The sequence below is a fragment of the Camelus dromedarius genome, chromosome 4, assembly GCF_036321535.1.
Source record: "Camelus dromedarius isolate mCamDro1 chromosome 4, mCamDro1.pat, whole genome shotgun sequence".
Classification (NCBI taxonomy): Eukaryota; Metazoa; Chordata; class Mammalia; order Artiodactyla; family Camelidae; genus Camelus; species Camelus dromedarius.
In genome coordinates this window covers 20,818,876-21,107,233 of record NC_087439.1, presented here as the reverse complement: position 1 = coordinate 21,107,233, position 288,358 = coordinate 20,818,876, and the positions used below count along the sequence as shown (strand labels likewise).

At 39.3% G+C, this 288,358-nt stretch overlaps 1 protein-coding gene and 1 long non-coding RNA gene across 2 annotated transcripts; one reads left to right on the top strand and one right to left on the bottom strand.

Annotated features, from left to right (window-relative positions):
- Positions 1-79,402: 79,402 nt before the first annotated feature.
- Positions 79,403-169,625, bottom strand: LOC116153000 (uncharacterized). The gene is made up of 3 exons (XR_004136641.2): positions 169,531-169,625; positions 156,283-156,336; positions 79,403-79,452 (listed from the first exon to the last, which is right to left on the bottom strand). It is a non-coding gene; the product is annotated as an uncharacterized LOC116153000 (long non-coding RNA).
- Positions 169,626-175,863: 6,238 nt separating this feature from the next.
- NXPH2 (neurexophilin 2) lies at positions 175,864-282,383 on the top strand. The gene is made up of 2 exons (XM_031451348.2): positions 175,864-176,024; positions 279,914-282,383. Exons 1-2 carry the CDS (start codon positions 175,974-175,976, stop codon positions 280,655-280,657), a joined length of 795 nt encoding a protein of 264 aa, XP_031307208.2. The 5' UTR covers positions 175,864-175,973; the 3' UTR covers positions 280,658-282,383.
- The last annotated feature ends 5,975 nt before the right edge of the window (positions 282,384-288,358 follow it).

Genomic DNA, 288,358 nt, shown 5'->3' with positions numbered 1-288,358 from the left:
TAAAACAGCTAAATGTAACGTAAGAGAATGGAAAGGCAAAATTAATAGTGGATGGGCTCAGCCTCCCCTTAAATTTTTGACACAGAAGAAATATAATCACATAGGTTCCATACTTAATTTCTCTGTTGATCCTCTCTGTCATGTTCTGGTATTTAACATAATCTTCACATTTTAAATACTGATTTCAAAGCCAGCCTGTACTTAAAAATACCATGACACAACATACTGAATTATATTTTTTTAAAAGAAGAAAATCAATAAAAGGAGGGCGAAACAACAAAGAAAGCCATCAACTGAACGGAAATCTTTTGAAGAATTGTTGAAAGATAGAGCCTGTGAAGAAACAAACACTTCAGAAAACCATGATTAAAACATCTAAAAGTATTTTATGAAAATAGGGGAGGCTCAGGGACTTCTAATCTGAGAGTATATAAAGTGAATACAAAAAGAAGAAAGAGTTGCTGAGATATCTATCATGATGATTAATTTGGGGTTGCATTTGAAGCAGCTCAGCCAAGTAGCCTTGTGCTTTCCTTGTGCTATGCAGCAAGCAGCACTAGCTTCTGCCCTTAGACTGGACCAGTAAGAGTTATTAAGATGGAGAGGCAGGGTCGTATCTATGGCAACAACTGACCACAGGAAGGTAAGGAAGTCCCCACACACACAGGTCTGCCATTGACAGGTGGCAGAGATATTACCAGAAACAGTATAACTAGACCTCTTAGTATCTGGAAATCAAAATAGATAGATAGATACCAAGTATTCCATAATCATCATCTTGAAATAGAAGGATCAAGCTCAACAAACACAATTTTTATTCTCCAAAGAGAAAAAAATTACTATGGTGAAATTTCAAAATGTGAAGGATAAAAAGAAAGCCCGAAAGTTTTCAGAGGTCAAAGAAAGAAAATCAAATTGGCATCAAACTTTTTTTATTATCAACACTGGGTGCAATCCTAATGTTTATAGCAGCACTATTTACAATAGCCAAAATATGGATACAATCTAAGTGTCCATCAACAGATGACTGGATAAAGAAGTTGTGATATATTTACACAATGGAATACTACTCAGCCATAAAAAATGTAAATGCCATTTGCAGCAACATAGATGGACCTAGAGATTGTCAAAGTGAATTAAGACAGAGAAAGAAAAATACCATAGGATATCACTTATATGTGGAATCTTAAAAAAAAAAAGACACAAATGAATTTATTTACAAAACAGAAACAGACTCACAGACATAGAAAACAAATTTATGGTTACCAGAAGGGAAAGGGGGTGGAGAGGGATAAATTGGGAGTTCAGGATTTGTAGATACTAATGACTATATATAAAATAGATAAACAAGGTCCTACTGTACAGCACAGGGAGCTATATTCAGTATCTTGTAATAGCCTATAATGAAAAGGAATATATATGTATGTATATGTATGACTGAAACATTATACTGTACACCAGAAATTGACACAACATTGTAAACAGACTATACTTCAATAAACAACAAACACACACACTGGGTGCTAGAATACAATGGAGCAACATCTTCAAAATGCTAACCAAAAAAAATAAAATATAAAATACCACGTAGCAATCCTATACCCAAGCTAACATACAAACAAGAGGGAAAAAAAAGAACATTTTAGAAGATTCAAAGACCATGTATTAAGAAAGTGCTTGAGAATATACATAAACATATAAATTATGGATTTCAAGTAGATAAAAAGTATATAATGTAAGAATTATTAGTGGAAAAACTGAGTCTTCTAATAAATTCATGTTTAATAACTACTGATGAATAATATGAAGAAGTAATGACTGGGAAATAAAATTCCATGTGACCAAATAAGTAGTAAGGGAGATGAGACAGACAGAAAAGTAAATGTGTAGAAAACCCTGTGGAGTTTCATGAGTGCTTTCATTTGTCTGACCCTGTGGAATTGCTGCAGGTGCTCACACATTTTCAAATCCAGATCAAACGTGTGATTTCCTAGAAAGACAAAAATTACCAAAACTGCCTAAGGAAGAAAAAGAAAATATGAATAAATACAATACACCTAGAGGGAAATGGAGATAAAAATGAAAATCTATCCCAAAAATAGGCATTAGGTTGAATCAGCTTAATCAGTTATAGCTAACAAAAAGATTATTCCTTTGTTATACAAACCACTTTAAAGAATAAGGAGTAAAAAGATGGAAAGCATTTCAGCACAATCTCTGAACTTTTTACCATGATTTCAAAGGCAGAAAAAAAATATATATATAAAACACAAAATATATATATATATTTTTCCCCCATGGTCTGTCTTCTAGAGCATTAACCCTTTTTACAGATATTAATTAATCCCATCAATTGTATTTTAAATTTCAGTCGAGTATTTTTCACTTCTAATGTAACTATAATTTTCCTTAGTTACTTCTTTTGAGAAATTCTTTGTATTACCATCTCTTTTCTTAAGCATATTCATCATTCTTAAGGCCCATACCTGATAACTGAAATTCTGAATCACCTGATGAGCTCTTTCCATTTTCTGACTTTGTCTCATGTGGTCTTTTTTTTTTTTTTTTTTTTGAGAGGGATTATCTTAAAAGGAAACCTATATGCTTTCAGTTAGGATAGATTAGTAGTAGATCATGAAACTCTTCAAAAATAACTAGAAAAGTGGAAAAAAATACAAAAAGCACCTGATTAAAAGCATTAGAGAAATATAAAGTCAGCATAATTGTGAAGAACTGAAATTCGAGATAGAAAAGAAACTCACTGAGGTCAACCATACATTCCATGCTACTTTTCACCTGTAGCAGTGATGGTAGAAGGACTAAGAGGTGTAAAGAGAGAGAGGAGAAGGAGAGAGAGATGCAGGTGTTCTTAGGGTAGAACATTTTTGCAGAGCTTTTAGGAATATTACAGAGCAGGTGAAACAAAAAATAGAGTTCAGAGATACCAACAAATCAAGACTTGTATGTCCACAATCCAGAAGTGAAGCCAAGTGCAGAGAAGGAATCCCAACAGTCTGATTCTCTTTGTCCTTAAGGCATCACTTATTTTTAGGCAGCTCATCTGAGTCAGAGAAACTAAAAAAGCAGCTGCTGAGAGCCTGAGCAGGTAAGCAGATTTATGGGCAGTCTCACCTGGTGGAAGGACAGAAATTAAATAAAGATTCACCAAGACAGAGACACCTTTGTGAAAATCTCAGGTTTTTTACTGGGATCACTTCAGAATGATCCTCTAAGAATAACATTAATCTAAATACAGGAAAGTTTTTACAGAGATTGAAAACTAACTCCAAATATACTTTATCACTGCTTGTATTAATGAGGTCTGATCTTGGTTTAACTACCTATCAAAAAGTAAAGAAAATATTCTCTGATGAATAAAGCACAATTTAGATCTTTACAGTTATTAATTTATAATGCCTGACATTCAATCCAAAAAACAGCAAGTATATCAAAAGACAGCATGAGACAAAACCAGAAAATGGAAAGAGCATCAGGTGATTCAGAATTTCAGTTACCAGGTGTGGACCTCAAGAACAATCAGTATGTTCAAGAAGAGATGATAATAAAGATAATTTCTCAAAAGAAATAACAACTGTAAGGAAAATTATAGTTACAACAGAAGTGAAAATACTCGGCTGAAATTCAAAATGCAATTGGTGGGATTAATTAATATCTGTAAAAAGGGTTAATGCTTAAGAAGACAGACAAATGGAAAATATCCGGAATGAAGTACAAAAGGAAAAAAAATGTAGAATACAGAAAGAGGTTAAAAATCTTACAGTCATATAAGACAAGATGAAAAGATCTTACATAGGTATCATTTGAGTCTCAGAGAAATTTAAGAAAGAATGGTGAGAAGTAGTATTGGAAATATAACAGCTAATTGCAGTAGCACAATTGATAAAGGATATAAAGCCACAGATTTAAAAAGCATCATGCACTTGAAGAAGGACTCAAAGAAAACTACACTAAACCTATCATGGTAAAACTATGGAAAACTACAAAGAAAAAACACTTACCTTGAAGGGCACAATTTTGCAACTTAAAGCTGACTTCTTAAAAAAAAAAAAAAAAAAAAAAAGATGGAAGCCAGAAAACAATAAAATGACTTTGCTACAGGCTGAATGGGAACCAGATAAAAACATGTCCAGGTATTCAAACAGAAATAAATCTTCTTGCCAGCCAATGAAACTTAAAGAAAGAAGAAAGGACAAAAAGAATTTCTTCAGGCAGAAGGAAGATGCTTCTTGGCAGAGCATAAAAATTTAGGAAAGAATGATGTAAGTGCACAATATAAAATAATCATATACTGAAGGTTCTAAAATAGAAATAAAATCTATGAAACCAAAAGCACAAGGCAGGAAAGCTTGGAAGGAATTAAAGTATTTTTAGATATTTGCATTACTCAGAATGTTGTAAAAGGTAGCAATTTATAAAACACTTGACGAAGTCAAATTTATGTATGCTGTCATCTCAAAGGTAACCAGTGATATAACAGTAGTAAAAGAATACAAAAGTAATAACATGATAGAAGAGGAAATGGAATAACAACAAATTGAGTAACTCAAAAAACAGAAAAGAGAGAAGAGACATAAAAGAGGTGGGATAATTTTAAATAAATAAAAAGATAATAGATTTAAGCTCAATAAATAATCACATTACAAAATAACATTCTGAATACTGTAACTGAAAAGCAAAAATGGCAAGACTATTAAAAATGTGACTATATGCTACTTTAGAAAGACACATTGAATATAGGGTCACAGAGAAAAATGTGTAATGCAAATACCAACCAAAAGAGGGCGGTTGGCCCTATACTAAATGATATGAAGTTGATATTAAGATCAGAAGAATTATTTGAGATAAACAGGCAAAACTATTTGTAAGTCAAGGTCGTGATTACCATGAGGACTGATGGTCACTGGGAAAGGGTCTTCTTGCTCTGCTGAAAAGGTTCTATTTCTTGATCTGTGGGGTGAATATGTGGATCTATTCCCTTCAGGAAATTCTTGACGTCGCACATTTAAGGAAGTGCTTTCCTATGTGTCTGATATGCTTTATAAATGTTATTTAAAGGAAGGACCCTACTCCTTAAAAACTATTTAAAGATGCAGAAGTCTCCAGCAGAGGTGTGGACCACTGGAAACCCAAAACCTAGCAAAAAGTGTCACGGAGATTCCGAAAGCCGGAGCAGGGCTCCCTCACAGGGAAATATCAAGGATGTGAAAAAAGCCTCCCACAGAGAAAAACAGCAACAACTTTATACCTGTTGCCAGGAGGGCACAAACCAGAAATTATAACCCAACCAAGACCACGGGATGGTGTCCTCTTTTCCTAATACTGTCTCACTAAGCCCAATCCTCCAAGGGTTAGAAAAGAAGGAGGAGAGCGAGGAAGAGAGAAGAATGAAAAGATGAGTTCACAAAGTACGCCCCTCCTCACCGCTGAAGTTTTCCAGCTGGGCAAGAGGAGTTTTAAAATGAATCACAAGAATTAGTATCGATCTGACACGTCATGGAATTTCTCAAACTACTGACATGAGAGTGTGCTAATGATTGGAATGACTGAAAACGCTATGATACTTAGCCCAGGTTTCATCCAAGGGCAGAAAGGAATGATAACAAGCAGGAGCTTTGAACGGTTGGCAAGGAAAAAAGGAATATAATTGGGGTTCCTGCATTGCATTGTCTATACTACAGTTCATTCAGTAAACTTTTTTTGTTTGAAAAGATGAGGGTGCATATGAAGGCATCAGGAAAATGTAAATTAATGCAGTGACATCATTTTTCACACTTTAGGTTGGCAAAATTTAAAAGACTGATAAAATCTATTTTTGTAAGGATGAAGGGAAATGAGAACTCCACTGCAGTGTTGATAGGAATGTCAATTGGTGAAATATTTTTGGAAGGCAATTTGGTATTTTTCATACATTTTAAATGCAGACCATTTGATTCCATACTTTCAGTCCTAAGAATTGATCTTACAAAATTCCCACGTGTGGAAAAGATATTTACACACAGATGTTTAAAAACTGTATCCTGGAATCAATCTCAACGTTCATGAGTAATCAGAGTATGTATATTTATGAAATATTATCAAACCACTAAACAGGAAAAGGTATGCACAGATAGAGATAGACACATAGATAAAAAGATAGAAATAGAAACAAAGATATACAAAAGTCTTCAAAACAAGTTTTGTTTTGTACGAGAACAAAGACATTCTAAAAGAGTACTTGGAACAGTGGTACGCAGTCTATAAATATTTGTTGAATGAATAATAATGTTCTGCTTATGTAAAAACATGGAGAAAAACAGAAAGGCATTTAAGCACTTACTTTATACAGTTCTATATGGTGTAAAGTTTTGAAATAAAAACTTTAATTATGTAGTACTCAAAGTACAGCTTCAAATTTTTTCAAATTAAAAGGACATGCTTCCTGTATACTGGTTTTGACATTCCCTAGCTTACTAACCTTGGACAAATCTAACCTATTAATATACTACCATCTATGGACATCTTTAAAACAAGATAATGAAATACAACGAATGGGGATTTGGTTAAAATAACAATTAGCCGACCGCTGGATGCATACTGCACAGTCATCAAGTGGTAGTGAGGCACTATTTATCACTTTCCTCATCTCCAGTGTCACCCAATGTCCTAGGTTAACCTTTTTTTAACCTAAGCTTCTCAAATGTGGAACCCCACCCAGGTCTGACATAAGCAGCTATGCCATCACTTTAAAATATTCTATTATTCTAGCCTGCAGAACTGTGAAAAATACATTTCTAGTGTTTTAAGTAAACAAAAAAAATTAATACATATTGGCAAATACTCAAAAACAATTTATATTTTCTAACTTCATTTTCACTAGTGTCTCCACCATTCGAACCACCCATCAGTCCTCACGGGGCAGCAGCAAAGTGCTTGGCCTTGAGTGAGGAGCCAAAAAAGAGAGAAAAGGTGATGAGAGTCCTCCCCATCACTAGAGATACCTGATCACACACCTGATGACCATTTATCAGGGATTTTACTTCCCTTGCATTTTCATGTTTCTATTTACTTTGCTCATCCTAGGAAATGTATTTATCTTCTCCCAATTCAGACTATCCTTCACAGATGATGATAATTTCAGTGAATGACAAGAGTAGGACAGTGTTAAAAGCTGACTTGTCTAGTGCTTCTCAAGCGTTAATGTCCATATAAACTTGCATGAGTGTCTCGTTTAAATGCAGATTCTGACTCAGAAGGTCTAGGCTGGACCTGAGACTAACTATCCGTTTCTAACAAGCTCCCAGATGATGTCTGATGCTGATGCTTTGAGGAACAAGGGGCGACACTGGAAGGTCCCTGAGGGCAGTGTCTCCAGCCTTTCATGCCTCACTCTGCACCACTGCCTGGCCCACTGCTTAGCATGTAGTAAATTCTCAATAGATACCTTGGGAAGGAATAATTTGTTGTTGAAGAGACGTAATTAAGGAAGAGAGGAAAGAACACAGGGAAGGAGCACACTCATCTCCATTTTTATCTTACACAGAGTTGGTCAAATCTTTTTTAAACCCAACTTTGCACGTTGGCCATCAAACTGCTCCATATTTGATTATCCCTTTCCATTTCCCCGTACACCTTCCCCTCAGTTGGGCCATTTTCCCCAAGGGACATACATAAATGTACATGCATCTTATAAAGCCCATCATGATCTGTTCCTCTTCCCCCCAAAGCTAGGACTACCAGCCTCTTCAGCTCAAGGCCCACCTCTTCCATGACATTCTGCCCAGTTTCCTCAGCCACAGCCAGTACGCCTTCCCAAGAAGACTGACTTCACTGATATTAGTTAACAGCTCAGTAAGGGAAAAAAAAATCATATAAGCCAATTTATATGATTGCTTGTATGTTGGCTAAATCTATTAACTCCCTGGAAATATATAATTTAAAAGACTCTGCTTGTAAATTATTGCCCTGCGGGCCAGGAAAAAAGAACACTATTATTCTATTTTACCTCCCAGCACATAGCACAGAGCCAGCACCTAGATTATTCATAAAAATCTACGAAATCAAATGATCTGCAGATATGAAAAGCCAGACGTTTATAGCAGATAGTGGGAAATGTTTCAAGGGCAAGGGTCTTTCTCGTGTGCTGTATTTTAAACCAAGCAGGAGGTTCCTTACTCAACTGTATCAGTCACGACCCTGTCAGGAGACAGAAGCCACCTGGTAATTTAATCGATACAAGTTTAATATAAACATTAATAACTTAAAAAGGAGAATGTCACAACAAAGAATCCTTCTAGTAATAACGAGGAAACCCTTAAAAATGCAGGAATAGCACATATAAGGAGAATGTGCAAGGAAGGGATACACACACACTCCCACTAACACCATCAGGGCTTGAGACACAGATGATAAAGTGGCAAGTAAGTTGCCACATTCTCAGAATTTGAAGGCGCAGAGGAAGCCCTCCAAGGGGAAAGATGGCACCTTGGAATTTGCTGCAAAGGTGGCCAAAGGAATGATGGGGAAATCCACCTGCTCCTGGGCACGGGTGGTCACGATGTACAGAAGGACCCTGGGGAGAAGCCACCTACACTGCAGGAGCCTGGGGATAGAAAAGCAGTGCATGTTTCAGGAGCCTGTCAGGAGAAGCACATGGGAGCCTCTTTCTGTCCCAGTGTCCCTCCAGGGCCCTCTACTGACTGGCCTTCCCCTGGTTGCTAGCAAAAGAAAAACACAGGGCCATCTTCTCCCTTCTCGCACAGTAAATGAAGAAGGTGACCTGGGAACTGGCAGACATTAAACTGGTAACTAGCATAGTCCACAATCCGGCACCTCAGCTTCCACATTCACCTTTCTACACATATTTTACTTCTATGCAACAACAAAACAAATATATTTTCACTTAACGAGGTAAACTTATTCTTTTTAAAAGTAAAGAAGTTCTTAGTTGCTCCCCCAAATGAGGAGAAACACAGCCCCAGCTGTCATTTTATCAGTTACTAGCTTTAATAAATACTCCTCAAATTCTACCACAGTTCCAGGGAATGATCTGTTAACTAAAGACTAAATTTTAAAGTTAACTTTCAACAACTTCTATATAAAATAAAAATGAGTGAGAGAAGAAAATTCTTTGTATATATCAATAAACACAGATAGATAACAAGCAAAAATATCTATGCCAAGCTCCTACACTCCTCATCTCTGTCACTGGTGACAAGGACCCAACTGACAAATATTTCTTCATTCTTCCACTACTCATTTCATATTTCCCCTGCCCGCAGCTAGAACTCCATTGCTCAGGAGTCTATCTGGTGGAGTGAGGCAAGTCTTTCAGGGAACGCCTGAGTCCTCAATTAAGCTGCCATTTTTTGTGTGTGTGTTTTTTGCTACTGCGGTTTGTCCTTCACCTTTATCACTGAGCATGGAAGTCCCAGGAAACAGCATAGAAGATCCTCTGGGTTTCAGATTTAGTCCTGTTTGTCATCATTATGGAGCAAAAACCCAATTCCCCTTTGGTAGCTGGGATACATCATTCCAACAAGCACAGTAATACCTCTTTCTGTCTACCGATTCAGTGCCATGAAGAGCCCAGACGGGCCAGGTGGCTGTCACATCTTCCAATTTAATGGAACCATCTTGTGTCCTGTAGCTGAAGCATGCCTGACTTAGAGACTAAGATTTCCAAACCAGCACACCTCAAGGATGTTGGGCCAGGAAGCTAATATTCTGCAAGAGGCTTACTGGATAGAACAATGAGAAAACCCACCTTCATGTCCATCCCTAGATTCCCAGGTTCACGTCTTCTCGCTGTGGCAGAGACAGCATCACATAACCACTTCTGCTCCCAAGTGTAAACTCACCCTGTATATCAGAGCCTCATCTGCTCAGGGTGTTACCTCCCAGCTAGCGCTGGATCTGAGTCTTCACTAAGCCTTTCCATATACCTATTAACCCTATAATTTCTGGTTGTTAAAATATATAGAAAGGCCAACTAATTGCCTGGGCAAGAGAAGTGGGAAAGATGATCCACAGAAAGGATCATTCTGTCCACCTGATTATTAAGATCCTCCTCTGCAGAGGATGAACTTTGGTCAGCATTCACAGGGGCCACACATAACTTCATAATCTGTGCCCATTCTGTGAGGTCCATCCACCTCCACCTCTTCCCCAGACTTACCTGTTGCCAGCTATCAAACCTTGTTTCTTTCAAGTCCCTGGCCATCCAGCCAAACCACTAGCAATTATGCATAAGTTAATGAAAATCTTTACCGCTAGCTATCCTTCATTGTAGGCATACTGGAAAACCACATGCATTGCTTAAGTTTTTTCCACTGGGAGGAATTCCTTCTCTATAGTCATTCAGAGACCACCTCTGAGAGGGGCAGTGGTACAGACATACACAGCTCATTTTATTGCACTTCACTTTATTGAACTTTGCAGGTATGGCATTTTGTACGAACTGATGGTTTGTCACAACTCTGCACTGAGCAGGTCTATTGACGCCATTCTCCCATCAACATTTGCTCACTTCATCTGTCTGTGTCACATTTTGGTAGTTCTTGCAAGACCTTCAAACTTCTCCTTTACTATTATATTTGTTATGGCGATCTGTGATCAGTGAATTTTGATGCTACGATTGCAAAAAGATTATGACTTGCTGAAGGCTTAGATGATAGTTGGCATTTTTTTAGCAATAAAGTCTTTTTAAATTAAGGTACATGTATTTTCTAGACATAATGCTATTGCACATTTAATAGACTACAACGTGGTATAAACATAACTTTCATATATAAGCATTGAGAAACCAAAAAATGTGAGTGACTAGCTTTATTGTGACGCTCACTTTATTGTAGTGATCTGGAACTGAATGTGCAGTATCTCCAAGGCGTGCCTGTGCTAAAGCTGTTCACCTGTGAGTGGTACCAGCATATGCAAATTACCCATACTTTCAAGACCTGCCTGAGTTCCATCTCTTATGGACCGTTTTCACATTATGATGTTACTAATGAACACGCCCAAATTTATGGCCAAGGATGTCAGACAACACCCAGCTTATGAAGGAAAGCTCAGGCCATGTGGTCACTGGATGTCCCACCATTAAGAATTCAATCACTGCCAAGGCCCAGTAGTAATTCAGTAACTCTTTCTCAAAACAGCTGTAAGAGACAGCATACATTTTCTCCAAAATCCTAGCGCTCTGAGCTATGATTCTTTTATTAGTGCTTCCCAGAGATTTCATACAGCATCTCCACTTGCCATAAACATTTCAGGTACCATTAGATCTGCTGGACCATAAGGTCCAAGTGATAGTGTGGCCTTTACAACTGCCTGAAATTGCAGTAGATAAACTGGTTTTTCAGACTGTGACATGAGCTTAAAGTTAAAGGACTTGACCTTATTATTTTATTTCTGTACACACTGAAGGATACTCAAAGAAATCCATCTTATACCACAGTCCTTACAGACATTATTACTGCAATAATGGTCGTAATTGGCACATTGGCCAAAAACAAACAAATAAAAGTATTTCAGCAACCTTATTTTATACTGGTAAGTAAAACCTTTACTGTCAAAACTCAAAGCATTCCTTCAAAGTCAATCCTTGATTTAACCCAGTTTTATGTTTTTGATAAGGCCTAAATCAATTCAGGATCATCAGGATACCTCTGGTGATTTCATGTACTTTAAATATTAATTAGGCCTATTAGTTGTAATTTTATAATAGTCCATATCCCACTTTCAAATCACAGGTTTCATAGAGCCTGGATCCCAATAGTTATTGTAGTATTTCTACTCCAAAAGCACAGGGACCTGGAAGCCATGGTGTGTCTAGAATTTTAGGAAAGTATTTCTTCTCAGATTCTGAATACAAAAGAAAATCATTTAATACAATGCCTTGGATGTCCTTGCCTCCTCTTCTTGGGAACTATTTCATCACCCAGTGAAGGTTTAAGTATTGCTCTCCACTCCCAGCTGTCTAATAGTGCAGGGTGATTGGATTTACTCCGGACTAACATATTCAACAAGGAGAAAATGTCCTTTCCTTCCTTTGCACTCTAAACGAAAACAAAAATACTTCCCTTTGACAGAGAGAAATTGGGGCACAAGACGAAGGTGAGGCAGTGTTGCTCATTTGAGGACAGATGTATCTGTTTCACTCATCTTCTCACCGAAGTGAAGACCAACAGGGAGAAAATGATTATAGCTCTATCTGGGCACTGATAAAGTAGAATCATTAATAACAAGGCAATGTAGCAGGAGGCTCAGCTCTAAACCTGACTCCTGGGAAGCACCACAGGAAGAGGAAAAATACTGGAATTAAGAGAAGCATCTTCCCTTCATCTGTTTTTCATGGTATTAAAAAAAAAAAAAAACTCAATGTAGCTTCATCTTACAATGAAAAAAACTCTTAAATAGCAAGCCCTCTAAAATAACACACTCCTGGGGTGACACAGTAATCATGAAATGCCTCTCTTTACCCCGTAACATTTCATTTTCAGGATATAGATTTAAAAAAAAGAAAGCTTCAAAAATGTTTGAACTGCCCTACCTTTCTACATCCAAAGAAGAGGGTGTAAGTAATCTATGCTATTGCTAACCCTGACCCAAAAGAACTTCTAAAGCAAAAACTACCCAAGCGACACCTATTTACTCAATGGCTTCTCGTTGGAATAACTGTGTAACTCAGTATCGCAAAGAAAAGGTATAGTTTAATCATGAGAAAAGCAAGTCAGTCATGAAAATTTAAACATCAGGATTATTATTTGGCAAGTAATAATAAATCCTTTTTACCTAATAAGTGCGTTCACAATTAAAATTCATTTTTCTTCAAAAAGTGAAAAAATGGGGGTGGAGGGTGGGAAGGGATAGATGGGATTTTAAAATTGTAGAATAGATAAACAAGATTATACTGTAAAGCACAGGGAAATACACACAAGATCTTATGGTAGCTCACAGAGAAAAAAATGTGACAATGAATATATATATATATGTTCATGTATAACTGAAAAATTGTGCTCTACACTGGAATTTGACACATTGTAAAATGATTATAAATCAATAAAAAAATTTAAAAAAAACAAATAAAAAGTGAAAAAATATTCTATCCTAGCACTGTGTGTGAAATACTGCAGATGAGCTGAGTTGAACTCGTGACTGCTTAGAACAAATAGAAAGGTTAGACAACCTCACAAGGAGAAATGGATATAAGCAAAGGTCAGTAGAGTTTGTTTGCTCATCTAGGTTCTCATCTAATTTAGAAGCAGAACCTGAGGAAGGCAGAATGAATGGCAACCCCCATTCCTGGTACAGTTGTTGATGTCAGAGGGAGAAATACAGGCTTTGGCCTCAAAGAACAAGACCTCCCCAACAACAAGTGCTAAAGGGAATGTTCCAGGGCATTAGACAGTAGCTTAAAGATCTCTGGTAAAGCTAAATACATAAATCAGTATCAAAGCCGTATTATTGTGTTCTGGGTTGGTAATGCCAGTTTTTATTTCCTATGTGATTTTCAAGAAATGCATAAAAATAATTATAAATCTGTATTACTGGGCAAACAACAATCAAAACAAAAACATAACATACCAAAGCTTATGGAATGTAGTGAAGGCAGTGCTCAGAGAAAAATTTATAGATAAACTGCCTACATTAATAAAGAAGATGTCAAATCAATAACCTGACTTTACAACTTGAGAAAAACAGTTTTGCAGTTCCTCAATATATTAGCAAGTATTACCATATTACTCAGCAGTGCTACTCCTGGATATATACCCTAAAGAAATGAAAATAGGTGTTTAAACAAAAAGGTGGATATGAATGCTTACAGCAGAACTATTTATAATAGCCCCAAAGGTGGAAACAACCTAAATGTCCATCAACTACTAGATGGATAAACAAAAAGTGACATATCCACCCAATGCTATATTATCCAGCCATAAAAATGAATGAAGTACTGATACATGCTACAGTATGAATGAATACTGGAAACAGTGCTAACTGAAAGAAGCCATAGATAAACAAGTTCATACTGTATAGCACAGGGAACTATATTCAATATATTGTAGTAACTTACGGTAAAAAGAATATGAACGCAAATATATGTTCATGTATGACTAAAGCATGATGCTGTGCACCAGACTGATACAACATTGTAAACTGACTGTACTTCAATAAATATATATATGTAAACAAAAAAAAAAAAAAAAAAAAGAAAGAAGCCAGGCACAAAAGTTCATGTATTGTATGATTCCATTCATATGAAATCTCTATAACAGGCAAATTCACAGGAAAAAAGATGAGTAGTTTCCAGGGTCTGAGAAGAGGGGAGAAATTAGAACAGACTACAGGATTTCCTTCTGGAAATAAACGGTGGTGACAGTTGCACAACATTCTGAATACAGTAAATGCAACTGAATTTACACTCAAATAGTTAAAATGGTAACTTTCATGTTACGTGAATGTTACCACACTCACACAGAGGCATCTTTCCTCATTAAACAGCACCTTTTGCATTTTGTAGTTTAATTTTCAGAGTTGTTTCAATTTGTCTTTTCTCCAATTCCATGACTCTTCTCTAGCACTAAAGTTTCATCATCCACCTCTTCCAGGATGGCCTTCTTAAATCTAAGTTCTTTATCTTTAGAAGACAAATGACTAGAGGAGAAAAAAGTTTGTTACATATCCAGAAACAATTAAACCAATGTCAACCATTTTCCCTGGCTGTATTATGCTGCTTCCTGGCTTTACAATCTTGTATCAGTGCCCAAGTTGAGTCTACTTTCTCCAAAAAGAGATATTCCTTCTTAATGAAGTATTTCTTCCAATTGAATTCTCCACTTACAAATGGGGAATTTATGAGTTACTCACTCATAAGAAAATATTTGCATAATTAAGCTAACTCCAAAGAATCACTATTTTTAATGTGTTGTGCATGTGGACCACTGCAGTGTGATTTGTATGCATCCTGCCAACTTTTACAAACTTTTGAAAGAGGGACACATGAAAGATGTGTGGCTGGATTTAACCCAACTTGGAAGATGTTGAAGAATCCTCACAGGATTCCAGTTTCTATCCATATGGGCATGCTTTCACTCCTATCTCAGGTCATACCAACTGAGTAAAACAGAAACCACACACTGCCATCAGCAAAGGGGAAAAGCCAGAGGCAACTTACAAAGTGTGTTTGCCTTTCGAGGTGAAAATCTGCTCTTTTTGCCTTCCTGGGACTCATCCCCACTTCTTCTGAGAGTGCCATCCTGATTTTCTTTACTTATAACTACCTCTCATCTTTTCTCAGTCCTTGAGATTCAGAAAATTTCATCCTGTATCTTGATTGTGGTGGTGGTTTCATGGGTGGATACATCTATCAAAATTCATCAAATTGTACATCCGAAATATGTGTAGTTTACTGTACAGGAATCATGCCATAATGAAGTTGTTAAATAATGTTATGTAAACTCAGGATGACATAATTAAATAACTAAAAGGGAATTTAGTCATTAAAGATAACAACAATGTTGAAAGAAAGAAAGAAAGAGAAAGAGAGAAAGGAAGGAAGGAAGAAAAAGAAAGGTGTCAGCCTGACACCAATCACAGGAGTGGGCACGTGGTACAAGCCTGCCAAAGAACACTGACTGAGATGTGGCTACAAGTGGGGATGCATGAGTCACTGAGTCTTGTCACTTGGCTCTGAAGCATCCTTCCTTCTCTAAGGACTTCGTGAGAAAATTTTAAAAAGAGCCATGCACTGTCTTTTTACAGGGTTTTCTTCTTTTGTACATATAAGCCTGGAACTGTTGGTAATCACTGTCACCTTATTAAAAAAAACAAAAAACCTTTAAATAAAGCCAACCTACAGTAAAATGGAGTCAAAAGTCAGAGAGAGAGGATTTGGCTGAGGCCATGGATCTAGCTGACCTCTTTCCTTTGAGCTGAGTTTCAGCCACTCACAAATTAAAGGATCATGATGCTCAGAGTATCAGTGAGGTGCAGGAGTACCTGCGTTGTGCTAAGACCAGAAATGATGCTCCTGAGAAGAAAAGAGGGGACAAAAAAACATGGTGGCACGAGAAAAAGTTCCCCCAACCAATTGTGCTGGCCTTTTAACCCTCTTTGAAAGCTCAACCTCTAAAAATAACCATGCCTTAATTAGTGAGCTAGAATTCCACCCATCCTCTTTGTGGTCAGAACGTCTCAGCTGAATTCTAAAATGTTGGAGGCAGAACAGAGAGATGTAGCCACAGAAGGAAGAAGGACGAGCCTTGGGATTACCCAGAGGCTATGAGAAACCTTCAGAGACGCTGAAAGCAATGCCTCCACCTCAATGTGATGCTGAACAAATTTAACCCGATCAACTATGACTTCACAGTAGATAAGCCAAAATAAGACATATAATTAGAGATTTTTTAGTATTTTTTAGGAATCTCATTTCTAGTATGTAAGTTTATTTTAGAGTGATTTTGTCACATTTGACTTTCAAACTCATTCTCAAAGAAGCATTATTTATGAAACGTGGGAACTTTCTGTTTCTCGGTTGACGCGCATATTACTTGCAAACCGCTTCTTTTTTATGTCTTATATAAAGAGGGATCATATAAGCAGAAGAAAAATGTGTGTACACATATAGACTTCTATGTTATATATATGTAAATACACGATATATTATATATATATTTACATGCATATTTGTGTATGCATCAACCTGTTGATCTTTCACATCAGAGAACAGGTGCTCGTTAAATACGTCTGACAAGAATGGAGGTTGAGTTTGGTAAACTGTGAGTATGCTGATGCTACGTCATGCAGTCTAATTGAAAGAATTTTAATAAGAAAACTGCTGCATTCAAAACCCTGTGATCAAAGCTCTAAAGAACACAAAACTAAATAAGATGCATATTATTTTCTTCAAGGAGCACAGAATCAGGTAATATCATGGGAGCTTCAATAAGGGTCACAGCACTCGAGCTAGATATAGAAAGAAGCTAATATTTTACCAGGTAAAGATCTCAATGTAGGTAAAGGAAAAAGTATAACTAGGCCTTAAAGCAAAAGAGCAGATGCTGGTGGCAAGAGCTGAATCCCATAGAGGAGAGCTAAAGTCAGCAATGAGGCTAGAATTTTTAGGCCCTGGAGAATTCAGGATTGAAAAATCCCAAAGCTGTTGCAAAGTAACAGCTCTAGAAATGCAGAAACCAAAGTTTGAAATTGCTTCTAATTTCTCATGTGTTTTGTATTTAAGCTGCAATGACTTTGGGGCATGTGTTCATAGTCACCAGGGATATGAAAGTTTGGAGAGTCAAAGCAAAAGACAGTTTCTGCCTTAGGGATGTTAAGGTCTACACTCAGCTCAATTAATTTAAGTGCTTAACTTTTACTGGTTCACTTAGTAGAAGTTGCTGTTAAAAAAAAGAAAAAGAAAAAACCACTGAATCTCAATTATTATATGACCTTTTGGGGATTTAAAAGATAGTCTTGTCACTGGGTTCAAAAGCATCCCTTGCCCTTTTAGGAAACTTTTTCTTCATAGAAGGAAAGGCTTCCCTCCCTTTATTCACAGTTGTGTGTTCCCTAATAAGTGTGCCTTTTCCTTTAGGGCTGACCTGCTTTCACTTCAGTGCATGTTGTTTTCAAAGAGCCATTTGATGTACAAGAAACCTTTTGCTTAAAAATAAAAAAGGAAGCCAGAAGAGTAAAATAGAAAGAAAGGGATAGAGGGAAGGGGAAAAAATATATATATAATAATGTTTTGTTATGTTTGTTTTTGTATTTGGGGGTACATGGAGAGATAAATATGAATGTTAAATTTTACATTAAAATGCTCCAATTTCCAATTAAACTGCAAACTTCAGGTATATATTATTTCATTCTTCTGTAATTCTGTGCCTTACTTTGACCAAACCGGAAGGACACAAACAGACAAAATTCCAAAGAAACTACTTTCTTTTGAAATGCAACAAGAAAGGAAGATCAATTATCTCTGTATTGTCTGTTTATAGAATTCAAAGCCTTTCCTGTGACCTTTGGAAATCCCCAGGTATGTCGGTGCCCCAACCAAATATATTGCCTTTATCTTATCTTGCTCTCTGAATCTCAGAGACTCTGATTTCTGGGATCTCTGCTCCAGTAGAGTTGTTATATTTATTGTATATACACGGCTTGCTTTTGATATTATGGGTACTAATTAACTTCTCTCAACTTCAAAAATATTTTCTCCATTCTTTTCTATCCATTCATCTAGTTCATCCACTCAAGACCTATCTTGTCCAGGAGACCAGCCTTAGTTTACTTTCTCTCTATAAACTAACTTTATTTTCCTCTTTAGTAGAATTTATAAACTCCAGGTTTCATATTCTATATACAATAAAGCACGTTAAGTATTTTTAATCCACATTACATATTTGTTTTATTTCTTTAATTAGTTAAGTCTTTCAAGAGCAGAAGCAATGTTGTATCCTTCTCCCATCTCCCCTATTAGTTCATAACTTGTCATTTTAAATTGGTGTCCTTCCACACTATCAACAGGAGAGAAACTTGGTAATATGTTTTAAAGGCTTAGAATCAACCACACATAATCCAGACACAATTATACCCAGATCACTGAGCCGATACGGAGTTCCTATTTCCTTTGGACTTTCAAATGCTTCACCTAGTGTATGAGTTTCATACATTGTCCCTTTGCATAACTATAATCAAGATTCACTTACATAGACATTTGTATCCTCTACCAAGGATGGCAAATTAATCACTCTTTCCACCATTCTACCTATTGCTGATCAATCTTTGTACTCTTTGCCAATACACTTAGAGGCAGCCTCAGAATCACTTTCAACCCAGCAAAGTGCATTACAGGCAAACACTAATAATGAACTGAAATTGACTTGAGAAAGAAAACCTATTTTTAATTTCTGCAAAACTGCAGGCTTCCCAACGGCAAACACCATGTATGTTTTATTAATTGTATCAGCATGGATTGTATTTGGCTGCACATTAAGATAAACCAACAAGAGATACTTAAGCAAGAGAAGCTTATTTTTCTCATACAACAAAACACCTGGAAGTAAGCAGTCCAGACACAGTCCAGATACCCAAGGAAGTAATAAAGAACCCAGACTCCTTTCATCTCTCTTCTATGCTACTTTTGCCTTTTATCTTTATGATCACAATATGGCTGCTACAGCTCCAGGCATTGCATGCCAGTTCTAGATAGGAAAATGAAGAAACAACAAAGGTCAAAGGCATGGGCCAGTCCAATCTAAACCTTTAAACAGAAAACTGGTAATTTCCCTAGAAGAGCCATCCTGCGGACATTCACTTCCATCCTATTAGCAAAAACTATACCATACAGCCAACCCTCCTTGCTAAAGCCCCCCAAAAAATCAAGTTTTGTTTTGTTTTGTATTGTTTTTGTTGTTAACTGAAGTACAGTCAGTTAGAATGTGTCAATTTCTGGTGTACAGCATGCATATATATACATATATTTGTTTTCCAGTCATACATATATGCACATATATTCATTTTCATATTCTTTTTCATTAACGGTTATTACAATATATTGAACATAGGTCCCTGTGGTATACAGAAGAAATTTTTTTATCTGTTTTTATATATGTGGTTTACATTTGCAAATCTCGAACTTCCAAATTTATCCCTTCCCATTCTGTCCCCCCAGTAATCATAAAATTGTTTACTATGTCTGCGAGTCTATTTCTGTTTTGTAGATGAGTTCATTAGTGTCCAGGTTGGTTTTTTTTTTTCCTTTATTTTATTTTTTTAGATTCTACATATAAGTGATATCATATGGTATTTTTCTTTCTATTGCTGGCTTATTCCACTTACAATGGCGATCTCCATTTGGACAACTAGAAGAAATGGACAAGTTTCCGGAAACATACAGTCCACCAAGACCGAATCAAGAAGAAACAGACCACTTAAACAAACCTATCACTAGAAATGAAATAGAATCAGCAATAAAAAAAAGAAAAACAAAAACAAAAACCTCCCTACAAACAAAAGTCCAGGAGCAGATGGCTTCACTGGGGAATTCTACCAAACGTACAAAGACGAACTCATACCAGTCCTTCTCAAACTCTTCCAAAAGACTGTTTTGTTTTTATCTAAGCACATTACCCTAAACAAGTTCAATTTTTTGTTAGTGGAAAAAAAATATTGAAAAACCCATGTGAGTAGGTGACCAACAGTCTATTCCACAATGCTGAACTTTTAATGCATATAGCACAGTGCCTATTGCAGAGGACACACTCGATAAGAATGTAATGAGTGAATTAATGAGTAAATTATTGAATTAATAGTGATTATGTTATATTTAACAATGGGGTTTTAAGTGACTTCATCTATGATGTCTCATAGCCCAATTAAAAGATCCCAAGTGACTACTTAAAAAGTTGGTTCAGATTTTATTTTTAGTCCACATAGCACAGTATCACACAACTGGGCATTTAAACAAAGTTTTCTAAATGATAATAATGGTGAAAATTCCAAAAGGAAGCACTTGTTTTCTTTCTCTTCAAACATCTCTCAGTAGCTCTAGACCATAGATTAAGGAAAGGCATATTTTCTTTTCCTGTCCTGTGTTATGGATTCATTTCCAGTTAAAAAGACATGCTTTACTCTTCATAGAAGTATTTCAATCTATGTAATGATTACTTGTGTCTCATGAAGAGACATTCACTGTCTAAACGCGGAAGTATCGTCTACCGTAGCTCAGAGTAGGCAGGTATAAATCTACTTGCTGATATGACACATCAAGATTCCTTAGTCTTGAACAGTTAACATCAATTTATGTTATCTCTTTGCAACTAGGAATTTTTCCCCTTGAAGGGAACTACATCCCTACTACTGAGTATAGAAATTCAATTTAGATTATTCTTTTTAAAATCCCTTTTAAAAATAAATGAAAAAAGCAATTTTTAAAAACTTTTTTTTAAATAGAGAAAACACTTTCATTACACACACACACACACACACAATGTTAGTAAAAATAAAGCATAAGAAAAATCCAAAATCTGTGGGAACAGGTTCAGAAGGATAAGCCAAAATCACTTGTTTCTGTATAACAGTTAGAATAGGCTATGCATATAGAATTTACTGGCTAAGAAAAAATAGAAAAGATAAGATAAAGTTACTTCCCATGTCCCTCCATACTGGAGCTTTCTAGCAAGACCTCCAAGACACCAGAACTGCTGCCAGTATATCTTCAGTTTATAATTTTCTCATGTCAATCAGTTGAGTGCAGAGATCACTGGGTTTCATGAATCTCTGTCACACCTGAATGCACAATTTAAAGTGATTTATATATCTCACTAGGCACTGATTTACATATATCACCTCATTTAACCCAGATAGCCTTGTGACATAGGCATATTGTTATTACCATATCACAGTTGAAACACTTACAACATTTGCCCATCCGCCAAAGGTTAATTTGGCAGCAAACCCAGGTGTCTAGCTTTAGAATCAAGTCTCCCTCCCACTATATTGCATTGCCTCAATATCCCTGCAATGATGCCATGCACTGAGGCACCATATTTGAGAAAAGTCACATCTTCAAAATAATTATTAATACTATATGATAAGAAGAACAAGGCTAAGCAAAACGAAAAGCAAGTCAAAAGCAACAACAGATATTGGATGTAGACTGTTCCTAAGGGCGACTCAGAAAGGATGTCTTGATTCCCAGGAGGTAGGGAAACTTCGAAATTATCTTAATGATTTTTCAAGTATGTACCCAAGAGGTAAAGGAACTTAGAAATTACCTTAACGATTTTTCAAGTATGTACTATCTACATTTCCATCAAGTAGTCACCAATTCCATTTACTGCATAATCAAAACGGGTCTCCCTGCTTTTCAAGTTTATAAAGCTTGAAAACAACACTCTATCCTTTGAAGTCTATGAGAATGTAATGGATATTGAAAAGTTTAGAATGAATAATTTAAGACAGAATTGAGTGTGTGTGAATACTGGTATGAAAGAACAATACAAAAGGGTCTTTAAGAATCACATCCCAGCTCTGAAGTTGTAAACTCGGTTACTCTACCGCCAGATAGAAGAACAAGGGAAATCTCTTTACATCCCACTAAGCCTTTAGCCTCTACCTCTGTGTGTGTGTGTGTGTGTGCAGGTATGCTGGTGCACGGAGTGAGGAGTCCACTCAAATTAATTAGAGACAGAAAAAAGTCTAATGACAGAAACATTCAGGCACACCTTCCTGGCCATTAATGGTGAAGCACTGGCGTGGATTGAACAATGTCCTCTCCACCACCTCACTGCTGGAGAATTGATTAGCAATTAGCAGAATTAGTAAAATTGATTGGCACAGGCCCTGGGTGGAAATGATGAACTGCGGTTGCTCTTGTGAACTTTGATGAGTCAGGAGCAAGCACTCAAGCTACACAGCAGCCTGTCAGGCACTTGAAATAGCCCCATCACTAGATTCACCCTTCTAGACCTCTCTGGACAGCATACCCTCTCCTTTCTTCAACAAATACTCTGGCATAAATTGTGAATTGGGCACTAACTATAGCAATCTTCTATAGCAGTTGACTTTTTTATTCAGTCATAGAAGATTGATTCCAAGATCAGAAGAGTCCAAAGTGGTTTGGGAATTGCCTGGAATCAGGAATTACATGTCTCCTAAGAGAAACAGCCTGGCCACACATCCCCCAGAAAGAAGAAACAGAACTCCGGTTACCAGGAGTCTTTGATTTTCTCCTCAGTTACATAAACGAGACATTTGATTTTCTAGTGGCCAATGAGTTAGGAGCTTTTATGCACTTTCCCCAGACCATGACAATGGGAGAAGGACTTTTCTAAGGGGTAAATCTAGCTGTGTAAAAGGAAGAGAAAATCATAGGCTAATTAGGGAAAGCAACTGGTACCAGTTTGCCTGGGATTTTCCTGGCTTTAGCACAGAATATCCCACATACCAGGAAATCCAGTTTCAGACAAACTGGGATGGTTGCTCATCCTAAGATTTGCTTATATACACTTACAGGTGCACACACTCATTACACACACATACATACACCAGAATCTTCCTTCCTTTCCCATCCTTTCACTGGCCACTATCCCATAACATAAAATTTCTTATAAGCCATATTTCCTTCTTTTCCTTTCACAATAAATCCCGATGGATTATAAAACCAAGAGACTCAATTGCTGTCAGTTCTCTCCTCTACCAAAAGAAGCAGTAGGGAAAAAAAAAAAAAAGCATTCTCTCCTTGAGAGTAAGGAAAGCTTATCTTCAAATACTTCCAGAAGGTGTACTTTCCACAAGCAGGAGAGGGTAAAATAAAACTGCATATTGAAGCAGGTTGAAGGTTGCTGCCCTATCAAACTCAGTGGAAGATCCCCAGGAAGATAAGGACTCATGGGCACACAGACCACAACTAGATTTAGTGACTTCCTATTAAAGAGTATGATGTTGGTCATATTTAAAATTATTCTGCCAATGCATCACTGTTCTGAATTGAGCATCCAAATGTGAGAGTTTTCAAGACCCATGAAACCCAGGGACCTCTATATTCATCAATTGACTGACATGTCTTGGAGGTCTTGCTTTGAAAGCTCCAGTGTGGAGGGACAAGGGAAGTGATTCTACTTTATTTTCCAAATTAATATTCTAACATTAAAAAATAAAAGTGGAATTAAGACATGAACAGACTTTCCAGTTGCACAGACTTTTCACATGACAGGATCAAATGGAACGTTAAGTCCTGGTGTCAAATTACGGACAATACTGAGGAGTCATGTAAAAAAACTCCCGGAAAACAGAAGCCCTGGTTTCTAATTCTGGCAGAGGTTGGTGTCCTCTTGCAAGTTACCTAACTCTAAGCCAGAGGCTTAAAACTGAAAAAAGACTATGGGGACCAACATACCAAGAGCACAGCCAACTGGAGACTCCATGTCATAACTAAAGGGAACATTCTCTACACAGCCCCAGCTGATTTCTGCCACCGTCCAGTATGTCACATTTTCTGTTATTTCTTTTCTTTTTTCTTTAATGAGCTGATTTATTGATTAAGTCTGTGAAAAAAAATGTGAAAGGAATTTGAAATTTGTGCTATTTCTAGGGTAACTAAAAATCCAGCTTTTATGTGAAATCCTCTGATATGTTAACTTTACCAAACTAATTCAACACCTTCAAAAATATTGTGAATGTCAAAACACACCTAGAGGCTGGATCTGGCCCGCAACTCACACCTTCACTATTTCTGCTTCTCAGGCTTTGTTTTATTAGTTTGAGTAAATAGATTTAGAGGAGAAAGGAACCTGATGGAGCATCTAGAAGCATCCAGGGGGTCTCGTGGGCTCATGGAAAGTGGTGGGAGGCTAGAAAGATTCTCTCCACAATCAGCATCCTCTTCCAGATACTCTCAGATGATTCCAGTGACTAAAGTCTAATGGTTACACATAGTTTTTATTATTATTAAACTGTAGTTATATAACTTAAGAAAATTAAGTAACGAATGGTTTCAAAACAATACTTAATTTTACTGTTAAAGCAAAGATTCAAAGTTAGTGTCACATCTTGGAATATAACCTGGAGCTCTTGTCTTTCATTCCAGCACCATTTCCAATAATTTCCACAAAATTAGGACCATCACCAAAGTCTTGTTTGGGGGATAAAGTAAGATACTGTATATTGAAGATGTGTATAAGCTATGACATCAGGAAGGCCAGGGAGAATGTGGCTCATTAGCTAGAGCATTCGGATGGAAAACCTTAAGCTAAAGTTTCAGAAGAGAGTCCTCAGAGAAAGCTGTAAAATCAGGTGTGAAGGAAGCCAACAGGAGTAGCCTAAAAAGAACCACTTTGTAAGCCTCTTTAAATTGAGACAATGACAATAATAAGAAAGAAGAGTGCATAAATATTAAAATAGAAATAGCAAAAGAACATTTAAGTAAAGAAACAATAATGAAGCATCATTGTGAAGGTGGGAAGGGATAAATTGGGAGTTTGAGATTTGCAAATACTAACTACTATATATAAAAATAAATAAGAAAACAAATTTCTTCTGTATAGCACAGGGAACCATGTTCAATATCTTGTAGTAACCTATAATGAAAAAGAATATGAAAACAAATATCTGTATGTATATGTATGACTGAACTATTACGTTGTACACCAGAAATTGACACATTGTAACTGACATACGGTAACTGACTATACTTTAATTAAAAAAAAAAGGAAAATCATTGTCATTAGAAGGTGGCTATACAGAAGTTACATTGCTCAGACTTAATTATGAAACAAGAACTCTCATATTTAATTTTCTATTACACCTCCTTTCATTCCAACAAAACAAGACATTGGAACTTAGTACTAAACATTAGCCTTCAGGGAGGGGAAACAACACAGGGCTGGGGACTTCTCGGAGCAACACTAGGGGTGTCAAACCACACTGCAGATGAACTATTTCCTTAAAACACACATTTCTAATTCAACGAAATTCCAAAGTTTTTTTTTTTCTTATACAGATTCATACTTTCTAATATACAGGTGCCACAGAAGAACAAAATAAATCCTTAAATTTTATTTCTTTTGGCGAATTTTAAACATAGGCATCATAATTTTCTTTACAATTGTTACCTAAATAATGATCATATCTGTTTTTTTCCAAGCTGCACCATGCCTCTGGATTTAACTAGATAAGCAAGAAAACAGCATCTGGAGAGGATCAGGCCAGCCTGTTCTTCGGTATATTAGAAACATTAAGAGTGAAAATCCCCTTTATGCCAATACGCTACTTCAGAAACAAGACTTAAATGAAGTTATAAAATGTTCCACTCTGGCTAATATGACATTAATATCTTCCAGCAATGGATATTATAACCCATAAAAGCCTTTATTATGATTTTTCACAATTCTGTTCAAATGCTCAAAAATTTCTTCTGTAGAAATTCAAGTCTGTGATCATGACAGAGCCAAATGTCACTGGTCTGTGGACTGAAATATGACCCTCTTTCTGTCCAAGCCTAATCCTGCCACTGGCTCCCAGCCCTGCTCTCCAGCTCCCCAACCTCTCTTCATCAATAATCTTCTTCTGTTCCTTCCATCAGCAGCTTCCTCATCTCATTTTTTAAAAACACGATATATAATTATTTTCAAATACTTGTCATTAAAAGAAAAATGTTCCTCTCCCCTCCTTTGGTCTACCATACTGTTTCTCCTCTCTTTCGTGCACAAACTTTGGGGGAAACCCAGTCAACACTCCATGTCTTCATTCCCTCACCTCCTGTCCTCAGGCCACCGTATCTGACTTCTGCTTTCACCAAGCTACAAAACTTCTCCCCTGATGTGGTTAATAATCTATGTACTGATCAACTTCAACCATTTGTTTTCTGCCATTTAAAAATAATATTGGTGGCATTTGACACTCTTTTTTACTTTTTTTTCTTTTTTAATTTTATTTTTTATTGAAGTGTAGCTGATTTACAATATTAGTTTCAGGTGCACAGCAAGGCAGTTCAGTTATACATGTACATGCATATATATATACATATATATATATACACACACACACATATATTTTCAGATTCTTTTCCAGTCTCGCTTATTACAAGAAATTAAATACGGTTCCCCATGTTATACCATAGGTCCTTGTTGTTTATCAGTTTTATACATAGTAGTGTGTATCTGTTAATCCCAAACTCCTAATTTATCCCTCCCCAATCCCTTTCTCTTTTGGTAACCATAGTTTGTTTTCTATGTCCGTGAGTCCATTTCTGATATATAAATAATTTTTTTTTATCTTTTTCTGGATAATCTTGATAGAGACAACACTATTCTGATTTTCCTCCTGCTTGTCTTGCTATAGTTTCTTCCTCACACTGAACCTGAAATATCGATATTCCTTAATATTCCATCCTTTGCATTCTGCTCTTGTTACTTTACATATCTTTCTGGGTTACACCTATAGTTTCATAGGCTGTTAACTCCATGGAGTTTTCTCTAATTCGTATCTCAACTTCTAACTAGATACAGGTATCATCACTTGAAGACACCTGAGGGATGTAGTCAAAACCTCCTTTCCTATTCAGACCCCATCTTCCTTTCCCTCCCTGTTCCGTTTGTGGATGGAGGAGGGTGGGACAGTACCACCACTTACTCTCTCAAGGAAGAAATATGAGCATTACTAACAGTTCTCCATTTTCCTCACATCCACTTGTTTATCCATTGACACAACTTTATTTTCTACCTATCTCTTGTTTCTGTCTCTTTCCTAAGTAATTATCTTCATAATACCAATTATGTAAATTGAAACATGTAACTTCCTACACCAGAATCTTTCAAAGGCTCACTTTATTTGATGGATGAAATCTAAACTCCTTGCTGTTACACAAAAGGCCCTTTAGAATCAGGCAATTGCTTCACTTTGCTAAGTAAATACCTATCAGTTCCCCTGACAAGCACCCAAAACTCTAACCACATGAAATGATTTGAAGGCTCCCGACCATAGCTTGATCTCCCACGTCTCCAGGCTTAACTGCTCTTCCTTACCCCTGGACTGTTCTTACCCCTTCTCCACGAGTATCTCCTTCAAGACTCAAGTTATGTGCTTAGCATGTACAAGGCTCTGCACTCAATCCTCAGTATCGCCATTAAAAAATAAATATATAAGTAAACCTAATTACCTCTCCCCACCAAAAGAGAAAGAAAAGAAAGAAAAGAAAGATACAAGAGAATTCGCCCAGCTCCTGGTCAGCGCCCAGCAGACCAGAGGCCCATGAGTTGCACAGCATGCCATCTCGGTTATGTTGGCTGCCTCCTCTGCAGCCTGGGTTCCTCCTTGCTAGCAGTGCTTGTTACATGATAAATACTCCTAAAATGTTCCCATGAGAAAAAATAATGAAAAAACTGACTTTCTTAAGAGTTTATCTGTTTTGGGCTCTCCTGTATCTATTTCTCTCTCTTTATTGAAAAGCTTTTCTAAATTTCCTTTAGACAATCATCTCTCCAGGATTCTCAGTGTAGCTCGACCCCACACCCAAGGCCCCAGGGATGGGCCCTGATTGGATTAGCCTATCAAGCATCTCACTTCCCAGATTGCCATGATTGACTCCTAGAACAGGTAGAGAAATAAATCAAATAAAATGTGAAGAGATATTTGTCAAGGATTTCTGGGATAATTCACTTCCGTGATGCTATGTTCCTCCCTGACTCTTTTGGAGTGAAATATGAAATTTAAAATTCAAAAGTCATTGTGTTAACATCAAACAGGATATCTGGAGCTGCCAGGGGCACTCAAAGGCCAAGGAAACAGATGAAGAGAAACCAGATCATTTCTGAAATCTTTTGGGCTGTAAGATCAAGTTTTGCCTTAAACCAGCGTTTGCCTTAAAGCTTTGCCTTCAAACCAACCTGTGAACTTTTCAGTGATGTGAGGTGCTGAATTTCTTTTGTTATTTAAGCCACATTGAATTTTTTTCCTCTTATTTGCAACATAAAGGGACTTAACTGATACAACTTATTTCACTCATTGACTAGCTTTGTATATTCTGGTAGAATCATTTTCTCTAGTAAATGTCTTTGGCAAGTCACTAAACTCGGATCCTCAGTTACCATATTAATTCATTTGGGAGCCTGTATTTGACTCATATACTTTAGTAAAACCTGTATTATATTGATATTTAGGGATACATTGCTAATTTCAAATGGTGTAACTCAGATGCATTTTTCTTCTGTTTACAGAATCATATTTTCCAAGCTGGAAGGTTTCCTGGAGATTATCTTATGCACTGACTTTAATATACAAGGAAACCAAAGCTCAGAATGTTAAGTATTTTCCCGAAGGCACACAAAATACATCAGTTAAAAGGAAAATCTCTGCCCATACGTATGCTAACTGATCAACTGTTTGGCTTGAGTAAACTGGTTATTTCTTACAAACAACTTATTTTCTCTGTGTATTTCTCTACATACAGCAGAGTAAAGAAAGCAATGCCATTTATCTGGAACTCATAGTAGAAAAGGAAACTAAGCCAAGTGACAACAGCTAGAAATAGATGAGTGGGTGGTTCAGGCTTTCAGAAGACGTTTCCAACATGTATAGAACAGGAGCACCACAGCTGGATGCTGGAGGTGTGACCTTGACCGTGAGCAGGGTGCCATGTGCCACTTGTCCAGGTCCTGTTCACACCACATCTCATAAATACAACTGTACTTATGAAATAAGCATAAATTCAATATGTAAACAAAGCCCAGGTGGGGTAAGAGAAGTATCCAAGCAAGTTTGAACTCTGATATGTTCTGAAAGCTCTGACTCTTTTACTAAAACCTAGATATGATGGAGGAAAACAAGGTACTGACCAACTCTTCTTTATCAAAGAGTTAGCACTTGGGAATGAGGCCTTCCACCATTAGAAAGGAAGCCCAGACGCTCCTGTGACCCAAAGTTGAACTGAATTGACAATACTGACGGGTTGTTGCTCTCATGCACATTAGACTGAATGCACCAGATACTTTGCCACTGAGACAAGTTTTGGTCCATTTAATAGTAGTGTCTACGCTTCTTCTGACCATCATTCACTTAGAGTGCTGGCTAATATTTTTTCAGAGAGTATGGAATATTGTGTCAAGGGTAACATCAATTAGAGCCTTGATCATCATTTTGCAAGACTCTGCTTATGATTTCAGACACTGTTTCATATTTACTGCCTTTTCATGAAGACAGTGCTAAAATGATGCCCTGATGCCTGACCTGCAGGGAACATTGGCAGAGAAGCATCCCATTAGAGTGGACTTAAGAAAAGCAAAGCACACTGTGCCTATAGTTCAATAAGAATTACAAGATGAGATTTCCTATGACTTAAAGCTGAAAAAGTGGAAGAGAACATATAAATAGAAAAGTATCTATATACAGTGATAGTCACCCATGCTATAATGTACCAAATTCACAACCCTGCTGCTTTCAAGACCTGTTAAAAGGCGTGAACTGTGAGAGATCAGAAAGTGTATACATGAAACCTTGGAGGATGTGACAGATTGCACTGACATACACTGAATTCACACCGACCTCCTCTGCAACAACCCAGAGACGTGGCTCTCTCCACGCTGCTAAATTAATCGTGGCTTCTCCACTCTCCACAATTCCTTCCTCACTTTACAATTCAGTCCCATGCAGAACTGCAACAAAATAATATTCAGCTCAGCATTCTGAAAGACAAAATTCTTTTAAACCAAGGCAAGGCTCTGAAGTCTGCGTGAAAATTTTGGAAAATGTTTTGGTTCTAAACTTGGACCTCAGCTACACAGCAAAGAGTTTGTCTCCCAACAAGACAAATGGATTCCAAAACTTAAATAGAAACAATGACCATCTTGGATTTGCCCACTACTCAACACAGGCTGCTCGAGCAGAAGGCGCTATAATTGCTTTGACAATTAAAAACACAAATACCAGGCTATGGAAAGAAGATTACCAAAGTCCAGCAATTTGCTGTCCCATTTAGCATACAGGCTGCTGAAGGGCGTATCGTAAGAACACATGGTTTGTTATATAATGGTAGTGACATTTTCAGCCATCATTATTGCTATAGATAAAAGCCAACCAAATGTATTATGTCAAACCCTAAGGTGGTGATGGTCTGAATTTTAAAAGCATATTTAAACAGGAACTAGTGAAATGATCATGCAAAGAATCCAATTTTGCCCCTCACTGCAACAGTACCACTTTTGAGTTAACAAGGCAAGCTTAACCTTTCCTAGGAACTAACCCATGAGTTTATTTCTCATAAATGGTTAATACAAAATGTTACTGTCTGCTAAGCTTTTACAAGATAAGAAAGACAATTTTTAACATAATAGTGTCAGTACTTCTCTGAGTTCGTGCTGGTAAAATTTGAGAAAACTTGATGATTTTTCCTAACATTTTGTTAATGTTGGGATCTTGAGGCTTACTGCCTGATAGAGGTGTGTATTAACACAATAAAGTGTCTTGGATATGATTATATTTATCATGATGTTATCCATAGGTGACAAGGAATATAATCAAATTCTCCTCATCAAAAGGAAGAACAATTATAGCCAATTAAGACCTTGTCATAAGTCAGACACTATACTGAGGTCTTTACCTCACTTAAACCTCAAAACAACCATATGAGGAGGCACTACTATTCTCATTTTATAGGTGAGTTAACTTAGACACAGAGATGTTACATATCATGCCAATAGTCACACGGGTATTAAAAGTAGACACCTAATCCAGAGAAAGTTGACCCCATTGAAGTATGTCCTAGGAAACATACACATATTCATTCATCCAACAAATATTACTGGGACTAGAACAGCTTCTGTGTTCTGCACAGAACCCTCAGTGTCACTGCACCAACACTGGGGAAACACCTTAAACAAGACAGTTTCTGCTCTCACAGAGCTTAAGATCCATGAGGAGAGAGACTGATAACCAGGTGAGGTCGATACCAACCCTGCTTTCATTCGTTGTACTTGCACTTGAAAGAGTTAGTTACTATTGTTATGTCTGGCTTTTACATTTAAAGATCCTGTGGCAAAAATCAGAACTTTTAAGCTCCCTTTTTAATACACTGTGGTATACTTAAGGAAACTCTAACAGCAGAGTAGAACAGTTTTTGTTCTGTATACACTTTGGCTTCTGACTTCAGCAATTTTGAAGGAAGGGAAACAGGGGAAAAAAATATCTGGGAACTTAGGGTCTGGACACTCTCCTGTTTAGCCTCTCCAAAGGCATTGGTTTCTATTGAGATAATGGATTTCTATGTTAATTTTTATAGCTATAATCTGGTTTTGTCACATGATTTGTGACCAAAGTTACTATGTAGAATTAATGTCGATTTGCTTTATTGGAAGTAGGTGAAGAAGAGTTTTGTCCATTTGTTGTAGTCTAAGCATGATTAGTTCAAAAGTTCAAGAATAAAAAGGGTCCCCAGTGTTTACAGCAAACCATTTTAGAGGTCAGAGTTTTGAGGATGTCTTCTCTCCATCCCACAGCCCAGATCTCCCTAATTCTGCTTCTCTGTCAGTGTCCACCTTCCATAAGCATCAGCACATGTGCCACAAACATTCTCTCGCCTTCTCCAGCCCATCAACCACCTGTGTGTTCCATTCACTTGGAAGCATATTCAGTAGCTGTCAGTTACTTCACCAGGTCAACACACTTATGTCTCATCATAGACATCCAAGGCTTTAAGGCCAAGAACTAAAAACATTATTAATTCTAGCTAAAGAGATAACTTGGGAGATAATTTGAAGCAGAAAAACCCCAAATCCTTTTTCATGTTAGTCATTCTCAAATCATCTTTTATAAATATAAGTAGTGACAGCTCACACCAAGTTTGGGAGCCAACCCTTAAATTTTTAGGAATGTTGTAAACCTGTTCTTAACACAGCAATGATTAAAAGTAAGTAACAGCAAATGACATATATTCAATTATACAATTTTAAAGGACAAAGTTAATATTGGTGCAGCCACTGTGGAAAACAGTATGGAGATTCTTCAAAAGACTAGGAATAGACTTACCATATGATCTAGGAATCCCACTCCTGGGCATATATCCAGAAGGAACCCTACTTCAAAAAGACACCTGCACCCCAATGTTCATAGAAGCACTACTTACAATAGCCAAGACATGAAAACAGCCTAAATGTCCATCAAAAGATGACTGGATAAAGAAGATGTGGTATATTTATACAATGGAATACTATTCAGCCATAAAAAACAACAACATAATGCCATTTGCAGCAACATGGATGTCCCTGGAGAATGTCATTCTAAGTGAAGTGAGCCATAAAGAGAAAGAAAAATACCATATGAGATCGCTCATATGTGGAATCAAAAAAAAAAAAAAAAACATAAATACAAAACAGAAACAGACTCACAAACATAAAATACAAACTTGTGGTTGCCAGTGGGGAGAAGGGTGGGAAGGGACAGATTGGGAGTTTGAAATTTGTAGATACTGACAGGCATATGTAGAATAGATAAACAAGATTATACTGTATAGCACAGGGAAATATATACAAGATCTTGTGGTAGCTCACAACAAAAAGGAATGTAACAATGAATATATGTATGTTTATGTATAACTGAAAAATTGTGCCCTACACTGGAAATTGACACAACGTTATAAACTGTTAATAACTCAATAAAAAAAGTTAAATAAATTAATACAAACAAAAAACAAAGTTAATACATAAAATTCAGAATTCCTAAATACTTTACCATTTCCTATCCCCCTTTTTTTAATGGAGGGACTGGGGATTGAACCTAAGACCTCACACATGCTAAGCCTGTGCTCTACCACTGAGCTATACCCACCCACTCCATTACCCATACTCTTAAGGTTATTTATATCTATTGTGTCTATATGCTATACATAATATATATTGGTATGCTATCATGCAATTCTTCCTAACATTAGTAGTTTGAAACTGACCACAGTTTAAGGGTGAATTTATACTCCCAAAATGGGAAATAATAAAAATCAGAACATTTTGTTTGTTTGTTTCCTCAGAGTCTGTTCAACTTTTACCATCACACCACTGAATAGAAATTTCCTTTACCTAGACAGATATTTACTTGGGGAGGGGGCATGGAACAGTCTGAAATTAAGTACTAGAGGAACAAAAGTCCTTGAAATAGATGTTTTGGTACTACTGGTTTTTAAACACAAGAACCAGAATAATCACTTTATAAGGCAAATACAAGGGAGAAATATTCTGGATAAGATTTTAGAAAAAGAAATGGGTAACATTTCTTTTTGCTGAGAACTTTTCCTTGACCAGCCCTCACTTTAAGAAACCTATCAACCCAAAGACTCTCTCTGGTCATAATATCCCCCAACTCTAAGGACTTCTGAGACCAACCTATAAGCTACATAAACAGTACATTCACTTCACATAACAAGATGCCATTTCCGAACTGTCTGTGTGAGTTTCACTCTTGCTGCAATGAGTCAATAAAACTCAGTTTGCTTTCATGCTAACAGATGAGATTTTTGTTTGTTTCTTTAGTTTCGATTTTAGGAGATTACTTTCTAATCTCCGTCTGCGGATGCGTCGTGCTATGGATATGTGTTAACCATGAGTCCATGGGAACCAAAGTCATACTCAAGATACAATCTGAAAATTCAAGCCCATGTAGAAAGTTTAGCCCCATATTGACTGTTGCCTTCAAAATTCCTCCCAGTCAACACTGCAGTGCTCCCCATAGGAAGGAATGCTCCTTCCCTCATTCTCTATTGGCAAATCCAAATGCTCCCATTTTACACAGTATTAAGACTTCCACTAATAAGACCCTCTTCTTGTTCCATAGAAGTTTATATGTCTGTTACTCTGCTGACTCTGTTTTCACTGTGTACTGGAATGGGACACGGAGCAGGACTCAGCGTATTCTCCCACTTCCCCAAATTAAGTACATTTCACAAAGCATTATTGAACATTACAGATTCACATGAAAAACTGGGGTGAGGGGAAGAAAAGGAGGTTATTACAATGCACACCACGTAGCAAAGTAATTATTAGATGTTTTGTCTTCCCCAAAGTCCTAATTTCATTGAAAACCTCAGTCTTCATCTTTTTTTTTTTTAATTGACCTTTCTTTCATCCTGTTATCAGGTCTTTCCACCCCACTACCCTTCTTTATCCATCCTTTATTATGAAGAAGTTTTAACTAAATGGCCATTTCCTAAGGAAAAAAAAATTGGTTATATCAACTGTTAAAGAAATATTTTCCCCGTATTTTACACAATATGACCTAGATTAGAGTTCCTCAAAATCTGTCTTGTAGATCTATGTATCCCTAGATAAAGGAGCAAACTTATTCTATAGTTAATTCAGTTGGGGAAATACTGAGTCCAAAAATGTGTTTAAAGATAATCTTTTTTTTTTTTATATATATACACTTTTTGGAGTCTTTACTATGCTAATATACATGGTACATCTCTAACACAGAAAATTCTCAACTAAATTCAACTTTTGAAGCCTGTTTTCTGTTTTTAAAGATCATATTTTGTGATACTTCTCTTGCACTAAATGCCCTTTACGAAGCACAGGACTGAAACTTCTAGGCTGGAGAAATAGCAAGAGAGCCCTGTGGTCTCAGGTGCTATCTCAGATACTGGAAACAATGGTTTTCCTAACACTGCCCTTGACCGAATTGTACCTTTGACCCCTTTCATAGGAGTGAAGTTCACGTGGAACAACCCGACTTCTAGACAGGAGAAAGAGTGATGTTATGTTGCCCAAGAAAGGAGGGGGAGAAGAGAGGGAGGTGGTAACCAGGGAGGCGAGTATGTTAATGAGAGATCCAAAGGACGTGTGGAGCAAACGGATACGGACAGATAGAGATTTTTCAGAGTTGTCTTTACTGTAAAAATCCTTGAGACTTTCAGCATGGCACACTGTAAAAATGAAGACAGAGAAATATAACTTTAGACTACTCCATTTAAAAATACAGTAAAGAAGAACATTATCCTTCATGGTTTCAGGCATACAGTTTGAATTCTGTTTTGACTATGATTCTCACAAAGGCAGGACTCTGCTTTCACTTAGCCTGGTCAAAGGCATTGAGCGTGTGTGAAAGTAATCACTGATGAGTATGCTTTACTCAGTGCATCACATTCAATTCCACAGCAGCTTTTATGCGGCCAATATTATTATTCTAATTTTAATTGAAGTAACTTGGAATTGGTTGTCCGGGTCACACAGCTACCAAGGAGCAGGGCCAAGATTCTGCCTGGAAGCCCCAGGTAAGATTTAAAAGCTCTGGTGCTCAAGAATCTGATAACAAAAGTATATTAAACTAGCAGTAATGTTTTAATTTCTAGGAAATTTTCTCAGTCTTATTTTTGAGTATGTGGTTGCTGTTGATTTTTCTTGGTTTACATTTCCCATGTTAACAGAATATCATCAGAAATGCTAATCTGCATTTATTAAAATCTGTAAATGTTAAGGGCACAGGGGACACAAAGATACAGTCTACAGCTGGACAAAAAGGACAAATAAATTCATGTCTTTCAGTGCCAGAAAAATATAGTAATGTGTCCAAGAACAGTGAAGTAAATGAATACTAGAGGAAACAAGCCAAAATGAGGCTGAGCAGTGGAAGAGACTGGCTCTGCATTGAGTCTGAAGAATGTGTAAAAGGGACAAAGGGAGAAGGGAGGAGAACTTGTAGAAAAACTAGGGAAAGAAAGAGTAATCTGGCACAAATCCATGCTTAACTGAAACACTATTCGTGGCGGGCAAAAAATTAATGGAGCATCACCTTAGAAGAATCCCAAAGAAAGGAAACAATGACAGATCTGCCTGCATGAGGTTATTCGGGTTCCAGCAGAAATGCCGAATGCCCATAACTGTCTCTTCCTCGTCTCATCCCCTGTGCTGCATATTGTCTGTTTTCTCCTCTTCATTCACTCTCTATCCTTCTTCACCCTAATCTGCAGCAGAGAAGACTGACCTCAATGGACAATATAAACCAGGCTCTCATGCCTTGTGGCTTCTGGTTGAGTTCAGCCATTGGAAGGCCCTGGAAGAGACCAGAAGGTGTGTTGAGAGGGAGGTCAAGGTATTTACCCCCGACTCCTTCCTTGAAGGTTGTGGTTTGGCAGTGACAGCTCCTTTCTCTAAGCCTGTATTTACCATCACTGGCTTGAGCTTCACACTGGGTTCTGGTAGGAAAATGAAACTCATCAAGAAAACTTGTAAACTTCTGTTAGATCAGTCTCTTTCCTCTCCTCTATCTGCCGTTGCCTGCACCTTGTATACCCTTGAGTATAACTAGGTATAGATCAAGTAAAAAGTGAGGGTGAGGGAACAACCAGAGGAAGAAAAATGGCATAGAAAAGATGGATAATGGAAATAAATGAAAGCAGAATTGAAAGCCAAAAGTGCACCGTCACTGACTGACAAATGAGGAGGGGAAAACGGAAAAAGAAAAACTTCCCATTCTGTAGCCTCTTCCTGACCCTGCTTTCCTGGCTTAGCAAAAGGAATAGTCAAGGCAAGAATGAATTTCAAAATCCTGAGAAAGGTGCCCCTGTTGAATGCTAATCTGAATGTCCATTTGTCTCTGTTGGAGACCCATCATTCATCTGGAAAGTGGGGTTATCAGACTTACAAGAGTCAGAAGAGTTATCAGGCCAACCGAAGCTCAGGATGCTCAGGGGAAAAAGGAACAGGAAAGACAGATACATATGGCAGACAGGTTAAAAGAGAGGCAGTATACTTTTATGTCAAAGCTAGCTGATGTCTCAAGCCTCCTTCACCCTCAACTGGCCTGACAATTACTCCTGTCCCTCTAAGCAAGAACATATGTTTGACCTACACACAGAATTCAGCTCCTCCACTCAATTTAGATTCTTTCCCCTTGTCTCCACATTCTCAACTTACAATATTTCAGAGACATTTTTAACCTTACTACCATTTAAAATTGTCAAGGAGACATTGTTAAAATAACCAAACTTGAAATACTTAACATTTATTTCTTTTTAAAATCTAATGTCACTTGCAGCCTTGCAGTACCCCGATGGAATGAAGAGTTTTCTTTTTTTTTCCCCCGGATCATTAATCAATTCCACTCTTTTTTTTTTTTTTAACGGATGTCTTTCCTTCTCAAAACTTCAAACAATGACTCATCCCAAGTCATGAACATAAGAGAGAATTAGGCCAACGAGGGAAGTTTAATGCTAGAGAGAAGTCTGGCAGGAATAGAACAAAACTGATTCAATTTCCACAAAAGAAAGGGGATAAAGGCAGGCAAAACCATAAGGCACTTGGAAAAGCTCTGATCTGCAAAGTAAAAAAGTCATCAAATCAATCTAAGGAGTAAAATATGACAGACCTCTGTTAAAAATCATCAGGGCTCCAAATATTCATTTGTGTCCAATTTTCCATATATCTGCATAACGTGTTGATAAGCCCCTAAGACCAAGTATGAAATATCAAATTAAGTGCATTAATTAGTGAGGCTGTCTAGAGCTGGATCCAAAGCCAATATGGTTAGCTCTCAATTACCTGCTTTATTGGAGAGAAACCGCGCTGTGGGGGATAATCCCCTAAACATCTCTTTTTGGCTCTGGTGTGTATTATATGCTGGGGCCTTGTTGGATGATTTCTTGTTTGGTTTTAAACAATGTTATCTTCCCAGTTATTTTCACTTAAGTATAACAAAGTAATTCATCTTCCCACGTCGGCTGACTGTTAGCAAGCGCATGAAAGCAGGGCAATGCTCAGAACTAGGTGGGGAGAACATTTGCTCAGATTTGCCCCCACCTCTTTCTAGTGCTGCTTTCTGCAGCCCCAGATGCTGCAAGGTGCACGCTGTTACTTCCAGGGCTTTCAAAGTCTCTCAAGGATGGATGAGTTCCAACTGTCATCCAATCCAATGATACTTAGCCATTACGGACTGTCAAGGCAAGCATAAAACTTTTTCTGTAGTAAATATGGGTTCAGTTTAATTCTTCTTTCAACTAATCTCTATTTCCTTCCAGTTCTATTAAGGTATAATTGACATACAGCACTGTAAAAGTTTAAGGGGTACAGCATAATGATTCGACTTAACATACATCATGAAATGATTATCACAATAAGGTTAGCAAACCCCATCATTTCATACAGAAATGAAATTAAAATAGAAAAAATATATATTTTTCCTTGTGATGAGAACTCTTAGGATTTACTCTTAAATTTCATATATAACAGAGTAGTATTAGTCATAGCATGTTGTAAATTACATCCCTAGTACTTATTTCGTATAGCTGCAAGTTTGTACCTTTTGATGGCCTTCATCCAGTTCCCCCTCCCCTGACTCCCCACCACTGATTACCACAAATCTGATCTCCCTTTCTATAATTTCGTTTGCTATTTGTTTGTTTTTGAAGCATAACTGACCTACACTATGTTAGTTATGCAACATAGTGATTCAAGATCTCTATACATTTCAAAATGATCACCAGAAGTCTAGATACCACCTGTCACCATACACAGATATTTATTACAGTTATTGACTATATTCCCCCACACTGTACATTTCATACCCATAACTCATTTATTTTACAACTGGAAGTTTGTACCTCTTAACTTCCCTCACCTATTTATTTCTTCCCTCCACCCCCTTCTCCTCTGGCAACCATCTGCTTGTTCCTCTGTATCTTCAACTCATGTCTTTTTATCTTCCCTCTTCCTTTAGGATACAGTGTACATTGAGAGTTCTGCCAGAAAAGACTAGTTGTTGAATGAACAAATGCATGGACACCAGAGTGCACACCCATGTCTATTTCCCAAAAATCAATTCAAAGTGCATGCCCTACTGATAAGGGCTCAGAAGGATCATTTTCTTGTATAAGTGACATCCATGGGTCATACATCTCAGGTCAATGTAAATCTAACAGAGTGAGATCCACAAGTCCTTTGTGTTAGTGTGGCTAGAACTGCTACACTAATACAAAGTATCACAAACTGAGTGGCTTAGACAACAGAAGTTTATTGACACCAAGGTGTCAGGAGGGCCATGCTCCATCTGAGGACTCTAAGGAACAATGTATTCAGGTCTCTCTCCTAGCTTCTGGTAGTTCCTTCACTTAAGACAGCATAACTAATCTCCACATGGTCTTCTCCCTGAATGCATGGCTTTCTCTCCACAGGGCATTCTTTTTATAAGAACATCAGATATACTGGATTAGAGGTCCACCCTATACCAATATGACCTCATCTTAACTAATTACATCCACAACAATCTTATTTTCAAATAAGGTCATATTCTGAGCTACTGGAGGTTAGGACTCCAACACAGGAATTTTACTGGAACACATTTTAACCCATTGCACCAGATGACAGCCATTACAGCCAGAACTTATCAAAATGCTGAACATAAATTAAGAGCTTCTTTTTCTTTCTAGTTTCCTTTTTCCTCCACAATTGGATTATGAATTTTCTCAAGTCTTTTTTAATCTATTGAGATTTTGATAAAATTTTCACATTTGTTGTATTAATGTTGTTAATTATATTCACTAACTTTCAAATGTTATATTAATCTCCCATTTCTAGAATAAAAACAATTTAGGACATATTATCCATCATGGATTCTATTGGTTAATATTTTACGTAGAATTTTTACATCTGATTATAGGAGAGAGAGAAATAACAGTTTCCTTTCTTGTCAAATCCTTGTCAAGTTTTGAACAAATGTTATCCTGGCATTATAAAACAAGCTGGAAATTTTTTCTTATTTATTCTCTAAAAGAGTTTGTGTAACTTTGCATTCTTTCTACCTTAAGTTGTTGGAAAAATTCACCAATGAAACCACGTGGGACTACAGCTTCCTTGTAGAAAGGTTTTAAATTACAGTCACTGATCCAGGACTCAGTTAAATGTAGTTAATGCCCACGTGCACTTGGGAAAAAATCCATATTCTACAGCTCTCAGGTGTAGCATTCGATAGATGTTAATTTAGTCAGGTTTATTCATTGTTTTATTCACATTTCTCTCTATTTATTATTTTCTCTTTTCTCTGCTTGCACTATCAGGGACTGAAACAGGTATCTTAAAACCTTCCACAATGATTGTGGGTTTTTCTGTTGCACTTCATAGTTCAGTCCAGTTTTGCTCTCAGTATTTTGAATATTAACTGCATACAAAGGTACAATGTTTGTATCTTCTAGATGAACTGAATCTTTTGTAACTACGAAATAGCCTTCCTATCTCTAGTAATGTTGATTTGCTCTTAAGTCTACTTGGTATATTAAAAAAGCTACATTCTTTTGTTTAGTACTTGCAACATTTTTCATGCTTTAACTTTCACCTTTTTATTTCTTTTTTATTTTTATATATATCTTTAACTAGTAGTATTTTTAGTTATTTAAACTGATAACCACTGTCTGACAATGGAGGTGCTTACTTAGTACAATGATACTAACAATCATACTACACAATTAGTACAATTTATAGTCATTTCTTGCCTTCTTTTTTATTAGTTAATATTTTTATTCAACTTTCCCCATTTGTTAGGTCATATTTTTAAGAGTTTCTCTGATAGTGTATGTAGTAATGCTTTACTTTTTAAATGTAATAAGAATTGTTTATGATCTTGCAGTCAATATAAAGAAGTTAGAAAGCTTTAACTTCTGTGCTAATTTTTTACGTATTTAATTCCATAGGTTTTAAACTTCATAATATATATAATTCTTTTGTACAGCCAAATGTTTTTATATTACCCATTTAACTAGCCTTTTATCTATTTATTCATTCACCTATGTTTCAGCTTCTATCTGGAATCTTTTTTTTTTTTTTTGCCTACTTTAAAAATTCCCTTTAGTATAAGATCAGCCAATAATGAATTTTCTGAGTTTTTGTTTGTTTGCTTGTTTGTTTAAAAGTGTCTTTATTTTTCCTGTTTTGCAAAATTTTTCTAAGCAAGTAATTCTATATTTGCAATTAGTTTTTTCAGCATTTAAAAATCATTATTACATAGTCTTCCATCTTCAACTGATTCTATAAAAAGCAAGCTGTAAGTCTTATCATTGTTAGTTTTAAAATAGATCTTTTCTTCTGGCCTCTTTTAATAGGTTCTCCACAGTTTTACATTGATGTGACAAGATGTGATTTCCTTTATATGTATTTTACTTGGATCTATAGAAGCTGTTAACATCTATGCTTGATCTCTTCCATCACTTTCACTTTTCATCCATTATTTCTTCAAATATTACATCTATGCCATTCTCCCTTTACTGTCTTTCTTAGAACACAGTATTTGTATGGAATGTTACTGAACCATAAAAAAGTAATCTTGCCATTTGCAACAACATGGATGGGCCCAGAGGGTACTATGCTTAGTTAAATAAGTCAGAGAAAAACAAATACTGTACGATTTCACTTACACATGGAATCTAAAAGGAAAAAAAACCAACCAACAAACAAAGAAACAGAGTCACAGATTCAGAGAATATGGCAGTCACATTTAGATATTACAGAAGACTCCTATAAAAAATACAGTAACAATAGCTTACTCGATAAAAATGCAATGGGATAACACTCTCTTCAGGCCATGGCATACCTTAGTTTCCTTTCACAAGATGGAGAATGTCTCAAAAAGGAGCATGTCCTATTTCCTACCATCACCATATGTTTTTTAATTCCCACACTCAGTGTTGTACTAACAAGACCTGCAGTCATCTCTACGAGTCTTGAGGGATGCAATGGGAAACTGGAAGTGTATGTTCCCTGCCCTCTGCTGCCTCTAGTAGTTCTATTAGCTTCATTGTTGAAAAGGCTTCAACTGTCATAAAAATTATGAGGCAGGAAGTGGAAGCTAATTGGTGGTAGCAAAATGCACTGTGTAAAATAGTCAAGACCTACACCTCTAAGTGGAAGGAGAGTCAGAAAAAAATGGGGGGGGAACATGATGAAACTTGGAAATTTTAAGTATAAATTGGGGGTAGGAAGGAAATGCCACCTCAATCAACCAGAGATACACCAGGAGGACATTTGAGTGGTTGAGTGAACAAGAAACATCTTCAAACATGGCATTTAACTAAGTTACACTGAAAGAGAGTAAAGACAAATCTACAAACTACTACATACTATACCCGAGATTCTGTCTCCAATTATAAATTCAAGATTTACCAAGGATAAATAAACACACCAAAAAATTCAAGCGTCAAAGTAGAATGTAAAACTGCAGTTACAAGTTAAGAAAATGTGTCCACAACTAGAAACTACATATGAAAAATCATTAAAATTGCAAACCAACAAGTAAAAACAAAATTAATTTATTTTTAAAGAAAGGATAAATAAATCTAAAAATTTGAAACACAAATCTGGAAAAATAATTAGATGTTAGTAGGAAGAAGAAAATAATAAAATAATTATATTAATGTATTAGAAAAAAATAAAGAATCAGTTCATTGAAAGTGTTCATAAAATAAAATTCTTTCAGGTCTAAGTAATTGCAATCCTAAGTGAAATGAATAATTTTCTAAGAAAATATATACATATGTATGACATATATATTATATTTATTAAATGTATAATTTTAAATAAATATGAATAAAGGAGTGAATGATACATGGATAAATGGAAAGAAAGAGCATCTAGAAAGACAGCTGTCAAATTATGAGCAATTATCTCCACTGAGTAATAAGATTAGGGCTGAATTTTACTTCATTGAAAAGTAATAGTATTAAATTCATTAAAAACACAAAAGCTTTGAAATTGAAAATGAAGAAATAAATTATTTCTAGCCATGATGATAAAATTCTACATTAGAAAATCCCAAAGAATACAAGAAAGATCTTAGAGTTAATAATTGAATTCAGCAAGTTGTAGGGTACAACATCAACACACAAAAATCAGTTGTTTCTGTGTACCAGCAACAATTCAAAAAGAAAATCAAGGAAGTAATTCCATATGCACTATCATCTAAAATAATAAAGTACCTAGAAACAAGTGAACCAAGGGGGCAAGACTTGTACACTGAAAACTAACTACAACACATTGCTGAAAGTAATTAAAAGACTGAATAAATGGAAAGACATCCCATGTTTATGAATTGGATGACTTAATATTGTTAAGGCATCAATACTACCCAAAGCGATCTGAAAATTAACTGAAATGACTATCTAAATCCCAATGACATTTTCTGGAGTGGAATAAAATATTTTCAAGTCATGTATCTAATAATAACTGTTTACTATCCAGAATCTACAAAGCACTCCTGCATTTAACAGGAATACAATAAGCTTGATTAAAAAAATGTGCAAAGGACTTGAATAGACATTTCTCCAAGAAAATACGTCAATGGCCAATAAGCACATAAAACATGCTCAACATCATTAGTCACTGGGAAAACACAAATCAAAAACCACAATAAGATACCGTTTCACAACTACTAGGATGGCTACAACACAAAAAATAGAAAACAAATGTTGACAAGGATGAAGAGAAACTAGAATCCTCTACATTTCTGGTGAGAAAATAAAATGATGCAGCCTCTGATGAAACATTTGAGTGTTTTCTCAAAAAAAATTAAACATACAATTATAACATGACCCAGCAATGCCACTACTGGTGTATACCCAGAAGAATTAAAAGCAAGTGCACAAACAAATATTTGTATTTATGTTCACAGCAGTATTATTCATAATAGATAAAATATGGATACACCCCAAGTATCTGTTTAGAGATGAACCACCAAATAAAACACTACACATGCACACACACACACACAGGAATATTATTCAGCCATAAAAAAGGAGATGAGGTTCTGTTACATACTACAATGTGGATGAATCTTTAAAACATAATGCTAAGTGGTGGGGGAGGGTATAACTCAGTGGTAAAGTGCATGCTTAGCAAGCACAAGGTCCTGGGTTCAGTCCCCAGTACTGCCATCAAAAATAAATACTAATTAATAAGTAAATAAATAAATCTAAATTACCTCTCCCAAAAAAATCTTAAGTAAAAAATTTTTTAAAAACATAATGCTAAGTGAAATAAGACAAACACAAAAGAACAAATATTGGATGATTATACTTATATGAAATATCTACAATAGGCAAATTCATAGAAACAGAATATGGATTAGTGATTGCTAAGGGCTGAGTGGTGAGAAAAATGGGGAGCTATTGCTTAACATTTACAGTTTCTGTTTGAGGTGATGAAAAAGTTTCAGAAATACATGGTGGTGATGTTTGTACAACACTGTGACTATAATTAACACCATTCAATTGTACACTTAAAAATGGTTACAATGGCAAACTTTGTTACATATATTTATATATATATTATTTGACATACATGTGTTTGTTATGTATTATGTTTTGTATAATATATCTTATTTTAAATACTTTATGAATTATATTTACCAAATAAATATAACACGTTATATATAACATTTGTTAAATATATTATGTATAATAATATACTATATATAAAATATGTATAGTATATACATTTTTACCATATTTAAATGAAATAATTTCTTGCTTCAGATTGGTCTGGGTTTGGATTTAATTTCTACCATCTCCTATGTAACAAGTTATTTAATACCTCAAAGTATAAATTTCCTTCCTTTAAAATATGAATCATCACACAGCACCACACCTTCCTGATAAGTAAGCCCTGTGGTGGTGACTGGCACAATTTGGTATATCTACCACCTAACACAGATGCTCACTGTGGTTATTACTAACATTGTGTATCCTCAATTCTGACATGTATTTTTCCACTCATTCTAAAATCAGACTGTATCTTACAATTGACAGGTAGATGTAATGAAATATTTTTTCCTGAGAAATGTTATTAAATATTAGTGTGAACTTCAATTGATATTATCTTATAATTGAGAAAATGCTATATTTTTATTATACACATCTAAATTATTTTCAATAAGCATATAACCTTTGTATAATCAGAACAAATTAAAATATATTTTAATTTGTTTTCAAAATATATAGAGTATAAAATAGATGAATGGCTTACAGACTTATAAGCAATCTATATTTTTCTGGAAACAATATGAAAATGCTATTCAGTGGGTAAAAAGTTTTTGCAGCACACTTAGTGGTATGGAAACAGGTTCATGGGAAAAAATTTTCACAAACATTACACATAATATGATTCAGTTTTAAACCAAACTACTAACATGAAGGGTTATTTTTTGCTTTTTTCTTTTGGTTTCTCTGTTTTCTGATTAATATTTTTTACCCATTCATTCAAAAATATTGTCTATTATGTACCAATCAAACAAATATTAAGCTAGTAATTTCTTTGGCAATGTTAAAAGGGTAAATAGATCAATTAAAGTGAATTTTTAAAAAAAGTAGCTCTCCAGGATGTGAGCTACTTCACGCATACAATGCAGCTCTAACATGCAACAAGCTGGTAAATTCCTTCCACCTGCCCCAGCCTGGAGTCTCGGTCCTAACTTTTAAAAGTCCTACCTTCGATAGACCAGTTATAGGTACTGCTTACTTGCTCTAGCTCCCCATTTGGAATTATCAGTTGAATTCAATTTTTTTCTATTTACTTCTCTCTTTTTTAATTAAAAGAAAGTGATCATTCATGTGTGAAGAAAGGATCGGCTTTCTCAGTGCTTCTCCCCGATTCTCTGAACGTGATACTCATACCGTTCTCCCTCATCCAAAATCTGCCTCAGCTGCTTCCGTTTTGCCAAGAGAAAGTCAGTAGACCTAACATCTTCCAAAAATAAGCAAGTATAAACATGTTCTCTAGGCTGCACTTTAAATAATATGATTCTGGCTGCACTATAAGCCGAAATCCTCTAGATAAAACATTTTCCTGATCTTTCTGTTGGATCCATACAACAGATGCGGATACTCCCTTGCAGGAGACTCCGCTGTGAAACCAAAGGTTGGCGAGAAATTTCCTTGTCTAGCAGACAACATATAGACATGCAAGTCTGCATCTTTTGTATGGATTTCAATCCATGCGTCTCTAGGGTGCTGTGCCTAAGATAATTCTCTGAAATCTGTTACACCTAAAGCATACGTCCTCCCTTATGGAGAGAGTAATTTGAGATGGCAAGGATTCTTTGCCTCCTCTCTGCATACAACTTTTTTTCAAAGACCTGATGGCATTTATTTCAAAGTGATTACAATACAAAACTTTTACGAAATTTAGAGTTAAATTTAAATTAAAGAAAGATATTCAGAAACACTCCCTGACCCTGGGCCTCTAATGCTTTCAGTTTTTTTGTTTTTGGTTTTTTGGAGGCTACGTAATTAGGTTCATTTATTTAACGAAGGTACAGGGGTTGAACCTGGGACCTTGTGCATGCTAAACACGCTGTCTACCACTTGAGCTATACCCTCTTCCGCTACGCAGCTTATTCGCCTACATTCTCATGAATAATTTTCTCCCAGGACAAGTAAATAGATAAGGATCCTTTGTCATCTTGGCCCCAGTAATGTTCGTTTCCTTAATCAAGCAAGTTATTTCAGTTGTTCCATCGTCAGCCTGAGATTGTTCTTGATCCACTGATATTTCCAAAGGGGTTATATAAAACTTTTTTTCACTTGCTTTTTGTTTCATCTAATTAGTGCAACCTCAAATGTACACCCACGCTTCTCTGATAATGAAATACAGACCTGAAAGAGAACTTAAAAATTACCTAACTGAAGACTTCCTGTCAGCCCAGGGAAGCTGAAGAGGGATTCCAGGAGATGAGCTGCCCAACTGGAAGAGAGCGCGAGGAGCCGACATAGAGCAAAACAGCACTTTACCGTAAGACAAGCGGGTGGGGCAAGCGGTGCTCAGGTGGACACGCCTGTCCTTTTTATAATGTTAGTGGCGCATGCGTAGTGTTCATAATGCTGACTCATGCAGCTGGCGCATGCGTATTGTTCATAATGCCGATTCACGCTACTAGCGCATGCGTATGTTTACCTCTTACCAGGTGCAAACTACTATGAACTTTGGCGTGGGCCCCACGGCCTACTCACTTAAGGCTGCCGACACTTTCAAACTCAAATGCCCTAAGAGCTAGGTAAAAACATGAATGTGTGAAGTAGTAAGTTAAAAAGAAAAGAATAACAAGCCTGTAGAAACTTGAAGAACAGAATTCTCATAAAGCATTACATAAATTAATTCATGCTCTTCTGGTCCCCAGAAAATCCACATTTGCTAACTAGATTAGTCCCAAACTTAAGTTTTGATTTAATGCGATCTCTCATCATAGAGTGGAGAAAGTAACACCCAATGATGATGAGTAACAAAACCATCAGTTTAGTAAAATGAGAAGGACTCTCTAAGCGATTGTTTTTTTAAAGACCAGAAAGACCTGTACTGTCCGGCCCCTTCTTACCCCTGCAGCCTCATCTCCCATGCACACACACTCCCACCCGTAATCTCACTTTGGCCACCCAGGCCTTCTTCTAGCCCATTTTCTATTCCTGCCACCTGCCTCAGGGTCACTCTCAATAATGTCTGTCTGTCTTAGGTGATTTTTTTTTTTAATTTTCTAAATTACATGAGTTTGGAAAGTTATGCTGTCTGTGGTAATCTGATTGCACGGATAGTATAAATTTTTCACCTCATCCTCCATCTCTTTGTGATTACTTCAGAGACCCTCTTATTAAACAGCAGTCTGTTTCCCCACTTCTTAAATCTGGATTGACATCAGAAACTTCCTTCAGCCAATGGGATATTTATTCATAGATATGACTGGGATCCAGGCTTGAAAAAATTCCCAGGCATTTCTGCTCAATCTTGCCCTCTGCTGGTGCCACAAGAACATGCCCAGGCCAGCCTGCAGGATGAAAGATACATTTCACTTTACCCAGATGAAACCATCTTCCTTCAGCCCACAGCCAGCTGACATGTGAACAGGTCCAACCAACCTTACCTGCAGAGGCATAGCAGGCTGCAGATGCATGAGCAAGCACAGATCAGCTCCCAATGAGCAGACCAGATCAGATGAACCCCACAGACTCAGGAGCCAAATGATCTATTTAATGTTGCATGCTACTGGTAGCTTGTGAGTGTTACTCGACATAACTGTGTAAATGGGTAATAGATACCCACTTGATAATTTCTGAACACTCCATCTGTGACTACTTTTAGTTGAGTCATGTTGACAGGGGAGCATTCAGACAGGTCTGGGGCCAGTGAGATACAGGTGTAGCACAGCCAGCCAGGTGAACCCTTGCTTAGGTTGTGAATAATTTAGGGACTTAGATGGCAGGTGTAATTACTTTGGAAATGGCTGCTAATTGATAGTTACATTAGATCAGAAGGCAAGCGGACTCAAGACCCAGAGCAGGCTTGGAATATGATCAGACTGATACCAACCAAACGACGAGAAATCCTAGTCAAAGGCAGCACAATAAATAAAACAGGGAGAAACATACCTACAAGCAGTATGAGCTAGTGCTGGTAATAACTGGCTAGCAGGACAAAATGAATAATACATATCCATTGCCTCTGAAGGGCTCAGTAGGTGAACCAGTAGTGGACCAGTAGGACCAAGGACCCATCTCTGGACCTATGTGTTTCCTGAGGGCCTGTGGGGGAAACACATAGGTCCAGAGATGGGTCCTTGGTCCTACTGGTCCACTACAAACCATGGTGGATAAGAGGCTCACCATCATTGCCACCCCCTGCAAGAGTCAGAAATGTGGTGGGAGTCCTGGTGCTAAACAGTTTGCAATACATGGGACACTTCTGAACAAACAAGGATCATACACCCCAAATGCCAACTGTGCTCCCCAAGAGAAACACCAAGAATGCAAGCATTTCAGGGAGTGTTATGGAACAAGCACTGTTTTAGGATTCAGACAAGCATAACAGTACACCTGTTAGAGCAGACAGGTAGCTACATATGAGCAGAGAAAGGGGGGCACAGGCCAAATGGCAGGAAACCATAAATCTTGTCCAGTGGGGATCATTGGACAAAGAAAAGCAGGAACCTTCGGACTGATAAGAAACCACAAATTTTGGGGTGACAAGTGTCCTGGTGGCAGAAAAAGAAAGGTGGGAAAAGACAGGAATCTCTGGCATTTGAATGTAACCTTTTGTTCATTATGCCCTCATTACAATAAAATTAGCCTTGCATATTAGAAGTACCCATCATGCACCAACACCATGACCCTTCTAATCCAGACTAAATAAGGACAAAAATCCCTCCTCCCCTTAGGAAGGTGGAGCAGGGAATTCTTGACTTCCGTGGCTTGTCTCTGAATTCTTTTTGCAAGGAGATGAGAACCTACTTTCCGGTAACACACCCAGCTGTGTGATCTGCACCAAGTTACTTTAACCATCCTGAGCTTTGTCTCTTCATTTGCACAGTGAAAAATAATGATGCCTGTCTCCCAAAACTGATGTGAAACATTTTGCAAAATATCAATGACTACTTAAGACTCAACAAATGATAACTATTATTAATATTTTCATGATCACAAAGTCATACATATAATAAAGGAAAAACCATACTCTGTATAAATGAAAATTTTCTCATAGGAGAAAAATTAGAAGGCAGAAAAAATAATTTGTTAATTGGAAAGTACAAAGTAAATATAAGATCCCACATTGTAATTGTAAGAAAGACATAAACAGAAATATTTGAATATATATTAAACTCTCTGCCTTTGAGTCATCCCTCAACCAACACTGTTGAGAGAAAAACATTAATAAAGGTCTTTGCATTTATTTTGGGAAGCATTTAAATTCTGTAAGTGTAACCATAATAGGAATTCTTATTATCTTTTTTTTTTTTAACCTTCTCTATTCATCCTTTTGGAGACATGTTTATGGATTTCAGTTTCATTTGTCAGCTAATGAAATCCTCTATTTTCTATTTTTGGTCCTCCTGTAATAAGAAATTTCTCCTGGACCCTTAAGAAAAAAATGTAAAATAGATTCCAAAAACATTCCGACTGTCAGTTATGTACTGAGAAAGGGCAGATTAATCCCCAAGGACCTCATAGTTGACAAAGTCCTCATTCAGTGTTTAGCCATAGTGCTAAAAGGAATCTGATAACAACACTCTGGGTGCCTCATTGCTGTTACAGGACATAATTACCACCCTGGGGTGTTGAAGATAATCAGATACGTGGATCTCCTCTCACCTCAGGGAGGAGAAAACAGGCAAGCGTGATTATCTTTCTATAATACTAACAGCTCTTTTGTCTCATTTCTTATATTCATTTCAATGAAATGACACTGTTTTGGTTTTCCTTAAGTGACTATTGTTTCCCTAGTCTTCTCCTTTTTTTGTTTTGTTTTGCTTTCACTATGAAGAAAGTCAATTTGCTGTTCACAAACTTTATTGTGAAAAAGAAAATCACGGCAAGGACATGGAACAGGAGGAAGTCTCCTATCCTGCTGGTGGGGGAACCAAGCATGAAAGTATTAAATCCATTTTGGAAACATCTTCGGAGCATCTAGTAAAAGTTATGATACACATATCCACTCCTAGGGATATACCCCAAGAAATTGGATATACATGTACTCCAAGACACAAAAATAAGAATACGGATGTCGCCTTATTTATAGTAGCCCCACACTGGGGGAAAAAATGTCCATCAAGAATAGAATAGATAAATCGTAATTACGTTCATGATTTGGAATGCTAGACTGAACCTAAAAGGAGTACCACAGACATGGGCAACAATGTGGATAAACTTCAAAATACACAATTTTGAGTAAGAGAAATTGAACACTAAGGAATATACACCATCTGATCCCATTTACAGAGTGTTCAAAAACATGCAAAAGTAAACTACAGTTGACCCTTCAACAACACAGTTTCCAACTGTAGGGGTCCACTTGTTCATGGATTTTTTTCAATAGTAAATACTACTTACTACACGATCTGTGGTTGGTTGCTTGAATTCCAGGATACCAAACCATGGATACGGAGGAATCTTAAATGTGGAGGGCCAACTGTAAGTTATACTTTGATTTTTAACTGCTTGGAGGGTCAATGACCCTAAATTCCTTGTTGTTCAAGGATCAACTGTATAGTGTTGAGACTGGCATTCTTAGGTTTAAATCTCAGAAGAAGAAGGGTCAGATAACTATGGAAGTCAAAATAGTGGCTACCATTTTGGGAGACTGTCTGCTAGTTTGAGGGCCACCAGTGATGTTTAATTTCTGGACTTAGTATTCAATGTATTGACTTGTTGGTCAATATATAATCCATTAAGCTATATGGTAATGTCATATTCACTTTTCTATACGTGCTTCACATTTCACAATAAAAAAGGGTTGAAAAGGAAATCTTTTTTTGTTTGTTTGTTTTTTAAGCAATTTTCCCTAAACAGAAGAAGAGGGGTTGACAATTACTGGGTTCTTACTGAGTCCTTCGTATACATAATCTCTTCCAATTTTAATAATAATAACTCATTAAGGAAGTTATCATCTTCCCCAGTGGAGAGATAGGGAAAGCAGCTCAGGGAGGTCCAGGAACTTGCCCAGGGCCACATAACCTGCAACAGCAAACCCAGTAACTGAATTCAAATGTTTGACCAAAAGTCCATGCTTTTTTATACTTGATCATGCTGAGTATATTCACACTCAGTACAGCTTTATGGATAGAAATTTTAAATTTTCTAATTGGCAGCCTAACTAAACAGGCTCAGGGTCTGTGTACTGATGCACAAACGTCTTCCAATATTTTAAATCTAAGAGATAATTATTAAAAAATATACATAGCTAGTTCTGCTCTAAAGCCAGACCATTCTGTTGAGCAAATGTGTTATTTATTAGGCCAAATTATGCATTGTTCCTGTTAAATGGTAAAGCAATTTTGTGAGTCACTGGCTCATACAAAGAGGGTTCAAGAAGGACAAGCACAAAGCCAAAATCTCAACTGTAATTTCAAGATCTTCTCCTTTACAGCTATTGGTTGCAGAAATGAAAGAAACAAAAACAGAAGAGAAGTGTTGACCTAAATAAAATTGACTGCCAGCTATTTTCCAAGCAGAGATGAATTTATTCAGAATCAGCAGAGGATTGCAATTTGGGGTCTGCAATCATGGCTAGTCATGTGCAAGTCCTCAGAAAGCAAGGGAAGAAGAAAGCTTTTATAGAGAGGAAAAGGAATCTGGAAGGGCTGTAGCAAACGAAGAGTTCATGGATGTTCATTAGCTGAGTCCTTGCCGGGAAAAGAGACTTTCTTCTTCCTGTTGGGCTCGGCTATCATCCCAGGGCATGAGAGCTCTCCCTTCTGGTCTCTAGACTCTATTTAACTGAAGTTTCTGTTTCTTGATTTTTTGCAAAAGGTAATACAATCTTGTACCCTTCGAAGGCTAGGAGAGAATACAAAAGAAGACATCCTTCTTTGATTCCATACATATTTACTGAGTGCTTACTCTCACAATTTTTCTAGGCACTGGGGATACAATGATGAAGAGATAAACAAGTTGCTGGAGATTATGTTCTATGGAGAGAATGAGGATAAGCAAGTAAACAAATTAGGTAACTTCAGAGAGTGACAGAGGAATGCTCCGAAGCAAACAAGAGGTAACAGGATGGAGAAAAATTGGTGTCACAGTGAAGGTGGGATCAGTAATACAAGCAAAGGACTCTATCAAGAGGTGATATATAAGCCAAGGCCAGAAAGAGGACCAGAAGGCAGGCACACAACCATAAAAGTCAGGGAAAGATGCTTCTGGCAGAGGTAACAACAAATACAAATTCCTAAGTTCGAACTAGGTGTTTTCAAAAACAAATGAGCACACTATGACTGAGGCACAGTCAGTGTGAGGATGCATCGGTTAGGATTTGATTCAGCTTCGGATAATAAAAATTCTCACATAACTGTAGCTTATACAGAGATCATTAATCTAGAATGAGAAAGGCAGCTTCACAAAGCCATCAGGGGCCCAGGTTCTTTCTATATTGTGGCACCATCCTCCCTGTGTTCTAAAATGACCACATGACTTCCAGCCCTCACAACTGAACTCCAGCTACGGGCAGATGTGGGATGAAAAAGAACCCTCTTTTTCTAAGGGTGCTTCCTGGAAGCCAACCCAACACTTTCATATGCATCTCACTGGCCAGAAAAAAAAGTCAGATGGAAAATTTAACTAAAAAGGAGGCTGAGAAGTCTTCCCAGCAGGAAGCTAAAAACTTTTTATGTATAGTTTCTATGACATGCAATTTTGTCCCAGAAGAGGTAGGAGTTAAGTACGGTGGGAATGAGTAACTCACTGAGGGATCTGCAGACCACAGTAAGTGGGATTTTACCTCGGAAGCCACATAGCCCTGGGACAATGCCTTGCTTGAATTGTTGGAGAGAGTGTCTCACCTATGTACTCTGCATATAACCAACCACTTCTTCAAGCTTATCTCAGGGACTGACAGGACTTTCAGGGTGGTCACCATAACCTGAAATCATCTGACTCTTCATTTTTTAATCTTCACCTTTTTCAAAGCAGCCTCCATGTCCTGTCAATTCAAGACAGCGTCTCTTGCACAAAGAATGGAAAAGCTTGACAGAAGAGTAAAAATTTGAGTCCAACAATCACCTCTCGTAACCTGAAGGAAACCATGGAAGAGAAAGGACAGAGAAAGCACTGCTTTGTGCTGTGGGTGTAAACAGACATGTTGGAGTTCTAATCCCCAGTACCTGTGATGGTGACCTTCACTGGAAATAGGATATTAAACATGTAATAAAATTAAGATGAGCTCAGACTGCATTAGAGTGGGCCCAAAGTCCAATGACTCTTGTCCTTATAAGAAGGTCAGTTAGAAGACACAGGGAAACAGACACACACAGGAAGAAGACCATGTGACGACAGTGGCAGGGACTGGAGTGATGCATCTGCCAGCCAAGGACGGCCAGGGACAGGTAGTCAACATGAGACGCTGGGGAGAGGCAAGGACAGAGTCTCCCTCAGAGCCACCAGAAGGACCACCTTTGCTGACACCTTTATGTCAGCCTTCTAGTTGCTGAAACTGCAAGAAAATACATTATCTGTCATTCAGGCCACTCACCTGGTGTGTGGTACTTTGTTATAACAATCCTGGCAAACTAATACAGATTTTGGTACCATGAACTGGGTGCTCCTATAACAAACATCTAAAAACGTGGATGTTACTTTGGAACTGGTAATTATTAGAAGCTAGAAGAGTTTTGAGGTGAATGTAAAAATACAAACAAAAAAACCCCTGAATTCCCTTGAAGAGATTATTGGTAGAAATATATTAACATGTTTAAATGCACACATGCAAGATGTTTAAATATGTTAAAGGTACTTTGGGAGAAATCTCAGGTATAAATGAGGACCATGTTATTGGAAACTAGAAAACTAGAGGGAAGGTGACCTTTGCTGTAACATGGCAAAGAACTGGGCTGAACTGTGTTCTCATGTTTGGTGGAGGGTAGAACTTGTGAGTGATGAACCTAGATGCTTAGCAGAGATCCAAGCAAAATACTGAAGGTGCAGCCTGGTTTCTCTTTATGGCTTACAGTAAAACGTGAGAGGAGGAAGATACATGGAAGAAGACATTTTTAAGGAAAAAGAAAACAAAACTCGAAGATTAAGAAAATTACCAGCCTATTCCTATTGCAGAAGAATGAGGAAGTGGGTTCTGGAGAGCACACCAAGGGTGTGGCTGAACATCCATTTGATAAAGAGATTAGTAAAAGTGTGACTCACGGATGGATCCAGTCTGGAGACACTGCCAGCTCCTTCTGAAGGGGACAGAGAAAGGACAAAATGAAGGAGGACTGTCATAATTCTGAGATTCTACAGGACAGGACATAGAGCTGTCAGCTGTGGACATGAGTTATCCTTCAAGAAAAGGGAACACTGACCCCAAAGGTGATTCAGAGATCAGCAGGGCTGCCACTGCCACCATGAGCCCAGAGGGCACAGGTCCATGGACACCTCTGTCTCCTTGGTTTGGGAGGTTGGGGGGTGTGAAGGGAGCACCCCTTCAGTTTCAGCAGGCTAGTCTACCACCATCCAGGGCCTCAGGGGAGAGAGGCTTCCTTCCACAACTGCAGGGGTGACACTGCCACTTCAGTGGGCCCAGAAAACAGAGCATTGAGCCAAAGAGGAATATTTTGAAGCCTTAAATGAAATTTGCCGTGCTATGTTTGGGGCCTGTTTGAGATCCATGACCTCTTTCTTCTTTCCAATTTCTCCCGTTTAAAATTGAAATATCTATCCTAGGCCTGTCCTCAGAGTTGTATTTTGGAAGTACATAACTTGTCTGATTTCAAAGAGTCACAGCTGGAGAGGAATTTTGCCTCAGGATGAATCACACCTTGACTCTCACCTGTATCTGATGTAGGTGATGTACAGATCACATTTTGGACTTAGAGTTGAGGGTGGAATGGGTTAAGACTTTGGAGCTGCTGACATGGGGATGAATGCATTTTGCACGTGAGAGTGATGAATTTTGAAGGTCCAGAGGGTGGGGTGTCATGGGCTAATTTGTGTCCACCCAAAATTCATATCCTGAAGCCCTAATCCTCAGTACCTTAGAACATGACGGCATTTGGCCATATAAACAGAAACACCCACACAGAGGAAAGGTCGTGTGAAACAGAGAGAAGGCAGCCATCTGCAAGCCAAGGAGAGAGGCCTCAGAAGAAACCAAACCTGCTGGCACCTTGACTTTGGTCTTCCAGCCTCCAGGACTGTGAGAAAACACATTTCTGTTGTTCAAGCCACCAACACGTGGTATTTTGTCATGGCAGCCCAAGAAAACTAATTCAGGATTTGACTGAAATTTAGGCTGAGAATCAGATTCTACATTCTACTTCATTATTTGCTAAGACCTTCCAGGTTATCTTTTAGCTCTAATGAAAGGGGCTGGAAATTCAGAGGAATAATCGGTGTGCATACACTTGAGGTCTCAGTAGGTTTTGAGTGGATCATTTTCTGCACCACGGAAAGAAGCCCTCATCACAATAGTTTCTGCTCAGGTTCCTCTCAGCAGTGGCTCTGAGGGAACTCACACAGTAAATTCAATCTGAATTCTCCATTCAAAGTGCCCCAGATTTGAACAACACCAACACTGTAAACTGCAGATGAAAGGAGGCCAGAGCTGGGGAAAGACATGCAGGTCCTCCTCAGACCCTTCAGAAGCTAGTTTATTGGCTCTGCATTTAAAATCTTGATGGAAATGTTAACAGTCCACTCAGGTTGTTTAACCTCCATCATGAAGACCCCTGGGAAAACTTAACCTGATGACAAAGAGCTCTCCAGAAATGGTCCTCCAAAGTGAGGCTAATTCACTTTGGTTTTAAATGCTGTGAAGTGTCCATCCTCGCTTCTCAGTTTAGAAGGACAGTAACACTCACCCTAAGTTCAGTTATAACCACAACTGGAATCATGGCCTCTGGGTACCTACCAGATACACAATCTCTCTCACACAGCGTGAAAAGTTCACCATCACTGATGGAAGCAGGAAAAATAAATGATTAGCTGTAACTTGACAGGTTCTTTTTTCTCTCGCCCCTGCATCCACAGTACATAAAGGGTGTTGACAGGTCCAGTCTCTGTTTTCATCATCAAGCCTCTCAAAACTGCTCTTTCCATCTCATCTGCTAACAACTTTCATCCAAGCCTCCATCACTCAGCATCTAAAATTATGATTCTGATCTAATGGGTTTGAAAAAATACTATTCTCTCAAATACCTTCATATTCATTTTTCTTATTGCTTTCTCTCCGTCAACTGAGTTTTGAAGACTCTATCTCCCCACATTTCCAATAACAAAGTCAATACATCATGTATTTGGAGAGTGGTGTCATTCCTTTCAGTTACTGATGTTTTATCCACAGTGCCTCTGGTGACGAGAACAGGACTCAGAAAGTGCCACCTGCAGTGGTTGGGGCCAATATTCTGAGGTCCAGCAGGAATAAATGTTAGTGGAGCTAAACCTCCCCGAGTGCTCAGTCTGTGCCCCACACTACGCTCGGCATTTCACATACATGCACTTGTATTTTTTATAAGAAATTTATGAGCTAAGTCCTACTGTAATTTCTGTTTTACAATCAGGAAATCAAGATACAGAGAAAGTAAGTGATTTACCCCATTCACAAAATAGCCTCAAACTCGAGCTTTTTATCTGAGCTTAAATTTTGAAACTTGTACTATCCGGATCAAAATTTAAAACTCTTCACAAGTGGACAATGGAGCAGGAATTTTCCCAGGTCAATGTCTCCTGTCCTTACAAATCCTTAAGCTCCTGTGGTTAGCTACACAGGAAGATGTAGGTAAGAGCCCTTGCCCCCTGGTCAAGGAGTGAGGAAGTGTGTTCTGATTAGAAATCTGTTGCTGTGTTACTATGGGCAAGTCACTTCTCTTTGCTGGGCTTCAGCGTCCTGATCTGTGAAATTAGGCTATTAAACTATATTATTGCTAAGGCACTTTTCAGCGATTCTTATTCTCCCCTCCTCCAGTATATACATCCTCCACTACTACTAAATCTATATTAATTTGTGTGTGTGGGTGTGTGTGTGGGGTGTGTGGGTGTGTGTGTGTGTGGGTGTGTGTGTGTGAGAGAGAGAAAGAGAAAGAAAGAGAGAAAGGGATTTTGAAAGACAAAGAGACAGAAAGAGAAGCAGAAAGCTGGACTAATAATATATAAAAATATATTTGTTCCTTCTTCCTCCCAAAATGGTGGGCAATTATTAGCATCTTCGCACCTTAAGGTGGTTGAGGGCCTGAGTCAGCATTTCTACAATGATTCTGGACGCCCAATCATGATTCCAAGATGAATGTAGCAGTAAGTAAGAGGCTTGAAGGCCAAGCAGGAGGTGATCAGATGCAGAGCTGGATCAGAGAGGAAGTGGATGGTACTCTATATGGAAGAAAAAGAATGAATACTGAAGTCATAGAGAAATTTTGAGATCTGCTCAGATAGCAACTGATTTTTTTTTTTTTTTTTTTTTTACTTTAGATTGAATTCCAAACAGAAACTGTGAAAAATAGCTAGGAAAAGCTTAAGATAGGAAAGATAAGCTGGTAAGCTGGTAGTAAACAGTGAAGAATGTGAGCTTTAATCAGCTGGCTTGAGACTGGGGTGCAGGCTGGGGAGGGTGATCAGAGGTTCTCAGCCAGGCAGTAACAGGGTCCAAGTCAGTTAAAATGATTAATCCAGTAGTGGTGGAACTTGGGTAGAACCAGAGTGGGGAGAGGCCACCGAGAGAGGGGCTTAGGAAACTCCTGCTGCAAAGTTAAATGGAAGAGGAAAGAAACTTATTCTGTTCTCTGGCCAAGCCCCCTTGGAGACTCGAAACATGGATGGTGTGCGTTATTTTCCATTTAGCACAGAGGCAGACGTTACAGCAAGGGAGGAAGAGGTGGGGATGTTGGATTCGATGGCTGGACATGGGCAACATGGAACGAGAGAATCTAAGATGAATTTCATTTCTTACTGGTAGTTGTGACACCTTCCCTGCACCAAGATATTTCCCCTTGTCCACTGTCTCTGTTCCTAAAAATACAATTTGCTCTTCCTCCTTTATTCCCTTTATTCTCTGTTAATTCTCTCCTTTTACTTTTTTCCAGATCCCACATAAAAAATCTCATGCAATTGCCCTTTTCACACATTATTCAACTGGGGGTCATATTGCTTAATCATTGTAAGCTGTGTCTGAAGTAAAATCTTAGGAATTACCAGTCTCATAATGTCAGTCGCAGCAAGGAAACATCATGTCCCCAACAGTGATGACCAAGACGACCAGTGAAGGAAAATTTCATTCAAAACCCGGACAACAACAGGTTCCCAAGAAGTCTGGTGATCTCAGTTACAAGTTCATTAGAGGTCTGAATCATCCACACATACAGTTGCCTTTCATTCTTTGATCTTCCATGGCTCTGAAAGTCTAGTTTAAACCACAGCCCCCTGTCAGCCCCGGGACACAGGGATTTGACAGCCCCCAAGTCCATGATGGCTTTGTCTCAGATCAATGCAGTGACCTTGAAAGAAACCCACCTTCCAGCGCTTCAGTTTCCTTGCAGACAAAGTGGGAATGCTACCAAGTTCTCATACTTGACTAGAAGCAGCAAAGGGCAAAGCCCTCTGAGGACACAAGGTGTTAAATAAGAAACAGGATGGAATATGTAATTCCATCAATCACACCCCGCCACTGGCTGTGCCCATTCATTATTACTTTTCAATTTCTAAAGTGATGGCAAAATGGAATTTCCACTAATTTTTCAAGAACTTGATTCTGATTCTTATAATCCTGGGCTTAATGTTGCTGATATATTGTCGATATAATTTTTGTGTGCTCCAAGAGGCTTTCTGCTCACAGGGCATTGCTGTAAGTTGTGGATAATTTATTTTCTCCTGCTATTATATTGTGTAAATTACCATGTTGGCAATATTTTAGCCTTTCACACTTTGAATCAGTGCCCAGAATAATTCTAACAAGATTTTGATTCTCCGGAAGCAACTTCAAGGAAGCAAGCCCTTCAAAACGCCTGCACATTCATTTAAACTTCGGCAGAGAGACACATTTCCTCCAGGTCAAGTGTAAGGTGCATCTGAAGGGTAACTGATACTTATCTCATCCCCCTGCTGATAACTACATCCTCCGTTGCCAGAAACCATCGCAGCATCTGGCCAGCAGAACACGGGTTCCCCAGCCTTTCCACCTCAGGGTGCAGGTTCTACAACTGAAACCAGACCCGAAGCCCACCAGGAACCTAAAGAGGAATTTGATTCCAGAGGTCCAGCCATGTAACCAAGTCTGTGATTTCACTTCATCACCCAAAGAAGATATTTCAGTGTTCAACCAGGAAACGTCTCATTTCTTAGTATTAGGAGTGATCCGGAAAATAGTCAAACATGGGTGTCAGACTGCCACGTGAGGACAAACCAGGAGATGTAGAAATGGACACGGTGCCACAATGCAGTCATGGAAGGCTCAGCAGGGCACAGCCTTCACACAGTCTTTTCTTTGATACTGAATATAGCCTCATATAACAATAGGAAACAAGGAAAACACAAAGCTTCCCTTTTTTTAACCTCCCTCAATCCCACCTCTAACCTAGTTCAATAGGGAAAAGTTTCCAGAACTCATTAGGAAGAACCCCAGGGAATTAACCCTGCCTCTACCAAACTCTCCAAGCCCAGATTCAGGGCAGAGAGAAAAACTACCCCCTCCTTACACTTCTAGAATGCTTCCACTCTGACTACCTGAGTGCTTAAGAAGCTATTCTTTCTTAATATTCTCGACGATAACAATGCAGGATGTTGCCAGTGATAACTTCATAAGGATGTTACAAGAATTCAATGAACAAAAATGCCTGTGTTCCTTGTCCAGCATATGACAGAATAAAAGGTATCAATCCTTACTATCCATAACAAGGTACCATTATCATTGACATAATAATTAATTAAACATTAATAATAAGGATCTTCTATCTGTACAGGGAAAGAGGCTACATCTCAGTATAGGTGACTGTTCCTTAAACCTCCTGTTCCAAGTTGGGACTGATTACGGGCACGAGGGAAGGATGGACCCAGCTCTAGGGAAATTAATAGATGTATTTCCCCTCACGTACTTCTCAAAAATACATATTAACTTTTATTTAGTTTGGCTAAGCTCTCCTTTTATCTATTCATGCTTCTATCTAAAAATGCAAAAGTAGTTAGAGAAATAAAAAAGACCCTTAGAAGTACTATTAAATTTCTTCCAGTTTTCTAATGAACTTAATAAGCTCCCCAGATACATCTCACAAAGTAAAGAAGCCTTCAAAAATACTAAAGTGATCTTGTTTTCTCCAGCGGTACAGAGCATTCTAGGTGACTGGTAAGATACATCATCATCAATTTTACGAGTGTTCAGCTAACAGTGAAAGGAAAATCACAAGAGAAAACAGTTGCTTTTTGATGCCTTATAATATATTTGGATGGAGGTCCATTGCAAGATTTTCTCTGAGCAGTTTCCTCTGAGTTTTCATCTCAAATTCCAGCTGAATTCCTCTAACTGCCTGGCAGGCCAGGCAGTTTTTGATACTGCCAGAAACTTGCCAAGATTTTTTGATCGAAAGAATATAACTCACTAAATTCAAATCACTGTCACTCTTTCTGCTGTCTCTACTCATTTAGTGAGCGCTACGATGAGAAGGGCTCCGCCACGGGCACCGGGATTGTGGGAAACACGTGAAACAGCTTGAGTTTAGCCATCAAAGGCATAAATCTCCTCTGAACGGCAAAAGCAACATCAGACTCTAGGACAGAAGAAGCATAAAACCTGAACCACAGATTCACAGTCAGGAAAAATATCTAAGATGGAGTGTACCTTGATGGTGATCAAGTTCATGTGACCATTCTTAATGCTCAGCTGGCTTTCTGCAGACCAGATTTCAAGAGTTCCTTATTGCAAACTTGTAACAAGCAGAAGTGGCTTTTTATTCCCCAACTGTCCTGGCAGGGTATAGTTTTATTTATTAAGGCAGCATTCCTCTAACTGCAGTCGATGTACCTACCACTTGCATCAATCTTATCAGGTGTTTGATTAAAATCCAGATTCTCGGGTTTCACTTTTAAACCATCTCCACCAGAATCCCTACAATAGGTTCTGAAAGTCTGAATTTTTAATAAACTATCTCGGTTAACGAGAGGAAAGCAGGCACTTGAAGTGGGAACTGACATTATGACCCAGAAATATCAAACCTACAGGAATCCATTACGTATAGAATCATTTCCCAGGTGATACTGAGGGATTCCAAGAAAAAGAAGTCATGCCCAGCTGCCCTCAAGCAACTTAAATGCAATCTGGTATGAAGAACTACAAAGTAACAAATCAGCTTGGCCCTGAAAGGGGTGAGAGCAAAGTCAGGGTCTTCATTGAGGAAGTGGTCGCTCACCTGGACCAGAACTGTGTCATTGTTTCCTGTTCAAACTGTTCCCTGCTTTGCTTTTGTTAGGCAGTTGGATAGAAATGAACACCGGGCAAGGGGAGAGGAAGGGGAGGGAGCAAGCCAGAAGATAACAGTACGCCTGTGCTCAGGATAAGGACCTTGAGAGTTTTACTTCCTCTAAATGAGGGCCAGTAAAGAAGCCAGTTAGAATTGAATGCTACAGCTGCACAGTAGAGAGAAGGATCTAGCTTAACATAACCCAGTGGTCACTGTAATGTAACTAGCGTTGCAGTCTGGGCCCCTCGCATAGGTTTTTCTGTGTGGATCATGGGTACAAGCATGTTACTAAAAGAGATGGCATGCCTGAGCACTCAAGGGACATGAGCCATCAGTCAATCACGAGAACGCCCCTAAGCCAGGATGTAAGACAGGAGAAACAAAGGAGCGCCACAGTTCCCCTCCCTTGGGTTGGCCCACCTTCAGTTCTTGAAGGTGTATTATACTTTAATTTCACTCTGTTACTAAAACTTTCTGTTTATATCGTGCTTTCAGTCTCCTGTTTAAATTCTTTTTCTTAGGTAAGACATAGAACCAAGGAGGGTCTTTAACCCTCCCCACAGTAACACTTTTAGAGTGAAATTGGAAAGGTGTGACTCTGGCCTCTGTAGACCATGCAGATCTGCAAAATTGAGGCTGTTTTACCCTTAAATGTCTAGGAATTAATGTTTCTCATAGCCACAAGAGAAGGAATGAGGTTAAGTTCCTATGGAACATTAAAACTTTTCAACAAGGAGATGAGGCTGTCTGGAGAGCACAGAAGCCAAGGACCATCTTCCACTCACACCACTCACTGCTCCACATCTCCACGGTCTGGAACAGAGGCCCACCTACAGCTTCAAGCATGTAGATCTGAGCATACAATCTGGTTGAAGTGGAGCATGGATAAAACAAGCCTATCAGAATGGATAGCAGACATCCCAATCAGCTTTTGAGCTATCCTATATTAATGGACTAAATAGACATCATCTCTTAGAGCGTATCTTCTAAAAAACATTCTAACATTTAAATTATGACTGATTCATAAAATTATGATTTTTCTGGAACAGGAAAGAAATATAGCCAAGCCTTCCATATCCACAGGTTCATAACTGCAGATTCAACTAACCACGAATGAAAAATTTTTAGGAAAAAATTTCCAGAAAGCTCCAAAAAGCACAACTTGAATTACACTGTATTTACAACTATAAACACAGCATTCACATTGCATTAGGTATTACAAGTAATCTAGACATTATTTAAAGTACATGGGAAGACGTGTGTAGGTTATATGCAAATACCCAATTTTATATAAAGGACTTGAACATCCATGGATTTTGGTATCTGCAGGGGTTCCTGGAACCCATCTCCCATGAATACCAAGGGATGACTGTAGATTCAATTGATCATAGCTTCAAATACAGGCTTTAAATCAGACACTGGCTTGTCTCAGGTTCATTATTTTGTGTACATGACATAATCCAGAAAATCTGGTTTGATATTTTTTGGTTTGTATTGATGGATGGGTTATGGGGACAAGAATTGCAAAGTCCATTTGGACTCCAGAAATGATGGAGCATACTTGTCACCACACCATTCAGTAATAAAACAGTGCTCCAGGTAGCTGTTTCCCCCAGATCATTGATCGTTGAGCCCGGAGGGAGAAAAGCTGAGTGTGCCTTCTTTCTGAAACACAGGAAAGTCACTGTGGATAATATTTCTGGCATGTGGATTCCTAAAGGTAGTGTCAGTAAATGTTTAGGTATGTATCTGATTCAGCTTTCTATAACCAACACAGCAGTTAATGTCAGTCTGTACTCCCTGCATGGGTTTTCATATTATACATCAGAATGTAGAGACCTAAGCTGGGGCCCCGGAGAGCAGGGGGAGCTGCAGGGGTAGGTGTCATGCTGAGATGAGCGTTGTCTGCCCATTAGAGCAGTTTCTCACTGAGCCAAGCTTCTGTCATCGTGTGTTATTATCCGTAGGAGATGAGGCAACACTTCTGTAAAAAGGGGATATTTTGAACTATGCCTACAAAAATGTGAAATACAAAGTAGAATATTTCCAAATAAGTAGATCTTTTACGTAAGCAAAGAGTGACTAATGAGACTGATTCTGGGGTTGATGCTGAGAGAAAGACAGAGAAAATGGGAAAGTGCTGGACCCTGCTGGGGAACCCCTTCTGCAGATTAAGCAAGGGGGGCAGAGCCTTTCCTCCTCACCTCTGAACTGTGGTTTCCATAACATCCACTGCACCTAGGAGCATAATTCCTACTCAGAAGGAGATAATCGTAAGGATGCTACCTGAAGTTACTGCTACTACCACATTTTCCAATTAGCTTGAATAATAAACAGAAAAACAGCGCAGTGTGGGAAGACTTAGACTAATAAATTTGCCCAGATTTCTTGACACAACTCAAATATTGAAATTTTTTAAAGGTCAAATTCATGCAAGAACACTTTTTTCAGTCAGACTGAGACTGTAATTGTCTTCCATTTCTCTAAAATTTAAGAGCACTAGTGTCAAATAGTCTGATATCTCATATAGGCTTTACACTAGGATACAGACACCCAGCAGAACAATGCGACCATATTTAATGAAATAATCTGGGAAACCAAAATATTCTAAAGCAAGGGATCAAAGTCTGGTCCATGGACTCCTGGGAGTTCCCAAGACCTTTCTGGGATGCATCATAAGATTAAAACTATTCTAAAAATAATACTAAGATGTGATCTGCCTTTTTCATTGTGTTGACCATGCATTGATAGTACAAAAGCAAGAGTGGGTAAAACTGCTGCAGCCCTAGTGAGAATCAAGCGGCAAGTGGTACCAAACTGTACTAGACATCATGGTACTTTTCCCCATCAGACAGTTGCAGAAATATATATATATATATTAGCTTCACTTAAGAATTTTCTAAATCAAGTAGTAATAATTAATTTTATTAAATTCATTAAATTCTGACCCTTGAACCCTTGACTACATATCTTTATGCTAGTTTGTGTAATAAAATGAGGAGAACCCATTGAACATTTACACTGCTTATCAAAGCACAATGTTTACCTCAAGTAAAAGCACTAGGATGATTAAGTTGTGGACTGTTCTGGTTGATTACTGCATGTAAAACTATTTCTACTTGAAAGAACAACTAACAGGCCAACATGGTTATTAAGATCTGGGCATCTGGTATTGAAAATGAATGAAGGAAGCCTTTGATATCAGGAAAAACAACTTCCAGTGAAAAAATGTTCAAGTGAATATTAGAATCTTGGAGAACTTATACCCACACTGTGAGCGTCACAGCTTCCCAATACTTAAAGACTTTTCTGATGAGATCAGTGTTAATATCAACTAATATGTTTTTTGGATATCACATAATGAAAAGTGTCAATGTTTAGAAGAAATGATCCATGTGTGATACTATAAAAATCATGCATGGATACATGATCCACTCAAAGCTCAAAGGAGACCAGTGAATCATCGTATAATACAGAATGAAAAAGTCCATGTTTAGCATTTCAGATTCCTCATTTCAATTAACCTATAAAAAATTACCACTTGTGGAGTTTCAGTGCCGTATCAAAGAAGAATATTTACAATTATCTGAAAAGAAATTAAAATATTTCTCCTCTCCAAATACACAGCTGTATGAGACCAAACTTTCTCTATATACTTTACCCAAATAACAGATTGCAACAGATTGAATATGAGAATCCTGTTGTCTTCTATTAAGCCAGGCATTAAACAGATTTTAAAAATGCAAAATATGTCATTCTTCTCATTGTTTTTGTTTTATAAAATACAGTTAATTTTTCATAAAAATATGGTATTTATACTAATGTGTAATAGGCTTCTTCTTGTTTTCAAATAGAAAGAAATGTCTTAGAATTATTTTTAGTTTTAATTTCTAATATGGTAAATGTCGGTAAGTCTAATCACATTTTTTTCAAAAAAGCTCTTTGTAGTCCTCAGTAATTTTTTTAACTTAACATTTTTTATTGAGTTAGAGTCATTTTACAATGTTGTGTCAAATTCCAGTGTAGAGCACAATTTTTCAGTTAGACATGAACATACATATATTCATTGTCACATTTTTTTTCACTGTGAGCTACCATGAGATCTTGTCTATATTTCCCTGTGCTATACAGTATAATCTTGTTTATCTATTCTACATATGTTTGTCAGTATCTACCTTCAGTATGATGCATACAAGAGACCCACTTTAGGGAGAAGGACACATATAGATTGAGAGTGAAAGGATGGAAAAAAATATTCCATGCAAATGGAAAAGCCAAAAAAAGCAGGTGTAGCAGTACTGATTTCAGACAAAATAGACTTTAAAACAAAGGCCATAAAGAAAGATAAAGAAGGACATTTTATAATGATTAAAGGAATAATACAAGATGAGGATATTACACTCATTAATATATATGCACCCAATACAGGAGCACCTAAGTATGTAAAACAATTACTAACAGAGATAAAGGGAGATATTAATGGGAATACAACGTTTGTTGGAGATTTTAATACCACATTAACATCACTAGACAGATCTTCCAGACAGAAAATAAATAAGGCAACAGAGAAATTAAATGATACAATAGAAAAATTAGATTTGGTGGATATTTTCAGAGCATTACAGCCCCCCAAAATAGGATATACATTCTTTTCAAGTGCACATGGAACATTTTCTAGGATTTATCATGTACTTGGGCACAAAAGAAACCTCAAAAATTTCAAGAAGATAGAAATTATCTCAAGCATCTTTACTGAGCACAATGCCATGAAACTAGAAATCAACTACAGAGAAACAAAGGAGAAAAAAAGGAAGGCATGGAGATTAAACAACATGCTATTAAAAAACCAGTGGGTCAATGATGAAATCAAAGTTGAAATTAAAAAATACCTTGTAGTCCTCAATAATTTTTAAGAGTGAAAAGAGGTCTTAAAAGCAAACAGTTTGAGAACCACTACTCTGAGTCAACGGAGAATCAAGGGGTCTATTCCTTATACCAAGAAAATCAAGAAAAGGGATAGTTACCAGCACAGCAAAGAACCAAGAACCATTTTTGGTTTCTATCCTCTAATTGGATAAATTGTAAAAGAGCTAGGCTGTTTTTAGTGGCCCAATGAGCACAAACACTTGGAAGTCAAGTCATTCCAGGAAGAGGATGAGAGGGCTGTTCTGCAGAACTGTAAGGTTAGACCTCCACCCTCTTGGACTATAAAATCCATCACCTTTGACAGAAACCAAAGAAAAGGACAATGATTTGGGGGGAAAGAAGTAAAGAGGGTCATCCAAGTAGCAATGACAAAGGCAGGAAACGCAGTTATGCAAACTAGTGAGAAAGGAGGGCTATCCCAAAGAATGGGGAAAGCAAAGGAAAATAAAACACTGGCATTTGGGAGGCACCTAATAAGGGTAGAATACAAGCCCCACCTTTCACATGCACCATTTATTAAATCTAAAGGGCAAGACCGAACGGTAGGTATTGTCATCACAGATGTAGCACCAAACATCCTTCTTTGAGACACCTTCTTCATAAGCTCTTTCCAGAACTCCTGAAGATATATGAAGATACTGTGCTACCTAAACTTCTCTGAATCCCTAGCACAGGGCTGGGAATTAAATGGAATGATGTTTGTAAAGTCATATGCTTATTTATGTTTATATTCTTAAGTGTATAGCTGTTTATGAAAAAGCGTTTATATTTTTCCTCTGATAGTTTTGTATATGTTAGGTAGCATTATTACACTTTTAAATCATGGGTCTACTTGTGGAGAAGAAACACAGAGAATGCTATATTTGCAGAAGCCATAGGGAGCAAAACGGCAGAATGTACAAAATGCAGAACAAAATGAGGTATGTTGCAGGGGAACAGCACAAATATGAACACCTGTTATAAAGGACCGCCTCTGCAGCATTAAGCCTCTCAGCATCCGCTTTTGGAAATTCATAGTTTGGTGCAAATGGAATGGATTCCTGAGTGTCCTGTATTGGGGACTTTGAGCTGCTGCATGCGTGTGCCAGTGACTTACAATTATCTGCTTTAAGTGTCTATTATCCTTCCTGTCTGAAGGTCCTAGTAGCCCACTGCCCCTACACTTACATCTAGGATTGTTTCAGCAGTAGGAAGGTGGGCAGCCTGGAGCTATCTGTGTTCTTCTCTGTGCTGCTGATTGCTGATAGCAGGACTCTGTGAGCTGATGGCTGGTGTTACATGGCGTGCCCTCTGGCTATGGAACGAAGTTTACCTAAGTGGCCAAGGCAGAGATCAAACCTGCAAATGAGTCCTGGCTTAGTAGTGAAGTTGACATAACTAAAATAAGCAGCCACCATAATCAAAGAATCCCATGAAAAGTATGTTAGTATATTAAAATCCAACATCTTTATTAAATACCTGCTCGCAGAGGCCATCATCCTGCTCACTGTCAAGTAATTAGACATTAGGGGTGATTTTTAGCTAATGTCAGAGGCATTCCTCTCATTAAAGTCTGCCTAATCAGTACATCATGATTGCCCAAAAAAGTGAAGTTCAAAATTGCTGAAGGCATTTAAAAAAAAAATCTATTTTCATCTTGCCTAATTATCTGAGGTGTGAATATATCTGATTTCAGCATTAGGGGAACAGAATCTCCATGACGATTACATGCAGCAAATTCCTTTTCATAATCGTGAAGGAAGTTTCCCAAATCTATGGAAAAAAGTGTTTGTTAACATCTGTATTCAAAGTGTTGCGAGTTCATTTATGCAAGGTTTGCACGTAAGTCCTGCACATCCTGTTGCTTTATCACAACCAGACTACTCAGTTTTTTATCTTTCGTTTCCTTTAAGATTCCTCAGTTTTCTTGGAGAAAGAAATGGTTTCTACATGGAAAGTTTCTTAGGCTCAATTTCATAGCACATGGCAAGCAGAAAACATATTTCAGAAGCTTACATATTTCCCTAAACAGCAAACAAGTCCAGCGCACTTGGTTTGCTGTTTAGTTCTGCATAACTTTCAGTTATGTTAAGAAATGTAATAGAAGATAAGTTTTATTACAAAGTGTACATTCTTCTAATAATTTAGCAATGAGCTGCATTTATTGAACCACAAATGTCTAACCATTAATCACACAGCAGGAATTTAAGAAATCTCTAATACATGTGCATATGATCTTGGGCATTACGGGGGATCTAGTACACTAAGCCGCCCTTCTTCTTCAAGGTATTATGAGTAAAAAGTAATGTGTCAATATTTTTGGCACACTAAGTCAGAGATTTTCATAGAGTTGTGAGCATTCTTTATTTTCCACCATTTTTCTTCTCCTCCCAACATTGCCCTTTGTATTTAAATATTTAGCTAGGCATAAATGTTTATGGCTTTTCGCTTTACATGTAAGATGTGACAGCATTAAGTAGAAAAAATACGTTTCTTCCTAGTCTTTTGATATTTTCTGTGTGTGCAAAAGATTCATATACAGACAAAAATATCACAAGTAAGGATGTGCCTGAACTGCTCCCAACCCTCATCTATCCTGATTTGAATAGAATCCCTCAGAGTTAGGACAAGGAGAGACTGAAGGGACTGACAAGGGCATGAATATTGATGTGTTGCAAAGAAAAGGATCCTGCACTCTGCACAAAAAATAGCAAACTGCTAGGAAGGCTTATGGGATCAGAAAGCAAGGGACCTGTATCTCACTTCTCAGATAAAGACACAGGGAGGCGGCAGGACTCTCCCAGGTAAAGACATGAGAGACAGATGGCCACCTGCTACACACGGGCAGACAGAGCCTTCCACGGCCTCATCGGGAGTTCTTCCCCTTTCACGGTGCAGGAGCACAGAATGGAGGCCATACACCCAGGGATGACACAGAGACAGCAGAGAGAGCAGTGGACCTGTGAGGGCCATGAGCTGATATTCATAGTCAGTACTCTGGCATAAAAACGTTAGATCCTATCTTACGAGTATGAAGAACTCTGGGATCTATCTCACTCTTATTGAAGGCCCCCTGTGTATCAACATTGTGTTAGGGTTAAAAATAAGTCACTCTTTAAGAGTGATCTGGGAGGGTTTCACCAAACAGAATAGACCAGAGGCGGCCAATGGAGGACAGGTAATGTTAATCAAAGCTGGTTGATAAGGAAGAGAAATTTACTTGGGAGGAACGGAAAAAGCAAACAAAGGAGAAAGAAAATGGGGTCAGCATTACCTGTCACAGAGTAAGGAAGGTGGCCGGTGAGGAAAAAAACATGTATGACACAGAATAAAATGAAAATATTTAACTAAGTAGGAATAGCAAGGTCACATGAGCTTGAACAACACTGCATTTTGCATGATCGTATGAGAAGAGCAGCGAAAAACTCAGCCTATGTTAGGACTCTCTTAAATATGATCATTTCCAACATTAAGAAGCAATTTTAAAGAAAGGGTTTTCTGAGACTAATTGGCACACCAGCTCGTCTTCTCGTTCTCCCAAGTGTCTGTGTGGCTGAGGGCACAGATAATAAACTGCAGAGCAGAACAGCGTAATAGGCAAGGAGGGGGACTGTGAAGAAGGGCCTTTCATCACCAGCACTACAGGAGGATGGCATTTACATGAAATTGATTTTCAGTGGTGAAATTATGCTTGTGATGTTCCATTGTAAATATTGACAGCATTAAAAGGAATGTCTGAAAGACAGGCACTAAAATGTCACCAGGAAAAAAGCTGACCAGTATTTATGCTAAATTCCTCAAATTGCATCCCTTTTCTACATAAGTAGTGATGCTTCATGAAACAAAGCAGATAATTCTCTGGAGCTATGAAGTGAAGGAAAATGAATGTGCCTACACTCACTATCATGTAGGAAGACTGCCTCTCATCATAATGACACAGGGTTCGGGTTTCCCCGCCCTTCTTGGAGGATCTTCGGATAGCAAACCTTACATCTCTCCCATACTGAGCTCAGAGGATGAACAGACCAAATAAATTGCCGTAAGAATAAAAGGGACTCAGAAACATTCATAGATTCCCGGTATTGAATAGAGTATCAATTCTTGATGGGACTTGGCTATTTAAGCTTCAAAACATGTTTATCTTTTAATGAGGAATTAGACTGACAGCTTGATAGTGATGAAAGGAAAAACAAATCAGATTCTGCTGTTTTTCTATTAGTTGTGGCAAAACAGAGGCTAAAAAGCACAATCTGAGGATTTTGACTCAGTTGGATTTCTGGAAGCTTTTAGTTTAGTCCTTTGTCATTTTCTACCTCGACATCGAGCAGTTTCATTCTGGACTATCGTTAGTCTGTGTGCTAATTCAAAAAAATAAAGGCTGCAGTTTTTTGATCTCCACTATATTTCTTAGAATTATATGCAATTATTCTGAAAGAAGAAACTGAAGAATTGTCCTGGAATTCATTTTAAGAATATTATTGCACACATAGTACATTTATTAAGTAATTTAGAGCAAAATATTTTATTGGATTACTAATTACATTACGGAACACTATATTATAGTTTTGAGCTTGTGCTAAAATATCCTTGGAATGAATCATAAGTCTAGGATTAATAGACTTACAGATTTTGGGGAAAAAAAAGAAAGAAAGGTTTTCTTTGAAATATTGCCATTAGTGCTTTGCATTGCTACCAAATAAGTCTTTCTCCAGTTATTCTGAGAACTGTAATTTCCAGTGCTTTGTGCAGAATCTTATTACAACACTGAATTTTGACAATGACATTTTACATCAAAGATAAATTTGTTGAGAAATACCAAGTGCGGTAATTCTGAGACTGTTACAGAGAGTTAAATACCTTCTGCTACGATCAATAACAAGCATATGCATAGAGGTACAGTTGCCATCTCACATAAAACTCCGTGAATTTCAGGAAGAATCACAATCAGCCATTTATTTGGAATCAGCCAAGTAGTAAAGCTCCTTGTTTGAGTCATGGGTTTATGCCAACGTGATGGCAGAGCTTATTAAAACAGAATAATTGGCAGAAAACAGGCCCTCTCTTCAAAGGCCCTCAGAGAACGTTTGAGCTGAGAAAAAGTTCAGTGGTCAGTTCCTGAGTATCTGTTGGCCTGTGGCTTCCTAACAGGAAGACAGGAGATGAAATCAGTGAAAAGCCAACAAAGCAGGCTGCTGGCCTCATAGAGGGAGTTGCCATGATGTGGTCAAGGTCACCTGGGACAGAACTAAATTTTGAGCTCAAGCCTCCTAACTCCAACCACAGGTCTACACGTCATGAGTCTCCTGATTTCCTCAGGAGAGAAAATGGTGGGGTTTTGCTCATGCGTTTGTTTCGTGACCTATGTGTCTGTGCTCATGCTGTGATGGCAGGCTGGAGATGTATAAACTGGCTCCTTCTGGGGGAAGGAGTTGAGAGCACAGGCTGGAGCTTGACGTGGCCTCATAAAAGGAGCCCGAGTGGGATTCTGAAACCCAAGGTTTAAACTCAACTGAAGGCTCAATGCAAGTAACACCAGTGTGAAATAGCGCAGAGCACACCAGAAAGGGACTAGAGATGATGCAGGTTTTAATTGCAGAATTAAGTCTGAGTAACTAGACGTCTTTGGATAAATAATTTAATCCCCAGATCCTGAATTTGTAAAATAAAAGAATTGGACTCAATTCACTGTATATTACCTGAGATCTTTTACACGTGTTCTATTTAGGAAAGAAAAACCAAAACATGATTTTAACTTTTCTCCATTTTTTCCATCAGTTAAATCCTTCAGATGTTTTGATTCATCCTTAGTCTAATCAAGGTATTGTGACCTCATAAAGACTAAGTTCTCAGGATGTGCTTATCAATGAATACAGTTATTCCTGGACAAATGACAAGTGAAAGATTCCATAACATAGGGTATCATTTTATAATTAATAATGAAACTGACAGTAATAAAATTGATCCCTTAGGCTCACCATTGTTTCTTTATGGCTCTCTCTTTCAGGTTTGTCTGAGTATAAATGTAAATATAGTTATTCTTCCCAAACTCCATTCAATCCTGAACTTCCTCTCATCACTTATTTTAAACACCAGCATGTTCTGGGGCTGCAACCTACTTGTACCATTGGTGGAGTCAGCGCCTGCCATACTCTGTCAGCTTCTGAAAGGCAGAATATGCATCTTTTTAGATATTCCTTAAGCAATTAACCACAGATTTGCTTGTTTGAGAAGTAGGTAATTGCATGATTACCGATGAGTTCATCTAATTATCCCTAAATCACCAACCTAAACTGGTTGGTTACTAACCTAAAAATGTTTCCAATCCATTGTTAGGAGATTATCCTCAAAGTAACTGGACAGGACGCACCCCCAATGTGCAGTGAGGACAGAATGGCACACTTGATCACGGTCAGCATGCCTCTACCTTATCTCATGCTCTTGGCCCAGCTCCCAGGCCCCATTACTTAAACTTGACAAGAGTTCAGAGGAGAGAAAAATCACTCTAGGGCTAGGACGAATAATTCAGAGTCCATCATCCTGTTTGAATTGCTGGCAGGATCCTGGAGAAACCAAGCCACCGTGGCAGAAGCACAGGGAGACCAGAAACTGGGTACCCAGACTAGATGCGGAACCTCTGCAGGAGAACTGAGGAATCCAGAAGACAGTCTATTCCCATTTTACATTTTTCCAAGGATCAGCTTGACTCACTGAGTTGAATATGATTTTTGCCATTCAAAAGAGAGACAATGTATGCATACAATTAGTTGAGCATTAAATTGGAAGGTAGAGGCCAAATCATGTATTATCTATCTTAATTTAACCTTGCAACCTTATTTAGACATAGATTTTAAGCCAATTCTATATGAGTGTTCAGATTCTAAATCCAAGTTTGGATCACATCATAGGTCACTGGGCACACATTTGGGAATGCCTGACTGTCTAAAAATTGAGATCCTGAGAGAAAACTGAGATTGTTTTTCCTGTAGGTTAGCCTTCCTATGTTTTAACAACCTGGAGTCATAAATGTGAGTGTCTGTATGGAAGGTGCATGAAGGAAACGTTACCATTGGAGCTGGGTCAGCAAGCATTCAATTGAAGCCCAACCTTACAGCATTTATGCGACTCACCAAGTGGCAAGTGCTTATAAACATAATGATTTTAAGTGGCTTCATCTAAAGCCATGGTGCTTTTAGCCCATGTCTAACAGAAGCTCAGTGGGAGGAGAGAAAGGAACCTCTGCTTGATTAGGGACAAAACAGCAAGATATTTCATCCTCAGCTGAGCTAAGAAATGGAGTAATAAGTGTGAAGTAAAGCACCTCCCTGGCCAGAAGGGGTAATTAATATACAACCTGATGCTCTATGTGATCGGATCTGCACGTGGCCGAGGGTCTGAGGGGATGTGTTTGGAATGTGATAGGCCTGCAAAACATGGGCTTGGAGACCAGGAGGATGTGGAAGAAAAGAGGACAGAAACAGAGAAAAGGTGGGAGGCACAAGCTGGAGAGTAAGGTAGGCAAGAGGAAGAGGCCAGTACTGCAGAGGGAGGGGGCAAAGTCACCAATTAGCTTCACACTCTCACAACTTACTCAGCTGTTTTATGTTCCAAGTTCCCTCTAATATCCCTGCACTGTCAGCTAAGTGCAAATCGTTTTTCTAGTTGTCAACTCTTCCCTGTATTATTTTAAGTGCCTAATGAAATGGAAATTATGGGGGAAGAAAGAGATTCATAATGAAGTTGTTTCAGAAATACAGACAACAGCCACACACCCCCTCAGTGTTGACCCAGCACTCTGCCATGCCAGCCTCTTTCTAAGTCATTTTCCGATAAATAAACTCTAGAGCTCAGGAGTTCTATGAGCAACCTAGAATACAGAAAGAAAAGAGGATACAATGCAGGGTATTCTAAACACGTCTATAACCTCCAGTCACCATGGCCTTTCTTCAAAGTTTATGCTCTCCTTACTTAAGTATATTTTCTCCTGAGAAGCACAAACTGTTATGGAGTTGGAAATGAAATCAACTAAACTACATATCTTATTTTATGCCAGAAGAAACTGAGTCCCAAAACTGTTAAATAAGTCATCCTAGGTCACACACAAGTCTGGTGATGAAAATGGAATAAATGGTATAATGCCCAATTTGGCCAGCACTGCTGCAGAATTGAACATACTATCTATGCACACTTACATGAACATCTGTAGGTCAGTCAATTACCCATTTTTCTCTTGTTCACACAACAAAAAAAAGCTTTTTAAAAAACCCCTTTGTTACATTTTCTTTTTCTTAATCGATGCCTCTTTCATCTCCTGAGACTATTAGAGAGAAGAAAGAGCTTATGAACAAGTCTTAGAAATGTGATTTCTTTAACGTTTATAGTCTTACAATGCAATGTGTATTAAAATACAATTACCATTAGTCTTAATGTGATAACACAATGAAGAATTCACTTTCTGTCTTAATCAGGAGGTTGACTCTTAAAGAGATTTCTTAAATGAAATAAATAAATGACCACAATTAAGAGTCGGAAAATGTATTTAAAACTTTGACTATAACCATTGCTCAGTTGTTTCATACACTTTACTATTCAATGAAATAGTATTCCTCTTGGAAAGCCTTAAATGGGAAACCGAAAGAGTAAATACAAGTTAAAAGGATGACATTAGTATGTCATACTAACAATGAAGAAGAAAATATGACAAAATATAGTCATTAGTCCTTGGCCTGAGAAAATGTAGCTTCTCTTCAATTTAGTTCTTTCATTAACAAACACACACACACACACACACACATACATACACATATATAATGTAATTCTCAGTGAGATAAATTTCTACTGATGAACTGTATACTTGGTAAAAGGTTAAAGTTAAGGAAACTGTAAAGCATAGGAACTTACTGCCATCTTGTGGAATGTTTGTTATTATATTCTGAGACACCTTTTCTCATGTATTTTCTGGAATGTCGTCTTCCATTACTATTTGTTACAAGATGACTCGGTTCCCCAGCAACTAACCAGAACTAATACCTATCTCCAAAGTAAGACATGAGAGAATTCACGCATTTTGCATCACGGGAGATTTTTGATTCATACGGTGAAATGTTTGTTATTTCCCTCACTACCCCTTGTTTCCCGTCATTTACTTATCTATTTTCCCTGCTGAGTGGATTGAGAATTTAATTTAGTATATTTTACTTGCCAAAAATTCAGAATGGAAGAGAGACAATGTTAGCAGAGTGCTAACTGGCAGGGAAAAGAACAAAGCACACATATCATTCGGGGACGTGTTAAGGCGTCCAAGCATCCAGAGCAGTGATGGACGGGAAGTCCTTACTACACAGAGTTTGGTTCCGCCACTGGCATCACCTGAGAGCTGTTAGAAATACAGAAAATTGGGTCCCTCTCTACATCTGCTGAATCAAAATTTGCATTTTTATGAGATTCCCCAGTTAATTCACATGCACAATAAAATTTAAGGAGCACTGGCACAGGACACCATATTTCATTCCACTTATAGCACCCACACACGCGCACATGCACACACACCAGGTTGCTTGGTGTTGAGAGAAAAGCCAAGCATCAGAACGCCTGGATTCTGGTCCACGTTAACTTAATTTTGTGCATCTGAGTTCAAGCCTCAGTAATTTACTTTTCATGGACCTGAGATTTTTATCTGTAATATGGAGGAAGGTGTTCACAAGATGATTCTAATGTCCCTTCTCTTTCTGAAATTCCTTGATTTATTACTTATGCATCTGTTGTTCATTTGGTTAAATTCCCATGTATCACTTATTCATGTATCAGAAAATTGATTGATTGTCTCAATAATTATGCTTTCAACCTAATGATTAAGTTTCAAATTCATAGCTTGAGAACTATGTTTTGTCCCAGAAGAAATGTTTCACCTCGTGAGCAAAGGAATTTTAAAAATCTGAAATTATTTACCAATATTTTTTAAAAAATTATGACTTCACCACAAATCTATGAGTTTCTACTTCTTTTGAAAAACTCAGAAAACTTATCAATGCTGAGCTCACATTTCCACCTGGAAACAGTAATCTACGGCAGAATACCAGTTTGCCCCAGTCCTCACCCAGCCCTATGCATTCACTTTAATGCCTGGTCCCCGTGGGCCTTGGGGTCAGTAACCTCTGGCTTAAACAGTGTTCTGAATCAAATCTTTTAAACATGTCCAAAAGCTATAATAGACTAAATGAAAACGTGTGCTCCTTCACAAACGCTAATCTACATAGCTGACTAGTGTATTTCTTTGAGGAATTAAGGCTTTTTATGTGCCACAGTTCCCTTTTATGACTATTAAGTACTCACAGCATTAAAATGAGAATTGGCATGTCCACATGGGCACAGTTAACTAATTCACCTCTTAGCCAACTTCTACATGGCCACGTATATAAAAATACAGAGAAATCAATTCCTTTCATATTCAAAGGTAACCACTAAGTACATTTACACAAGTAGAAGCCACATCACAGACTTTTCTAGAGAAATAAATAAATAAATACCTCTGATCAGAGGGTTTTTCACATAACAAATGTTTTCTAAACAAAGTGCAGGGTGACAGTAGAGTTTTGAACAAAACAGAACAATATGTGCCCTCGTAGAACTTCAAGTCTTAACAGGGGGGACATAACAGCTGAGTAAGTAATTCCAAGAACGTGTAATGGTGGTTATGACAGAAGGTGCCGGGTGGCTGATAACGGAGGATGGGAGATGGTCGGGGAGTAGGGAATGTTCAGGGCATCGTGACTGCCTAGGTTTCTAGACACTGGATGTTCTTCCAGGAGTGCCACTGAAGGAGCTGAAGTGAATGGTCAACTTTGTGCTTTAAAAGTGTCACCATGACTTAAGTATACATCTAAGAGCTTGGATATTCACAGAATTACAGGCAGCCAAAAAACAAATAAATGCACCACCATCAGATTCACAATATATTTGGCCTAATTGATTCATTACATTACTTCGTGGTGTCCTAGAAGTATGGTGGCATGGTAACGAGACACGTGTTTCAGATTTTACAGCCTATTTTTTCCCCAAGCCTGCTATGAACCTCTGAGATACTACGTATAACCTCATTTTGGGAGTAATGCCGAAAGCCTAAATTTGAGCCCTGTGATTGTGAGGCAAGCCAAGCCCAAAGGCCTCCTGGCCCCACGGGGATGGGTCCTGGCCACGTTACAGCCAGCGACACTTATTCATGGGTGCACATGAGGTTGAACACATTATCCCTTGACCTCCAGGCTGAAAGCCAGTCTTGTTGGAATGATCCCGCTGTTTCCAAGCAGTCCGCAGCTGCGTGACTCATTTAAGATGCCACTTCAGTGTTTTTAGCGTTCCTTCTGTTCGACCTACTTTTTTTCAATCCCTCTTAATGCAACATCTAAGCAATGCTTGGGCCCCCTGCTGTCAGATAGTAACTGCCTATCTCAGTCTAAGCAGAGGTGGATTGTGATTACAAATAACAGAGAAACATGAAGTCTCTGAAATTAATTCAGACTGATTGTTTCCAAGCTGCACAGATTTTGCCCACATTCTCCCCTCCCCAAACTTCCCTTCGTTACTCAATTTTACAGCCACTTTAAAGTGGAGTAGTTGCTTCCCGAGCTTCACGCCATTATCACCATGTACTAGCCATGTTCAGGCACATTACCTGCTGTCAGAGCCTTACCCCAGTCAAACTGTGAGAAGGATGCTTCTGCAACTACGAAAATATTTTTCTCTGTTTTAGCTCTAGATATCCAAACCAGAAAAATCACCTTAAGTGATGAAAAGTGTGGTGTGCAAATCGACTCTCTGGGTGCCTGTGGAGAGATTCACAACCTAGGTACATAATTCTTCAGGCCCCCTGGTCAGAACTTATCAGCCAGAGTCCCCTCCCAGCAGGTAGGAGTTGAGATGCAGGCAGGAGCAGCTGTGTGCAGTGTAGCTTCAAAAGGCAGGCAGATAACTAGACAGATCTGCCTCGAGGCAGGTCCTGGACAAGAGGAAGCCTACCAGACAGGCAACAGTTCTTACCTGCCTAGAAAAGAAGTTGGAAGCCACAGGGGCCAAAGCTCTGAGACAGGAAACTCCTTCAGCTGGTCCAGGAAGGCAGGTCAGGGTGAGACAGGCAGGACCACTGGTCACAGAACCACAGAAGCCCTACCTTGGGCCACTTTCAACATTCTGTCTTTCGATGTACTGATGTTTCTGGAAGAAAAATCATTTCTTTTAATGAAATTACTAACTTAGGTTCTAAGACACTGCTAAGCTGTCTTGTTCTGAAAAGATAAAGGAGAGTGCATGTTTTATTGTGAGGAATGAATGCAGCTGATATACCTGTGCATGTATTTATGAATGTCCTATTTACACACACACTTGATCATCCATCTGAAACCCAGTTAATGATTCTTATCATCTTATCTTGAGTTCACAGACCATGATTTCAGGAGAATTTGTTTTTAAGGAGAATACAGAAATCAAGTATAAGAATGGAAACATATCGCTGGCGGATTATTTAAAACAGACATAACAGTAACAACTTACTAAGTTTCTGCAGGGGAAATGGGTCAGAGATAACAGTGATTATAAGAGATCCTAAGTCTGTCTTGTAAACTCCACTTGGAACTGCCCACTGGTTAGCTTTTTCCATGAAGTCCATTTAGGAATTCTGAAGTCTCAAATAAGCGGACCATGAAAAAACTGATCAGATAGTTGTGACTGACTTGACGTGCAATGAGATAGACACAATGAAGATTAAATCAATTGCTGGGTGCCATGTTGCCCTAAATTTCATGTCTTTAAGACAAATTCGGGAATGTAAATTTGTTTGCACTGCACAGTGTATCTTATGGGACTTTTTGGCTACTCAGACTTTTCTGAAGCTAATGGAATCCCAGCCCCTAAATGCTATCAACGTCCAAACTGGACTTGTTTATCACCACTGGAAGCAACAACCATTCTTAAGAGCTTGTCTGTGATGTCAGTCCAGGAGGTGCCTACTCCTAATAGAGAAAGAGGAGAAAGATCAGAGGAACAAAGGACTATGTGACGGTTGATAAAGCCCTGGACAAAGCGAGGGAAGGCCTCCTGCCTCAGACACGTGAGCAGGATGCTCCAACACCCAGGAGAAAGTTAAGTCTGAGAAGCAAGAAGTATAAAGAGATAAACACAGCTGGGAAATTTCTTCCTAGCCCAACAATGCTGAGTGGCAACTTCTCTCAATGTACATAATAAAGTATTATATGAATAAGCAGTGTTATCACACAAGGAAATCAGATCACTGTGTGTTTAATTACAAAAGGAACATAGTCCACACCCTTTAGGACTGGATTATAGGGACAATAATACAGAAAAGGCACTGATTCAAAACATGCCCACAGTGAAGAGCTCCTACTGCATTCTGAGCACATCATTTATTCATCCATTCATCCATTACATGTTTATTGAGCATCAGGTAGGAGTTAGACTCTGTTCTTAGCACTGGGGAGTACAATGAGCAAGGTAAAATTCAGAGTCTTAAAGTGCCAACATTCTAGTAAAGGAGACAAAGGAAACATGTGGACAGACATGTAACATGAGAGCAGACTGAGAAAGGACTCTTGAGGTAAGACAGATCAGAGTAAGAGTTAGGCAGAGTATGAACAGGTGACAATGGTAAGTATGAGCTCTTCTACACAGGGTTCAGAAACACCTTTCAGAATTTTACACAACTGTCAGTTCACAACCTCTAAAGTTCTCTAGGAGGTGAAATTCAAAACTGTCCCCCATACATGGAGGGCAAGGGAGGACAGAAGAAAGAGGCAGACCACTCCAGACTTGTAGGTTAATAAGGAAGGGAAATCTTGGGTGGCCACAAGACAAGTCGATCTCCACATTCACCTACCAGAATCTTTAACAGTTCATACAGAGGCTTTAATAGGGTTCAGTCACGTATACCATCCAGAGGGTCTCAGTGACACAGCACTCTCTCAAGGCTACGTCCTTGAAATAGTTTCCAGCCTGAGAATGGCAGGCAGAACCTACTTTCCATGGACAGAGGAGGGAGTGAAGAGACTCCAATTGCCCGGGTCCAGCTCCCAGGTTACCCAGCAGTCCCACCGCCCTATAACCTCCTCCAGCAATACTGGAGCAAGTCCAGTGAGTAACTAGATGAAGACAGTTCCAGGAAGCAAGAATAATGAGGGTCAAGGTCAGAGAGGGTGACACGCTTGGGATGCCCAAGGAGCAGGAGCGAACCACGGTGAGCAAAGGGAAAGTGGTCGGAGCTGAAATGAGACCGATGGGCAGGGGTCAGGATTTTTTTTTAAGTGCCTAATTGGAGACTATCAGAGGGTGTGGAGCAGAGCAGTGGGGAGTGGCATGATCTGATATTTGTTTTTAAAAGATTATTCCATCTCCTGTTTGGGAAATAGACTATATCCCAGAAAGAATGGAAGCAAAGACTGGTGAGGATGGTGTTACAACAGCCCTGGAAGGAGATGATGGTGGATCAAAGTAGAATGATAGTGTAAGTAGGTGGGGCTCAATTACAACTTCAGTTTCTCAGGACCTGAGAAAGCTGACAGTATCATTATACTGCAGTAATTGCTAAACAAATGATCCCAACAGAGGCCTTTATATTCCATCAGTTATTTTGCTGCTTTGAAGTAATATTTATGCTACTGTTGGGTTTCCTAAATTTGCCTGATAATAAGACTCACTAGGGACGTCAATACACTGTCTGGACCCTCCCCTGGAGTTTCCAACTCTGTAACCTTGGTTGGATCCGGAAATCTGTTTAACGAGTTCTCCAGGAGATTTTAACAACAGGCCCATTGCAGAGCACTGGCTTGATAATTGAATTTCTTCTTTCTCCACATTAATATAGAGAACTCCACCTCCCAACGAAAAATCTAGTCCTTAGAACTAAGGGTTTTGAGGATATTGCCAAAGACATTGCTTCTAATTCTGGATGCGGTTCAGAATCACATGGAAGCCTTGATAAAAATGCTTTTTGATCAACAGATCAGAGCTGGGCATGTAGTCTCCCTTCTCCTATAGATTTCTCCTGTTCCCACTTGCTACTATACTGGTTCAGATTCTGTTGCTTGCACTTATTTTCAATTTTAAAAATCCCATCAGTAATTCTGTTGCCAGCTTTATCTTCATAGCACCCTATATTGAAAGTACTTCTCCCCTGTGTAAGAAACTTTCCCTGGGCCGCATCTTCTGTAAACCCTCAAAACTTTGGTTCCATGCTCCACAAAACCTGCCACGCATGACCAGGCTCCTGCCTGACTTTGCAGTCTTCTCTGTTCCTATTCCTTTAAGAATCCCCCTCTTCTGACATTTTTGGCCGACTGTAACAAAAAGGAGTTCACATTTTCTGTTGTTTGCTGACATCATTCTTTTCTTCTTTCTAGAATTCTACCTATGAAAACTTCTCCCCTTCTTCAAGGCCAAGCCTGGGCCACTGCACCTTGTTAATTGTCTCTGAACATTCAGCCAGAAATGATGTCTCCTTTACCACAGTCCCGATGGAATGACTGTTTGGGCCATTTCTATAGTTTATAAGGCTCTGTATTGCAGCTGTGCATTTAATTCACATTGTTGAGTAATAACAAGCTTTTTTTTTCCCCAGGAGGGTCTGTCATACCTAATATGTATTTATTTGTATCACTCAATTTGCTTTACATAGACCAGGAATTTAAGTCCTCCTTGGTCAGAAATCATCTAAAGTGAAAACCTAGACTCTGTCAGCAGCTCCCCATCACACATCAGGTCTACCTGTCCTCCTAAGCCTGATATGTAAGGTGCGTCAGGACTGGGGCCCCGCCTCCCTCTCCAGTCTCATCTCCCTGTATTCACCTCCTCCTGTTTGATGTTCCAGCAAAATCAAACAGCTTTTGTTTTCCCCAACACAACAAATGGGGTCTTTTACTTATGCTTGTGCCACCCTTTTTTATGAAATTCCTTTCACCTTTCTTCATCCTGTGAACTCTTTCCCATCCTACAGCATTCAGTTTACTAGCCACTTCCCAGTGAGACCCCGTCGTCACCAACTCCAACCCTTGCACTGCCAAGTCAGAGTATCCCCCTCTTCCTCACATAACTTAAGAAGAACTGTGTATAGAAATTCTCTTTATCAATTTCTCTTCCAATAAGCTTCTTAAGGTCAAGAATTTTTTTTTCTTTAATGCCCAGTATCTAACAAAAATCTCTCAATAAACAAATACATCACTGCATAAATATACCTTCAGTGAAATATACGAATATGAAAGAATCAACACATTGACAATGTTTCCTGAGTTTGTTTACATCCTTCCTACCCCCCAGGTGATTCTAACATGTAGCCATGTGAGATGCATGGCTTTAGACCAAACATAATTGACAACAAGTAAAAATCAACTGAATTCCCTGGCTTGGAAAACACAGACCACCAATTCTAGTAAAAGGCAAAAACATCTAAACCTTAAAGGTCAGTCAAAATTAAAATTAAGGAATTAAGCAGCTTTGTTAATAAGCGATAGGTGTGAAATCTTCCAAAACACAGTTGTCTGGCTTGAATTGGTGCCTACATATTCTATAGATTGATCTAACTCACTGAAAAATTAATCTCATTTTCACTTCCTCCAGCCTCAATAGGACACAGCTGCGCTGATGTTCGTCTCAACTGATGGAGTGAAGCAGCTGCCAAGAGAAATGGCCTTTGAGAGAGGTAATAAGTTCATGAGCATCACCAGGGCCGTGCAAAACAATATTTGATTTTTTCTGAAAGTTTAAAACGATTGGAAAGAACATATGAATTAAGTTTCTAGCTTGTGGGTGAAAAGTTTTGCTGCAGGGTGATGGAGTGCACCATCAAGGTGATACATTTCAAAGACTGCCTTCCTATGACACAAGGGAATCACGGAGCAAATGGAAGGGAGGAAATTATGACCCACTGGCCAGAATGGATTTGTAACACAGGAATGCCACACAAATATCCTCTGTATTTACCTAGCAGAATAAGACTTTGGGCAAATATAGCAAATGCCAGAGTACAGATTTCTCTGTATATAAACATTCTCTGCAAAACAAGAACACGCTGGAAATGTGCGATTTATTTGGGAAATTATTCTCAAGAGAAAAAACAATGTGGCTTATAGACTGTTAGCCTAGTGTTGAGTGTGTGTGTGTGTGTGTGTGTGTGTGTGTGTGTGTATTTGACCTTTTTCTCTGCCCTTCTGAGACAAATGTCTCACCCTTCTTGCTTATTTTCAGATTATAACTCTTTCCCTTTTTCCCTATTTAATTTGATTCAAGAGCTGCTTGTGTGACCGCCAACAAAGCCCTGGTGCTGGGCTCTGGAGAAGGTGCTGTCAGCTCTTGTCTGTCAGGCAGGTGGCATATGCTCAGTGTAACAGGACTACCACCAAGGGAAGGCAGGCAGGGTCTAAGAATTAGGAAGACATTCCCCTAGACTCCTCAAGGTTTGACCTTTTAATAGATGGTAGTGTTTACTTCAGGTGATATTATATAAGACATTGGGAATGAAACATTGAGTCCTTTCACCTGGAAAAAATTAAAGTGGAAAGAACATAAACTGATGAAGCTCCCAATACATGCCAGGGGCTATTATAAGTCATTGATAAGTGTCCATTAATTTACGTTTTTATAACAACTCTCAAGAATCCCATTTTCTAGGTGAGGAAAATGAATTATAGAGAAGTCACAAAACTGGGTCACCCCGCTTCTAAGTGACAGAGCAGGGATTTGAACCCAGGCAGTGTGGCTTCGTGGTGCTGATTTAACCTCTTGAATATGTTATGTTAAATTTCTATAAGAGATTTTGATTGGCAATGAAAGGGGACTTGTAGACCCTTAGGAAATTTCTAGCTGAGGTGGCAGGTTTTCTCATATAATGAGTCCAAAGAAAATGGCACATGATTTTCTTTCTGAGATAATTATAAAGTAGTCCATCCTCTCAGCAGATGATCACACTGGTTATTTCTCTGTGTCTTTTCTGTTACGTTGTAAGTAAAAACAAAAAACCTCAATATTCTTTCAGCTCCACCTCTCGTTTTAACACTAGCCCTATTTCCAGCCTCAACGTGGGCTCTGTGGTTGACTTCATCTCGAATGTATTGAGCTTCACTCATGAACTTGAACCTTTCCTGCTAAAATGGGTTAAGCGTTCACTTACTCAGATACTCAGAATACAGAAGGCTTTTTAAATACTCAATACTGCTTTCAATAAAGGCTGTATGAGTCTACAAGGGGCATCCTGACAGACTGGTCTAAGGGATCCAAGCTCAGCGCAAAAGGTATTAGACTAGCAGGTTGAATAAATCCCTATTAAAGGTAGTTCATGAATTCATCTTGCAAAGGACCCAGACCCATTCTAACAAAACCAAAAATTGCTCTCTAAATCTTGGGTAAATTTTCCCATAAATACACACCTTGGTCCCTACACAAGAAAGTATGGAAGGATAAGCTCAAATTTGTTCTCACTGGTAACAGAAAAACAACTCAAAGAGCGTGTCTTTTGCGCAAGGTCATACACAGCTACTCGAGGAATGGCCTAAATTATAAGCAAATATAACTCAATTGACAAGAGTTTGGTAAGGCAGGGCCCCAGAGAAATACAGTGAAGGATAAGGTGGCACTAAAGGAGATTATAGGCCATGGGAAGAAAATGGCAGGTACAGAAGGAATGAACTTCCTTCCCAGACTTATCTTTCATATCAGGGGAAGAAACCCAATTGATCATGCCATTTGGTGTCAAGTTAATAAAAGGAGATCTCTGTTCTATCAACTATGGTCTGGAGGTCAGGGATTAGAAAAAGACGGTTGGAGAAAAGGTGATTATAAGGACCCTACTCCTCTACTCTATGCAATGGCTATGGGGGAAATCGTAGTCAGAGCCAGGAAGCCTTGTGCTCCTGCACGGTGCAAATGGGATAAGAAAACTACATATATACTCACAACACATGGGTTTCCGTCACCTCTATCTCATTACAAATTAGATGTATCACTAAAAGACTTAGGCAAACGTCTGCTTGAATTTATTTGTAATTCTTTTGTATTCACCTCAGAGGAAATGACAGAAAAGCTAATATATGTCATCAAAGGGGAATCAATTCCTGCTACCCTTCTCAGCTCTGCTTCAAATACCCCACCAGCAGGCAAAGAAGAAGATTCCTTTATTATATGATACAGGACAAAGAAGTAACTCATCTGCAGTTGTCAATCCCTTAACTTTGCCACGTCCCCAGAGGATAATGATTGACACATCATCAGACACATTCTGTGGCCCAAGGATAAACAGCCTGTCCCAGAAATTTACAATTAAAGTTTAAGGCCAGTGTAAGAACAAATAAATGATGGAATTTCTTTGCCCAATGTTTCCTAGGCCCTCATGGCCTGTTTCTTATATTCCCAAGTTGTTTATTTTCCATTTGCTTCCTCACTTCAAGATAGTTAATTTTGTGCACTGGCTTTGGACACCTTACTTTGGCTCTCTACTACTGCCATTGCCCATTCCTTTCCTGACCTCCTCTCCAAGAACCACAATGTAATTTTTTTTCCTGCATCAAATAAGAGATGCCTCTAGACAGTTCTGATTATTTGCTCTAAGAGTTTTGTAGTCAAAAACAATAAGCAAATTACAAAGAGCTGTTTTGTCTGTGTGGTCAGAAGACAATCTAGTTCCTTCTCTCCAGGGTTTATAAGCCTTCTTTTCCCAGGTCAGAGCAGCCAGGGAATACAATAAATTCATAGTGATATTTTCCAAACCAAAAATCTCTGGTTCACCTCTCACCAGAAGTACAATAACAATAGCACACAGTTCTTCTATTTTATGTACATGGACAAACAGGCAATTTGTTTGAAAAATCAAACTCAGAGGGAGGTGCTCACCAGGTGTCTCGCATGCATGCTGATCAGCTGTAGTAAAATACATTATATGCTACATAACATCAACTATATCTTCTTTTGTGGTTCCCCAAAATACTTAATAACTCATCTTTCTTTATTATGCTGCAATAATTGCTCTGCAGAATGGATAAATGCCCTTGGCTCACAGTTTCAATACACTCTATAAACAACAGAATCAACTCCCTTGTGCTCTGGTTTTATTGTAAGATTCCGTTATACTGGACATACTTTTAATCACTCCTATCTAATCACTCCCCATCCCATCCCTCGGGTTTCACATCCTAGGGTTTGCCTAGAAAACCATTCTAGTGCCTTTTCTGTTCTGTTACTGTGTTCCCTATTAGATGACTACTATCTATGCCTTTTTAAATAAACTCTTTCTTCCCTTGAGACAAGTTCCTTCTTCAGCAGACAATGCTATAGGTGACTGTGCACAGATAAATTATGCCCTCCAATAGAAACTTTAGGGGCCATTCTGCTGGGTCTAAATAAGCCTCAATACTCTGATTTTTTTTTTAATTGAAATCTATTTGCAGGAAGGGTGTGGAAGGGCTCATGCTTTTGTACTCTCACCACCTCACAGCTTCAAAGTCTAAAGGACTTCCTGTCTCACAAGATCACAGTCCACTTCAGCCTCTACTTTTTTTGGTATGTAATCCCAGATTTCAAGAAAAAAAATTACAAGATATATAAAGAGGTAGAAAAATGTGATGGTGACCTATAATTGAGAGAAAAATCAGTTAATAAAAATAGATGGCTCAGATGCTGGAATCACAAAATAAGAACATAAAAATTCCTGATAAATTTGTCTAAGACTCTATATAATATTATAAATATAATGAGCAAAGAAACATGAAATTTCAGGAGATATTTTAAAACTATTAAAAAAAAAAAACCAAAACAGAAATCCTGAAACTAAGAAATACGTATCCGAAATAAAATATTCACTAGATTATGTTTAAGAGCATATTGAACACAACAGAAGAAAGGATCAATCAACATGAAGACAGAACATTAAAAATCACTCAAACTAAACCACAGTTAGAAAGAAAAAAATTTTTTTAAATTATTGTAATATAATAGTATTAAGTAGTCAAATATACACTGTTGACATCCCAGGAAGAAAGAAGAGGGAAATGACCCAGAAAAAACATTAGGCAAAGTATGTCTAAAAACTTTCCAAAATTAACCACAAACATTAAGTCAAAGATCCAAGAAGGCTAGTAAAGACCAAATAGAATAACTACAAAGAACGCTACACCTAAGAATATCATATTCAAATGGCTTAAAACCAAAATAAAGAAAAAATCATTAAAAAATCAAATAAAAGATGCATTAAAACAGAGGATAAATGTTAAAACTGAGAGATCATTTCTCATCATAAACAAGGGAGATCAGAAATCAATGAAACAACATCTTTGAACCAAAAGAGGAAATTATCAAATCAGAATTCTAAATACAAGAAAAATATCATTCAAAAATGAAGACATATGACACATTCAGATACATGAAAAATTTTACTAATGACTTACAGACATTGACAGAATTCTGGAGGGAAAGGAAAGGAAAGGAAAAGGAGTAGGGGGAGGAAAGGGAAAAGAAGGGAAAGAAAGACAAATAAAATGATGGACAAAATATACTACACAGACTCTAACTGTAAGAATACCTGTGAAGCTATAGTAATACCAGACAAATTAGACCTGAAGCCAAGAAGTGGGTCACTTCAAAAGGACAAAAGGTCTAGACAAACAACCTTAAATGTATATACATCTAATAGCAAAGCTTCAAAATACATGAAGTGAAAACTGACAGCAATAAAGGAACATTCTCATCTCTCTCTTTCAATACTTGGCAGAACAAGTACACATACACACACAACTAGTATGAATTAGCAAGAATATTTAAATCAAACTGACACAATTTACATTTATAGAAAACTACACACAAACAAAAATAAATAACCATTTTTTTCAAATTACATGGAACATTCACTATATATACATATCATATACTGTATATGTATATATTAAACACATATATCATAACCCTCTATAAAATCCAAAGGTTTGAGATTATCTAAAGGATACTCTCCTACTACAATGAAATTAAATTTAAATCAATAACATTAAGATATATAAAAAATAACAAGTGTATAGAAAATAACTAATCTTTTAAATAGTCCATGGATCAAAGAAGACACCAGAAGTGACTTTAGAATTATCCCTAACTGAAGCTAATGAAAACACAAAAGACAAAATGTATGGGATGTAGCTAAAACAGTCCTAAGAGTAAATTCTATAGCTTTAAATGAAGAAACACAGAAAGAGCTAGAATTAACGGTATAAAATGTCCACCTTAAGAAGCCAGCAAAAGAATAACCTGAGAAAAAGAAGAAAAAAAGAAATAAATGGAAGAGCAGAAATTGATAATAACAGAAAAAAGACAAATAACAGAAAATAAAAAGACAAAAATTTGACTTTTAATTTAAAAATTGACAAAAGCTAGCTAGACAGAACAAGATAAAAAAAAGAAAGCACAAATTACCTACACAAGGAATAAAAGATGATACAGTGCTATATATATTATACAAGTATTAAAAAAAAAACAATGAGACTATGAAAAGAAACTTTATGCCAATAAATGTGAAATTTATACACAATGGGTAAATTTGTCATAAAACACACTTTGTGAAACTGACACAAAAAGGAAAAACTCAGATTTCTGTTAAAGAAATCATACTAAAATCTTCCCACATACAAAAGACCCTCAAGGTCCAGATGACTTCCGTGATAAATTGTGCCAAATGTTTAGAGAATAAATAATGCCAATCATATACTAACTCCATAATAAAGAAGAGGGGGAAGGAATACTTCCCAATTCATTTCATAAGACTAACCCTGATACCAAAACGTGAAAAGCATATTATAAGAAAAAATTATAGACCAGCAACACCTATGATGCAAAAATCCTTAAACAAAATATAAAGTAATCAAATCCAGCAATATAGTAAGAGGATAATTCACAATAATCAAGTGGGTTTTATCCCAAGATGCAATGTTGTTTTAACATTCAAAAATCAAACGTTGGGATTCTCTACATTAACAACAGAGTAGAAAAAGTCAGTTATTCAATTGATGCAGAAAAAGTATTGGACAATACTTCTCAGAAAAAAACTAAACACACTGATAAACTTCATCAAAATGTAAAACTTTTACTCTTCAAAAGATAAACCACATATTGGGATAAAACATTCTCAATACATATGTACGACAAGGAACTTATAACTAAAATATATTTTTAAAAACTTCTTAGAATTCAGTAATGAAAACTAAACAGCCCATTAAAAAATGAGCAAAAGCCTTGAACAGATAGTGCACCAAAAATAATCAAATGGCCAATAAACTTATTAAAAGGTGCTCAAAATCATTAGTCATTGGAGATAATGCAAACTCAAAAAACAAAGGGACAAAGCTCCACACATACTGAAACGGATAAAATTTAAAAAGATTGACGATGCCAAGTGCTGGGGCAGATGTGGAATAACTAGAATTCTCAAGTGTTTCTGGTAAGCATGCGAAATGGTAATCCCTTTGGAAATTGGAGTTAAAAGATTAAGTGAGGCATATTAAAAATCCCAACAGTAGGGGACAGTGGGTACAGTTCAGTGGTAGAGGGCATGCTTAGTATGTGCGAGGTCCTGGGTTTAATCCCCAGTACCCCATTAAAAATTAGTAAAAATAAATAAGAGTTTATCTGAGCCAAAATTGATTCAAATCAGGTGGCACCAAACGAGAAGTAGTCAGGCATGCTCCAGGGACAGGGAGAGATTTCCATAGAGAAAAGGCAGAAGCAAAGACTGGCTAGAGCTTAAAGCCTCCCTGTTTGTAGCTGATCATCCTTGGCATTTTTATTTTGTACCCTTAAGGCATTTACAGGCTTAGATTTGGGTTTGCCAAATGGGCTACCAAAGCATTAGAGCCACCTCAGTCTAAACCTCCTTGTTTAACTAATTTTGAAATTTTCTTAGAAAATTAAAACATACATTTGTCACATGACCCAGCAATCTTACTCCTAGGAATTTACTCAAGAGAAAGGAAAATGCATGTTCACACAAAGGCTTGTACATGAATATTCATAGCAGCTTTACTCATAATAGCCCCAAATTAGGAACAATCCAAATGCCTATCAGCCAGTGAATGGCAAAACAAAACTAACCAAAAAATAAAAAGGAATAACCTACTGATACACACAAGAGCAAGGATGGGTATCTCCAAAGCATTATATAGAGTAAATAAAGCTTGACACGAGAGTACGTATCATATGACTTAATTTTATAAAGATGTAGAGTAGGCAGCTAAGCTAACAGTAATCAGATCAGCTCTGAGCAATGAGAATATGGGAACTGCCTACAAAGGAGTGTAAAAGAGACCTCTTAGAATGATGGGAAACCTGTGTATCTTGCATAGAGTGTCAGTAACATGGGTGTATTCATTTGTCAGAAGTCATCCAACTGTTCTCTTACAGTGTGTGCATCTTCTAACGTGTAAACTTCAACAAAGTGATTGAAAATTAGAGAGAAACTGAGAGGGAGAAATACAAGTAGCTGTTCTTCACACAAATAGACCCCAGGTTGATTTCCACATGTGCATATCTAAGCTCTTTGGTTCTTTCTTATAAGAAAGAACCTTACAAGGCTCCTCATAAGCCTCCAGCACGTTGGGGAGGCAATTTCCCACTCTGAGAGTGAGCTGGGGGAAACCACTTTAATTGATTTGATCAACAAACCCAAACCTGCCTCTCTTTGAAGAGAAACCAATTTGAACATTCGATAACTGCATGCAGATCCTGCCTTGCTTGAAGGGGTCTGCCCGGCAATGCCATAATACATAACTCTGATTCAAATGAGCCTGTGGTCACTGAGGCAGAGCAGAAACGTTTTCTATGCTTATTTGCATTAACCAATAGTCAGGCTGGCCTTGGGGCTCAGAGTGATTTGCGTATGGCTCTGTGGTCTGCTGAGCTGATAAAAATGATGTGGTTTTCTGTACCCAAAGAGATAACTTTTTGATAGCTATGATCACTAACCAGCGCTGCTACAGAGAGATTTAGACAAGCGTGGTCTTACTCTCTGGTTAGAAAGGATTTATAACCTAACAATGCATAATGTTGGCATGGCTCACACAAGTAGAGGATTTTAAAAAGACAGAACAGAAATACTACCCAATGGACAAAATGATGCATTTCAATTCTCTATGTAACCAAGTTTTGATAGATCTATTTGAGACTGGTGAATGTGGGAAAAGTCATGGGGAATAAGAACTTTACTAAAAATGTTTAATTTTGTTGCTGCTTTATTTTCTGAGTAAAAACAAAGGATAGCATCAAACATGAAACTGACATCAGAAATCTAGGGGACATCAGACGAATGAGAACAAAGCTGGCTGCAAAAATGGGGGAAATTTCAACTTGAATATTGAATCATGATTTTATAAGTAACTAGCGCCATTCCTCACCCTTTTGCCCAAATGTAGGAGAGACCCCAGGTTCACACTGGGGATGTAATGGAGGCCAAACGGTGTGAGTCTTGATTTCACCATGCACGTAGGCATCACAGGAATAGGTGGGGCAGCGGGTCAAGCCCGGCTCCCAGGAGGTCACCATCACAAAAGGATGCACACCTAAAACATATTTCAACATCATTCACAAACCCCGCTCCAACTAGTTCTTCTCATGTTACCTTCACAAGTCACATATCATGGGGAGAGATGGGAGCTGTCATCCTAAGATTTAGGGGAAGCACACCCAGAAAGAAGACCTTTATTCTCAGTTTGGAGTTGCTGATCTTTGGATCTCATCTGCCATTGTGCTCTCATTTCACATCCTGCCCTACCACGGCCCTCTTGGGATTTCTCAAACATTCCAAGCACGATCCTCCTGTCTCCTGACAAATGGAATGCTTTCTCCAGAGGGTCACAAGATCTGATCACTCACTGCCTTCGGTCTTTGTTCAAGTGTCATCTTAGTGTGACAGTCTCCCTGTGACAAACCTCATAACCATCCATTGTCTTCCGAATTCCTTCCCTGCTTGACTCTTCTCTTGGTCCTTAACCTCGTCTTGTGCCTCTGAAACACAAACTCCATAAAAAGAGAAATACCTGTTTTGCTTGTCCCCTTGCACTTTGAACTGAGCCATGTTCATCATAGGCCCTTCATCATTATATATAAAGTGAATGTTCCCACTGGTGTGACCTGAAAATCTGTGGGTTTATCATTTTTCCCTGTGGTGGCTGCACATCAGCATCCCCTTAGCTTGCCACAGCCCCAGCCCTGACCAGACGAATTTGCATCTGTGTGTGGGGCCCAGGTCCGTGAGTGTGGCTTAAAAGCCTCTCAGCTGATTATATGAGCAGCCAAGCTGGGAGAACTCCTGAAGACCAGTAATATTGATCATGGAAAAAAAAATTCTGAAAACAAAAATTCTATCCTTAAAGTGAACAGCTCCATCATCATTTCTAAAAAAAAAGCATTTCTTTTATTTCTTTTTTAACCCTGTTTACCTGGGCTCCACTGGAATCATAAAAAAAGCTACTTTAGATCTTGTTTTTTTAACACTTGAGGACTCACTCTGATGGAAGTTAGCATGAGGAAGCTCTGCCACTACAACCACCCTAGCAAGAACCCCATGGATTTCTAACTGGGTCAAGCAACCAAGCCCTTGACCAGGATGTTTTGTCCACATTCTGTGCCGACTGGGGGACAAGGAACAGAGCAAGGCAGGGAGACCACGGGGAGAAGGCGATTCCACTCTCAGCTTCATGTGCGACACTCTGCCCAGAACACTAATGATTCCTGCCTCCTTTCTAAGGAAACTGAGCAGCATGTGCTGTACGAACGTTATTGCTTAACATTCAGTGAATTAAGATTCACCCCATCATCCCACCTCCAGCTGTGGAAGAAAATATAGATGCCCAGTGCCCCCCTCTCGTAACACACTCCTAGAAAGAGCCGGCTGTTCTCAGGCCACAGGCATTCTTTTCAGCGTGTGTTCTTTTTCTGTCTTGGTCCGCTCATTAAGAACTTATCAAGTGCCTGATAGGGGTCAGACGTAGCACTAAAAGCCCAAGATGAATAAGACATGGTCCCCATTCTCAAGGAGTTGATAATGTACAAGGGGGCACGTGCAAACAAATGGTTCTATTATGACCTGAAGTGTCCAGCGGAAGACAAGAAGGAGTCTGTCAGGGCTGCAGGTATAAAGGGAAGTCATAGATCAGTAAACACTTAGTCAAGATTGAAGAGGTGTGGGCAAAGGGAAGATGTGAGAAAGAACGTCAGCATAAGTAAAAGTGGAATTTTCCTTCTTAGCCTTTTTTTTTATAATGTGTCTTTCTTTTTAATTATCTTTACATTGTTACTGGAAAAGGTATATATACATCATAATGAAAATCACAAAAATAAATCAGCAATACAGAAGACTATTATGGAGACAAGTAAGTACCCCTCCCACCTTTGGCCCCCAGCCCTTAGTCCTTCTCTATCTAGAAGCAAAAATCTGTTACTGTTTTCATATATAAAGTTTCAGAAATAGTCTATATCTCTATAAATATACTTGCCTAAAAAGGTAACAAACAGCATGAAAAACGTGAATTCTGGAACCAGCCTGCCTGGATAAACACTCCAGTCCTACCGTTTACTACTTAGGTATCTCACTCAAGGTAGAGTCCAGTTTCCTCATTTCTAAAATGTGCCTAATAATCATGCCCACTTTACAGAGTGTTGTGAGTATTAAACAAGTCAACTAACAGTAAGTACTTCCTGGAATAATGCATATTCTGTGCCTCACTTTTGTCATTTAATGCCATGTGTTGTAGACACAGGTCAACCCACATAGAGGCATCTAAGTGTTTTTAACCTCCATATTTTGTTTCCATTTAATAGGCTCTTTTCACAGCATTTTTTTTTCCTTCTCCAAAATGACCACCAATAGTTCATGCTGATGATCTTGATTCCCTCACTTCTCATCCATCGTCCCTTCCTGACTGCCTGCCCTTAGGCTTCAGGATCCTGACACAGAAGAAACTGCTCCCCGTGACTGTCAGGCAGTCCCTACGGTTCCACAAGGTCAAAGCCAGATATAGAAGATAGGTAGATAGACAGACGGAGTGAAAGAGACAGAGATGACAGATGGATAGGTAGGTAGGTAGGTAGACAGACAGATTAAATAGAGAGAGAGAGAGAGAGAGAAATCCTAGTGGTTCTGCTTTCCCCTTCTCTCATCAAATTCTAACTCCTTTCATGTCTTTTCATTTTGTCTGTTATTTATCAAATTCAACTTAGCTTCGTAAGAGCAGAAGGCTGTATGGACTATTGCTGAATATCTAGACTACGTACTAACATTGTGCTGGCATACAGTAAATTCTGAATCAATGCTCCCTATTGATGCTTATTCTTGATACATTTTTATTTACGTGCAGCAACCCCCAATAAAATGGAAAGTTCCATCTTTTGAAACACAGTAATTAGAGTAATCATAATAATAACAATAGCTTGTATTTGGATGCTGGGCACTTACATATATTACCTAACTGAACCTTCACAACAACACTCTGGAAGTCACAAGCAGCCAGGCCATCTCAAGTTTGTGTTCTTAACCACTTCATTCGCCTGCCTTCCAATGCCGTGGTTTGTTACATATAGATCATACACTCTAAAACTAAGCTAACCAACATTTCCAGTGAATAAAACTTCTTTCTTTGTAAGAGCCATCTTTTTGAGCAACATACATGTCAGTCAGGGCCCTAACAGGAAACAGATGGCACACTAAGAATAGGATAATTACAGAGGATAGATTTACAAAGAGACTGTTTACAAAACCGAAGGTATAGGGAAACTGCAAGAATGATGCCTACATGGTACCTTCACAGCAGCGGAGTCATTATCACCCCCTGGATCTGTAGGGACTAGGGGAGGCCAGTTTCTGGAGGGAGAAAGAATGACAAAGTGAGCCACTGTGAGAGTTCAGGGGTCACAACCATCTCAAGGTGACCCTGAGGGAAAGAGCCAGGGAAAGACGTACTATGACCTCTCTTCCCTCTGCAACCTCCTCTCGAGGCTTCGCAATTGGAGAAACCCAACAGAAAATCACATGGGTGGCAGGTATCCATTGATGCGGCCCATGCAGATCAGCCTGACAGAATCAGAGAGCAGGATGGAGAAGCGTGAGAGGATTAGGGGCATGTAGAAATATTCTGACACAGGCTCACTGTGAAATGTTACCAAGTAAGAGGCGTGGGGCAGCTCACGTGCCCGTCACCATCTTCTCCCCTAGGATCTGAAATGTGTGCCTTTCACAAAAGACAAATTAAAACCTATAAATTGGGTAACAGCACAGATTTTCTCCCTGCCAAGCAATTAAGCTGACAATGTCTATTATATGTAAACCTAATTTTAAAATTTCCCCTTGATCATGATGAAGTTCCACGTGATTTCCAAGACATCTACCACATGCTCATGACTCAATTCTGTTCCAAGTTCATCCTAATGACAGCTGGCTTTTCCTAAGGTTTAACTGTGTCTTTAAAAGCAAATCTCTAGGTAATCATGTCACACAGAATAAAGAAAGCATTTCCTTTTTTCCTGTCACACTGCAACCCTTTGCTTTCTGAGATTGGACACATGCCATGCATTTTGCATTAGCGCGTGGCAAATGTCTAGTGTTACAATCCAAGCACCAGTGCTCATTAGCCTTTTCAGAAGCTTGGAGATGAGAGTTGGAAAGGTACAACTTGGAGAAATAATTCTCAGTGAGCAAGTAGCAATTTGCCAAGCAGACAAAAACAAACAAACAAACAAACAAAAAACCTGAGAAAGAGGGAGGAGGAAACCCAGAGAAAGTTGTCTGAGTTAATGAACCAAAGTCTGAGCCCATGACAGCAAAGGAAAAAAATTTAAGAGGTGAAGAACTCCCACCATAGTGCCTGCTGCAGAGAATCAGAAAGGATGCGATAGGTAGGGTTCTGTGAGCTGTTTCTGTAAGTTCACTGCTGCTTAGCACCTATGTCGAGAAAGAAAGAGCCAAGTGGCTGGGGAGTGAACCAGGGCCATCCTGACAGATGGAGGGGAGGGCAGAACATCAGGAGGCCAAGTCATATTGAGAGAGGGCGAGGCGCTCGGCTCGTATGCCGAAGCCTCTGCCCATCTTAGGCAGAAATGCCTCCAATTGAAAGGATATGCCACAGCTAATGCAGCTCTCTGTTGAAAGCCCAGGCTACACCTGCTCTATCCCCACCCTCACCCAACACACATCCATAGAATTACGAATGTCCCCAGGCACACACACACCTGATCCAAGCATTAAAAAAAAGTTACATTTTAGCCGAACCTGAATACCACCAGATAGAGTGTGAATGACAGAACAACCAAGTCCACCAGGGCTCTTTGTGTTTTTCTGGCATGACACAGCCTGAGAAATATTTAAGGAGCCTTTACCAATAGTTGACTACAATTCTGGTCCCCAATTCCAATGTGTGGGTGTTTTTTTTCCAGGCCACCAAGCAATTCTCAGACACCAACAGGGTATCCTACAATTCAACTCAATTCTGACACCATCTCCCCGGAGACAGCATTAAATCCCCCAGGTGAAGGGCCAGTCCTACATGGCTGCCTAATCCCCATCTCAGAGACCAGTCACAAGTCCAGGTTATCACCTGTGCTTCTGAACGACTGGCTGTAGATGAAAGGTTCCAGTGATCTCTACCTTGGGTTCTATTAATTTGCTAGACAAATACTTTAGCTGCTAGATTACCAGTTCGTTACATAAGAATATAACTCAGGAACAGCCGGATGGGAGAGAGGCACAGGGCAAGGTATGCAGTTTCCACACTCTCTCGGAGAGGATCACTCTCCCCAAATTTCCATGTGTTCACAAACCTGGAAGTTCTCCAAATCCTCTCCCTTTGGGTTTGTATGGAGGCTTTATTACCTAGGCATGATTGATTAAATCACTGGCCACTGGTGACTGATTCAACCTCCAGCCCCTCTCCCCTCCCCAGAGGGCAGGAGGGAGGGTGGGACTAAAAATTCCAATCCTCTAATCAAGTGGTTTGTTCCCCTGGCAACCAGCCCCCATCTTTAGGTGCCTTCCAAAAGCCACCTCATTAACATCACAAAAGATAGATTCAAGAGTTTTAGGAGCTTTGTGCCAGAAGCAGGATGAAGACCAAATATGCATTTCTCTTTATAAATCACAAGATCATATCCACAGAAGTAAGAAAGGGCATTTTAATTATAGAGGGCTGTAGGCAACCTAGAAACGTGTCTTGTTCGTTATTGGAGTTTTTCCTATTCTTTAAAGGATATACAATCCCAAAGCTTGCCCATCTGTTTAAGGAAGCAAAAGGCTGATATAACATTAAACAGATGGGTCTGTCAGTATGAAGAGTCCTTATGAGAATTCTCCCAAATATAAGCGCCATTCCATGAACCGAGAAAGTAATGCCTTACAGCTCTGTAAATGAGAACTATATTAAATATCTTGTAGCAACCTATAATGAAAAAATATGAAAAGGAATCTATGTATGTATATGTATAACTGAAACATTATGCTGTACACCAAAAATTGATACAACATTGTAAACTGACTATACTTCAATTAAAAAAAAAAAAAAGAAGAAGCTGTGTACGTTCCCCCTGCTTCTTCCCAGGGGCAGGGAAAAGGACGGGGAGAAGTTTCTGGTTCTGCACTCTGTTAAAGAAAATTAACAGAGACTGCTCTCCTTGCCTCCCCAACTCTCCCTCTTATTGGGTAGTGGTAGAATGGGGTCAAGATTTCACACGCAGACTTTCTGCCAGTCCTGGAGAACCCTGGAAGGGACTTGTTTTCATCACCCTGTCCTCCATGCTCCTTGTTTTCCCTGTTTATACCTCCCACTAGGAACCTGCGTAAAGTTCTCCCATCCATGACTTATCCAGGACCACACCACGTTCCAACCATTTCCCCAAATTACCGAAACCTTTCTGACGTGCGCACCACTCTCCAAGAGATTTACTCTGCAATAAACAATCTGATAAAAAAATCTTGTTGAAATGTATAGATTTCAACTCAGGTTTGTAAACATCTTATTTTTTTTCTCCAAAAACTAACTAACCCTAACCCTAACCCTAACCCTTATTCTGGAACAACACTTTTGTATGAATTTTGGTGGCTCGGTACTGTGTAACTGTTTGTCATGGTGTTGTTGAAATGTTTGCCTGCAGATTCTGGGATGTGGTTGGTCACAAGAGAAATACTGATGAAAGTTGGGAGGTTAGAGATGTAGGAGCCACAATTTTCACACTTGGGAAGTCAGCTCCTACAGCAGGAACTTGCATGTGCCATTGCTGATCTGTAGGTCACCTGCTGATGGGGGACAAGGGAGGTCTCAGTTCCTCCATCTCCTGCCATGTAGCCCCCTGACTTCCCCAAGCTCTAGGCTGGATGTGTGTGCACTTCCACGGTGAAAGGACCCGCTTCTCTAGCAGATCACCCACATCATGGAGATCAGAGTGGTGATCATCAGATGTGCTTTCCACTTTGTCGTCATGGGTTCTAGCTGGTCCTTGAAGACTGCACTTTGTCCTGGCTCTGCCCAGCTTCATGTTCTGATCTACTTCTCCCCTGCCAGCCCAGTGGATGCATAGTCACTTTGGGCCCAACAGCTAGCTTGAAGGGAACATCCTTACTCAGACTACTCCCACAATTTCATAAGGCTTGACCAAACGCTGACCAATACACTGAGACACACTGAGATCTGACCATCAAAAGTATCTCAATTTCTTCCAGTTTAAAAACAGACCCTGGGTGAATACGTTCACTCTCTTCTCTCCCATCTCAACAGATCCTGCTAACAGCGCAGGAAGCTTATGACTGTCCCTTTATTAGTAGAGGAAAGAACACTGGTATTTCCTCCTACTCTCTTCTACTTCCTCCTCCAAATTCTGTGACTTCTCTAAAACCTCTATTATCTGAGTCATCCAGGCTTGGTTCTTGTTAGAAGAAGAATGCTTTTGAAATTTAGAAAACCCTCTTCTCTCTCCATAAAGCCTTTCTCTGAAGACACTGTCTCATTGGGATGTATAAAATGCCAATTTGAAACTAGAATTGAATAATAACTCTTTGTTCTAGGCTTCCTTGAAGCAATTAAATAAAAATTGCCCCTGAGTCAATGTCATTTAGGTACTGGGGACAACTCAGAATAAAAATATATCAGTGTAATAACTCAATATTATTCTTGCATTATACTTTCCAATCTTTTAATTGTTAAATGCAGTCAGTTATAAAGACAGTAAGTAGACATGAAGTAATAAATTTTGATATCCATGGATACTTAGAATTGAAAAAGACCCTAAGGTTGGGTGGTTGACTACCCATGTTTCCTATAGGAATTGCATTTATCTGTTCATGTGAGACATCACAAATGTGAATGTCTTTAAAAAGATGGAAGTTTATTTTTCTTTCAAGTTACAAACAAAAGAAGGTAGGCGACCCAGGCTGATAAGGCCATGCCAAGGCTGCCTCTATCTTCCTGCTCTACCATACCAAATGTGTCTCTTTCATCCTCAAGGTCATGTCCTCATCCTAAATACAGCTTGAGCTGCAGCCAACACATCTGCATTCTAGGCAGGAAGCCAGAAGAGAGAGGGGAAAGGCAAAAAGACTTTGCCAGAAGTTCTGTCCCATGATGGCTCCTCATACCTCATCACCCACACTTACCTCCAAGGGAAGCAGGGAAATGTGACTTTTCATCTGCAACAGTAATCCCAGATCCTGTTAGTAAGAGAGAAGAGAATGGATTCTGGTGAAGCCTCAAGCTGTCTGCCATACCACACCTCTATGAATTTGCCCTCCAGTTTTTGGCGGATCGTCTCCACTAACAGGGGAATCCACCACAACCAAAAGCAGACCGCTTTAATAGCAGGGTGACTTGTCCTATGTCTACCAAAATCTGACCTCATGATGTTTCTGTCTCATCACTAGCTCCGCCCTATGGCACTGATGAGAACAGACAGTACTCAGTCCTTGTTATTCTGTTCTGCTGTATTTGTTCTACCAGACTTCATCGGAAATAGCCTGCATTCATGTGTTCTGGATTCACCTCCCTTTGCAAATTCCTCTTAAGGCAGGGATCTCAAGATGGAACATGATACTGCAGGTGTTATACCAGATCGAAGGAAGTGACTGAAATGATCACTTTTCTTAGTTGATAAGCACACTGACTAGCAATTAACTAGTCTTTATGGAAACAATGGCATTAATCCCGAAGCATTCCTGTAAAATTGGGATGCACTGACTCTGTCTTTGCATTTTACCATAAGCTATGCCACACAGTCATTTATTCTCCCAAAACGCAGACTAGCTATAAATATACAGACACGTACAAATGAACAACACTCCAAGGCTATAACACAGCCACTGTGTGACTCGGAATATAATTCTATAGCTCAGAATGACAATAATATGAATAGTAAGGCCAGAAAAATACTGTCAGTCAGAGCATTTTTACCTCCCACTCTGGACCTCCCTCTCTGGCTTAGTCCTCTCTGCTTTGAGCCTGGACCAGACCCTGGTTTCACCATGTGCTGCCTGGAGTTTGAGCAGTATGCTTGTTTCTATCTGACATGGGAACGGCACTCAAGAGGAACTAAGTGCCTCTGACTTAAACGACTGAGTGGAAATTTGGAGGGAAAGGGTCCCCAGATGCAGATGGAAGAGGCACACACCCGTGGCTCGGCTGTAATTGCCGGAAGGCTAGGTTTGCTGAGGAACAGAGATGCTGACAATAGATTCCCACACAAAACCGGGAGTGCTGAGCCTACCAATCTTCAGGTCCCACTGAGGAGACACAGTGGGATGATATTCTCTACCATATGGTTGCCATTGATCTCCGTCCTTCCAGAGAAACCCGGCCAATTCCATAAATCCAAGTTACCATGGAGAACAGCACCTCCATCCATCTCAGTTCCCCTGCACTCCCCTGGCCACCTGCGGGCGGGGCTGGCACTGCTTGTTCACATTACCAGGAAAGCGAGGTGCTCCTCAAACCACTCAGTGAAGGAGGTCTTGCCTATCAGGAAGCCAAACCACAAATCCATGTGTTCAAGGTGTCATCCAATTGGCATGTCCCAGATGCTCAGAAAACATTTGAGTACGTCTGTCAAGGAAACTAGCCTACTGAGATGATGACACCTAATGTAAGTTTTCATTGGTTTTGCTGGTAGTCTTGCCCACATCTTATCTGTATCATTTCATTCTTGACCTCAAAGTATCCAAATCTGTGCAAACAATATGAGTAACTGCTGCATGCTAGAGTCTACACTAAGCACTTTGAGTATAAAAATAAATGACAGGATCCTTGTACTCAGGAAATTCAGTCTTGTAGCACTGAAAAGATAAGGAAATAAAATCAGCAAATTAGCTTAAGCCAAAAAAAAAAAAAGCTTTGTGTTGGAAGAGGAGCAGAATTTATTGGCAACAGAACTAGATGCAACTAGTTTCTGCCACAGATGGTCGAATACAGGTGGTTAATCAGTATCATTGGGATGCTAGCAATGTCCTGGATCCCTTTTCCTGTTTTGCCTTTATTCTCAGACTCCCAAGATATTAGTAATTGCACCACCACAGCTCCAGGTTATATGAGTCTTAATACCCTCAGCCTTTCCGGGAGAAAATGCTTCTTTACAAATGACTGCAGCAAATATCTCAGGAAAGAGCTGTCACTGACCAGCTTAGTTCACATGCCCTGACCACCTTCCACTAAGGGGAAGGGGCTTGGGAGAGACTGCTTCCCCTGCCCTGCGTGGCGAGGAGGAGTCCCTGAAGAAGAGTGGTTCCACTGCTAGAAGAAGAAGAGACAGACCAAGGCAGGACAGGGTCTTCACACGTGGAGCCACATGGAGTACGAGTGATATAAGGTGGTAACACAGCATTATGGGGAAAAATCAGAACACAGCGTACATGAGACCTGGCATCAGCAAGGCTGGATTCATACTGCCAGGCTGTGACATTACGAATGGTGTATCAACTCGCAGCTTCGGTTTTCTCCTCTGTAAAGTGAAGATAATAATCCTATGTGAATTATAGGGTGGTTTGACATTTAAATTAGGTAATTCACATAAAACGGCTCACAGCCCACACAGGATAAGTGCTCAATAAGCTTCTATCATCATCATCACTGTAGTTATCATTACTATGGTCATGATTTTAATGATGAGGAAGAGACCATAGGCAGGGAAGGGGAATCAGAAAAAAAAGGGTCAGGGTTTAGGATAGGCTTGACACTTTCTGTTAGATTTGGTGTAAGAGGTAATGGACTGAGACTGGGACTAGAATTTGTGTTGGGATTAGGGGACACTAACCCACTGTGTATTTTGCACTTGGGTAACTTAGAGAACCATGAGATGCTCCCAGCACAAGGGGCTACACCAGAAAAGGCTCCAGGACCTTGCCATGGGGCCAAAAGACAGAAGCATGTGGTCTGGTGGATGCTGTTACAGGGTGGTACCCTGGCCCAATTGTCCACTTTCCCACTCCACAGTCTGCACATTTTGCCTCACTCATAAGGAGCTGAGTTCCGTATGTCTTAACAAATTAATTACCTGACATTCACCTCTACCTACCTACCATCACTGGCACTAAATTTTGTGTCACTGTTAGATACCCTCTACCTATTCAATGGGCCCCTTCCAGTTTGGAGGACCTTTTTCTTCCCACTGCCAGCAACTCTGTGTCTTCAGAATACTGCCCTTGGCCATCTCAAGGCTCTTTGTCCCCTCAGTCAGAGAACAGACACTGCCCAGGAATTCACACCTTCCAGGGAAATCTTTAGACAATGATGAATGACAGCTGTAACAGCCCTCCAGAGTCCCCTGCAGAGTCAGGCTGCAGCCACCCTCGTCAAGAGTGTGCCTGAAGTCACACCCTTGCTCTTGTTTGGCTCCTGTGTCTTTCTTGTCCAGTTTCCTCTCCTTCCCCGCACTCCCAGATTCTTCTGGGCTTCCTGCCTTCATGAATCGAGGTCTGCTTTGGAGAATTCAACCTCAGAAAATTGCTGACCCTGGGGGAATGTTCAGCAATTTGGACAGCTTTGTTTTTTGCCCTCTGCCACAGGGATTTCTTAAGTAACCATAAACAAGAGTTTATAGAAAGCTATGGATTCTGCCTAGAAAAAGAAAAAAGAAAAACACATACACAAACTATTTCCCATCACTTCATAAGGTTCCTGAACTCTCCAAAACCTACTGGGGGACCTCAGTTTCAAAACCATTGACTTTGACACACACTTTAAGACAAGGAACAAAGTAAAAGACACCAAGATGCCAGAAGGAATCGAGAAAACACACAATGTTTTTTACTCTTCTCAAGCCTTCATTAATTTTGCACTCTATCTCCTATTTTGCTTTGCTTTTTTCTAAATTTCCCCATGGAGGCAACCGTGCTGGATGGATTTGATTTACCCTTCAAATCGCCCTTCCTCGCCTTCTCTGTGCTCCAGTAACTGACTCTGTGGTCTGCATCAACGGGCTATCTTGCCCTCTGGGCTTCATCCCATTTGGCCAATGGGAATAACCACCAGGAGATTTGAGGGGGCAGGGAAAGTAAGCTCTGAAGTCTCCTTTCCCTGCTTCTTCCCTCAGGGTCCTCCGACCTTCTCCATCTGAAGGTCACAGCTCCTAACATGCAGCTTCCTTCACAGGACCGTCTTGCTCTGGATTTTGGAGACTGCTCCTTCCCTGGTCCCTTCAGGCTTAAGGTGGTAAAGGCTCACTCATTTTAAATTCCTGGGGTACCACACTATCCCCTGTGGATTCTCTACTGCTAACACAGCTTTGCATTATAGCCCTTTTATTACATTCACCTTAATGTACTCAATTTGAGTGCCAGCTATTTAATACCACTTGAATTGATGCATAATAATTCACCAAAATACACTGACTACTTTTCATCTGTGAGGCTGGAAGCAGGGTAAAGACTGGATTAGAGCTATGATTAAGATTAGAGTTGGAAAGATGGTAGCTGTAAGGATGTGCCCTGCTAGCTCTCCATTTTGATTTTGAGCTAGAAATTTGAAGTTTAGACCCCAGGGAAGATGAATTCTGTCTTCTCCCTTTCTCTAATCAGCTCTCTCTGATACAGCAGCTACTAGCTCCACATGACTATCGAGCACTTATCACATGGCTGGTGATTTGCTGAGACTGAAAAATACACATCAGATGTTGATAACCAAAATGTTAAAAAAAAAAAAGTAAAATATCACCATAATTTTTACATTGATCTCATGTTGAAAGAATGACATTTCAGATATCTTCGATAAAATAAAACGTATTATTAAAATTAATTTTGCTTATTTATTTTTACTCCTTTAAATGTGGCTACTAGAATAACTGAAAGGCCACACGTGGCGTACATTGTATTTCTAGCCGACAATACTGCTTTACTGTTGCCACCTTGTTACGTTTGTCTCTCTTTAGAACTGCATGAACTTTAGTCCCTTGCATTTGGCTGCTCTTCATAATGCCCGGAACTCCCTCAGTTCCCTTCTACCTAGTCACCATGCCCCAGAGCCTCCTTCTAGAAAGTTCTCCAGCCAGTCACTTGTGTCACCAATTTTCATTCAGCCTCACTGCTTTGATGCAAAGTACATGGTACACTGAAAACGGAGACAGCCAGAAGTGTGATGGCACCCAGTGTATAATCACGGCTGTTTCAAACACATGCTCGGCTTCTAATTTACATCTTTCATAGGCTCTGGTAGCGCTGAGAAGGTGGGAAATGCTAATCCATCTAAAGTGAGCGCAGCCATCCAAAGTGAGAGGTGTTGGCACAGGACTCGTACTGAATGGTGAACAGATCCAGGCAGCCCTGCCGCTCTCACAGGTGATGCTCAAGTCAGCGTCTCCTCTTTCAGTGAAAAAACAATCTGCTGGTTTCATATTCTTTTACAGTGTAAGAAATTTATTCGTGGTATCTTGAAAATAAAACTGAGCATCAAGCAATTGTTACACACGGTGTGGCAGGCAGGCATCATGGTGCTAGAAATATTAAACCTCGCATGCAGCCTTGACAAAACTATACCACATGATGAAACTTGATCTTCCAAAAAGAGCCTGTCCTACCCACTGTAGTGCTGGGCAGGATAAATCTGTTACTTTGAACGTGATAGGAAAAACACATACACACAAACTAGGTTATTTTTATGAGAACTGTAAGATTTTCTCTTGACTTCATTGAATTAGGCAGAACTCTCAGTGGCGAACAACAAAAACGCAAATCAAACAGGGGAGTCTATTACTTACAATAAAAAAGTATTCAGACGAAGTCATATAAAACCTGTTTCTTGTTATCTCTCTGTTCTTCTTGTTTTGGTGTTAACTTAGTCTTCAGAAATTCTCTCTCCATGTGTAGACAACGAAAGTGACAAGCATATCCAGGCATATAGTCTACCACCTCAGCAACCCTACCAGCAAGGCATCATCCGTTTCCCAAAGTCTCAGGCCAGACTCTCCCTGGGCCAAGAACCCATGTCCTTGCCCTAACACATCACTGGGATGCACATTAACTGGGCTGAGATTATGAGACTGACTCAGGAGTAAAGGGAAGGAAAAATCAGTCTTGAGAATGTAGAAGTCACATTTCCCCCAAATAATTAGGGGGACCCTGTTAGCAGAGTTAAGGATACTGGACACACCCAGTAATCAGATGCGCACTACAACTGGGAAATAAGCAAATGGTAAGCCAAAATAAAAAGTCAAGCCCTCTTTCTTATAACCCAAATTGTTTATGATATTATCACAAGCCTAAATTCTTCAATTCTTTTTAGACAGTGTTTTTGAGGGAGAGAGAGTTTTTTTATCAGTGAAAGTTTGAGAAAGGATGTTCTTCCCTCAATCATTAAGCTTAGATTTAATTCTGAATGAGGAATGAAAGGAAAAATAGGGGTCGGGGGAAGAGGTCCTCTTTTCAATCTAAATGTATCCTGAGGAACATGATGAGTAGAAGAAGAAAAGATATTTAAAACTGTCAAATCCAAAATGTGAGCTTCAGCCCAGTTGTGTCGCTCGACCTGGTTTCTCTTCGATACTTTGCTAAGTTGATGAGCTATCCTTGTCCAGTAGCACTTAGCAGTCATGGACTCCGGTTGCTGACGGGGCTTGGATTACTGTCAGCCAGCAGAAAGGTCCTTAAGGTTTGCCGCCGGGCTGGCCCCGTGCTAGATGCTCTAGGAGATGCTAAAAATGTCACAGGCACGATCCTTACCTTTAAGAGGCTCACTATTAAACTGGAGAAATAAAATGAATGAAACAAAATTGGACAATACTGAGCAACGGGAAAACATAGGGCTGAATGTGTCTGCTGCAGACCCAGTCCTATGGAAACGCAGGGCAGAGGAAAAGCTTGTTCTAACGGAAGCATGAGGGATCTACTACTCTCTGCACACACGGACCCCATCAGGGAAGACTAAATGAAAAAGAAAGGCTAAATTACTAAATTCTGACTTCATACTATTTAGCACTTTATTTTGGAGTTGTTTATGAGAAATGCAAAAACAAACACTTGTTAAACATTCTCTTTGTTTAGACTGTTTCTACTGAGAGACTTGAACCTTTCAAAACACCTATTAATGCAAGATAAAGCGATGTTCAAAGAAACAGAGAATCAAGGATTAAAAAAAAAAAAAAACCTCAAGAAGATTGTAGAAATTATGCAGACATCAAAAATTTGTAGTATCTTAGTCAAATCACTAATTTTGACTTTAAAACAAACAAACAAACTCTAGTTCTTTGCAATACCTGACATAAGCAAAGGCTGGGCAATTGGTATATTTTTGTTGCATAGAAAATAAGATAAAGTCTTCCTGTAAGAATTTATCACACTGGTCGGAACTTGGTGGGTGTTTTCCCTATGACATCTCACTCGCTGGCGGAAGCACAGGATTGTTAGGGCTGCTCCCAGGCCAGGTCGTTTGTCTCTCGTCTCTGAAGTTGCGGAGGGCCAAACTGTTACTGATCTGTGTGCAAAGCTGCTGTTCTCTTCAGTGATAGGTAGTCTGGAAATTCCACTGGGATGTAAATAATGTGCAAGGCTTGTAAAGGTAATCTGCTAACCAAGCAAAACTGTAATACTGCTTTAAAGATGGCAATTGTGAAAAATCACCAGAAGGGCTACATTTTACCCTTAACTAGATATCTACCTGATTGCTGAAGATGGTAAGGACTCATGGAAGGTGCCTGCAAATATATCATGGTTTTAATAAACTTATCTGTAGAACAATTTTTTATTCTTACGAAACACTTTCAAATACATTCATTCTAACTTTCTTTTTCTCATTTTAACCAGAAATATGATTCTTAGCATCCTTTTAATTTTAACCTTGGTTGGAAGTTTTAAAAAGTGCTTTTCTAATTTAGTATATCAATTATAAATAAGTGTTGCTCAAGGTTAAAACAATTTTATGCTGACAGGAATCAGATGCTATGCGTTGTTTAATACAGAGCCCAACATTATCCAGTGTAACAGCTTGCATTTATTTCTATTTAAAGCAACACTAAGTGACTAGTAATATCATATGATTTATATTTTCATATGTATAGTAGAAAACCTGCAATTTTATATACTTAAGGCTTAAGCATGGGTTATAAACTACAAATGCTCTCTCTTGAATATCATGTTATATTAATAAAATGAATATTTCTGTCTTATTCTTAGTTTAAAGATGCACATTAGTTTATAATCCAGTCTCTTGCCCACAGAATTGATGTAGTTTTATTTTTATTTAATAAGCAGTTTCCTTAAGAAATTCTATCATTATTTTTGAGTGCTCTGCTGTATTCTGATAAACAGATATTTAAGTTCTGAGTATTATTTAGCCTAGTCGGCTGCCTTCGCATTCCTTCTGTTCATAGCTCCTAAGAAAAACAAAGGAAAGGGGTTTGGAGGGCTTTACAAATGCCAGTCTCCAACACTCAGGTTAAAAAATGAAGGTAGCTTTTTGTAGAATGCTAATAATTGTAGCCCATCTTTTGCATACTAGTGGGTCTCAATATTTTCTAGTGCAGCAGATTTAAATTGGGCAAAAATGATCTGATTCTGAATTCATTGTCACATTTCAGCAGCAAAAGAACAGCATGAAAACAAATTTGAGAGGACTATGCACTAATTACTGATCATTTGCTTTTTAAAACAGGGGTCCGAAAACTATGATCTGTAGGCCAAATTGCCTCACCAACTGCTTTTGTAAATAAAGGTTTTAATGTAACACTGCCATATCCATTTGTTTACATATTGCCTGGGGTGGCTTCTGTGCTACAACATCAAAGTTGAGTAGTGGTGACAGACTCCACGTGGCCTGCAAATTCGAAACTATTTACTATTGACGAGAAGATCGCTGCTGGATTTTCAAGATGATTGTATCATAACTGGATAGAATGGACCAGATTGAGGGCAACTGGGAATTCGAGACAGAGAGACAGACTCAGAATTCTTCATTGAACTCTTGCTCCAAGCTCTTTAATAAATGAGGCTTTTCACGTTAAAAAAAAAAAAAAATGACTATCAAGCCCTTTACAGAAAAAAAAAAAGTGTGTCTACCCCTGGTTTAAAACAAGTATAGTAGTGTATATTCTGATATTACATGAATAATAATGCTCTACGAACTTGACACTGATTTTACAAGGCTTACCTTGACCATAAGGTATCACAGTCAGCCAACTGCCAGTAAAATGCTGTCACAGAAGCCAAGTACAGAAGCATTGTGAACATGTCTGCTTTAGAAAGTTGGATATGGGTGGGACAGCAGTGCAAATACGCCTTGTAACTTGACTTAGAAAAATATGGATGCACATTATATGTTGAAGGATTAACTACACATGAACTAAATGGCGACATATAATGGTACTTTACCACCACAAAGCCAAACAGCCATTAGAAACCATCACTGAGGCAAGAGGATCCTGACATGGCCCCGCTCATATCTATGAGGCCGTCCGGCTTTCCACACACAGATCTGCGCCCAGAAGCTTTGCAGCAAGGCTCTGAGCAAAGTCCTGAATTCTGAGCCTCAGTAAATGCTAGTAGTGCTGTAGTTTTAAATTAAGAGGAAATGTTGGTAGCCCTTATTAGCATGCTGGACTGGTCACTGGTAGGTGACTATTAGTCACCTATGAAAGCAGAAGTCTTTAGAATTATGAATCAGTGGCCTCTAAAGATCCAAAAAGGACTCGTCCAAGGTCCACAGTTACCCAGTGGAGGACCAGTACTTCCGACAAGGCTGAACTGGACTAAGCTCCACAGCATATTTGAGGAAGGACCATAGTAGTTCATCGACAGGACAGAGGAGAGGAGCTACCCTAGGCACCTCCTCTGTGATTCCCAGACACTTCCTGTCCATCAAGCCAAGGCCTAAATAGAGCAAACAAGACCAGGAATTAATCAAAGCAGCACTTCCAGCTTATTTTCTTTTATCATGTTCCTTTGATGCATGAACTCAGTGGAGATAAAATCTCCACAAGATCAGAATGCCAAAGCTAGAAGGTTGTTTGATCCTGCCCCAGTATTTTCCAGGTGAGTATCTATCACCAAAGAAAAAGTTCTAGCTCAACCGCAGGTCTCTGGACTCAAGGCTCCCTGCTCTCCCTGCTGCCCGTGGTCCAGCCATCAGGATGGCTTAGATTGTTCAGCGCACAAGGAGCAACAGGAGCTCTAAGCTCCAGCATGGAACACGCCATCTGCCATCCCACTCTCTCCTTCCACCACTGGTTTTCCCTTCCCCAGCTCATGAAACTCAGACGGCTCCAAAATCCAATAAGCCTTGGTCTTCACAGGTTTTTCAGAAACTCAGCTATAATCTTCTTCCTTTGGAGACACATTGGGCTTCATATTTTATGAGTCAACTGAAATTATCCATATTCTTGGATTTATTTTCTTTCCGCTCTCTTTCCAGAAGGAGACTTCTAAACTGCCATGCATTATTTTTTCCCATCTGGTTTCAGCTCTTCTATGAAATGGATTCTCATTCTCCCGTCCTTTGGTTGGTGCTCCCATGGCCAAGGGGGCCTTTGTCTTGCCCATTTTCTAATAAAGGTTATCTGAAGGGGCTCTATGCACAGCACTGCCTTCACACAGACTGCTGTAGATGGAAGGGGGGTCCACGGGGGAGGAGAGAAATGAGAAGCTGGATCACACTGTGTATTTCGTTAGTATTTTGTAGAAAGATTACGGTTCAGTGAGTTGAGAATATCACAGACATCTATTTTCCTAAGTGGTGAATAAATTCAAAGCCTGTGCTTAAACTAACTTCAATTTTGACGATATAATCTGAAAGCCTTCAATGTACACATGGCTGCATATACTTGCACTGGCCCGGGCTAAATGCATAAAGCCATCACTCCTTTGTGAGAGGCAGCGCAGGGTGGCGAACATAACATTGGCTTCACGGACAGGAAAGCAGAACTCTAAAGCATGCCTGCTACCAGCTGGCTTTGGGACCTGCAGCAATCACTTGACTCACCTTGGACTCCAGGTCCCCATCTGTAAAATGAGAACATTGAGCAAAGATGACCACAGAGGACTCTTCTCAGTACTAAAATCATATGAATTTGAAAATTATCCAAAAGTCTTTGCCCTGAAAGAAATTCGACCACACCAAGACAAAACCTGGGCAGTGCCTGTTGCTAATATTCCCAGGACTGCTGAAATGACACCAAAGAGTCTGAAAAGGTAATGAAATTTGTTTCAGGCTAGTGGAATTCAATTTCAGCCTGCTGAGTTGGTTAGTATAATTGGGCAATAGTCTAGGGGTTGTGGGGAACAAGTAGCCAATTCAATACCGAAACTGCGTAACAGAGAAGGGAAATCACTTTTACTCAGAGCTTCTATTTCAGAAATCAGGAAGTTATTTTAGTGACATGATCACCTGCCTTTCTATTATAATCTTAAGAATCTAGGTACATTCTTAAGTCAGAGCCTATATTCTCTCCCTTGTCCACTCAGCGTAGAGTTATGAAGCACAGCAGTCACACAAGTGGTGATTGGTCAAACCAGTAAATAAAGAGCAGACACTCTGTTCATACCTGCTGATGGGGTGACTGACGCCATTCCTTTAGAATTTTTGCTACAATTATCAAAACTTTGATTAGCATCTTTTAGTTTTCATTCTTACTGTTTGGCTACAAGATGCCCATGAACTCCAGTGTTGGTTTTGCTGTTGTCATAGAATCAGGTAATGGAAAATACATTCATTTCTTCATTCATCCATTCAAAACCAATATTCCTGAAGTGTGCTAGCCTTCTGGTAAGACAAGTAAAAAAAGTCTCTAATTTCCAGCAGGAGACACAGGCATATCATTCAAATGGCAGCAATGTCAATGGTGCTGTAATAAAGATAAATAAGATTCTGGGAAATCACTAAGGCCAATGCATTTGATTCTTCCTGGTGTGAGGCAGGCGGGCTTCACAGAGGAGGTGATGTGGTGTTAGAGGAGGTCAAGTACTCAACACAGAGGGAACAGCATTTCCTGAGGCAAAGTGGGAGCCATAGTAAGTAAGGCATATTCAGAGAGCTGTGCTGCATTTAGCATCGCTGGCAAACTGGGACGCTGCGGTGGCAATCGTGGGAAATTAGCCTGGGTAGGGCGGCCCTAGTCAAGAAAGGCTTAAGAGCCTGGGCTAAAGAATGTAGAAGGGAAGAGATTACATAATCCAATATGCAGTTTAGGAAGAACATGGAGGGAAGATACAGAAAACAGATTGCAAGAGAGGCGGCTTCAAGGTGTTGCTTTACTTTATGTCATGTTTATAAAACCCAAAGAAACTGATTATTCTTCCAGTCACAAAATGACTGTGGAAGGAACATTCTCTTTCACTCAGTTATGCCTGAATAAAAAATTACAGACACAGGACTGGTTGAAGCCCATGGGTTACTAATATTTTTTAATTGAAGTATAGTCAGTTTATAATGTCAATTTCCAGTGTACAGCATAATGTCCCAGTCATACATATACATACATATGTTTGTTTCCATATTTTTTTCATTATAGGTTACTACAAGATATTGAATATAGTTCCCTGTGCTATACAGAAGAAATCTGCTGTTTATCTGTTTTATAAATAGTAGTTAATATTTGCAAATCTCGAACTCCCAATTTATTCCTTCCCACCCGCATTCCCCCCAGTTACCATAAGTCTGAGTCTGTTTCTGTTTTGTAGATGAGTTCATTAGTGTCTCCTTTTTTCTTTTTTTAGATTCCACATGGGAGTGATAAACAGTATTTTTCTTTTCCCCTGGTTACTATTAATTTTACCCCTGTACGAATCCTTTCTGGGCTCTTCATTAGAAAGGATGGCCTGGGGGTTTCATGACTGTGGCATTTGTCACAGGCCCAATGTAAGAAGGAGGAAGCAAGGGGGCAGGATGCATCTGGACACTTAGAACTGATATTGAGAAATAAAGAGAACAAGAAGCAACCAGTTAAGAAGGGCGCACTCTGTAAACATCGCTCTCATGTGCACACTCACTGCAACTGCCCTGCGGTCCTCCTCCGGAGCATGCACAGAAGAAAGGCTATTTTAATTCCTCCCACTGGCCACTGAAGAGTGGAAACAGGCCTTGTAACTAACAGCTAAATGACATTGGCCACAATCTCTATAATATTTTCAGTCTCCATCATGGTACATACAGTCTTAATGTTTGACTATAAACTTTTCCTGTATTTGAAGATTTAGCCTTTGGTGTCTGTAGTACAGAGTTCTGAGTGTACAAACAGGTCCTCTTTTTATAATGGCATCAGCCTTTTATTGTAGTAAAATACACATAATATAAAATTTCCCATTTTAACCATTTTAATTATATAGTTCATCGGTATTAAGGGTATTCATGTTTTTTGTGCAATCATCACAGCCCTCCATCTCCCAAAATTTTTCATCTTCTCACATGAAACTCTACTGATTAAGCATTAAATCCCCATTTTCCCTCTCCCCAAGCCCTGGCAACCAGCATTCTATTTCCTGTCTCTTTCAATTTGACCACTGTAGGTATCTCCTATAAGTAGAATCATATAATAATTGTCCTCTTGTGCCTGGCTTCTTCACTTAGCATAATGTCTTCAAGATGCATCTATGTTGTGGCACACGTTAGAACTTTCCATTAAGTGTGGTCCCATTATAGCCACATTTGGTTACTCATCCATCAGTTAATGGACACTTTGGGCTACGCTGAGTAGTGATGCTATAAACATTGGTGCAAATAACTATTTGAGTCTCTACTTTCTATTCTTCAATGCTTCCTAATTCATTGAAGTGAAATTTCTAAATCACATGGTAATTCTATGTTTAATTTTTTGAGGAACCACCATACTGTTTTCCACAATGGCTGTACCATTTTACATTCCGACCAGCAATGCACAAAGGTTCAAATTTCTCCACATCCTCATCAATACTTGTTTTTCTTTTTTCTGTTTTTTTTTAATAGCCATCCTGATAGGTGTGAAGTATTATCTCATCGTGGTTTTGATTTGCATTTCCCTAATGATTAGTGATGTTCCAGATCGTTCTGTGTGCTTATTGGCCACCTGTATATCTTCTTTGGAGACAAGTCTATTCAAGTACTTTGTCCATTTTTAAATCCACTTATTTGTGGTTTTTTCGGTTGTTGCTGAGTTGTAAGCGTTCTTTAAACATTCTGAATGTTAACCCTTATCAGTTGCAAATATTTTCTCCCATGCCTTTCACTCTGTTGATAATCTCCTTTGATGCACAGAAGTTTTTAATTTTGATGAAATTCAATTTCTCTATTTTTCTTTTGTTGCTTGTGGTTTTATGTCATAGTCAAGAAATCACTGCCAACTGTAAACTCATGAAGCTTATTTGTATGTTTTCCTCTACAAGTGTTATAGTTTTAGCTCTGACATTTAGGTCTTTGATACATTTTGAGTTAATGGCTGCATACAGTGTAAAGTAAGAGTATAATTTCACTCTTTTGCATGTGGATATTCAGTTTTCCTAACACCATTTGTTGAAAAGACTTTCCTCATTGAATGGTCATGGCACCTTTGTGAAAAATCCATGAAGTCATATACTTTTAAATGACTCCTAACTTTAGGAAAATACTCAGGTAGCTACAATACTTTTGCTTAGTTTATGGCTAACAATAAAAAAAGTAAATATGTCCCTGGTTAGCTAGAGCCCACATCCTCAAGAACACAGAACACATATAGCTAGGAAGTATAAAAGAAAGAATGGAATAGTGGGATAAATGTAATTTGTCAAAAGACGTGATGTGCTCCAATAGAAGGAGGAATAAAATTCATATCAGAAGACACTGATCATATCAGTATCAATGCTACTTTCACACTTCCTCATCTCCTTCTATTAATTATCATTTTGTCCGCAGGCAATGACTACTGTCTTGGATCTCATTCTTCTGACCTGGAAAATGGGGTTAAGTTTATTATCCCATAGAATCAAGTGGAGGTATTACTAGATATTCTGGGGGGAAAGCCCCCCCCCCAAATATTACATTATTATTGTTGTTGATTTGTTGATTGGTGGTCTATATGAATTTTGCTATGTCTTCCACAAATCAGAGACTGTAATACTACCCTCTCAGTGATGTATGCAGCATAACGATGCGTCAAATACTAAAATGCCTCTTTCATATGGGACTTGAAGAAGCACATCTACTGTCACTCAATTTCAACTGCACCCACATCTCTTGAGAATCTACCTTAGGCCAAATAGTGTTAACAGACAGAAATTCAAAGATGAAAAGGACAAAATACCACCTTCAATATAATTTAATCTCTTAGTGAAAAATTTTACTAGCTCTTTTATGATATAAATGCCTTCGATATCTTCAAATTTTGTAAAGAAAATCATTATACATATTTATAGACATAAGCATTTATAATCAATTGTAACTGATTTAAAACTTTAATTCTGCACAGTTGTACTAATTCAGGTATTTTTTAACTTGTAGCTTAAAAAAAAGGAATATTTGCATATCAAAACCAGTGTGTATACTTTTTTCTGACAAAACTCAGTCTACTGATTTCTTTCTTTATATTAGATATATGTGAATGTATTCTGTAAACTTAAAATAACTTTTTAAGTTTGTGTTAACCACAATAAAAGTTTACTTCCACTTATCCAGATTTTGTTTTCCTTATAGACTGTGGGAAGGTATACTCCTTTCCTTGGGTTTACTTTGAAATCAACAGGAGTATAAAATGTCATGCTCTCACAGAAAACAATATGACTCCAGCCAGCTGAAGTGTATTTTTCCAGAGATTTTTTTACAAACAATATAGACTTTGTGGTGTTTGCCTCTTGCAACTTGGGAAATCAGTCTTGAGCCTAGGAATTCCCTCTAAATACCTATGACTAGCAACCATTGTTCTAGTAGCCTAGGCCAGGACATAAAAGCATGGCATCTTTATTACTTTAATATCTCTCTCCCATCTGACTTCCTTCTTCAGCCCAGGTTCTATTTTTGAGAAGTATTCTTTGACCCATAAGAACAGTCTTCACTTAAAGACCACATATTTAATCTTTTGTCCACCTCCTTGACATTTAAGTATTTTTGTACCTTTACTTTCATTTCTTTATATCTTTTCCCCTTACTAGACCAGCATCTTGCATTTATTCTTCATAGCCTCTGGCACACAGTAGGTATTTGATGTGCTTCCTAATGGTCCTTTTATTCCAGGAGGCAACAGCTGAGATAGAAGTGGGAGAGGTAAGGCAAAGCAGAGCTGACACAAGCACAAGCTCATTTACTCATTCAGGTGATCCTTACTGAGCGTGGATTTTTTAGTGTGCCAGACATTGTTCAAGGCATTGGAAATATATCAGGGAACAACACAACGAAGTCTCACTCCTGTGAGTTTACATTTGAGTGGGGAGACAGTGACTATAAAACACACATACATATTTACGTACACACTCACACGTGCACCTGCGTGCACACACGCATACATTTCAAGTCTGATAAGTGCAAGGAGAGGTCTACAGTGAGATAAAGTATTGTCAATGGCTGCTTTTTATATGGGGCACATGGAGACTAGACTGAAAGGGACAAGAAGAGGGGACGGAAGACCACTTAAAAGGTGACCACCTCAGGAGGCTATCATCCAGTGAGACGGATCAGACTAGAGCATGGGAGGTGGTGAGAAGGGATCATATTCTGCATTTATATTGAGGATAAATCCAACAGGCTTTTCTTATTGGATTTGGGATCTGAGAATAAAAGAGAAGTGACCTTAAGATTTTGGGGCAGAGCAACTAGAAGGATAGAATTCCACTTATTGCAGCTTCGGAAAGGAGCTTGTTTGGGGGGGAAAATAAAGAATTCTGTTGTTGAGAGGTGTGGCCAAGACGATGGAGTAGGAAGACCCTGAGTTCACCTCTTCCTATGATCACAGCAAAATTACAACTATTTACAGAGCAACTATCAATGAATGTGACCTGAAGCCTACATAAAAGATATTCCACAGCTAAAGACATAAAGACGGAGCCACTACAAGAGGAGTAGGAGAGCAGGGGCATGGTACAGTCCAGGCCCACAGCTCTGGGTGGATGGCCCACAAACAGGGGGATAATCACAATCACAACAGCAGAGGTTCTCCCTGAAGAGTGAGTGGTCCAAGTCCCACACTGGGTTCCCCAGCCTGTGGGTCATGCACTGGGAAGACAAGTCCTTTGAAGTTAGTAAGGCTTGTGTACAGGAGAGCTAGAGGGCTCTAGAAACAAAGAGTCAACACTTAAAGGGTGCACACAAAACCTCGCACGCTCCAAATCCGAGCACTGAGGTAGTAATGTGAAAGAAGCCTGTGTCAGACCCGCTTGCTCCTCTTGAAACGCCAGAGGGGCAGGAGGCAACTGGGAATCCTCCTGTAAACACAGACACTGGTGGCAGGAATTTTGGGGAGCTCATGCACCCACAATGACACCAGAGCATCACTGTGGAATCCTCTCTCCAGCCTGTTAGAACCAAGGGTTTATCCACAGAGGGCTGCCACTGGCCCTGGGTTCCCCAAGTCCCCAAAACTAGCAACCCTGAGAAATGGCCCCACCCACAAGCAGGCCAGAAGCCCCCACACAACACAAGGCCTGGCAGACCACTAGGACAGGGGCCAGCCCTTCCTACCGGAGGCCCACAGGAGTCGGCCTTGCCACAACAGAGGGGCCCATGCAGCCCACTTAGGGGGCAACCCTAGAGCATAGCTCAGAGGAGAGTGTGTTCCTAGGCTCCAAAGGACATAAGGTCACTTCTCCAAGATTGGGAAACATAACCATTGTACCTAACACACAGAAATAAAAAAACAGAGAATTAGGCACAATGAGGCAACAGAGGAATTTATTATAAATGAAGGAACAGGATAAAACCACAGAAGTAGAACTAAGCAAAATGGAGACAAGCAATCTATCTGATAGAGAGCTCAAGGTAATGATCATAAAGATGCTCGCTGACTTAGGAAAAGAGTGGATGAACACAGTGAGAATTTTAACATCGAGTTACAAAATACAAAGAAGAGTCAACAGAACTGAAGAATAACAATAACTGAAATAAAAAATATACTAGAAAGAATAAAAAGATAATACAGAGAAATGGATTACTGAACTGGAAGGCAGAGTAGTGAAAAATCACACAAGCTGCATGAAAAAAAAAGAATTCTCGATCCTCAATTTGATAATCATTTGCCTTTTTCTTCACAGGGTACAGTTTCACAAGAACATCGTACATTTTTCCCATTGCATTCTTTCAGATAGGTTTCAGACAAAGTCTCAACACTGGGCTCTGCACATCAAGACAAACCCTTGGTAGACTTATAAATCCCTGATTAAATGTCAAGAATATTGCTTGTCTATTGCATTTTTTCAGTTATCTCCAGATAAACACACACACACACACACACACACACATACACACAATTTGCTTCGATTCTTCTGTCTCCCTCATGTCACAATTTGAGCTCATATTGACCCCAATATTACTGACCCTGCAGAGGAGTGTAAATTTTATCAGAAGTTGAAAGTTCAAGATAGACATAGGAGAGAGGAGAGGGAGGAGAGTATTAATTTCCTACCAAAGTAATTCAATTCTCCACCTCACTTAGCTGGTGCAGACCTGTCTTAGAAGGTAGACTTGGATTTTTAGCAGCCCTGTCAAGGCCATTCCTAGAAATTGGAGCACTTGCTAACCAAGAGGCTTCCTCCCGCGTGCCTCTTTCAGTATTGCATTTCAGAGGGTGCATAATTGTTTTGGTGAAATATTGCAAATGATTTCACACTGCGATTAAAATATTTTCACAACTGTCATCAAGGGAACAGTGGAAATAGATTTTTCAGTGTGATCAACTAGATAACCCTGAAACTTAATGACGTGTCCCTGGCTTAGAGCAGGTTAGCATGAAATTTAATTTGCAGTAATCTGCCTCAGACCAGTGGAGGACAAACTAACCTCTAGCTGGAATTTACCCAGCTTCCAGCACACAATAACTCAAGGTGGCAGCTCCCTGGAATGACGCCCCCCTCTGCAAGGAGGCAGGATGGGTTATGTCACCCCATAAAAAATCACTCACCAAATCCTGTCAATTCTTCCTTTGTTATAACTCTCCCATTCACAACATCTCTTTCCCGCTGTCATCACTCTGCTCGAGGCCCTTGTCACTTAATTCTGGGTGAGGAAACAGCATGCATGTTGGTTTACCCACCTCTCCACAGTTCCATCTATACTGCTTTTTACTAACAGATGAATCTCCCTAAAATATGTATTTTATCATGAGATTTCCTGCTGAAAAACATTCAGTGGCATCTCTAACCTAGCATTTGAAAACAACTAACTAGATCTAGCATCAAGGAGCCATGTTTTTAACTTTCCTACTCTAAGTGTTGTGTTCACAGTCTATCAAAAACACGAGGATTTTAACGGTTTTGGTGATCTTTTTCCTGCCCTTTTCTTGCCTTTCTTCCTACTCATCTTTCAGGACAGTTAAAATTGTGCCTTAAAGCTTTTCTAATCCTAATTTTGGCCAAAAGTAAATTCGTCCTGGCCCTGACTTGTGCAAATCTATTTTGTAACTATTGAGATCATATAAGGCATTTATTCTACTATCTTCAGTTTCAGAAAATACACATATTTTATGAGATTGGTCTTCATATGTAAAATAAAAATGACCGAATATTTATTGTGATTGAATGTACTAAGTTGCTCCTATACATCTGGGAAGGAATTTGGGAGTAAATTACTCTTCATAAATAAAAAACGAAACAAAAAATAACACAAGAAAACTAATACTTCAGAGATACAAAAGTTGATCAAGACAAGAAAAGTCATCATAGTGAACCCAGAGCTCAGCTAGTAATTGTATTTCTATAGTCATAATAATGTATCTTACATTTTAGTGTGATTAGAATTACAATGGGAATTTATTGGCAATAATAGAAGACAGGGGTGTGTGTGTGTGTGTGTGTGTGTGTGTGTGTGTGTGGTTGTGTCAGGAGTATAAGAAAATGTGTTACATTCTCTTCTATAGTAGTGGGAAGTCAACAACTAATGCCCACAACGGGAAAATTAAAAAGCTGATTAATATTTAGAGAGAAAGATATTTAGATATATAGATAAAAAATTTATGTGTTTACAGAGTGGGAAATATAGAAGATGCTTTGGAAGTTTGCCATTAAAAAATGTTCTGCAGAATAAACCATGTTCATGTATGACTTGGATGAAAATTAAAACTAAGTTAAAAGACTCAACTAACCATACACACATGAACATACACCCATGCATGCGCACACAGACGAACACAAGCTTCTGAAGGCAACTTAGATTAAATGTCCACGGTCATATGTCCATTCCCACGAACTACCATGACAAGCAGTCCCACCAAAATCACATGGAATGGAAGGAGAGTATTTCTTTAAAGGAAGGGACTTAAACGCACCCCCAGTCCTGTCACTCACACTTCCCTGGTAAATGCCTATCATCACATCATTAGAACTAAGCATTTTTTAAGGTTTTTATCTCTTTTAAAATATAAATGTCATCAAGACAGGAACAAGTTTAAGATATTATTCCTACAAACCCTCTTTTCCAATCAAAGTGCTGAGAGCAAGTTTTATATCTTCCATGGTCAAATTCCAGAGCAAATGAGACACTACGTGAAATTACTCGAAGTGAAGACTTTAAGTATTCTACTATATTGCTTTCATTTCTGTTCTGCTTAGCTATGAATGAAAAAAAAAAAGGCAAAGCAGTCACAGGCCAGTTATATTTAAAGTGATTAAGGAATAGATTCTGCCCCTTGATGTGAGGATGGTAAACATATACAGGGATGGGAGGAAATGAGGACAACTGTTTTGCAGACAAGCTACTGTAACTACCATGTGCTGGGAGATTTTCTGGAAACAGCAATTAGAAACTTACTTTGTACAAACCCTAAAGGTACAAAAGGCCACTGAGGGTTCACTTTTTGCCCATTCTTCAGTGCTTCCTTTCACTTTCTCTCTACTTCAGAAATAAATGTAAGTTTTCAAAGCCAAAAGCCTGAATTGAATAATGCTATATAAAGCTGCATTTGCTGCAAATTTTTAAATAACGCAATTTTGGATGAGATTTTTGGTTTTTGTTTGCTTATTGAGTTTTCACCTACCGACTTAGCAAAAATTAAAAAGCATGTTCAGAATTAAAAGTGTGATAAGAAGGCTATATTTTCATATTTTACAACTGGCAATATAATATCAGCAATATAGCAGTGTAAGAGTAAGTATTAAAAATACAAATGAAAGTGCCGAGATTCTTTGTCACAGTAACTCCCATTTTGGGATGTCTGTCCTTAGCTAGTTACTTGACACATGTGGAAAAGAAAAAAAAATGTTTAAAAAAAAAGTATATTGTTGCATAATTATTTATAATGGCAACATTTTGGAATAACTTAGATGCCCAGCAGTGGAAATATGGATAATAACCTTGGTACACCAATCCATTGGATGTTATGGGATCTTGTAAAAATATATTTCTCAATAATTTATAATATGTAAATATTTTTGCTTCAATGACAAATGAAAAAAAACAGGATACAAAATCATAGGGAGAAAGCATAATCACAAATATGCAATATGAAAAGCTACGCCAGGAATAAAAGGACTAGGGGAAAAAAATCACCAAAAGATCAACATTTAGATAGCTAATTGATCAAACAATCAGTATGTCATTTTCTTTTTCTAACTTTTCTTCCCAAATTTCTATGACAAACAGCATTCATATTCTTTAAAGAATGAGTGCAGCATTTCTCACCTTACCTCCTTGATTATTATAAAATCGCACAGCCTCCAAGAAGACATCATTTCGGCAAATGGAAAGAGATCATTTTCTCTAATCATTTCATCAGGAGGGAAAAAAAAAAACCCAAATGAAGATATCAGGGCACTTAACCCAATGGGAAATAGAGTCTCTCCCTCCATATTGGGTCTAAACTGAAAAGTGGCCTTTTAATACTGAAGTATGAAGTCATTCTTCATACTTCAGAAACTCCAGGCATTTGTTAAAAGTTCAAAGGCCCTGAGGAGTAGGAGACAGATGAGCTTTAAATCATCAAAACACTACTTCATAGGCTGATAGCAAATCATAAATGATTGTGAAGTCTGAATTTTTTGCTGCTTTATAGACCTTGGCTGTAATTTGAGCAGAACTTAGATGAGTTTCTTCTGAAAGTTCAGACTCTAAACTGTTTATGAACATGCTCCAATTCAATTCGAGAAGCATTTATTAGATAGCATGAAAACATTTTGTAAACCTGACATGCTAGAGAGAGGTGAAGAATGTATTATAAATCCGCCCTGTGGGTGCAGTTCTGCCCAAGCCACCAAGGCAGGCAGGGGTCGGCCAGAGAGACAGGAGTGTCCCTGATGGCATCGTGTCCCCATAACCCAGTGCAACCAAGAGATGGCAGTGAGGTGTTTTCTTCCCTCTGTGAAGGGGGAGTAGAAACAGCCTAAGCTTAACACATTGTGACTTTAGTTGTAAAAGGCAATTCATTTGGCCATATCCCAAAAGAAAGTGATATTCTCTGCTTAAAGAAGAGAAGAAATTGAGTCCCATGTTTTGACAACAAGGATTAAAGCTTTACTTGTTTTCTCAGGCATCTGAAAATGAAGTAAATTTACACTTTTTGCAATTCGCCATCTCATTTTTCTGATGAAAAATTATGGGTTAAGTTATAACACACAGGCTCTTGGCAGGCAATGCTCCAGGTCTTAAGTAGGCATGTAATTGCTACCCCTATCAATGTCTGAGTGTGTGCTGGGGTTAACTGTGGCTCCAGCGGCCGCTGTCCATAGTGACAGAGTCTCATTCCTTCTCGCAGAGCAGAGCTGATGCTATACATCTTACACTCAAGACCCTATAGAATATGTGGGGCCAGAACAAAATAAAAATGTGGGGCTCCTTGTTTAAACAGCTATAAGAATTTCAAGATGGCAAGAAAAGCATTGAACCAAGCATGGAGCCCTTCTCAGGGTGAGGCCTATTTGGATCAGGGTCCTGTGTGACTGCACAGGCCACATACCCATGAAGTTGGCCTTGATGACAACTATCCTTCAGGCTTGCATCCCATAATTCTCCTTCTCTGAATCCTCTAATAAGACTCTCCATCTATAACCACACCCTAGGCTGGTCCTGGGCACGTTTGTAACAAGTGCCTTCTGTTTCCCGCTGTCTACTTTTGCCCACCTTCCCATGACTCCCAGAAGTCGGCTATTCTCTACTATTACGAGATTGCTCAGAGTCTTTCTTCGTGACATCCCACACAGGCCAGACTTTTTAGAGGAGATCCCTACTTAGATAGTATAACCTTTTGTCTCTAAAACTTGGCCAGACTGAATTCCATTTATTCACATTAGAAAAAATAAAGTTGACAATGCCAATGGAGGTGTCTCCCGGAATATATGCATTTACCCAAGATCCCAGAATGTACAAAACTTACTGTGAGTTGACCAAGATGGCAGAATTGCCAGTTCTCCCAAAGGTCAACTGAGAAGATTCTTGGGAATAAAGAGTTCGATTACAGCAAATAGCACCCCCTGTCTATAGCCATGAATAACCACATCTAACCATGCCACTGTTCTTGTTTTTCTGGTTTGTTTTTGGTTTTTTTTTTCCGTTGTTGTTTTTTAATCTTAAATGGCCTTCTCCTGCAGGTACAAACAAGGACCTCAACAGAGAAGCACTTTCACTGTCACCATATAACAAAATGATGAACCACCTTATTTTAAAGATGATTTATTCCAAGAGAACTGAATTGTGTAAATGGTCCAGCACCTATTTTTCACACTACTCATTACAAGATTATGTTCCGGATTATATATCACGTCTATATAATATATATATCATATAGACGTGATATATATATACACATATATATATAACCACATCTAAACATGCCACTGTTCTTGTTTTTCTGTTTTTTGTTGTTTTTGTTTAATCTTAAATGGTCTTCTGCTGCAAATACAAACAAGGACCTCAACAGACAGGCAGAAAATACTGATATACTCTTACTGTGTCTAATATAATCAGCCATGGCTCTTCTGCCTAGCACGCCATCACCTTCGGATCTCCAAAAATGATCTAATCTTACAACTAGTGTCTGTTTTCATCAATCAATGCCCATCCCATGCTTACTGTTAAATATTTTGAATATAATTTCTGGACCAATAAGAATAACAGCCAAGATGGAAGGGTAGGGCTGTGATAAGGAAAGCTAAGATCTGTATGTAGGGTCAGCTGATACAGCCTTAAGGGAGCGTAAATGTGGTCTGACTGCCTAGACAGAGCTGAAAGGAATCCTACGTAAAAATACTATTAACTAAAGGTAAATTTTCTTTGCAATTGGTATTAGAGAAGAGACTCTTAGACAAGTGAGAAATATAAAATAAGGAGGGAGCTGAGTAGCTCTGGAAATAAAAAAGACCTGAATCCAAAATATGTTACACTCAGATTGTGGGGAATCGAAGTTTACCAGCTCAATTTTAGAGATGAACTCCAAATTTAATTATCCTCTCTCAGTTACAATTCATTGATTACATGAAGTGCTCTGCCTTTCTGTCTTAATTAGAAAGGCTGCTTAATTTAATTTGGGCCTGCTGACCAAAAGACTCCTGACGGGTGTTTAGACTCACAATGCACAGTGACAACTAGGTTATGGGGATTTTCTCTAGAGCATTACAGGATGAATTCATTAGAAAGGACTCAAAACATGTCAGTAAACAAGAATTTCTGAATCACAACTAATTTCAGAATTTACATAAAATATCTCAGAAGATTTGCAAGCTCAAATTTACATTTCATAATTAACGCTAGAGCAGAGGTTGGAAAGCAGATATCACTAGGAGGCCTCATTCCTGTGACATAAACATTTAGAAAGAAGTTCAGGCCTCAGGTGATCCCAGAACAAAAAGCCTTAAATACTTTGCTGTCTCACTGGCTGACCCCAACCCTGTCACCTCCAACTGCACTAGTCACTCATTCTCATACCCAACACAGAGGCCCTCCACAAATATGGAGAAATATGGAGCCTGAGACACCCTAAGGCGTTGTTTCCAAGTGGTGCTCCAGTGAGCGTTAGGAAGTGTGAGATACTCAGGGTGCTTGCAGAGGGACCAGAGGTGCCCACGGGAGAGGGCTCCAGGCCCCAGCCCCTACTGCACGTAGCCCTGCTCTCCCTGTATTAATTTTTTTATATATATAAAAACGTTTTACAAAATATTTAAGTGAAATAAAATAGATTCTATAGTTTAAAAAAAAAAAGTTTGCAGACGACTACTATAAAATGGCCCCGATTATAGCTGGAAAAGATTACAAGTATGTGTCATTTTAAGACACCTGAGAATAAGTAAGTTGGATGAATTGAGAATTCATAAATTGATAATGCATGGTAGTTTAGACCTAAATCATGATCACACTGATCTTTTCACCACGTGTGAGGAAAAAATAGGTCAGCAAGGAAAAAAACAGGGCTCAAGAGGGAAGGTTTAAGAGAGGAACCCAATTTCAGCCTAACTCTGCATTCCGTTTAGTACTTTCAAGTGATTCTGATTAAAGCAAGTGAGATGAGCTCTTATTTATTGTTAGTAAAGAGTCATTTTTCGATAGTTGGTTTGCATAAATTAAATGATGTTTCAATATGTCTAATATAGGATAATTTCTTAAATTGCTGAGAGTAGTCTTTCAATTTAATCTGAATTAGTTATACCCAAGTATGAGCTAAATTAGATACTAGAAAAAATATATAGCTAACTATAACATAATCATACAGGCAAAATCAAAACTACCTGAAACTAGTGGCCATAATGTGTCAAGAAGCCCTAAATTGAGGGATGGGAAAGAGAATACTTTATCATAAAAATATTTGTTTTATTTGGAAAATATCTGTTGAGTAGGATTGAGAGTAAAATTAAACCCAACAAGAGGTTACCAAAACAGCCTCACTTAGATCTCAGAAGGAAGGGATGAAAGAGTTAACTGATTACCAAGATTCCCCCCAAATTAGTCTTCAATCAACAAATGTGACTGACTGACCATCTTGGCATCCATTTCCATTAAAAAAAATTGGAGGAAGGGTATAGCTCAGTGGTAGAGTGCGTGCTTAGCATGCACAAGGTCCTGGATTCAATCCCCAGTACCTCCATTGAAATGAATAAACCCAATTACTTCCCCTACAAAATAAATAAATAAAAAATAATAATTAAAAAAAAAACAGCAACGAAGTTAAACTATATGGACTTAAGGTTTCAGACTGCTTGAGGATGGAAATGGTTACCCTTTCCTTCAAAGCAGTTTTCTTTAACATTGAGTTAAGAAGGTGTCACCTGCAAAGAACATTTTGTGTAGGAAAAATCACACTTAAATTTATTCTTATAGGATGATTTCAACTCCTTAAAAGCAATTCCTTAAATGTGAACCTAAATCTGATCATAACAAATGACCTGGCAGAATAAACAAGCCAGAGAGAAACATATGCAATGATACTAGCGAGGTGCAGGAGCGAAATGCACACTATGGGGAATGTTGTTGAACCCGAATTTTTCACCAAATAAACTGCAAGGAAAAACAAAGCGGGAGGGGACCCTGTAGATTAAAAGAGATTTATGAAACAGAGAAATGAATTACAATGTACATTTCTTATTTGGATCCTCATTCAGAAAACCTGGGCGAAATTTAGACAATGGGAAAATCTAAACACAGATTGCTTAAAGATCCTTAAATTTTAGAGATACATACTAAAATACTTACAAAATTGATAAGATTTCATAAATTTGCTTCAAAATAATCTTGGGAAAATAATGCATATTGCTACACATGAAACGAGATTGGTCAAGAGTTAACAATTGTTGACACTGAGTGATGAGTACATAGGGGTTTCTTATGTTAACTCTTTACTTTTCTGTTTATTTGAAGCTTCCCATGTCAAAAGTTAAAAATAAAAAATCAAATAACAAAAATACGTAAAACTAAAGTGACTGAAATTTGCATGCAGCAGCAGGTTTCGCATGCCTTATAAACAGTGGAACCAGTCTTACTGTCTGGATTTCACTGGTCAGCTGTGCGTCAGCTTCGAATTCTGTGACATGTAAAAATGGGACACGGAAAACTGTCACCAGATCTGGATCTTCCCGTCAGTGAAGTCGAAGGTATGTTACAGATAGACACACAAGCTTCCTGAGAGTCCTCTGAACTGGGCTGCCAAGGGGACCCACTATCTTCGTCAGCATCCCCAGACTCATTCTAGGATTTAGCTCACTTTTCTCCCTTGTTCAAGCTGTCACCCTCTAGTCATTCAAATTCTCTGTGGACAGTTTTCTAGCCCAATCAATGTTTAAATTTGGTGAGGAAGATAAGCCTAAAGGACACCATAAAAGTACACTTAAAAGCTTCAAAAGTAGGTACAACTGAACATGCTTCCCAATATCTATTTTTCTTTCTTCCTTCCCAACAGGATTTCAATGTGCATAATTTAAAATCCTCAGCTTTCCAGACTCTCTCATAAGAGGGTTCGTCATATGACATAGTCCTGGCCAGTGAAAGTTAAATGAAAGATTTGGAAAGGAGATTCTGGCAATACTCTTTCAAAAACGACACACTCATTTCATTCTTTCCTTTCTAGTTTTCCTCTATGGACTGCAGACCAATAATGACACCTAGGGTTGCAACTGCTGTATTGTAACCAGGGGAACAAAAGCCACATGTAAAGATGACAGAGCAGGAACAGAAAAGGAGCCTTGTTCATTAAACATCTGACCAGCCTCGAAGTGCCGTCCCTCATTGTCCTTACGATATGAGATCCCTATTTTATTAAGCCTCTGCCATGAGATTTCTTCTCTATAGAGCAAAAAGAAATCCCCAGCTGACGTATCAGGCTATGGTATGTCCAAAATGTGAAAATTATGACCTTTATTAATAAATTCCCAGGGAAAAATTCAAGGTCTAAAAATTAAACCTATGTTGTTTTGTAAGTATTAATCAGAGACAACTAAAGCAAAAATGTTATCCTCAAAATTTCTCACTTTGCTTGATCTCAGTTAGAAAGTCTTTAATCAAATGCTTGGGCATTACAGACATCTCTTCTACCATTAATAGTCTATGTGCCTGTGACTCAGTTTAACACTCTCTTACTGAGGACACACTACATCCCCACCTTTTATGTGTGCTGGAAGAAAGAATAGATGTGCAATGTAAGCTTCCAATATGAGACACTCACATTTTCATTGGAGAGAGAAACATACAAATGTTCTGATTTAAAATAGTGTATTGTAGCATCCTGTTAGCCACACTCTAAGTACTATAAAAGGCCAGAATAAAGTAGCGCACTGCTAGCCTATATTCTGCCTTTGAACAAATTAAAAAACTGTGCCCTCACACAGACCATCTTACTGCTGTTCAATATATATCACATAAATGTACGAAATATGTGGTGTAACTAGCACCCTGAGAGGTATGCAGTGCACAGCCTGCACAGGGATCTGCCCACCCTGGAATAAGGAGAAATCACCGTGGGCTCAAGAAGCCAGAGATGTCACAGACAGGAACGGTTTTGAATGGAGTCCTCAACACAATCGTGAGGCAAAACAGAGGAAGAGTTAGCTTCTGCGTCTTACAGATTTCAGATTACGTTTTCATCGTTTTACCAGAGTATCTACCCACAGAAAACAGTAAGCGATGCCTCTAACCTGGATCCCTGCATCTTGAGAAGTCTGCGAAGGTAAAGAACTTTTTAATCTTGCTATTAGAAACCCACAGATGTCTAATCTTCCAGGCCATGAAAGAATTCACTCATAGAGTGACAGTAAACTGCATTTCAGAAGAGCTTTTTATGGTCTCGAGAATCACACATTTGCAGGGGAATGAACCTAGGCAGGGGAAGCGGAGCAGTGACCACGTGGCCTGTGATACCCCACGTGCAGCTGTGAGCATCAGCACCGCCACGTTGAGTCTGCAGGACTCCTGCCTGAGACACCCAAGCCAGGGCTTTTATTTGAAAAAATATATATTTTTTTATTTGAAAAAAATATATATATATATCTTTTAATCCCCTCCTGAACAAGACAAAACAGAGGGACTTGATTTAATGACTCTTTCCAGGTAAAATGCTTCTTTGAGGGCGCTGGAAAATACTTTCTGGATAGCTCTGTGGTTCCTTTTGTATTAAAAATGGGAATGATCTCATGCTTGGGTGGGATCAGGTGGAAATTCACTTCTAGGTAGCTGAAGCCAAGTGTACTCAGCTTGACAGCGCATCCAATCACACAAGAATTTTTCAAAGCAAAAGGCCACCTCACTCCTTTCATCCTTAAATGGAACCAAGAATCTGTCATTTTTAGTAAGTTCCCAACATGAGTCAAATGTTAGTCAGTGCCACCACTGGACTGACAGAGTAACATTTTAAAAAGTAAACCACATGACCCTCCTGGTTCACATTTATTTTTCTACAGGGCAGTGTTTCCCAAGCTTTCTTGGGTCACAACACTCAGTGAAAATAATCATATTTATAAAGCACACTGGGTAAGTGAGTGAGATGTTCACAGCCAAAGGCAAAAGATCTGGGGTGTCTTGACACCGCAGTCTCTGACCAGCCCACCAAAGGATGAGGAAATCGAGACCCTAGCTTATCCATACCCCATTCAAAGAAGAGGAGAGAATGTCATGGCACATATTCATAACTTAGCTAAAGAAATGAACCAAGACTTGGTGTCTAATGAGTTTTCCTTTCCTCCTCAATCCCAGAAGTGGCTTTAGTCCTTCTTAAGCAGTAAGAAAAAAATTTTTGTACCTAATATTGCTCTGCCTACACTATGATGTATAGAAAATATCTAAGTTCCATTCCCTCTGGCTTGGTTTTTAGTGTATAAACTCCAGCTCCCAACAAAACTTGGCTATTAAAGATCAAAAGCATGAATTTTAGACTGTTATCTAGCTATGGACTTTAAAACTTGAAAAACTCTCCTCTGAAACTCAAAGACTGAGGAGACTGCTTTGTTCTGGGTGGAATCCGCCTTCCACTTCCCTTGACAATACATTTCAGCTTCAAGGCAAATGCCTGAAGATAGAATACAGTGGGGAGCTGTATTATATATTGCATTATTTATTCATTCACTAGAGGAAGAGGTGCTATTTCAATAGGATAGAAAGCCACAAGCACAATGAACCTTGATACAAACCAGACAGTTACACATACTTTAGGAAACAAAAATGCAAAGGGTTTTAGGAGGTCTTTAATTAAAGTGAATCTCCTAAGAAAAAAGTCAGGAAATATTTGGGGAGTTGTTAACCTGATATTTACTTGAAATATTTCTTGTTAGTACATTATTTTTCATTTCAGTAACTCGTTTCATACACACAAGACACAGCAATGCTTTCCTAAAGCCCTAATTCTAATTTTCTGCCTTTTCTTTTTTTTTTTTTTTTTTTTGAGTCTCTGAAGCTGAAGTGAGTCTCCTGTAGGCAGCATACACTCATTGAGTCTTGCTTTTTCATCTATTCAGCCATTCTATACCTTTGGATTGGAAAATCTGGTTCATTTACATTTAAAATAGTTATTGATAGGTATGGACTTACCACTGTCATCTTGTTAATTGTTTTCTGGCTGTTTTGTAATTCCTTTGTTTCTCTCTTGCTGTCCTTCTCTGTGAATTGATGATTTTCCATAGTGACATATTTTGATTTCTTTCTCTGTATCTTGTCTGTATCTACTATAGGTTTTTATTTTGCAGTTATCCCAGGCTTCCTTAAAACATCATTTATCTATATCTATATCTATATCCATATCTATATCTATATCTATATCTTCGGGGTCTCCTCACAGGTGTAATGCCTGGCTGTGGAGACAGTAAAGGGAGTCAGGCCAGGGGTGTGCAGGTGCATAACTGGAGGCACTAGCTGCAGGGTAGCCCAATGGTACAGGCCAATGACTGGAGATGGGGCCAAGGCTGCACCCACAAGCAGCTGTCATCATGCACTTCCATGGCCTCACAGTCTCAACACTAGCAGGCACACAGCAGTAGAGGCCAGTGATGGGAATCAGGCCAGCAGCGCACAGGTGCATAGCTGGAAGGTTTAGCCCCAAACCCACACACAGCGGTGAACGTCAGCCACGGGGGTCTAAGCTGGCTTCTAGCACTCATGCAGCTGCAGAGGCCTAAGCTGGCTGCCTATGCAGATCCCAGCGCGGATGGAGGTAGAGAAGTGGAGTGGGGAGAGAATCAGGTAGCTGGTATCTGTGAATGCAAATACTTGTGGGGTGAAAACTGATGAAATCCACAGGGAGTCCACAGTGGTTGTGCCAGACATTGGTATCTTCAGTAGCAAAAGCTGCCAGGGTCCTCTGCAGAGCAAGTCACCCAAAACCAGAGTTGCTTCTGCTGTGTGCCTAATACTGGTAGTCCTCACTCCTCTTTCTTGCCCCCAGCTGTCTCTGTATGTCTCATCTTTGCTGGTTTCTGGGCAGTCTGAAACAGGTCTTTCATAAGGTTCCCTAAAAGGCTGGGGAAGCTGGTCACTCACCTACTCTCCCTTTCCAGTCAAACGGAACTCCTTCTAGTTGGAGGGTTCCCCCTTGGTGCCAGTCTGGGGTATGGGACGATGCAGGCAAAATGAAGCTGCTCTTCCTTCCCTCTTTATGTGGTTATACTTAGGTTTGTTGTACTACTGTACTGCTGAAGTTTATGAAGTGGAAGCCAGAGCTCTCACTGAGCTGTCTAATTTTTTATCTTCGTGCGGGGCTGGAGGCTGGGGTTTGCTTTTGCCATCTTGGTGATGTCACTCCTGTTTCTGTTGGTTCTTGTTCACATTGCCTTGTTTTCTTATACTCTTGGTTATCTGATGGCTTGCTGATTACTTCTCTTAGACAATTATTTGTGAAGGTCTTCTGGGACCAGCATTTACTTTGTCCTTTGGCCAAAAGATATCGTGCCTGCTTCTGCCAGGTGCCTAAGATCTCTACTAGAAGTTGCTTTCTCAATCCACGTTCATGGGCAGAAGTTCCTTGACCAACTCCAGCAACATAACTTACGGCTACAGAATCCTAGAGGTGATTTTTCCTTTGTTTTTATTCTGCTCAACTCAAAGCAGGGTATTTTAATTTGAAGTTCAAAGTTTGGGATCAGGTAATGGTGACACTTCCCAGATTTAGCATTCATAAATAAAAGATACAGTCAAGTTTGAACTTCACATTAATAATCAATCATTTCTTACACAGATGTAAACCTCAAATATTACATGGAGCATAATTATACTAAAGAAAAACTTTGCACTATTTAGCCAAAATTAAAATTTAACTGGATGCACTGTATTCTATCTGACAATCCTAGCTGCCCTTGGGCAATCCTCAGGCCTTGGCTATCCTCCCTCTTGCCCCACAAGGCTGCAGATAAAACCTTCACGTGCAGCATGGACAGATGCCCCCAAGACAAACGGCTTTGGGGCTTACATATTTGATTCAGGTTATCTTTCCAAAACCACTGTGGCAGCTACCCACTATCTTCCTAGCTTGTCCATGTTGTCTAGAGAAAGGGGTTTTGTTTGTGTTGGTGATGGTAGTGGCTTTAACTCAACATTTTTGTTTTTAGTGTTTAAACAGGAGTTTTGACCTGAATAACCTAGTCGGAATTCTCCAGGAAGCTGGGAGAACCACTGCCAGTCCCCAGGAGCTGAAGACTGCGTCTTCTCAGCAGCGTGCAGCACGACTGCATATGAAGTGTCTGAAGAGGGAGCAGCTCTGCAACAGGCAGATCTTCACCGGGCAGATATTTCCCACACGTTAAGCTCTAGGAAATTGAACACGTAAAACGGGAGCTTTCATCCCAGCTGGAATTAATTACTCCTGCCTCAGGGCTCTCAAGGCAATTTGTAACTCTAAAATGGCACCAAACCTTTCCCCGGGTTGTAGATCTGTGTACACACGTCTGCCTTTCCCTTTCGAGTGAAAGCTTCTTGACGGCGTGGGTTTGTGTTCTCGCCTTCTGAGCCCAAACAGCCCTCAGTATGGGGATGGCTAATATGCTTTCAGCGCTCAAAAGACTTACGTTAAATTATACTGAACGAAAGGGAAACTAGTAGAGATTTCATCCAAAACCAAAAGTAATATACTTTCTAATATTAGAAATATAGAGAGATGCAAACAGGCAAAGCCAGGCTGGAGACAGTCCTTATATGTGTCTAGGAAGGGTGTCAGAGCTGCTCCCTGCCATTAACACCTCGTTTTGAATCAATATGTCTGTGGCCCAGCTGGGGACAGAACCCTGGAGGAATGACACACAGCACAGAGATGCACTAATGGGGGCAGAGTAAGGGCTATGTCTGAAGCCTGTGGACCTCATGGCCTGTTAGGGTACCACAGTGTGGGAGCCTAGAAAGCCACGGACTGCCAGAGTGGGAGGCGTTAGGAAGCAGGATGGAGCAGCATCCATGACTGTACAGAATTTGGAAACAGGAACTTGAGAGAAAAACCGTTTCTACTTTCAGCTGCACCTCGATTGTGTAACCATCCTCCAGCCAACTGCCTGTGTAGCACTGGCTGAGTAAGGGCAGGAGAGGAAATGGTGAGAAGGGCAGAGGTCTCGGGAAGCTATATACAAACCTCCTTCAGCTTATCTCCTCATGAGAAGAAATTTGGGTCCTGGGGAGCTGTTTGATAAGTCATCCCTTATCAAATAAATCCCTCTGCACTGACAGCTCTCTCCCCGTTCTATATCCCTGCCCCGGTCAGGGGGACTGGAATGAAGCTCTGGCTCCAAGGCTCAGAGCCCTTTAGAACAACAAAGTGGAAGAGAGGATTGGTGTCATTAAAGGGCATTAGGGGCAGGGCCCAGAACAGAGCAACCCATCATGAGCTGGTGTATCATCCTGCAAGGGGGCAGGGAAGGCGGGTGGACACCATAGAAGCCCAGACGGAAGAAAGCAGGTAGTGTTGGCTGAAAGGTTTCCTTTTGGGAAAAAGTACAAACACACCGTTCTGTGGTTGTTACGTGTCTGGCCAGCGTTCTAGGTACGATCAGATGACAAGTGTACTCCTCTGCCTCTGTGATGGTTAACTTTATGTGTCAACCTGGCTGAGCCACTGGGTGCCCAGATGTTTGGGCCAAAGTTATTCTGGGCATTTCTCTGAGGGCATTTTTGGAGGAGATTAACATTTAAATCAGTGGGCTCTGAGGAAAGGCGATTGCCTGCCATACTGTGGGTGGGTCTCATCCTATCAGTTGAAGGCTTGAACAGAACAAAAAGACCAGCCTCCCTGCAGCAAGAGAGAATTCTCCAGTAGGTGGCCTTTAGACCTCACCCATATCATGGGCTCCACTGCAGACTGCCTCCAGGCTCACACCGCAACATCAGTTTTCCTGGGTCTCTAGCCTGCCAGCCTGCCCTGCAGATTCCAGACTTGCCAGCTTCCATAACTGAATACAGGAGTGAGCAAATTTCTTAACGGTAAATCTGTCTATATATACACGTCCTATTGGTTCTGTTCCTCTGGAGAACCCTAATAGAGAAAGGATGTTTACAGAGGATGAAGAGATGCCTTATGAGCAACCAGGATGAAACTGGCCCTACCATGCACCCAAAAGAGCAGTCACATGTAATATTTTAAAATAACTTTTATACCTAATTTCTCTACTTCCTGCAAGGTATGACCCCTAAGTCCTGTCATAATATCTATTTTGCACCTACTGCTATGTACAAATTGATGAGTTCATTAAACACATAACGTCTACTTCAAGGGGATCCAGTCTCTTGTCAAGATCGACTCTGTAAGATTTTCACAAAATTTTTTGTAAAAACACCCAGAAACATTGCCAAGCTTTACCACTGGAGGAGGAAAGCAGTTTTACAAATAGACTGTCCTTTGTCTAGCTTCTCTATGTGACTTATGGTCCTTAAAAAACAAAACAAAAGAACCCACTATTTTCAGAAATTTTGCTCAGGTGGGATGGTTGGTGCCCCACCCTCATTACTGGCTACATCTGTAAGAAACAGGAAGTGGTGGGGGGTGCGGACGGTGGGGGGCAGGGGCTTGTCCTTTAATAAGCCTGACACAGAGACCTTGCGGTTCACGCCCAAACCTCAAAAATCCCTAATTTTAAATCTTTTATATATTAGAGAGAGGAAAACAGTCTTTCTTTATCTTACCTATACCAAACTTTATGAAGGACTCTGAACCCAAAATGTGTACAGAAGTGAACCAACTGACATGGAAAGAACAGAAGTCAAGATACAGACACTGGTCTATGCAAAGGCATGGCCTGGAAAGCCCAGGGAAGTGACAGAGGCAGGGGGCTACTACAGTAGTATTATTTCATAACTAGTTCTATGGGGTTATATATGTATATTTAATGATCATCCTGATTCTGGATGCCCTGGGAACTCTGGGACCAATCTGTTCAGCACACACAGTGTGGTGTCGCAGTTAGGAGCACAGGCTCTGGTGTTGGACCACTGGGTTTGAATCCTGAGTCTGCCACTTACTGGATCTCTACAGATAAGTTACTTAGCTTCGCTAAGCCTCAGTTTCCTGTTTTCAGAGGAAGGAATAATAAAATACATGCTTCACAGGATTGCTGTAAGGACGAGACAAAGCAACTCATTTGAAGCGCTTAGGACTTAGAAATGCTCAATAAAGGATATTCATTATTAGAATTATTATTATCCCCAGAGTGTTCATGTAAATCAATAGTCTTTGAGCAAAGCTTTGGACAGACAATAAGCTAAGGAGGTAGGAACCCTGCATGTAGTGACTGTGAAATGAAAACAAAGATCTGCCTAGCATTCCATGCAAACAAAACAAAACAAAACAAAACCCTTGTGAACTATTTTGTGATGGCTGCTCTACAGAACCTGGTCCACATGCGCACAGCTGCAGGCTTTGCTTCAGTAGGGGTCATGCAAATCCAGAGTACTGCTGGCTTCAACTTCAAATAAGTCAGATAAATAAACTCCTGACCAAACAGGAGCCAGTTTCAGCTGGATATGTTGTATAAATTGATTTTTCAAAGCTGGTCTGAGTCATTGCTTCATACTTTCTTTATTGAGCTTTTTACAACTATAGAAATCTTTCCTGTTGTGATAACTTGTATTAATATTTCAGTTGTTACTAAACACTTATTTTTCTCCAGTTTAAACTTGTGGTGCCTATTTGAAAATGAAACACTACATACCTGTGTGATAATGCAAATAAAAGACAATAGAGTGGGCTTGATTCATACCACCTGAGAGAACTGAGTTACCACAGTTTTCAAAAGGCCTCCCCCTGCCAGAACCAAGCTCCGGTGGGAGGTAACACTTGTATTTGCTTTTTCTGCTTTGTTGGATTTCCAAGACACTCTTCTGTTCCCTATCTTCATTCTTCACTGAGTGGAAAAAAATTAACCTAATAATTTATCGTTCTTTTCTAGGTCATGTCTTCTGTTCGCCAGCATATGAATAAGTTCAAGTTTTGCCACGTAGAAGAGAAAAGATTTCAAAAAAAGATTCCGTTCTAGAGTTGCTCATGGCACGCTGAACATGAGCTGCCTCTCTGCTATTTGTGATGTGTACGAATTACTATTTGAAAACTATTGCTATTGGTAGCAACAAAGATTCTGGGCCCGCCAGGGTCAAGTCCAGCTATGAAAAACTGTTGAGAACATCTCAGTGCAGGGGAAGGTCATTCGCTATTTCCTCACCTTCCTGAGGAGGAGACTCATCCTTCAGCCTGAACTTGGCCTTAGGGGGAGAAACCACAGAAAAGGAACCTCTCCTTCTGGACCGTACGTAAAGAGGGAAGACGTCTTAGAGGCAGATCTCAGCTGCAGGATGTTAAGATGGCAATCTTCATGAAGCAGTATTCTGAAGGTGAGAAAGCATAAACCAAGGAAAGGTATCCCGGAAAGTGTCCTGTCCCTCTTTAGAGACCCTGTGTTGAGGTCATTATAGTTTTTCGTGGTATTTCATGAGACTTGCTAAAAAGTTTCAGCCACACTCAACTTTCAAAGGCAAGATAAAGGGACAAACGTTTTACCTTGTGTCAAAGAAGGGTCAATGTGTCCTGGGATCCAAAAATCTGTGGTGAAGGTGGTTGTGTGGACAGCAGTGGTGCTAATGGTGGTGATGGTTTTATTTAAAATAAAGGAAACCATCTCGGGAGAAAAGAATGTGATGAGGTGGTTCATGAGTCCTCCCCCCTCCCCAAGGGGATCTCTCTGAGTTCAATTTTACAGGCATTTTGTTTGTTTGTTTTGGTTTTACATTTTTAAACATGCAGAACTGTTAATCAACTGTTAAACTGGAACCATATCTCACTTCACATTCTTTTCCTGTTCATAGAGATAGAATTGACATACAGCACTATCTAAGGTTAAGGTGTACAGCATAGTGATTTGACTTACAAACATTAGGAAATGATTACCACAATAAGTTTAGTTAACTTCCATCATCTCATATGTATGCAAAAAAGGAAAAAGAAAAAATATTTTTCTCCTTTATTTTCCATGTTTATCTCTTAAAGCATTTAAAAAACATAACATCTATTGTATGAAGTAGCTTTTTACATGTGTGTTTTCGTTTAAAATAATACTGCAATTAATTCATGAGCACACAAAATGAAATATAAAAATTATCCTTTCTAACTAGAAATAGAAGACAAATAGAAAGTTTTCTGAGAAAAAACTTTGCCTAACATCATATTTAATGGAGAAATGCTAAATGCTTTCCCCTCTAGTATCAGGAATAAAAACAATGCTTGTTCTTACTTTTATTCAGCATTGCACTAGAGGGTCTGGTCAGCAGAATAAAAGAGTTAAAAGAAGGAAAAGATATAAGATTGGAAAGGAAAAAGTAAAACTACCTTTACTCTCAGACATGATAATGCATGAAAAATATTCTAAGAAATCTTCAAAAGCTACTAGACCTAATAACCTTTAACAAGGTTGCAGGCGAAAAGGTCAAAAAGCAAAGATATACATATACAAGGTATATACAAAGTGCAATTCGTATATACTACAATATATGAAACCCTTGAACTTAAAATTAAATCAATAATTCAATTTATAGTGGCGTCCAAAGACATGAACATTTTAGGGATAAATTTAACAAGTATGTGAAAACTACTGAAATGACATAGGTTTAAAAAGTTTAAAGATCTAAATAAACAGAGAGATATACTGTTTTCATGGATTGTAAGAGTCTGTATTGCTAAAATATCAATTTAGTCCCAATCAAAAGCTTATCAGATATTTCTGCACACATTGATAAGCCAATTCCAAAATTAATTGAAAATGCAAAGGACCTGGAATAGTCAAAACAATTTTTTAAAAGGAAGTACAAAGTTGAAGGACTTACACTTCTAATTTGAAGTCCTACTTTAATGCTACAGTAATCAAGACAGTGTTGTACTGATGTAAGAGTAGACATACAGAAAAGAATCTAGAATCCAGAAACAGATCTACCCTTTTATTTTTCACAAACCACCAATGGAAAAAGGAATGTCTTCGATAAATGATGTTGGAACAACTAGAAAAAAATAACCTCAATTTTTACCTCACTCTACACAAAATTAATTCCACTTGATAATTTATGACAGATCTACATACAACAATTAAGATTATAAAATTTCTAGATGGAAATGTCATAATCTTGGGGTAGATACAAATAACAAAGTATATTAGAAAAATTACATATTGGATTTGATCAAAATCAGAAACATTTACTCTTGTAAAGATACCATTAAAAAAAGCCAAATCATAGACAGTAAGAAAATTTTCATAGCACATATCTGAGAAAGAACTTGTGTCTAACATACATGAAAAAATCTGCCATCTCTATTAGCAGACAACTTACATAAACACACAAAAAGACTCCAACTGGTGTTTCACAAAGAAAGAAATCTGAGTAGCCAATAAGGACCTGAAAAGACGCTCATCATTCATCAGGAAAATGCAAAACTTAACTATAATAAGCTCTCACTTTATAAGAACAGCTGAAATTAGAAAGACTGACCATACCAAATGTTGACAAAGATATGAAGCAGCTGGAACTCTTAAGCTTTGCTGGTAGGGATGTGAAATGGTCCAACCAGTATGAGAAAGAGTTTGGCAGTTTCTTTAACAGTGACACATATATCTCCCATATGATCTAGCCATTCTACTTTTAGTATTCACCCAAGAGAAATGAAAGTATATGTCCCACAGAGACTTGCACAAAAATGTTTCTAGCAGCTTTATTCACAACACCCCCAAAATGAATGCAACCCAAATGTCTATCAGCAAGTGAGTGGATAAATAAAAGGTGTCATATGCACATTCAGTGGTGTAATATTCAGCAACAAGAAGGACCACAAATACCTGCAACAGGACTAAATCTCAAAATCCCCATGTAGAGTGAAAGAAACCAGGCTCAAAAGAGCATTTACTGTTATATTTACTTCAAACTCTAGAAGAGACAAATCTAATTTGTGATGGAAGGCAGGTCAATAGTTGCTTAGGAGCCACAATGTGAAGGGAGTTGCCTGGGATGGGGCAAAAGAATCGTGTAATCAAAAAAGTCTGTTATTTTGATCACAGTGGTGTTTATATGGGTATAAACCTGTATCAGAACTCATTAAACTATACACTTTAATAGAGTGAACTGGACTTTATGTAAATTTTACCTCAATAGTCAGTAATAATAAACTCCACTGAAACATACATGTCAAAACTGAGCCCTCAAGATGTTTCTACCTTCTTTCCCATGCCATTTCCCTTCTCCCAGGCGGCCTGTCCACAACACCTATAACTAAGAATGCACTGGCATCTTGCTGTTGGAGCCAATGAGGGCTGTATACAAAAACTAAACATCATAAAGAGAGGAAAAAATCAGTCTGTCATGAAAATAATTTAAATTTTTGGATGTGAGTTGATTACCATAAGCATTATTTAAACATTCACTTAATTTCACTGTAATTTCTTTCTCTTTATTCAGTTGTGGAAACACCTCTTCAGAGCTTCTCCCTACACAAAATGATGCAAAGCAACCAAAAAATAAAAGGGCATGAAATAAGCAGTAAATAGATGTTTAATTTTTATTTTAAAAAAATCAAATGCCTGAGTGCTTTCAAAGATAGTCTTATATCATAAATGCTGGGAATAAATATACAGAAGGACTGGACAGCCTGTTGGACTAACATGAGCTCAGCCATATGATTCTCATGCCTCTCAGGAATTCAGGCACTACAAAGAGGAAAGCAAAGGTCCCTATCACCCTGCCCACCCTCGCCCGCAACTTACATACCAAGTGTGACCCCTTAGGACTTTTTTATGCTTTCAAAGCAGCATCGGCAGTTCAGAGTGATGCAACCAAACCTTATTTGAAATTTAAAACAAAATAAAACCAAAAAACCCTGAGCACAGTTTGCAGCTATTTCTTCTGATTCCCAGCCTAGGGCTCAGATTGTACATCAAGGCACAGACACTGGGAAGAAGGTCGGTGGAAATGTTTGCTAGGACAGGATGTAAGGACCACTGTTGGGGTTCCCACTGTCTGGGAGATAAAATTTTACATCCAATAAATTGGAAGAAGTAGCAAACATGAAAAAATAACTTTAAAATGCTAGCTCTCCTCTTGCTTTTTGCAGAAGTATGTTTAATCTAGAAAATTATGGTTCAAATATTCTTTTCCAATCAGCTTTCACTCCCTAGCCCTAATTTGCTAGCATATGAAAAATGCTGTTGTTGGAGTGGTTAAGGGTCACAAAAATAGAAAAAATTGGAGACCAAGAAGGATCTACAACACTGGCTGCAAATAAGGAGAAAGTATATATGGCGGTAGTATGACCAGGCTTTCAAAAATGAGCCCCTTGCTCCGATTTGGGTACCAATTCAAGATTGCCCTGCCCTCTCCCCTTTGAGCAATGTTGTGGGCCTGTTGACATTACTGATCCTCCACGCATGTATACACACCACACACACACACACACACACACACACACACACACACACACACACCAGGCGATGTTTTTGCCCTTATTCCCTCACTAACCTAAAGACCAAAAGCAGCAACCTGCAGAAGTACATTCAGAAGCCACTGAATGTTTCCTACAGGAAATTAACCCCCAAATGAATCACCAATATATTCATTTATTTAACATATTTTTAAGGATCTGTTAGATTCTTTACTGGCCTCGTGTCCAAATATTTTTCAGCACCTCAAGAATGCTTTTAGCCCTTGGTTATGCAATGTCCCAGGATGTTTAAAATGTATGGAGTTACGAATTTCAGCATGAATATAAAATCTACTGTAAGGATGAAGAAACGAGAGAAGAGGAGGAAAGGAAAAAAAGAAAATATATCAAAAGGTAGGCACTGTCCACTTCCCGAGCTCAGGCGTTGGGTAACATTTAGGCAAGGAGCTCTTTCGGAAATGTGTCCCTGGAGAGAGTCACTGACTGCAGAACACAGACTTTGAAGGATCTTTCCTTCCTGCCTGTCTCACTTCCTTCCGTCCTCCCTCTCCGCTCTTTTTTCTGTCATCTTTTGAAAATTTAAATCACACATAAATGTCAATTTATTCACATGTGTAAGACACTTATGTTTATTTTGCACTTATCTATATATTCCTTTCTAATGTTTCTCTGCCATTTCACTTGCCTTCTGGATTTCCTCTCCATCTCTTACAAGTACTTGAAGGAAAGAGTCGATAAACTTTTTGTCAATCTCTTCCCTTTTCCACCTGCTTCACAGTCCATTTAACAAATATATGTAGAATATTGCAAACGATTCTGCTCAGGGCTGGTTCTCAGTAAATTATTATTCTTTAAGTGAATGGTATTAAATAAGCCAAGCAGAATTAAACTTATCATATGAAGTTGTGTGAATGTATTTCAAAGATTGCATTAAAAAGAAACAATCATTTTTCAAATGACACTGAATTGTCTAAACATAGATATACATTTATCATATCTTCTAAAGTTGGCTCCACAAGGAGAGCCTTTTTCTAATCCTGTCTAATAACTAAATATTCACAGGATTAATTTAGGAGATTCAGTGTACTGCATTACCAGTTAAATGACAACCCCTTGATACACACATCACTCATTGATCACATTAAAATCCTGAGACTAAATCTGAATTACCTGTAATTTTGAGAACTTCAAAAATATTCATGTATTCTACACTTGAAGCTTTCAAGTCCTGAGAAGATCAAAGAAATGTGTTCAACTGTGGAAACCTTCTTAAGAGATTTCTAAGACTCCACATATCACACACATTTCACATATAAGACAAGCTTTAGGAGAATTTAGGCCACAGTGGTATAAATGTCAGATTCACTTGCTTATAACATAAATAATGCAAATATTCTTCTATAAACCGCCGTGATCAAATTCTACTTTTCGATGAAATACAGAAGCAGATGGCCCATTCAGGGTGATTAAAGCTAAGTAAAGTATTTTAATATGACTAATTTAGGGAAAGAAGGAAGGCGGGAAGGTCGAAATTTGAGGAGGAGAGAGGTTCCATTTAAATCACAGCATTAGAATAGCTGGTGATAATCCAGTTCAACAAAACTAACTTCTTCAGATGGGGAACCTGAGGCCAAGAATTTAGAAGTAGCTTGACACTTTCCTTATGTTTCTGTTTCCTATTAGAATGCCACCTGTCTTATTAAGTATATGTTACAACAACCTAAGAAACAATCAACCTGTTATCTACTAGCTTTAAAGCAAAAGGAGAATCTTCATCTGACCAGAATTCCAAGTTAAGATACTTCCATTCTTGTGAAAAAAAGACAAAAAACCTGGGTATATTTAATAAATAAGGCAAAATAATGAGCCTACACTCAATCTCTAGACCGCTAATGAGCCTAAAAGTGGGAAACTGGTATATTTATCCAAATAAGTTAAATGGAAACCCCGTATACAGGCTGAATGCTTCCTCATGCAGGAACTCGAGGAGTTCGGGGTGAAATAATGGAAAATAAATAGGCTTTGGAATTTTTTTTAAATAATAATAATAACTGAATTTAGATGCCTCACCTAATCCCTAATGGTGGTGACACCAAGCAACGAACATGACTAACCTGACCTCGGTTTCTCTCATCCTTAAAATGAGTATAATAATGTCACTGTTATGCGGTTGCAAGAGATTAACACATTTAAGAGGGCAGTACAGAGTCTGGCATGTAAAGGTCCTCAATCAACTTTACGTATCACCGTTACTTTTATTATTATCGTCTTTGTGGTATCATTGTTAACCACGATACTATTGATTCCCCAGAAATATCACCTCGCTCAGGGCCTGAGCCTCAGCTTTGCAGGAGATACTAAAGCTTAATTGTTTGATACTATCCAAACGAACAAGTGATTTATTTAAATATTAAAAAACGATTATTTTAATTTAAAATGGAAATTGGCTATATAGAGACGGCACCACTATACTTAAGAGACCAAATTATATATCAAGGCCTGTGTGATGGCCAGTACAAAAGGAGATGAAAAATAGTAATAAGAGCAAATGTCAATTGGGTGTTTACTTAGGTGTAGAGCAGTTTTCTCATATAGTCTCATTTGATCCAATATAAACCCTGTGAACTAGGTACCACCATTACCTCCATTTCACAGATGAGATAAACTGAGGCACAGAGAGATTCAGTATCTTGCTCAAGTGCACAGATCAAGCAAGTGATGGAACCAGAATTGAATGTAAGTCTTCCTTCCACCACTGACCTTTATACAATTCTACCTTCCTAGACCCTAGGATCTATTTCCAGTAGATAAGATACCCTGATAAAAATATTCTCCACATGTACGAGTGTGAAGATAAACCATAACAGAAAGCAGAGAGACTCAAAATTATGGTGGGTCTTCAAAGTTATTTTACTTCTCAGTCATGTAAATTCCAGGGAGGTGGCCCAGGGCTGATAAGTCAGTCCCATGGCCATCAGGGAGGCGGGCCCCTTCTCCTTTGTTGCTACACGTACATTTTTTATGTAAAAGCACTACACCTTCCCCTACGTGTTCCTTCCAGGTAATAGTACAAGATGGCAGATCCAGCTCACACTGTCACGCCTGCATTTCTGCACATTCTGTATGCCTCTGTGTGTGTGTGGTGAGAGGGAGAGAGAGACTGGGATTTATTATACAGAAGTGGCCCGTGAACAAAGGAGGCTGACAAGTCCCATGATCTGCTTTCCACTGAAGACCCAGGAGAATGGATGTGCACATCCCGTCCAAGCCCAAAGGCCTGAGAACCAGGATTGCCGATGGCATAAGTTCCAGTCTGAGTGCAGAAGACCAGTGTTTCAACTCAAAAACTGGCAGGGAGAGAGTTCTCCCTAACTTGGCCTTTTGCTCTATCCAGGCCTCCAAAGGACTGGATGAGGCTCCCCCTCCTGGGGGAAGGCAATCACCTTTAGCCAGTCTACAAGTTCAAACGTTAACCTCCTCCAGACACACCCTCACAGACACCCAGAATAACGGCCCCGCCAAGCTGACAGGACTGGAGAGAGCTCAGGGACAAAAGCTAAAAGTAGAGGTCTTGATGAGGGAACCGTTAGCGTTGGCTAAGCCGTTGGAAGAGACCAAACCCCGATCGCTTAAACTGCATTGGGGAATCGAGTACCCAGTGAACTGGGACTTCATAGACAGCCATCTTGTAACATTTAGGGTAAATGGCATTATTTTCTTCCTTAAAAAAAAAAAATCAAAATGAGTGAACAAACAAAAAATGCTCTGAAACACTATTCTACTCCTCCTGCACCATTTTTGTTTTTCTTGTTCTCTTAGGCAACGTCTTCAGCACAAATTCATAAAAATCATAGCCTAACCCACTCTTGACTTTGAACTTCGAAGCAGTCAAGCTATCTGGTGTCCCTGAAGCTCTGGATACCCAGAGACTAACACCACGTCACTAAGATCAAGTGTGTTACCTGCAGGGGATTTCAAGGGTCAAAATGTGATGGCTGTTCAAGTGGCAAGTTTATTTAGAGAGTAACTCCATTTTACTTTTCCTGCCAGAGAGTCAGACGACCACCCAGCCAGCTCACTTCAATAAGTACCTATAATCTAATGGAAAACCAGACAAGTATCAGGGCGGGATTTTGAAAAAAGCCGCAGGCTTTCCGGGCCTTGCCGTACACAAGGTTTCAAATGTCCACATCACGCTATTCAGAAGCAGAAGTAAACATTGCTCTGCAAGAATCAACGTACTTCCAGTTCTGGGATGGCGGTACACTCAGAAGCAGAATGAGAAGGCACGCAGACTGATCCTGATCAGCATCCTTGAAACTAAGACCTGGGGAGGTCCCCAGGCAGAGCCCTGCTGCCCTGACTAGCAAGACACAAGTCTTCTAGAAGAAGGATAAAGCTTTTGGCAGTGGGTCAACCTGAGTCTGATAAAGATGGCTAACAGCACAGGTTTTAACCTGAAATTGTGTCTTTTTGGTGCGCTGTGGATGGATTCTCAGAAAGCCTCTGAATACTGCTTCACACAGCAGCTCGTCCTCAAATGGTGAAGATTCTCCATGACAGATGATGGATCCGGGGGAGAATGGCACCACACACAAGCGAAGGAACCAGTCATTCTTGCTGGAAGCTGACAACAACCTGACACTGACGTGGCAACTGAGGCTGAGACACCGTTTTACTGAGCATGGGGGAGAGGATCTGCTGAACGACCTTGAAAACCAAATTATCCAGGTAACAGGATGCTTTGGTTTACTGGACATTTGATTATCTGAAAGCCTTTGATATTTCAACCTTTATTGGAATTCTTTGAACTTGGAAGAATCAACTTCCCATCTTAGCACAGATTTCAGGAGGACACCAACCAAAACACAACTAGCGGATGGAGATTGGGTACAGACACTTGAACTGTCAATCGATACAGATGAGAAACTTAAGAGGGACTGGAGCTGAGTAAAACTGACCCCAGGACATATACCAAAAGGCCATTAACTCATTAAACAAGTAATTACTGGATAGCTGTTCTCGGCCAGGCATGAGGAACAAATATGCCTAAAGGCAGGGGGGAGGAATTGACAAACTGTTATACAAATAAATATTTAATTACAGACAGCTATGTTCAATGCTATACAAGCAGTGAGCAATGGATGGAGGACAACAGGGTCCCCTCCTCTGCTGGCAGTTGGGGACACTTACCTGGGGAACTGATGCTTAACCTATACCCAAGTGGAAAAAATAGCATTTACAATGATTCTTTAAAAAAGAAATACTAAAAAATTTAAGTTCCAATTAGCTTGGCTTTCAGTTATCTGAGGTTTAAGCCTCAAAACACAGGGCTCCCAAAGTGCTTGATATTCTTAGCACCTTGGACTTGAAAAAGATTTAAGTCCCCTGTTCTGCAGTGTCTACAGAGAATCAAGAGATGAAACTTCTAGTAAAACTATTACTTATAGCAAGTACAATGTTTTCTGAGCCATTCTTAATGATTGCAAACACCATTTTATCTCAGAAATTCCCTTTTACTGTGATCTTTGTCTGCTGAATCTTGGGAGATTTTTTTTTTCCTATTGCCTTTCTTATTTCTAAATCGATTTTAGCCAAGAAGAAAATTGCACATCTGCAGGAGGTAATGCTCAGCCTCAGTCTGATTCGGTGCTACAGCAGGTATTTGATTTCAATCCAAAACTTCTAACAGCAAGAGCAGCAAATGTTGAAAAGAAAATGAAAGTATAGCATAACTTCATTACTTTTATTTACAGTCATTTTGGTTTTGAAATAATCTTCTGAGGCTTCCTTCTCCAGCCTATAAACATCTGTTTTTTTTTTCTTTCTTTCTTTCTATTTTTCTAGTTCTCTGTTAAATTAACTGAGTTTTTCAGCATTTATCCAATAAACACTCAAGGAAAGCATTTCTCTAGAATTCCAGTAGATGGCAGCATAGAGCTACCATTCTCGCAGAGAAGTACCTTCTCTTCTGCTGAACAGTCAACACTGATAAACTGTAGTGAGTCCCTGATACAGAATCTGAGCTGGGTGTGTAAGCCAAGTCCAACCCAACTGGCAAATATAATATTTCCAAATGTCTTATGCATCAGCCAGTGAACGTTCAGAGTGAAAAATGATATTGCAAATAGAAAATTAAAAAAAAAAAAATATATCCTTCTCACCCACTGGCGAGTACACCAGTATCATTTAGAAAGCATTAAAAAAGGACATTTATGAATTTGACCATTCTTTATTGGTCAGTTAGGGGGAAGAAACTAGAAGCCTAAGTGCTTCATGCTGATTAGTTTGTTACCAGGACTGTTAAACGCTGGTAGGACACAAGGCCCCCAGCCATCAGAAAGCTGCCTGGCCAGCCAGCACAGGATACAGAGACTGATCCCTTTCTCGTGCTCGAGGGCTGACTCTCACCCCTCTCCCTGGAAGTAACAAGAGCTCTGGAGTCTGGCTGCCAGGAGACCTGGGCTGATGTACAAATTCTTCCCCAATGGCCATGTTTTTTGACCCTCAATCTTCTCACTCGTAAAACAGCAGTAATGGGTTCTTTTCTGCTTCCTTTACAGAGCTGCCCTGGGGAGACTGGAGGATGCAAAGAGCACAGTTCCAGGTGTCGGGAGGCAAACTGAGGCAGCAGAATCTGGTAACACAGTGCTGCTGGGCTCTGCAGTCACCATGAAGTCTTGAACTCTCCTCCGCACCATTAACCGTTCAACTGCAAACAAATTACTCAACGATCTCCACTGTCACACAGATCTAATGGTAAGAACTCACTCTTGGGTCTAGAATATATTTAGCCTGTCTTCCCGGCTCAATACATTTTGGCTATTCTTATTAAGAAACACAAATGTTGCCTCGACCTTGCCATTAACCATCTGTATGGGTCAATCATACAGCCTTTCAAAGTCTCAGCTCCCTCATCTCCAAAATATAAAGGAGGATTTCAACCACATTTGATCCAAATATATATTATATACTTCTAAACTGAAAGGACCCATGTAAGTGAGAGGCATTTTTACTGAGAGGAAACATGGAGGAACTAGATGAATTCAGCTGACAGGTGTTTTCACAGAAGTGGCCAGGCTTGGGGACTGAATTAATCAGAGGGGTGTACCCAGGGTCTATAAATACAGCTGGAGGTAATCAGAATATAATCATGTTAAACATGTCAATCATGTCAAACATCTAACAGAGGCCAGAGGCAACGCCAAAAGCAATGGGGCCTGGCACACTGGCCCAGGCTGGACCGCTCAGGCCGCGAGGAGCTGCAGATGCTCCCTGAGTGGAAGGATCTCCAATTCAGCCACCACCTCACCACCTGTATCAGAGACAACTCTACAGAACAGTTACCACAACTTCTCGAGTGTCAAGCCCTGGGTAATCCATGGGCCACCTGAGCAGTCTAAGGATACAGGTTTGGAGCATCCACCCTTCCCACAAGAACCAACCCCGTAAGTCTTCCAGTTTCCAAAATCCAAGTAGTCCCAGGAGGAAATGGGCTTGTTCTCATGCAGACATGGTAAATGTGAAAGGACTTTCTATTTAGCTGGATGCTTCTGATGTCCTGAGGAAACACCATGCACATCGTTAAGAGAGTGGGGAGATGAGACCATGGTGGAAAGTTTAGGCTCAGATTAGACTGGTGGAGTGAACGCTCCAGTGAGGAGCCCAGGAGACAAGAAGGACACAGACACCTGGCAAACAGGGGGAGCGATCACCAAGGTTAGAAGAGAAATTCATTAGCACTTGTCAGCGCTCAGTCTCTCAGCACCAGCTGGCCGAGAACTCAGTGATGAGCTAAACAGAAGATGTAAAGTCCTGATAAAATGGATCACAGTGGTTAAGCCTCAGACAAGAGCACATCATATTTTAAGATGTCCCAGGCAAACCAAAGGAAAACCAGAAGGCTTCTCAGTGAGTGTAGATGGGAGCTGGAAAGGCATCTGGAGATGGTTCCCAGGACAATGCTGGGAACCACCTTGGCCAGGGTCTGCTGACACACCTAGGTCCCCCACTGTCCTTTACTGAAGGACATCTGACCTCAGCAAGGTCCTCCCATGGTCAACAAGTGCACGGAGAAGATGGAGGAAGGAAGGTTCCCAGAACACAGCTACCACCACAGATATCCGCAGAGTATGGGCTGGTGTGGTGGAGGAAACTCAGGCAAAGCCCAGAAATCAGAGTCCACTCTGTGTCCTATTGTCTGTGTAGGGGCCAAATATTTGTTTATCCAACATCTGCTTCTCCATCTCCACATGAATTGCCTTTCTCCCCTTTGAAATTCCAAAGCACTATCCCCAGCATCCTCTTTCGTCTTAGGTGAAGGTTGTCTTTAAGGGGAGGGTTTCCGGGCCATTTTGGTGAGTTACTCGGTTTTCCTGGGTCCCTTTCATATGCCCATATTATTAAACTGCTATTTGCTTTTTCTCCTGTTAATCTGTCTTATGCCATTTTAATTCCAAGACCAGCCAGAAGAACCTAGAAGGGAAGAGGAGAATTTCTTCCACCCCAACAAACCCAATGCGTGATACTTAGCAAAAGCATATAAAGGTATGACCCAGAGAGACTGATTTCAGAACCCATGGCCTTACACCAAGGAGACCGCAACAGCAAAGCTGCCCTTACAAACAGTGAGAACTGAAGTCAAATGTGTGCTCTAAAACCCCTTCTTCCATTCCCATCAATAACCTGTATGTCATCCCTTGAAAATAGCACTGTTACCAATCCAATCTAGATTTAATAAATTAACAAGATTATTCATTATATAAAACCTAAAGTATTGATATATATGGTATCCATTCAAAATGAACAAACTGGAGTTCATAATATATGAAGTCAGTATTTTACTCATAACCTTTTGTTTAATTACACTGCAGAATGACCGAAAGATAGGAGTATATAGTGATGCTCTGTATAAATCACCTTCTATTCACACTACTAAAGAACAATGTGTATAGTTCTTCAATTTTCTCTCTTTCTTCCTATGTTGCATCTTCTGATTATACTTATTAAACTATAATTTTTGTGTGTTAAATCTAATAATAAAGAATTGGGACTTGCATATTATATGTTTTTTTTTATTTCATTATTCTAATCATTTATTTTTAGTTGTTTCTGTTTTTTTGTTTGTTTGTTTTGCTAGAGTGCCCACCCCTAATGGTTTGGGCAGGGGAGCTGTGCCTCACCACAGACAATTAGAGAAACACTGCTATCACATACACAAAGGTAAATTAGACCAAGAATTGTCCTGCAGTCGTCTAATGGACCTATCAATTAAAGTTTATTTGAATATGAAAATAATAATAACAACAATAATTGTGTTTTGACCAAAAGAGGTCTCAAAGTCATTTCCTGGCCCAAAATGGCTGGTGCATTTCAGCCATCTACATTTCAAGCAGCACAAATGAAGAAGGGACAAAGAATGACTTGCCTCCTGGATTTTATGTAGATTTCCAGATGTCGCATACAATGTGTCTGCTTACGTGTCTCTGGACAGAATTTAGTCAAATGACCAGTTACAGCAAAAAGAGGTTTTCAGTCAGGCAGGGTTCTATTACTAAGAAGGAGTGGGGATAAATGATGGAATACAAAACCAGTCATCCCTGCCACTTTAAGTGAGACACTAGTTGTACATTAAGTCTATTTAACATGCAGCCTAAAGGCTGAGAAGTCCAGATAAAATGCTAAGACAGTGAAGGATTAATCCTTCCAGGGGAAAAGCCTCATCCTGGGGGAACGGAAGGTACACTTGGGAACACCATACCTATCAGGGACTGTGCTGGGCGGGTCCCACACGTTTCCTCATTCTTTCCCTTCACAACGCTACCAGCCAGGGTAGGTAATGTTTGCAAATTTACACAGGTGAGAACTAGTAGAATCCTGGTTAATGAAGAAGGGATGAGAATATTCTAGCAGAAGGGGGCATGGTAAGAGGAGGGCAGACCAGACTGCAGCACCTGCACACCAATGGCAACTGGTTCCGTTTCCTGGGAACACAGAGAACCTGGAGACGGACTAGTCTGCAGGGTTAGCCTGAGACTGGATCATGCTTAGGCTGGATTCAGGCTCCAGAATCAGAAGTTCCATCTGTCGCAAGACAGGACCATGGAGAACACCCCGGGTTTAGGCCTGGGAGGATAAGAGGATTGGGGGTGGGGAGTAATCATTTATAGAGAGTCAAGAGGGATGAAGAGTAATTCAAGACTCCTTTAGGAAACATCTTATTCAACATGATCCGCAGCACTACAGAGTCACATTTTAAAAGTGGTCATAGCAGAAAATTACATAACGTGATACATATATGCATTGAGCATTTGTCTCGCTATGTATAAAATTAAATAGATGCATTATTATCCTGATCAAAGTATTCCCCAAAATTGAAGAGGAGGGAATACTCCAAAACACATTCTATGAAGCCATCACTACTCTGATACCAAAACCAGACAAAGACACCACCAAAAAAGAAAATGACAGGCCACTATCGTTGATGAACAAAGATGCAAAAGTTCCTCAATGAAATATTAGCAAACTGAATCCAACAATACATAAAAAGGATCACACATCATGATCAAGTTGGATTCATTCCAGAGTCTCAAAGATGGTTCAGCATACACAAATCAATCAACATGGTACACCACATCAACAAGAGAAAGGACAAAAACCACACGATCATCTCAATAGACGCAGAAAAAGCATTTGATAAAATTCAACCTCCATCCATGGTAAAAACTCTCATCAAAGTGGGTATAGAGGGAACATATCTCAACATAATAGAAGCCATTTATGACAAACCCACAGGCTACATAACGCTCAGTGGTGTAACGCTGAAAGCCTTCCCATTAAATTCGGGAACAAGACAAGGATGCCCACTCTCACCACTTCTATTTAACATACTATTGAAAGTCCCAGCCACAGCAATCAGACAAGAAACACTACACATTTAAATTGCACCAAAAAAAAAAAAAAAAAAACCTATGAATAAACTTAACCAAGGAAGTGAAAGACCTATAGGCTAAAAACTATAAAACACTGATAAAAGAAACTGACGAAGATGCAGAGAAACATCATGGGTAAGGAACAGGGCCAATGTCGCTCGCCAACCCTAACAGAAGTTTTACGAAGCTAATGATTCACTTAATATTGCATTTTTCTGATTATAATACATAGCATTATTATAGAGAATGTGAAAAAATCTACGAATACGCATAGAAGAAAAGTAAAAGTCACTGCTGAGAACGATGGAAGAATATTTAAAAAACTACAAAAATATCACACTTGTTAAAAATAACTAAATATTCTAAATAACGTTTTGAGGTTTATTCCCTTCTTTTTCTGTGACATTGGTTTCTTCAGTCTTTTTCCCTTTTTTTTTAAATTATAGATGATTCTCTCTCTCTGCATTTACAATGTTGTGTAAATTTTTTAATCTCACTATCAAAAGAGTAGCAGCTGTCCAAAATATCAGTTTATTAGCACGGGGGCTGAGAAGCACAGCCAGGATCTGGCATCACTGTGTGTTTAAATACTTCTAATGATCCAAAAGTAGGCCTGCCAGAGTTTTCCAGCTGTTAAGAAAGGTAGATGCCAGGTTTATGAATTCACCTTTCCCAGATCAACTTATTCTTAAAGTAAAATAATTTTTTTCAATAAAATAAAATATCCTTCAGGACACTCTGAAATGTGTCACTGGGGCTGAGCATCCTGTATTTTAAACTTATTATGTCCCTTATATTGAGTTTTACGAGACAACCCACCAAGGTCTAGATACAATAGGAAGTCAGAATGTTCTACGTAATCGTCATTTTCTGCAACTCTCACATAAAGAGCCACTCCAAGCTCTTAACACACACAAATAAAGTTACGATTTAAAAATAAAAACAGAAAAAAGAAAGGGTATAGGATGGAGAGAATCTGGAAGCACGTGGTACCTAGAAGAAGACTCAGGACATCAAATCACAGCAAAGAAATAAAAAAAGGGAAACTGGAAAAGTGGATTAAAGGAGGTGAGAAGATAATTGAGTTATTTCCAGCTAATATCACAGAAATTGGATTGTGCCTAATTGTGACCAATCCAGACCATACCAAATGCTCATGTTACTTGGCCCCTCATTGCAGCCAGGTAATAACGCAGCATACGGGGAAGAGTTATTGGCCATCACTGTCGGAAGGCACAGGGTTCTGCTTTTAAAATGCACCCAACAATCAGCAAGCAAACCGCTCCCTGAACGATGTGTGGAAAATAGCACAGAGAGCCAAAATCTTTCACAGCCAACTTGCTCGCCACAATTTATCATATTTGGCTTCACGTTTTTCAGTCTGTTCTGGAACACATTTGACCTGGCTTTGATTGTGCATTTAAAGGCGATCTGTTCAGACTAGGGCTCCCAGCTGGGCTGGAAGATTTCCTGGCACCAGGCCATGCAAAACAGGCAGCATCTCCACATCTCAGCTCACAGACCTTCAGCAATTGTGTTACAGTGTAAATGAGGGCAGGGGAACTCCTAGGGGGAGGCTTCTCCTATCTGTTCAGGGGCTTTGAGAATTTGACGAGGTTGTTGATTAGGGCAGTTTCAAAGGGTAATTTTTGTTACCCACTGCACTTAGCTGGGAAAACAGCCCTGGTGCTCAAGGCTCTCTGAATCTTACCTGAAATATCCACCAGTCTTACTGCTTCATAAATATTAACATAAACCTCTTCCGGTCAAATTGGTTTTTAATACCACCTCAATAATTGGTACTATTCTAGCTTCTGCACCCTTGTTCATGCAGGAAATGCCCTTTGGCCACCCACTCTGGGTCTTTAAATTCTACCTGATCTTCATGTTGCCTCCTGCATGAAGTCCCCCTGGGTTTCCTGAGCCTGTGTGCCCTGCCTGCATGCCCAAGGCACTGACTGAAAGCAGATAACACATAACTGGTGCTTTTATGAATTCCCAGTTTGTATTATTGTCCAGATGTATTGTCTGAATATCTACCACAAACCAGTTTCTGCACCCGGTGCTGGAGAGGCAAGGATGAACAAAGCAGGGCAGGACTCCACCCTCATGGGCTCACAGACCAGCCTGGGAGAAACACACCAACTGGATCAAGCCGTAGCCTCCCCTCCCCTCTGATGTCTTAACTTTACCTCTTATTTCATATACTCCATGCATTTTGTATTTTTATTGTTTGTACATAAATCTACTTCACCAACTCGATGTAAAATCTTTGTTTAAAAGAAAAAAGAAACTCCCATTTACCGCTGCTGCCTTCCAGAGACTACGGCAGGCCCCTTGTACATGTTATTTCTAACCCTCATGCAACCCTTAATTCTGGCATTATTTACCTACTTGGTACGTGAGAGATCCAAGGCCCAGGAGAACCAACAACTGGCCCATGGTGCCAGCTCAGAACATGCACCACTTGGGAATTTATTGAATAAACAATTGAGATTGGTTGAAAAACCAGGTGTTGTAACATTCCTGCAACTCATAATACTGTCACACCAATGGAAATTCAAAAATGCACATTGGTTTAGAGGGGTGTAGGGTATATAGCTCAGTGGTAGAGCATGTACTTAGCATGCTCAAGGTCCTGGGTTCAATCACCAGTACCTCCACTGACAAGAAATAAATAAATAAATAAATAAATAAATAAATAAATAAATAAATAAATAAATTCAAAAAATAATTAGCATTAAAAAATACATATTGGTTGAAAATCTTTCAAAGTAACTACAACAGCAAACAACATTCAGAATAAATTCTTGTTTCTTTTTTCCCCCAATGTTTTTAGAAGCTTAACTTTCTCTTCATTGCACTAAGTTCTCCATTCTTTAACATGCAAATATACACTTTTATTCCTTCTCCATGTATTTTTCCCAGCTGGTCTGAAGTCACTGATTGCAGTAACTGAGGAACATACAATGTATCCCGAGAGAGCCCTTGGATCCAAGAGACCGTGTGTAGCGGAGACAGTAGTGACATGCCCTTCAAAACACGCACAGCGTGTCATCTGATAGTGCGAGGTTGTGTAAAAGAACCTATTCTTTCATCTTTAAGTTAGAATTTAAAGATTAGTTAGGAATTAGCAGAAATCCTACTTTGAAGCCTGGTGTCTGTCCTTCCCTTTAAGCTGGAGTTTGAGCTGGTCTTAACCACCTACAATGCTGAAAAGGAGATTCCTGAAGACCGCTGGGCTTCAGGCATAACTGCTACAGAAGAAAAAAAACACCAATTCTCTTTACAATGTAAAGTCGAGATACTAATTTTTACTTGTTTGGGTATTTTCTTGCCGTTTGTGTGTTTGGGGTTTTCAGGCCTGAGGAGTTATCGATAACTAGCTGGTTTTATTCATAAGCCCTACCCTCAGGCAGTGCAGCCAGATGGAACCTCGCCAGCTGTAAGTCAAAGGAGGAAGTGTGAGCACTTTGAGAGGCAGGAAGCAGAGTCTGAGGATGGACACTACAGTATTTTTCTCCCTTTTTCTCTAAGTGGAAAAACAATAATTTAAATCAGAGAGAAATGATGGCAAAGGCAGGTCACTGCAGAACAGAGACCAGACAAAGAGAAGAGCAGGTATATGGAAATGAAGGAGAGGAGAGGGAAAGCCTCGTTTTCCTCATCTGTAAGATGGGGGTGCTGATAATAGTACCAACCTCCACACTGCAAAACTCCAGAGGGTACTCACCATTCTCATCAGGACTGGCCATACGCTGTGGCTCCAATCTACTTCACAGAGTTCCTGCAATGAATTAAATAAGAAAATATGTTTAGTGTAGAGAACAGTGTCTGGCACATGGTTAACGTTCAAGCAACTATTGGTTATTTTATCCCCTCAATTGTTTCTTCTCTACTGCTTGGTTGCAGAATGACCAGCTTCCCCTTCCATCCACCAGTTTTCTCAACAATTCCATTTGCTACCGAAACCATAATCCTCCAAAACTTCTTCCCTAAGGCCTAGATCACTGAAAACTTCCCACAGAAAAGTCTAATTCCTAGCTCAGATTATCTTCTCTGCGGGAGCTGACACTGCCTGCCACTGGATTCAGATCAATCACCCACCTAGATCCACAATGTCTAATATGGAAGCCACAAGTGACCCTCGTACTGAGCACTCGAAATGGGAGGAGTCCAAACTGAGATGGGCTGTCAGTATAAAATACACACTGGATTTCAAAGACTCAGCATGAAAGAAGGATTAAAATATCTCATGAATAAGGTTTCATATTGTTAGCTGTTAAAGTGATAATATCTGTGATATATTGACTCATATAAAATATATTATGAAAATTAATTTGGCCTATGTCTTCCTGCTTTCTTTAATGCACCAACTAGAAAATGTTGAAATGCATGGGTGCCTCACATTATGCTTCTGTTGCACAGCACCGGCCTAGACCCTTCCTTGAAGACGTACTAAATCAGCACTTTGCTTGAGTCATTTACTAAAGGCATTTGTATCCTTTCTCTCCATTCCCACCATGAACTGAGCTCTCTATTTTTGTCCTCTTAATCTGGATGTGCCTAATTCAGTCTTCACCCAACTCTCAGGGCCCCCAGGGGTCCCCAACATAGCTCCCTCTAGTTGGACTCATGCTGCTGCCCAGGGCCTCCCGCTCCTGATGGCCCAGCAGAGTCATTTACACGTGGGGCTTTTCAGAACAGCCAGGGACAGTGCCCAGGCACCTGAAGTTCTTAAACCCTCTACAGATGATTGTGAGGTATGGCCGGTTACAAATTATTGCTTCAAGTCCAAGTTCCCCAAAGGTTGATGTCTGAGCAAAATGTAACTGACACACAGTTGTTCGGTAAAAAAATATATAATGATCAGTTAGCCATTTCTGTGTTACTTCTTCGCAAATAATGGAAGAAAGAAAGAACGTGTTTACCACTGGAGAAGCCCACACCCCATGGAGGCAAAACAATAAAGACCACAACACGAGCTAAGCATACTTCCTTAGGTCTGCAGGCCAAAGTTCACTGGACTCAGAAGTACCTTGCCATTTTAGGTTTTCAGGGGAAGGCAATAATTTAAACACCAAGATGGTGCATAACTTTAGGAATATAAATAGCTGATAACACTGCAAGTGGTTGATTTTCTTTCATACTAAATATTGAATTTTTTTACTGTTTGTTTTCCTTTCAACTCATGTCTTTTCCCTCATTACATATCCCAGTGAGCTGCTCATTGATTTTTTCACTAGTGACTACAGAGGATGATTTGGAACGAGTCCTATTAGAGCTGGAAATCAGCCAAAAACTTGTTGATTTAAGATATCTGTTTGATTTCCTAAGCCAGACCTATAATAATTTACAGGTCATTTATAGCCATGCCTGCTGGTAGAATGCCTATCATGAGCTTGCAGGACTGGGGAGACTGAAAAACGAGTTGCCTCCCAATGGCACAGCTAGAGAAACTCCAGGCATTTAAGAATCTCTCTCTTAAGAAAAATACCATATGAAATCACTTATATGTGGAATCTAAAAAAGACACAAATGAACTTATTTACAAAACAGAAACAGACTTACAGACATAAAAAACAAACTTGTGGTTACCAGGAGGGAAGGCAGGGGGGGAGGGATAAATCGGGAGTTGAGATTTGCAGATACTAATTGCTACGTGTAAAATAGATAAACAAGGTCCCACTGCGTAGCACGGGGAACTATATTCAATACCTTGCAGTAACCTATAATGAAAAAGAATAGGAAAACGAATATATGTATGTACATGTATGACTGAAACATTATGTTGTACACCAGAAATCAACACACTGTAAACTGACTATACTTCAATTTTAAAAAAAAAGAATCTCTCTCTTGAGCAGACAAGGTAGAGACAACCCTACATCCAAATCCAAAATGAGAAAATAAAAAATTTCTCACCCTAAAATTCTTATTTGTTTACCAATGACTGCCCAACCCCTAGCACAGTTCAGAACATGACAGGTGCTTATGTAATATTTGTTGAATGCTGAAATGATTCATTAATAGATTAAGTACTTCTGAGAAAATGCTCGCTGATACTATTATAAACTTTGAATGTGACTATCAATAAGACCAAAAGAATATAATTTCGATGGAATTTTATAATCATTTATACATAATGACCATTTATATGGCTCTTCTGTTGCAAAACTCAGCTTAGGTTAATGACACGTAGTATAGCAGAGCAGCCAACAGTTTGGATGTGAATGATGACACCAGTTAGATGGATGACTTTAAGCAAATTACTTAACCTCACTGAACTTCGCGTTTCACAACGAATATACCTTAGGTCCATAATCAGAAAAACAGTATTAGAATTTTACAGTAAAAATTGTGCTTTATGTAAAGAGTTGGTTATCTGTCACTAAAAGAACATATAAATGCAGTAAGATGCTGGAATTACAAAAGGTATGATCATTTGACAAATGAAATGTTGACCAGAAATATAAGGGGAGCATTAGAAACTTTTTTCTCCCCCCAAAAAACAGGACAAAAAAATATAAAGAAAGAAATGTGGCCAAATGGAAAACGCATTTCTAGAACTGCAAGTGGTGACCCTAGCCATCATGAAGACACCACACACGAAAATCACTTAACTAACAACATGTGCCTGGGAGGAGAGGTGATCCTTTGGGGCTGGTTTGTCTTCCGTGTGCCCTGGCAGACTTCACTCACTGTTCTGGGAGACTCCAGACGTGGAACTGAGAACACTCAGCAGATCATAGAGTGCTGAGAGATCTCAAAACAGATCAGCGTGGACCCAGGGACCTTGAGGAGGGGGAAAGAACCCAGTGCTTCACTGGTGTTGGGACACAGACAGAGTTAGAAGAAACGGCACCTGCAGGAGAAGCAACAGGGCCCCATAGACAGTCAGATGATGAAGGGGCCTGGCAGCTTGAGCCAGACAGAGCAGCTGGTCTGGGATTTGAAGGGAACAGGATGTTCAGGTTCAGCGGAGAAAAGGGTATGAGGCAGGAAAGAATGAAAGTGAATTCTACTTAAAAAATGGCAAACGGAACACATACGTTTAATTCTCCCTCCCAAAACCCTGTTAAAATAACCACAAGTGGAAACTTTAATAATTTTTTCAAAATTTCAAAGGTTAATTTCAAGGGTCAAAAAAAAAGGGGGTGGGAGAGAAACTTAAAAGCACAAATTGGGAAAAGCAGGACTTAATAACTATTCTCCCAGATTTGAGAAAACTGAACTGTTAAAGCTGAGTTTAAAAAAAAAAATTCTGTTCTCAAAAAAATAAAGGCTCAGGAATCGATGACTTCAAACATGCCTGGGAAATGTAGCCAAAAACAGGAAGGTTGGTTGAAAGTATGTTTGAGAAACAGATATTATCCAAACCCTCTCCCCAACTCCCTACTCCCCTTCCTCATCTCTGAAAACCATAAGACAGAGAGTCTCTGGACCAGAGCCTCTCAGACACCCTGGAAGGTTGGAGATGCATAATCAACACACAGAAATTAAGTGAAAGTTCTCCTACTAAATTTTGACCCCACTCCCTGCAGGCTCGTATCACCACTCAGCTGCTAGAACAATGGAAGCAAGACCTGGAGTCTCCAAGAAGAAGAAGGGAAGAGTCTTCCTGAGCACTCTGATCAGGCCAAGAGTAAAATGATAACAGCTAATGGTATTGACTTTTGGGTTCTCCAAGGGCATGGTCAAGGCAAATTAATTTTCAGTGAAGCTGAGAGTTGACACACTCGTACGTACAGTGGTTCCAATTAGCCTTTCAGTGACTTGTTCCTCAATGTGAGCAAATAGCCAAGGACCACCCTGCCACTGGGGAAGCCCTTAGCACGGCAGGCTGAGATGAAAGCAATCTGAGAAAAATCAGAGATGCTGCAAGCAGAGGAAAATTTCAAAAATAAAACCATTTTCTCAGAGAGGTAGAAGGTATTTCATCCATAAACTAGAACAAGATGAGAGCCCTTTTAATACAGCAGAGTAACATAAACTGAAAATTCAGTATAAGGTTTGGAAGACAAAATTAAGAAACTCTTTGAAAGACTAAAGGAAAAAAGACAAGGAGATGAAATATAGAATTGAAAAGATGAGAAAATAAGAGCCTAAGAGGACCAACATCTGAATAATAAGCCTTTCAGACAAAGAGGAAAAATGAAACTCTTTTTTTTAAAAAAACGAGGAGAGCATAATAAAATAAATAATTCAAGAAAAATTTCCAGCCCTAAAAGGTGTGTTTCCAGCGTGAGAGAGCCTAGTGTGTGCTCAGTATAGCAGGCAAATGTAAGTCCACATTAAAGGCACACCATCATGAAATGCTGGAGACAAAGAGAAAAACTTTAAGCATCCAGAGAATGCAATCAAAATCAGAAGTCACAAGTAAAAATTAAAACTCAAAGTGACTTGAGAATTGTCAGCCACAACACAGACAGCTAGAAGGCAGCAGGCCAGTGCCTTCAAAATGCTGACGGGGATTGACTTCGCCTTAGATGTCTACACTCTGATACACTATCGATGCATCGTGATGATTAAAAAAAGAAAAAAGAGGAGTTTCAGATTTTCAACACACCAATATTTCCCCTTCCAGACACATTTTCTCAGGAAGTCACTGGAAGACAGGCTCCAAGGAGAGTAAACCAAGAAAGAGGAAGGCACGGCATACAAGCAACCGGGGACTCCCATAAAGAAGAGGTGACGGGGTCCCAGTCTGACGGGAAGGGAGAGCCCAGGGTGCACTCTGTGCCACACGAGAGGAGGGGGGAGTGGCAGCAGACCGGAACAGCTCCGAAGTCTCCTGGAGAGACATCCTCAAGGAAATGAAACTGAATTACCAGTAATGAATGGTCTTTGTACAGAGAGGAGATTAAGCCATTGAGGAAATTTCTGTGGTTGGGCTGCCATTTAAATACAAAGAAATTTAAACAAAAATATGAGATTATTATTAATTCTAGGAAAAACAACATGTGCAGGATAGGAAAAGTAATCACGGCCTTCCACATAGCTTACCCATGAAAATCAACTGGAATCATCAGAATAGTGTAAAAACAGCATATGTACATGGCGCTTTGATGTAGCCATATTAAAGGGCTAAGCGGATGCAATACAGCAACTGAGAGCTACAGAACTTTTATCTCCCACAGTTGGAAGTCAACAGAAATTGCCTACCACAGAAAAATTAAAGACCGGCAGTACAATCATTTTATGTAAGAAAAATAAGATGAGAAAAAAACAGAAATAGAGAAAATGGTAAAGTAGAAAATAGAAATAAATACCAAATGAATCAGATAAAATAGGCTGAAGTGGTTGTGAGGATCTGGGTATGTGACAGGTAAGTAGGAGACACCTGTTTTTCGTGACAAGCCTTAAATAACAAGTAAGCTTTTTGAAGTATGTGCCTCCTTGAGAAAAATAAAAGTAAATTTAAAAAGAAGTAAAAGGAGGAGATGAAGAAAGACGAGGAGGAGAGAACCATGCCATAAGAACCCTCCACTGCACATCTCTAAAAATCTCGGGTAAAAGTTGGTCAGAAGGAGCAAATATCGCTTCCCTGCTGGCAAGAGAAGGACCCAGGTCCTAGAGGCTGACCCTTCTGGGACGGCTGGTGGCTCAGCAGCTCACAGGGGGCCTGGGAAGCCCCTGGTGTCGACGGAAGGAACAGAACCCAGAGAAGGACAGCTGCAGAAGTGCAGACGCAGCTCTGATCGTGAATCGCCAGGCGCCTTCCTACCCCCGCCACCTCCACCATAACCAGAAGAGAGGAGGGCTTCTTGCTCATGGAGCTGGATCATATTTAAAGCATCAGTGCAAAAAAACACCAGCGACAACGTTATGAAAGACTTCCTGATTAACCGACTATAAGGAATCAGGGTAGAAAGAGTCCAGAAGAGTGCTATGAATATGTAAATATATTTAGCCCAACTGAAACATATTTTATAAACTACCAATGAGCGTTACATTTGTAGTATGGTCCAAAGGACGGATGAAAAATCCAGACAACTAAAAATATATTTCCCATAAGTTTGCTAGATGTTGAATGTTCTCCATTCTTAACCTCACCCATGAAATTCCTAAGGAGACACAGTGCATCTAATGAGTGAGATGTGGTATAGTAACTAAGAACCCAGGTCTCCAAAGTCATCAGACAGAGGTTCAAACGCCAGTCTCACTAGTTCCCAATTTTATGACCTTACAAAGTGTTCTTTAAACTAAGTCTTCGCTTGTTCTTGTGAAAAATGGCATAGTAATACTAAAAAGTAAGGTTGCTTTATGGATTATGAGAAAACGTGTGTAAATCACCTAGCACAGTGCCTGGCATACAGAAAATGTTACATCATTACTAACAGCTATTGCCGTATTCTCAGGGAAGGATTATAGAAAAACAGGGACAAAGAAATGAATGTGTATTGCGCTCCTTATGCTCTAGAAATATTGTGTGTGCTTTCATCTGAACTTCACAATTCACAAGGTCACAAAGATGGTCACTGGCAGAGCTTGGACTTGAATATAGGACTCTCTGACTTCAAAGGCCATACACTTTTCACTAGAATTTCCAACCTGAATTCTGTTAGTGTATCATCAAAGATTAATCCATCAGATCAAAATCCCCCTCTCTCTTTCTGATCTCCACATATCACTTAGAAAGGAACAGACCTTTGAGGATATGGTACAGGTGAGAGAAAATGTTTTATCAGAAGACTGAAGTAAGCAAAGCCCCAGAAAACACGGCCCTATATAGAAGATCTAAAACAGGGAACCCCCAAATACCAAGTAACTCACCCAGATGCCAAGGGGGGTGGGTGGATGGAGAGGTATGAGGAGAAAATAAGATTCAATCTAGAACTACTAAGATGGTTTACATAAGCAGCCTTATCTGAAGCCAAGCACTTCCCAGGCCAAATATTTAAAATTTGAAGTCATATCAGAAGTCTTAATACCTTATTATTAGTGCATCAAACATTGAAAGTTAGTTTGTTCTAATTAATTAACAGTTAGGGATATCAGGTATATCAAAACACTGAAAGTTAGTTTGTTCTAATTAATTAACAGTTACAGATATCAGTCATGTATGCTGCATAGCCTCACGTTCTGTAGAGGCAGAAAAAAGCATAAATACAATCTATACGTTCAGGGAGTTTACCAGGTGGTGCTTCTGATAAGGCATTCTCAGGTAAAAATGACAGTCACGATACACCACAATGTTTGGGAAGCGTCTAATGAGTGGTGTTCACATAACTCTGTGGAAGGGAACCCAGAAACCAAGAGATAATCATCAGTTGGATAAACCACGGAAAGTTTCACTTGAGTTAAACCTTCAAAATGAATTTGAAATAAAGGGGGAGGCAGGATTTTGGAGGAGGTAAAAGGGTGAATTAACAGGCATGCAGGTGCCCTTGTATGTTGGAGAGGCAGCACTTTACTTTTGGCTGGAGAAGAGAATCTAGGCTGAAAAGTTATAAAATAGAAGGCTTGGAAAAATGATTACTGCTGAATGGTAGAGAACTTCGAGTGTCAGGCTATGGTGTTTGGGCTTTAGTTTCTAATAGGAAGAAAAGGTTTACATTTTGTTTGTTTGTTGTCTTAGTAAAGAAACAACGATCAAAACTCCATTCCTCATCTCTTCCCCACAATTTGATCTATAGATTCATAATGCAATCCCAATATAACTCCCAGAAGGCTTTTTGGGGGGTAGACATTGACATGCTGATTCTAAAATGTACACGGAAAGGTAAGGGAACAAGAATAGCCAATTCTGAAATTCTGAAAAAGAAAAGAACAAAGTCACATTACTCAATTGCAAGATTTACCCTAAGGCTATAGTCATCGAGACAGTGTTGTACTGGAAAAAGGACAGACACCTAGATCAATCAGACAGAATAAAGAGCCCAGAAATAGATGACACAAATACAGTCAAGTGATTCCTTGACAAAGGCAATTCAACGGAGAAAGCTTTTTCAACAAACGGTGGTAGAACAATTGGACACCTATGCAGAAAAAGAAAAAAATGGAAAAAAAGGAGAGCAACAACAACTTTGCTCCATATCTCACACTATATATATATATTTTAATTTTAAAATGGTCATAGACCTAAAGGTAATATGCATAAGTACAAAAACTCTTCTGGGAGCAATCTGCATTACACTGGGTTTATTAAAGAGTTTTTAGATATAACATCAAACGCACAATCCATAAAAGAAAATATTGATTAACTGGATTCTCAAAATGTTTAACTTTTGCTCTGCGAAAGACACTGTTAAAAGGATGAAAAGACAACCCACAGAATAGACGAAAACGTTTGTAAATCACATATCTGATAAAAGGCTTGTATCAAGAATATATAAACACTTCCCAAGCACAATAGTATTTAAAAAAAAAAACGTAAGACACCACAATAGAAATCAGGCAAAACATTTGAACACTTCATTGAAGAAGACATATGGATGGCAAATAAACACATGAAAGTGTGCTCAACATCATGAGACTTTAAGGAAATGCAAATTAAAAACACAACGAGATGTCAACACACACCTGTTGAAACGGTTTAAGCTTTTAAAATCTGACAACATCCGATGCGCGTGAGGACAAAGAGCAACTGTAACTCTCATACACCACTTGTGGGAATTCAAAATGGTACAGACACTTTGGAAAATAGTTTGTTGATTTCTTTTGCAGTTAAACACGAACTTAACGTTATGACCCAGCATTCCCACTACAAGGTATTTACTCAAGTGAGCTGAAAAATGAATGTTCACCCAGCTTTATTCATAATTGCCTGAAACTAGAAAGAACCTAGATGTCCTTCAAGAGGAGAATGAATAAACAAATTCCAAAATCTCTGTACAGCGCAATACAGAAACTAACTATTGATTTGTGCAAAAGCCTGGATGAAACAAAGGCATTTTGCTAAGTGAAAGGAGCCAGATTCCCAAAGGCTACATATTTTTTGACGTCCAGGAAAGGGAAAACGTGTTGGTATGGAAAACAAATCGGTCGTTGCCAGGGCTTGGGATTGTGGGGATGGATTGACTACAAAGGACAGTATAAGAAAACTGCGAGGGAATTGAGGCTGTGTGCTTTTGCCAAAACACAGGAAATATACACAACCAAGAGGGAGTTTTACTGTATGCAAACAAAACAAAAAACACCCACTTCTATCCCATGCTGACTTTAATGTTCTCAAAGCAGAAATAAGCTAACTATAATTAAGGGATAAAATTGAATATCATAAAAGCTGGTCTTCACAAGCTTTGCTCTCACTTTTTCCTTTCCCATGATCAATGCAGAGACAAAGATCCAGACACATTTGCCTTTGTCTCTGATCCCACTGGATCTCTCCTGTGTAAAGGAAGACATGGCTACTATATGGTTCTCTTTGTGTCTCCCAAAGTATATTTTTCATCACACTAGCCTCAAAAGAGGTACTCAAAAAGTTCCAAGAAAAAAACTAAGGGCTTTGAATAATCCTTGAATAAATCAATTAACTTTGTTTCATGTAGTTTTTCCCAAACTTGGTTGAATACAGAATTTTTTTCTTCATGTAAATATCTAGTAACTTCCCTTGGGGGTGGTTTAGTAAAATACACTTTGAGAAACACAGATGTTGGAATACACTTTTACACTTTGGATAATACTTACAAGATTAATTTTAGATTCAGAAAAAGTGTGAAAGTCTTGAGAAATTTGACAGATTTGGGTGAATTGTTTTTATTGCTGATTTGGAGACAGTGATATTCATGAAGCCTATTTATATAAACATATAACGCTTACAAAGCCACAGTCCACACGGTCCAGTCCCAAAGAGTGGGGAGGGGTCACAATTTAAAGAACCCAATCCATGCACCTGAAACCAATTTAAAAATAATGCAAGTTCTTAATGTTTTTCATACAATGAAAGGGCTATACAGTCCTTGAAATATTTTTTAGAATCCCTTTTCCCTTTCCACTGCATTTATATACTAAAACTACTCCACCTGCCTTCCCAACCACTCCTCAAAGGGATCCTCCAACCCTCACTACCTCACATGTCCTTGGTTCTGCTTAACACAACAGTGTAAATCGACTAAATTTCCATTAAAAATTAAAAATATAAAAAATCGTCTCCTAAAAAACCAGGGAGCCTACTCAGCGGCTCCCCTCCCAGCAGAAGCGCCGCAGTCCCGCCCACCGCACACAGCAGCTCATTTACTCTAGAATTGCCACCGCTGAGGTCTAAGAAGTCTGGCCACATAGGACTTTCCTTAGAGAGGAAAAGAGGGGAAGTTCCCATCAGCGGACGCAGGCAGAATCCTCTGTAGGCAGAGGAAGGGAAAGCCAGGAAAAACTCCGTGGTGATATTTAGCCCATTATGGACTAGAAGTGGGGCTCAGTCGTCCCCCTACCCCGCCCCAGGAAGGCATCTCTGCGGCAAATGATCAGGCAATTGCCAGACACTAAGAGAGCTGAGAGCCTTGGTGCTCACTGACCAGTTGTGACTGCTGTGGTCAATTTTCAGCTGGGCAAATTAAGACAGCAAGGATAAAACTTAGACATGATGTCTGCCAACGGTCGGTCACGACATTCTGAGAAGCCAATCGGGAAGGTGAAGACCTTGCAGGAGGAAGGGCTGCCAGGAGCTTCCAGCCTCCCAGCTCTCGAGCAGATGTAGATCTCTTTGGCCAACTCTAACACAACTATACAAGGGGAACTAACACTGGGAAACGTGGTTCCCAGCCTGATGGAGTTACACAAGGCAATCCGTTACAGGAATTCCTCGTGAAATGAAAAAAAAAAACAAGACATACCTCCTTTCAGTTTGAAAACAGCGTTCACATGATTGTGATTTAACAAGCTTTGGGGGATTGCCAATCAGTGCCAGGCACTGTGCCAAATAGTTCACATACACACAAACACCTGTATACACACAACTTCTTTAGTAGCATCACAGGATATGCCCCTTTTCCCCATTTCCGTCGGTCACAATGAGAGAAAAAGGAAGAAGAATTTGGGCAGAACTGTGACTTTACTGACAAGAGGTAAAGAGCAATATGGCTAGAGACAATGTTGTATCAGGATTAGGAGAGAAAGCTCCAGAGCTTCCAGGTCCAAATCCTGGGTCCTGTCCCATGAGAACTAAGTGATCTTGGGCAAAATACTTAATTCCTCTATTCCTCAGCTTTGCCATTGCAAATTTCAGATAGTATCTACCTTACAGGGTTGTTGTAATGATTATATGTGATAATATATGTACAGCACCTGGGATTAAAAATAGAAAGCTTAATTTAGGAATGATTGAAAATAAGTATTAGTGAGATTCCTGCTTGTGCCTACAAATACCATTTTAAAAATATTCTATTGCTGAAACAGAACAGTTTTAAGTTGTAGTTATGTATTTTTAATTTACATTCTCTTTTCTCATTATCAATCAAAATGTTTATAACTGTATTATTCAATAGCATACAGATAACTGAATATGTTACATATATCACACAGTCTCAAAACCTAGGATATTCAATTTTTTAAATTATAATTTGAATTAGAATACATAGGTATGAACTGACATAAATCATTCCAAATTACTGAATAAACAATTTAAAATAATTGAGTGAAAGGCAGCTTAAGTTGCATTTTAGTAACTCAAAAATTAAGATAGGACAGTCTATTTCCCTGTATATTGTTGAATCAGTATGTCTGCATAAAGTTCCTGTTAACTACAGCTTCATAATCTGAATCTTTGCCTAAGTTAATGTCAACATATGAGGCCCTTCTCTTCATTATTTCCTGATAATCCAGAGTGATCTCCTTCCTTGGTCCTCCCTTTATAGTTATTTGCCCTAAGTGGGACAATCATTCATTTTGCTACAATAATAAGATCCCTTGGCTCTTTGACCACGACTCCCAAGTCACCTGGCATTGATTCTCAGTTGTTCAACACTATGCACGCCTTCCTCATATGCTCTTTTCTGCAATCTTGATGAAAGCATAATAAACTTCTCTGGGTAATTTACAAGGTGCTTAAAACATAAGACCCTGGGCAGAAAATAGTTTGGTTAGCATAAACTTGATGAATTTTAATTCACACTAAATATTGGCTTTTTGTTACCTTTTAGGCATTCTGATCAATACTATTAGTTTTGGCGTGTGCTTTTTACCTAGGATTGAGTGCAAATTAACTGGAAAGGATTTTTTTTAAACTGCTCTATTCTTCCTTTGTATACACATGAAGATACAGAATTATTGACTGACTCTTTAAAGCTCATTTTAAGTTAAAGGCTTATTTTTATCCATTCACATTACTCAGCAAAGTGAGAATCAGATTTAAGCTATTCCTAGTTACCCATTTCAAGGAAGGACAAGCAGGCACCTGCCCACTGGCTACATTTCACTTACACTACAATTTGCACAACTCTTAACCAAGGGCTCTTCTGATCTAGAAAGCAATGAGTGATCCCTGGCAGTGATATCATTTAAGAATGCAGGTCCTTAGTTAGTATGTATCAGAATGTGCTAAAACATATCGCATATACTCAGCCAATAGACAGAAGTTACCCTTAAGAGTCCAGTGACCATTTGCCTGGGGCTCACGCTTTAAGCTGCAATGCCACATTTGGCCAGTAGATAGCGCTCAAGATATTCCAATAAATGGAGCGGAGGAATCTTGGTGTGATTATTACTCTGCCAGAGAAGCATTAGGTAAGTTCATTTTAGATCAGCAGAGGGGGAAAGTAGATGCCCCAAATGCCTAGAAATTGGGATTTTTTTGTACCAAACCCCAGCAGCCGCTTAATGTAAATCTGTATTTCATCAGGGTAGGAGAACTAGCCCACTTGTTTCCTAACACAATTTCCATTGGAAGACAAGGAAACTATCACCCATTTGACACAGACTGATGTAAAACATGACAGTAGCACTTGCATAGAAATGCTGAGGTCCAGAGGGACCCCAAGTGGAACCGGCCAGTTGCATTTCACAAAAAGACTCAAAAGGCAAAACGCTGTTGTTTACTTACCATCCTGCTAGGGAGCACCATTCAAAAGCCACACGTATTTCAGGATGCCATGTTTAAATAAATAAGAACCTGGCTGTCAAAAAATGAATCATAGTTGCTTGAAGCCAACGGACAGTGTCTTGGTGTGGTTAAACCTACGAGTAAGAGTAACCATTGTTATGCTATGTTAAGTCACAGCTTCCGTGGTGCATAAGGAGACACTCATGCTCCTTTCCAGGCAGGAAGTGGTAAAGTGAACTGCTCCCATGATTTTGAACCATATTCCACGAGTCACAACCTCAGCTCACCTGATACAGCAAGCACGCATCTGTGTTAAACAAGGTGGTGGGTGTTAAGGTGCTGTCCAAGCAGATACAGAAAGCTGGAGTGTGAGACGTTAGGAGATGAAAGTCATTCAAATATCTAGCAAATAAAAATTGGAGGTACCTAAATAGGGAAAAACCATGTCAAGGGAAAAAGACATTTGAAAAAAAAATTAGTGAAAAACCACTTCAAATTCCTTCTGTAGAAAATTGGTGGTGGTTGGGAGGTGGTCAGGCTCTTATAAAAGTCAGTTCCTGGGAGGATAGGTTTTCATTCCCCGTTCTCTGGGGTCCAACCTTAAGCTTCTGCAGCTGTGCCTCCACCACTTTAATGGACTTACACTCAGGATGACTGACCCAACATTCTGCTCAAAAGTTTCTCAAATGAGCCTCAAATCGCCTGGAACTACCTTCAGCCTTTGAACTTACCATTCCTCTGAGCCATTAAATGGCTTTTTGTTGTAACTGTTTAACGAGTTGTGTTTGGGTATTTGCAACCAAAAGGCTCATTTGACCGTCTAGGCTCACTGTGGGGCAGGGCGGAGCTGTGGCATACCTACTGCCTGATCCACAAAGCTGAAGAAAAAGACAGTGAAGGAAAACACATTTACAGAACACTACCTTAGCTAATCAAACCCAAAATGTCCAATTTGAGAGTGCTTAGGGTTCCCAGAAAAAAGAAGACAGAAATCTGGGATGAAGAGAGATTGGAGTGAGCCCCCCACCCCACCCCCAGCACTGTCCCTGGGGTCTAGTCTTCTGCCATAGCCTGGCTGTGTGACCCTAAGAACATCACTTTCCCTCTCTGGGCCTCAGTTTTTTCATCTATGAACTGAAGTGTTAAGGAAGATGTTCCAGTTCTGACCTTCTATGGCTCTGTTCTCCTGCCTTTTCTCTATATATGAAGCTACATCAGAAGGAGGTTAAATGATTTCCTAGTAATGGTATCCATCATATTTGATGTACAAGTAGAAAAGGTGATTATTCATTCAAACAACCACACATAGATGAACAATGCATGGGAACACATGTGGAAAGATAGTGACAGGTTTACAACAATCAGCCTGATCTGGTGGAGATGTAGTATCAGCAGTCAGGGCAACAGTCTCTCTGCCTTGTCAGTCTCCAGTGATGTAGTCTTCACCCCGTCGCCCTCTCATCACCTGCTGGACACCCCGGCTGCCTCTCCTCCCCTCCCTCTAGCCTCTCCCCTCGGCTGCTGACGGTGGCATCAGCCACCTTACACTGCTGGTAGTGCCTTCTAACGTTCAAGTGAAGAGACAGAGTTGTGGCAAAACAAAACAAAACAAAAAAAAAAACAGTTTCACTACAGAGGAATCCTTTGAACCTGGAGGAACTGATACATTTCTGTGATAAAACTTCATAAATCCCCCAGTCATGCCGAAACATCTACAAAGAAAATGTCTAGTTCTCTCCTGAAGAGTCCTATAGAGCTAAGGATGTAAATAGGTTCTGATAATATTCTGTTAAAGCTTTAGTGCATTCCAAATGTGGAGGCTACGATTCTGTAGGGAGAGGAAGAAAAGAAGGAAGGAAGGGAGGAGAGAAGGAAGAAAGGAAGAAAAGAGGGAGGGAAGGAGGAAGGGAGGGAAGAAGGGGAAAAAAATAAGTTTCTAGTAGAGCAGTAGTTCTTAACCATGGCTGAAAAGTAGTATCTCCTGGGTGAAAAATGTCAATGTTTGAACCCACTTTTAAAGAGGTTAAAGTCCCCAGTGCCATCAGCGTTGAGAGTTAAATAACATAGCATCATATTAATAAAATAGTGACTCAAAAATATTCAATAACTCAAAAAGAGTGGCAAACCAAATGGATTTTAGTAGTTCAGAACTGCTACCAAAAAGCCCACCAGCTTCTTAGGGCCCCTAAGAATTCCCTCTCTCCTTGGGGTAAGACTGCCATGTTCTTGAGTCCCAAATCCTACTCCTCTGAGGAGGGCTCCTCATCTCTCCCCTTCCTAAAATCAGTACCAGACTAATGCTTCAGGCTCAGGACAGTCAAACCTCTTTTCCTGATGATGCTGGGGCTTCTAGCATCCAGAGATCATTCCCGCCACTCTTATGAGTGAAAGGTTCATTCATTCACTACATCACAACTTTTATAACTGCTGGCCAGTTGAAAAGTACCTGAGGCAGAGTGGTGAACTGGAAACAGCACTGCACCGAGAACCCGAAGGCCTTGAATGGAGTTTCAGATTTGCCCACGTCTCTCCAGATGACCTGAAGCAAGTCACATGACCTTTCAATCTTCCATTTCCTTAAAAGTAAAACAAGAAAGGTGGTTAATGTCTGAGATCCTCCACAGCTCTGAAAGGCTGGGCTGCATATGATGTTCTTATCCGCATCCTTGTCATGATGCTAAGGGACAGTAAAGGGTGAGAAAGTAGTACAGAGGAGAAGCACAAGGAAAAAGCTAATGGTCCAATGAGCCACAGGCTGCCAAATTTGCTCTCAAATCATCGACAACATCCTTACAAGTTCCCGTTTTAAAAGACTACAGTGGGATCATATGGCAGTAAAATTTGGTAAGTTCTACTCTCTGCTACTTGTCTATATGAAAAGACCATTTTCACTCCCTTGCCACCACAAAAGCCACCAAAAAGCCATCGTTTTTGCAAAATGAAAAGGCAATGATCTGATTCTCTGGTCATTAAATTGCCTCTAAGAGGAAAAGTAATGATGTTAAAAAATAATCATAACAATTCCTCAAATATGCCAGGAAAGTTTTAAAATATTCCAACCCCAAGTTTGGTTCCCTGTTCCTTTATAGTAGCTCTTGCAGTCACATCTCTCTGTTCCTTTCTTTCCAGCTACCATAATCATCTCCTCATGCGGCCTCCTCCGTAAGACCACCATGCATGTTAACACTGCATGTATCTTTATGCCACTTGAGTATGACTTTTCTACTCCAAGAATTTTTAAGACCCCTTATTTCCCACAGATCAAGCTTAACTATTTAGACTGGCATTCCCAGCTCTCTACAGTCTAACCCATAACCTACCCTTTCCACTCACTTTTCCTCAAAGCTGATGTGGTCCACTAATTGTCTCTCCCTCAATTATGCTGTAAGAAGTCCCTCCACTGGGTCTTTGCTCACACTGTTCCTCCCACAAGGAACGGCTTTCCCCCTCTTCTCCCACACAGACTAATCGTGGCCATTCTCAGAAGCTGACCCAGCTCACAGTTCATCTTGGCCATGAAGCTGTCATGCTGGTTTACAATGATCTGCCCTTCCTCCAACTGTACAAGGCAGCCCTTAAATTTAACCTCCCTGTGTTGTCTGCTGTCTTTTGTCTGTTGCATGTTTCCTGGTTAGACTGTGTGTTCAGAATGACACAGTCAACATACTTAATGCTTCTATCTGCCTATATTTCCCCGTTCCTGCCTCTTTCCCTCTTTTTCTCCTTTTCTTTCTTCCTTCCACTTTCCCATTGTATGTACAACAAACTTTGGGGAGTACATTAAATTAGGAGTAGGCACCTTATCAATAAACTGAGTAATAACAGACTTCAGTCAGTGGGATCCTTGTTGCTTTTCTCTCACTCAGCTTGATCAACGGCATACACACATTCTCCTGTGTCCCTTAGCTTGGAATTCTACATCCTTCAGCAAGTCCCTTTGTGAGAATACTTTGTATTATTAAGACACATGTCCAAGTTTTGGTTCCACTTTAAAACTGTATGTATAAATTTCCCAAAAGGGCAGAAATGGCCTAAGGAATAGGAATAATTTAAAGAAAAGAGTGAAGTATTCCAGTAATTCAATCACTTATTCATTTTAATAGTGTGTAAAGTCATGCACCCCTCCTTTAGAGAGTCAGTGATAACAGAATCGGAAACTGCTAAATCAAGAAGGGACCTTGTCCTCTCGTTTTATAGATGAGTCACCTGAGGATCCAGCAGAAAACACCGAGTCTAAGTGAGGTACTGCACCTTGCAAAGCTGTTTGCCCTTATTCCTCTCCTACCAGCCCCTCTCCAAACAGGGGTTCCTCTAATGTCCGCCAAACTCTTCCCTATTAATCATTTCCCAAATATTGCCCATAAATAAAATGCAGCCTTATTCAGGGACTTAAAATTGGACAAGAAGATCAACTCACAGAGATGTCTTCCAATTTTTGATACTACCTTATTTATGCTTCTAAGATCAAGTAACATTCTAGAAGTGAGCTCTAAGCCTTGGTAGAGAGAATCTGTGTGGAGGTGAGGGCTGGCTATGGGAAGTGAGTTCTATATTTAGATATGGAAATGATTATTTTGTTTGTTTTTGAGTCTCTTGCAAGGAATAGGAAGAGTCTGAGGACCAGCAGAAGTGAGTTGTTGCTGCTGCATCCTTTACCATGGGCCCTAGAAGCCCCCAGTCAGTCTTGGTAAGGGGTTAGGAAGGATACACAACCCTCACTTGCCTCTCTTCCTCCGTACAGGGATGGAGTTGTACTCTAGAGATACCCTACATGCACCCTCAGGGACAACACCTCTCAAAGTCACACTGGGATCCCAGAACACTGTGGAATGACCTCTCTCCCCAGCTGCACAATCTTGACACACTCAGTGAAAAGAGGGTGGGACCTTACCCTACCCAGGTCAAGCCTCCTGCTCTTGGTCCTGGACCATTTCAAAGACTTACAAACTCCCCTTTCATTTCTATTTTGAAGTAGGGGGAGTAAGAGGAGGAGAAGGAAACAGCCCCCCCCGCCCCAAATTTCAACGCAAATTTCACTTTTTTTTATGTTTTAAAGGCTGGAAATCAATCTCAACTCCACCCCCTTGCCGCACAATGTTTCTCTTCTGTAAGAGAATGTAGAAACTAGCCTTGCCTAGTGTATTCTTTTGAAGCAGCTGCCTAGAGACATCCCTGGAGAAGTGATTTTACCTCTCAGGACCTTAGATCTCTCATCTGTTCAATAAGGAGGTTGATAGATGATGTCTAAATCCTCATCCATCGTAAATGTGGAAGTCCCTGAGCCCCACTGCCCCCTGACTTTTCCACTCGAGTGTCCAGCAGAGAGACAGTTAAAGGTTAAGGATCTATCCAATGAAGAATTGTTAACGTGGGGGTGAGGATCACGGGCAGCAAGTTTGCAGCTTCGCCCAGCCTCGGCAAGTGGAGCCTTCCAGAATGAGAGTCTGCGGCAGGGCCTCTTCTTCACCCTCTCCCCTGGTTCCCTGGGCCCCCGCAGCGCAGCTCTAACCGGTCTCCTGGACACCCAACAGCCTACAGGATCCTCAAGCCCGAGTAAGCCTGGACCTGCACCGCTGCACCTAGCTCTATTTCTCACAGCCCTGCCGCCGCCCCTCTTCTAGGTCCCTCTTGGTTCCCACTACTTTCCACTTCCAGAAATCCTTCCAGCCGCTCCAGCCGCACTTCGCATCCCGTGCTCTGGACTCCGCGAGCTAGGACTGGCGCGGAGTGGGGCGCTCTCCCGGTTCCGCCGCCCCCACCCCAGCCCCCGACGCCCCGCCCCAGGACCCTGCCGTCGCCGTCCCCTAGAACTCCCTGTGTGCTCTCCTGGCGCGCTCTTCCCTGCGTCCACGCAGGGAGACCCTCCCCACAACCCCGCTGCCGCCTCCCCAGCAGAACAAGAGCTGGTCAGTGGTCAGGGTGTCTGGGCCAACCGAGCCACCCAGACCGGCCCTCTGCTGGGCAGGAGCGGAGGAGGCACCGGGCCTCGCCGGGTCCCAGGAGCGCTCAGCTCTGCGGGGCAGCGACCCGGCGGGGCGGGATCCCTACAGCAGCCTCGCGCAGGAACCTGACACCAAAGCGCCGGAACCACCGCCTCCCGCCCTCGGGTGCCCTCCGCGCTCACTCGGACAGGGGGACGCAGGAGCCCCGGGCCCGGCTGGAACCGCGCGCAGCACGCCGGAGCTCCAGCGGCCCCGCACGCTCCTCTTCCGGCCCCCTCCTAGGAGGGGCGCGCGGGGTTCCAGAAGCACCGCCCGCCCCCCTCCCCCTTCCTCGCCCGCCCACCCACCGGACCCGCGCGGCGCGGCGCGGCGCTGCGCTCGGATTCCAGGAGGGAAGCGCCGCGCCGTGTCCCTGGCGTCCTCAGTCCTGCCCCCGAAGTGGAGATGCGCGAGAAGCTGGCGAGGGCGCGCAGCTCGTGAGACGCCGCGCCAGCCGGCACCATGCGCCTGCGGCCGCTGCCCCTCGTCGTGGTCCCCGGCTTGCTTCAGCTGGTGAGTGCCGGCCGGCCGCGCGCCGCACGCCCCACGCCCCACGCGCCGGGGCCGCGTTTCGGCGGGAAAAGCGCGCCGGGGGCCGACTCGGACGCTGAGCCTGGGGCTGGGGGCGCGCGGTGGCGGGAGTTTGGGGTTGCCTTAGAGGCTGGAGGGGGAGAATCGGGGAATAGAACAGAGGGGACCCTGAGACGGGTGAGGGGCTTGCGAAGGGTTGGGGCTTGCGGGCTGAGGTAAAAAAGGCAGAAAGTGGCCGGGAAGAAGGTGCGAGAGAAGGAGGGTTACTGAGAAGCGGTCGAGGAGGGGATAAGGGTGGACGGACGTGGTGAGGATGGGCTGAACGACCTGCCAATGGCCGCGTTTGAGGGGCTTGGTGGTTCCTATTTTTCACGTGGTGGTATTTTGCCCGGGTGCCTGCAGACACTTATTCTAAACCCGGTATCGCGCCTCCTCGTTCGCAGGGCCGGTTAGTGGCTCCTTGCTGAGGAAAACTTAGGCAAAAGAGCGGTCTGTGAGGTAGACTGGATTTCTCGTTTTCCATCTGGCGCAGGGCACTGGGACGGGGTTTTGCGCCGGCGGGGACGCAGGGAGTAACTTTGAAGCCCAGCTCCACGCAGGAGCCCCCTCCCCGGCATCTCTAAGCAGTGTGCTGCCGCCGGCCGCTCCCGCCGGGTCTGGGCGGCCCGGGGCGCGCTGGGGGAGCACGAAGCGTGTTAGAAGGCGGTTCAGGGTCCGCCGGCGAGGCTCTGGGCGACTGTGCCCGGGGAACTCTAGTCCCTCCTCGCTCTTCCCGCCTGGCGCCCCGCTCTCCTCCTTCCGAGATGTATCTATATGCTGTGTGGATTGCTAGTTACTTACACTTAGGAGAGATTCCAAGTAAGACCTTCAGGAAGACAACTTACGAAGTAAAATTATAGAAGGGGATTGCTTTGGCTCCTTCCGCCTCTGTGATGGATTTCTCTTGGCCCTTAGCTTAATACTTTGCTGTTAGAGGGTTTTCTCCAGATGCCAGTTTCTTTGGTCCTCATATTTAAGACTTTACCCAGTTTAATCTGGGTGTTAAAATTAGGTTCAGGAACCCAAACGTAATGATCCTTCCTTCCTCTTTCTTTCTCTCTGTTTCTCTCTTTCTATTATTTCCTTTTAGAGGTAAAGAACAAGTAACTTAACGAAAGTTTGTCTATGATAGTATGACATTGTAAAGGCAGAGATAATTGTGCAAGTTTTGAAGATGGAAGGGCTTCTGAAATGTCTCAGTGAAGAGGAGAGGGCATGGAAGGGCCTGTCCATTCTTTTTAACAGCAGAGATTAGCTTCACCTGCACATCATTAACTAAGAAATTCTTCAGTGGCATCAAGAAGAAAATGCAGTGATGTTCCCAAATGTCCTTGAATGAGCCAGTACATACTGGCTATACACAATATTGCATGTTAAAATAAATTTTACATCTAAGGCATTAAGCATGCAACGTATATGTCAGGTTAGTCTTTAGTATCACTTGCTTTTTAAAATGTTTGCTCTGGATTCCAATAAACGGTGAGCTAACAAAGCAGCAATTGTATGGTGTGTGTAAGTAAAATTGTAAAAGCCTGGGGAAATCAGGTACTTAGGTGGGATCTTCAAAATATCTTCATGAATCTCTTAGTTCATTAATTTGATTTTGCATTTAGTGATCATGGACTGTGTATCTGTTCTACTGTGTTAGACTCTTAAAGATGAGGAGCGACATTGGCGGATGTGTTGGGAAAAGTTCTATCAGCTACTGTATTGGAAATGTTAGCTTTTTTTTTTTTCCACACCACCATAGTCCATAAGGAATAAGACATACATCTTGACGGGATTATATACTCTCCTTAAGAGCTAGATTCTAATATTACAGCATGGATTGATTGATTAGTTTTTAAGGACGTGGACGTCCAGTTCTAACCCATTTTTGGATTGTGCTTGGGTTGTAATGCTTTTTCCCTGGAGCACTTTATCATGGTAAGTGAGGTGGGGAGCTGCAGCTGTGTGATAAGCACACATTCCTTACACTGCCATCCTTTTGGACAATAAAAAGCTGTTTACATTCTCCACAATCTTAGAGCTGTTTCCAGCCTTATAACACAAAAGGGTTAGGCTGTGAAAGGAAAACAGAGTGGCTGAGCAGGAGAGATCTAAATTAAAACATACCCCAATGCTGCCACTTGCCCCATCCCAGCAGATAGAAAAAATAAAAAAAAAGATCATAATTTGGCTCTTTGGATGGCTTATAGTTTTATTCTCCCTTATCAGCTAATATTGAACTTCTTTGCTAAATCCAAATAGCAAGTGGATAAAAATATTTTCTACATTTGAAAACTAGTGTTTTAATTTTCTAGGAACCATGTCCACTTAGTACAGCTGCCCTTGGCAGTGGAGGGACTGGGGACGTGGTTAAGTTATTGTTGGAATTGGATTTTATTTTTCCACTCACACTTCCAGCCTGAAGAATATACTTTTTTTTTTCAAGTGCTAAATATTTTTTAAATGAGTAGTGTATTCATTTGGGGATATTGTAATTTTAATTTTGAGAATATTATCTGATTCAGTCATAGGGAGTTGGGCCCAAATAAGTCACTAGCCACATAATACTGGTACAATAACTAGAAAGTTTTTACTTATTTGGAGAATATTTAAAAATTTTAAGAAAACGGTGAACTGAATTGCCAAGTATTGCAGGTAACCTGTAAAGTGTGTGTGTACGTGACCTGTCCTTGCCCAGTTTTCCTGGTGTGTGCCCAGTGTTTCAACAGACAAGTTGTTATACCCAATTAATAGGATTACAAGGGATTTGCAAAATTTGAGTATCAATCCTGAATGTGTAAGTTATTTTGAAATTCTTATTCAGCAATATATTCTTTATAAAAATGTTATTAGCACATTATTTCTTGTCTGCCATCTAATGAAGAGAAAATTAGCATTTGAAATTATTTTAATAAAACAAGTGTTATTTCATGACATGATACAAGGTAAAGACTTTGCCAGTTGACAGCTTCTTACAGATTTGCATGATTATTTGTAACTCATAAGTGGGAGTTTTGCCTCTAAGTTAAATGTAGATTGTAAAAAGATTCAATTTGAATTTAAATAGATGATTAGCTTGAGTTTAAGATAAAATTTAGGGGTGATTTTAAAAATTAGTTTGTTATACATTTCAATTTGTTTGTCCGTGATATAATGATGACATGAGTTTATAAAGTAATATATAAATTAAAAGCGGTGTAAGTTAGTGAATTTTTAAAATCCTATAAAATCAGAATACTTGTGATGCAAAGTGTTACTATTTTAAGTTCATCCTCACTATATAGTATCATCCCAAATGAACTTATTTAAGGATATTTCTGTTTATCTTAAGAGATTATTAATTTTAACATCTATCTAGTAAGGTATTCATAACATATATTTATCCCTAGTTCTGTAGTTATAAGAAGTGGTAACTCATGACTGTCTTCCATTCAAGAATCACAATTTCCCTCATACAGTTTTGATCAATAAACATCAAAACAGTATTTCCCAGCGTAGAAATAGTAGTGGTCTATTGTCTGGATGACAATGCAGAGGGAAAAAAATACTACCATATCGTGGTTACGACTTAGAGTTGTCTGGGCTTTAAAATTCTCTCCTCGTTAAAAGCATCATTACCTTAGACATTTTTAAAAATGAGAATTGGAATGAGACAATCAAGTCCTCTATTCCAGCCACTCATCTCTCAGTATAAATTGTGTTCCCTTGGCCTGTTCTAAGATTGCATTATGTAGTTCTGTTTTAAATGCCTTCCACATAGAAAACTGACTCCTCTTGGAAACTTCTTTTATAGCACAAGAGATTTCCGAATGAAAAAGAAAAGCTTCATTATTTTTTGTTCTGTAGCTTTTTCTTAATTTTCTCTTTTTTTGTTGTTTCTGGTTAGTGGTCAAGATGCTTAATAAGGCAAAAGGCTTTTTTGAAAAACCTTTTAGAGGTTTCACATTGTCAGCTTAAAATGTGTAGCTCTTGCACATCGAATGAATGAAGAAATGTTGCTTTTTACAACACCTCGCCCACCTTTTATTTATTAAAGAGCTAATCAATACATTATGAATGATTTAGTTATTTAGTAGTAGCAATCAGAGATGAATATAAATGTGTCACAGGTTTGTGATTTTGTAAAAGCTCTAGGACTATCTTTCTGTTTACATATTCTGCGGACCCTTTTACCTGAAGCTTTACTGGGTAAGATTTGGAAAAAGAATTATAGCCGCACACTCAACTGCCTACAGTTAGGGCTGTGTCAGCGTTTCTATTAAGAATCTCATTTCTATCTTAGCCATAAGCATTATTGCGGGTTAAAAGTTGGCATTTAATATCTTGATTTGGGAGTCAGTTATTTTAAGGCTGCTTTAAAAAATTGGTCCAAATGATTTTGAGCACTCATCCATGTGAGTTTACTGTCTAGGTATTCTTACAGTATGGGAATGACGATTTAACAAACTAGTTTCTATATCATTCTTGCACAGTAGTTATAATTTAAATCGTAGCATGTTTTAATTATTTAATAATCTTTTTGCATTAAACCTATTTATTGAACCACTGTATGATTTTGTAACACTCTTTCATCATGAGTATTTTTAATTGTGCCAAAATCAGATGCCCTGGTTGGTCTTTATTTACTAACAATTGTATAAATCTTTATTTACTAATAATCTATTTTATTTTTATTACTTGTGATGTGACCAGTGGTGTTAATGACAACTCCATTCTTTATTTTAAAATCTTGCTCAATAAAAAAGGATCTAAAGAAATTTACAGTATAGATTTTCATATTACAAAAAGAATTCTAAGATACGATTGATCGAAAACTTTCAATTTATGTTATTTTTAACTTATGAAAATCTAGATGAAAACCTTCAGATAACTGGTTCATTATGCTGTAAGGTCAGTATATAATAAGGAATTCTGTTTCTTTATAGCACTACAATTAACAATGAATGTTTCATTATTGAAACCCAGAAATTGTAAGAAACAGTTTTCCTAGCCAGATCATTCAAGACATTAAAACAGTTGTCTTTAAAATTGCCGTTCTTATAAATTTTGCCTTCCTTAGATTTATGGACCTATGGTAAGGAAAGTGGGAAGTTGTATAAATGTAAGCTACAGCGGTAATAACGCTGTCTTAGATTTACATACACTTACTGTTTTCAAGTTTCTTTCACAGTTTATCTCATTGTACTCTCCCAGTAAATCTCCAAGATAGAGGACACGTTAAATGTTTCCACTTGTGTATTGAAAAAAACAATGCATTTGGAGCCAAAAGACTTGGGTTCTGTCTCTAAATAAATTACATACTCAACAAACATTTACTGTTTTGTCCCGATTTTACACTGAGACTATAGCAGACATTGAGGACATAGCAGTAGACAAAAGAGAACTGCTATGAGCATGTGAGTGTGTGAGGGCATGTGTCCACACACGTGTGTACCTGTGTGTCTGTGTGTACCCTGGACCCCCGATCTGTGCAGTGAAGCCATTAGTGATGAAGAGAATGAAAAATTTCTAACCTCCCTTTCCTTTTTTTTAATGCAGAGTAACAGTGTTTCTGATTTTTCTTTTTATGAATTATGTACATCTTCAGTTACTGCACAATGTAAAATGTGTCTTACCTACAAACATAATTGCTTTAAATGTTTTACATGGAGTTTATGCTGTTAACCATATCACAAATGATGCACTTATTTAAAAACAGATTTAAAACACTGAAAGACTGATTAATGTTATATCTTCTTATGGAAAAGGGAAATTTAGTGAAACTAGGCAAAGAGAATTGATGAACACTTATTTAACAGCAAAATCAACCAAATTTTAATTAAAATGGTGCATTTCTCCCTCTATACCATTTTTAAATTATAGACTACTAACATCTAGTCATTACTTTAATTTAAATAAAAAGTAAATTGACTCTCAGTTAAATTCTAATTATTAAGATAAGCAATATTACAGTTTAATACTGCACTTCAACCAGAAAACTAGCATGTGGCTTTTGTATGCCTCAGTAGAATCCAACCTATTTTTTTTTCTATTTTTTATTGTGGTAAAATGCATGTAACATAAAATTTACCATTTCGACTATCTTTAAGTGTACAGTTTAGGAGTATTAAATAGATTCTATTTTTTTAATTGAAGTATAGTTAGTTGATTTACAATATGTTAATTGCTGGTGTACAGCATTAGTGATGTATATATATATATATATTCCTTTTCATATTCTTTTTCACTATAGACCATTACAAGGTATTGAATATAGTTCCCTGTGCTATATAGTAGGACTTTGTTGTTTATCTATTTTATATATAGAAGTTAGTGTCTACAAATACTGAACTCCCAATTTATCCCTCCCCACCCTTCCCCAACCCTGTAACCATAAGTTTGTTTTCTGTGTCTGTTTTATAAATAAGTTCATTTGTATCCTCTTTTTTTTTTTAGATTCCACATATAAATGACATCATATGGTATTTTTTTTTTTCTGGCTTACTTCACTTAGAATGACAATCTCTAGTCCATCCATGTTGCTGCAAGTGGCATTATTTTGTTCTTTTTTATGGCTGAATAGTATTCCATTGTATAAATATACCAGAACTTCTTTATCCAGTCATCTGTAGATGGACATTTAGGTTGCTTCCATGTCTTGACTCTTGTAACAGTACTGCTATGAACACTGGGGTACATGTGTCTTGTTGAATTTCAGTTTCCTCAGAATCTAACCTATTTAAATCAGGAATACTTTTAATAACTACAAAGGTTTCAGGAGTTCAGATGTAAATGGTTCAAAATTTTAAATAGAAAACCAACAAAGAACTGACATGTGAGACCTATGAAAGATGGAGAAAACTGTTAATGGTCTCAACATTAGGAGACAGGTCAACTCAAATAGTGACTAGTCCTGGAGCTCAGTCCAACTACATTTTAAACAACATAAATGTCTCTAAAAACAAACCTTGACTTTGTGATATTGCTGGTTTGGGCCAAAAAAGGGATTGTCAGGTCATAAAAACGCTTAACTAAGTCTCTGAATTCAAGAATATGCAAGATTGTGATTTTCACACCTTGTCATACATACTGACAATTTTAAAATCTCATCAGCTTTACCTTAATGTTACACAGCATGTGTATTTATTTATTCACTCAAAACAGCAAGTAATAGTTTAGATTATTTGAAGGGAGAGACCACATGTGTAATTTATATGCCTGTTAAGAGTCCATGATCTGCATGAAATTTGAATGGATAATGTATACAGTAAGAGAATAGGGACTCAAAAGAACCATTTAACATTTTGTAGCAATGATAACAATCATTTTTATTAATAAAGTTTTGCATTTGAATAGCCCAAACAGGAGACAGGTGGGATCAGTGTAAGAAATATGGCTACAGAAATGAAAAGGGAGGCGAAGTTTTTTTCAAAGGTGTCTTTTCCATGCTCATGAATTCACCTGCTGCTCCCACGTGAGAGAGAAAGGCTTTAATTGCTGTTAAGTGCCACTCGATCTTGGTTTTTTTTAATGGGCAGGTGGGAGTATGAGAAGGAGCTGGTGTGGGAGGCTGTCTAGTAGGTGTTGGCACTTGTGCAGAACTTGGGAACATTCATAGATCACTTTGCTTTACCAGTAGCGTACTTGTTCTCACTCTCCCTTTCTTCCTCTTTATGAAGATGTGTATTTTATTGTAGAGGTAGCATACCATAGTGGGTGTTGTTGGCTCTCCACCCAGATCTCTTTGGATCTTTTTTCAGCATTTCTGTGCCCCCTCCCCTTTCCTGATTTCTAGAACACAAGGCACTTGTAACTCTCCTTCAGAGCATTCCTCTGGGTGTGAGGTGCCCCTTGCCCAGCACTCAGAGCCAAAGTGCAGTCCCCCTCCTCCCTCAATAGCTCTTGACAAATGACTGACAGGTGCTAGAATGTGAAATGCTTGGCTCCCTTGCTTAAGGTTAAAGGAGTACACTGGAGTGTCCCTGTGGGAGCAGGTTGAAGCTCCCTTCAAGGGGCCCTCTCCTGAGATCACACACATCCGTGGCTTCCTCTTATTCATTGACCTCTTGCCCCAACTCCTTTCCAGACTTCCCTGGAAGCGCTTCATTATAAATCAGTTGTATTCAAACACTTGTCTTGGTGTCTGCTTTTGGGGAATACAACCTAAATTATCTGTTTAATTTTTTTTTTTTAATTTTTAAAGGTTACACTCCAATTACACTTATTGCAAAATATTGGCTCTATTCCCCATGTTATACAGTACATCTTTGTAGCCTGTCTTACCCTTAGTAGTTTGTACCTCCCACTCTTCCACCGCTATACTGCTCCTCCTCCCCTTCCCCAATGGTAACCACTAGTTTGTTCTCTATATCTGTGAGTCTACTTCTTTTTTTTGGTTGTATTCACTGTTCTTTTGCATTTTTTAAGATTCTATATATAAGTGATATCACGCAGTATTTGTCTTCCTCTGTTTGACTTATTTCACTTAGCATAATGCCCTCCAAGTCCATCCATGGCACTGCAAATGTCAAAAGTTCATACTTTTTTATAGCTGAATAGTATTCCATTGTATATATATATGCCACATCTTCTTTATCCAGTCATCTATTGGACACTTAGGTTGCCTCCATATCTTAGCAATTATAAGTAATGATGCTATGAACATTGGGGTGAATGTATCTTTTCAATGTAGCATTTTTGGGTTTTTTTTTTTCTGATGTATATGGAGAAGCAGAATTGCTGGGTCATATGACAGTTCTGTTTTTAGTTTTTTAAGAATTTTTTTTAATATTCAAAAAATTTTAAAGCAGCCATTCTCACCCCTGTTTGCTCTCTGCCATCTCACACTAAGATAATTACTATTACTAGTTTAATGTGTCTCTTTCCAGAAATTATAGATATGTGTACTTTCATCACAATTATATCAACACAGCATAATGTTCTGTACTGTGTGTTTTTAATACAATAATACGTTGTGGCCATTTTTATACAATATAGAATAACATATTTTTGAGGACTTATAGTATTTCATTGCATTGATGTGCCCAAATGTATTTAATCAGTCCCTTATTAATATTTTGATTATTTTGAATTCTTTAATACATTTCTCAGTATATCTAAAAAATGAATCCCTAGAATTGAAAATTCTGGTTGAGAATTTACAATATGAATTTTGATAAATACAAATTTTCGCCTAAATGACTATACCAAAATACAGTATCACTCACAGTGGATATACATATCTATATCTCTATTTGGCTAGTGATTTTTTTTTAACCTTTCCCCTCTATTAGAGGAAATCACCTCATTGTCTTTTAAATGTGTTATATATTACTTACTAGGAAGATGAAGAGTATTATATTTAATAACCATTTGAATTTATTTTGTGATTTTTCCTTTTTAATAATTCCCCATTTTTCAATTTTTCTTCTACAGCTTTTAAACTTTTTTTTTTTTTTACTATTGCTCTTCCACAGTTATTGTTTATTTTATTATTCCTGGATGTTTTATACATTATGGGATTGTTGTGGCTACCATTTCTAGGCCTGACATTTAAAAATTGTTTTTTGCTGGAATATATGGAAAGCTATTTATTTTAGTGTATTTATTTTATCAGTTTTGTTTCTGAACTGGATTATTAGTTTTAATAATTTTTAATTTGATTCTCTTGAATATTTTGTATAGAAAATCATATTATCTGTAAATAAGCCTATATTTGGTTCTTTCTATTGAACATTTATTACTCTTAAATTAATACTTATTCTCCTAGTGTACTGGGCAGAACCTTCAGAATATTACTGAATGACACTGTGAAAGTGGGTATTTTTTTTCATACTTCCAACTTAAATTTAAACTTTACTAAATATGTTAGCTTTAGTTTTTAATAAATAACCTATAAAGAATATACTTTTATTTTTAATATATCTTAACATAAATTTATGTCAATCATTGAGGTGGATTTAAGATACATTTTTAGCACCCCTCAAAATGATCACATATTTTTAAAATGTTAACCTGTTTATGTTTCTTATTTATGAATAGGTCTCCTAATACTAAGCTGTTTAAGCAAAGTTAAATTATCTATATTTTAATACACTGATATATGTGTTTTATGTTGTTGGTATTTTATTTAAGACAGTGGTGCCACATTCATAAGTAAAATATAGCAAAAATGAAACATCAGATTTTACATCAGGATTATTCTAGGATCATAATTAGAAAGCCTTCTATTTTTTTCCCCTCAGTTCTGGGAGAAGTTAAAACAGTTGAGAATTGTATTTTCCTTGGAAGTTTGTTAGGAACAGTTTTAATCCATTTGAGCCTTTTTGTTTTAGGAAAGGAAATCTTTTGTAAACATTTCATTTCCTTTGGCTACTTATCCATTCAAGATTTTTTTTCCACCCTTATTAAATCCCTTTTATTAATGTTAAAAGAAAATTATGCATTTTTATGTATCTTCAAATTTACTTAGCATAAAGTTACACTACAGTTATCTTAATTAAAAAAAAACTTACTCCATCTTTGGGATTTATGCCGTATTCTCCCCTAAGTTTGTACTAGTGGTTTGGGAACAGTGGTGATAAGGGGCTGCCTTCACTCTCCTTCTGCCCCTGGGAGTAGAAGCCTTTTTGGCAGATTCCATACCCAGTTTACTAAGCCGTCTAAGCTGAATGAAGCCTGTTGTTAGCGGGTGAGCCTCCAGGACCTCAGCCCTCTTTCTGCTTCAGTGAAGGACATGCAGCATCCTGGTACCTGCCCCGTGCCTGTTTGCACTCCCCACTCCTCCTGTGCTAAGCTTGGTGGTGGGAAGAGGGATCTCTGTGGGAGGTAAACCCTAGTTTACTGCTCTGGTGCTGTTCTCCTTCACCTTTGGTTGGTTACTGGCTGCTCAGCACACGGGCTCTTCCATCATTCTGATTCACTCTTTTTTGTCTTCCAGAGATTCTTACATTTTGTAGACTCTTGGCATTCTTTCCTTTTTGTAGCACCACTATGCATTCATTCTTGTTTTTGCATTTCTAGTCCATTTCATTGGAAGTTTGGGAGGGAGGCAAGGTAAATACATTCACTCTGCTTTTCTCATTGCAACTGGAAATCTGTTAGTCATTTTTGGCTCATCTTTCTTCATCCTCTGCATTATCCATTCAGTCACAAAATCCTATGAAAATTTGTTCCAAATCCATCTGTAAACTGTCTCTTTTCTCTCCACCTGCTGCCATTTCATCACTACAGCAGCCTCCTAGCTGGTCTGTTTGATTTCAACATGAGCCCTCTAAGTGCATTCCATATGTCACAGATCATCTTTCTTAAATTCTCCTTTGATTTACTATGCCACTCCACTATTAAAGATGAGATTGTGGTTTCCTTTTCCTTAAACATTGAGTCTAAATTTCTCTTTCTGGTTTTCCAGCCTTAAATCTCTCATCCAGTATTCATCACATACTCTTAACTGTATCCTTTATACTCTATGAATACTTTAGAGTAAAGGGAAGGCATAGATTTTGAGATCAGACTGACTTGGATTCCAATGCTTTCTCTGGTGTCTTGGACAAGCCCATACATCAACTCAATTTCACTTTCTTCTCCTAATATAATAGTGATAATTATAGCTATCTGTTGGAGTTATAATCATTTACAAAAAATGTGACATGCTGAACACGTAAGCATTGGTTTAACAAAGGTCAGGTTTCCTTTCCACCTCCAACTGTTTAGGGTCGTTATGTGCAAGCAACAGAAACTGACTTTGACAAACGTAGGCAGAGAAGAAATTCGTGAAAACTGGAAAGGTTGGAGAGTCAGGCATGTCTCGAGTAGAATCAAGTGTCTAGGTATCAGGAAAGTATCAGTTAGCCGAGATGATGAATAAATGTCAATCTCTTTTTTCTCCAGTTTTTGTTTCACTTCATTTAAGATGTCATGTTCTGGCTGGGAGAATGTGGTTGACTTGGGTCATATGCCTTGGCTTCCCACGGGTGGGGCACTTTGATGCATACTTCCACACATCCTATGAAATCAACACAGCATGTTCCTGTTAAAGGATTTGTGATCATAACTCCCACCTTAGAAAGAGCTCTGTTAGAGAAAGAAAACCAAGCACCTACAGAGAAGACTAGGATTGAAGAATGGAATTCCAGGTCTTCATATTAATCAACGTGATCTTCACTTGTAAACAGACATAGACATCAAGATCACTAGACATTTAAGCAAAATTGTTAGCAAAAAAAAAAAAAAAAGCTAAGAAAAAGAAGAAGAACAAAGAGTAACAGTGGAGGGGACAGATTTCAATTTTAAATATTCCTAAATAGTATTCTTGGAGAGTCAAGAGGATATTGCATACTGAAAATAAGAGCTTTTCATAGCCTGTTATGAAGAAAGATCAATTAGATAATGAGAAGGAATTCGTGGAAGTGAAATATAAAACTGACAAAATTTAAAAGTTGGGAAGAAGATTGAGAAGGACCATGTTGGTGAACTGTAAGGTGAAGTCAAGGAACTCTGCCATGACAGAGCAGAAAGACCAATGTGGGAAATACGACAACAGTGAAGAGACATGGAGGAAAAATCCAGCGAGGACCCCCAGAAACAGATAACAGGATGTGAGGGGAGGGCACATAGTCAAAGGAACAGTGTTGAATGGGCTGATTTTTAATCAAAATAGGGGGTGGGGATATAGCTCAGTTGTAGAACATATGCTTATTATGCACAAGGTCCTAGGTTCAATCCCTAGTACCTCCATTAACCCAAAAAATAAATACGTAAATAAATAATTAATTTTTTTTAAATTAAAAGAAAAAATCCTGGAGAAATTCCTTTAGTCAAAGGAAAAAAATAGAAAATCCTAAGAGCTTTCAAGAGATTACCAATGAAACAAACACATACCTCTTTAAACATACAGGATGTTAGAAGCAATGGAATAGTTCCTTCAAATTTCTGAGGGGAAAGAATAGCAAACCGACAGCCAAATTATCAATCAAACATGAAGGGAAAGAGGAGGAGAAAGAGAAAATCAGAGAAAATAAACAATGACATTTGGAGCATGCAGGAGTCTCAGGGAAGTTACCCCTCACTCTCTATGGGAAAATACGCAAAGAGGTATATCAGCAAAGCAAGAAAGAATATAGCACAAGGGAATGATGTGGGGTACAGTGGGATCTGAGGATGACTTAGAAGAAGTGAAGGAAGCTAGAAAGGGTCCTTTAGCCCCTAACCCTGGGATGATGTGGGTTCTGGTTTCTCCTCTGTGGGCTAGTCATACTGTGGCTTTACTGGGAATTTCATTTAAACAGTTTCAGTTTTATGAATGCTATTTATTAGTGTGCTGTGTTTGAAATGGGTTTATACACAAAGCATGAATGATTTAAATATAGTTTAAGAGTGGAATGTAACGATAATAAACATTAATGAACTAAAATAATATAACAAAAAATTGGAGGTAGTGATAAAGTTAGGCGAACATACCTGTTTCCTTATTTTTCATAGTAAGTTGTCTTCTAATGTCAATAAATTAAGAAATAGACTGAAAGTCTTGAAAGCTACCAAGTCATAGAAGAATGAAAAATAATACAACCAACAGAAATTCAGTATGTAAATTTAGTTGTTTACTATGTGCTCTAATTTTTTCTTATCATTTAAGTAGATTAGAAAAAATAAATTTAATATGAACATCTGGAATAGACATTTTGAACTTAAAATGTGATTTTGTATTTGTGTACTTATTTTTCTATAATGCTTTTGGCAAATATTATTGATCTGAGAATCCAAATAGAGGAGGTCTTTCCAGTGGAGGGAGCTGCTCAACAGTTGTAAAGACGTCCTTATGATGTGGCCATGAGTGTGCGTTCCCTAGGAGATGGTGAATATGTTTATGACGTAGATTGTGGTGATGGTTTTTCACAGGTGTATACCTATCTCCAAATTCACCAAGTTGTATACATTAAATATGTACAGCTTTTTGTGTGTCAATCATACCTCAGTAGAGTGGTTTTAAAAAAAAAAGAAAAAGAGGTAAGCAGAGGCTATCTGTTGGGTCATGCCGTCTGCAAGGGCTTCCCAGCCTCAGCACTGTTGACATTTTGAGCCAAATGATTACTTGTGTGGGGCATAGGGGTGGGAAGAAAGGGGTTGTCTTCTGCATTGGAGGATATTTAGCAGCTTGCCTGGCCTCTACCCACTTAGATGCCAGTAGCACTCTCTCACAATTGGGACAACCCAAAGTGTCTCCAGACATTGACAAATGTCCCCTGAGAAGCAAACACACCCCAGCTGAGAACTACCACTGAAGGGGATTCCTGGCTGTAGAAGGTGAACCAGGTTCCCCCTTTGATCTCTCCCAACTAAATACTTTGCCTTTGAGCTGTTGGGAAGGGGTCAGCATTTTGCAAAGACCAAGTTTATTTCTTGGTGCTTATTTCCATTTTAGGCAAGTTCCCTTCAGTTCAGTTTAATTCAACCAATATTTTTAAGTGCCGGTTCCATCAGGCACTGTGCCCAGTGCACACATATCTACTTGACAAATCTTCCATTTCGAGGGAAATGATTGATGAGTGAGCCCTCCCCCACCACCCCCACCAGATATTCCTCTCCTGGATAAGATTTCCCTCTCTGGTAGAAGTTCACACGTTTCATTTTGCCTCAGGTAAACATCTTACCAGTTGTTAGGGCTAGCTCAGGGGGTCTTAGTAACTAAAACTTTCAAATTTCCATATTTTAAAATGCAGTAATGAGAAAAAATTTCTTTGTAGAAGACAGCAAATAAAACCAAAAATGATAATCATAAATAATAGTAAGAGTGAACTAGATCACACTTTGATGTGCATAGTTATGACAATTAAAATATGGTGGGATTACAAACCTCAGTGAATGTGTCCCAAACCCAGATAACACGATGGCTATCAGAACTGGAGAGCAGCACTTTTGAGTGGAAAATTTGATCCAGTGTTTTTGAAATTTTAAAAAATAGCTTAAAACTATTCAGTTCAACCCTTAGGGAGCTAGGATACACTTCCTTTTTATTGAAAATTGGGGATTTTTAAGCTTACAAATGTGAAACAGGGAGTTACTCTATTTTTTATAAATGGAATGAATGAGTTTCTTCTACAATGAAATGCATTTTTAATCAAGTTTCTCCTTTAAGACAATTATCATTTTTAAAAAAATTGTGTCTATGAAGGTGCTGTAAGACTTGTATCTACTCCCCTAGAGATAAACATGGTAATAAAAAAGCAAAAAGAATACCTGTTGGTATTCTTTGAAATTTTGAAATATGGTATATTTTCATGAAATTAAAGCTATACATAAATAATGACCATGCTTCCTAGGATGAAGTCTGAGAACCCCAGTGGACGGCAGCTGGGCTGCTGCTCCAGGGAAGTGTAGAGGGGTTTTTCCCTTTATGATTATGGTGGATGAACCTCTGGATAGGCTGTAGCTTTCAGAGTGAGTGTGTTATGGACGTTCCGGGCAGGCCAGTGCGTTCAGGCACCTGCCTTTATACATACACACGTGCGTGCACAGGGATGACATTCTCCTTCTGAACCTCTCCCACCACCTCAAAAGTGTTATCTTTTCATTTGCAAGAGGATGTCTTGTCTCTACTTTGAAAGTTATAGACCTATATTATCCTTCTGTCACTCTGTCCAAATGCCTAAATAAGCCGTTATTGACTGATACTTACTCTTAGTTTCCTAGCTTCCATCAAAGACTAATGTAGGATATGGCCATAGAAGAACTTTTTTTTTTTGGTAATGTATGTTCATATTTTCATTCATTCTTCCATTCAGCAGTTGAAGTGTCTTCTGTAGGCACTGCACTACACTCAGCTTTTCCTAAAAATATATTCATAAGGACAAAAACCTGCTTTCCTGATAAATCAAGTGTCTTTATTTAAGGAATGAGAATTTCAACTCAATATGTTTCCTTTTTCACTTTTCCTACCAGGAAGAGCAGAGGTAATTTTTAGCTCATTGCAACAAATACCCAATTAAACCCAAATTTCTTGACGTTTTCTCTCCTTTATATAGTTCTTGACCTTGTACAAATGGTTCCCTTATATATGGCTTATATTATGCACCTTGGAAGTACTTTTTGGAGGCATTTGGGCCCAAAATCTATGTGCCAAGTTGTACTACCCTCACTGTCCTAGTATGCCCGAGATTTGATGGAGTCATTTCAGTTCTGTGGGTATGAATTTCCTCTAAATTTCTTCTTCTGAGAATTAAGGTCTTTAGATTCAGTGATTCCCAAATGCTGGTTCCCAGGCTGGCTGTGATGACCACAGTGAGAGAGCATTTTCAGCGCCTCCAGGTGTGTTACATCACTGTCTCTGGGCTGGGGCCAAGGCACCAGGTGATGCTGGGGCCCAGCCAGATTTGGGAACCCCTGGACCGGATGGCCTCTTAGATGTCCTTTAGCTGTATGAATTGATAATGCTGTAGGAGCCTTGGCCCCTGGTGGGTGGAACATAAGCCAGCCCCGAGGGAAAGAGCTGCATTTGTACTGATAACACTGCCAGTGATGCAGGCGGGAGAATGCCCCAGGTCATGTAGATCTCCCCTCCGAAGGTGCGTTAAGCGTGTCCCTCTGGGCTCCAGCATACTTAGTGCACGCCTCCACTGTAGCATGTATCTCATGACACTGCATTTGCAGGTGGACGTCTTTGTGTATTCCACTTAACCCAAGTGAAATCTTTGAATGCAGAGAATATGGACGTCAAAGTGTTAATACCACTTTGACATCCAATCACACAGTAGGCATTCACTAAATGCTCGAATGAATGAACCATTGACAAAACCCACTCAGTAACCGCCCCCCCCCCCCCAAACAAAAGGCTATGCTTCCAAGTCAACGGAAAACTACCTGGGACCAATTGCAGAGAAGTTTGGGTGGCAAATCAAATCTAAGCCCTTAGCTTGCTGGTTCAGTGTCGCTGACCTCCTACAAAGTGTGCGTGAAGCCCCTTTGTCTTGGAGCTCTGGATTTATATGGGAAAAGACCCTGAAATTTTCTTATTAACAGTATCATAAGGATCCTTTGGGACACAACTTCCACACATAGGTTAAAGTGCCAAACTAAAATAGACTGTTGTTTGTTCTGTCTGATTCTTTCAAAACTAAGTCTGTTTTCTTATATAAGGACAGAGAAAGGACATTCTCAACAGCCAAGGAACTGATTTGTTCCATTGTTAACCCTTTTAGAAGGAAATAGAGGTAGCTACAAATAAAATTTGAAGTTTATCCACAAATGCCCACTTTATATGCTTTATAATCTCTTCTTTCCTATTATTGACGCATGTGTTTCTAGTACAATATGCCGTGGTCTTGTCCTTTTTAATGTATCAATATTTATATAATTAGAAGAATAAATATTACAGGAAAAAAGTTTTATTTCTCAAGTGTCAATTGTTAGGTTATAAAAATGCTTTGAAAACAAGGATTTAGACATTCAACAATTTTATATTCTGACATTTTAGTTCTCTACATTAAGCTCCTTATTTCGTTTATTTACTTTTTGTGATGTAATAGGTAATAGATTTAATCTGCTGACATTTATATACTAAGGGCTCTTTCTTAGTATAGCTTAATTTACTCTCTTTTCAAATTGTAATTACTGAATCAGATTTTTATTTTAGTGTTAATTAAGATGATTATTTCATGATTGAGTCTTTTTCAATTTCAATGACCAGATACGGTTTTAACAGTCATCACTTTACTTACCAATAAGCACTGCAGCTTTCTTGTAACGATGAGATATGCCCCAACTCTCCCATCTTCTGTATAAGTAGATGTAACATAATGTAACATAATGGTGTGTGTTAGTAGGCATGTCCTGGCCTGAGGCACCAAGCCTAGCTGGGAGGGAATGGTGCCTCTTCTCATTATACTAAACAAGGGTATCTGCAGCAGACAAGGAAGCAGATCTACTTGCAGTGGAAGAGTATGATCTGGTTTAAGCAGGACACAGCCCACAAGCTCCTGTGTGATAAAGGCATCCTCTGTTTATCCACAGCAACTCCATACAGGCTGTCAGAGACGGTACTTTTTATCTGGGCATAGCTTTTCTTCTGGGTTCTGAACAAACACATCAAGGTATACTAGGCCCTTCTGGTATGTTGTACAGCATTTAAGTCAGTAGACCAAAAATGACATGGTGAAGGCACGTGACCAAGTAATTACGTGAATTCCTTCTGTGATGTTGGGCTTGATTTCCTGCCTTCGGATTGATATTGGGAGGATGTGGAACCAAAGCATCTGTGTCCAGTTGTTATTGAATGACATCCCTATCATGGAAGAACAGCCCTTTATGAGTGCCTACAGTGAGCAAAAGCTGTCAGCTTTGAATGCTACTAATGACAGATTTGAAGAGTTTTTTTAGGAATTCCGGGATGCTAGGGGCTTCTGGGTACAGTGCTAATTGCCAGGAGAGATGTGCATGAGACTTGGTTGCTTTGGTGATGTAACAAATGTAGTAGCTTGTAGACGCCTCTTATCTGCAGTTGACCTTGTTGATGATATAACAGGCTCTCATCTCCAGGAATGTCAGGGATAGGCTAGAGGATGTGCTGTAAAAGAAGCAGAAGTTGTGGTTTTTGTCCTCACACCTGCTCCCTCTCCCATCTCACATATACTCAGCTTTGAATCCGCTTCACATGCCTGCCAACAGAATCTCCTGCTAAGCTCTTTCTCTGGGGACCCAGGTTGTCCTGGCTACTTCCCAGTCCTGTGTATACCGTCATTCCCTAATCCAGGAAGAAACTCTCTCAAATTTCAGTTGTGCCTGACCTTACGCCTCTCTGTGTTTTAGGAAGCCTCATGTAGGGTTTCCACCTTTGTCATCCTGTACTCTCTGAAACGTGATGACGTTTGTATATTTAGCGCTACTCCTATGACATCGTCTTTGAACACCTACAAGCACTTTAAATGGTTAGCTTCAGACACCTGGCTTTTAATTTTCTAAATCTCAGAGCTGCTAGGTTTCTCTTTAGCTGAATCTGCTAACCTCCTTTTTTATCTTCAGATGATACGTACATTTGAATGCACACGATAAAAAGTATTTTGCTTCAGATACGTACTTCAATCAGAACTTTGAAAGTTAAATATTCTTATATCTGCCAGTGGCCGGAAAACTACTTTCCCAACTTTATTTTAGTGAACTTTGGGGGTGGAGGAAGATGTGCTTGAATACCAACGCCCAAGCCCGGATCCTCCCTTCTCAGCCTCCAATGGCACAGGAAACCCCCTTCAGATTTCCAGCAAACTCTCAGAATAGCACTCCTTTCTGTGCCACAGAACATGCTTCAGCATCTTGCTAAAACCAACAGGAGGCACAGCAGATGTATTAGTAAATCACAGAAATTTCAAAACTCTAACAAGATACAACCGTGTAACACTGAGAAGCCCTGATGCATCAGAGTGACTGGAGTGGGCTGTGGCCCCGGACTGTTGAGGACCTGACCAGGAAGCTGGGTGTCAAGGTTTCCCCATCCATAGGTGATGGGTGAGGTCCGGTAGCAAGGATCAGAAAGAATATTCGGCATACAGTTAGCCTTGGGCAGCCAGAGAACGTTTTAGAGCCTGCTCTGGTGAAATAGTTAATAGAGGTTCAGTGGAGCTCAGATGGAAGAGACTGGAATGGCCTGGATAAGCTCAAATAGAGAGAGGGTTGAGGCAAAGGGTGGCAGGAGGTCAGGCATGAGGAGGACATAATAGATCTCTGAGCTTCAGGTAGAGCTAGCTCCAGCAACCTGAAAATTCCTTTAGGATGGAGGGTCACTTGGCAGTGGTATTAATCAGTCAGAGGCTTGTATGTGGAGAGCCTGGTTGAGTCAGTGGCCACTCTTGCTCTGGATGTTTGCTTGGCAAGGGGAGCTCAGGCCTTTGTCCAGAGCGTGCTTCCTGTCAAGGAATGAAATAATTGTTCTTCCACAGCATTGGGCTTCAGAAAGAAGGTCCATGTCTGGGCTGAATGAGCACTCCACCTGCCTGTCCACGCAGTCCGTGAGCCTGGAATGCTCATCTATGAAAATGGTTCTCAGCTTTTAGTTTGCAGCCACCTGGGAAGGTTGCTAAAGATGTACCTTCTTTGGCTGATGCTCAGGAAATGGATCCCAGGTGTTTAAGGATCCCAGCTGCTCAGGAAATGGATCTCAGGTGTTTAATGGATCCCAGGAGCCTGAATTTTAAACAGCATCTTAAAGGGCTTCTAAGGCAGGTTTTAGAGACAATTTGAGAAACACTAGCCTAAAGGTAGCTGGTTCTACTTCATTTGAGGAAGTATTCCCCCAGGGACATTATGGCGTTTTATGATGAACCATTAACCTAAAGATCCTGAGAGCATTTTCTCCCCTAAAGCGGGGACCCTTATGCAGCGGATGAGATGGGGTTCCCCATAATCTCAGGATTGTAACTTCTCAGGATTTCACCATACCAATGCTAAACAGGTTTCTAACAGCTCTTTCTGTTTCAAAGGGTCAAGCTGAGTGATCTTAAAACTCAAGCAGATATTGAGTAAGAGGACAGACTCAGAATATGCAACATAAGAAAAAGGAGAATGGTTTGCAGATGAGTTTATTACTGCCCCCTTAGTGGCTGGGGAGCAGGTAGCCCGTTTATCTCACTGCTGTGTCACTAAGACACTTGGGTGTTTGTCCACTGTACGGTTGTGTTTGTTACCTTTCCCAGTTGTCTTTGAGAATAAACAAATTGTAGGTGAGTTTTAACTTTTTGATTTAGGGGAAAAAATGTTTTAGGATTGGTTATGAATGTGAAACCTTTTTCAGAATGATTGTTAATTTAAACACATTTTAGAATAGTGGCATAGGAGCCTATAGTAGACACTATTGGCTGGCTGTCACAATCACCGTCTATAACCTCTTTGTTCTTTATAGAATTCTAGCATAGTGTGGCTTATAAGACCTGGGTTTGGCATATGATTAGAAATTTGCTGAGTGCTACTTCCAGGAAAACTTTTGCTGTTTTTGGTTAAAATAAGGATACATTAAAAAAAAAATAAGGGTACATTTGGCTGGAATGCCTTTTGCCCTTTGGCACCTTGCCCCTTTTCCACCTTCCACGTGGGTTATAGACTTGTAGCTAGAGGGTGCAGCAGCCATCCTGTGAACATGAGGCAGCAAGCATAGGAAGAGGGCTACAATCTTGAGCATGGCAGGCAAGCATGATGACAAAGCCTGGGTCTCATTGCTTTGTCAGGCATCTGTGCCAGACCTAGCCTGCCTGTCTCAGGACTTTTTCTTGAATTTCTGTCTATTTAAGCCACTGTGGTAATTAAATGTTTTTTGTTCTGTTTTATTTTGTTTTAAACAGCATGCTTTCCTAGCAGATACAGGAAACTAAAACATTTTGTGACATATACCACCTAAATAAAAATACCCATTATCAAAGATGGCTGTGAACCATTATGAATAGGATTTTTTTTTAAAAGGAAGAAAGAAAATCCTTTAAACCCATGCACAGTAGTCTAATGGGGTTTAGAAGGTGTTACAGGGAGTTTCAAATGACACTTTCCCTCCCCCAGCATACATGGTCATAAATTGATTTTATAATTTGGGAGTGAGGGGCACCAAATGTCTCAGGACCTGAGATGATGACTTCTGTATCTCCTAAGATAGCCGGAGGAAACACCTGCATGACATGAATGTTTTGTGATTGGGCCAGCTCTCATCCCCTCAGAATAGGAGGCTGAGAGTGAAATGTTCTGGACCTGTTTTTGAGTGAACTTGTGGCAGGTGTTCTTGGTGAGGTACAGTTGGTGTAAGCAAAGTCTGATGCCTCTGGAATTCTCCAGACATGGTGAACCATCAGGGAAATAGATCTGTAAGGCCACGGTCTCTAACTATGAGTCTTTTAATTTTGAGAACTGGAATCTGCAAATGTAACGCTATGACTTAACAAATGTAGGAGGTTTGAGAGTGAGGCAGGGCAGGTTTAAGCCAGAAGACTGACGCAGGAGTCTGCTGGGCCCGGCCAGGTGGAGCATGACTCTGCACAGAAACGTACGGTGTAGGGCACTCGAGGCTGGGGCAGGAGATTGAACTTGAAACAACTCTTCTCACTGGCCAGCTGTGTGACTCTGAGCCTGTCACAATATCACTAAACCTCAGTGTTCTTCCCTGTAAATATTGTGTGAAATTTAAAATTATGCTCAGACCTAAAATTCTATGATTCTACAGTCATTCTATGAGTCTGCAGTCACAGGGGTAGAGGAATGTGGTCCTTTGGATCAGAGCAGAGTTCAAGCAGGAGCCTCCTAGATCCCTGGATAGCTCTTTGGTAATAATACTTAATATTATTATAGATAGAACCCAGGTGATAATATTTAAAATCAATGGCCAGATTTTTCAAAAGAGGTATAGTCTTTTCATTTTGTTTATAGTTTCCTTTGCCGTGCAAAAGCTTTTAAGTTTAATTAGGTCCCATTTGTTTATTGTTGCTTTTATTTCTATTGCCTTGGTAGATTGCTCTAGGAGAAAAGAGGTACAATCTTATTCAATTTGATTTTTTATTTTTCTGGAGTTCTTAAAAGGTTTTGGCCTCTTTTATAAGATGTGGTCTGTGGATTTAGGGAATAGAATTTTTTCTGAAAAACTTGAGTCTAAGAGTCAGATTCAGCCCTGATTTATCTTTATGCCTCTCCCTTCTCTCATCACACAGCTTGTAAAAAGCCAGATTGTGACAGTGTACTCCTTGGACCACCACTCCTGTCATTCAGAAATGACTCTGGGAGAAAGTTCATCGTTGTATGTATTACAGTTCAGCTAGGCAAGCAGAGCCAATGGGAGATTAGATAGGTAGGTAGACAGACACATACATACATATACATACATGTGCACATACACACACATATATACCCATCCATCCATATATGTGTGGTATGCATATATATATATACACACACACCCCTACACACTTACAGCTGACATATATGAGAAAGAGAGATTTATCTGTGAGTGTGTGTGTATACATATAAATGGATTTATTACAGGGACTTGGCCTATGTAGTTTGGGGTCTGGCTAAGCAGTCTCTGTAAGGCTGTCATCTCTGCTTCCAGTGCTGGAACTTGAAGGCCACACAGGCAGTCAGGAAAGGGAGATCACAAGCTGACCAGAACTAACAAGCCGGAGTTGTAACCCCACGAGGATAGACTGGCACCTATGTCAGCGCTCGTTAACTCTGACCGTGGTTACAAGGGTGTCTTGCAGAAGCCAGGGCTCTTCAGGCCCAGGAATGAGACAAGATGGGGGGGAATCCAAAAGAAGGTGGATCAATCTCAGACCCACCTGCTGCTTCGTGTCAGTGCAGCAGATCAGCAATGTGTGTGAGCCCCAAAGTGGCCGTTTCCTTCTGTCTGCCCTAAGAATCTCCCAGGAATCTCTCTTGGGACACCCCCCCCCCAACCTAACTCAAAGAAAATTCCGAGCAATATGGTTCAGCCTAGCCAAACTGACCCTTGGCACAGCCAATACAGTGGAGAATATGCAGAGATGTGAAGCATGTTCCTGCCCCCGGGAACGTTATGGCTCACTCTGGTTGATGGAGATCTCTGTGTAACAGTGCTCAGCATAATCCTTGTAAACTGCTGGTTCCCTTTCCCAGGGAGCCTTGTTTTGAGGTGGATTTAAACCTACGCTCCGTCTTTTCTGTTGCAGCCATACTCCTTAAAGACAGTCACACTTCCTCAAAATAAAAAAGAAGACTATACGTTACATCACTTTGCTTAGTGTGTGAGCTTAGTCATTAAAATGAGCAGGTCACAGACCCGCTGAGTGTCGCCTCATTTGTTCAGTGGTCCGAAATTAAGGCTATCATTTAATACAGTAAATTACCGTTTATCCCATTTAACTGGTTTGCCTGGTGGCCTTGACTCTTTCTGTCAGACATACTTACTAGTCCCATGCAGCCCTGAGAGTTTGAAGCCACTGGATGCCTTCCTGATAACTTTCTTAGTACAATAGAGTTGCTGGTATCAAGTTAATTTTCTTTTGCACCCAAGGTATTCATGCCATCTCTGTTATTGTTATTCTGTAATGTAATGAATTATTATTGTGAGCTGATAAATATTGAAAGGCGTTTTTATTTCTAAATGTTTAAATGCCTTTGAAAGGTTAAATAAAGGCTGATTATTATTATTATTTTTTAATCACTGGGAAATTAGGATGGGCAAGACAACTGGAAAAAAAGGCAAAAGATATCCTGAAACTCTCAGCAGGTTCTGCACTTAGATTACTTTGCAAGTACGTTCTTTGGGGGGAGGCGGGGTACTTAAAAAATAGGCACTGGAAATCTTTTAAAAAGCGTGTGGTTTTCGTAAGAAATGCAACACACAACTTCCATCATTGGGCCCGTTCTCAGAGAAAGATCTTGGCCTTACAGTGAAAGACTGAGTTATTTATGTGTTTTGGTCCAAATTTGAAATGTTTATATTAGAAGTCCTAGCTAATGTATTAAGACAAAGAAAATAAGTAAATGGTGTTCACATGAGAAAGGAATGAATAAAACTGTCCTGATGCATAGATGACATGTTTGCATAACTAGAAAATCCCAAAGAATCAACAACAACAGCAAAAACTCCGGGAATAAACAAGTGAGTGCAGCAAGGTCTCAGGATACGAGGTTAATGTACAAAAGTCAGCTTCTTTCCTGTACGCCAGCAAAGAACAATTGGACTTTGAAATTTAAAAAAAAAAAATTTACAACAGCACAAAAATAATGAAGTAGTTAAGTATAAATCTAACAAAATATGTCAGGATCTGTATGTGAAAAACAATAAAACACCAATGAAAGAAATCAAAGACCTGAATAAATGGAGAATTAAGCTGTGTTCATGGATTGGAAATTTCCATTTTGCTAAAATGTCATTTCTTTCTAACTTGATCTACAAATTCAATGCAATACCAGTTAAAAACCCCAGCAAGCCACTTTGTAGTTACTGGCAAATTCGTCCTAAAGTTTATGTGGAAAGACAAAGACCTGGAACAACCAACACAGTATGGAGGAAGAACCAAGTTTGAGGACTCACATGACCCAGCTTTAAGACTTACTACTAGGCTATAGTAATCAAGACAGTGCAGAATTGGCAAAAACAGACACATAGATCAATGCAACCAGTTAGAGAGCTCAGAAGTAGACCTGCGCAAATATAGTCAGCTGATCTTTGACAGAGGAGTGAAGGCAATTCAATGGAGAAAGGACAGTCTTTTCAACAGATGGTTCTGGAACAGCTGGACATCTGTATGCGAAAAATGTGCCTAGACACAGACCTTACATCTTTTACAGAAACTAACCAAAATGGATCATAAACCTAAATGTAAAATGCAAAACTCTTAAAACTTCTAGACGAAAATATAGGAGAAAATCTAGGTGACCTTGAGTCTCTTGACAAGTTTTTAAACACAAAATCAAAAGCACAATCCATGAAAGAAAAAATTTGATAGTTTGGTCTTAATTAAAATTAAAAACTTCGAGATGAAAGCACTAATAAGAGGATGAAAAGACAAGCCACAAACTGAAAGAAAATATCTGTGGAATACATATCTGACAAGGGACTTACATCTAAAATATACAAAGAATTCTTAAATCTCAATGATAGAAGACAGCTTAAAATGGGCAAAAGATCTGAACCTCATCATAGAAGACATACAAATGGCAAATAAGCACAGGAAGATGCACAACATCATTTGTCATTAGAGATCTGCAAATTAGAACAGTTATGAGATACCGATACACACCTGTTAGGATGCTGAAAATCGAGATAACTTTCAATAGCAATTGCTGGCAAGGATGTTGTGGAGCAACAAGAACCCTCATTGGTTGCCGATGGGAATGTAAAATGGAACAGACACTTTGGAAGACAGTTTGGCAGTTTCTTACAAAGCTAAACATAGTTTGATTGTGTGATTCAGCAGTTTGGCTTCTAGGTATTTACCCAACACATTTGAAACCCTATTTGCACATAAAAACCTGCATGCAAATGCTTATAGCATGCATTTATTCATCATCACCGAAAACTGGAAGCACACAAGATGCCCTTCAGTTGGTGAACAGATAAACTGTGGCACATAATAGAATATTATTCAATAATAAAAATTTGAACTATCAAGCTATCAAAATATATGGATGAATCTTAAACACATATTGCTGAGTGAAAGAAACCTACTGAACAGCTACCTACTTTATGATTCCAATTATATGACAGTCTGGAAAAGGCAAAATTAAAGAGATAGTCAAATGATCAGTGATTGCCAAGGGTTCAGGGGGCAAGTGAGGATTTGAATGGTAAAGCACAGGAGAGCTTTTAGGGCAGTGGAGCTCTTCTATAGGATACTATCATGGTAGATACTTGACATTATGAATTTGTTAGAGCGCATACAATTTTGCAGCACACAGAGTGAATCTTCATGTATGAAAATCTTTAAAAAATTATTTAAAAGGTTGACTGAACTGAAAGAGCTTCCAGTGGTTAAAACTGGATAATTTGAGCAGCAAAAGAGCTTAGTATTGATCCTAACTCAAGGTTTAAAATAGATATGTGTGAGTCCTTACTGATACGAATGCCTGAATAAACAAATGAGGGAGAACAAACGAGTCTCCCATGCAGGAGAATTCCAGACGTTTTGTAGAAATGCCTCACCCTCAAGGAGAGAGAGCATACTCCACTTGTTAATCTCAGGCTGTGCATAGTGACTCCCTTCCAAACAGAACAGTATGGAAAGGGGAAACCATGGATGTGTGGTGGGACACACACATGGGAGGCACTACCTCAGCCAGCTGATCAAAGTTATAGCCAACTGTGGTACCATGTTGATAGCCTATATTCCCTTGATGTAATGGGAACAAAATGGCACTTAAGCTCCATGGTCTTCCAACTAAAAACACAGTCTAATCATGAAAAAAACATCAGGCAAATCCCATTGGAAAGACTCTCAAAATACCTGACCCGTACCCCTCAAAACTGCTAAGGGCATCAGAACCAAAGCAAATCTGAGAAACTGTCACCACCAAGAGGAGGCTAAGGAGAAATGATGACTAAATGTACCACGTATCCTGGATGGGATTCTGGAAAAGAAGAAGGACACATTGGGGGAAACAAAGGGGATCTGAACAAAGGATGAGCTTTAGTTAATAATAGTGTGTAAAAATTGGTTTATTCATTGCAAGAAATATACCATACTGATGTCAGAGGTTAATAACAGGCGAAATCAGGTATCAGGTAAGTGGGGACTGTACTAGCTTCATAATTTTCTATAAACTTAAAAAAATTCTAAAAAGGTTATTTTTGAAAAAAATATTTAAGGTATACGTGATGTGCATACACATCTTAGATATAGATAACTCGAACTGGCCAAGTGCCAGGCCTAATCTCATGACATAAGACGTCTTCTCCCAAAACCCCTGTGATTAATTCAGGACCAGGAATTCCACGTGATGTTTTCCTTTTACTACATTATCCAGTCCCCACTGTAACCCCACAGGGGTAGTGTTTTTCTTCAGATCTGTCAATAAGGAGACTGATGCTGAGAGAAAATGAGAGTCTTATCAGGATTCTGTATCTAGTAAATAAGATTGGAGTGGAAAAGAAATCTTATGTGGACTTTTTGTATTTCCTTTTCACTTTGGAAGATTCGAGAGTCCTTTTAGACCATACGTTGTTAGATAAAATTGAATCACTCTTTATTACTCTATTCTCAAAATTAATCTTTTAATCCCTTCAGGGCTCCATTTCATAGTTTAGTGTTTCTTTGAGACCAAACTCAAAGTATTTTATGCATCTCGAATATTCCTAAAGTTAACTCCCCACAATCTCAATGTCAATTTCTCAATTTCGTATTAAGTATTTAGTGTTGAATATTAAATGTAGTATTTAGTATTACAATTTAAATTCAGTATTCCTCACAACCTTTCAAATAAGAATTGAAGATACCCTGGAAATAAAAATATAGTAAAATTAATTAGAAAACATGTAAACAGAAGTATGAGAGGATAAACAAATACTTTAGCTGTAAAAGTTAATACAGTTGTTAAAATTCATCATGAAAGCTGCCACTATTTTACCCAGTGGCCAAGAAAAACAAGGAATGTGATTAAATCATGTCTTCTTTGAAGAGCGAAAATACCAATTTCTCAGAGAAGCAAAGCTTTCCCTTGTTCCAGATTCGGAAAAAAATTTATTTAGGATATTTCAAGGGGGTAAAATGAAAGAATTATTCACAGTAATTTCACAACAATACAGAAATCAAATTCATACTTTTGTTTCTCATAAAACCAGATTAAAAGATGGAAGCCATAATGATAAAAGACAACTCTATGCATGTAGTTACTACAGATTGTGTTATAATGGGGTCTATATGTATTGTAATATATTCCAGATTGCACTTTGAGACTATGTTGGACAACCAAGAGCAGTATATGGATATATGATTATATAGATGGACCTGTCTGACATGACGTTTGAGCTGAGACCAGGGTGAAATGAAGAAGTGGGATGTGAGAATACTTGGGGAAGGTTAATCTGTTCCCAGGAAGAGGGCACAAGAATGCACTGATGCCCATTTATTTCCTATTTTAGGTGTTAATTGACTGAATAACAACAATATTGAAGTAGTAAGATATAAATGTTACAGGAAAGATACTGGGGCTTGTCCTGTGTGACAGCATTTAACATTACCTGGTTGAGCAAGAAGCCTTTTTCCCTCCCCTTGATGATGGTGGTTTATTACAATGCAGCTTTTGAAACAGTCGTTTAATAAAACTGGAGACTGTGTCCTTAGAAGATGTAAATAGACTTACGATTTCCTTGGAATATTTTTCCATAAGATAAGAAGGATTATAATGGGAACAGACGTGCTTCTTCCAAATATATATGTATATGTGTTGGATTGAGAGACGTAAATTTGCTACTTATTAAAAGTAATTTTTTAAAACTAGGAAGAAGATTAAAAACATTATTGAAAGACCCTAGTAAAGTAATAGGCCTATCATTATAAAAAGTTTAAATGTGTGGTAATTTCAATTATACTTTTAATTTATCTACAAGAAATCATCTCTGAACTAAAAGGTAAAATGAGGAAAATAATTTGTGAATGGCCAATGGCAGGGTTTAGATGTTAGAGAGATGTACTTAAGGAGGTCTGATCTATTAAGAAGCACAGGACCATGGATTTTGAAGCATATTTCCTAGAACAGAAAGCTTTATGTTATTACTCTAAGGTTATTTTATTTCACATACCACCCACCAAATAAATATATTCCAAACTGACCAAGTTCTGAAAGCTAAGCCTAACACCTCCTATGGGGGTTGATTTTATACTGTTTTTCAAGTAACAAAGCATTTGTTAGATAATATCTAATAAAATAAACTCTGTTTAACTTAACTCAGTGCCATGAGTAACTCTTGGTTAGTTTCTTAACAACCTAAAAAGGTTTCTTCTTTCCAGTTATTTTTAATCATGTTTAGGGGGTGCATTTGTCTGGCCACAGTATGTTCTCACTGAATCAGACTTGCCGGGTCCTTCAACCGGAAGATCTTTCCTGTGCCAGTGAGAAGCTGTGAAGTAGACTATGGCTGTGGAAACCGGCACTGCTATTTATAATTGGTAATGAGAGCCTCAATGTTTCTTTCTGCTACAGCCTGTAATATTTAGGATTTTTTTTAATTGTCTTAAAGTTTCTGGGACTCTGCATACATCTCCTTTTCCTGTTAATTTTTGAAGCCATATCATTGTACAATAGATTTGTCATCATCCACTTGTCTCTAAGGCTTTCATAGGTAAGGACTGTGTCTTATTCACCTTTGTGTCTCTAATATGGTAGGCATAGTTTGTGGCCTTGCAGCAGCAATTAATACATGTTTGCTGAATGAATGAAGATGAATGAGGCTTCACCTGCTGCTATGCATTTATAGCTCAACTTGCTGGGCTAAATCCATGACGTTTGTAATATCTATATACTCTAGATAGAATTTTTCATTCTTTTGTGAGCTGCTTTTATTTTACATCCAAAAGTGATGAGTTATTCAGTTCTTCACTTGCTTACGTCACCGACTATATATGGACTGTATATTAATATTTAGAATTAAATTATTTGCATATATTCCAAGTTATTTTTTTACTCCATGAGAACACATGAGGGCTTTCACATTCACAAAATGCTTCTTTTGAACGTAATAAATGGCACACTATAAAAAGAAACATCTTTTCAGTCTTCACCATGGAAAAGCATAAAATAAGAAGACCTGTGTTTCTGATGCAGCAAAAGATGGCATTATTGCTTTCCTCCTGTAGGAACCTCGTGTCACCCTGAATATCACTGCATGTATATCACTTGTGTGTTTTCTGTTTAGGACCAAGAGGAAAAACTGTTTAAACTGAAATGCCCCCAATCAGTGAAATGCCTACTGCATTATTCCCTTGCCTTCCTGGAGATCCACAGATAATCAGCACCTGTGTTCTGGGTGTCTGGCTTTCCCCTGACTTCTCAGCATTTTTTTTGAAATGAAAAACAAAACAAGTCCTCTATGTAAGCAACACACTCCCTGCTGTTGGTTTGATTTAGATACCAGGAAACGCTTTTACTGGTCTCAAATTAAGTTGGTAGAGGAATGTTTGCTCATTTAAATTCATCCCTTATGAGGAACAAAACTTAGACTGTGGTGTTTTCATAAAAGAAATATTTCATGTCAGTGAATTTATTATTTTATCCTGTCATTATAAACTATACTCTTAACTGTTTGTGATTTAAAATTATAACTCTGTGCATTCTTAGCATGCACGAGGTCCTGGGTTCAATCCCCAGTGCCTCCATTAAATAAATAAATACACACATAAACAAATAAACCTAATAACCTCCCCAAAAAACTGAAAAAAAAATCCTAAAAATAAAATAAAATAATCACTCTATTTTTTTCACCTGTAATTACAGCAACTGTCCTCAAACCCTTGAACGTTTTTGCTGTTTTATTTTTTAAACTAAGAATTCTGCATGGGATAAAGAAGCAGATAAAAGATAGTTTTAGGGAAACCTTTAATTCTTGAACTTGTGTTAAATTTTCTGCTTTTCTTAATAACGAGTTTATTTTTTCAGTATCTTACATGCTCAAAATCCATCATTAGAAAGTTTAGAAACATATTGATCATTTAAAGGGTAAAGTATATGACAGTACTTTGATAAACACCTATGACAGTAATTTGATAACTGAAAATTTAGGACTGAATGAACCAAGTTATGAGAAATTATGGCCTTTTGGAAAGAGAAGTAGATGTAGAAGCAAGAATGCAAAACTACTTTTCTTCTGTTCCATTTTGTCTTGTAATCGCAGAGTAGTCCTTAAGTTTGCCGACCACAATGCACAATGTTCTTTTTAAAAAAAAAATACCTTTCTCAGTCTAACTGCAGGTGCTCTGTTTGGTATATTGATTCCTCTTATTCTTAGTTTGCAGGAACATGCCATCTTTGATTTCTAAAAGCAAATCCAATAGTAAGTAGAAGTTCCGATTTTCACTGTTTAGACATAGCAATATCTTCTTCCTGTCACAGTAACTACATTTTCCACAGGATATTATTGTGTACATGTGTGTGTGTGCGTGTGTGTCTCAGATGCAGGTATTTTTCCATTTCTGGCCCATTTCTATAAATTTCAGCAATAAATCTTTCTAGCTGGTACCATAATTTTAGCCCACCTTTTTGTTGTTTCTGCTGTCATTCTTGTGCAAGAATTGGACCATGATGGGGAGGCGGCCCAGAAACAGCCTCATTGGGCAGCAGGATGTGTCATTGCGAAGCTGACCTATGCAGGATATAAATAATGACGCACAGCTGAGGTTTAATGAGCGCTCACTCTCAGACATTGTGCTAAGAGCTTCATGGAAGTCCTCACAACAGTCCTCCGAGAACAGTAAAGCCATTTCACTCCTGTGTTATGGATGACAAAACTGAGGCCAGCGAGGTTAAGCAAATGTTCATTATTCATCAACCCTCTTTCTTCCTGACACACTGCAGTGTCACGAGCACCTAACCTGGTGCCTGGCGCATAACAGCGTCCACAGGGCATTGGTTGCGCGAATCCATGAAGATGCTTGCCCTGGTAAAGGACAAAGCCTTTATAGGAATCCATGGCATCTGATTCCAAACCCATTCACCTAATCTCAAAAGTAATGTCAGTGGGAAGCTGTTAAAATCATCTTAGGGAAGCAAGCCCAGGAACGAAAATCAGAGGATTTGCAGGAAGGGCAGAGGATGAAGAGCAAGGGGAGGTGTGCAGATTAAGAATGAGCCCAGGGCAGGGGAGATGAAGGCAGTACTCAGAAACTGGACAAAAGAGAGGTAGTCTAGACAAATTATGAAGAGACAACTAATACCCATAAATGAATTTACGAGTGGTTGGCACACTTACGGTTAAGCCCGGTCAACTTCGAGAAGGGAAGGGACGCTCCCAGTCCTTCTTGTCAAGGCCCCTGTCCCAGGAAGGATGGGCTCGGCCAGAGTTTGCCTGATTTCAGATAAGAGCTCTTAAAGGGCACTGACATGTGCATCTGGTAAGATTTATGGCCACCTTTCTGACCCACACTCTTCCTAGAGCTAACCTGGGCACAGCAGGGCCTCCATCACAATGGTGCCATGTTCCAGAGAGGATCCATCAATACTGTGATGGTCTCACAGCATGGCAGGAGAAAGGTCATAGTCTGGGGCGAAGTGTACCATGTGGGACCCCCAGCAGCCTTTGGGATTGCATTAAGGATTTCATTTGGATCTCCAGTGGTTCTTAACAGTGGTCCATCCAGATGGTGTCAGAGCAGTCCCAGAACTAGGATATGTGCCTCCTTGACTGCTTGTCCTAGTAAACCAGACCCTCCCCAAACTCTGTGCCCAGCACAACCAGCTGAGGACACTCATCGTTTCAGCAAGGTCCATTAGGCAAGGACACCATTTTTCTCTCCCTGCCAGATCTCCGTCAGGCTTACTGAACTGTCATAACCTTGTCAAGCCTGAGGACATTTGATAAATGCTCATGAATGTTCATCACAGCACTGTTTATGATAGCAAATAATTAGGAACAACATAAATGTCTATCAACAGGAGAATGCTCAAATAACTTGAGATTTATCTTCATAGTGGACTGTTTAACCTTAGATGGGCAGGGAGTACAATGTACTTGATGAACCCCTGGTATGGATTGGCATCTATATATTTATGGAGAAGCTTCCCACAAGGTTTAAAACAAAAGGATACCCCCAGGGTCAGGCACCATCTCTGTCAAGGTCAAGTTGCTTGTCTTTAGAGTCTCCTGGTTTAAAAACATCTTTCTTTGTAGGAAGTCTACTTGGGGGGTAAAAAAAAACGAAAGGAAGTATGTGTTGGCTTTGAAACCCTCTTTGAGGTAAAGACAATTTCTGACGTGAAATCAATGGTGGGAATTATTTAGTAATAATGGAGCCATAGGACTTGCCAAGGTGAGTAGGGTGGGAGCAACAGAGAGCAGTAGTCTTTTGTTGCCTTCCCATCTACTTAGTTCAGGATTGTTGGTTACAAGAATATTAGCTTCCTGAGGATCAGTGATATCCTTACCCACTGGGGCATTCTTGGTCAGGTGGACAGCTGGGTATACTGGGCAGGGTTTGGCTACCGAAGCTGTCTGTTGCCCTGAGAGCCACCACAGGGCAACAGCCATCACCTGACAGTCAGATGCAGGTCACCTTTAGTTCTCTGTCTGGCTGGAGCCTGGTACAGTGAGGGGGCTTGGAAACTCTTGGCTAGTTCCTCCCCAGGAGATGCTCTTTATTGTGGAAGTTGTATCCCCAGGTACTTGCAGGCAAAGTGAACTGCCCCCTTCACAGCGCACAGGTGGTTCTTCTGTCTAATAGCTTGCCCTTTCTTGAGTCCCAGTGGGCAATAAACATAGACAGGTATCAGAGTGATTGATGGGGGCCATGAAGAGGTCTCCATTGGTTCCCTGGGGCATCTCCTATTATTACATCAAAATCGATGAGCCTGGAGAATCTGGTGGGCGTGGCTGTTACTGCAGGCTCGACATGCAGTATCACCTCACACCATCGTAAAATGGGCCCACAGTGCCAATTTAATCCAGTCAAACAACCACACAAGAAGGAAGTCCAGTTGTGTGCTGCCACCTTCCTCACTCCAGTCCCCATGACTGTCAGCACTACCACCAGAATTTCAGGTGGTCAATAGTGATCTGACCATCTCTTGGTGGACTAGGCCACCAGCAATGGTGTCCCGTGTGGGTAGAGTGACTGTACCAACACCAAACGAAGTTATGACCCTTCAGTCATCTCCTAACTATGAAGTATATCAAATTCAGTAAATAAAACATTATAGATACAGTTAAAGCACTTTTCTGCTGCCCTGGTTCCCACCCTGTAATCCAGTTCCTCTTTTTCCCATCCCGGGTATAATAGCTCTGAAATTGCTCCTGAAATTGTAGAATGGCTTTTCCTGGTGTGTTGCATGTTTTAATACATATAAATAAATTTATTATAGTGTTTAGGACTAGTCTCTGTGTTTTAAAAATGTACATAAATCATATCATACAATGAACATCCATTTGCAACTGTCTAACTCAGTATTATGTTTCCAAGGATTTTCCTTTCACTTTCAGGTTTCTTTTTTTTTTTTTTCCTCAGTTAGAAAATATTATACAATTAACTTCCTTATATAAGACTTCAAGTCCGTAACAGGTCCAGATAACTTAGTTAAAAAAAAAAAAAAAGAATATACATAGGTAATGAGCAAAAGTGAAAACTTCCATGGCCAGTACACATTTGAAAGCATTTTCAACCTCACTAATAATCACTAGCAAAATGATTCTATTTCCATATCCATCTGTGTGTTGGGACAATTTAGGTAAACTTACACTCTTAAGTACCATTCTCAGAGTGTCATCTGGAACAACTACTTTAGAAAGCACTTTGTTAATATCCAGTGCAAACCCTATGATCTCCTTGGTCCCGATTTAGGGAATGACTCCTCTCAACTTCTCCTTTCTAGCATAAGTCAGGAATCATTATTATTCCGTTTTCCCAACATACTAGGTGTCTGGTGTGCCCAGCTACAGTTACAATCAAAACAATGAGCAGGGCAGTCTGAAGGCTTTCTCTGTTAGTCTCTGGAGCAGCCGGAGCCAAGGTGTGGCTGAAAATCAGGCTCCCATTGTCAACACTGTAGCAGCTACAACTGTTTCCAAAGCTTTGCTGGCTACACATGGAAAGGTGACGGCTAGGCACACCTTTCGGCACGTGCACCCTAAAGGCTGTGTGGCTAAGAGCCCCAGACTCTCCAGGGACACGTGAACACTCAATTGTACACTGCATACGGGCATGGGGATGGGAGGACACCTCTGGAAGCAGCAGTCAGCACTCAGAGATCCCCCATCCAACCAGGGAAGAAGTGAGCCTGACCCTCGGTCTTCACATGGTGAGCCTGGAGCCAGGAAGAACTCTTCCTGTCACATGGTGGAAGAAGCCAAAACGTAAGGACCAGAGGTGTGCCCAGGAGAGAGTAACTGGAAGCATATTCAAGTTGGTCTGTAAAGTAAGGGAAGTTCAAGAAGAGGAAGGGAGTCTGGACTCCTGAAGGAGGGAGATGTAGGGAAGATGGCAGCAAGAAGTAACTATAGGGAGGATCAAATGGACACTTACCCACTGCCAAAGCATGGAGCTAATCAAGGAAAAGGTTAGTCTAAGAGGTGGTTTTAGACACTCGTAGAACAGCCAGTTTATACAAGCCTCTGAAGACTAACATGAAATAGTAGGACCAGTACCAAAGATGACAGTAAATTACCATCCTGCCTCTCTCCCAGTGCAAAAGCCTGTTTTTTTGCCCTACTCTTTTCACTTTCCTTTATATTGATAGAAAAGAGATCCATTATTAAGCCAATCATCAATTCACAAATTATTTATCCGTACTAATTAGAGGGAAAAGCTTGTTGCCTATTTTATTTATGGAAAGAAAATCCTTTATCATGTGCCTGTAGGCCATTTGTATCTCTTCATTGGATAAATGTTTGTTTAGATCTTCTGCCCATTTTTGGATTGGTTTGTTTGTTTGTTTGTTATTGAGTTGTATAAGCTGTTTGTATACTCCGGAAATTAAGCCTTTGTCAGTCACATCCTTTGCAAATATTTTCTCTCATTCCATAGGTTGTCTTTTTGTTTTCTTTATAGTTTTCTTTGCTGTGCATAAAAGTTTAATTAGATCTCATTTGTTTATTTTTGCCTTTATTTCTATTGCCTGGGTAGACTGCCCTAGGAGAACATTGCTGAGATTTATGTCAGAGAGTATTTTGCCTAAGTTTTCTTCTAGAAGATTTATAGTCTCATCTGATGTTTAAGTCTTTAAGCCATTTTAAGTTTATTTTTGTGGATGGTGTGAGGGAGTGTTCTAGTTTCATTCATTTACATATGGCTGTCCAACTCTCCCAATGCCACTTGCCAAAGAGGCTGTCTTTTCTCCATTGTATATTCTTGCCTCCTTTGTCAAAGGTTAATTAACCATAGGTGTGAGGGTTTATTTCTGGGCTCTCTATTCTGTTCCATTGATCCATATGTCTATTTTTGTACCAGTACCACTCTGTTTTGATTACTGTAGCTTTGTAGCATTGTCTGAAGTCTGGGAGGATTATTCCTCCAACTTTGTTCTTTTTCTTCAGTATTGCTTTGGCAGTTCTGGGTCTTTTGTGATTCCATGTAAATTTTAGGATTATTTGTTCTGGTTCTGTGAAAAATGTCCTGGGTAATTTCATAGGGATTACATTAAATCTGTAGATTGCTTTGGGTAATATGGCCATTTTAACAATATTAATTCTTCCAATCCAAGAGCATAGGACATGTTTCCATATTTTAAAATCATCTTTAATATCCTTAAATACTATTTTATAGATCTCCACATATAAGTCTTTCACCTCATTTGTCAGTTTTATTACTAAGTATTTTAATTTTTTAATGCTACTTTAAAAAGGTTTTTTTTTTTTTTACTTTACTTTCTGATATTTCATTGATAGCATAAAGAAATGCAACAGATTTCTGTATGTTAATCTTGTATCCTGCCACCTCGGTGAATTCGTTTATCAGTTCTAGTAGTTTTTGTGTGGTGCCTTTAGGGTTTTCTATATATAGTATCATGTCATCTGCATATAGTGACAATTTTATCTCTCCTCTTCCAATTTGGATCCTTTTTATTTCTTTTTCTTGTCTGATTGCTATGACTAGGATTTCCCATAGTATGTTGAATAGAAGTGGTGAGAGAGAGCATCCTTTTCTTGTTCCAGATTTTAGTGGGAAAGCTTTCAACTTCTCACCATTGACTATTATGTTGGCTATAGGTTTCTCATAAATAGCTTTTATTATGTTGAGATATTGAAAAGATAGTTTTTATTAAGGCCAAGTCACTCCTCTACTGATAAAGTTCATAAAGAGAGTAGGATATTTGAAGACATGGTAAAAAAATAAATTAAAACAACAGGATAGCTTCAGTCATCTTTATAACAGTTTCATTGAGATATAATTCACAGACCATAAAATTCACCCCTTTAAAGTATGTAATTCAGTAGGTTTATTATAATCAGAGTTGTGCAACCATCACTGCTATCTAATTTTAATTTCAGAACATTTTTATCACCTCAAAGGAAATGCCATACCTAATAGTCACTCTCTATCTTCTCTCTCTTCCAGCACTTTAATTTACTTCTTATGTGGATTTACCTATTCTGGACATTCACACAAATGGAATCATATGATAAGGTGGTCTTTGGTAACTGGCTTCTTTCATGTAGCATAATGTTTTCAAGGTTCATCCATGTTGTAGCATGTATTAGTGCTTCATCTGTTTTTATGATTTTGTAATATTCTATTGAATGGATATACCACATTTTCTTTATCCACTCACCAGTTGATGGACATTAGTATCAGTCTTTTTCTACTAGAACTGGATCCTGTCCAGATGACCATGACTTCAAAGAGTTACCTCATAGCATATGTAAATGCATTTCTCTTTGCGTTGGGAAACCTAATGTAATTGATGCAGACCAAATGCCTTTGTCACGAGCAATCAAAGAACTATTTTGATGCAATAATAGCTTCAGTCATTTTTATAACAGTTCATAAGTCTCTCTTTTTATAACAGTATCATAACTCTCTTGAAATACATTTGCAAATTCTTTCTTTCAGCAAGTTTTTGAAATGTGAGTTATAAGTACCAGAAAGAACAGTCCTGAAAATAAGAAATGATCTCACTAAATTATACCAATATGCATGGATTTAGAAGTGCAAGTGCAGGATGAAATATTGCTGCCGTTTCTGTTTGCCATATCCAAGGCCAAGCAATATTGGCTGTTTTTTATCACTGCCATATCTCTATTGTGTGTTCATTCTGTTCAGGGTCAATCTCTAGGCCTCCTTGATATCTTTGGAACCTGAGCTTCAAAAAACAGTGTTGTCATTGCAAAACTTGTCAGGTTTTAAATTATGTCACCATTTCCTTCTTTTTGGGTTCATCTAATAAAGTTGCCTTTCTCTGGACCCAACAGCACGGGCAGATGCCAGCCTGCTAGGAGCAGATGTAGTTGCAGCCATTTGGGAGATTAGCACTGCTCTTCCGTGTGTCCTGCTGGTGTCTTACACACACTCCTGTCCCGTGCATACATCATGGGATCCAGTGTTGTCAGTGCACGCTCACGGTGTGTTGGAAACCTTGGGAAGAAACCTTCCATCTCATCTTATCTGGCTCTACAGTCATACCAGAATTTTTTGAAATGATTATTCTCCAAAAATATCATTAAGAAAAGTCCTGTCAAAAATACATTCTGATATTTTCCCATCAGAGCCCAATTCATCTCTTAATTATCAAAAGAAACTACTGGTTTCTTTCAACATGCTTCATTAAAAAGCCCTCACTTCCTCCCAGGATTCCTCAGTATTTTAACATATGTAGGTTCCAGAAAAAACCCACACCTCCTTCAGGGCTCTAGCCGCTTCACCACAGCAAAGCACCCGAAGATAGAGGCATCTCACATCGGCGAGGCTGTCAGACACCCTGCTCTGAAGTTGTTGAGGATAAATAAAACCATCTAAATTTTGAGCCCAAGACTCATTATTCCTGGGATTAATACCTCAGTAATGAACTGGTTCAATTCGAGCCAAATTTTGTGTTGATCTCTTTCACTGGGAATGCTGACAGTTGGCTAGGATTATGGGCAAATGATTGCATGAGGTTGATGTTGCAAGCCCACTAAATAGAGAGCAGTATGCTAGCGTCTGTGGAAGGTGTAACCGTGACTTAGCAATAACGCATTTTACCATGGCAACACTCTTCCCATTAATGCCCAAGTCAAGCCCCATACAGGGCATTCTCTGCTTTGGGGATCCTCTCCTTCTGTCTGTTCTGCATCCAGTTAATTATGAGGACAGGAGGGAGATAGAAGTAAATGTAGTTGATATCCAGTCATTTCTAGCAGTAATCCAGGGTAGGATTAGATGGAACCACTATAGAAAGTATATAATACACCACCTTGCTCTCAAGTCAACGTTTGCTACTTTTGTTGTTTTAATCTAGGCTTGCTTTTTTCCTAGTTAAATTTGGATCTTGGTGCCTAGGTTACTTCATTTTAGGACTCCATGTAATATATGAGTAGAACTACTTCTGCAAGTAAGGAAATTAGTTAGCTGACAAGAGGTGCTATTGGCCCCAATTGAGATATCAGATTACTTGTTTATCTCTTCCAGAAATCACTAGGATTTACATCATACCATTTCAGAACTTCATTAGCGAGAAGTATTTTTGAAAGTGGAGGATGATTTCCCATTTTTCTAACATTTTTGAAAATCACTTTGAAAAGCTGCTCAGCAAAGGTAGCTGTCAAGGACTCTGGGTTGACATTTCTCTACCACCATTTCTGAACCACCCCGTGCTCATCCCGGTCTGAGTGGCTGAGTGAACGGGGATGTGCGAGGCTGGCCAGGCCATCCATCTCTTGGACCAGGGGTGTCCATGGCTCTGCCAGCACTCTCTCGGTCAGAGATGATAACCACTGTGAACATCATGCGTCTGCGGACAGATTCCTCCTGCCAGCTTCACTTGTCCCCATCCACAACAATTGTGTTGGTGGGGAGTCAGGCCAAGGTGTACAGACAAAGGTGTTTTCATTCCCTTTCTCAGATCTGTTAAGTGGATTTCTGTTCTATTTTAAAATAAGTCATTTTCACAAGGAGTGGATACAGCGCATATTACTTGCCAGAAAAATCTGGAGGGGGAAGCCAGAAGTAAGGGGATTGTCCCAACATGGTTCTCCACCTTAAGGAGCTATTTCAAGGCGTATTTTCCCACCCAGCCCCCGACTCACAGCTCTATTTGTATTGGCTGCTCAAAAGTGCAGGAGGAACCAGCCCTTGTTCCCACATGGCTTTAGCAGAATTTGCAGCATGTGGTTATTATGCACATCATTTCAGGTCTATTACATAGCCTCCCCTTCCCCCTCAAGCCCCATTGTGAATGAACTTCTTACTGTGATCTGTTAAGCAAGCAAGAGACTTTAAACTTTATAATGCAATAAGAATTAAAATTTTGGATGATAGAAGTTATTACACATGAGTGAGTTTGTCTCTCCAAATCAAGGAAATAAATTAGGTTCCCTGCTTTGTAGCATATGGTATCCTCAGAATTGCCTTCATATAATTATAACTCTGTTTATTAAAAAGAATTATGTAACAATATGGTTGATTTATTCTGATGTGATTGGCTTAGTAACTTAATTGGACTGAGCAGTATGCCCGAGATAAAATTAATTTAATTAGCTGATTCATTTCAGGATGACTAGACCCCCTCACCCCACTTTGATAATCTTCTGGAAAGGTGTGCAGGGAAACAGGCAAAGTTTAAGAGCAGCTGGGTACCTACCTGTGTGGCATATTGAGTAAGAGAAGAAACAGGGAAAACAGAGCACCTCCAGCCAGAAAATTGAAAAATAATACTTTACCTCATGTTCTTACCTTTCTTTTCCAAAGGACAGACTCTGTCTACAACTTCTGTGATTCTAGGACCCACTCTTCCTAAGGTGACTGGGACCCAGGTACCAAAATCTCCCCTGGTGCCTGACTTGCCCCACCCCTTCTGCTGCAGTGTTTCAGTCATGATCTCCAGCTGCTCAGAGATCCCTCGTGCCATCAGGGCCCTAATGTGAAGACCTGAGCATGAGGGTAAGCCTGAGCCCAGCGTGGGCCAGTTGGCACGATTCTTTTCTGTGGATATGGAACACCATTGTGCAGAGTTGCACCATTCCACATGACAGGATTATAGTGAACAAATACAGATGGATTAGGGCAAAAATAGCCCAGTCACTACAAAAACCACTGAGACTCTACATCCAGGTAGTTCTGGAGTCAAGAACTACACCCTCCCATCTGCTTCCTATCTGTTCTCCCTGCTTCTGTGTGGATCTTTTATTTTCTTCTCATTCTAATCCATTCTGTATAGTGCCACGCTACTTTACATATATATTTTTTTGTTTGTTTACACACACATAGAAATCCTACCTCATTCCAAAAAGGACCTGAGACAGCTTCACAACTGCTCGGTTCATATTGCACCACACCTTTGATCATATGTCTTTTCCCTACTTGAGCTTAGATGGCTTCCCACCAACTGAACTGCGGAGGAGAATCGCAGTTCCTCAGCCTGGCAGCCAGGTCCCTCTGGGATGTGCTCCCACCATAATCCCCTGGCCCTGCTGAGCACCACCTCACTGTGGGCCCATCCTCAAGTGGCAGGCGCTGGGGTTTCCGGCCATTTCCTCCCTCGGCTGTTCTCTTCCTCCTGCTTTGTGCCCTCCACGTTCATCCCATCTTCAATTCACAAAATAATTCCCATATGAAGCCTTTCCTGGGCACCATGGCTAGTAGTTACTTCTCCATCTTCTGAATGTGTGTGTGTGTGTGTGTAATCTTGGTGTCAAATATCGTGGGCATTTAAGTCCACAATTTTCCTTACACATCAGCGGCGGTCCTCCTCCGTCCCAGTGCCTCCGTGCACAGTGGTGTAGCGTGGAATCTCAGATGGAATCCGATGGTTACTTGTTGCATGAATGAAAGCACATTACTATTGTTGGGTTGGTGGTTGTGGTTGTTGCTGTGGTTATTTAATTTTTATCATTGATCCAGTGCTTTGTGGTTTCTGCTCCTCGGGCAATAAAAACATTGCACATGAAAACAATAATTGCAGTCGCCTTCACCATCCTACATCCAGTGTGGACTTTAACCCATTGTTTTATGAAGTTTCTCCTCTTAAAAAAAAAATAGACCCTGTTTGCCAGGAGTTGATTAATTATTAGGACCAAGATGTCTTTCAGGGTTTGCTGACTTTCATTGTACTGTCTGATGCATGTATGAGTTGCAAGCAGACAGGTTCTCTGAGGATGCTGTTATAGGTCTGTCCATCTGCAAAGAAGCTGATGAGAGATAAAATTCCCAGCTCCTCTGATTCTGTCCCCTTCAATGTTATGGCACATATGACATGAGTGATAACATATTTCTCCACAAACAGGACTAACCAGGCAGAGCAAGGGGAGCAAATTCAGACAGTTCCATCGGTTCTGACTCTTTGTTTCAGTGTAGTTAGATCAGACTTGCCCTACATTGCATTGAACTTGGGTGCATTGATTTCCTTTGTTGTAGGAACAAAACTGTAAAAGAGAGAATAAAGCAGAGGTGCTTCTACAGTGAGCACTGAGGTGATGGAGGAAATCTATATTGGACAAAAGACTCATTTATCAGTGCCATGACAGTCCTTTGAATAACCACAATGTTTCTTCTTAGTCCTTTATCCTTGTGGACTGAAGTAATAGGCATATCTCTAAAAGGCCACATACAGATTTTTGCACAGAATGAAGGGAGATGAAAATATGTTTTCCAAAATAAAATTAGAAATAATACTTACCATTTTAGGTGAGTCCACTAAATGTCATGCATTATTCCAAGTGTTTTTTTCTTCATAATTTTATTTAATTGCACAAATAGACCCATTCATTACATAGCATTCCCATTTTACAAATAAAGAAAATAAGTTTTAGAAAGTAATGAAGTCATATTTAGGGCCCCAAACCTAATCCAAACTCTGCTTTTTTTTCCTACTACACTGGGCTGTGTCCACATATGAGAATGAAGGTGATCTGTTTAACGAGACGATAGCTTACCTCCTTTGTGGTTATTAACCACAAATTAGACTGACAGTGACTTTCAAAGGATGACACACTAAATAATGATTCAAAGAAGTGCTCTACTTATTCGTTGCCTGAAAATCGTGTAAGTATTTTAGAGATACTGATTAGGATGCCAGCAACTTCAAGGGCTGGAAGGACCATTCAGTTCTGACTAATCAAACATACTGCTCTTGACTTGAAAGACTTGAGAGAGAATGTCCCAGCGAGGCTGAGACACTCCACAGACAGATTGATGCTGAAACACGTATTAAAATGGGTGGAGATTGGAGACAGGGGAAAGTGAGAAACAAGGACACCAGGTTAGGATCCTTAGATCCCTGATAGGATCTAAAACGTCCTACAAAAATCACTGCCAGCATTCTGCTCTTTTCAGATTCACAGAATCACCCGGGACTAGTGACGTTTAGGTCATAAAAACCAACATCTCTACATTCAGACATCCATTATCATGGATTTTCCAGAATAGCACCATATCTATGTTTACACACAGCATATAACCTTGACACAACCCGCCTTCCTACCTGACATCAAACTACCGACTCCCGTAAGATTTTGTTCTTGGATTCTTCTCACTTGCTGATATCTTCTCTACCACACCCAGATAATACCACCCTCTATCAAGACTTTAATTCCCACTTACAAACCAGTAACTCCTAAATCCACATCTCTGACCTTGACCATTGTTCTGATTCCCATCTCCTTATTCTACATCTGTATCAAGATGCCGCTGAGCAGTCACAGGCTCAGTCTACCCAACGCTGAGTTCTTGGTCTTCCCCTCTTATCCCTGAACACACCCTCCTCACCGTGTTACCACTCTTGGTTAGTGGTACCATCGGCCATCCAAGCACCTGTCGGGGAGGGGAAATAATCCCCGCCTACCCCTCTTGATGTCTTGTAGCTGGACTAAGAATAAAATTGACACAAAACAGATTAACAGCAGAAAAAGAAACAAATTTTAATCCATATGCATGGAGGTTTCATAGCAGTGGGATCTAAGGAGTGACCAAAGCAGACAGCTTTTATACTTTTTAGAAAAGAAACAATAAATGTGTGAGGAATTAACAGGACAAAGAAACATAGCCTTGGGGTGCTCAGTCCACGAAGAAGAGAAATTAGGCTTAGGGTAGTAAATTAAAGAAGGTAACAAGGTTTGTATCCATAGACTTCTCAGCCCAAATTCCCTATCTTTGGCCATAATGGTGTCCTTCCACCTCCACCTTTCACTTGAAAGATTTATTTCCTGCTTTCATGGAGACAGAAAGGAAGGTCATAGTGTCCCTTTGAGTTGGCCGTTTCTTAAATAACTTTAAAACAATCAATAATCATTGAGGCACATTTCGGGGCAGCCAACCTTGAGCCCCAACACCCAAATACAAGTCCCTGAAATCATTCTGGGTGCATTGTTCCTTCACCCTACTTGCCCACCCCATCAGCCACCAAGGCCCTATTCATTCTACCTCTTCCAAATCTCTCACCACTGCTGTCGTCTCCCTCTCTTCCATGTTTCATCCGACCACAAGTGCATATTTACCTTTGAAGATTCAGCTCAAGCACACTCTCCTTCATGAAGCCTTCCCTCGCTTGGCCATCTCTTCCTCCCTATCACCTAGACTGTTAAACAGTTACTTTATCTCCTCACCTCCCTGCGATATTGTGATTTATAAGAAATATATTGGTCATTCATTTATGGTCTTCAATATATTTCTCCTATATATGTGGTCTTCCTGTTTTGACTCCTGGCTCTCAGCTCCCACAACCTTTGAAATTTCCTGAACAGTAAGAGCAATAGGAGCATCTTTTGTTATTATATTTGGTCTCTTGTCCTCAGTTCCTTAAAACCACTCCAGAGCAGTAACAGTGAAATGGATGTCTTGTTATTTACAAGCCCCTTCCCACCACAACTGAGTTTATATTAATGAGATGACTTTGGAAAGCACCTGAGGATGGGGGCTGGTTGCCAGGGGAACCGATTATGAATAGAGGGTTAGAACTTTCACTCATACTCCCTGATTTCCACGGAGGTGAGAGAGGCTAGAGGATGAATTAGTCACCAGTGACCAATGACTTAATCAGTTATGCCAGTGTAGTGGTGCCTCCAAGAAAACTCAAAAGGAGGGGGTTCGGTAACCTCCTTTGATGACCCCGTATAATCTCTCTTATAATGCGGCCAGAAGTCATGAGAGCTTTCTTGGATGTCATATCCCCTCGTTGGCATAATTGCAGCTAAAAGACAATTAAACATACAACTATTTTTCTTCACATGAAATGACAATTTCCCCATAAAAATTTTTTTTTCAATTTTAAGTGCAGGACTTCACATTTCTCTCCATTCATTTCAATGCTTTCCTTCTTGACTTTTAAGGTCTTTTTGATTCTTGGTTCTATAATCTGACATATTAATCTTTCACAGCTTTGAGTCATCTACAGATTTGATAAATGGTTTCCCTCTTGATATGAACAGAAATGAAATATCTAGATGTTCATTCAACCCTTGTTTAAAGTCAGCTGTTCTCTCTTAATCTCTGTAAATTTCCATTCTTCCTTTCTACATTACCCTTAGTTAACAACATGGCCTTCTGTTTATCTTGGTTTCTTTAAATATGCTTATCACTGGACCATTCATACTGCTAAAAAAGAACAAAATTCAGCTGAGTAGATTTGCAGATCTAATTGGATTTATTCAAAGATTCATGAATCAGACAGCATCCCATCTATCAAGTAGAAGGGAGCTCCAAGGAGCTGTACAAAAAGGAAGGTTTTTAAAGGCAGAGAGACGGTAGGACAAGGAAATAAGAAAAAAGAAGAAAGGATTATTTCAGGCAAGGTCATCTTCCTTTTGGGGAAGAGTGGGGGTCCATCAGGCAGATTACATCACCAGTGTTGATGAGGAAATTCCAGATGGGCTGGTTTAAAATTCTTCTGGAAGAGGCTGAAGCTGCAGTTTAATTAGGCATTAAGTTTTGCTGATGTGCGGCTTAACACAAGCGACTCCATTTTGGACCTGTCATTTCTTATTTTTAAACAATTCTAAAGAATCTCAAAGAAATTTTTCAGATCATAGAAAAATCATCTTTAAGGGAATTTCTTCTTCATACTACTTCATTATAGGTTGTGTAGATACAGAGAATGAGAACAAATTCTTAGCACATACAGCACAGGTTACTTCAATACATTCACTTTTCTTGAGTTCTAGAAAGAAAGGAAAGGAGGGAGGGGGAGAAAGAGAGGAAGGAAGGAAGGAAAGGAAAGAAAGAGAGAAAACGAAGGGAGGGAAGGAGGAAGATAGGAAGGAAGGAAGGAAGGAAGGAAGGAAGGAAGGAAGGAAGGAAGGAAGGAAGGAAGGAAGGAAGGAAGGAGGAAAGGAAAGAAAGAAAGAAAAAGCCATGCAGGGTGTTTGAAGGATTCGTGCGTGCCAAACAGGACAAGAGATGATTTAAGAGAGAGGGGTCACAGAAACTGCACAAAAAAAGGGGAAAGGTAGTCAGTTGCTTGGAAGTTTATTTTTCATAATACCAAATATTTGTGATTTACCTCAGAATGTCTTCATTTAATTGGGAGGTTTGGGCTTTATGTCAGATGTGCTGTGATGTGTGTGATCAATAGCAGTGAGCAAACCTCTAAAAGTAGAATAAAATAAAGAAAGAAATAACTCTGAAATTTAAAAAAAAAAAAAGAGAGAGAGAGAGTAAGGGATGGAACCAGGAAGAGCCATATTATTCAGAATTATAGAAGTCAGTTTTTAGGCTTCAAGTAAAAGGTCAAGGCCACAAAATAGAATCAGGATACCAGCAGAAGGAACCTGTAAAAGACCCCAGGCTTAGAAAGAGAGGTCAAAGAGATTACCGCACAGGCGCATAAAGCCAAGGTGACAAGACAGTGGAAAAGGCCGGGGCCTGTGTAGTGCGGCTTTGAGGTGCAGGCATCAGAAGGCCAGGCCAGCAGATCCGAGAGACCCTGAGGACCTCCCCTCATTTAGAACAAGGTCCACAGCCTCCAGTCTAACATCAACAGAATTTTACAGGAGACTTTCTCATGAAGAAAGTCCCCATCATGGTGGGGACTTTGGAACAGTGCCTTTTATCTTTCTGTCCACATGACAGGTCACCTGAGGAGCTTCCCGCCCCCCTCCTTCTCTGTGACTTCCCACGGGCCAGACTTCTTTCCAGGATTCTAAAAACACTTTTGATTGCCCGAGATGATTGTATCCCTAGTCCCAGAGCCCCCCTTCTGACACAGCATGTGTGAGATCAGCACACTTGGAAAGCAATGCAGTCGGTAGGTTCTTCTTTCCAATTTGACATACTCTGGATTTAAACCAAGATTTCTGAGAGCAATCAGCCAGTTCCTTAACCCGCTTTGCCACATTAGTCACATTTTCTGTATGCCTGTTTCCTCTTAATCCACGTATCCATCCACACCTGCCCACTCGGAGCAGCCTACAGAGACATCACACTGAGATTTTGGCAGAGGTGCATACACGCAGATTATAGGTTGAAGCAGTGTATAACTCATGAGAACTGAGAGAAATAACTTAAAAACAACTGTAAAACTTTGGGACAAAAAAAAAGAAAGAAAGGGGTACTATTTCAAAAGGAAGCGACTTTTAAGAATTATGAGGCTGGACTTGTCAGGACCGTGCCACCACTTCCTCCTTGTGATGGTTTGACGGCTCTGCTCACTACAGACCGGAATGCTGACGTTGGGTTCTGAGTGTCCAGCCCTTTCCTTGGTCCCTAAGCCTCCAGTTCTCTCCATGAGTTGACCTCTCCATTTTCTAACAGGTTTGCTTAAATCTTTCACCTTTTATGTCCTCAGACTTCTCAGTCTCAGCCTGGCATTTATGGGAGAACACCATCCAGGCACAGCGATGAGCATTTTTAGTTCCATCCCAGTAGTTCCATCCTTTTGACTCCTACCTTAAGTTGCCAAAGCGCTGGAGAGACTCTGCCAAAGAGCAGACTATTTGTGAGTTACCACAGTGCTGTCCTCTCCAGGATTTATTTAACATGTGGGTTTCCTTGGTTGTCATTGCTTCGTCAGCTCCTGGATTAGAGCTGGCAAGAGCAGGTGCTCAGTAAAGCATCCTGCTTAAATTTAACCAAGTCTCTTCCTAAATCCAATCAGTTTACTTTCAATGACTTTTTTTTTTTCAGCCAGAACAGAGCAGTGCTGAGCTCACAGTTGTCTGCTCGGCAGCTAGTCCCCAGCCTCCTATTATGAGCACACAGAGCATATCCTCTGCTCAATGAGCAAACAAAAGGGGATTCCTGCTCTTAAAAAGCAAGTCGTATCACAGAGGAGACAAAAACTAAAACATAAAAAGAAATAATTAAATACTGTTAAATGTTTGTGGAAGCTCTGGAGGAGAACAGGGAACTCTAAGACAATATTTACACTGGTCATCAGAGGAGACCACTCTGCAGAGGTGAATCAAGGGCAGGACTCAGAGGACAATGATGGAGAGCAGAGGGGAGAGCATTCCAGGGAGAGAAAAGAGCATATGTGAAGCCCCCAAGATGCTGTTAGAGATACCTGTTGCAGCATAACAAACCCCCACAAAGTGAGTGACATAAAACCACAATGTTCTACGCTCCTGGGTCCTGTGGGTCAGGCATTTGTACAGGGTGCGGCTGGGATGGCTTGTCTCTGCTCCACAATGTATGGGGCATTGTCTGGATAACTTATATCACTAAGGGCTGAAATCAGTCGGAGTTAATTGGACTTCACTCCTATGTCTGACTCTTATGCTAGCGTGACCCAAAGCCTAGACTTAGCTGGGACCATGAACGCAAGCATCTACACGTGGCCTAGCCAATGGCTCAGTCTTCCTCATAGCATGGTGCCTGAGGGTAGTCATATATCTTACACAATGACCCAGGGGCCTCGAGAGTGAGCAGCATATGACCCCGAGCCCTTTATAGCCTGGTCTCAGAAATATTATGGTCTGAATATGTGCCCCCAAGTTCATGTTACAGTGCTATCCTCCAGTACCTCAGATTGTGACAGTATTTGGAGATAGGGCTTTTAAAGAGGTAATTAAGGTAAATGAGATCATAGGGGCGGGCCCGTCTACTATGACTGGTGTCCTTGAAAGAGGACACAGTTAACACCCACAGAAGGATGACCATGTGAGGACACAACAGGAAAGTGGCTGCCCGTAAGCCAAGGAGAGACTCCTCAGGAGAAGCCAGCCCTGCCAGCGTCTTGGACTTCCAGGCTCCAGAACTGTGAGAAAATCCGTTTCTGTTGCTTGTCATCCAGTCTGAGTGTTTGCTACAGCAGCCCTGGCACACTGTTACATCACACAGCATCATTTCTGTTGTGTTCTGTGGGTCACAGCAGTCCCATGGACAGAAATGTCAGAAGTGTGGGGCCGTGTTTTAAAACCACAGCATGTTGGAAGGAGGTTGGCAGTTTGAGGAACTAATAGGCCAGTGTAGTCTGGCTGTAGAGAGCAGGGCACCTCATGGGAAGAAGTAGTGTCCACAGGTAGGCGGGAATCCACTCTTTGAGGACATTTTAGCCATTGCGGAGAATTCACAGTGTGCTCTAAGTGCAGCTGGAAGATTTTAGAAGGTTAATCAGGAGAGTGATGTTTCGATTTATATTTTTTAAAGGCACTAAAGCAGCTGCGGGGAAGGGGACAAGAGGAAGTGGAGTGACTGACTCCGACGCTGACTGACCAGTTCAGGTGAACAAAGTCTTTGGCTTGGATGAAGGCAGTGGTGGTGAAGGCAGTGGTAGATGGGCCCAAAGTAGGGTTTGAAGGTAAAATGGACAAGACTTGATGCAGAACTGAACGTGCAGTGGAGGGAACTGACAGTACGAAGGTTCACCACCAGGTTTCTGGCTGGAGAAACTAACAGTGATGTTTACTGGGATGGGAAAACCGAGGAGATAGGATTGAGGCATGAAGAAGAAAGCAAATCAAAAGTCTTATTTTGGACATGAAAAGTTATCTCCTGAACATTCTTCAAAATGGGGTTTAGCAAATCTCCCCTAAAAGAATAAATTCTCAGAAATGAAAAGGCTCCCTGATTATTATTCACATTTATCTCATTGAACATTGAGAAGCAGAGTAGTACGAAATTATCTGAAACCATCAAAGACAAATGCCAGCAAGGTCGCCTCCAACTTCAAGCCTCTACCTCCTACCTCACCCCTAGTTGAAGGTGGGCTCCAAGCATACAAATATGCACTAAAAGCTGTGCTTTCCATTAAAAAAAATAATAGAAGATTAGCCTTGTTCAAACATCAATCTCACTTTATGAAAGAAGAAATGTAATTCCTTTTAAGGCACAAGTAAATCCAATTTGTCCAGGAGAATAATCAGAATGGTATTAGAACTCTGTATACATATAGAAAAAAAAATATAGAACTCTAAGCAGAATTCAATATCAGTCTCACTTTTTAGAAGAGGAAATAACATATTTTCATTTTAAAAATAAGTATAACTTAATCTCTAATGAAATACAAGGATAGTTCTGAGCATTGGGAGAAGAATGGACCCATATACAATAATCTAAAAGGTTTTTCTCTGAAAAGCAGGTAATCTTGTTTAATAACTGGGCCAATATGTATAAGAAGAAATATTAATTAAAGTTCTGATCTAATGTAACCCTAACAATTAATTAGATTCATAAGATACCTTAATACCTACCAGGAAAGGGTTTAAACCCTTCAGCAAAACTGTGTCTACATGAATTCCAACATTTACAATGAAAAATGAAAACAAAAGTCATTAAAATATTTTATAAAGTCACATCTGGATTTTTTTTATTGATTTTTCCCATTGTACTCTGTAATTTTGTCTTTGTTAATTATTCAAAGCTTGATGTCTAGATAATGGCAAACATTTTTATCAAAGGCTAAGGGAGTCTACATTGTTACTCTGGCAGTATTTTCATCTAGGAATTTTTTATTTACACTCTTTGGTGTAAGCACAATTTATGCTTTAAGGAAGAATGTGTTTCAGGTGAACGCCTTCTCTTTGACTTCTGGTACATTAAGCACCCTCTTATCAAAAATAATGAAAACTAATATTTATATCGAGATCTTTCACTATGTCAAGTGCTGTGCTAAGTAATTGAAATGACTTTCTTTTTAATCCAAATATTCATTATCAGATAGGTGCTATTTTTGTGCTCAGAAGGTTGAAAACTCACTTTCAGAGATTATATTGGTCTGCTGGGGATGCTATAAAAATATACCACAGACTGGGTGGCTTAAACAAAAGATTTATTTTCTCACCGTTCTGGAGGCTGGAAGTCCGAGATCAAGGTGCCAGCAGGGTTGGTTTTGGTAAAACCAGATGGCCACCTTCTCGCCATGCCCTCACATGGGCTTTCCTCCGTGTGTGCAGAGAGAGAACTCTGGTGTCTCCTCCTCTTCTTATAAGGACACTGATCCTATCAGATTAGAGCCCCACCTTATGACCTCATTTAACCTTAATCACCTCTTTAAAGCCCCTGTCTACAAATATAGTAACACTGGGGTTAGGGCTTCAACATATGAATTTGGGGAGGCAGGAGGAACACAGCGTAGTCCTTAACAGAGATAGGAAGAAACTTACCCAAGGTCACGTACCCAGGAAATACAGGACTAAGTTTGCAACCCAGGCAGCCTGACTCAGCCTGACTCCAGAGACCTGAGCCTCCAACTACTCTTTCATATTTTCCTTCACTTAACCTTATATAATCACATCTGTGTCTGTCTTCCAGAGACCTTGGCAGGGTACACAACAATTAGGAGTAAACACAGTGAGCAGAAATTTATTTAGATCAAAACAATATGAAAACATGTCTTGTATATTCAACTAGTAAAATTTGGTCTTAGGTGCTGTGTTGGGGATATTTTGTATCTGTGTGTTCCTTTTTTTTACTTTTTTCAAACTGACACAAAGTAAGCAGCTTACTTCAGTCAGGACTGAATATTTTTAATCTCTAGAAATCCTAAGGAAAGTAGTGCAGTAATAATAATAGTTCATTTGTGCAACACAGTTTCTACATCTTGGTTAGTAATCTAGGGGGAAATATATCAACATTATGTTAATTAAGCTCTAAGTTGGCCTACCAAGGGGGATATTATGAATGGTGCTGAGGAGAGAAAGTCAATATGCAAATAGTTACAATATGGAGATACAGTCAGGAAATCTGTAGCACAGATGAGACAAACTCATACCTGCATGAAAGAAGAATATGAATGGAGCTAATGTGAATGACAGTAGACACTAGCATGCGAACTGGAACAGTGCTGATACTTCTTACCTGTGCATTTGAGAATTCTCTACACACAGTAAATGGGTTTTTTAATGCAGGAAAATAAAAAAGCACAGAGAGACTGTCAAAGAAAGCCACTGATTATTGAAACTGGAAAATATAAGTCATTGTCAGAAGACTGTTTTGAGATACAAAGAACAGTTGTGTACATAGCTTGGTGGAACATGTGGGATAAGCTCAAGAATAGTGGGTATAAATATATATTAAATGTATATAACTATATAACAGTGTCCCTACAGTGCCAAATATTATGTAACACATATTACATCTATAACATCCTTTTGGGCAAACTTGAATTAAAATTATTTGTGAAAAAAAGCTTGCATGAACTTTACCTAAAATGGAGAGTCACAATTTAGCATCTGTTAATTAATTATTTGCCTTCAAGTCAACAAGTATTTATTGAATCAGATACTCATGTCACATAGGAAATCATAGCTTTGTGGATTGATCTCCTTTTTCCATCCTTCCCCTAGGACCTGCTATTTATCACAGATTGGGATATTAGTAAATACGGTAAAATCTGAGTTCAGAGAATGGGTAAATATGTGAATCTGTCTTACCTGTTTGGGAGTGCAGACTCCATTAACAAAGCATCAGATGAAAAATTTAAAAATCAACCACTTTGTAAATATTTGTAGTGCATTACCTCAAGTACCTGCACATTTAAAAACATACAGAGGATTGAAATAATGGGATAAAATATTTCAGTAATTAACTGGCCTCTCAACTCTTTTGTTATGGAATGGACATAAGCCATATTTATATTTCAGACAACATTCTCAAAGCAAATATAAATAGTAGTTCAGTCGTGCTGTATCTTAGCTCATCTTTTCCACTGCTCCCATTTGTTAATACAGAAACACAGTGAGCCGTCCGTAGGTGGAACACCATATGTGGAAGGGCAGGCTCAGTGATAGTAACAGTGGCAATCCCAGTGACGGCTGTCACTGTTGTCTCTTCCATTAATAGACTGATTCGCAACTCTGTGTAATCCTATTATGTTCGAGAGCCTAGTTCCAGAGGGAGCAGGTAGCACAATGCCTGCTGTGTAATAAGTACTCCATTGCTGTTGGTTTAATTAATCAATTTTAAAATTCCTTTTCTTGAGCCTTTGACAGACTAATATGGACAAAAAACACATACATGCACAAACAATTATCAGTGGTAGAATTTGGCCAGTGTACCAAATCACTTTAGCACTGAAGGAATCATACACGATGGCCACTTGGTGTTTCTTCCCAGTGAGGCTGTGGTTTTCTTAAAGGTAGAAATTACGATAAATAATATGGGGGGGGGGAAGTGGTTAGTATGAAAAGGACAGGTATCCAACAGTGAACAGTGATCTGCTGAGCTCTCCCCACAGAGCCATACAGAATGCTACATATGGTGTTTGCAAGCACACAGACACATGCGCGCGCACACACACACATACACGCACACCAGCAGCCCTTTGCACAGCAGTGGTTTGGTGAAGGTAGCTCTGACATGAGTTCATTCCTTGCTATATGTAGCCTCACACACTGCAAACTCTGAAGACTTGGAGAGAAACAGTCATGCTAAGTGTGAAGCAGTCCTCCCTAAACTTGATAAAATCTTCTGTCTATCTAATGTGATTCCTGATAAAAGTATTAAGAAACCATAAAATGAATGGTTTAGGAATAATGGTGAAATAGTCCAGAGGCTGTGAATATGAGCCCGTGATAGAGAAGAACACCTGAGGCCAGAGGAAAGAGGCCTGAGAACCTATTTCAGCTTAGTCAGACTGCAGCTTCTGGATGTAACACCTGTGAGCTTGGGGTGAGTTTCCCAGCCTCTCTTAGTCTCAGTACCACCTCTGAAAATTGGAAGTAATGATAGTCAACCTAAAGCAGTACAATTAAAATTAAACTGAGTGCCAAGGACCTGTAAGGAGGCTGTAAATGTTTTGGTTTTGGGGTGGGTTTTTTGAATCAATTTTTATAAATAGTGGCTAACATTTGCAAATCTTAAACTCCCAAATTTATCCCTTCCCACCCCTTTTCCCCTCATAACCATTGTTTACTATGTCTGTGAGTCTGTTTTTGTTTTGTAGATAAGTTCATTAGTGTCCTTTTTTTTTTTTTTAAGATTCCACATATAAATGATATCATATGGTATTTTTCTTTCTCTTTCTGGCTTACTTCACTTAGAATGATGTTCTCTAGTTCCATCCATGTTACTGCAATTCTTTTTTTATGGCTGAGTAGTATTCCATTGTATAAATATACCACAAATTCTCACCACTTCTATTCAACATAGTTTTGGAAGTCCTAGCCATAACAATAAGGCAAGAACAAGAAATAAAAGGGATCCAAATTGGAAGAGAAGAGGTAAAAGTGTCACTATATGCAGATGACATGATACTATATATAGAAAACCCTAAAATCTCCACACAAAAACTATTAGAGCTGATAAAAGAATTTGGCAAGGTAGCAAGTTACAAGGTTAACACAGAAATCAGTTGCATTTCTTTACACTAACAATGAAATAGCAGGAAAAGAAAGTAAAGAAACAATCCCTTTTTAAATTGCATCCAAAATAATAGAATACTTAGGAATAAATCTGACCAAGGAGGTGAAAGACTTATACATGGAGAACTATGAAACATTGATTAAGGAGATTACAAATGACTTAAAGAAGTGAAAAGATATCCCATGCTCTTGGATTGGAAGAATCAATAGTGTTAAAATGGCCAATAAATGTTAATTTCCCTTTATGATTTAAAACTTAAGGGTTTTTTACATGCCTAATGCTAGGAACTGAATGGGCAAGGTTCAGTGTTTTATATGGAGATACAGCTAGATAAAGCAGGATGCTAAGAAAATCCAAGGCTGTTCCCCTAACAATTGGCTTAACACGAAAACCTCACTTGAAGAAAAGAGGCCTTACTCCTTTTTTATCATGAAAACTAGATTTCAAGGACGGGTTTGAGTCAAAGGGCTTGGTTTCTCCTCAGATGCAGATATCTTCTGCAAAGTACACTTAACCATGTTTTTCTACATCCATTTTTTACCTTTCAGTATTTATAATATTCAGTGGATTTCTTTCTTTCCATTGCTCCCTCTTGAACTAAATTCTCTGCCACTACTGATTGTTGATTGTCGAGGCTTCATTGAAGCTACTTGGAGTAAAGCTTTGAGTCTTGAGGAACACAGTTTGTGCATTTGTTTATTTACGTTGCTTGGCTTTGCATTCATGTGAAAACCTACAGTGAATCTCCTCAGTGTTGTTCTGAGAAAGAAAGTATCTCATCTCAAGCCGTTCTTGCCTCTTCTTGCCCTGGTGATAGATATAAAATAATGTGACACTTAACCTTTTTATTTTTGTTCACCCGGAAAGCAAGTAGTCAAGGACACAGGAGGCAGGAGATAATAGCTGAGAAAGCACCCTATGTCGCTCTTTTTCCCCTTTATTTTATTTTATTCTTCTCTCCCCTTGTCATTTATATTTTGGGCATTTGCTGATGAGGAGAGAATTTCTGGTGAAAAGTCTAAGCTCAGATCTGGTTGGTACAGGGTTTCATCCTATTCTTTGGCCCTTCTTTCCTCACTGTGACACTCTTGACTGTGTTCCTGATGGGCCAAGCAGCTGGAAGGGAAGGTGGAAGGGAACTCACGGTTTTGAGCAACTGCTAAATTCTAGGCATTTTATTTACCTTACTTTATTCTTATAAGATCAGCCAAAATTTCTTGAGCCAAAGATCACACCTTGGTCGCCCATCAGCAAATCCTCTCAGCACCACTTTCTTAAAAACCTAGAATATAACCATTCCACAACACCTCCACCTTCCGGTCTAATCTGGACCATCTTCCTTCTTCCACTGGCCCTTTCCCGTATCGCCTCACTGTGGGAATGATCTCTGCTCCCGACGCCCCCTACAGTCTCTACTCAATACTGCAGCCCCAATGAGGCTCAAACAAGTCAAACGGTCAGCGGAGCTCTGCTCGGGGTGGCTTCCCATCTCTCTGATCACTCAGAGAAGATACTGGATGCCTGTGCTTACTGGGCAAGTCTCCGCGCTGCCCACGGATCCCACTGTGGTCAGACCTGAAGAACCTCCCTGTTCTCATCTCCACCACTTTTCTACTCTGACCACACACGCCTCCTTGCCTTGACATTCCTTCCCCCATGCCCAGCTTACTTCCACATCAGAGCCTTTGTTTTTTTGGATTTTTTTTGATGAAGATTCTTTATTTTATATTTTATTGAAGTATAGTTGACTTACAATGTTAGTTCCAGGTGTACAGCAATGCTTTTCATTATCCATATATAACTGACAATACAATTCATTTACACATACATATACATATATATATATATATATATATATATATATATATATATATATTTCAGATTCTTTTCCACTATAGCTTAATACAAAATATTAATATAATTCCCTGTGCTGTACAGTAGGCCCTTGTTGCTTATCTATTTTATACATAGTACTGTGTGTCTGTTAATCCCAAACTCCTAGTTTATCGTTCCCCTCATTTCCCTTTGGTAACCATAGTTTGTTTTCTATGTGCATGAGTCTGTTCGCATCAGAGCCTTTGTACGTTCTATTTTCTTGGCCTAGAATTCTCTTTTCCCCAAATATCTTCAAAACTTACTTCCTCACTTCCTGCAGGAGTGTGATCAAACACGACCTTATCGCAGACCCATCACTGACCATCTTATGTAAAAAGCAGTTCTCAGTTTCTCAGTTACTGTATTTCCTTGAGCTGCTGTGTTCTTCTTTACTATATTTAGAATATATATGTTTATTGATGTCCTGTCTGCTTCCACTAGAATACAAATTTTGTGAGAGAGGCACTAACAGATGCAGTTGAGTCTCTGGGAGAAATTAACTCACTTACCCATAGTGTAAATGGAACAGCTAGACCACAACCTCCAGTCCGACTGTCTCTGCTGCCTGTGCTCTCTCTCTGCTAAATCAAGCAGCTGACAGGAGCAAAAATAGCCAAGCTCCATCCGTTGCTACTGCGGGTCTGCACATTCGATAAAGACAGAATGCTCAAAGCACATTGCACTCGCATATCTACCTGCTGCATCTAAATCCTGCAAACTTACAGGCATTATCCACTTGCTGACAAGGTTACTTGGCCTGGGGAAGTTTAAGCCTCTGTCGCTCTTAGGTTTACAGGAGAGAGAAGAAAGGTAGGAGAGCAGGACGGAGCCTGACAGGGGACTCCTTAACTCCCAGAGTTTGTGTCATCTCTCTAGCTATTCAACATACTCTTTTTTATTAGCTTTCTTCTGCACACATCATATCTCACCCATTAAAAAAAAAGTCATGCTTAAAGTGATCATTCGGCTTACAGTGTTACGGCCAAGCCCTACCTCCCATTCCTCCAGTACTTCCTCTGTACTGTGGCCAGGAAGGTCTTTATAAAACATGAATCTTATTATTTCAAAAATCCATTTGGAAAAAGAAAAAACTGCTCTACCGTATAATCATGATTCCTTGACCTGGCACGCTAGCCTCCAGGACCCTTTCTAATTGAATTCTTGTGCCCCTCTCAGCCTTCTGCTCAGACTTTCTCCCTCTGGCAACTTTTAATTTCACAATGCAAAAGTATTTAATAATGCCCTGCATGCATCATTCCATTTCACATTTAAACACTTTTTTTTCCCAACTCCAGACACTCTGAAATACTACCTTCTCTGCCCAGTTTTTGCATATGGTACATTTCCAATCGTCCTTAATATCGAGCATCTGTTGAGAGCCTGCTATGTCAGGCGTCGTCCGAGGTGCTTTATCCATGGTTAATGCTCACTGCAGCCTGCTCACAAGCATTTCTATCCATCTTTTCAGATAAAGGAATTGAAGCTAAGAGAGCCCCAGACCCCATGACTAGATGGTGGGAGAGCAGGCATCTGAGCCACACCTCCCTGCCACAGCGCCGGTGCCCAGAGTCCTCCCCCTGTGCTGGGTGCTTGGCACCTGCCCCTGTGATGGCGTCTCCCTCTGATAGCTGCAAGCCCCTCGCTGCCAGAGGTTTCTCTTTCTTTTTGTAGCCACAGTGCCTTTGTGACCTGGATCATCAATTTTACAGTTATATAAATAGGATTAATCGTCCGTGAAAAAGACCATGACTGGGAGTTACATCGTCCCATCACCAGTCTTGGACCAGTCAGCCCTCACTCTTAATCACATGGCCTTGTCCCTCATCACCCATTCCAAGCTGTCTAAGAAAGCCCGCACTTCATCGAGGTTTATTCCTTCGGTTTGTGATAACCACAGGTCTGAGAACCCAGCCTTCCATGCACACTCCTGTTCCGTTACGACCTGCCAGTGAGGACGTTTGCAGCCATCCTTATCTTCTTTTAGCGAGATTTTGCTTTATGCATGAAGATGGGGTCCTCTACCACTCATTGCCTGTGCCCGTCATATAATCAGTTGGAGATCTGCTTTGCACAGTCCTTCCTGTGGTGGAAATGACCTCTGCTGATTTAACCATACTCCTTTTTTTATTAAAAAAAAATTATTACACTTATAATGTATGTTTCATGTAATCGACCCAAAATTCAATAGATTTATTTTTTATACTGAACTGGATGATTTAAAAGTTCATATGAAAAAATAAATAGAAGAATTCTCAAGAATGTAAGTGGGAGGAAGAATAATGAGGTGGTACAGGGAGTTCGAGATATTGGAATTTACTTTAAAGCTAATGTAATAAAAAAAAATGCTCTTTGCACAAGAAAAAGCAAATAGAGCAGTGGAATAGAATCAAATTGAGAAACATATAGAAGTAAATGTGAGACGTTACTATATGATAATGAAAGCATTTCCATGCCATGGGAAATGGAGTTCATTTAATAAAAAATATTGCCATTATTTGGCAATCAAAACAAAAAAATAGTTTGAATTTTAATAATGTAAACAGTTCAGTTTTAAATGAAGAATGTAAGGGGAAATATAGCACTTTACATTTATAAATTTATATTTTTGACTTGTTAAAACATGTATTACCTTTTTAATTTAAAAGAAATAGTTACATATTACATACTATATGTTACATATTCCTAACATTAAAACAATTCAAAAGTTTTTAAAGTAAATACTGAAAGACTCCTTCCATTCCCCAGTACTGTCAGTTTATAGTTTCTCCTCCCTAATATTCACATATATACATACACACATATTTTTTTTACCTTAATGGGGATGACACAATGTTATTTTGCAGATTCCTTTTTTTTACATAAAGTATGTAATTGTGTACAACCTTGTACAAAAATAAACATTGACAAATCTCATTCTTTCCAAAGGCTACATACACAGTGTTCCATTATGATTCCACTTCAATTTATTTAAGTAATCCTTTACTAATAAAGGAGGTATAATGTAGTTTTAAAAGCCAAATCATACAACAGAGGGGGTCAAAATTGAAAAGTCAGTCAATCTTCTATTTTATTTCCAATATTCTTCCCCCGGAATAAACAGGTAAAAGGTTCTGTTTTGTTTCTTCTGGGGTTACCATTACAGCTTAAATTCTATTTTCCTCCTTTTTTTGTTTGGTTTCAACGTTAGAGAGTAACTGTTGACTTCCTGATGTGGAAACTATACAGTCTAATGAGTTTATAATACCTCTGCCATCACCTCCACTTCCCTGCATCTGCTCTTCAATACTACGATTATGTATTCACGTTTAGTCTATAGGTTAATGCAAAAGTTTTAACCCCGATTTAAGAGGCTTCAATGAGATTATGCTCTTACAAATATTTACTATACAACCAAGTTATGCTGTTGGATTTAGAGAGAAAGAAATACACCGTTGAGACTCTAATCTCCAGCCACTCAGGCTTATGCTCCAAGCATGATGGCAGTGGCTTCTCTTCTGATTTCTTTTGAGTGTTCTTTTCTTCTTTTGAGTCACTTCAGCTGCTACTCCTGTGGCTCACAGTGGACTACTCTTTTTTAATTATTTCTTTTTTGTTTGATCTGCTGGAGAACCTGAATGAGCAATGCTGTGGAGAGCTTGTGAGGGCGATGAACTTCCTGAGAATTTGTATGACTGAAAATGTGACACAAAATAATAGTTTAAATATGGAATTCTAGATCCATAGTCATTATCCCAGCAAGTTTTTTGGACAGTTTTTGTCCTTTTGAGTTTTAGTGTTTGGTGTTGCTAATGGAAAATCTGTTGTTAATCTGATTCTCCTCCCATTATAGATGACCTCATTTTTTCTCTCTCTGGGCACTTTTTTCATTGTCTTTCCAGAAATTTCAACAGAGCAAATCTAAGTTTGGATCTTTTTTCTCTAACCTCACCTCACCTCAACGGGCCTTTCCATAAAAGGGTCTTGTTTCTTCCTCCTGGAATATTTTTATTCCATTATTTCTTTTATTATCCCCCTCTCTTTCCTCTCTATTCTCTTCTCTTGGAACTTCTTTTTGTCAGCAATTGAGCTTCTTGGATCATTCTCCATATTTTTAAATGTTCTCTTTTATTTCTTTTTTTCTTTTTTTTTTTTGTTATTTTGGATGGTTGGAAATTGCCTTACTTTAGCTTCCAAATCCATGATTTGGTTTTTAACTCTATGCTGATATGTGGTGGTCCATTGAATTATTTATTTTGGCAATCATATTTCAATTTCCAAAAATTCTTTTTTGTTTGGTAGGTTTAATAGTCTCTCTAATTTTTCTACAGATAATATTTAGAATTTTTAGGGTCATTTGGGATCCATTTTGTTTCCTCACATTTCTCTTGATCTTCTGCTGTTTGCTCATATTTATGAATTGTATAGGTTGACCTGAAGTATCATGCCATCGGTGCTGTTAAAAGTTCTTTTGTGGGCTAAAGACCTCAGAGTATTTCTGCTGGGTGGTAGGGTAGGTATATGATTATGTACATGCTTCTTTACCTTGTCTGCATTCATCTAATAATAAGTCCCATAGATTTTTCCTTATCGGTGTATAAAGAGCTTTCTCCTTTGTGAGAGCTTCATAGTATTCCATTGCGTAGGTACTTAATGATTTCCCTATTGATTTGAAACATTTGAGTTGCTTCAGATATTAGAACGAGGGAGTCTTTCCTCTAATGCTGCAATGAATAATCTTAGCCATCTGTCATTTTGTACCTGTGTACTTATCCTTACAAGATAAATTCTCTAAAGATGGAAGGCTGGCTACAAAGTTAAATGTATTTTTAATTTTGATAAAGACTGACAAATTGTTCTTTAATTATAAACATTAGGAAACAGTCCTAGAAAGCTGGGGTGACTTGCTCATCATTATAAAACAAGTTTATGTCAGTATGGGGAATGGAACTATCACCTTGCATCGTGTAATCCTGCGTTTCTTCTCCTGTGTGACACTTCTCTCACTGTGTTCTACAAACGGGGACTACAGCTATGTCAGGTACTTTGGTGAAATGGATCATCAGAGGCTATTCATGATATCACGAATTGGTGTCTGGAAAAGACTAAATACCTATCTCCTGTTTCCCATAGCCTCATTGCAATAGTGAGAAAGGTGTATGCCTGTGAAGACAATGCAAGAATGATATGAAGATAAAGCAAAGCAAAATGAAAATGAAGTTAGCCATGAGCCAGAAAGTTTAAGGAAATTTTGGAGAGAGACAGCCAGAAACACCAAAGATAAGGGCAGTTCTTCTCAGGATAGCTTCTGAAGAAACTGCAAGTACAAATCATTTAGGACAAAGGCAAGAGCAGATCATCAGGCAGGCGCCAAGATTTTTGAGTTAAGAGCTAAATTTAGAACAGCAGTACATCTCCTTCTGTAGCTCTCACCCCATCCCAGTACACAGAGTTTGGCAGGGGAAGGGTTTGCCCTTAGTAGTGAAGACCTGTTCACTAAGGAATAGATTGGGGAAGGGTCTTAGAAAATGAACTGGACCTGGGAGAGAAAAGAAATGGAGATTTTAGGTAAACTTAGACCTCTACTTCAGAAAGGAAATATAAAAGAAGCAGCTCTGTCCAGGAGTAAACAGCCTTCTACCACCAGAATAAAGCCCCTTTTCCTTGACCATTGTGGGATTCCCAGCCTCCTGTCTGCTCCAAGCCAGCACATAGCTGTCAACATGCGAGAGCACTGGCACAGATGAATTCTGCCCTCCAGTGCAGGAGAGAACGTGTTTAGGAAGCCAGCCTGCACCAGGGCTGTGTCACTTGGTTATAATCCACCCAGCTATGCACATAAAATTTGTGCAGTGTCACATACATCATAAAAACTCAAGCAGTGATTCAGAGTTGCAGCCACGATTGAGAGACCCTGCTCTAAGCAGCTGAGCTGAATAGTTGTATGTCTCTAGTACAAAATGATCTCAGCTCTTTTAAAATTGAGTTTAGAGTGAGAAATCAAATTCTAAATTGACTTAATAGATAATAGCTCTTGTGCCAAGAGAGCTATTAGCTTCTAGTCAATTATAATAAATGTACAGGAACTCGAGTAAAAAGCGAAGTGACTGTAGTTGGACCTAGACTGCAATAGAATCCTTTTCAGCATGTTTGGACGAGTGTACCGAGAGTTGACAGAACACCACTGTCCCCATCACTAATGTAATCAGTGAATAATCTATAGTTTGTCTCAAATTTCACATCTCCTCTTTGTCACTGGCATTCAGGAATTTCACTATGCTTTGTCTACTCAGGGATTGTTTTACTTGTCCTCTTTGGATCATTATCTGTAGATTAATGTCATTTCTCATTTCTGGAAAATTCTCAGGTAGTACCTCTTTAAATATTTCTTCTCCTCCAATCTCTCTTTTCTCTCCTTCTGAAATTCTAACTTGACATTTGCTAGACCTTTCCATTCACTTTGTATTTTTAAACTTTTCTTTCATGGTTCGATCTTCTTGCCTCTCTCCTTCAGATCTCTCTTTCTGTCCACTAATTCTCTCTTTAGCTCTATCCAAATGTCACTTTGGACATTTACATCCCCAAAATGTTTTCCATTTTTACACCTTATATTTGATTTTATGAGAGAGTTTATATTTTACATATCAACACGGCCATTCCTGATGATTCCTTGCTTCTTGCTTGTATTTTTTATTTTTATGTTATTTCTTTTCTTTGAATTGTTTACAGATAACTATTCCAGTTTTATATCTGACAGTTTCAGTGTCTGCCTCCTTGAAGCTCCAGATCTGGTCCCTGTCATGTCCTCTGACTCTCACCCATGGAGCTTGCCTTCTCTTATGCTTGGTGATCTTTGATGGCAAGCTTTTTATTTTTTCTTCATCTATGGGGCTCCTGAGGGGATGCTTTCCTCGAGAGAGCATTTGTGTCTGCTTCTGCTGGGAACTAAGATTCTGCACCAGCCTGGGAACATTTGGTCCCTCTGAGGTCACAGTTGGAGACAGGATTCTCAGGCTCAGCCTGTCTGTGTTGTTGTTGCCCCAGTACTTAGTGTCACACTTACTGCACTACTGCAGGGGTAAGACCTCAGGGCAATCTTGCCCTCTCCCTCCACTCTTGGTTCCGAGCAGCTCAGTTTGGGTTTTTATGATCATCAAAAAGCATGGCCTTACCAGGATCTTTTCTACAGTGGGAGGGTCCTTCACAACAACACTGGCCCAGTTACCTTTATGAAATATTTTTAGCAATTTCTGGGAAGCCGGGAGTGATTGTATCACAAGTAAATGAGTATAGAATGAAATAATCTATTTGGTTAGTTAAGATAAACTCTAATCAGCTGGTTATCATATTTATATAGTGAAAATGACTTTCTTCCTGATCTCTTTTGTATTAGTCCAGAATCTCTTTTCTCACATTTTTAATTAAATCCTAAGTTAATTTACTTGGCCACAATGTTTTATGGATTTTTCATTAAAAAGTGTGAGAAAAATGTTTTAAGCCTTTTAACTAACCTTGCAACTAAATTCACTGGCTCTATTGCACATATGTGATGCTTTCTCCCATCTGTGTTTCTCTAAATAAAGGAATCACAGAGCTGATGTTAATGGACAGCAACAATTTGAAGAAAATGTATCTGCATCTATCTATCCATCCATGTTGTACACATGTATGTCTTTCGAGGTTATAGTATTTGGCATTTGGCGTGAAGTTAGGTTGCATTGTACATGGGCGAATTTCTTTAGGTGCTTGGCTGTGTTCTTGTGCTATGTTGCATAAATCTATTGAAACAAATTAGATAATTTGGTGGGAAATAAAGTAATTCTAATGTCTTAACACCAGTATCTCAGAAGTGGACCTGGTTCTTCAGTACCTCACCTCTTTTTTTTTTCCATCAGGCCATTAGCAGCAAAGTGTATTATTTCCAGTTTGTGGGGAAGTGAACACAGCCTGCTTCCTGCCTCTGTGTTTAGAAGATTCCGGCATTTGCCTTACACATCATGTTCAAAAAACTCCAAGGTTCTGCCTAAGGTGCTGGGAATAGGGAAGTCTTTTACTTATGCACAAAGGGTTACTCCATTTCTAGGAATTCAAAGAAATTCAGGATACAAAGATCAGCTAAATGAGGGGATATATATGTATATCTCCAGCATCAAGTTGGGTAACTGACGGGCACATAATCAATAATTGTCGAATAAATGACAGAATGAATGGGTGTACTTTTTAAAATAAGGAACCACTAATATAAAACTATCGTACTAGTAGGGAGCTGATGGTGAGATTTTATTTGCTCTTTTATTTAGCATACTCCCACTCCCGTCACATACATACACACAAGAGAGAAGCAGGAGTAGAAAATAAATTTTATTTATTCCAGTATGAATTTGAGGCCGGAAATAGCTGATAAGTATAATCCAGATGAGTGATCTGTTGCATTAGGGTGTACATTGACGCTCCTACACTTCCATAACAAGAAAAAGGAGGAAGATCTTCTCACTGGCTTTTCTGGCCTGTTTTGTTCCACTAACTGTAGAATTGTTTTGTTTTGTTTCATTTTTTAACATAATTTGAGAGCGGTATACTGAATAGGAATGTGCCAGTAGAAACTAAAAGTTATCTTGTGAGGAGATAAAAAACAGTATCTGGAGGATTGTTTGGTAATTCGCACTAAAAACAGAAAGGTTCGATAAGAAACACATTGGATTCCCCTGACGGGTGCATTGTGAGTCTGTGTGAAACAGCAGGTTGGGCCGCGTCCCCTGAGCCTGCTGCCCTGTCCCAGGCCTGTTGTCTGGGCCCACGGCCTCAATGCAGAACATTGCTTCATGATAGCATTTCTCTTGGGATCCTGGGCAGGTGGAGATTTTGCTTGCACCAGTTTTGCAGGTTTTCTTGTTTTTTTTTTTAAGGTTTCTGCAATTGACTTTAAGTGCAGTTAAAGCCAGTCTTTAGCAAGGGTTCTCTATTTCTCGTCTTCTCCTTTTGTATTCATTCTGTTTCCCTCATTGAAATCAGGAGATGACTCCTGAGCCCCCCTGATCACCCAGCACCACGCAGCAAGGCTGTGAGCCATGCTCACTCAGTTTGTATTTCGTCTCCCTTCCATGGAGCATCTACAGGTGGCAGGGGGTCAATATCTGTTACTCCCAATGTATAAGGGTTCTTCTGCAGACTGCTGAGGCCAGACACACAGCTGAGAAATTTCAGCATGATCTCTGAGGCTAGCTCCTCGTGTCAAGGGAGGTCAGGTTCTCAGAAAGGCAGCAGTCAAGGACCCAGTCCCAGGTTCACCCCCTTGCAGGGTGGAAGATCTCAAATAACCTCCAAATCCAGTTTTCTCCCCTTTCAACTTAGCAGAGACTGTTTCTCCACATTTACCTATGGAAAGCCTGGAAGCTTAGATAATTTGTATGATTTTTTTTTTCATTCAGTGTTTTCATGACAACCAACATTTAAAATTGTCTCAGGACAATCACAAATGGTAGACACAGCTAAAAGAAGGAAGCATTGGAGGGAATTCATCGCTGAATCTTTACTAGAATGGTCTCTAGTTGTTCCTTTTCTCAGTGGTGTTAGCTGAGTACCTGCTGTGTGGTAGGCCGTGGAGGGTGTAGACAGACATACAAGACACTGGACTAGCCCCCGAAGAGTTTTCCATCCAGATAGGGAAACAAGGGCTGAGCCCAAGGACTTGTGGTGCCGTGGAGTTAGTGCTCAGTGGCAGAGAATAATCAGTGTGTGGCAGAACAGGTAAGTCACTGCTGAGAACTTAGAGGGGAGAAAACGCCTTGTCTTCTGGAAGTTAAACTAGGAAGGTTCGTTTAGACACATTCACAACAGTTGAACTTGATCTGAACTTGACCACAGACAGTGTGCTGCTGCAGATTTGGGGAAAAGTAAAACTGCATCAAAGATGCCTGATGGTCTCAAGGAGCATGCTAGGGTTGTGGGAGAGGGGAGGAGAGGTAATACTGTGGTACATGGTATGTGGGCTGTTTGGAGTAAAACTGACTCATCCACCAGCAACTTGTTTTGATCCTGTAGTCACTAATATTCTGATTATAAGTTGGCTTATAGTGTAAGTCTATTCATCAGGGAACTCTTGTACTTATGTGACATACATGCTTCTTTGCATGTAGGTTATGGTTGTCCTTGTAAGTTAATGAATGTAATGGCATCCTACAGGGCGCGCGCGCACACACACACACACACACACACACACACACCAGTTCCATGAGCTCAGGCAACGTGTATCCATTCCTAAGAAACAATTCTGCCTAGTATACACTGTTCAAAGATTCCCCACCTGCCAGACTGAGGATTAGAGCCTGACGTTGATGAATGTCCCAAGGTGACCTGACTGAGACCATCTGGCAGCCAGCCATCTGCCCTCTTCTAGCGACCCCCTAGACCCTCTGAGTCCTCTTCAGATCAAGCTAAAACATATGCTGTCAACGATGCGAGGCCAGCAGAGAATGGACATTTCACTTCTAGCTGGAGTCATCAGGGAAACTCTGCCCTTGAACAGGTGTCGAGGTTCATTAGGCAAAGGGTCTTGGTGAACAGAACGCAAAGGCCACGTCATGAGCCCAAAGCAGAGGGGTGTGCACAGGCAGGGCAGACGAGCTGCTAGGAAACCATGGGAGATCATGTGGGAAAGATAGGTTCAGTCTTCGTGGGAAGCCACAACTGCTAGAATCAGGTGTTTGAATCATCTTGAGTAGGAATAAGGGAACAACTGAAAGGTCTGAGTGAAAGAACTTGTACTGTGAGAGCTATACTGTGATTGCAGCTGACAGGATGGATTCCACTGAGGGGCAGTTTAGAGGCAATGAGACAAGTTTGGGCAAGTTTGGAAGCTGTTGTCATGACATAATCATGGCCTCAAGTAAGGAGGAGGCAGACGGATGGCTGCAAGTGTAAATGCTAGGAAAAAGGTGATGGGAGTTCCTATAGAAGTGTGCATTAGTCTACCCCCTTTCTCTGGCTCAGAGTTTGAAACAGAATTATGCCACTGTGCAGGACCAGAGTCAAAAGGAGCATCTCACCTCATCTTGGTGAGTGGGGAGCTAGCCCTAGGAACATGGCAGCAAGATGAACATTAATTAAGGAGCAGGGAGGACAGCGGAAAGAAATGCTGAGGGCCCAGGTGAAAGCAGGCAGTGGCTGAGGAGGCTGGTGGTGGGGATGCCAACTAGGGTAAGTGTTGGGCCTGAGCGGTGTAGATGAGTTAGAAGTAGATTAGGTTGCGTCAGCAAAGAGGGGGATGGAGAGTGAAGGCTGTGTGAATGGGAGAGTAATTAGCCTAAAGTGTGGAAAAATGGTGGCAGCGGGGAGCTGTAGGTCTCGGGCTGGTAAACTGTAATAACTTATAGCAAAATGTGGATATGACTCTTCTGGAGTCTGAAGTGAAGTAAAGATGCCAGGTAGCTTCAAGGTAACCGCCACTAACCACTGGTTGAACTAACCACTCTGCTTGGGTCTCAAGATAAGCTTTGGATCGGAACCTTTGTACTGCTGGTAGGAATGTAACACGGCGCATTCACTGTAGAATACAGTTTGGCTGTTCCTCAGAAAGCTAAACGTATGATGATTATACCATATGATCCAACAATTCCACGTGTAGGTATTGAAAAACAAGAAAGTTAAAAAGAATTGAAAACAAAGGCTCAAACAGATACTTGGGCACTGATGTCCATTGAAGAATTTATTCAGTCACCAAAGGTGAAAACAAACCAAGTGTCCATCACCAGATGAATGGTACATACATACAATTCAGTGTTCACTCAGCCATACAAAGAAATGAAATTCTGATCTACACCACAACTTGGATCAATCTTGAAGGCATTATGCTAAGTGAAATAAACCAGGCACAGAAGGACGAATGCCGTGTGAGTCTGCTTATATGCAATATTTAGAAGAGGCAATTTCAGAGAGCCAGAAAGTAGGTTACAAGGGCCTTGGAGTGAATGGGGGAGTTATTGCTTAATGGTTTCAGGATTTCTGTGTGGGGTGATGAAAAAGATTTAGGAATAGATCATGGTGTTGGTTGCACAACAATGTGAATGTACTTAGTGCTGCCAAATTGTACACTTACAAATCATTAAAATGGTAAATCTTATGTATATTTTTACCATAATTTTAAATATTTTTTTAAAAAGAAACTGCAAAGAAGCTGCTTGCTAGGGTTAAGAGTGAGAGAAAAATGCATCTCCTGAGGGGCTGTCCCTGTCCTCCTCCTCCTCCTCGGGGATCCTGGGCCCCACCACTTCCCCTGCTGTTCTGAGAGGATGGAAGGGGCACAGCAGGGCCGCACTGGAGCTGCCAGCCCACATCCCAGCTTCCCCAGGTGACTCTCAGACTCAAGCCTGTGGGGTCTAAATAGCCTCGTTGCTGATTGGAACGAGCTGCCCATCGCTGCTGCCACAATACACATGGGGCCGTGGGAGTCGTGGGAGTGCTTTGGGGTTTGGTAGAATGCCAGGGAACACAGCTTCTGCTGTCATAATTGGTCTAAATGTAAACGCTCACTTGTTTTTGTTTCAAATTGGGATGTGTGTGTGCATGGACATAGCCTCGGTTTGTGGGCATAGAGTGTATTTTGTCAACATGGAGAGAGTGAGTCAGAGTTTTTTGTTGTTTAAACCAGCCCTTGTTTTCCGGCTTGGCTTCCCTGTCATGTCCTCCAGCCTGTGAGTCAAGGAGAGGTTGGAATCCAACCACTTAATTGGAGGTTTTCCAGTTCACAGTAGTTAACTCTTCTACAACTTGTCTCCTTAATTTAGAACAACATTCAAAGAATAATAAGCACTCTACCTCACGTGAGTTTGGAACTATTTCTAGACTTCTGTGTGCAATATTCGGAACTAAAACACACTTACTGTCTTCCAAGATTTTGCAGTAACATGGTGAAGGGAAAAACAAAGTTGTCCTGAATTTTATTAGTGTTTTTCAATCAAATAGCTAAATGTGGCTATTTGATATTTTTCAGTGAATGCAGCATTCATTTACATATTAAATACCATTACATCTGCCTCCATTAATGAAATTATTTTTAGATTTAGGCAATCAATACAGTCTTTTGCAATATTCAAATCCTGATGTAATAGTGCCAGTCCAATTGAATGTTCAGATAGTTTCTAAAACATCTTAATTTGTCTATGCTCATTCTTCTCCCAAGTTTAGGTTCACGGCTTTGGGGATAGTTCTGGAGTGGTCTGTGTGTCTGACAGCTGGGGAAAGGAGCAGCTGTTTTTGTTTTTGTTTTTTTCCAGATAGGCCTGTCTTATCATCCTATGCCAGAAAAAGAATGAAATTCTCTGATCTAAAGACATTTATTAAATGCCCTGTGTATTGGGCTAAATGCAATTGCGGACAAGACAGGCACAGAACCACACTTGAGGCTCTGCCGATAGACAGCCCTGGTATCTTGAGACAGCCAGAATTGTGACTGCAATCACAAAGTATCCCAGTGAGGAAGAAATGAAGGCAGTATCTATAGTCATCAGCTTGCCTGTCCTGGGAGCCTTCTGACAAGGTCAGATTTTAAAAGGGCAGACGCAAGTCTTACTTATTAAATTAGCTGATGACATGAGGCTCAGAGAGAGGAGGGTGTGATATGTTGGTTGACAGGATTCAAAAGGATCTCAGCAAGCTAGTATAATGGGCCAAATCAAAGGAGAAAGTTAAAAGGGATCATTTTAAGGTCTGGCACTTGGATAGAAAAAGAGCAGCATCACCAGAGGATAAAGTGTATGTGGTTAGCAAGTTTGGGAAAGTTTTAGTTGAAATAAACTTAAGTTGTGAGTCATCAATATGGCGAAAGCTTTCCAAATGTGCATGAGCTTTCCAGAATGCTTATGCAACCCCAACTGCATTAATAGAGTATGGTATTTAGTGAGAGGAAAATGATAGCATAAAGCATTCACAGGCAACGTACACAGACGTCAAGCAAATGCTCTTTGGGGTCAGTCATTTGCCAGATCTCACCTCCAGCTCATGGTAGAAGCTCATTAGGAGTGATTCACAAAATTATCAAATTTACCTTAATCTTTGTAACTTAAACTCTGAACGTTCATTCTTTTAGAAAAAAAATTTGGTGTAAGATCAAGCCTTTTCCTTTGATGGTAGAGCTGACCTTCTGCCAGCACACACAGATATGGCCATATCTGTGGTCTGTGACTGGCCTCCATTCTCATTCACTAGGTGAGTGTCCTAATTGGTTATAATAATATTTGGAATATTATCCCCCTGACTCATTTCCTCATTTAAATAAACCCCATCCTTAATTATCTAAGATTCTTAGCTGCTGGGTTTTGTTTTTTCTTAATGGAGCAAGTATGCCTAAAGTCAACTTCTAATCAATTCATATCTTTCTAGAATTTTTGCACTTTTTTCTTTTTTTCCTTGTACAGTTTTCCTGCTCTCACTTATTTCAACAGCAATATTTTAAGAGACTCACTGACAACAGGTTTCTCCAAGCATTCAATTTGATTTTCATAGAAATAACTTTCTTTTCTCACTTATATTTCATCAGCTAATGTAATATTGTATTAAATTACATAATTAAAATGACCAATATAACTGGCATAAATAAGATGAGGGCAAACGGCTGTCTCACGTGCAAATCAGAAGAGCCCACTAGCGGTGAGCCGTCACTGTACTGTGAAACCAGATCACACACAGAGCGAAATCACCAGGATGGTTCTGGGAATTGAAGGGCAGCCTCTGATTGAAGCAAGCGGAGGCACTTAGTCTAAAGAGGGGCTGGTTCAGTGATACGAATGTCTTCTGCTGTTGGAAGGTCTGTTATATAGAAGACTCACTGAGCTTCTGCATAACTCCAGAGAGAGACTGAGAGAGAGAGGTAACACAGACCGCTGAATAACTTCATAGGCAGACAATGTTCAGCTCATACCAATATGAATTTTAGCAGAGAATTTAAAGATGACATAGGCTCTTTTAGGCGGAACCTGTCATTGGACATGTTCAAACATAGGCAGGATGACCAACCTGGCAGTGCCGGTACAGAACAAATTCAGAATATTGTGGCGAATTCGATTAAATTATGGTAACTCCTCACATTGTAATGACAATGCAGGGAAATCAGTAACTGAGAAAAATCTACTAAGAAGGATTGGGCAGAAGGCATTCCTTGGACTTGTAGCTTGCCAAAATAAGGGCAGTCTGAAATGTCATTGCTTCCTCTTAATTTTAAAAAACATATTCTCCTCTTAAGATATCTGATATCTAACTAAGAATATATGTGATACATATCTGTGTGTGTGTATAAATAAATAGACACTCTCACAGTATGAGAATTCCATATCTCAAATCGAAGAGAAAGAAGCACATATCTTAATATTATTCATAATAATATTTTCTGGAATAAGATTATTTTGCATCTCTACTACACTAAAATGTGTTATATGAATTTGAAATGATTTACAGATCTGAAAAGAAATATGTAAGATTGATAATGCTCAACAGTGCTTACTTTGAAAAATACAGTGATATGCTCTCCCCTGTTGAATAAAATCCACTTGACATAACTACAGCTCTCAGAGTATATAGAACTCTCAGAGCATAGATATCCCTTTATTTTCTTATTAGGAGACAAGACATCACATTATAGTAGTTTTTTTTTAATTGAAGTCCAGTTACAGTGTGTCATTTTCTGGTGTACAGCACAATGTCCCCATCATGCATATAAATACATATGTTTGTCTTCATATTCTTTTACATTAAAGGTTATTACAAGATACTGAGTATAGTTCCCTGTGCTATACAGAAGAAATTTGGGGTTTCTTAATCTATTTTTATATGTAGTGGCTAACATTTGCAAATCTCAAAGCTCGCAGATTTATCCCTCCCCATCCGTTTTCCCCTGGTAGCCATAAGATTGTTTACTATGTCTACAAGTGTGTTTCTGTTTTGAGGATGAATTCATTAGTCTTTAACTCTAGATAGTTGTCACATTTTGAGGGATATAATTTGAGCCCCAGTGTACCTTAGCTTCATTCCATAATGGAGTTTTCCTCTACTTCATAGCTTTTGTATAGCCATAAATTTCCAATTTGAATCCCTTTAAAGCACATCCAAATGAACAGGAAAAATATCCTCCCTTCACATGTGGCTGCACCTATCCAAATTAACTCAGACTTCTTCATGAAGAGATTCATCCTTTCTAACATGAAAGGCTGCTCTTCAGCTGGTACCAGTACTGTAGTGCTGATTGGTTATAGTCTGCATCTGTTCTGATTGGTGGGCACCAACCAGCCTCCATTCTGATTGGTTACTACCTGTGCTGAGCCAGTTGTTAGAACTGTTTAGTATCACCATATTAGAACCCCTTGAGGAGCTTAACACCCCAGGGGATGCTCAGGCTCCACAACCCCCTCATTCTGATTTCATTGGTCTGAGTTGGCACAAGCTTTCTAGGTCAGTGTTTCTCAAACCATCTGTGTAAATGACCCATTGTTGCTGTCATTGCTCGTTTTAAGTTCCAATCTGATATTTTTGTAAAATGAAAAACCACAGGATGGGATGTTACTGCAAATGGCAAATTGCTATAAACGTTTCTAAACACAGAAGTATTTATCTTGGACTGGTGACACTTTGTGGGTCATACTCTAAGGAGCACTGATTCTAGCACAAGGCCAGAGTAATGAACCACAGGCTTAGGCACCCTGGGTTGTCTTCAGTCATTGCCTCCCTTGTAACTGCTTATATTTTATAGTTTAATAACTTACAGGCATCTTTTAGTCAGGACCATTTATTGTAAGGAATTGACTCAAATGATTATGGAAGCTGGCAAGTCCCAAGGTCTGTAGGGTGAGTCAGAAAGGTGGAGACCCAGGAGAAGAGCCAGTGGTGTAGTTCCAGTCCAATGGCCAGCAGGCTTGACACTCAGAAAGAGGCAATATTTCAGTTCAAGTTCAAAGGCAGGAGAAAAAACAAAACAAAACAAACAAATAACAACAACAACAAAACTAATGTTCTGGTTTGAGGGCTGGCAGGTAGGAAGAATCCCCTCTTACTCAGGGGAGGGTCAGTCTTTTTCTTCTATTCAGGCCTTCGACTGATTGGATGAGGCCCACCCATGTTAGAAAGAGCAATCTGCTTTACTCAGTCTACTGATTTACATGCTAATCTCATCCAAAAACACTCTCACAGAAACACCCAGAATAATATTTGACCAAATAGCTAAGCACGCCATGGCCCAGTCAAATTGACCATAAAATTAACCATCACATTATGACAATGGGAAAATACTAAGACCTTATCAGATATGCTGTATTACAGGCATTGTCTAAGGCTCTGAGGGACAGAATGCAACTCAGATCCAAGTTTTGCCCACAGTAGGTTCACATCAGCTATGGGCAAGGGGAATTTGGCTAGCATGCATTCAAACCATTACAATGCAATTTAGTAACTGGTATAATGAAGCCATATCCAGGGAGTTATAGAAGAAGCTTGTAACTCCCAAGAGTTCCATCATTTGGAATAAAGCCTAACCATTTATATTTGTTATGAAGTTCCCCTAACCCACCTTGTAAATGATAAATAGGAATAGACACAATAGGTTCCCAATAAGTACATGTTTCTCAATTAGAAGGTTGTTTGCCATCCCTTTTTTATGATAGCTGTGTCACCAGGATAAGCATCGTTACAATGTACTCAGGGAATTACTGTCAGTTGTGTTTCATTATATCAGCCAATGATTCCCATTTAGTCACATGATGTCTCAAACACTGTAACTGAATGTTTTACTCCTTGAGACTCCCTTAACACAGAGTTAGCAGTAAAAGCTATTCTAACTTGAAACCTGGTGTGATTAGAACCTGTGCTAGGTTTTAATACTAAACCACTCGGACGCCCATGGTGCTGCTGGCTAGTGACCCCCCAGGATCTTTCAGTCATACTCGAGTGGCTGGAAATAGTTTGCCGAGGCACCTCTGCCTTTAAAAGCCACTGGGGACTTATTATTTTAATCCTTGTAGAGCCTGATTTATCCCTTCAAACATCTGTCAGCTGTGCTTTGTCTTAAAATTGGTACCGATGCTACTGATGATTTTTCAGCAGCAGCTGGGAGACATTCATTAGGCTCTCAGAGGGTGTGTATGGCTGTAATATTTTCTTTTACTAATGATCTCTGAAGCACTAAATATTATGCATCCCATATCTACAGGAAATCTTGACTTTTTATTTCCCCACTTCAAGATTTGAAGCATTAGGTTTTACTCAATTAGCTAAGTTATTAACAATCAGGTCCCTGGGTCCTGGAGATAGAAAAGAAAAATGGACTGTAAGTTCCTGGGTTAAATGCTTGTTATTTAACACAGGGGAGAGATCATAGCCCATTGTCTCCAGCAGAGATAAATAAGAGCTGAAGCACAATTTTTCTTAAATGATTTCCAAATGAATTTGTCAATAGAGCAACCCTTGATTTAGCTTGCATTAAGCTTGGCTTAGCTCTTGCTTGCTATTCTCAGAACAGAGGAAAGGTTTTCTGCCCTCCTAAACCTCTCTGTCCTCCCTTTGGTTGGTCATTGTTGAAGCTCTTATTTGTCTGCTCAAAGATTTAAAAGATCTTTCACCTTTTTTTTTTCTTAGCACCTTGAGACTTACTTCTCCCATGGAGACAAAGGCAACAGCATTTTACACGGTACTTGAGCACTGGCTATTCTCTGCCCAAGTCGTCTGCCCCCCTAGCCTCATAGCTGCTCTGCTTCCAGCATTAATATTTTTCCCTCGGGTTAATGTATCCAGGTGATGTGGGGATGAAGGGGATAGAGTAGGAAGGTAACTCAAGAAAAATTTTGAATCTCTTATAATTCTCCTGGTGGTGGATTCTGTGAGTAGGAGCCTCAAGGTGCTATGGTGCTATGGGCTAACTTTAGGATTTTGCTCAAGTCAGGACCTGAATCTAGAATATATTAAAAGGTAAAGAAGCAGACTCTAGGAAATGACAAAGTAGCTTCTGTGTGGCGGAGAATTTTCCCAGCTTTCCTCCACACTTGCCTTGCCCTACGTCAGATAAGAGACCATGTCCCTCCACCTCGCCTCTCCCATCATGGGCAGCCAGGAGGACCTGCTCCCTACGAAAGCCAGCGCTGTGTGTGCCTGGGTGCCACATTCACGGAGAAGCGAAATGCAAGTGTTGTCAAGTGCATTTTCCCAGGTGCCGTAAGACAGATTCTACAAGCAGGCCAGAGCCTGCTTTAAATGAGGTGAGTTTCTGTCCCATGCAGGTGACACTGCTTTACAATTTGTACTACCAGCTATGAGCACTTTGAGGGAAGGATTCGTGTCTTACTCATCTCTCTTTCTTCCTGAAATATTGAAAGGGTATGTCACATAATGGAAAAGACATGGAGTTAGACAGCCAGGGTCTCAGACCCAGATTCTGATCTCTCCAAGCCTCAGTTTCGTCATCTGCACAAAGCAGACAGTACCTGTTTGACCCAGAGACCCTAATCACCAGGCACAGAAGAAGCATTCAGTGAATGTTCCTTTTTACCGTCTCTCCTTGGGTGCAGTGCTCAAAAACCACTGCAGCTGCTCCCAGGATTTTTTTTTTCTTCCCCTTGCTCTTTCCTCTCTCCTATCCATCTTTTTATTCCCAGTCTCATTTTTAAAACCCTTTTTGTTTTACTTAGTTTGCTTTTTTTTCCCCTTCCTTTCTCATACATTTCTAACTGAAGTCTGAGAATTGTACTCAGCTCTGCTAACCAAAGGGCATTCCCTCCTCTGATAAATCCCATTCCAGGCTAGAGATGTCATTGACCTTTATCCTAAAACAAGGAATAACCCACCCCACCCTACGTATCACCCACTTGGGCCAGCAGATGGCAAACCCTCCAGGAGCTGGATTAGCCCTTGCACAGTTAAACTCCTCCCAACCTCACCACGGAACTGTTACGTGCTGTGCTTCCGATTTGATTGCTTTTGTTTTTTTCCCCCAGAAGGTATTATCATGAATAGTTTTACAATTGAGTCTATTTACCCAATTTACCATTCTTCCTGCCTCCTTTGTTGCTTTTCTTAAAACCCAGCTCTCTGCATCTCTTTCAAACTGCCTCCTCTTCAAGAGCCAAGGTAACTCTTGCTGGAGGCTCCAGGGGATGAGAACAGATGTGAAATTCTCCCGCAGTTAGAAGATCAGCACCACTGTGGTCCAACTGCTGATATGAACCCGCAGATAATTGCAGTTTAAAATTAGTATTTTAATGAACCAGTCTTAGCAAATGTAAAGTGGAATCTCCCAGGCATTCAAGAAATGAGCAGGAGGGAGGGCACTAACTAAGAAGTCCAACTGACGTTTGGTCAGCAGGTGCTTGTCTGATGGAGAGCTGAATGGTCCAGTTTTTATGTGCTGCACAAGGCAGGGAAAAGCCCATATGTAGAGGTGAACAGAAATGCCTAAAGAGCAGTGTCAGATTCTGATCAATCATAGAGCAGAGGCTTCAATCCAAGAACCTCAAATTAAATATCACTGCAAAATATAGGGAAATAAATTCCTTATCCATTTAAACCTAATGCCAAGGTTCTCTTTCTTCCCTTTCAGAAATTAATGGCATCATTAAATATTTAGGTGGCCTGATACCCAGAAGTAATTGTTAGCAATATCATAAACTGTTTCAGCAAAACAGAAATGTTAGCAACCAGATATGAGTAGGTGAAAAGATTGTTGAATTGTTAAGGTTTATTTTTTCAAGTGTTTATAGTGCTAAATATATATTTTACCAAGGGCTTGGTTGCTATTACAACTTATTCAATTAAAAGAAAAGCCGTAGATAATGTTAAAAATGGTTTGAATGCTGGATTAAAATGGACTGTTAGATGCATCCCTGTAGGGCTAATGAAAATTGCTGGGCTCTGTGTATTTTTCAGGGCTCAGTTGCTTGTAGAACTTGGATTAGTTGCTTAAACTCTCTGTACCTTGATCTCTCATCTGTAAAATGAGGTTACTGCCATTTGCCTTACATGTCTTACTGAGAAATGGGAAAAACAGAACTTGCTGATGTCCTCAAACGGCACAGGCCAGCACAAGGACATACCCAGCACGAAAATGGAACAGTGTTGCTTTATTACATAAGAGCACACATTGAGGAGACCTACCACATGTTAGCACACAGGCCTCAATTTGTATCTTAAGATATTTTGGCCTTCTGCAGGATTTTGAATTACAGGTTGCTATTAACAACAACAACAACAACAAAAAACATAAACATGTTTCTACAGCTAGTGCTTTGCATCCCAGGAGGAGACAGGCTGGGATCAGGTAGGATGCGTGCTCACCCAAAGCTCTGACTCAGTCTAAATCTGGCAGAAAGCACCCCTGTGCTCGCATCTCTCCCTCTCAGAAACTGGGCACAGCAAGGTCTGCCCCCACTCTCACCCCACTGAGGGCTAGCTCCCTTAACCTACTTACACCTTGAACCCTTTCATCTGTTCTCACTGCTCTTTTTAGCCCGGCTCCCATCCCGGAGACTGGATGCTGCTCTAGGAATTTAGAAGGTAGCTTCTAGATTAGATGAAGCACAAAGAGAGGACTGTCTTGCTCTCTCTTCTCCTGCTCTATTTGGATGATTCTGCTTAATGAACTGTTCACAGCGGACCACCTGGTGCCCCAGGTCTTACTGTTTCTCTGTTTTCACAGCTCCACCCTGGCCAGGCATGACTTCCATAGCTCTCTCCTCCCAGGGCTAGAAAGCAGCACTTGCATGTCAGTGGACACATTGATTCCTTCTGCCCACAAAAGACTACAAAATGGGTTTGCCTTTATTCCAATTTTCTCTACTTACCTAGTTGAAACTTTGTTGCATACTCTTATATATTTTTTTAATTGAAATATAGTTTACAATGTTGTGTCAATTTCTGCTGTACAGCATAATGCATCAGTCATGAATATATATATATTCATTTTCATATTCTTTTTCACTATAAGTTACTATAAGATACTGAATGTAGTTCCCTGTGCTAGACAGTAGGAACTTATTGTTTATCTATTTTATATATATTAGTTAGTATCTGCAAATCTTGAGCACCCAATTTATCCCTTTTCACCCTCTTCCCCACCTGGTAACCATAAGTTTGTTTTCTATGTCTGTGAGTCTGTTTCTGTTTTTAAGTAAGTTTGTTTGTCTTTTTTTTTTTAAGATTCCACATATAAGTGATATCATATGGTATTTTTCTTTCTTTTTCTGGCTTACTTTACTGAGAATGACAATCTCCAGGTCCATCCATGTTGCCGCAAATGACATTATTTTATTCTTTTTTATGGCTGAGTAGTGTTCCATTGTATAAATATACCACAGTATCTTTATCCAGTCATCTGTTGATGGACATTTAGGTTATTTCCATGTCTTAGCTATTGTAAATAGTGCTGCTGTGAACATTGGGGTGCATGTATCCCTCTGGACATACTCTTAATTAATTTAGGAGATTGTGTTATATCATGTGTAGATATATATGAGTGTATGTTTATGTCCATACACATTCATAAATACATTTTCAATATTTCTTTCATTTTTGTTCATTGTAATGCACACCTACTAACCATCATGTCCCATGTATATTATGCCAGACATCATATATAAATCTAAATTTGTTAAATACCTTACTGTCTACTATCCAGGCACTGAAGTAGTTTGATTCCCAAAATCCATTACCCTTTTCATTTTCACCAGGTCTGGGTGTAGTTAAGTTCCAGGACTTTATTTAGGAGGAGTAGTTATTAAACTTATATCTGCTCATTGTTGACTATTTTCAAAATATAGAAATGCATTAAAAATTGGGGGAAAATTATCAGTGACCTTTCTGCCCAGTTGTTAAGCTGTAAGTATTCTAGGATATTCAGTCCAACTTTTTCACATTCATTTTTAATAATCAGTGTAGTTGAAATAATATCTTCTATACAATTTTGTAACTATTTTAAACTAACATTACAGAAGTAAACATTTCCTCATGTTGTTAAAACCATATGATTTAAAAATGCCAGTTAATAAATTTTTAAATGAATGTAGCAAAATCACAATTTTCTTAAATTTTTATAAATTTTGTTTGTCTGCAGCTTATTATAGCATAAATAACATTGTACTAAACATCATTCTGCATATATCACAGTTGGTATTTTGAAAACTTTCTAAAGGCTAGTACTTCAGAAGTGCAATTATTGTATGAAAAGGGATATGAAATTTTAAGACTTTTTGTGCATACTATAAATTGCTTTCCAGAGATGCTCTACTAATTTATGTTGCCATAACAAAGTGGGGGAAATATCCTTTCCAGTGATAGATATTCTTTTTTTGAGAAAAGTATGTGTTGTTTTTACACATTTGTATTTGCTAATTTGTTTGTCACAAAAAGTATGTTTAATTTGTACTTGTTTGGTTAATAATGAGATTGAACTTTTTATTGAATGTTAATATTATCCATTTATATATCCTCTAAAGAGAATTACTTTATCAATTTATTATTTTTATTTTGGTTTTCTTCAATACATGCATTTTTAAATTTTTTTCAAATTAAAAAAATAATGTAGATTTAATGTAGAAAATGAAACATAGAGATAAGTACAAAGAAGAAACTAAGAAATACCAAGAATCCATTATCCTGGGACAACCAGTTAATGTTTTGTTCTCTGTCCTGCCAGTAATTTTTAACATACATATAAACTGTTTTTTGTGTGTATACTTTTCTTCACTTAGCGGTGTTTCATTTTTCATGTTATTAAATGTTCTTTGTTTACATTATTTTAATGGGTCCCCATATAAATTATATTTAAAGGCTGACATTAAATGTATATACTATATAGTTTGCCATCATGAATAATGCTAGTTAATATGCTTATACATATACTGTGTGCATCAATTCTTTTAAAGTTTTAATCAACGTTTAGAAGGTATAATTTGTGTATAATAGAACTAAAGTATTTTAAGAATACAGTTCCCAGATCTTTGACAAATCTGTACAGGTCTGTAACCACCCCCACAGTCAAGGTATAGAACTTCTCCAGCACTGCAAAAACTCCCCTTAAGCCCCATGGCAGTAGCACCACCCCCAACCCCTTGGTCAAAGGCAACCACTAATCTGCCTATAGATTGGTTTTGCCTGTTCTAGGGCTTCATTTCAGTGGGAACATACAGGATATATAGACATCTGTTTTCTGAGTCATTAGTGTCTTCTTCTTTATACAGAGTAGTATTTCATTGTATACAACTATCCATTTATATTCCTCTATTCAGAATGACTTTTTTTATATAATTATCATTTTTATTTTCAGTTTGATTATCCACTATGTTCCATTTGATTATTCATTATTTAATTATCCACATTTGATTGTCCATTATGTGGACATTTGGATTGTTTTCCGTTTGGGGCTATTGTAAATAAAGTTGCTATAAATATTTGTGTAAAAGTCTTTGGACATATATGATCATTTCTCTTGGATAAAAAACTAGGAGTAAAACATCTGGGTTCTTAGTGTAGGTATATCTTTACCTTTATGTGAAACCACCAGGCTGTTTTCCAAAGTTGCCCTTTTATGTTTCACTTTCCCACCAGCAATGTAGAAGAGTTTTACTTGATCCACATCTTTGCCACCATTTGGTGTACTGTCAGTCTTTTTTATTTTAGCCATTCTAATGGGCATGTAATGCTATCTCACGTGGATTTCATTTTCATTTTCCTGATGACTAATGAGCAATTTTTAATGAGCTTATTGGACATTTGTTTATCATTAGTGAAAACTATCTTCTTTTGCTCAATTATTTCCCCACTGTTAAAAATTGTTGGTCTTCTTACTGTTAAGTCAAATGAGTTCTTTACTATATGCTAGATACAGACCCTTTGTAAGATAAATGTACTGCGAGTATGTTTTCCCCGTCTGTGGATTGTCTTTCATTGTCTTAACAGCATCTTTCAACTTTGGTGACACACAATTTTACCAGGTTTTCTTTTTTTATGGTTCCTATTCTTTAAATCCTAAGAAAACTATGCTCATGGCAAGGTCTTGAAAATTATTTCCTTTTTTAAAAAAGTCTTATAGATATAAATTTTACATCCAATAATTAAATCTAATGGAACTAATTGTTGTGTATAGTGTAAGAGGTTCATTTTTCTCCATGTGGATATCCGGATACTTCAGCACCCTTCATGAAAAGACTACTCTTTCCCCACTGAATTAGTTTGGCACTTTCATCAAAAGTCATTTGACCGTATATATGGGAGTTTATTTCTGGGCACTCTGTTCTGACCCATTGCTCTACTTGTCTTTCCATAGTCAGTACTTTGGGTCGTCATTTTGCCATAAGATAAATTCCTAAACATGGGGTATTAGGTTTGAGGGTATTATAGGGTTTTTTTGGGGGGGAAGTAATTAGGTTTATTTATTTACTTATCTTAATGGAGGTACTGAGGGTTGAACCCAGGACCTCGTGTGTGCTAAGCATGCGCTCTGCTACTGAGCTAATATTCTCTCCCACCTAAAGGTATTACAGTTTTTGAGGCTATTATTCATGTGCCTAAATTTCTCTTCAGAAAAACTGAATCTGTTTATTTTTCCAAGTATTCCCCAACCTTCAACATAGATTATTTCACTTAAAAAAAAGTCTATGCCAACTTAACTTTTGGAAAATATGATGTCATTATTTTTAAATAGGTATTTAATTATCACAATATTCATTGGCAATTTGTATGTCTTTTCTTGTGAGTTATGTATTTTTATCTTTTGTGTATTTCATTGTGATTTTTAGCTCTTCTTCTTAATGATAGGTAAAATCTCTTCATATCATAAGGTTATTATGCAGCTTTTTTCCTACCATATTTTTTGCAAATAGTTAATCAGTGTGTGTTTGCATTTTAGCTTCGTTTGTCAAAATTTCAATACCAAGAGGTGTTTAAAATTTGTTATTTTATTTCTGAATGGACTTTGAAATCATTTTTTGTGTTATCCAAAAAAAATCCTATTAGATCAAATTACATGAAATATATACATTTTGGAGAGTAGAAGTGATATCTTCCCAGTCAAGCACATGGTATGTCTCCATTAAGGGTAGATTTCCTTTGTTTCTCTGTAGAGTTCTGTGAATTGACTCACAGGAGTCCTAGATATTTCTTGTTAAAGTCATTTCTACACGTGCAAAGCTTTATGTTGGACATCTTTTTCAAATTACTTTCTATCACTGTTAGTACTAAAATATAGAAAACTATTTATTTTTTTCTCATTGATCTGTGTAGCCACTTTGCTGGACGAGTATCGGTTTGAATCCTTTTCATTTGATTTCCTTGCATTTCCTATTTGTGCAACTTATTTTTCTCAGCAGTTAATGCTAATTTAGTCATTTCATTGCCAGGAGCCTTTCTGATTATTTTTCTTTATGCCTTATTGAATTGACCAGAACTTCTGCAACAATTTTAAATAATAATGGTGATAGTAGGTGCATGATCTTATTAAATCCTCAAATATCATTTACAGATCATAAAATAGTATATTAAAAATGAAGGTAATTTGAGACTGGAAGAAATATAAAGATTGTCTAAATGAATACTTAGTTGATTTGCAAATTTCCCTTATAACCCCAGATATTCTGCTTTAATATCTCAGGTGATAAAGACAGGGGAATGGGCCATCTGTGTTAGTTTTCTAGGACTTCCGTAACAAAGCACTACAAGCTGGGTAGCTTAAAATAACATAAATATCTTCTGTAACAGTCTGCAGGCTGTAAGTCCGTAATCAAAGTGTTGGCCAAGAGCATGCTCGCTCGGAAGCTTCTAAGGGAGGCTCCTCCCTTGCTCCTTTCAGCTTCTGATAGCCCCACGTGTTCCTCGGCTGGTGGCAGCAAAACTCCCATTCTGCCTCCATCTTCAGAGATCGTCCGTGTCTCTGCCTTCACGTGGTATTTTACCTGTGTGTTTTTTCTTCCCTTCTTATAAAGACCCTAGTTACATGGGATTAGGGCCACACTCATGACCTCGTCTTAACTTGATTACATCTGCAGAGACACTTTCCAACACTGCAGAGCCACGTTCACAGGTGCCAGGGGTTAGGACTTCAACATATCTTTTGGGTAGGACACAACTCAACCTATAACACCATCATAGGAGCAGGCTGTTCTACTGATGGGCAGTCCTCATGGTTAGAAATCCCTTCCTCTTACCAACCACAGTCTGCCTACCTTTTGTCTCCATACTTATACCTAGGGCAAAGCTCTACAAATCTCACCTGGCTTCTGTTGGACAGACTTTCAGATATACTCATAGCTCACTGTTTAGAGATAGTTGCATCTTGATGAAAAAAAAAAAAATCAAGAAACGGCCACAATGAAGAAATAATATATGGCAACCACATGCCACCAACTCATAGAAGATACTTCAGAGGTGCACATAATAAAGCTGGGCTATGGGGATTGTGAGCTTTGAATACCGTGTTCCTGATTCTCATCAACTGTCTTAGGAGGTAATCCTTGGTTCTAATGATTTACGTGGTATCAGAGCATATGAGTTAATCTTGATCACGCCTAATCCAACATATTTGCAGGCATGGACTTTGTCTTACATTTTTATCCTGACCAAAAGTAGCAATAGAGAAACTCCCACACTCCTACAGGTGCATAGTTGAAAAGGATTTGGGTGATCAGTGTTTCTATTCTTTGGCTTCCTTCTAATTACCGTGGTAGCCAGACGGCCTCTGCAAAGTGCTTCAGCTATGTTGAGAGACAAAGCATGAGAGGTGTAGGAACATTCATGGGGCAAAGCCTGAAAGCAGATCAACAAAGACATTAAAAAGGAGACAATATGGGAAAGGGGCAAGCAAGGTGTTAAGTGTTATTAATCGTTAGTTCCTTGTTGGAAATTTCTTATAAAAAGAATATGCATTAAATATAATTTATAGGCACGTATACAAAGGGAAAAAAGTTTAACTTATTCCAAAAAGGCTTTCTTGTGGTGCTGACAACTGACTTAAAAATCAGGCCTTTTCTAATTGTCTTCTCCTCTGTTATCCTCTGCTATTGATGTGATTCCTTTATAAGTATTACAAATCTCCAAGTATTGTGAAGCACCCACTTCTTAGAATTAGGTCATACCAAGATGAGAAGTGAGCTATATCTAAAGATCAAATAAGCTATATTTAAAAGTGATGCCTATTGTGAGTATATTAAATAACTAAAAGCCAAAAATTGTGAATTTCACCTGCTTTCTGTTAGCCTATATTAACAGTGCATGCTTGATCTCTTTTTTTTCCCCTCTTTTGGTATCCTTTCAGAATTAACCTTTAAGAATTTTTCTTCATGGCAAAAAAGGTGCCGGATAGGAAATCGTAGGCAAAGCAAAACACAGCGATGGTTACTTAGCACTGGAGGATCCTTACTAAAGCTTCTCTCACACATATCTTGAATATCATTGAAATGTACAAATTGACCAGAGCACTGCAGTAGCTGCTGGGGATCTAGCACTGGTTCCTTGGTTCCAATCTTAGAATCCTGTGGAAGTCATACTAGCAGTCTGGACTCAGGTGACTGTGTTCAGGAGAGCCTAGGGATTGGGTCTGAAGTTTTCAAGAACCTGCCTCAATAAGGACCATGAAATCCTGGAGGCAGACCCCAGGGCTTTGTGTAGGGTCCAGAAATCAGAACGGCTCAGGGCTGAACCATCTAGGCTAATTCTACAAATCAGTCCGTATACAGACAACCTCATCTGCTGGACAAAGTTCTGACTATCTCTTTAGCACCTGCACCTTGTGGCTGCTACTCTATCACCTCACAGGGTTACATGTGACCCCCTTGTTTCAGTTACTGACTGCATAAAAACTACCCTCCAAATCTGACCTCTTAAAGCAACAGCCGTTTTATTATATCTCATGATGTTGTGGAGCCAAAATTTGGACTGGGCTTAGCTGATTGATTCTCCTGCTCCAAAGGGCATTCACTGGGATCACTTGGAGGTACCCAGCTGGCAGCTGAATTGATCTGAAGGGTTCAGGATGGCTCCACTCACGCCCAGGGCCTTGGAAGGGTGCCAGAAGTTTGGACTCAGCTGGGCTCCGTGTAATGTCAGAGTCTCGATGCATGATCTCTCCAGCAGAAATTTTCAACTTCTGTCAAGGCTGCTTCGGTTCTAAGGGTTAGTCTATTAGTCTTAACAGCTTGGTCCCAATAGTGAGGAAACACTCCCCTGATGTAGAAAACACAGTGGGTACTTAGAGGAAAGGAGTTTGGGGAAGAGGGAGCATTCAAGCAGAGAGTAGTATTTGCTTTTAGAATGAAGATGGACTCAGGAAAACGATCGGTAGCTGCCACACATTCTGATGAAAGGCTGTGGATTCATACATGTCAATCACAATCAATCTGTGCGTGATAGGAGCTGGCACTTCATCCTAAGATGTGAATGATCCCAGCTCTGTTCTGCTTCCATGCCTTCATTTGTATTTAACAGTCTAGAGTGATATGAGAAAGACCACTCAACTGGGAATGTGGCGACCTCAGTCCTAAATTTTTTTAATTAATTTTAAGGCTCTCAATTTCTTAGCCTGTATAATTTTGCGGTTGGAGTAAATTCATCTCATGAAAACTCAGCAAATATTTATTCAACACTTGCTATAAGTGAGACACTCCACTTGGTGCCGAATGCGCTGACCCCCGCCTATGTCTCCACTTTGTACCCATCCCCCACCCCACCCCCACTAACTACCTTTGTTTGATCCTTGGAATTCCCTGAGTCATTTCTGGTCTTGCACATGCTGCCCCTCTGCCTGCAACACCCCTTTTGTGCTGTCCCCACAGCAACCTTGGCTCCTTCTCTCTGTGTGAGCTTAAATGCCACCCTCTTACCCACTCTCAAGTGACTCGCCCTGTTCTCTGGTGGATCTCCTGTTGGTTTTTCTCTCTGCACTCCCTAAAGTTTGTATCTATTCCATAAATGTGTATGTTTACACATTTCCCTCGTCTCTGCTACTTGACACTGCACTCCATGAAGTGGGTGTTTTCACTGTCTTATCCACCATTGCATCCCACTGCCTGGAAAGCAGAAGTGCCCCCAAAATATGTGTGAAGGGGATGTGACAGGCGATTCAAAGACACCTGCAATCCAGTGAGAGAAGGTACAATGAGGCTGAATGTTCCTGGGGCCTGAGAGAACCATGAGCAAAGTTGTGTGATGATTTTCAAGAGGAATTGAACAAAGGTGATAGGAGATTACTGCGTAGGAGTGCGTGGAGTGCTGTTGAAAAGACAGGCAGAGCAGAGCCAGAGGACCTCATTCACCATCTGAGGAGTCTGACTTTTATTCTCAGTCCAGGAATCTGCTGATGAGTTTGAGCAGTGGAGGGAGACGGCCTCGTTGTATAAAGGTCATTCTGGATGCTGTACAGAGAGCCATTGTAGAGTCAAGACTGGACACGAGGTTCTGAAGGGGTCTAGTTGAGAGGTCGCATTGTTGATGGAGGAGACAGAGGGGGTGAAGAGACAGAGACAGATTTAAAATAGATTTGGGAATCGACCATAGGAATTAGTGCTGAATTAGATGTGAGTGGGTGGGAACAAGCGGAGGGCTCGAGGATAACTCAGGGTTCTGGGGTGAGTTACTGGTGGATGGAGAAGCACTCAAAAGGAGAGATTTGGTGGCAAAGGGAGGAGAGTATGTTTGCGGGAGAGAAATCAGAAAGGAAGTGAGTGTGAGTGACCTTGATGTGGGCGCTGTTGAGGATGAGTTTGCCTTTCCAGTCTCTCAGTCTCTGGATAACTTTGCTTTCTGGCCACTTCCTCTGCCACCTCTTCAAGCTACTTCTTGCATGTGCAGCACCTGTTCCCCTGCAGGTTCTTGACGGAAGGATGTTACCCACGTGGTCTCTACATCCTAGTTGCTCAATAAGCACCAAAGTGAACTGAGTTTAATCAACAGGTTTTTAAATTCTTAACACTTAGATTTGCACAGGAAGACCTAGTGAATTACTGATTGCTCCTCCTTTCCCAGTGACACATTTGGAAAGGTTTCCACTGGTTATTAAGTATTCTGGCTTCTTTAATGGATTGTTAAATTTGTCTACCAAAGCCAAGAGCCCTACAGTAAGAAATGGAGCGTATGTGATTTAGGTTCAGGACACTTTTGGTCTGAAATAATCAGATCTCCCCACAGCACCGTAACCTCAGCCCTTTACTTTAACGTGAGCACTCTGGGAAAGCATCCTCTCTGCTTCACACTTAGGTGGGTGCTGTGCTGATTCTCCCCCAGACCTGAGAGGACGCCCTTCGCCGTAATCTTTCTCTCCCTTTTCCTGTTTGAATAGGGTGAGTCATAGCACCCCTTTCCAGACCCTTTCCTGCGTCTGACCGTGCCCCTGCACCAAGTCCGGGGTCCAGCGTGGCCCTGAAGCCATCAGGAACCATCTGTAGCATCCCGCTTTGTTCCTTCCTCGAGTGTGGCTTTACTCTCCAGGCTGCCTACCAAAACCACAGGCAGTTGAACTTCACGAATTTGATCTCTATTAATGTAAGAAGTATTGTATGGTCATTTGGGTACAGGCCAGGAATGATTTTGCAATAAGTAAAATCTCAGGGGAAATTTAACCAAGTCATTCAGTTAACATGGAAATGATGTTGGCACATTATGGGCAGGGTTGTACTTTCTCAGCAACATATGTTTACTAAATATGTCTACTTTATTTTAGACATTGTGCTGGGCCTTGGGAATACAGCAAAGAATAAGAAAATATCCTTTTCCCTAAGGAATTCAGCCAAATGAAGGGAGACCAAGCAGTTCAGGTGCTATTATAGGGACCCAAAAGGAGGAACCCATCAGATTGTCAAAGACACTTTATGGAGGAGACGCTACTGTGAGCTATTTTGAGGCCGATAAGACTACAACGATCATCTGTTACCTCTGATTCCAAGTTTCATGTTTGTTTTAAGATTCCTATTGCACTCATTCATGAAGCTTATAATAATAATTGTTACACATTTGAACTCGTATGTAATTGTGCATGTAAACGGCATTCGTGTCTCTTGTATATGTTGAGATTTTACAGAAGCTTACTTTAAGGGTGGGGAAAGGTTCCATTGCTCTGAAAGTGTGAAAACACTGCTCTAGGTAATAGATTTATTTAAAGGCTCACAATCAGATCTTAGAAAATTCACTAGGCCACATGCCTGATAGAATTTGACAGGAAATGTTTGCAAAGAAGAGCGTGGCCCACAGCCTTTGGTCCTGAAGCATTTCCTAATCCCAGGACCATCCTGTTCGAATTTTTCTGGAACTTCTGAACCAAGGGTAGGGAGAAGAGTTGGAGGAAAGAAGAGAAAAGGCTACTCAGGGAGCCAGAGGAACAGAGACTTTGATTTTGATCTTGTTTGCGAATGATTACAGATGCCAAATAAAGAAGCCATAGTTGATCTTAGCCAAGTATCTGATGACTGAAATAGAGCTCCCAGGATGTATACCTGGCTGCCTTGGTTGTCAGCAAGGGGCAGAAGTTCCGGGGGCTGTGTGCGCACAGAGCATCAGCCCGGGAGTTCGTATGAGGGAGCGTTGCAGTCAGCTGAGTCCTAACAAAGCGCTCATAGCCTTTCTGTTCCTCTTCCTCCATTTAAACACAATTTATATCCTCATTGTTCACTGCTACTTCTACAACCATGAAGGAATCATGTTATGTTTTACAAAGTGCAAAACTGGCATTGTAAATACTTTTCATGGTTCATTTGAACTGAGCCTGTCTGTTAACAGGCTAGATACCCGGGTGGTGAACTTCAGAGAGAGTCTGGGCTAAAGGTGGAGCGTGTGAGTTAATATCAGCTTAAAGGTGGTAGCTAAGTCACTGGAATGATGACCCTTTGAAAGTAATAGAATTCGGTCTTTTTGATAACACCCTATAAATTAATTATTTTAATAATTACTAGTAACTTTTTCAAATATTATCTTCAGACATTTTGATTTAGGCCTCATTATTCTTCTATCACATTATCATTACTTATTATTCAGTTCCATTCTCCCAACTCGTAACTCCTCATTCCCCATCTCCACTATTTTTCCTACTCGACTCCTTTATTGACTGCATTTTATTTAAGATTTAAAACCTTTTCCAAAGTGGCCTAAGAGTAAAGCCTAAAGAAATAAAAAGTTGTGAAAAGTCCAGGATGTTGCACACTGCCAGTCAGATTTATGTATTTAGTTTTTCCTGGGCACTTGTTCTGAATCATGCACTGCAATGAGTGCTGGGGACATACAAATGAGCAAGCGATGGTAGGTGCCATCGAGGAGTTTACAAGAGGAAGAGTCAAGTAAAAAAACTAATATTAATTATAAACAATATGACTAGGGCAGTGATCTAAACTTTCACAGTTTACTCTGGGAGCAACATGGAGACACTGGACCCTAAATCGGAACCAGTGATTCAAGTGTCCCTCTACAGTTAACCCTTGAACAACACAGAGGTTAGGGGCACCCACCCCCTGAGCCATCAAGAATCCGGGTATAACTTCATATTCAGGCCTCTGTATCTTAAGTGCTGCCTCTGTAGATTCAGCCACCCACATGTAGTGTAGTACTGTAAGGCATATTTAGTGAAGAACAAATCAACATGTAAGTAGACCCGCATGGTCCAAACCTGTGTTGCCCAAGGGTTCTATGTATTCGGTTCTATGGAGAATATAAGAAAGCACGAGGCATAATTGAGTCATGAAAATAAGAAATTCACACATGGACGTAATTATTAACATCAAAAGGCAGTGTATCAGAGTTTGACAGAGATGCAGACCCAGTAGGACAGATGATAGACAGACTGGTGGATGAATGGATGGATGAATAGACAGACAGACAGACAGACAGACAGACAGACAGACATAATCTAGAGAGCTGTATTTCAAGGTACTGGCTGTTACAGTTGTGGGGCCTGGCCATTCTGACATTTGTAGGGCAGGCTCCAGAAACTCTTGGGCATGAGTTGATACTGCAGACTTGAGGCAGAATTTTTTCTTCCTCAAGGAAGAAGTTTCGTTTCTAAGACATTTCAACTAATGAGATAAGGCCCACTCACAACATCAAGAATAATCTCCTTTACTTAGAGTCAAACTGATTGCTCCAGATAAAACACCAAAAGGGTGTGACTGAACAGCTTTTACTAAAGATATTCAGTTTTTGGCACATGGATCCAATCAACCATCTCAGCAGAAACCAGAAGCAGAGACATGGTTATCCAGAAAAGATGCAAGGAGGGTGGTCTTGTTGGACTGCAGTGTTACACAGGAGATTGACAAGGTTTTAACAATATTATACCATCAGAAATGCTGCCAGCCTGGACTGAGAGGCACAGAGAAGGGACAAAATAATGAATGACTCCAAGGGTAGAGACATGGATACAAAGGCCAGGGCTGACAATACCTCCTTGGGCTACGAGGGAAGGGCTGCCGCACCAGCTAGGCTTGACAGTGAGCCTGCTCCTCCATGATCCCAAATGATGCAACAGAAGAGTGTCCTTCAAGATTTAGGGAGGGAGTTTAGAGGAAACTGACTCTGATTAGAGTTTAGATTTTACTCTCAGTAATAGCAAGATTTTTTCTTCTAGAGTATTTGAATTATGATGTAACTGAATACAATATATATCCCTTAAAATAATTAAAGATAGTATATATGTATACTTTATATTACTTAGGGAGAAAATGTGAATAAATATTAAAATATTAATAATTGTAAGATTTTAATTTTCATCAATTTCCTTTTTTTCATTTTCTAGGATAAAATTCTTTACATACTGGGAAAAAACATTATTTATAAGGCAAACATATTTGTATTACGTTATATTACTATATATAATTGTAGCATATTATTTATATTTTATGTTATTTTTGTGTGTGTCAGATCCATCAGAATATTAGTGTGGAAAGAGCAGTGACTTGATACAAAAGACCTGATTTCTAGACTTATTGCTGCCTCTCAATTCCTGGACCTTGGACAAGCCTCCTAAGTTCCCTGAGGCTACAGAGACTGTAATTCTGAGTATAAATGTCAGGAATGACTATTGCAAAAATAATCTTGACACAACTCTCAGTTTCATACATACAAGCAATATGCATTGGGTTTTTTTCTAGTAAATAGGTGTTTATAGTATAGAAATTGTCACTGATCTTACAAAGTATATTTATATTGGATCATCCTAAAGCAGCATGGTGATGTAGGGTCCTCTAAAAATCCCCGGTAGACTATGAATGTTTACATTTAAGTGAAATATCATACTATGTATCTAAAGCCATTTGCAAAATTACTTTAAATTAATAAACATCATGTTTGGTGAAAGATTTGACCAATAAATGGTGACATTTTGAATTGAAAAAAGAAACTCAACTTATAGATGTTAACCACATCTACAAAATGTAGCACTGAGATGTGTGTTTGAATACTGAGTGCAAGAGCCTGGCCAAGTTAACACTTAAATCTTGCCATCACAGGGAGTATACACTAATTGCTAGATTAATGGTACCTGAAGATTGAAATAGCAAATGAATGTGATGATAAAATAAAAAACCATTCACACATGCACCTCTTCTGCCCCATCCACCCCTTTCCCCCCAACATGTTTCCTCATCCTGCATTGAAACTCTGCCTAAACTGACGTAGAAATACGCTATCTAGCATTTCCACTTCTCCCACTGCTCTTCCCTCTGTGGCAACGTTCCTATTCAAATGCCAGCTTTTAGGGGTCAAGACAGAGATGCTTGCTGTCTCTCCCGGGCTATTGTATTTCAGAAGTATTTACATGTTCCTGTCATGCAAAGCTCTTGTCTCTCACTGAAAACTTGGATGGGGCTTATAAGGACACAGGGTGCCACTTACCATGCTGAGTCATTTATTCCTGAACAGTGAAAGGACTTTTTCTGTTAGATTATCAAAAGAATCCCTTCTTTGACTTTGCAAAACTTGTGTTAAATGAGATTGCACTCTGACCCTGCTTTGCTTGGGAAGTATGGCCGTAGGCTGACATTTAGCATCCCCCTACCACAAGGCGACTCACCATTTGCTTCTAGTCTGTTCATAATTTGTTAAGGAGCTCCTTTTATGCAGCTTGCTAACACAAAATGATGTCTAAGTTTACTTTCACACTATTTATTTTGAATGTTTGCAGAAATTATGGTGTGTCCATGCACACGTGTGTTTATACACGTGATATTTCTGTGTCAGAATGTATACTTTTGTTGGGGGGGAGGGCGGGTAAGGTTTTTTGCAGAGGTTGTGTCATTGATTTTCCAGATTACTGTCATCAAGATAAAATAAGAATTGCCATATTTAACCTTAGCCATAAAACTACTGCCAAGCGTTGCAATCTAGCTTTTTGGCTGTTACTGCTAAGATTTCTGTCTTCACATTTATGTTTCCTGTTAGTTCCTGTATCAATTTAGAAACATGTAAAGGGTAGCTATTAAAAGCTATCTGGAAGGTAAAATGAATTTGCTACTCTCAGCAGAAAGGATGGATGTCCATTGTTTAGCTTTCTTCTCCTAAGCAATCATTTGTTTTCCAACTTGCAAAATGAATTTTGAAACAACGCCACATTAGGCCAGAAAATATTAATAGGTACAATTAACACATTGATATGTGTTTGATTCTGTCATCCTTCATCCCTTTAAGCCATTCTTCTTTTAATCTGCTATGACAGTTCTGTAATGGAGCCCCAGAAATATGACTTTAGGGCAAGCCATACCACTAATCATAGCATTGTATGTTGTCCAGCAGATATGTGTTCTATTGTCAGCAGGGACGATATTCTGCATAATTTCTATGCAGAGCAAATGCTTTCCAAGATTTGTTTACAAGCAAAAAATTTAATGGGATGCTAAGTTCAATTATAACAGGGTTTTTTTTCCTTCCTGCTGAGCAGGTTGTTGTTTTATTTTAACTACAGGATACAGAACAGAATTGTTAAAGCAATTCAATTATATAAGCTGTATATATGCAATGTAAATGAAGCCTTATTAGACCACTTTTCATTATTGGTTCTGTAATTTTTCAACCATTGTGGGATCTGCAGGCCACCTCTACATTGGAGAGCAGTGGTCACTTTGGAGGTTCTTGGCTTGAACTAATACCCCCAGTGAAATAATTAATGGCTAGCTATCCAGATTCCATCAAGAACAACATTATAAACAGATCTATTAAACAAATCAGTTATTCTTCCAAACTGGCACTTAGCAATGATTGTCACCGTGAAAAAACATTAATAAATGCTTCCAGGATATCCAAGGGGGACAAGCCAGCTGCCTTTAAAAAATATTTGTACAGATCTGTATCAATTTATCTCTGATAGCATATGCCAGTCCTGTTGACAGGGAAAAGCCAACTCTCCTAGCTTGGTACAAATTCGCAAGTTTGGAGCATTCAGCTTATTCTGCCTGATCCTGGAAAGTCATAATTTTTTTCCTTGATGGACAGAAGACTACGTATTTTTGATGTACTATAAAATAGTCAAGGGTATGGCCTTCCTTGTTAATATCAGGTGGCCTAGTCAATCTATGCATGCTGGGTTATATCTATTATGGCAAGCATCTCACAGAAAACCAGTGGAGGCTATAAATATTTTATATTTAGCGTAATATACACACTGAAGACTGAAAACATCCTCTTTGGGTGTAGGTGCTTCTTCAGTGCTATGATTAGGTGGGAAAAGATTCGGTTGTTGTGTTTTACCTTTCATTTAAAGCATTCATCAGTTCTTGTGAAAATCATAGACATTAGTCAGACTTGTTTCCTATTAGCATATCTTAACACATCTTTAAACCTAAAGACAAGCCTGTATTATTTCAGAATATCATTATTTATCCAGAGCATACTTGGTTCCTTATCAAGTAGCATTGATATATATTGTAATAATTATATAGGATAACAGAAGAGGACTATACCATAATTGTGGCAAAGGTCTGACTATCCCAGAACCCAAGAATATCTCTAATAAATATTTAGAAGCTCTTTGAAGGTTTAAGGGTGAATACAAGGCCTGCTAAGGTTGCCACCTCCAAGCATGAGAGGAGCTCCAAGCTCAGTTCTCCAGCAGGAACTGAGCACTGTCCGAACCTTGGAGCCTGTTCAGCATTAAGAGAAGTGGACATGTCCTTTCAGTTATAAGATGAATACGTACTGAGGAGCTAACGGTACTATAACTGATAATACTGTATTATATAACTGAAATTTACTAAGACCCCTTTCTCAAGGGTTCTCATACAAAAAAAAAAGGTAACTATGTGAGGGGATGGATGTGTTAATTAAAATTACTTGATGGTGGTAATCCTTTCACAGTATAAATATATATAAAATCATCACATGTACACTTTAAACACATTATAATTTTATTTGTCAATTATCTCTCAATAAAGCTGGGGGGAAAAAAAGAAAAGAAATGAATGACTGTTTTTCTAGGAAAACCATAACTATTGTCTTACATTATCATCATAGTAATTATAAACAAATCAATATACAATTTGGCACAAGAAAAACAGAAATGTAAGTACCAAGATCAATTCATTTTCTTGTCACTAATTCATTCATTTTCAACTCTCAATTAGTGTATATCTTGGATTTTTCATTTCTCTCATCAGAAGATAGATATTAATTCCTCAACTCTGTTTACCCCCTTCCCTGTTGCCTCCCCTGTTTAGGACTAGCACTCCCTGCTTGATATATCAATCAATCAATATATATATATATATATTTCCAGGCCCTTATGACAACTATAAATCAATGGGGGATTATTTATGATTGTTTATTTAGTGTTTCTTTTCCCTGCTCTTCTGCAAATCGCATGAAGACAGGAGCTGCAATCTGCCTTTCTCTGCAGTGTGTTCCCGGTGCCCAGAGCATAGATGCTGTACTTGGAAGGTATTTGATAAATTTGTGTCAAATCAGTGATTAAAAGTGAACACATATTGTAAAAGACATATGCACCCCAGTGTTCATGGCAGCAAATATGTGGTAGATATATACAATAGAATATTACTCAGCCATAAAAAAGAAATAATGTCATTTGCAGCAGCATGGTTGGACCTAGAGATTATCATACCAAGTGAAGTCAGACAAAGACAAATATTATACAATATCTCTTATATGTGGAATCTTAAAAATGATACAAATGAACTTATTTACAAAACAGAAAGACTCACAGTCACAGAAAACAAATTTATGGTTATCAAAGGGGAAGGTAGGGGGCAGAGATCAATTAGGAGCTTGGGATTAACATATACACACTACTGTATATAGAACAGATAAACAACCAGATTCTACTGCATAGCACGGGGAGCTGTATTTAATATCCTGTAATAACCTACAATGGAAAAGAATCTGAAAAGGAATATATATATATACACATTTGTATAACTGAATCAATTTGCTGTACACCTGAAGCTAACACAACATTGTAAATCAACTATATTTCAATTGAAAAAAAAGATGAATGCATGTGTTTGTGACCAAGATTCCAGGCCTCCTCACTTCTCTCCTGGACTGCAGAATTCAGCTCCTCACAAGTATTCTTGCCCATGGACCCGCCTCGCTCTGACTCACTTTCCATCTCAAAGCCTCCTTCGGCTCCTTGAAGTGCAACTCCAGCCTTTCCTTTTCACCATTTTACTTTTGAGAAGACCAGGCTCAGGGAGGGCACGTGGCTTGCGCAGGCTGATAGAACCCTAAGTGGCAAAGCCAGATTTCCATTCCACGGTTCCTGACCCCAACTCCTCCTAGGAAATCGAAGCATCACTGTTCCCATCTCTTGCATTTTCCTGCTTCCAGTTTTACCTGTTCCGATTGAGTGCACCACCCCTGCTTCTTTCATGCATTCCTTCACTCTTGGAACAGTCTTTCTGTTTGTGCAGATTCAGCCACTGGAGAATGTGCCAACAGAGTCTTTTCTGCACGGCAGGGACTTGACTGGGACACTCCACGTTTTCTCTTAGGCCAATCATTTGCGAGTGCCAGGTGGGAGTACTGTAGCACTTGTATGATTGCCGGCCAAGGTGAAAGTCAATGAAGCCGTAAACTTACTCCTGCAAAAATAACATAATATGTTCATGGGAATATTTCTAAACTGTTTTAGGGTTCCCACTTCCCTAAACAAGGTGTGTTAATGTCATCCAGTCTCTTCTTATTTCAGTCAGGAGAGCTGTGTTTCGAGTCAGTGAGCTTAAGGACCTAAGCTTCAACTACTTAGGAAATCGAAGCATCTCCTCCCCCCGTGCCATGTAAGTGAAGAGTTGATAGGAGCTAAACATATGTGTCAATTAGAATTGCTAAACCTTGGACTGGGACAGTGTGGCTGGGGTTGGTGTTGCATCCACTGGTGTTTCTTCAAATAAGAAAAATACCACCTGTTAGGATCGTTGTAGGAGAGAGTTACCTGGAATGATGATGGTGTGGTATATATTGAATGACATTTGAACCCCAGAAGCTCACTGCTCTAAATGCCCTTTATTCCTTTCTGTTGTTCATGGGTGTAGACAAATCTCCTGCCCTCAACCCCCACAGATTGGGACCCAGCCCCACATGCAGCTACTGGGAAGAAGCAAAGCTGTATCATGATGATGGTCATTTAGAAAACGGTTATCTCGTAATTTTGACTGTCTCAGATGCCAGGGGAAAGCAAGTAACATTCATAGTCCTGCAGATCCAGTTTACTGTGAATATAGAACACTGCTTTGTGACGCTCTCATTCCTTAGCTCCATTCCCCTTGATAAACAGAAGGACCAGCAAAGACAGCCCCATCTAAAGGTTGATATTGAACCATTGAATGTATAGAGTCAGGTACAATAGCCTGGCTCCAAAACTGAGAAAAGGGACATTTGAATCTAATATCATAAGCAGGTAATTCCAACTCTAAGTGAGATATTTATAGAATAAGGTCTTCTTTATTGAACTGTCAGTTATCAAAATGGGCCCCATTTTAAAAAAATTAATACTAAATAAAAATAAAATAGTAATAATAATAGTTGATGATGACAGACACATTTATAGCATGTAATATTGCCAGAATAATTTATAAATAGTGAATGATTTCCTAAACAACTCTGAGGTTATTTTAGATAATTCAGTGATGCGGTAAAGAGTTATAAAATGAAATGCTTGAGAATTCCTGACTTAAAAAAAAAAATCAATCCTAAACCAAGTGCCACTGAATTAAATGTAAATTAAACTAAGCTTCTGGTAACAAAAACGTACAAGCCTTTTGAGAATTCTGAAAGCAAAACTTTTTAAAAAGTCTCATCTTCTCTACCTAAGCCAGAAGATTAACATCAACAGTGATTAAGTCATGTTGCTAACATGTACCCTTGAGATGAAGGGATGAAAATGGCACCTTACAGCTGTGTTCTTCCTCCCCAAAGCCCAGTCTAATCACAAGAAAAACATCAGACAAACTCAAATTGAAGGGCATTCTGCAAAATGCCTAAGCCAGTGCCCCTCGAAACCTTCAAGGTCATCGAAAACAAGAAACAACTAAGAAACGGTCACAGCCACGACAAGCCTAAAACTTCACAATGACCAAATGTAATATGGGATCCTAGATGGAGCAGATAAAGGACATTAGGAAAAACTAGGGAAATCTGAGTCAAGTATGGGCTCTAGTTAATACATGATGTATAGGTATTAGCTCAGCAGATGTGACAAGTGTAATACAATGTAAGATGTTAGCAGTACAGGGAACTAGATACAGGGTATACAGTAACTCTGTACCGTGCAACTTTTCAGTAAACTAAAACTGTTCTGAAATAAAATGTTTAACAGATATGGCTGAAGGAAAAGATCTTCTAATATAGTATTTGCAGAGGAAGACGCTTTTGAGTTTATAAATTATTTTCATAATTTGTGACAGTTCTCACATCTGCTACTATAAAATTCATTGCAGCTTCTCTGTCTCTTGGGAAAAAAATGCATTTAATTATCAGTGAAATTCAACTCCAGTTTGTTATGATGAATGATTTGAACCTGTCAGCTTTTTTTGTCCCCTGAAAAACAAAAGAACTGAAATGAAATACAGTCTTCTTCTCCTACTCCCTTCCTTCCACCTGCTTCATTTAATTGATGAAGGTTTGAGCTTTTATTAATCTTTTTGAGCTCCTCTGTAAGATGCAGAAAAAGCTAATATGATATCATTGTATCTAGCTAATGTGTGTGCTTTGTGAAATTGATACACCCTGCCAAGACATAAATTACTTAAGCTTTGATAAATGTGTTGAAATCAGGGAATGTTCAAACAGATAAAGCGCAGCAATTCCTCTTTTTCTCCCTTTTTTAAACTCCATTTTGTGCTTGTGGTTAAATGTTTTGCATTATTGTTCTAATATGATGGGACGAAAGACTGCAGCGATAGCAATATTAGCACAGAGAGCCCCAGCAAGTACAAAAGCCACGGGGCACACAGCCCTGTGTTTTGCAGATAACATCTAACAACCTTGCCTTGGACAGAGCATTTGCCAACAGGTTCAGAACCACCTCCAGTCCTCTCTCAGCATGCTGTATTCAGGGAAATTGTCTTTAGAAGAATGAGGGTGCCTGCCAGACACTTTGTAATTTCAGATCTTTTGCTGACTCATTTGGTTGGTTGGAATCAAAGATCCACAAACACGTTTTGTTGGCAAAGAGAGCTCACCTGCCCCTGTGATCTGGATATGACTCAGATGCCACCGAGACCAGAAACAGGAGGAAGCATTTGACTGATGCTCTGGGGTTGAGAAGGTTGATTTCTACTCGGTCATTAATTTATTATATGGCACTGCACAAGTTGCTTGATTAACCACTAATCAGTTTCCTGGAGGCCTGAGAATCCATATAATTCTCTGAAGACAATTCTTGAATAAGAGGCATGGGACTATCCCTTGGACCATGCAAGAGCCATCAGTCACTGAATGCCTTTTGCCAGAGGTTGGGCTCAGTAACTTCCATCCATTGTTTGATTTTACTCCTTACAATCCACCAGCAAAGGAGATAAAGGTGAGGAAACTGGGAATCATGTCAGACATTTTAAGTGAAGGGGTGATGAGGTCATCGGGCACCAAATCCTATGCTTTTCCAGCATGTTGTTTCCATATTGGGAGTATGTGGATGAGTGCGGGGCAGGGTTGTGGTTCATCCAACCCCCCCATCAGCCATCCCTGATTAGGTCTTTTGAGGTTAAGCACAAGCCTTGGAGACTTGGGTCATACAACTGTCCGTGTACACCTGTTTAGGAGATGGTGCCCTCCCACCAGTGGTGCACACATTGTAAGAAAATATTTCAGGGAGAAGGGTAATTTGCACCAAAGGGAGTGGAAGTTGGGAGAGGAGGTACCACTCTCAGCTTCTTAAGACAATTAGAAATGTATTTACTCGTTTAATTATACTTTTCTACCAATACATCATTATCCAAAGCTTTTTGAAATTTGAGTTTAGATTTGAAAGTCAGTACCTGTAAGAACTGCCCGTGCATTTTAAAGTAATAAATAGATGAAGTTCTACACAGCTTTTCTCAATATGTTCAATGTTGATGTCAAAGCAAGTTACAAATATGATGGCCTGGAGCAAAGCAAAAAAAAAAAATCAAAAGATGCATATATCTACTTTTTTAATCTAAGAAACTGTCAGTGAGTGTTTTAATTGAAACAGAATAGAGATCTGTGCTTAATGGGTAAGTTTTATTATTTTTACATAGATCATCCTTAAAATCAAGGGCCCTTCAAGCAGGTTTGAGTCTGAAGAGCACTGTGTGAGAACATATTTTTTAGAAATCAAGTTTCATCTTAAATTCTCGTATGGAGAATCTTTCCTGAAAAATTGAAGAGTCTTTCTAAGGCAAATAAGTACATCTAATTTACATCTGTTTGATAAGTTTAGACTTTTTTTTATACTCATATTTCTTAGGGTGAGTCATATGTTTGGGTCAAATTGTTACAACCTAAGTTACTACAAAGAAAATCTTTAGTTTTTTTAAAAGTCAGTAGATGACTTTTTGAATCTCAGAACCATCACAGCAGAAGTCTTCAGAGATAAGGGAAGGAGCTCATAATGGGGCCTCTCCTGTATTCTGAAATACACCAATGCCAGTTAACTTAAGACTCTACGTGATTGCAAGCTTATCATTGAACAATGGGTTTAATGTTCATAAGTTTTTCAATAACAGAAAAGTAAGGAGAAAATCGGGTGAAGCACTAAGTAAAGAAAAATAATCCAGGCAGAAAAAACTCAGGAGAATGTGTAATGTAAAACAAACATTTTAAAGGGGGTGGGGAGCATATTGCTCCTGGTAGTGAAGAGTGTTGTCATACTTGTGAGCAAAAAAATATTTTTGAATGAAAAATGGATCTTAATGTGGCTAGTAAAGTATCAATTGGGAACATGGTGTGTAAAAATAAGAATTGAGATTTTTTTTTTTGAAAAAAAAAAAAAGCTAAAAGGGGAAAATGTCAGAAGGGATTTACCCTGTGAAAGAGAGGAGTGAAGGCAGGAGTGAAGGAAGAAGTTAGGAAGTTGTACAAATAGGGCCGTAGAGGTCAGGAATGAAAGGAGAAGTTCCCTCGTACCAGAGATTCTTGGAAACAGGGTGGGTGTGACTCGGATTGACCAAGCAAGGCACATCTCACAACATACTGGAAACAGATGAAAAATCAAAAATAGACAACAAACAAAACTCATAATCACAGAGAAGAGAAATTGGACCTTCATCAATCAGCAAGGGGTTTCTTATCTGCCTATGTGTCCTTGAACCTCTGTCTGGAGAGAGGACAGGACAAGTCACTTGGACCAGGCAGTATCAGTTCTAGTAAATTCAAGTCATATCTGGAGCCAACACTGACCTTCCTGGGCTGTGTATTATCACTTGATTTGATGAGGTTTTGTGCACATCATCAAATGTTAAGTCAGGAAAGCTAGTTACAGTATCAGAAATACCCAGCATATTTTGAGCCAGAAATCCTGGGTAATGATCCCTCTTTTCCTGGTGAATATGCCAGCCCTTCAGCACCAGGAGAGAGAAAGGAGTATCAGCTCAGGCTCTGTGAGCCCTAAGAAGAGGTAGTATGGATTTAGATTTTCAAAACAGAACGTGCAGCAGATCAATCTGCCCTTCTGCCAAACCTCAGTAATTTACGTAAAAAGAAAAGAATTTTTTAAAACACTAGACATGAGGCAGAAAAGCCTTCAGGAAATTAATCAAAGGGACCAATATGTATTATATGACACTCTCCCCAACCACCCACCCTAAAGCTAAAAAAGAAGAAAAAAAAAAAAGAAAACCCCACACATACATTAAAGTCCTTAGATTCCTACTCTGAAGTGTTTGGGGGTGAGGTATAGGTAAAAACACTTTCACAAAATTCTTGTAGAACCTAAGCTTTTATGAATGTATTAACTATAACCTCATGTCTACCATATAGTCAAGTGCAATATTTATAATCCAAGCTACTTTTTTAATTGCATTGAAAGCAATAATTTTTACCAGTCACAGTGCTTTGCCAAGTTTGAAAGGGTTGGGGAAACACTACACAAGCACAGCCCCACTTGGTTCTCATCCTTTTCATCATGCTGACAGTTTTCCAGAGAATCATTACCAGAGTGGTTTGTGCCATTAGAGATAAGAGGCTATCTGTGTTTCCACTAGAAACCTCTATTTTCCAGACCTTATAACTCATCCATAAATATTCACTCCAGGCAACAGTTTCATATATTATGATTCTGTCCTTCAAAATCCATATTGATTTAACTAAATGATTTTTAGAAATCATGAGGACTCTTATATTACAAAAGAATAAAAAGAAAAATCAAGTGCAAATAAAGTGCTGTGTTTCAGTGGATATAATTTGAACCAGAATACTGTGGAATCCATAAAACACATGCACACAACTCTTCCTTAGCAATCCTATCTTTCAAAGTATTATTCAGTTGTAATAAAATTTATCCATCAATAATTAGCCTAGTAATTAATTCAAAATATATATTTCCAATTTCTGTTTCTATAAAGGCAACCAAACTTGATGATATCCTCTTTTTTTTAAATTTTTTTTTAGGTGAATAGTAACTAGGTTTCTGTTTTTATTTTTTTAATGCAGGTACTGGGGATTGAACCCAGGACCCTGTGCATGCTGGACATGTGCCCTACCACTGAGCTATACCTTCCCCCAAAGGCAACCAAATTTGAAATTACATTTTTTCAGTTAAAGCTTTTGTAGAACTATCTATTGCTGTTCACGCTGCTTTTTTGTTACAGAATTTGAAATGGAATGAGATCAAAAGCAATGAAATTATATGACATAAGCTTTTGAATATAATAGTGCCCTTAATATTTCCAAATATATTTTGAGTTGTCTCGGTATCTTATATTCAGATGGTTTCTAGCTCCATGGTAGAAGCCAGCATTCTAGAGTTGTCTTCTGCCTGAAGGAAAAAGCCTTACACATTTTAATCAAATGAGAGACCAAAATATACTACTTCCCCCAGTCTGGAAAGATAGAATTGTAAAGATTAGGAAACAGAGGTTAAAAACCACATAAACCCATCAAAATGAAATATAGTCATTCCTCAGTATCTGTAGGGGATTGTTTCAGGACCCCCTTGGATACCAAAATCCAAGGATGTTCAAGTCCTCTATATAAAATGGTTTAGTATTTGCATATAATCTATGCACATCCTCCTGGGTACTTTAAATCATCTCTAGATTACTTACAATACCTGACACAATGTAAATGCTATATTAATAGTTGCCAGACCGTGGCAAATTCAAGTTTTGCTTTCTGGATTTTTTTTTCCCCTCAATATTTTCAACCCAGAGTTGGTTAAATCCTCTGGATTCAGAACCTGCAGATACACTCTTAATCTCATCGCTCCCATTTTTGTACTCACAGATTTACACTGCTTGAATTAAATGGTCCTCTTGTTACACTGGGGTGCCCAGCTGTGTGTGTGAAATGCTGTTTAGCAAGAACTGAAATAATATCACAGGAATTTCCCTGGTGCTTTGGCTTTGGTATGTGTGCACGCAAAGCCTAACCTAAAGTTTATTTCTCTCTCTTCTTTTCAAACAGCTGTTTTGTGACAGTAAAAAGGTGGTGCATGCCACAGAGGGGCTAGATTGGGAAGACAAGGATGCTCCAGGGACGCTGGTTGGAAACGTGGAGCACTCAAGGATCATCAATCCTCTGCGCCTATTTGTTAAACAGTCTCCGGTCCCCAAGCCTGGGCACTTGGTGTATGCAGACAGCATGGAGAACTTTTGGGATTGGCTGGCCAACATCACGGAGGTTCAGGAGCCACTGGCAAGAACTAAACGGAGGCCAATAGTGAAAACAGGGAAATTTAAGAAAATGTTTGGATGGGGCGACTTCCATTCCAACATAAAAACTGTTAAACTCAACCTCCTCATCACGGGGAAAATTGTTGACCATGGAAATGGAACCTTCAGTGTTTACTTCCGACATAATTCCACAGGCCTGGGCAATGTTTCAGTGAGTTTGGTACCCCCCTCCAAAGTGGTGGAATTTGAAGTTTCCCCGCAGTCTACCTTGGAGACCAAGGAATCCAAATCATTCAATTGTCGCATTGAGTATGAAAAAACAGATCGGGCGAAGAAGACCGCCCTGTGCAACTTTGACCCGTCCAAGATCTGCTACCAGGAGCAGACTCAGAGCCACGTTTCCTGGTTGTGCTCGAAGCCCTTCAAGGTCATTTGCATCTACATTGCGTTTTACAGTGTTGATTATAAACTTGTGCAAAAGGTCTGTCCTGACTACAATTACCATAGTGAGACTCCATACTTATCTTCTGGCTGAATCTTTCCACAGCCACAGAAATGAAGGACGAATAAACAATCAATTAGAATGACCAAGAACCAAACCCAGATCTTCATGGTAAAGGATCCCTTTTGTTTCTGGCAGTGAACCTTCATTCCATATAAGGTTTTCAAATTAAAAAAAAAAAAGAAAAGAAAAAGAAACATCTTTAAATGTGAAACGTGTGTGTTTCAATCATAAGTACCTTAATCTGAAGCATCAGATTACATATGAAGCCATCACTCTCAGTGGAATGGCCAAGTCCTCCAGATATTGTTTCTCTAAAAGACGCATCAGTGGTAGCAACATGTAACAGGAAGGAGCCAAATTATGCATGTGATAAACATTGCTCTTGAAATGAGCCTGCCTTTGAAATGTGTTTTGGAAGGTTACCTTAAAAATAGCAGATTCAGTAAAGCAACTGAAAAGATAGGTATTTGATAGATGAATCACATTTCTGACATCAAATTCTTTTTTTTATTGCTGTCTTTTCTCCCACATCTGTGCTGTTACTGATATGAGAGATGAAGGGGTAAAATTTGTTTCAGTACTCATGTGTGAAGTTACAGTGCCACAGTAGAACAAAATACACTGTTATCTGAGCGAGAGTTGAGTGGAATGTGATTTAAAAACACTTAGTCCTGGGTTGGCCACCATCCTTATGAGTCTCATCTGAGCAGTAATATTAGGGTATTAAGAAAGCAAATCTGGATATAACATTAAGTCAGCTCAACAATAATGAAGATCAGGATGTTTTTGGATTCTTTTGCCAAATTCAGTGCTGTGAAGTCGTCAAAAATATCCTAAATCCCTATTCAGTCTATAACCTCATTCTACTCCTTTAGTAGTATGATTTTTATATACCTGTGTAGAACAACTCTGAAATTGAGAGAAAGTGATCGTTTCTGAGGGTAGGATGGAAAAGAAACTGGAAGTGGAAGGAGGAAATTCCAGGATGATTAGTCATCATTTCTAGCCTTTTAGATTAAGTTCTCCTTGCATTTAATTATTTAAATGAGGGATCAAATTCTACAGAAAGAAAGAGGATATTTAAACATGACTATTATGAAGTGTTAATTACCAAGATACATGACTCGTCAGGCTTTTGAGATGACTTCCACGATCTGGTCCTTCTCATCTTCTCTGAGGGGGTCGACGGTCATCCTATGTCAAAAGACTGGCTGATCTGTGAATTAGCAGAGGAAGAGAGTGTGGCTGACCAGTGAAAAGATTTTTAGAATGTGTAAGACTCATGGAATGGTTACTCTTTTTACCATAGATGTTAACTTTTCTCCTTCTTATCTGTAAAATATCACTTACAGTAAAACATTAAATGGAGGACTGAAGGACGACCAGTCCTAACCAACAAAAATGCTCTTACCACCTTGTTCAGAAAGGCAATAGCCCTCATCTCTGTTTTGCATCTCCATGCCTTTCCTTTTCCTGGTGATATCTGCACAGTGTTTGGTTTTTTGTCTTTTGTAAAAAATTGTACTAGGCTTAGTGTGTGGTAGTACAGGCTTGACATTTTTGCTCTGAGTTCATCCAGTGCTTTTGTAATTTTGTGGTTGGTGTGAAATACTTTGAAACATCTTTTTATTTTCACTTAGAAACAAGATTAAAATACTATTTATTGTAAAATATGTGGGAATCATATATGTATATACACTTAGAATTTTCTGTGTACAGAGAGTATGTGTACACATTTCTATGTAAATAAAAAGAATTTGCTAAATCTGTCAGAGGACTTTAGGAGTTTGTTATTTTTTAAGACTGTTCTTGTTTCCTTTCCTCACAGTGGTTTATTGTGTGTGTGTTTGTGTGTGGGTATGTATTATCAACTGAGCATTAAGATTTTCCTTGTGTACATATTAAACAGAGCAGCTAGGCTATGTAGAATATATAGTAAAAGGATAATTCATAAACCACTTGGCATATAGTTGGCATCTAATAAGAACTCTGTGAGTGTGGGCTGCTATTATGATTGTTATAATTATTATTACATGAAATGCAATTTAAAACTACCTGATGTTCAAAAGTTGAGTGAGAAAAACGTTAGATCTGTGCAAAGAAAAAAATTCAATAGGTTGGCATGATTCTTAGATTTTTAGCAGGGTTTGTGGAGTTTAAAAAAAAAGAAAGTTTCCCTAGGCATATTTTTAATTGGTGTAGAACATATGCCACATATATTTTTTAGTCATAATTTCATTTCAAAGCCTACGTAATTGTCAGTAATGGTACTTGGCACAATATAAATCAGATCCCATTTAAACATGCAAATGCACACATTTCTACAAAACCATTTTTGACTTTGAGTACTGCAGTTGAGGAAAAGGACACTCACGGAAGCTAATTTTATACCCAGTCACCACAGATTGTTCAAATGTAAAGGATCAGACCCTTTTAAAAAATGAAAACTAAACTAAGAGGTAAGAACACCTGAAAACAATATAATATTATGTGTCAATTATGCCTCAATAAAAAAAATTAGTTAAAAAAAACACACTAGCAGAAATTTAATCTCTAGGCCCACTGTTTACTAGAAAGCAAACTAGTTTGAAGACCTTTTCACCCCTGAGCAGAAACAATCTTGTTACTCATCACCACACAGAGTCAGAAAAGAGGCCTTATTTCCATGACAGTGAACAATGTGATGACACCAGCCTCAGGCCTGTAAAATCTGTAGAAGGGAAATAAGAGGAAAAAGCCTGTGGATACCATGTAGCACAGCAGGAACCAGAAAAAAGGAAACCATTTTGCTTATTCCTACTACTTGGTACTTGGAATTTCAACACATCCTCATGATCTAGAATAACAGAGCAATAATGAGTGTGGTTCTCTGATGTGGCTACTCACGAGAGAACCTGATTCATATCCCATTATATTCTTTAAACTTTCTTCTGCATCCCCGTTCTTCTTTGTTTTATATGACCCAGATGCTACATGCTACATTTTAGGCCCAATTGCTACATCTTAAACATTCGACAGCTGGCTAATCCTGTTGCCATTCAAGACATGGTTCTGCGGGGTCTCAGCTGACTTAGAGAGTCCTCATATTCAAAGTACAGATCAGCAGTATTACCTGTAAGCTTGTTAGAAATACAAGCTCTCAGGTCTTACCACAGACACTGAATTGGAGATTTCAGTTTTACAAGACCCCCATATGACTTTTATTTACATTAAAGAGTGAGAAGTAACTTCCCTGGAAATTCTGATTTAGTAAATGAGCTGGAGGAACTAAAAATCGACATATTTTGTATACTTTTTTTTTTAAGATTCCACAAATGAACTTATTTATTAAACAGAGACAGGCTCATAGACATAGAAAACAAATTTATGGTTACCAGTTGGGCAAGGAAGTGGGGAGGGATAAATTGGGAGTTTGGGATTTGTAGATACTAAGTACTATATATAAAATAGATAAACAACAAGGTCCTACTGTACAGCACAGGGAACTATATTCAGTACCTTGTAATGGCCTATAATGAAAAAGAACATGAAGAGGAATATATATACATACGTGTATAAGTGAATCTCTATGCTATACACCAGAAATTAACACAACATTGTAAGTCAATTATACTTCAATTTAAAAAAAAAGGAATCTACATCTTAAATAAGCATCCTAGGTTATGCTGGTTCAAATGGGCTTCTGACAATACTTTAAAAAAGTTAAGGGAACAAACCCTTTTAAAAATTAAACCGATAGATTGATAACCAAATAAAGAAAAGTGATCAAACCAATAGTAACATACAGAAGAGGAATATTCAGAGAGTGCAGCCTACACCATCTTCTGGTTCATCCCTCCCATTTGACAGACAAGTAAAACCAAGGCCCCAACAGAGTAAAGGACATGCCCATCAGGAAGTGGCAAAGCCAACTGAAATGTAGGACACCTGACGTCTAGGCCCAGGTCTTGAGTTACAGAAGAAAGGTAAATTGAAACAGATGATCAAAACAAAATAAAAACGATGGCAGTGAGTTCATAACAAGACATGATCCAGAAGCCAAAACTAAACGTGAAGGTGGCCCGCAATGCCCTCTTTTCAGAATCTTCAGGATTGTGATTTCTGTATGAAGACAACATTTTTAAAAATTATAACTAGAGAAAAATAAATCCAGGATAGAGCCATTTTGTCCAAAGATTAAGAGCCCTGGAATATATTAGAGGTGTGACCAGCTAAGAATTACTGGCAGTAGAACACTGCATTTGACAATATTTTTCATCATAAAACTTGAGAATATGTTTTCATAGAAACAGGTAAATTGCGTGTAATGCCTTAATTGCCTAAAGGTCCAGTTTTACCTCATAAAGAATCTTAAATTAATTCACTGCCTATAAAATAGAGGATGGATTCATGCATTTTTACTTGTAGTAAAACTACAGTTTAACCTCAAGTTAATTAATCAGAACTTGCAATGAATGGAAATTTAATGTCTCTTGTTGTAAGAGACAAATCACAGGGAAACAAGCTTATGTTAGAGATTTTTTTTTTCTTCCTAAAAGTCCTGTAGAAGATATTCAAGGGTCCTTTCATATTCCCCTCATGTCCTACCCTAAAGTTTGAGGTCTGGAACCCTGGGAACATATCCTGTTCTGCTTCATTCATAATCGTCTCCTTTCATCATCCCACTCCGCTCCCCTGTAAATAGTCTGTAATCTCTTAAAAGCAGTGAGTTAACTGCATCCTCTGCAGCACCCAGCAAAGTGTCTGGTATATAGTAGGTACTTATCAATATCTGTCACTTAATTTTTTAAAAATCTCCAGTGTGAAACGGTGATTATTCAATACATCTTCTACCCACGTAACGTAAGTGCTCTCTTGCCCCATTTCCAACATGAACACGTTGCTCCAGCTGAACCAGTACCCATCGAATGTTAGCTCTAGAACTACAGAAACGTAAAAGATGGGAACATTTTTGCAAATGATCTAGAATAGGTTTTGCTTATTGGATAAAGAATTGGAAGCCTAATCAGGTTTAACAGCCTGGTTATTTTTATTGTTCCTCCTGCCCAGATAAAGTCATTCTTTCCCTTCTTTATTCCCCCAGAATCACTGATGTTCCTTCCATATTTGTGATAGAGACTGTCAGCTGTTCATACACCAGCATGGACCCTGGTCCTTCACCCGTTGCAGTGGACGGGTCAAGTGTGCAGCTGGCCAGCTAGGCTGCATGTCCTTGCCTCTCGTGCAGTGTGGGGTGGCCTGGTTGCTGAACTATAGCTGGTAGGATGTGAGAGGAAGGGATGTGTACCCTTGCAGGAGTTGACTCATGTAAAAGCACCCTCATGCCTCTCTGTGCTTTTTTCCCTTTGGAAAACGGCGCCTTGGATAGATGCCCTGAAGGGCTTAAGATGCTGCACAGCCAAAGGAGGCAAAACAGCTGTCCATCTGAGTGTCTTTCCAACCATGGAAGAGAGCCACCCAGCTAACTAAAAGCCCACCCTGGACTGCTATTGGGGAAGCAAACACGTGTTTTATTCTATAGTCACTGAATTATTAGGATGGATTTGTTAATGGACCTTAGCATGAGCTAACTGGTACAAACGCTATGGAAGTTCTGTATGTGTTCTAATCCACTCCAATTTCTGAATTATTTCAGTGTATGTTAGGCATTGCAGTAATAATTTCTAACAGACAACTTTTATTTATACTTATTATTTATACTTCTTTATGTGTTCTATCATCCAAAGGAAAAAAAAATGTACGTTCACCAAAGCTAGAGATCACATTTTACACTTACTCGGAATGTCCCACCATGCCCAGATAAAGCTATTGCCTTGTAAGTGATGTATATCTGATGTTATAGTGCATTAAAAGGTATATAGGAAGTGATGTACTTAAAAACATTTGTTTTACAAATGACCCGTGAAAAATAGAGTTGGAGAATTTTTAAGAAAGAGTAAAATAGCAATTTAAGAATCGTGCTAATTAGTGAGGGGCGTTGGTATAGCTCGGTGATACAGCATGTGCTTAGCATGCATGAGGTCCTAGGTTCAATCCCCAGTACCTCCATTTAATAAATAAATAACTAAAATAAACCTAATTACCACCCCCCCCCCCAAAAAAGAATTGTGCTAATTCTACTTCACCTACTAAGACAGGGAGAAAGAGTATATGCTTTCTTTTCTGTCTTTATTTTTTTTAGTGACACACTTAACATGGATTCATAATTCCAAAGGTCTTAACTGATACACAATGGAAGTCTCTCTCCCACCCCTTCTCTATAGCCACTCTGCTTCCCTCCCCAGTGGAAAACCACAGTATAAATGTCTTGTGTATCCTGGCAGAGATAAATTAATTTGTTTTGAAGTATTTAAATGATGAAAAATGTTTCCTTCACTTTTCTCAGATGCTCCCTTTGGTGTGTGTGTGTTTAGCTGAAGCCTTGTCATGTGTTCATTTGTTATGGTTTTCTTTTTTAGTTTCACAAATCATTTTCAAATGTTAAATTTTTTAAATTTAGAAATATTACCTGCAATCTCATCACCAATAAATTTTCTTCTCATCCTTACCCATATATATATGGGTATGTGTGTGTTCATATATATATATATATATGCAAGTATACATATATATAGGCATATATACACAGTTTTATGTAGTTGAGATATGTACAGTATGGTAGTGTAATGAATATACCATTATATCTTATATACAAAAGTTTTGGCTGGAACATAGAGCCACTGAGAACATTTCCTGCGTAAATCATGTGGGAAATGGTATAGGCCTCAATATGTCCTCAAAAATGGAGTGACCACAGGGTTGTGTGAGGAATGGGACAGTCACTGCCCTTCTCTCTTTCTCGTCATCTACACTATGACAAATAGTTTCCACACAATTATTCTAGTCCCTGAAACATAGAACAGTTTTGCAGAACTTGGTAGGCCAAAGAGAAATTACCAATCTTAATTAAGAGGATTAATCTCAGACCCCAGTCCTGCTAAGATCTGGGAAGCTTTCTCACTCTCAGCCCCTCTGGCACTGATGTGGCAGAAGCAGCCTCTCAGTATCATAATCCCACTCCACTCGCTTTCTGAAAGAACCATTCAGATCATGGTATGATAGAAGTGAAAGAATCTTTACAGGGGAAGGGAGCTAATGTTTATTGGTGCTTACTATTGGTCCAATACCATCCTAGGTACTTTGCAAATAAGTACAGGCTTTGCAGTTAGTCCAACGTAGATTTGCATCTGGAATCTGCCATTTAACAGCTGTGTAACCTTGAACCAGTTACTCAGCTTCTCCGAGTTTTCTCATCCTCAAAATGGAGTGATAATACCTAGCTCATAGCAGAGTTGAGGTGAAAGTAAATATCACATAGATTATGAGCAATAAGGGATGATAAGAACCTTAAAGTGCAATACTCTTTTTCTTACTTTCTTGCTACCAATACTTTTATGCTATGCAGAATTATCAAAGCCAGTGTAAATAATTAGATTTCATTGTTTTTGTTAAAAAATCTCTCCCTCAAAAGTACTTTGTGTATCAGTGAAAATGTCCTTATTACCAGGCTTAAAGCCATATGTGCAGGTAAACAGGTAATTGGACTTCTCAGGTGTCTTCAGAGAGATGTCTAAGACTAAAAAGTTTTCTTTCTTTCTTTAGGAGAAGCTGAATACTTAGACATAGTGTCTTTCATAGAGAAAATCAAAGATTTTAAAAACAATTAACTTCATATTATAAAGCCCAGATTTC

Bases quoted from the DNA above. Each gene is read 5' to 3' on its own strand.
- NXPH2 (XM_031451348.2), top strand. From the start codon at position 175,974: ATGCGCCTGCGGCCGCTGCCCCTCGTCGTGGTCCCCGGCTTGCTTCAG. The intron at 176,025-279,913 runs GTGAGTGCCGGC...CTTTTCAAACAG, and splicing joins TCCCCGGCTTGCTTCAGCTG to CTGTTTTGTGACAGTAAAAA.